Here is a 276,067-nt window from a genome sequence, read left to right on the forward strand (position 1 = left end):
TCCCACCTCCCTCTGTCTGACCTTCCTTTTCAAATCTTCATGTCTTCTATAGTTGCTTATCTCATAGTTTTGGTCTTGATGGATTTTTCCCCTCAGAGTTCTACAGATTAAACCCAAGATTCAACCACTAAGCTGTACTTCCAGCCTTTCCTTTTTTTTGAGACAGGGTCTCAGTATGTAGTTCCATCTGGCCTAGAGCTCTGTTTGTACACCAGGCTGGCCTAGAACTCAAAGACCTACCTGCCTCTGCCTCCCAAGTATTGGGATTAATTGCAAGTGTCATCACATGCTGTTTATTTCTTATTCTAGGTGCGACAGGCTCCCACTAAGTTTCCAAAGCTGGCCTCCACCTTGCAATGCTGCTGCTTCAGCCCGAGTACCTGGATTATAGTCCATCAGTGTCCCGCCCAGCTCACCACCTTCTAGGGTTTGTTCTGTTTTTAAGGAAGTCAGCATTTGGAAAATCTACACCTGTACAAGATGTGGAAAGTTGATCAAAGTAAAACAAGGCAGAATAAAAGTTGGATATGGGAGCTGGGTGTGGCACCCCATGTCTGTAATCCTAGAACTCAGGAGGCTAAGGCAGGACGATCACAAATTTGAGGCTAGCTTGGGTTACAATGAGCCCTTATCACAAACAAGCAAAGCTAACAAAGAGAAGGGACTCAAATTCACAAAGTCTTCCACATTATTATATTTACTTTGAATTCTGCCAGCAACATAATGAGAGCGTTATTTCTAGGTGTCCTCTCCCATAGAAATCAGAGCCATTCTCCACTTAAGTGTTCTCAGAAACAAAGCCATACATGAACACTCATTCTCTATAGAAAAGCCCCCAGAGCCTAACTGCACATTCCCAAGCATTTCCTATCTTTGTGACTTCCGTCTCTTAATCTATAAGGAGCTATCCCTGAAGATGGAGACTACCATCCGAAGAGGGAGGCTGAACACAGTTGAGTTGGTTTTCATGTTGGGGGATGACAGGCAGACCTCCACCTGGTCTCTACAGGGTAGAATAATGTCCTAACTCTACAAACCTGGACTTGTTTTTGCAATGCACTGGAGGAGAAAAGTCTCAGAAACCTCATTCAGAAAGTTCTGACGAGCACACCTACTAACGAGCAGCGACTAATGAAAACTGCATATTATTGAGCCAGGATTAGCCGAATTCCGTTACTCATCTGGCACAAGGCCCACCTCCTCCGGAAGTCCTCACTAACATCTGCAGGAAGGAGTCCTTGGTCCTCTGAAGCGGTTTTCCCCTCGCCCCTTCTCACCTTTCCTTAACTACAGTTTCCATGTTACTTCCTGTTTGTTGCCCTTTTCGAGGCCTTCAGAATGAATACTTCTTACGGCTCACAATGCTTTCCTAATTGTGGCCGTTTCCTTTCCCCACATCCTACCTCATAGTCTTCAACAACAACCGGCAGCTGCAGGTGTGCTCAGTGTCCTGCAGGCCAAACACTGTCTATTCTTTAAAGTTTCTCTGCCTTTGGAAACAAATCATTCTCACTTCCTGGAATACCTGTGCACTTAGCAAACACCTTCAAGATGCAGCTGATATGGACAGTCCCCTCCATTCTCTTTCTGATCTGCAGGCCCCAACAAGCGTTACTTCTTCATGCAGACATCATGCCACCGAATTATGCATTTGCTTTTCTCTAGGGCAGCGGTTCTCAACCTTCCTAGTGTCTTCAACCCTATAGTACACACGTTGTGGTGACCTCCGACCATAAATTCTTTTCATTACGTCTTCACAATTATAATTTTGCCATTATGAATGGTAATGTATATATTATAAAGGGGACATTCAACTCTCCAAGGGTTGCACCTCACAGGCTGAGAACCTTTGCTCTAGAAATGTGACCAAGGATGACAGTCTACTCATCTTGTTAACTTCAGTGCTTAGCACATTTCTGATACCTGGAAAATATTAAGTGAGGTTTCTGAGCTAACTGGGTGAATGTCTGCAGTTGTTTTAAAGGTTAATTGAAGATTCCATTCGCCATTGTCCCTAAAGAGACCAGAGCAATGTCTGACAGATAACTGGTATCAACGTTTTATAAAAATAAGCTCTTAGCCGGGCATGATGACACACACCTTTAATATCAGCACATGGAAGACAGAAGCAGATGGATCTCTGAAAATTTAAGGTCAACCTGATCTACCTAGTGAGTTGAAGACTAGCCAGAGATATGTAGTGAGACCCTATCTCACAAAAATCAAACTAAAACAACAACAAGAAAAGTTCTTTCTCCCAAGACACTATTTATCTCCCTCCTTTGGTATCCAGGATCAAGGGAACTCTGTCAATTCTGTGCTCAATTCAGTCTCATTTATTATTATTCCTCTTAACTATGGGTAGTTGTGTTGCTACAGAGTTATAGATGTGTGTGCACATGAGTTACAGATGATACTAGGCGCCTGATTTGAGTTCTGGGAACCAAACTAGGGTCCTCTGGAAGAGCAGCAAGACTACTGTGTCTTCTCTTTAGTCCCAATTCTATCATCTTTCTTTAACCTTAGTAAGCCAATGTCCTGACTGGCAGCACAGGTCACAACATGCCACGGGGCCCCCAATTTTTGCTTGCTATTCGTATGCTTAGGGAATGAAATACAAAAGAGAGAGAGAGAGAGAGAGAGAGAGAGAGAGAGAGAGAGAGAGAAGAAAAATAGGCATAGGTCCTTGGCATGCCCGTGTTTCTCCAGTTTCCCTGGCTGACAAGGCCTGCAAGCAGAATTAGGATCAGGCCCCTGACAGTACCCAGGCTCCACCCTCTCCGTGTGCAAATGAGTAGGAGCCCCCGATGCCATAAAGTCCAAGGTCACACAGCAAACCCGAGTCAGGGGCGGGCCTACAGTCAGGACTCCGGCTTCAGGCCGGGAGCCCCGCGTCCTCCTCCCCCGGGCACGACGGAACCAGAGAGGCCTCACCGCTGGCGGATGCTGCCCACGCTCACTCCGCCGGGCCCGGGGCGCTGCACCGCGGCGCGCACAGAACCGCAGCTGTTGTCTGGTGTCACGGGCGACCCACGCCGGCCACTTCCGGTACCGGGCGCACTGCGGCCAATCCGCGCGAGCCGCACTCGCGGGAGGAACAGGTGGCCAGCGAACCCACGCCCCCATGCCCGTCCCAGCTTTCCCGTCTGCGGTTCTTGCCCTCATTCACCCCATCTTCGTCCGGTCGGACTGGGCCGGTCGGCTGGCTGGAATGTCCCAATGCACCTCGCGAAACCCACTGTGTCCCTTGACCACTGACGCGCAGGGTCCTCCCGATTTCCTAGACGGGCCCCGGGGATGCACTTCCGCCCCGCAGCAGCCGCTCTGCGCACCCCTGACGTTTCCGTGGGCTGGAAAACTCGAAGCTCCGCCACGCTTCCCGCGGGGACGTGTCGAGCAGCCGCGTTTGTGCCTCACCTCCCGCTTTCCAAGAGTCTGTCAACCCCGGCTCCTAGATTTAGGGTGCGCCTGTCATCTTCTAGGAGCGAGGGGGAGGCCTGCTTTGAGGTCAAGAAGGCTTCAGGGAGTGATGCTTTGACAAAAAACTCAAGGTTGAGTGTGATTTCCGTTTTCCGCAGCCTGTTCAGGCAATGGGAACTGCGCTATTTGCTGGCCTTTCTCTCTTCTTGAATAAATTTGGTCTTCTTTTAGCACAGCACGTATGTGACTATGAATGTGGTGATCCTCCTGCCTCAGCCTTCCAACTGCTGAAATGAGCAACCATGCCCAGTGAAGTAGATCTCTGTGTGGGGGAGGGAGAGGTTGAGGCAGTTAGGACTGGCCTTGAATTAATTATGCTCAGTGGTGGCCCTGGCTTGACTAATCACATTATCTCCTTCCTTCTGACTGGTCCAGAGGTGAACATTAGATACAAATAAGACTGAACAGTCCTTCCTTACAGTTGCTATCTGGGAAGGTGGTGCAGTTTGAAGCAACGTTTGTAAGGAATCAGGTCTTTTCTGAAGCCATGGTCTTTGTAATAGACCTAAACAAGGAGATCTGAGAAAAGGCAAAGGAGGCTGGGGGGTGTGGCTCAGAGGTCAAGCACTTGCCTAGAATGTGCTAGGTAGGCCCTATATTCAACCCCTAATACTGTCAAACAAAATAAATAAATGAAATAAAAACAAGACATTTGAAGAAAAGGCAGGGGGAGTAACTAGTTTTGAGTAACTAGTTCTGAGGTAAGGGCTGGGGAGACGGCTCATGGAGTTAAAGCCCTTGCCATGCAGTGGAAGGACCTGAGTTCAAATCCCCAAAACCCATGAGCAACTGTAATCCCGATGCTCCAACATATAACAGTGAAGAATACACATGACTATTCCCAAAGGGAGAGATGGAGGCCCAGGGAGGGAATAACTGAATCTGAGCAAGAAAACACCAACTTCTCTAGTTCTGTTTCTGGTATAAAAAGACGTGGACTGTTCTGCCCCTCCAGCTTCTGCAAGATGGAGCTCTCTGTGCCTGGTTCTCTATCCTCCCACTCCCACCCCGCTCCCTAACAACATGGGGTTTCCAACACAGTCCGGCCTTCACACAATGGGCTTCAGGGCTTACACACAGGCGCTATTCTGTCTGACAGCAGCCTCAGCAGCACTCTGAAACCACAGAGGAAGATCCCATGACAGCTTCACTCGTGTCTTCTTCATGACTTTAAAGTTAGCGCCACTCGGTTGGCACTGCCAAGGTCAGCTGGCAGCTTGGGCTGGACTGTGGCCCGCTTAAGTCACGTCTGCAGCAGAATCTCACGTTTGCTGTTTCTTTCTAGAGACAGAAAGAAACCCTTAGATCTTTTTCACTCCCAAGTTGGAAGTCTCACTGGAAGGGCCTTGCCCAGTGCCTGAGGCCTCTCCTTTAGTCTCCTTATCTTTCTCAGCACAACAGCTGGCTGTAGCATTATGATTCCTGGTACTCTTGTTTTTCCTCTTCAAATTGTACTTTTTAAAAATGTCTGCCCCCATTTGCTGTTTTTCACTGGTGATCCACATAAAAGAGTTATTTCTAACCACAGGACAGAGCCAGTATTAGGTTGCTTTGAAACTTCCTCCGCCATGGACAGAAAGCAGCAACATTATTTTTTTACCAAAAATATTATAGCTCTTCGGACTTGGGCTTCAGGTCCAACGACATGGCTAAAAGCACCAAAAGGTCGGGATCGTTGGGAAATATGGGATCCGCTATGGTGCCTCCCTCCGGAAAATGGTAAAGAAAATTGAAATCAGCTAATGCTCCAAGTACACTTGCTCCTTCTGTGGCAAGACCAAGATGAAGAGACGAACCGTGGCGTCTGGCACTGTGGTTCCTACATGAAAACAGTGGCCATTGGGGCCTGGACCTACAACACCACCTCTGCAGTCACAGTGAAGTCGGCCATCAGAAGACTGAAGAAACTGAAAGACCAGTAGAAGCCCTACCATCTAAGACTTGCCTAGCCTGCAATAAACTGGTTATTTATGTCATACACACACACACACACACACACACACACACACACACGACTCTAACAGTCTCTAGCCATTTGCTTAAGATTGCCTCTTGAACTGGGCCTCCACGGTTTGAAGACTTAGTTACCAGCACCACTAGTCAAGGCTGGAGCAACAGGCTCTTCTGGAGGAAGGTGACTAGGACATATGATTCAGACGCAATTCCAGTCTCCATTGTGCATGACGGAGATGTGTTTAGGGGAGCAGGGGCGAGTGTTTCATAGCCTGCTCATGAGACAGTATAGAGAGAACAACAAAATAACACGGGATGGAAAGAAGCTGCTTATCCTGGCATCTCCTTGGCCTTCCCTGCTGACCCAGAAAGTTGCCTATAAAGACAGTGTGTGTTTCCTAAAGATGCCTCAAACAAAAATGTTAAAAACAACAAAAGAGGCAGCCAGAGAGATGGTTCAGCTGCTAAGAGCACTGGCTGCTTGTCCAGAGGTTCTGAGTTCAATTCCCTGCAACCATATGGTGGCTCACAGCTGTCTGTAAGGGATCTGATGACTTGTCTGTCATGCAGTAGAGCACTCGTTTACATAAGTTTTTGTTGTTTAAAAACCAACAACAGCCGGGCAGTGGTGGCGCACGCCTTTAATCCCGGCACTTTGGAGGCAGAGGCAGGTGGACTTCTGAGTTCGAGGCCAGTCTGGTCTACAAAGTGAGTTCCAGGACAGCCAGGGCTATACAGAGAAATCCTGTCTCGAAAAAACAAACAAACAAAAACCAAAAAAAAATAAAATAAAATAAAATAAAATAAATAATAAACGAGCAAGAGAGATGGCTCCGTGCTCACTTGCAGAGGACCCAAGTTTGGTTCCCTCACATCTCATATCCAGCACCTGGAACTCCAGCTTCAGGACAACTGAAACCCTCTTCTGGCCACCATGGGCACTGCACTCCTGTGCACAAACACACTTAGACACACACCTACAGAGATAAGATCTTAGAGGACTAGAGAGATGGCTCAGCAGGTAAAGAACTTGCTACTCTTACAGAGGACCTGATCTGGTTCCTAGAACCTGGTGGTCCACAACTGTCCCTAACTCCAGTTCCAGAGGCTCCAGCAACCTCTGTGGTCTCTCTAGGCATTGCATGTACACAGTGCTCTTAACAAATCCGCAGACAAAACGCAAATACACATTTAAAAAAATAGAGGCTGGAGAGATGGCTTAGGAGTCAAGAGCACTGGCTGCTGCTCCAAAGGACCAGAGTTCAGTTCCCAGCAACCACATGATTGCTCACAGCCATCTGTCACTCCACTTCCAGGGGATTCAATACACTCTTCTGGCCTCTTCAGGCACCAGGCACACATGTGGTACCCAGACACACTTTCAGGCAGAACACCCATACACATGAAATAAAACAATGTAAAAATGATAGGTAAATAAATAATAAATAACAAAAGCGTACTTGGGGCCAGAAAGTTTAATATTCTGAGTTTACTGAATGAGTATTCTTTTCTAACTCTAAGCAGTACACCTCATAAAACCTCCTTCACAGCCGGGCGCGGTGGTGGCGCACGCCTTTAGTCCCAGCACTCAGGAGGCAGAGGCAGGCGGATTTCTGAGTTCAAGGCCAGCCTGGTCTACAGAGTGAGTTCCAGGACAGCCAGGGCTACACAGAGAAACCCTGTCTCGAAAAAAACATAACAAAACAAAAATAAACAAAAACAAAAACAACAAACAAACAAAAAACCACCATCACTTACAAAAGGAAATTATTTAAGATAAGAAAAACAAACGAGGAGCTGGAGAGATGGCTCAGTGATTAAGAGCACTGGCTGCTCTTCCAGAGGTCCTGAGTTCAATTCCCAGCAACCACATGGTGGCTCACAACCATCTGTAATGGGATCTGATGCCCTCTTCTGGTGTGTCTGAAGACAGCTACAGAGTACTCATATACATTAAACAAACAAACAAACAAATAAAACATATACATAAATCTAAAAAAAAGAAAAGAAGAAGAAAAACAAATGAACCAGAGCATAGATTTTATTTAACTTTTAAAAATATTTATTTGTATTATTGTGTGTGTGTCCACTGGGTCTGTGCATGCACCTGCACATGAGGACAGGCGCCAGAGCCGTTGGATCCTTCTGAAGCTAGAGGTACAGCATTTAGTTTTTAAACTTTACTTAAATCTTAAGCTTTGCTGAATCTTTAAACCTTATTTAAACCCAGAAGTGGTGGTACATTCCTTTAATTCCCAAACTCAGGAGATAGAGGAAGAAGGATGTCTTGAGTTTGAGTCTAGTCTGATCTACATAGGGAGTTCCAGAAGAGGGCTATACAGTGAGACCCTATCTCAAAAAAAAAAAAAAAAAAATCCACCTTATTGCAAGTTACATCCTTTCAAGATTGTAACTCAGGAAGCAACTGGACCATAATGTGGAATTCAGCATAGCGACACACTATTGGCTTATTCAAACATCAGCAGAAAAATTACATGTACCTGCAGGGTGTCAGGATTCTGTGAGTTGTTGACTCAGTTTAGATAGCCCTGTTATGTCCTCACATTCCTCTTTATCTTTAAGGTTAAGCTATTCCAAGGAATGTTTTAACTACGGGGCATACCCGGGTTTCTTTTTCTTTTTTCTCAGCCCTTGGCAGCCTCTAGGCTCACAAACAATCAGCAATTTCTGAGTACTTTATATGACTTACAGGTCTTGAAATTTCATCTTTCTTTCAGAACTAGGCCTTCATCATACAGACCCAACAGAGGGGATGATCAGTTGAGTTCACAACACTATGCCTCATCTAACTCAATAAAATTCAAATTTAACTTAATCGAGACAGGAGCAGGTAGTGGGAGTGCTTTTTTCCACTAGTACTTATTTTTAAATTTTTATTTTTATCTTAAATGTATGAGAGTTTTGCCTGGGTTGTATGTTTGTATGTGCATCATGTGTGTGCAGTGCCCAGAGTCCAGAAGCAGGTATCGGATCCCCTAGAGCTAGAGTTACAGTTTTGAGCTACCTTGTGGATTCAGAGAAATGATCTTATCTTGGAAAGACGTGTCGCGGGGGTGGGGGGGGGGGTCTGGGGAAGGAGGGAGGGGAGGGGGAGAGAGTTACAGTTTCTTCTCCTGAAAAGTAATAAGAATGAGAGAGAGTAGAATGCTACACGTTAGACAGCATCTGCCAAGCTAGGCTGTGTATCCTGGCAGTTACCACTGAGGTTTGCCGCCCCAGAAGGAGACAGATCTCCTGGAGGTGGAAGGCAAGGGTTTGAAGAAATGTGTAGCAGCATAAGGATGTTGTGTGGAAAAGATGATTTGGTATAGAATTCAGGAAACATGCCTGAAAGAGAAAGACACCGGTACACATTGAGGTGTTTTCTCCTTGTGCCTCAACAATGAGACAGTTCCCTGGCTGGACGCAAGGGGGCACCAGGAGACTGTGAACAAGAGTCACTCCGACTGTGGCTGGAGAAGTGGATTAAAAAGGAACAGTCTTAGGGCATTTGTCAATCTGATGCAGCTGCTGTTTTGTACAGATGAAATGTTTCCAGTCAAGGGTTAAACATATCAATTGTGTATAAAATCCAGTGTATAAGCCGGGAACGTAGATATTTTTAGAGTATGATTCTCATAGTATCCACAATGAGACAGTGGTACCATACTTCAAGTGATGGTGTCACATACATCTTCCAACAGTCGTGACCCCAGACCAAAAAGGACAGAGCCTGAGACCAGCCTTGCTGATCCCAACTCTGTTGGAATTCACCTCCACTCCCAACCTGGCCAGGGGGAGCCAGGGAGGACTCATAGCTGCCCCCTGAATATGAATTTGAGCTGAGCAGCAGAGTTGAACCCTCCTCCATTAACTGGAAAGGTAGTAATTTGCAAGCTGGCTTCAATGGAGTTAAACGTTGTCTTAAGAAGACCCTCCCTGTGGATATATGGTAGGTTCATCAGAGCTGCTGCCCATTGTTAGATCTCAGAATGTGGCGGGTGTTTGCATCAATTAAAATGACACAATGGACAGAGAAGTTGTGAGAATGGGAAGGTGACAGGTTGCAGGTTCTGCCACCTGCTGGGCTTGCACTGGAGATGGAGCAGAGGTAACAAACCGAACCACGTGGCGGAGCTTGTCACCTTCACGGAATTTCTACAAAAGTCACCAATTTTCCCAGCACATTGGCGTTTGCTTTGTGTATAGAGATGCCTTCCGATGGCACCTGGCTCCGTGCTCCTGGTGGGGGCATAATGTTGATTCTACAGAATCATGTGAGGAGTTTTGGACTGTTCCCCTGGTTTTGTTTTAAGTAATCAAATGTTCTGTGGGCGTGTTTCCCACACTTTGCAAGTTTTTCATACAGATGTTTAATTCTTAAGTCGCTGTGCTTCTCCTGTTACTTATTCTGATTTTTAAGGATTGCTTTTTGTATTCTTAAAGGAGGGGAAAGTGCTTTTGAATTGAGCACAATTCCCAGGCTTTTGTGGGCTGAGGGTGGCCATGTGATTTTGGATCCTGAACAAGACAACCCTTCAGGGGATTTCCTGGAGAGCCGAGGGACAAAGACCGTCCTTTACTTCCTTTACTTCCTGCCAGAAGGTGGTTGTGAAAAAGAGGCTCCACACTGGACCCAAAGACAGGACTAGAACTCTAAGTGTGTCAGAGTAGCAAGCTAGCGGCATGTATGGGCTTCCTAGGACCCTGAACTGTCTACTGCAGCTTCTTAGATGAGAAAACCAGAAACCTTACAACTGTCACTTCGGTTTGTTCTGCTTGGTGCCAAACAATCAAACTACTGCAGTGTTCTAAAAACTCCTATTAAGTTTTTACACAGCACATTTGTACAGTCAGGCATAGAAGCACAGGACGGTGATACCTGGGAGGCAGAACAGGAAGGTAAGTTTTTGAGGCCATCCTCCTCATCTATATACCGAGTTTGAGACCAGCCTGTGAGTCATGAGATCTTATCTCCAAAAATAGGCCCCCACCCCAAAAAAAAAGGAAAGAAAAAAAAAGATTTGTAGAAAAAAAATGTAGATGAAAAGAATTGAAGATTACATAGGGAAGAGATCACCAAATGTAAAAACAACTTTAAAAATTTCAGTTTAGTATTATTTTATTTTTGAGGCCATGTAGCCTTGGCTGGTCTGGAACTCAGTAAATAGAGCAGGCTGGCCTCAAACTTAGAGAGATGCCTTCCTCTGCCTCCTGGATGCTGGGATTAAAGGTATGTGCCATAAGGCCCCCCTTCTCCACTAAATGCAACGATAGCTTTTAACTTAAAATACAGGTTAAATCACAAGCAGGAGAAGCAGGGCAAGGGCAACAAGATGGTGCCATAGGTTAAAGCACTTGCAGGCAAGCCCAGTGACCTGAGTTCAACCCCTAGGACCCGGAGTAGTTTCCAAAAGTTGACCTCTGACCTCTATGCACAGACTTCTGTGGCACACAAGTGCCTGCATACACATATCGAATACTCAATAAAAAAAGGAAAGAAACACTGGCAATATCATAAAAAGTATAAATTTTGGTTTTTGAAACGAGGTCTCATCATATAGCCCAGGCTGGCTGGCCCTCCTGAGTGCTGAAATTCCAGGGCTGTGCCACCAAGCCCATCTACCTACAAGTTCTTTCCGTTGACACCCTTTGAACTATGGTGGATCCAGAGCCTGTCTGTTCCGCTCGTCCTGGGCTCTTCAGTGTGATTACATATAATGAGGATTCCAAGACCAACCTCAGGTTCTTGGGGTTCCTGGAGCTCAGACTACCTTCATGATTACATCACATCACCCCTGAATCATCGAAGGCCTCGTCTGCACAGCACAGTCCAGGGACCGGCTTCCGGTTGTCTTTTCCCAGGACAGTCACACACGCATCACCTTTCCCCCTAGCAGCAGCATGTGACAATGCAGACGGAGTATTACCAGCCAAGAAAACTCGCCCAAGCCTTGGCAAAGCCAGGCTTTGTTTTCTGTTTTGTGTTTTTAGAGGAAGGGTCATGTTTTGCTACATAAGCATAGAAAGTTCAAGAAATGAACTTTTGGTTCCTCAGTCTCTAGACTTGTCAAAAAAAAAAAAAATCAACTAGTGCAGCCTGGCCCCCAACCCCTGGTCATATACAAACAGCCATTTATGATATAGTACACTGTTTTCATAAAAGTCTTTATCAGGCATACAAAGTCTCTCTTATCAGGCAGAATATTACAAGGCCTTAGGAGTTATCTCCCAGGAACCAACCAGGGGCTAGTTCTGAAGACCTTTGGACTAGGCAGCGAAGACCTGCTAGGGTAGTCCTCTACTGCAAACCCCATAAACTGAGATGGTTCTGAAGGCCTCTACTCCCCATATAGAGTCCAACCAAACCATATTCCTAACACCTAGCACTTGTCTAGCATCATGGGTGTTTCATCTATGAAGAAATGCATGGAGACTTGAAGACAGAGCTGTGTGTTCGATGCCAGCTTCCCCGTCTGTAGACTGTGACTAAGTCAGTCCCTGCAGCTCTCTCTCCCTCTCTCTTCCTTGGCTAGCCTCCTCCCAAGCATTTTTGCCTCGTGACCTCCTTCCAGCCATTCCTATCTGATCCAGCTTTTCCAACATTCCTAAGCACCAGAGGCCATCTCTAATAAGTCCCTTCCAAGCCGCTGAGCAAGGCCACAGGGCTTCTGTCTTTGCAGAAGGTGAGGCACAGCTGAGACATGGGAATACAACCCGGAGGTGGCATTCCCTCTCAGAGTCACCTCTGGAAAGCTGCCACACTTGCAGCACTGTCCTCCCTCGCTCCAGTGGCGCTCATGTTCTGTCTTGAATCAGAGTGTCTGCGTGGCAGCTCATCTTCCTTATTCATGTGCATGTTAAGAGGGCATGGGAAGGTGTGAGGAGCTCACAGGGGACTTGCTTTAGAATGGAGCTGAGTATTTTTTTTTTTTTTTTTTTTTTTTTTTTTTTTGGTTTTTCGAGACAGGGTTTCTCTGTATAGCCCTGGCTGTCCTGGAACTCACTTTGTAGACCAGGCTGGCCTCGAACTCAGAAATCCGCCTGCCTCTGCCTCCCGAGTGCTGGGATTAAAGGCGTGCGCCACCACGCCCGGCTTTGGAGCTGAGTATTAACTCAGGCAAAAAATGCTGTGTCTGTACAAACCCATCTAACATGTTTCATCCTAAAGGGTAGGTGGCTCAATATACTTTCAAATACCAGGATGTGATGGAAATGAGCCTCAAGAGTCAGTAGTGTCTTAGACTCCATTTTCCCACTTAGAAGCCATGCCTTAGTTGTAGCAAATTTATCAGTGCCCTCAATAGAGCTGGAAAACTTGCACAGTTACCTTGTGCTTCCTTTATAGAGAGTAAAAAGTAGCTTTAAGAGATACAAGGATCTCAGAGTCTCACAGAACAGACATTTAAATCATTTATGATCTATGCAAGTGTTTTGAATTCAGCTTGACATGACTGCTGCCATTTTGAGTTGTAACCACGATTGCCCCAGAGTAACCCCACTCAGTTTTTCCTGCATTTTCCCAGTAAAGAACAATGATGAAAGCAATGAGCATGGCAAATGGAGACTTACAATGATACCGGGGACCAGGAGACAACTGGTGTTTAGATAGCATTCTAGATAAACCAGGTATATTGTGACTACAATGAAGTCACATTTTTGTTTTTTGTTTACTTTATGTGAGTAAGTGTATATTGTCTTTCTTTTTGTCTTTGTACCACACACATGCCTGGTGCCCTGAAGAATCCAGAAAAGGGCATTAGATCCTCTGGAACTGGAGGTATAGATGGTTGTGAGCTGCCATGTGGATGCTGGGAATTGAACCTGGGTCCCCTGGAAGAGCAGCCACTACTCTTAACTGCTGAACCATCTCTCCAGCCCTGAAGTCACGTTTGACCTGACCAATAAATGCCCTTCATTCTGACCCAAATTGTGGAGATCCAAATGATCTTGCTGCAACCCAGAACCATGCATCATGGTCAGCAAGTCCCCTAATAAAGAGAGCTCTGTGTCGTCCTGGATCTGTCTGCCTCTTGCTTTAGCTTCGCTGTGAGGCTGTCAGTCCTCACACCAGGGCTGGATTGTCCCAGAACAGAGGTACAAGAAGCCTTTGCCATCTCTTTCTAAGAATTTCACTTATTGCTTTTCTATCTAGAATGAGATGTATATGTGTGTGTGTGTTTATATATGAGTGTATGTATATGTTTGTGTGTGGTGTGTGTATCTATGTGTAAGAGTATATATGTGTGTGTGAATGACTGTGTGTGTGTGTGTGTAGGGGAGTGTCTCTACATGCATGTGTGAGAGGGTGAGTGTATATGTGTAAGTGTGTGGTATGTATGTGTGTTGTATGTGTGTGAGTGTGTGGTGTGTATGTGTATGTGACGGGTGAGTATATGTGTATATGCAATGTGTATGTGTGTATGTATATATGCGGTATGTATGTGTGGGTATATATGTGTGTGGTGTGAGTGTATGTGGTGTATATGTGTGTGTGCACATGTGCATGCATGTTTGATGCGTGAAGATATCTACAGAGTGTCAGATTCACTGATATTGAAGTTACAGCTGGATGTAAGCCACCTACCTGACTTGGGTGTTGGGATCCAAATTCTGGTCCTCTGAAAAAACAGCAAGTTTTCTTAACCCCCAAGTCCTTGTCCTCTTTCTGGCCCATCACAACAAATCTATATATGTACATTTGAGTCTCTTGAGTTCTCTTCATGTGTAAGTCTCTTCATCCACATATATATATATATATATATATATATATATATATATGTATATACACATATCATCATCAAAAGGAGTTTGGCTAAAGCATCCTCACTTTCATTACATTTCCACCATTCTTTTCTGAAATTAATTCTTCAATGTTATCATACAGATTGACCTAGGCCAGCCAGCATTTCCATTCATTACATGTAAAAATTTTCTTTACAATACAGATTCTCTGGGGTGGAGACAAAGTGTGAACTACAGCTGACAGATTTCCAACATGTATGACACTCAGTGTTTAACCTCCATGGTGTTCCCTGATGTGGAATGAGAGCCATGTTCTGCTGAAAGGCTTGCCATAGGAGGTAAATGATGGGGTTTCCCTCCCAAGGACACGGTGATGTGGAAGAGTTCCTCTTCTAACATGAGGTCCCAACAAGACAAGCAAGGCTGAACTCTGTCTTATATTCACAGAGATTTCCCCAGGCGTGTTTGCTGACACTGAAGATCAAACCCATAGCTAAAGACTCCTCCACACTCAGTGTGCTCCCACGGTTTCTCCCTAATGAACCCTCTGCAGTTGAGCATGTGTAAGCCTCCCCCAGAAAGTTTCCACACTCATTCCTCTTCCCCACTGTGATTCTCTGACACCGACACCCAAAGTGTGTCCCACTTTCTTCGTCTTCACAGTAAGCTCAACAATACTTAACGAGCCCTAAATTCCCATTATAAATCGTTCTTTCTTTTTTCTTCCTGAGACAGAGTCTCACTGTATAACTCAAACAAACTAAGAATTTAGTATATAGACCAGGCTGGCCTTGAACTCACAGAGATCTGCCTGCCCCTGCTTCAAAGTGCTGGGATTAAAGATGTATGACATCACAAGTGACCCTAAATTTTCTTTTCTTTCTTTTCTTTCTCTTCTTTCTTTTCTTTTTCTTTCTTTTCTTTCTTTTCTTGCTTGCTTTCTTGCTTTCTCTCTTTCTCTCTCTCTCCCTCCCTCCCTCCCTTCCTTCCTTCCTTTCTTTCTTTTTTTTCTGAGAGAAGAAAGGTTTGTTTTGATTCGTGTTTTGAGGTACTTCCACATGGTTGGGAAGACATGACAGCAGAAGTGGCCTCAGCTATGGTGGTAGGACACGTGAACCCATCATCTCACATTTCCAATGTACCATGGCATAGATATTTCAAAAGGGAAGAATGCAGGCACAGCGGGGGAAGTTATGGTCAAACCAAACTGAAACCTAGAGGACACAACTGGAACCCTTTGGCTCCTTGTCTGGCACAGCCATGCACTTCCTGATCAACCGTTGTCTATTTTTTTTTTTTTTTACCACTCTGCCCCTAGAAACTAGAACAATATTGCATCAGCTACTTGCTGTAACAAAACACTGTGACCGAGGGAACTCATAAAAAGAGTTTCTTTGGCTTAGAGTCCCAGAGGATTGGAATGCCTGATGGAGGAGCAAGGACACAGGAGCAGGAACATGAATCACAGAGCTCACAGTTTGAGCTGCAGGAATGAAGAGAGACAACGAACTCAAAATGACATGTGACTTTTGGAACCTCAAAGTCTTTCCCCGGTGACATCATTCCTTCAGCAAGACCACACCTCCCAAACCTTCTCAAACAGCTCCTCCAACTGAAGACCAAGTGTTCAAACCGCTGAGCCTGTGGGGCACATTCTCAGTCAAAGCATCACAAGTATCATCTAGATACATCTAACGACAGATGCTCAGGGCTTCTGGCGGTCCATGGGGCTGGGAGGAAGACACAACCGGGTAGAAAATGGTATCTTTGCATAGAGAAACCACTCACTCCTTAAGTCAAGCTAGGTGCACCCATGTCAGATGGGCAGTGCAATCTATAACCATAGGGCTTTCCTACCCAGCCTCTTTGTTCCCCGAAATAATGGCTCTGAGCCTTAATATTTCATGAATGAATGCCAAAAGTTTTGGCTTGTTCCCTGACTAGCTCATAACTTAATTATTCGTTTATCTTCTCCTACGTCCCATATAGTTGGTTACTTCTCCTCAGTTCCATGCAACTATCTCCTTCAGCGTTCGGGGCAAATCTCCCAGCCTGACTTTCCCAGAATCCTCTCTCTCTCTGTCTCTCTCTCTCTGTCTCTCTGTCTCTGTCTCTCTCTCTGTCTCTCTCCCTCCCTCCCTCCCTCCCTCCCTCCCTCCCTCCCTCCCTCCCTCTCCCTCCCTCTCCCTCCCTCTCCCTCCTTCCCTCCCTCCCTTTCTCTCTCTGCCGGATGTCCCACCTTCTAATCCTGACTCAGCTCTCTTGTTATTGGCAGGTGATGCTTCCACACAGTACGTAAAGATCCTTTCTACAGAAACCAATGCTAAGTTGATTCTACTGATGGTTTAGCAGGAACAGGTGCCAGAGGACATTTGTCAAGTTCTTACTCAGCAGGCTGTAAAGAATTGCTTGGGCTGCTATAGCCAGGTAGAAGAGGCAAGAAGTCAAAATGACACTAAGGCTGAGGCCAGGATTGGTGATACAGCTGACAGGTGAAAAAAAGTGGACTAGGTGAGAAGACTTCAGCTAGGCATGTTGGCATAGCCCATGTTTCCCTAACCCATGGCCCACAAACAAAAGGCTCAGTCCTGACTGGCAAAACCCAATGCAGGTCAAAGATCTACAGAGCCAGGCACAGCCACCCCCAAGTATGTTTATGAGTCATCAAAGGATATTATACATGCATTAGTGAACAACTCTGGCTCACTGTTTTTTCCTCCTCCAGACTCCTGTCTTAGGGTTCTAACCTGTCCTGGATCCTGGTAAGAGATGACTGCCAACTATTATTCTTACAGTAAATGCACAAAACTTTTTAAAGCTATAGAGAAGCTCTCATTATAAAATTATAAAGTACTAGTGCTGCTATTAAAGTTGCCCCAGGAATGAAGCCTTGGGGTCAAGCCCCAGCACCCACCTACACATGCAGTAAATGTCCGTTAAAAATAAGTGACTCTGAGCTCAGGCGGTAGAGGCGCTAGTAGTATAAACCTGACGACCTGAGCTCGGATCCCCTGTACTCAGTAAGAAGCTGGATGAGGTGGCACGCATCTGTAATCCTTATTCAGATGTAATCCAGTGCAAGAGGAGGGGCAGAGAATGACCCAGAAGCTCACAGGTCAGCTAGCCTGCTTTACACAGCACAGCAGTAGAAAGAACAAGAGAGGACCTGGTCTGGTGGCACTTCAGTCAATCCCAACAAAAAGAAAAAGAGAGGGATCCTGGTTCACCAAGAAAAAAAGGAGAGAACCAACTCCTGAAACTTGTTCTCTGACCACATGTGCACTGTGGCCTGCATGGATATCTACTGTGTGTGTGTGTGTGTGTGTGTGTGTGTGTGTGTGTGTGTGTGTGTGTGTGTGTGTATTTTACAGTTATGGGTATTTTGTCTGTGTACCACTTGCTTGCCTGTCGCCCATGGAGGCCAGGAGATCGAATCTTCTGGAACTGGAGTTAAAGATGGTTGTCGGCCACCATGTGGGTCACAGGAATCAAACTCAAATTCTCTAGAAGAGCAACTTGTGCTCTCAACTGCTGTGCCAGCCCCTGAGCCAACCCAAAAAACAAAAAGTTAAGAGAGAGAGAGAGAGAGAGAGAGAGAGGCTAGAGAGATAGCTCAGCAGTTCAGAGCACTGGTTGCTCTTGCAAAAAATTTGAACTCCTATTACCCAAGGAAGAAAACAGCCAGTGAGTATCAGGATGACTTCGTAACAGGACTAGTTCTTGTTCTTCCTGTAGCTTAGCCGTCTGTTGTCCACCACATGGAGCAGCAGAATTAAAGTCACCGAGCCAACTAAAATATTTGCCAAATACTTTTGTCTTCATTGTAGTTGATACATGGTATCACATCAGTGTTTTGATTTCATTTTTAAATGTGTGTGTGTGTGTGTGTGTGTGTGTGTGTGTGTGTGTGTGCATGTAGAGGTCAGGGGACAACTTGAAAAAGTTCATTTGGGCCGGGCGTGGTGGCGCACGCTTTTAATCCCAGCACTTGGGAGGCAGAGGCAGGCAGATTTCTGACTTCGAGGCTAGCCTGGTCTACAGAATGAGTTCCAGAACAGCCAAGGCTACACAGAGAAACCCTGTCTTGAAAGAAAGAGAGAGAGAGAGAGAGAGAGAGAGAGAGAGAGAGAGAGAGAGAGAGAGAGAAGGAGGGAGGGAGGGAGGGAGGGAGGGAGAGAGAGAGAGAGAGAGAGAGAGAGAGAGAGAGAGAGAGAAAGGATAAGTTCATTTGGGATAGAAAGATGGCTCAGTGATTAAGAGCACTGACTGCTCTTCCAGAGGTTCTGAGTTCAAATCCCAGCAACCACATGGTGGCTCACAACCATCTGTAATGAGATCTGATGCCCTCTTCTGATGTGTCTGAAGACAGCTACAGTGTACTTGTAAAAGAAAAAAAAAGAAAAAGTTCATTTGCTTTTTCTACCATGTGAGTCCTGGGAGCTCGAACTCAGTCAGTTCTAAGTACCTTTACCTGCTGAGGCATCTCAGTGGCCCTGATGTGCCTTTCTTTGGTCACATGTCAGGGAGAGCACTTCTCTAAGTGTTTATCAGGCACATGTTTCCCCAGGAACTCTTATTTATTAAATAAACCTTCCCTAGGCACACATACAGCCTCGTTTTGCTGTGCGATGACCTTTAGCCCTTCCACACTTCTAGGTATGTGCCCAGGCTCTATCTTTCACCATCTTATCTGTTCTTACTGGAAATGCCTGTGAGATGAGCCCAGACAGGTGATCCGGAACAGGGGAGCTTGTCATCGCAGGAACAGGGTGTGGAGGTGAGGGCAATCCAGTCCTTGAACGGAAACTGCAGTCCAGGATTTGATTTCTTAGTTTTAGTAATCTAGACAGTTGTTGTTCCTTTACTTATTTCAACACAAACATTTAGGTAGAGAAAGTTTGGGGGTGGAAGGAGAGATGGGGGGAATCAAAGGAGAAAGGACATTTTGGGGTCTTTGTATGAGCTGGTACCTTTGTGAACCAGAATTGAATGTGGGGCTCCAGAATGAGCCAGCACATCCGAGACCCCAGACGGTGAGAACTCGAGGATACCTCCCAAGGTTAGGACAAGTGATACGGTCCAGCTGATGGAGCTTGGCCAGTGAGCCTTAGGATCTTGGGCTTAACCTCCTGGACTCTGTGAGCAAGAGCTTCCATAGCTTAGCCCAGCCTCACGGCCCTGCTGTTGTTCTTGGCCTGTATCTTCTGGAGGGCCCCTGGCTTTTTTCCTTCCTTCTTTTCCTTTTATTCATTTATTGATTGATTTTGAGGCACAGGGACTGAACCCAGGACTTCACACGCACTAAGCAAATGTTCTATCACTGAGCTATACCTCCTGCCCTCTTTTTACTTAAAAAAAAAAAAAAAAGGCTTATTTTTAACTATGGAGGGAGCCCATGGATGCCAGAGACAACAGACAGCTCCCGGAACGGAAGGTACAGGCAGTTGTAAGCCACCCGAAGTAGGTGCTGGGAACAGAACTTGGAGCCTCTCCAACAGCAGTACTTGCTTTTACAACTTGTACCAGAAGACTTGGAGACTCACTGAGTTCTAGCTGAAGTGTTTGTCAAGCGCTTTACTTCCTTATTGTACACGATAGATGGCGTCATAGTGCTTTGATTTGCTCTTCTTATTTTGATTTTATTTGTCTGTGTGTGTGTGTGTGTGTATGTGTACATGTTTGTATGTGAGGATGTGTGCATGTATGTGTGCATGTATGTGTATGAGGGTGTGAGCACATTGATGTGTATGCATATACGTGTGCATGTGTGAGCATGTTTGTGTGTAAGGGTGTGAACATGTTGTGTGTGTGTACACACGCACGCGCGCTTGTACACGTGTGTGCATGTGTGAGCATGTTTGGGGGTGGGTAGAAGGCATGCCATGTTGAGCATGAGGTCAGAGGAAATCTTCCTGTGCCCAGGGTCTTTCTAGCTGTTTGCCACTGCACAGTGTATCCCTGGAGAGCTGGCCTGCAAGCTTCGGGGAAGTTCTGTCGTATCTGCCTTCCACCCTGCCATAGACACTCGCCACCCCATCTGGCTTTCATTCCAGACGTGCTCAGGCCTTCAAGCTTGCACAGCAAGAGTCTTACCTGTCAAGCCCTCTCCCTGACCTTAGGAGAGAGAACCATCGCAGAGGCTGTAAAAGACCAGCTATAGGTGTTCTAGATTCCTCCGTGTTATTGTCCGGTTCTAAACGTCCTAAGCCAGACTGGCTCTCCATGTGCTCCTGAAACAGGGCTCCCACTCTCTGAGAGGAATGGCTGAATTTGCTTCAGCTTTTTGCCATTGTCTATTTTCTGTTCTTTCATTTCTCACGTATGTTTTAGGGTTGGTTTTGTTTGTTTGTTTTGTTTTTAAAATCCACTTAGCTTGTTATGATGGGAAACGTTGACGGTATTTACAAAGTAGAGAAGAATTCGGCCACACCCACACCCATCACCTGCATTTTTTTACGAGTCAAACCCTAAACCCTCCCAGTCTTTTCTCCACCCATCCTCCGATGGAGAATTCTCCTCCTTGGTTACACTTCTTGCTTCACTTCAGAAGGGAGCTTTTATGTTTAAAACACTTCTCACTCTTTTGAGAGTTGTGCAATCGCTACCATACTCTGGTTTCAGAGTAATCTTGTCATTGCCTGGGAAAACTGAGCCCAGCTGCAGTCTCTGTCCACCCGACCCTGCTCTACCTTCAGACTGAAGACTGAAAAAAATCTCTCGATTTCTCCTTTAAAATGGGATACACATTATATTGGAATTGTTTCTTTCATTATTATTAGACTTATTAATTTGATTTTATGTGTGAGTGTTTTGCTTGTATGTTTGTGTACCCACTGAGGTCAGAAGAGGATATCAGATCCCTTGGAACTTGAGTTTCAGATGTTTGTGAGCCACCACGTGGGTGTTGGGAACCCAACCCGGGTCCTCAGCAAGAGCAACAAGTGCTCTGAACCACGGAGTCTCCAGCTCCCCCTTCCTTGGTTCTAGGACGGCTTGGAATTTGCCATAGTTCTCCTACCTTGAACTCCTAAATGCCTGGACTAAGCATGCTTCACCATGCCCAGCTTAGAAAAAACTCCTTCGGTGTCTTTTCAATGATTTAGTCCAGAGCCCTGAAGAGAAAAGCAGTGTAGGCCCTGAATCCCAAGCAGTCTGTCTGTCTTCTTCCCAACTCCCCGTGTGGCTCAGCACTGCCACGGGATCTGCATGCGGTCTCCGTGGTTACTGCTTGGAACTGACGTTTATCTGCAAAGCATACTGGATGTGCCAAGGATGTAGTGCAACATGAGAACAGTTCATGGATGCTCGGGGACATTCTCCAAGCCTCTCTTTCCCCTGCTCCTTCCACGTGTGAGACACCTGCAGTGTCTCAGCACTGTACAGTTTAGTAGAAAATGGGAATACGCCCCCCTCCTTAAAGCCGCCTAAGTATCCAGTCATCACCAGAAAATTATACTGTTTGTTTGTCAGAACAGAAACAACATACATGCCCTTAAATGGCATGCACTGCTTGCTCCCGCAGCCTCCTCTCCATCCCGTCCTGGCCCACACAGAAGGGTGACCCACCTCAAGGGCCTGTGCCTGGGAAGACACTCAAGATGGGTGCCTATAGCTCATCCCCGCTATGAAAGGAAGCACTGAGGAGTGCTCCCTGTCTGTCCCTGCAGGCCTGCGTAGGCATCAGGAAGAGATGCCCTTGTAGCTGGCAACCTTGAAACAGGGGAAACCGAAAGAGAAATTCACAGCATTGAACTTCAGAGCCCTAGTGCAGGTGACATCCTTAGAGAAAGTGTTTCTCTCCCCTGCGCTGCCTGTGGCCCTGCCTCTGTTTACCCTCCCTTCCCCTTCCTCTCTCATCAGCCCCTCATGTGCTTTCATATGAAGCTAATTCATCTCACCCTGTAGAATTTAAAAATGTATGACCCTCCCCATGGACTTGGTGGCTTAACACTTGTAATCCTAGCACTTTGGACACTGAGACAGGAAGATCACAAACTAGAGGCCAGCCGGGGCATAGTAAGACCCTGTCTCAAAAACAAACTAGCAAGGCTGGAGAGGTGGTTTGGTTGTTAAAAGTACCGACTGCTCTTCCAGAGGACACAGATTGAGTTCCCAGTAACCACATGGTGGCTCATAACCATCTGTTGCTCTAGCTCCAGGGAAGCCAACGGCACACGCTTCCGGTCTCTGTGGACACCAGGACATACAGGCACGCACGCAGGCACTCACACATACACACACAAAAATACTAATAATATTTATTATTAGGATAATAAAAGCTTTCTGGAAGGATTTCAGCAGTCCTGGCTCTGTCAGGGAAGATTCAGACGAGGACGATGAAGTTTAATTCAGAGAGGAAAAGAATCTCGGGACCTGCAATGTCTCAGGGCTGAGGACAGCGATTGCTGCTCAAACACACTCTGTCCGTGGAGCAGATGAAATGAGTAAGCACTAAGCTCAGGGCTAAGTGACCACTGCTACCTTGAGGCAGGTCCCCATATCTCCATTTACCATTATGGAAACTTTGTCACAGAAAAGTCAAGTAATTTGTACATAGTCACAGCGCTAGCAAGAGACCCAGAGTCCATGCCCCTGGCCACTGTGCTTTCCTGATACAAATGGAGTCATTCTTTCAGTCAACAGACAGTTGAACATCTGCCATAAGTTAGGCAATAAGGGCACTACACAAATAAATATGGTCTTTGCTCTCAGAGGAGAGCCAATAGCTCATATGTAAACAGCAAAGCCAAACAATATGGCTTCCTACGAGAGGCCTAGGAATTCTTTCTGAGGATGTTTAGAGGAGGAAAGAGAACTGTTACCCATATCTGCTAATGATGATGAAGAAGGCTTCACTTAGAAAGTGGGATGTGAGGAGGACTTCAAAGAAGGGCTCTGTCAAAGAACAGATGCAAGTCACTCTAGGCTCAGGGGAAGGTTGGCAAAGGGTCCATTTGTTCAATGAGGTCTTATTATGGAATAAAAAAAAGATAATAAGACAAAAAGGCAGGCGAGGAAGGCAGACATTGTGTCACACCTATCATTCCAGCCTTTGTGAAGCTGAGGCAGGAGAGTTGCCACAAAGTTTTAGATAGCCTGTGCCAGAGGAAGATCCTGTCTCAAAAGAAAAAAAAAAATAAAATAAAGTAACAACAACAGCAAAACAGATAAAAAAATTTTAACACTCTCCTTAATCCCTCCAACAACTCGGGCTACTGTCACTCCTCTTGGTTGTCCACCGTATATTGTCATGGATAGTATTGCTAAACACACCGTACACTTTGTTTTCAGGACAAAGAAAAACCAATCTGAAACCAACCTGGATATTCCTCCCTGTGCTCCCTGGCTGGCTTTTATCCTGCCAGAAGCTGCCAGGCTGCAGGTGGAAAAGAGATCACTATGGTTTTACCTGGCACTGGTCACTACATGGCGCAATATGTGCCCACTGGTGCAATCATGGCTTGACAGTCCTGGGGTCACCTCTGCTTTCAGACTGGATATGAACACAGTTTAGGGAGGGCCTGCTTCACAGGAGGGAGTTCATGTCTGATGCTATAAACATGGTCAAAAGCCCAGAGCTAGGAAATCATAGGTCCTAACAGGGAGCCCACTATTACGTTGCGAAATGTTTCTGTTGTCAAACAGCCTTCAAAACATTTGTGTTTATACGAATAGATCTGTGCTACTCTTTACCTTGGTCAGAAGAGCATCTCTGTGCAGTGGACAGCGGTTAACACAGAGACTTAGCCCTAAATGAGACATCTGTAGTGTCCCCAACTGAGGCTCAGAGAATATATTGCAATAGAGGAAGGAAAAACCCCACGAGAGCTGGCAGCCAGGGAGGAGAGCTGTGAAGTGCTGTGTTCTGGGCATGACAATGGCTGCAGCACTCATAAACTCATACTAACTGAACTAACTTGCACAAGCCACTCCAAATCCCAGCAGATGTGTGTGTAGGGCCGCAAGGCCTACTCCGGACTCAGGAGCTATTTGCAGTTTACGGCACTTGGGGAAAGGAGAATCCTTTACTTTTCTTTGGGAAAGTTGTTGCTCTAATAGATAGCTCCACATCCATTCCTAGACAGGCACAGCACTAACTGTATCCGGTGAGGAAGAAGAAAAAGAAGAGAGAGGAGGAGGAGGAAGAGGGAGAGGAGGAGGAGGAGGAGGAAAGAAGGAAGAAGAGGGGGAAGAAGAGAAGGAGAGGAGACATGAAGTTGGAAAGAGGAGGATTTTGGGATGGGTCTGGAAGCAGGGAATGGGTGTGAGTGTGAAAAAAATACATTGTGCATAGGTATGCAAATGTCAACAAATAAATAAAAATATAATTAAACAAACAGAAACCAACTCAGATAGAATAAAGCAGTAATTCAGTCTTCTGCTACCCAGTTTCAGGTTCCATCCTCTCTGGGACAACTGTCCTTCCTGTCAGCAAGAACATCTGCCTGGTTATGGAAGCATGGCTCCTTTAAGCATCCCCTAGGGCTCTTGAGCCCAGAGCCCTTGGGCTGGCTTGATCTTAGACTCCTTCTTGAGATACTTCCTTCAGCTGGAGGCAGACAGGCATCCATCTCTGGCCAGCTGCCAGGAAGTCAAGAGCGGGTTTTGGTAAATCAGAGCCCGCGGTGTCCTTTTAACCTGCCTTTCTGGCACTTAGCACACCCACCTTAATAGATGACTTCCTAGCCTCAAGATGGCTTCTCTCCTGACAGACTGATGGTTCGGAGTCAAAGGTGAATGCAGTTCATTCTGTAACCCCCACGAGCCCATGAGCATAGCGGCAAGGAGCTGAAGAGCACAAAGTATCTCTGGGATCGGATGATGAGCTCAGCAATGCACATGAGACCGGGGGAGCTGGAAGCAAAGCACGGTTTCCTGTGACGATGGCAGCTAATCTGAGACTTGCAGGTAAAGAGGAACAGCTCAGTTCAACTTCCAGGAAAGAGAAAACCATGGGGCTGGAGAGATGGCTCAGTGGTTAAGAGCACTGGCTGCTCTTTTAGAGAGCCTGGTCAATTCCCAGCACCAACGTGATCACTCACAATGGTTGGTAACTCCAATCCCAGAGATCTAACTCCCTCTTCTGATGCCTCTGCAGGCATCAGACACACACACACACACACACAGTGCACAGAAATACATGCAGACTAGACATCCCCATACATAAAATAAATAATAAATAATTAAAAAAAAAACTTTCTCGGAACTCTGAAACTTCAATGATGATTAGTAAATCCTTTATACCATCAGACTTACTACTTTTAAGTTTCTCCTGCATCTCTCTCTCTCTCTCTCTCTCTCCTCTCTCTCTCCTCTCTCTCTCTCTCTCTCTCATGCACACAGAGAGAGAGAGAGAGAGAGAGAGAGAGAGAGAGAGAGAGAGAGGAAGAAAGAGAGAGATTGGCTCAAGAAACAATGTTACAAAGTCAGTAATGGGCAAGAATACACTTAATGTCTGGGTTTATGTTCTAGAAAGCTGGTCCCTTGAAGGTCTCTTTTTGATGGTGTGGGAGGCTGAGATTGAAGGTGTAGGTTTTCACTCCCGGAAGGATTGCAGAAAACAGACCCGGAAGCAGAAGAGTTAAGAACTGAGCCCCAACCTCCAGCCGAAGTTCCAACAGAGATCAGACAAGGTGGTCAGTCACTCCCCCCTCCACTCTCCCCCACCCCCGCCACTACCAAGGAGCTGTCAGCATTTGATAGTTACTGGAAGAATACACACTACAACAGGCCCCAAACTAGCTGGGTAACAAAACCTGTACTTGGTGGAGAAAGAAGAAAAAAAATAGTAATCTCAAAGTTGGCATGGGAAGAAATGGGAGGATCCAGAGAAGAGGGAATGAGGGTGGGGTATGCTTGAAAGAAATGCTATGAAATTCTCAAAGAATTAATAAAAATATTTGCAAAACCAGAAAGAAAAAAAAAAGAACTGAGCCCCTTTCCAGCTACCCCCAGGGAGAGAGAGCAGAGCCAGGAGGAAGCAGGTGGAATCGGGAACACAGAGATAAGGGCTCAGGCGGCTGCTTCCTGCTTCTGCCTCTTGCACCAGGTGTTCCGGGAGAAGGGCGGATGGAGGGCAGCTGCCAGAGAGAGGGCAAAGACTGAGGCTGCAAAGTCCATCCGGGTTGACTTCCCAGCCCTGGGACAAGTGAGTCCCTGAAGCCAGGGAGAAGATTCCATCACTCCCAACGGTACGAAAGCGAAGGATGTTACCGACTCGACCCTCTCTGCCCATCCTCAGCACCCCAGTGTTCTAGGCTTCTGAAAACCCAGAGCCCCAGTGGCTAGTGTCTAGGCCAGCGGTTCTCAACCTTCCTAACACTGCGGCCCTTCAATACAGTTCCTCATGTTGTGGTGATTTCCAACCATAAATTTATTTCATTGTGGGCCAGGTGGTGGTTCATGCCTTTAATCCCAGCCTCTAATCATTCCTTTAATCTCTGAGTTCCAGGCCAGTCTGACCTACAGAGAGAATTCTAGGACAGCCAGGGAAACACAGAGAAACCCTGTCTCAGAAACTGCACCCCCCCAAAAAAATTGTTGCTATTTTATAAATTTGCTTCATAACCTCATAGTTTTGCTACTGTTATGAGTCGTAAAGTAAATATGTTATGCAGGATATCTGAGGTGTGGGGGTTCCAACCCACAGGTTGAGGAAAGCTGGTCTAGGCTAAGAGGTGAGCAAGCAGAGAAGCCAAGTGATCAGAAGTGGGACACTTGGAAAAAGTCCTTCCTGTTGCCACACTACCCACCCACACAACAGGAGGGAACAAATGAGCTGCTGCCCTCTTGGAGGCTAAATGAGGATACTCCTGGGTTCCTAAACTCTCCTACCTTTTCTAGAGGGTGCTAGTGCTATACTCTTAGGGACAAATGATCCTATGGAATTAGGGTGGGCTCAGTTGCAAGCGATAACTCTAGGTCTATTTAGCTCTGCGGAGGAGACCAGGGGCCTGCCCACCAAGAAGCACAGAGATCCTCTAGGTAAGGATTCCAACCCTCCTCAAGTCCCCTCCACTTATGTTCCATGCCTCTCTGCCTCTCTGCCTCTCCCACCCCATCCTCTGCTCTGGCTTTAGGGGCTCGCCACTGAAAGCTACAGTGAGCTGCGAGCTTCTCCTTTTCAGCCTTCCGCTCTCACACCTATGAACCACATGGCAGGCCCCAGGGATGTCTTCATGAAGATTCTTCTTCCAGTATTCACCCTCCAGTAGCCCCCACATACAACGGGCTCTTAGAGTCCAACAAACCGCAGCCACCCCACCCCAGACACTCTTCTAACAGCGAGCCTTCACAGCCTTCACATCACTCTCTTCTTGTGGCGCTGGTCTCTCTTGCTGCAGATGCAGTTGTCCTAGGACTCTGCCTCTCCCCAGCCACACAGCTCAGCTCCAACAACACAGGGGTCTCTTGTCTCACGGCCTCTCAAGGAGAGCACCTGAACTTCATCATTTTCCTCTCCGTCCTCTGCAAAGCTCAGTGCAGAGCCACAGCTGGATCCCTGATATGCTGATAACTAACTGGTCTCACATAGGCAGGGGGGAGGCTTCTGACCGAAGGGAGATGCTACTTAAGGTGAAGACACAGGCTTTGGAGTTAGGTCATTGCCAAAACTCAAATGCAGGCTCCTCTTACTTCCTTTGCACATTTCAGCAAGGAACTTAATCATTATAAATATAAATAATAAATATATTATATAAATATATATATATAAATAAGTATAAATAGAGCAACTAACAGTGGTCCCATTCACTGGACTGCTAGAATTAAGTTTGCACATAGTTTTGAGATAGATAGAACAGTGAAAAGACATGTCAGAGAAATAATATTTTAAAATTCCAGTCCTCTTAGAGTACTGGAAACACTACGAGGTGACATTTCTTTTTTTTTTTTTTTTTTTTTGAGGTGACATTTCTGAGGGAGCCTAAGTTTGACCATGTTTGAGTGTGATTTAGCTTTTCCCTTTAGTAGTAAAATCAAAGCTACTGCACACCAGAAGCACCGAGGAAGTTTATGGCTTTAAAGAGAAAGAAAGAAAGAAAGAAAGAAAGAAAGAAAGAAAGAAAGAAAGAAAGAAAGAAAGAAAGAAAGAAAACAAAATCAGAGGCTGGGGAGATGCCTCAGAGGTTAAAAGCAGTGGCTGCTGTTGCAGAGGACCCAGCATTGATTCCCAGCATCCATGAAGGGCACACAATTATATACAACTCCAGTTCCAGGGGATCTGATGCCCTCTTCTGGTCTCTGTGGGCTAGAGGGAGCTCAGCATTTAAGCTGTTGTCCTTCTACAGGACCCTGGTTCCATTCCCAGTACCCACATGGAGGTTCACAACTGACTGTAGTTCCAGGCTCAGGGGATCTGACCTCCTCTCATGGGCTCCTTAGGCACTGCACACATGTGTGGTGCACAGATATATAGACCAGATGAAACACCCATACACATAAAATAACGAATGAAAAAGATACCCTAACGCACATTCATTTGCACAGATTTCCTGTTTCTTCTTCATTCATCCCTCTGCGGTCCCCTGAAAACTTCACAGTCCTGGGATAAAGTGGAGTCCAGTAAGGACTTACTGACAGGCGTGAGGGTGCAGGCCCATAATTCCAACACTCGGAAAATGAGAACGGAAGAATCAGCTCAAGGCCAAGCTCAAGTACACAGTGAGTTCAAGAACAGACTACATAAGACCCTGTCTCAAAAACAAAGAAAGCCTGCTAACTTAGTACTCGTTGAAGGAACAATTTTTTTTGTTGTTGTTTTTGTTTTGTTTTGTTTTGTTTTGTTTTTTTGAGACAGGGTTTCTCTGTGTAGCCCTGGCTGTCTTGGAACTCTGTAGACCAGGCTGGCCTCGAACTCAGAAATCCGCCTGCCTCTGCCTCCCAAGGGCTGGGATTAAAGGTGTGTGCCACCACGCCCAGCTTGAAGGAGCATTTTTTTTTAAAGATTTATTTATTATTATAAGTAAGTACACTGTAGTTGTCTTCAGACACACCGGAAGAGGGCGTCAGGTCTCATTACGGATGGTTGTGAGCCACCATGTGGTTGCTGGGATTTGAACTCTGGACCTTCGGAAGAGCAGTCGGGTGCTCTTACCCACTGAGCCATCTCACCAGCCCCTTGAAGGAGCATTTTTAAGAATCATTTTCAGAAGAGCACAATACCTACTGGGCAGAGAGGGGGGATTGCTTCAGTTTCTCCTACATTTCTTTTTTTTTTTTTTTAAAAGTGTAGTGTAGTGTAGTGTAGTGTGTGTGTGTGTGTGTGTGTGTGTGTGTGTGTGTTTGCAGATGCCTGTGGAAGCCAGAAGAGGGCGCCAGATCCCATGGAGCTGCAGTTGGAGGTTGATTTGAGTTTTCCAGTGTAGGGAGTTGAAAACTGAATTCTGGTCCTCTTGAAGTGCTCTTAAAACACTCTGGGCCATCTCTCCAGCCTCTCTACGTGATCTGTTAGATTTCAAACACAGCAAAACTCAGTCCAAACCTCTTCTAGTCGAGAGGCACCATTGTCCCTAAGTTGGCTGATCCTACAAACTTCACATAGCAGAAGATGTTCCCTCTCTTCCACTTCAAGAGCATCCGTTAAGAAGACAGAATTGAAACTCCAGAGGAAGCCAGGTTTTCCCTTCCAGAATAACAAAGATGAAGCTAGTCCAAGAGAAGAACCTCTGCAAGTTCCTTTTCTCCTCCACTTTCATCCCCAGTCCCCGGTACAGACCGACCAGAAGCAGAAATAGCCTGCCTCTTTGCACAAGCACTTTCTGTCCTCCAGGAGAAGAGGCTGTGTCACTGTAGTGACAAGCAGCTCTCTCAAAGCATGCTGTCATTCCTAGGAACGTGTGGCTTTTCTCCCCCTAGCAGATAATCACAACCATGGGACACGTGGGCAGGGGTGGGGTGGGAGCAGGATGCCTGTTTAATGAGGGTTGAGCTGGAGGGAGGCTTTGGCATCCTTTACGATTTATCTTGTTTTGTAACACCTCCCTGCTTTCCCCAGGCTTCTCCCGACTGCTCTACTGAGTTACTAGAGCTTTTGGACTGAAAAGGAGAAAATTGAGGTCCAGGGATGCACCCAGAGCACACAGGTCATTAGGGAGGCTGGCTCCCAGACCGGTGAGCTCTGAGTTCCTTACTGTATGCAAGTTTCTCATCTATAGGGATGGGGCCTGAACTCCAGGGCAGGAGACCCGTTTCTCTCCAGCTTTACAAGAGCATTTCTCCTGGACATTTACAAGAAAATAAAAATTTAAAAACAAAGCGTCAGTGGGGTTTTAGCAGATGCTCACTATCGAGACCATGAGGTCACTCCCTAATACAGCTTGCGGCTGTACTTCTCAGTCTAGGCACCATGTCTAACGGCAGCAGGCCAGAAACCAGCTGCAGCCTACAAGCTACCAGTGCTCACAGCAAGATTTCCCCCGTGTCTGAAAACATTCCTTCCCCAGGAGGAAGAGGAGGACAGAAGGGAACTGGTGCTGAGGGTGCAGTGCTGAGGAGACGTCACTCCTTCACACAGACTCTCTGGAAACCCGAGTCCATGGTGTCTTCTTCATATGCCCATAAAACTATAGGGAGCCCTACCCAAGGCAGGCTGGTTTTCAGTTTCCTACTTAAAGGAGCATGACTCACTAGCACGGATTTGGTACCCTAGGCACTCTGCTGCCTCATTAATACCTCTGGCCTGGGACAGTGGCTGCACAACTGTACAAGCTCAGGAGGCCAAGCCAGGACAGCTGCTGAAACCTGCGGCCAGGCTGGGTCAGCCTGAGCTGCACAGTGGGAAGGTTTGAAAACAAATCAGAGATCCAAGGAGTGGTGGCTCATGCTTTAATCCCAGCACTCAGGAGGCAGAGGTGGGGGAAAGGGGAGGGGGAATCTCTGATTTCAAGGTAAGTTCCAGGACAGCCAAGGGTACACAGAGAAATCCTGTCTTGAAAAACCAACATAGATAGATAGATAGATAGATAGATAGATAGATAGATAGATAGATAGACAGATAGATAAAATAAAGTCGGTCTGAGCATGGTGGTTCATACTTTAACCCAGAACTTGAGAGACAGATGTATATGGACTTGTATGAGTTCAAGGCCAGCATGGTATACATAAAAAGTTCTAGGCCAGTACCAGGGGGATACATAGTGAGACTCTATTCCAATAATAATAATAATAATAATAATAATAATAAAGTATCCAGGAGTAATGACACATGCCTTTAATCTCAGCTTCCTTCAGAAGACAAGAAAATTGGAGACTAGGAGACTAGCTTGGTCTACATAGCAGATTCCAGGTCAGCTAGGGCTATACAGAGAGGCTCTGTTTCAAAAACAAACAAACAAACAACAATCAACATCAGCAAAGAATGCTAGACGTGGTAGTTAACCTCCATAATCCCTGAATTTGTGAGGCTGGGGTAGGAAAACCACAAGTTTGAAGCCAATCTGACTATATAAATGTCTCCTACCTAAAACAAAACAAAACCCCATTTAAAAAAAAAAAAAAAAGGAAAAGAAGAATTTCAAACCAAACCTAGTGTATAAAGGAATGGGAAATATGAGGGACAAAAAAAACCCGGAAGATCGCTAAATGTATTCACAATACAAAAAGCTCAGGTGACACCTGCGTCTGTACAACTAACCAGAAGAAACCTCTGAAAAGGCAAAGGAAGAGGAGCAAACTGAATTGCCAGGGAAACCAAGGGAGACATTGTAGCAGTGCCAAAACTGAGAGGGCCAGAAAGCCGGAGAACTGCTCAGGCAACATCCCCTGATTTTAGAGCAGGCTCCTGAAATAGCAGCTCTCACTCGTTCATAGCACAAAGCAGGAGAGACCAGAAGCTAGAGGCAGGCATATGATACACTTGGAAGGATCCAAGGGACAGGGCAGTGTGGCCCCTGGAGGGAACACTGTCCATGTCCTGGAGGGCTGGATGAAGTCCAGATTAGCCTGGGTTAGAACCCTAACTTCACCACCAAAGAACTACACACTTAGGCAACTCATTCCAATCAAACCTGTCTCCCCATCTGAAATGGGAACAGGGTTAGGGATGAAATTGGATGCAGAGCCCAGGCTGGCATATGTACATGAGACTCATGGGCAAATCTCTGAATAAAATCCCGTCTATTCACATTAAGACAGATGTGGAAAACTGAATTCAATTGTTTAAAGGCAGTACCTATTTACATGATGCAGTCCTTAGAGAAAGGGCACCCAGTGGTAGCTGAGACTGGCATTCCCAGCCACCCCCCATCTGGACTCCTACGTTGCACCACACAGCTCACCCTGACTGCAGAGACCTTTGGACTCTATCATTTTCTTGCTTACACTTATTCTCCCCAACCACATCATAAACTCGCTCAAGTAAACACTACTACCAAACTAGCCATTACACTCCAGGTCCCGAATCACAGACAACAGGTTTGGAAACCCAGCAATCAAAAGTGTCAAAATCAAGGTAGCCAGCAGCAGAGGGAAGAAGAAGAAACCAACTGCAAACGGCATGCTAGCCCTGCTCAGAGCCCTGGGTCAGTTTGGAGGATCTGGGTCAATCTGCTTGCACAAGTCTGACTGGCTTCAGGACCCTGCAGAGTAGCTGCCCAGTTTAAGTAACAAGATAAAAACACAGTTACTCAGGGACTCAGCAAGCTCAGGGCTATGCTTGATACAAGTAAACCTGCAAGCTTATCACGTGGCATCCCTAAGCTGCTACTCAAACTAGAGTTAAAGACAAAGGCAGCGAATTTTCTGAATTTTTATTATTTTTTTTTAACTCTAGGGTGGGCAGACAGTTCAGTGATCAAAGGTACATACTCTCCATAGCACCATGTAGATGCGACTGTTCTGTCCTCCACAGGCACGGTACTCATACACACAAACCCACACTCACATTCATCATCTAAATTAGTTTTAAAAGTTTTAACCATTTTGGGTTGTGGGAGGTGTGATCATTTAAAACAAGGTCTTGTGTAGCTTAGGTTGGTCTTGAACCTGTGTCAGGTCGTTTTCTTGGCTCAGCATCCCAATGCTTCATTCAAAGACGGGCAACACATTACCCGCCTAGCCAGAAAGTGATTTTCTTGTTTGTTTTTCGAGACAGGGTTTCTCTGTGTAGCCCTGGCTTCCCTGGAACTCACTCTGTAGACCAGGCTGGCCTCTAACTCAGAGATCTGCCTATTCCTGTGGGGATTCAAAAATGTGCACCACGACGCCTGGCTTAGAAAGCAAGTCTTAAAATGCTGCTCAGGAGGTTGTGGCCCGCTGAAGGGCAAGTGACACGGGTGACACATGAGAATACACAAGCGGTGCAGGAAGCCGATCAACACTCCTCGAGCAGACACCTTCCAAACAAGTGAGGTGAGTCAGTGAGGTAGAACCCCAAATCCTCCACCTAGGCACGGACAGACTGACAGACCCTACTGCCCCTCACCACCCTCCCTCCTTTGTCAAGGACACTGAGGGTACAGGACCTGGGCAGAGACCCAGAGCAAACAGAAATGAAAGAACAGGCTGTGTACCCCGAAGAGAAGAACAGGAGGTTTCCAATTTAAGAAAACCAGGATGGCAGCGTTTGCCCGCTTGGAGTGCTGATGAGGCGGACACGCACGTGCAGAAATGACGTGAGATGACAGACACGCTTAGTCAAACGATACACTTTACTTGCGCAACCTGAACCTCTACTAAAACCCACCAGCCACACGCTGTTTGCTATCCTTTATTAAGAGGTCCCACATTTTTGTGGGACCCCAGCCAAACCAGACAGGTCCCCTAAATATAGCAGGAGGCCTGGAAGGGGAAGGGAATGACTTAGGATCCCACCACACCTCCCTGAAAACAGAAATCCACCACAGACAGACGGATAAACGGACAGACAAGAGCTGGGGAGGAGAACCCACCTCACTCTCGGTTCTCTCCCCGTTGCACCCACTCAAAAAGAAAGTCAAACACTGGCTATGCAGACCCCAGCCCACCCACCCACCCATAGCAGCGTTTGTGGGACTCCCCCCTGCAACGGGTAGCCCCAAGACAACTTCCTACTGACCCTCCTTGACTTTGGTTTGCTCCTGGCAACTCCGCGCCCTCTTCCTTCCCTCAGCCTCCAGCACACTCTCTGGCATCTTCTACCACCTACTCGGACCTTCCCTCTCTCTTGCTCTCTGCTTTCTGGCCTCCCTGCCCCAGGGCTTCTTGGGGAAGCAGCGGGCACCTTCCTCCTAACAAGGGCCCCACTAGGCCCTGTCTGCCCAGCATGTGGGACTCACACAGCTGCCCCACTCTCTTTGAGGTCAGGGGCTGAGCGCTGCCGTCGCATTCGCGGAGGGGTGGTGTATGGTGGGTAGCGGGGCCCTGGCCGCTGGGCTGGGTAAGGTTGGGGCTGTTGGGGATAACAGTTGTGCTTTTGGGGCCGTAAGTGCTGGGGTTCTGGCTGTGTAGAACCCCCTCCCCGAGATCGGCTCCCTCCATCTAGGGAATTCCTGCGAGGACGGTGGGGTCTTCGGGGACTTGGAGGCCTACGGTTAGGGGGAGCTGGGGGGGCAGTGACCTCTTCAGGGGGCTGGGGAGCTGGGGCCTCTCCACTCCCCATTCCTGGCCAGGACTCCCTGTGCTGAGGGTTGCTTTTGAAGGGGAAGCGCAGCTTGCAATCATGCGGGGGCACAAAACGGGCTGGAGGCCTGCGCAGTCCCCCACCGCGGCCCCCAGCGCCCTGCAGTCCCTGCAGCCGCAACTGCTCCTGCTTGAGCCAGCGAAGGCGGCCGCGACGGAAAGCAGGGTCCTCTTCCATCAATCTCGACACCCGCTCCCAGCTGGACAGAGGTGGTGAGGTGGGCCGGACAGCTGGTGAGTGGTCGTTGGGCACTGTCTCCTCTACTGCTTCTGACCCTTCTGGTGGGGCCCAGGTGACCAAACCAGATTCTTCATTATCATCCTCAAGATCCTGGGAGAGAGAATAGGAGATGAGAGATGTGGGGAGGGCCGTACCCCGAGTGCATGTAATTCAAGGAGCACATGAGAATTGCCCAGAGTGATGGATGGGGTGTAGAGTATGGTTTGGAGATAATGAGCATGGGCCCACCCACTAAACGGTATGAGCTCAATCCTGTCTGCCACTTTTAGCTCTGTGGGCCATCTTGGCTTGTTACTTCTCTCTTCCTCAGCAGCCCCCTGTGTGTAATGATGTCAGTAGTAACAGCATTTGCCATCAAGTGCTGTAAGAACTAAGGGCGCTCCACTTCGGCAGAGAACAGTAAGGAAGGACAGGAAGCCAGCTAAGGGCGGCCACTACGAATTCACTGAGAGGTCGGTACTTCAGTCAAGGCCTGGAGGAAGTGAGAAGCCAGCAGTAAGACTGCAGGGGGAAACCAGGGAGGCAAACCGACCAAGTTCCAAGGCCTCGAGTCGTGAGCATGCCCGGCATGGAGAGGCTAGAGTGGGGTAGGTGAGGGGACAGGACTAGACACCCCACTGGAGAGGAAGCCTTTGGTAACCTCAAGCCATAACTGTAACCCTCTGTGGTGTCCCTTAGAGGGTGGCTGGAACAGAGCAGAAGATAACATAACCCCAGGGACTGCGTATTACAGGCTACATGGCAGACACTCAAATGTGTTTATCTGAGTGAATACATACAAAGGAGGGGGAAAGGGGGGACCCCATTCACTCTCCAGAGTGATCAGGAGGGACCAGTTATGTGTGCACACAGGAACGGGCTCTAAGTAACCACCATGTGCTCTTCTCTTAGTGTTTCTCAGACACCACTGGACTTCAGAAACACCTTGGCAGTCGATTAGACACAGATCACCAGAGATACATTTGATAGCTGGGGTTGGTGGATGTCAGAATCTATACTTCTGTTGTTTGAGACTTATCTCAGGCTGGTTTTGAACTACTGATCTTCCTGTGTCTGTCTCTCAAGTGCTGGGATTATAGCCATGTGCTAAGCATACCCAGTCCAGAACCTGTATTATCTTTGTGCAGATATTTCTATGTGTATGTGTGCATGTGCCCAAGGATGTGTGTGTGTGTGTGTGTGTGTGTGTGTGTGTGTGTGTGTGTAGGGCAGAAATAACCTTCAGTGTCCTCCTCAGAGGTGTCTAACTTGTTTTTTGACATAGGGTTCCTTAGTGCCCTAGACCTCAGAGTAGACCAGGCAGACAGCCATCAAGCCTTAGGGCTCTGCCTCTCTCCATTCCCTTTTGCCTACAGCACTAGGATTATAAGTGTGCACCACTGTACCCAACATGGGTTCTGTGAATTGAACTCAGATCCTCATGTCTTGGTGGCAAGCATTTACCACCTGAAGCCTGTAGACTCTATTTATTTTTCCTTTGCCTGCATGCATGTGTATGCACCATGTGTGTGCAGTGCCTGCAGACCAGAAGAGGGCACTGGAGCTCCAAGCAACTAAGTGGGTGCTGGAAACTGAATTAGGGTCCTCTGAAAGGGCAGCTCAATGGCTGAGTCATTGCCCCAGCCCATGTACAATCTACTGTCAGTGTCGTTCTGGACACTGTGAAGCATGCGACTCATAAACTCAAAAAAACAAAAAACAAACAAAAAAAAATGCCTACTGAACTTCAATACACCTTCTCAAAGGACAGAGAAGCTGGGATGTGAGGGGAGGCTGCAGGATCCTAAGAGGCGGGCAGGAGCTGAAGGAGGGGCGGAAAGAGGCGGCCAGGAGGCTGCCTACCTGAGTCAGCGGGATGACCCTCTCCATGCGGAGCATGCGGTCCCGCAGGGCCTGCAGCTCACGGTCCTTGCTGCTGTTCTGGAGCTTCACCTCCTGCAGGATTCCTGTCAGCTTGTCGATGTGAGCCCGGAGGTCCTCCACCTCCGCCCCTCGGGCTCCTTCCTCACCGCCACCTCCGCCACCTCCACATCCTTCTTCTTCACCCACAGTATCCCAGACATCCCTGGCCACGGCTCTCCAGGCATCTCCGGGACCCTCTGGCTTGCCGTAGGTTCGGCACAGCTCCCTCATCTTGAGAGCAGCCAGGGCTTCGATTTCTGCTCGTCCGTGGCGGAAGTCGGCTAGGGCCACCTCATAGCATATCTCCTTTACTGCCTGCATCTTCAAGTCAGCCATGGTGGCCCATCGGGGGTCTTTGCCCTGGAGCCGCCGTCGCTGAGGGATCTGATAGACTCTTCGAGGGGCCCTGCGCTTGCCACTGCTGGGCAGGCCACAGCGCTTGACAATGGTCTGTACTGTGGTAGGGGGCAGCTGCTCCCGCAAGGAGGAAATCAGCCGCCAGCTTTCTTCACAAGAGCGCTTGTCAGAGTCTTCCCCGCTGTCAGAGTCTGCATACTAGGGCCAGAAAGAAGAGAACTAAGGCCATCTCAGAGACCACCCTTGTATCAGAAGTCACAGGAAACCACTCAGTTAGTATACCTGGACCCAGGACCTGTTCCACCTCTTAGGGACTGTGTACCTGGTCTGGACAGCAAAGCTAAGTCTGATGATTAACCACTTACAACAGCAGCATTACAGACTGCATTGAGTAAGTCAAGGCAGCTACACATTATTGGCTGATAGCATCGTACAGGACCACCCCTGTGCACATGGTCTGTCACCGATAGTACTGTCATTATGCAGCAAATGACTGTGTATTACTCTCGGGATGAGGTCCATCTAAGGAACAATCTTCCATGAAGGATGGCACTCGGAAGTGATCTCAAGGGGCCCAGACCGCTGCAGTTCAGGGAGTGTCATCAATGGGGCCAAGTGCTCGCTCCCTGTATAGGGCAATGGTTTCTTCCCCTTCCTCTCCTGACTTGTCCTGCTAGGTGCCACCCAGGACACCAACAGCAAAGCTAGGCTGAGATGATGCCAGCTTCACTGTTGGTCTGCCCACCTGCCCAGGCTCTGTTGGCCCCCACGTGTCCCTCACCAGCCGCTGCTGCTCCAGCAGAAGGTCAGCCTCTTCCTTCTCTTTCCGGTACTGATTCTCCAAGTCCTGCAGCCTGGGGTGAGACAGGAAGGAGAAGCTGTGAGGATCACCCACAGGAGAATGCTAGGCTCCCGGAGGTTGGTGGGACCCGTGGGAGCCGCCCCGCACCTCTTCTCCATCTCCAGCTTGATGTCTATGCCTTGCTGCTCCAGCAGCTCCTTCTGAGCAAAGTTCCAGTCCACAGGCTCCGAGGGAGGTCCTGGGGGCGGGGGGATCCCACGTTCTCGTTCCAGCCGCGCCTGCTCCGGGTGATTGAAGCGGAAAACATGGTTCTTGCCCATTACAATCCTGTTTCCTGGAAATGGAAGAGTAGAATTGCTCACCTGCAGCAGCAAAACCATGCCCAGGCCCAAGCACAGATCCTGCCCTTGATTCTAGGGGACCTGCCACCCTACTCTACCACCCCAAAGCTGAAACAGTCAAGAGTCAGTGTGCCTTTCACTGATCCAGGAGCACCTGCTTATCCAGGTGAGGATCCCAGGGAGCACCTGCTTCCTCAGGTGAGGACCCCAGGGAGCACCTGCTTCCTCAGGTGAAGACCCCAGGGAGCACCTGCTTCCTCAGGTGAGGACCCCAGGGAGCACCTGCTTCCTCAGGTGAGGACCCCAGGGAGCACCTGCTTCCTCAGGTGAGGACCCCAGGGAGCACCTGCTTCCTCAGGTGAGCTGCTGGAAGCAAAGGCATCCTCTTCCCATGTCCCAGAGAAGCAAGAGAAAGCAAGACTCCACGTCTTCATCTCTTCTCCCAGCACCTTCCTGCCCCCACTCTTTCTGATCTTTCTGGTCTATCCCAAGGTCTCCTCCTAGAGGATGCCCAGAAAGCCCTGCCTAGCACTTCCTAGGAAGGCCATGTCCCAGACCTGTACTCTGTAACACAGCTTTTGTGTGTGTGTATGGTACTGGGAGTTGAACGCAGGGCCTTACGCATGCTGGGCAAGCGCTCTACCTCTGAGCTATGTCCCCAGCCTTGGCGACACGTCTTCTACCTGACTTCAGCACCAGCGGCTCCGTCACAAGCTTCCCATTGACATATGTCTCAGCTCCTTCACAAGGCTCCAGAGTAACCATCACTGAGTGTGGGGATAAAGGAAGCAGAGGGAAAGATTAGACTGTCAGAACGCTGTACTGTGGTTAGACTCCCACCTTGTCTCACCCCCAAAGCACACATGCACCACCAGGTCCACCCCAGTACCTGCAGGGGTGCCACAGCCCCTCTGGTGGCAGGCAGCACAGGAAAAGAAGAGCAGAAGGAGGGTTAGAGACCCAACTGTGACTCCCAGAAGCCTCTGCAGCGGCTCATATGGACCCACCACCACGCCCCCTAACTACAGCTTAGAAGTTATCATTCTCAGAGGCTACAGTCGACCAGACAGAAGGGGGCCCAGCACTGCGGCCTTCCAGGCGCCCATTCCCCCTTGTCCCCACCCAGATCTGGATGCCTCCAGTGGGCACTGTCTACTGTATCTTGCAAAAGGCTGCCATCTGGTTAATCTTCTCAAGTCACAGCCAGCATAGGATAAATAAAGTCAGCCCAACTAGAGCTGGACATGATACTACATAGCTGAATGCCCATTATTTAGCAGACTGAGGCAGAAGGATGGCTGCAAATCTGAAGGATGGCTACATAGTGATGTGAGCTCAGCCTCAATACATGGTTAAGACCCTACCGCAGAAAACAAACAAATAGAATAAATCCCAACCCAAACATCTATCTCTGAGCCCATTGCTTGCAGGAGCACAAAGATACACAAAGCAGCCCCATTAAGAAGTGGTATCTTAGTCGGGCAGTGGTGGCGCACGTCTTTAATCCCAGCCCTTGGGAGGCAGAGGCAGGCGGATTTCTGATTCGAGGCCAGCCTGGTCTACAGAGTTCCAGGACAGCCAGGGCTACACAGAGAAACCGTCTCGAAAAATAAAACAAAACAAAAACAAACAAACAAAAAAAGAAGTGGTATCTTATTTTCACTGGGGGACCCTCCAGTTCCAAAGACCAAGATCTATGACTGCTGAGCCAGTGATACTCAACAAACGATCTAGGCTTTGGAATCTTCTATAAATTGGGATAATGAAGTCTTTATTCACAGAATAGTTGAAAATATAATGATAATATGCAAACATGACTTATTTATTTATCTACTCCTTTATTTGTTGAGTAAGGGTCTCATTGTGTAGTCCTGGAACTCTTACTATGTAGACCAGGCTAGCCTCAAAGTCAGAGATCTGCCTGCCTCCGCCTTCCAAATGCTGTGGTTAAAGCTGTGTGCTACCATGTCTAGACTTTTCCTATTTATTTACTCTGTGTGTGTGTGTGAGTAAGAGAGAGAGAGAGAGAGAGAGAGAGAGCGAGAGAGAGAAGAAACAGAAAAACAGACAGACAGATACACAGACTAGAGATTATACTTAAGGATATACCACTGAGCCATATCTTCAGCCTAACTTTTTAAAAAAGATTTATTTATTTATATATGAGTACACTGTAGTTGTCTTCAGACACACCAGAAGAGGACATCAGATCCCATTAGAGATGGTTATAAGCCACCATGTGGTTTGCTGGGAATTGAACTCAGGATCTTTGGAAGAACAGTCAGTGCTCTTAACCACTGAGCCATCTCATCTCTCCAGCACAACTTTTTCATTTTTAAAATAGGGTCTCACTATGTAGCTCTGGGCTATGCTAGAGTTCAATCTGTATAACAGACTGGCTTCAAACTCATAGAGAGCCACCTGCCCGAGTGCTGGGATTAAAGGCATGGGCCACCAAGCCTGGCTCTCGGCCCCCATTTTTTTTTTTTAAATTTACACTACAAGTAATAGGATGGACTCCAGCATTAGACAGAAACAGAAACTGGGCCTACTAGTGATGCACAGGGAGGACCAAGGCAGCACAAAGAGCCCCAGCTTACGGACAGAGGACAGGCAAGGTTTCTGTGAGGGAGGAGATTCCCAGCTGAGGTGTGATGGGAGAGTGACTTAGCTGTCAATTGACAGAGGAAGACTGGGAAAGACACATCTAAGAGAACCACTGCATGAGTGAGAACAGCAAGAGGATTGGCAGGGGCAATCTATCTTACCTTCATTTATTTCCCATCATGCCCCAATACACAGCCATATGAGAGGTTAAAGACCAATAATCCCTGCTCTCCCAGACCTTAACCTGGCTGGTAAGGCAGATGGAAACTAGGATAATTCAAGGCCAGTGAAGATGACTTAGCAGGTGCAGGCATTTGCCGCCATGCCTGACATGAGTTCAATCCTCCAATGCATATGGCAAAAGGAGAGAGCGGACCCCTGAAAGTTGTCCTCTGACCTCCACACGCATGCAGACACTAAATAAGAACACATTTCAACAGGATGATTGTAACTTTTGTTTGGTTGTTTTTCGGGTTTCTCTGTGTAGCCCTGGCTGTCTTGGAACTTACTCTGTAGTGCAAGCTGGCTTTGAACTCTGATCACAGAGATCAGCCTGCCTCAGCCTCCTGATCCTGGGACTAAAGGCGTATGCCACCACTGCCTAGGAATTCTAACAATTTTTTAAAAGCAGATAATCTAAAGATTATGTAAAGGATGAAACAGGGGTGGTGTTGCAGAAAGAAAGTGGGGCCACGTGAGGCGACTGCTCCAGACCAGAGCAGGCGCTTTACCACCCTTTCTTGAGACAGGGAGGATGGCCTTGAACTCCTGGTTCCCTGCCCCCCACACCCCCCACACACCCCCTAGGGGTTGGGATCACAGCCACAGCACAGTTAGCTGTGTGCAGTACTGAAGGGCAAACTCCTGGCTTCACACAGGCTACAGGAGCACTCTACCACATCGGCCACACTCCCAGCCCTCATTTCCTCAGGAATCCAGCAGCCAGGGACACAGCCAAGGGCACAGCCCCTGAAACTGTCAGTCTGTGATGCGATCCAGCTCTGTTGTTTTCTAGGGCAGATTACCTAACCTGGGCACCTCAGCTCTGTCTCCTGTGACTGAGACAACTCAAAGAGAAAAACAGATGGTCAGTCTATAACTACTGCATGTTCCCAACGCCTACACCTTCTCTACCGATCCCTGGTAAGTCTTAAGTCTATCGTTAGACCAGCCCAGATGAACCAAGCCTTTACAGACCACCCTCTGGAGCACAGACACATTGACTGTTTTTTATTGTGACATATATCACAGTCTTGCACACCTCCTCTGACACATATGCACTCTGGAGCATGGGTTTGCCCCACACGTGTCAGTCACATAGCCACATGCCTATGTGTCACCTCCTCTGACACACTATAGACTCCTGGGACATTGCCATCCTGAGAAGGGCTTCACAGACTGTAATATCTGCCTTCCCAAGCCTACTGGCCGAGGTAACCACAGAACAGGAACTTGGCAATAGCTCACTGTTCTGAACTGATTCAACTGCTTCCAGCCCCCCAAAGAGGAAGCACTTGTTCACCATGGGGACCAGACTGACTGCACCAATCTGTTAACCCTGAACCAAACTGAAACTGAATGTCTTAACCTGAGCTGTAAGCCACTTGAATCTTTTCCTTCTTTCTTTTTCTTTTCCCTGCTCCAGGCCCTGCTTGCTCGAACCCATAGTTGTTTTTTATTTGTTTCCTCATTACAGATGGTTGTGAGCCACCATGTGATTGCTGGGATTTGAACTCATGACCTCCGGAAGAGCAGTCAGTGCTCTTAACTGCTGAGCCATCTCACCAGCCCTTCTTTTTCTTTCTTAATGGTCTCTACACACTGCCTAGGCTCTACCCAACTCCTGGGCTCAAGTGAGCCTCCTGCCTCTGCCTCCAAGAGCACATTCTGGCTAATTCTTAGTGTCTGCTGCACCAGCATGTGGACCTGAGTTTTCTATTGCCAGTATGAGCTGGCTGTGGTAATGCACAATGTCACCAGAGAGCTGAGAGGAGTGGAGAAGGTGGCTCTTTGGAGCTCCCTGGCCACCCAGTCTTGCTGAATCATTGGGCTTTTAGGTTCTCAGAAAGACTGTGTCACCAAAAAAGAATCCAGGGAAACGATTACAGAGGACAACTGATGTCAATCTCTGGCCTTGATATGAACACACGACACACACATACCCATACAGACACATATCACACACATAAAAGTGCTGAAAGCCAGGTATAGAACCTGTATTCCTAGTCTTTGAGACGCTGAGGCAATAGAATGAAGAGTGTAAGGTCAGTCTGACCTACACAGAGAGAACCCAAAGCAAACAGAAAATGTGTTGGGGTGAAGGGCTCAGTGCTAGTGCACAGGGCTCAGTGTTAAGAGTGCTTGTCCGGCAGGCACATGACTGAAGCTCCAGGTTCAGTCCCCAACAACACACTCTAAGCTGTGCAAGGCTTTGATATGTCAAACAAGCTGTCACCCTCAGAACCTGGATTTCTTTGTTTGGTTGTTTTTTCAAGACAGGGTTTTTCTGTGTAGCCCTGGCTGTCCTGGAACTTGCTGTGTAGACTAGGCTGGCCTCGAACTCAAGAGATTCTTCTGCCTCTGCTTCCCAAGTGCTCGGATTAAAGGCGCATGCCACCACGCCTGGCTAGAACCTGGGATTCTTAAAAGCTTTACAATCAGAGTAAGACCTAAAGGGCCCAAGAGTTTTGGAACCACAGAGATACCGAGGACATTTGCTCTCAGAAACCTTGTCACCATAGCTGTATTGACCCAAGTTTCCCACAGAGACAAATTCAGATACCCCATTGATACAAAGATGGGTTTCAAACATAATTACCATAGTGCTAAGGGGAAAAAAAAAGAGTGAAGAAGGCAGTATTTCTATTTCCTCATTACCCAGACCCCACTCTCCAAGGTACAGCAACATGCTACTTGTGCCTCAAGACCCCAGCTGTCCGCAGCCATGCATACAGCCCCATCACCACACTGCTTACCCATGAGCTCGCGCTGCAGAGGGAGAGGAAGCACCCCTCTTCTGCATGGCTCGCTCTCTGTGTGGTACATAGGCCCCCTCTCCATCTTAGCCATTCCACTCTCCCCTCCTGACCATTACCTTCTCCATCAGGCTGAGGGATGCTGCGAAACAGACAGTGCTGCTCCCGGATGAACTGGCCAGTCAACTTGATGTCCACATCTACTTGGCCAACCCTGGGGGAGCAATGGCCAACATTTTCTAAGCATGTTCAGTATTTGCCAACTGCCTCCTAAGTACCAGGAGTACCAGCTCATCCAGCTCGGTGAGTCAGATGTTAATCTCATTTCACAAACAAGGACACTGGGGTTCAGGGGGCAGGGGAGGATGTGCCAAGATCGTAGAGCTAAGCAATACTGAAGCTGGGATTTGAGCCGAGGCATCCTTGATCCTTAAGGTCAAGTCCCACATCTGTCCATTATGTGGCAAAGGGTCAAGGGTAGCCTGGCGTGGGTGGGCAGCCTTATGCCTTTGACTACAGGATGTTTTCTTAGCAGCAGCTATTCAAGCCACCTGGCTCAACCCTAGAGCCTAGTGTGAGCACTGACTCTCAACAGCATGGGGCCAGGCAAGGTTTCTTTTTGCCTTCCCCCAGGGCCTCAGCAAGGACAATCAAGGAATGTCAGAGGCTAAGAGAGCAGCAGTCATCTGCCCCAGTAAAACCTCTTCCCCTGGGAGCCACCCCCACCAAGGTGCCAAGAAGTGCCTGCCCTTCACCAAGTTGCTGACCTGGGGACCTCAACAGTTTTTCAAAATCAGAAAGGAATTAGGTATGCATATATTATACATTATACACCTATAATCTCAATACCTGGGAGACTGAGACATCTATAATCTCAATATCTGGGAGACTGAGTCATGAGAATTTTGAGTTTGAGGCTAGCCTAGGCTACATAGTAGGCCCCTGTCTCAAAACAGGAGGCGGGGGTTGGGTGGTAGTGGCGCACACCTTTAATCCCAGCACTTGGAAGGCAGAGGCAGGCGAATTTCTGAGTTCTAGGCCAGCCTACAGAGTGAGTTCCAGGACAGCCAGGGCTACACAGAGAAACCCTATCTCGAACCCCACCCTACCCCCCCACCCCCGCACCAAAAAACCGGGGGGCAAAGTGGGGGAGTGGGGGGGGCACAGGGTTGGAGAGATAGCTCCGACTTGGCCAAGAAGGAGCATAGAGCATGTACTTGTACTACTTTTTTGCCCCCCTTTTGGACACATGGTTTCTCCGTGTGTATCCCTGGCCATCCTGGACTCATTCTCTAAATACATCTGCCTCCCAAATACTGAAATTAGAGGCACGTACCACCATGCCCAGCCACACAGCCACATGTGTTGCTCTTAAGGAGGACCTAAGTTTGGTTCCCAGGACCCATGTCAGGCAGCTCACAACCAGCCATAGCTCAGCTCCAGGGGATCCAGTGTCTCCTGTGGCCTCTGTGGACACCTGCACACACTTGGCATTCCCTGACGCAGACACACACACATAAATAAACATAAAGTCTTTGAAAAGAAAAACAGCTGAAGGGGCAATCAGGGAAGCAACTGTCTAGGGACCTGGACAATCTGCAGTGGCCACCAAAGAGAGGATCACAGCGGTCAATGTGTCAGTCCTTCTGCAGTCACACACCACCCTGAAGGGTGCTGCAGTGTTTACCTGGTGACGCCATCTTTGATGTGGTAGAGAAGACATTCAGACATCAAGGGGTCCTCATTCAGATTTACCAGGTGGGGAGTCTGCAGGTAAAGAGGCAGAGGTGGTCAGAGCTAAAGGCTCATGATAATCAGTAAGAATGGCCACAGAGAAGAAGGGAGCAGGGGGCAGGAGTGGACATCTCTCTAGTTCTGGTACTGCTCATCCTGCCCTTACTAGCAGGGTGCTTTCCACCCTCCATCCTTCTCCAAGCACCCCTGGTTTCCAACTCTCAAGCGTCTTCAGTCACAACTAGGCCTAAAAAGGCATCCCCCCGAACCCCACCCCTGGTAGCCTGTCCTGGAGCCTGTCTCTGTCCATGCTGCAGCACTGCAGACTCCCTGGCTGGAAGCCTTGGATTCCACCTGCACCAACGCTGTTTTGTGTGTGTGTGTGTCCCTTCTATGCCCCAAGCCCCATCGCTTCTGAATCCCACAAATCTGTCTTGTAACTTCTGGGAAGGAAGAGAAGGGCGCAGTCAGGAGATGGGTACACCCCACCCTCCATCACACCCTGAGTTTCTATGAGCAGGGATTACTTTGAATAATTGAAAAAACAAGTGTCACCAACCCCCTTTTTAAAATCAAACAGAAGCTGAACATGATATGTATATCTGTAATTCAGGCACAGAGGCCAAAGGGTTACGAGTTCAAGGACAGCCTGTGATACGTAGCATGGCTTTGCTGTTTCTTGCAGCAGACTCCATCCCTTCCCTGAGACTCTTCACCTACGGCCAGAGGCACTTACTCCAGCTGCTGTTCCTGCCTACAGCCTCACATACCTGGCTGATCACTAGGCTGCTTTGCGGTGAGCATGTAACCCACTCCCTGCCTCCACAGCACTTTATCATCTGTCTGTCTTATGTCCCCCCACCCTCCCCAAGTATGTACCTCTGGGGAACACACTGAGTTTGTTCCCTATGGTCGCTGCCTGGGCCCACCCCTGTACCATCCCTCTTCAGACCTGCGGGAGTTTTGGGGTCCCAGCCTCCCCCCCACACCACCTGATGGCCAGAAACGGCGATGGACATGCCCATCTGTCTAGAGCTCCGCTCCACACTCTGGCTTCCCTGGGCCTCCTCCCTGAGAGCCCCGCCCACATGTCCAAGCCCTTTTGAGGGTCTTTTCCCCCTCTGTGCTCTTGTCCAGCGTACTGCTCAGAAACAGGGCTTGGGAGCCTCTGACTGCTGAGGGAGCTGCTAGCCCCATTGTGTTCCCACACCCAGTACAGACTATTTACCATCTCCACCCACACCACCAAAACTATTCACTTCATGACCCTCGGGGTCTGTCTCAAATGCCCCTTCCGTAAAGCTTTCCTAAGCACTTCAACCAATGAGGCCTCCATTCTATACAAGGATTTGCTTCAGCTTTCTAACTCACCTCAGGGTGGTTCTGGGCGCGACAGGGATGAGTCAGATACAGTCATGGTTGGCTGGCTGGCCTATCAGGCAATCAGAGCCAACATGGGAAGGCAAGACTTGGTGTGGAAACACCACTCATTACCAATGGGGAAAATGACCTGGGCCTGGGCACGGCTTTAATCTCAGCACTCAAGAGAAAGAAGCAGGCGGATTTCTGACCCAGAGGCCAGCCTGGTTTATATAGTGAGTTCCAGGCCATCTACAGCTACATAGTGAGGCCCTGCCTCAAAAAAAAAAAAAAAAAAAAAAAAAGAGGTTTGCATGGCCATAGAGTCTGCTGACTCTCCCACACCCTTGCTTGGATTATTTGTTCACTGATTTGCTCCCAGGGAGTTGAGCAGTCCACTATTCTGCAGCAACTCACATGCAAGGGAGACAAAGGACAACCAGGGAGCTCGAGCTGTGCAGGCCCTTGTGAGAAAGGCAGGATGAGATGCACCTTGGGGATGTCAGTGAAGGCACTGACATCCAGAAGGAAGAGGTTTCAGAGGGGGAAAGACTGGCAGAAGTGTTGAGGCCAAAAAGCACAGGGCATAGAGGCAAAACAGCTAGGAGAAGCCCAAGGTTTCTCTGGGATCCACTGTGCAGTGCGAGCCCAGGACTGTGTCCAGGACACCTGCCTGCTTCTCCCTAGGCATCTCACAGCGGCTGCTGCCAGAACTGCCTCGAGGGACACTCACATCTCCTTCCTACATTACGGTGTCAGACCTGTCCTGAGACTGGCAGACACTGATGGGCTCTGGAAGCAGAAAGTGATCTATCCCTAGGGAGAGGGGACATGATTTGGGGCAGTGCTTTTCAATTTCTGCTCAGCCCAGGAACTCTTTGTTCAAATGAAACCATATCTAGAAGTCTAGGATATCAAGCAGATAAGCAAGGGGCCAATCAGCCCAGGCTGAGGTGGGGAGGTCCTGCTTCCCACTCCCAACATCAGCCCTTGGGAAGGAAGCTCAGATTTGGAAATCACTGATTTAGGAAGTCCTTGAGCTTGATAATAGGGGTCCTGGCAAGAGGAGTCTTCCCTTAAGAGTCTTTATTTTTTCCAAGACGAACTACAGCTTTGCCCAACTTCGCACCTCACCATACCTATCTTATAGCTAGCCCAACCAAACCCGTTTGGCCAGTAAGCCTAACAGCTCTCCTGTCTTTTAAACATCTGAGAAATGTGCATCCCCACCACCATTGGGAAGTACAAACTACCCCAAGTAGTTCTGTTCACCAATCACATTGATAAAGTCTGACCAACAAAGGGTATTGAAACAGACGAAGGAAGCCAGGGATGACAGCACATGGCTATATCTGTCACACTTGGGAGATGCAAGCAGAAGAATCAGAAGTTGAAACCAATATTAACTCCACAGTGAGTTCAAGATCAACCTGGGCTACAGCAAGTTCAAGGCCAGCCTGAGCTACATGAAACCATACCTCAAAAACAACAAACAAGCAAACAAAAACAAATAAAATAAATCAACATAGCAGCCTTATTTATAAAAGCCAGAAGCTGGAAAGAACCCATATGTCCCTCAACAGAAGAATGGATACAGAAAATGTGGTACATTTACACAATGGAGTACTACTCGGCTATTAAAAACAATGGATTCATGAAATTCTTGGACAAATGGATGTATCTGGAGAATATCATCCTTAGTGAGGTAACCCAATCACAAAAGAAGTCATTAGATATGCACTCACTGATAAGTGAATATTAGCCCAGAAACATAGAACACCCAAGATACAATTTGTAAAACACAAGAAAATCAAGAAGAGGGAAGACCAATGGGTGGATACTTCATTCCTCCTTAGAATAGGGAACAAAATACCCATGAAAGGAGTTACAGAGACAAAGTTTGGAGCTAAGATGAAAGGATGGACTATCCAGAGACTACCCCACCAGGGGATCCATCCCATAATCAGCCACCAAACCCAGACACTATTGCATATGCCAGCAAGATTTTGCTGAAAGGACCCTGTCTCGTATGAGGCTATGCCAGTGCCTGGCAAATACAGAAGTGGATGCTCACAGTCATCTATAAGATGGAACACAGGGCCTCCAATGGAGAAGCTAGAAAAAGCACCCAAGGAGCTGAAGGGCTCTGCAACCCTATAGGTGGAACAATAATATGAACTAACCAGTACCCCCAGAGATCATATCTCTAGCTGCATATGTAGCAGAAGATGGCCTAGTCGGCCATCACTGGGAAGAGAGGCCCCTTGGTATTGCAAACTTTATATGCCCCAGTACAGGGGAATGCCAGGGCCAAGAAGCAGGAGTGGGTGGGTAGGGGAGCAGGGTGGAGGGAGGGTATAGGGAACTTTCTGGATAGCATTTGAAATGTATATAAAGAAAATATCTAATAAAAAATAAATAAATAGCCGGGCGTGGTGGCGCACGCCTTTAATCCCAGCACTTGGGAGGCAGAGGCAGGCGGATTTCTGAGTTCGAGGCCAGCCTGGTCTACAGAGTGAGTTCCAGGACAGCCAGGACTACCCAGAGAAACCCTGTCTCGAAAAACCAAAAAAAAAAAAATAAATAAATAAATATAAAAAAAAATAAATCAACAACAACAAAAAGCAAGGGTTGGGGCACCAGGTGGTAAAGACAAACAGACTCTCCTACAGGTCGCCCTGGGGAGTACAAACTGGCCTGAAGAGAACCGTCAGAGGGCACTTCAGGTAATAGATCAAGATCTTGTTTTTATTTATTCATGGTTATTAATTAATTAACTAACCATTCGAGGGTGCACTAGTGCCCCAGTGCACATGTGAAAGTCAGAAGACAACATTCAGGAGTCAGTTCTCACCTTCTACCTTGTGGGTCACAGGGATTGAGGTCAGAGCCTCAGGCTTGGTGGCAAGTGCCCTTACCTGCTGAGCCACATAGCCAGTCTCTAGACGAACTTTAGAACCACAGCTGGGTGTGGTAGTGAATGTCTGTAATCCCAGAATTTGGGAGACTAGGGAAGTGGACTATTGTACATTTGAGCTTCAGGCAGCCTGGACTACATAGTGATCTCTAGCCAAGCCTGAGCTGTAGTATAACTCAAACTCTTGTCTTAAAAATATCTAAAATAAACACGTAAAGGTACTAAAAAGAAAAAAATGTAAAAGGTCAGCCAGAACTGCTTAGCAATTCTGAGATAGGGAATAAAAAAATCAGAAGAGATAGAGAGGGAGGGTCATGGCTTAATCAGTAAACTGCCTGCCATGCAGGCACAAGGATCTCTGACAACCATGGAAACCCAGGGCCAGCAGCCTGTGCCCATGATGCTAGCACCACTGAGGTTGAGTCAGGGGAATTCCTGGGATGCCTGGCCAAAATCAATCAGTGAGCTCCACACTTACCCAGAGGCCCTGTCTCAAAAAATAAGGTGGAGAAGAGAGTGAGAAAGACGGCAATGTCTGGCCTCTACCTGAGGACCTGCATACACAAATGTGTACACACACATACACGGTCATGGGTTCAGTCCCCGGCACTTCACAAGAATAAACAAAAATAAAGAGCTAGGACAGTGGCACCCATTTTTAATCCCAGTACGCAGGAGAGAGAGGCAAGTGGATTTCTGTGAATTCAAAGCCAGCCTGGTCTGTATAAGAAGTTTCAGGCTAACCAAGGCAACCTTACCTGAAAAAATAAAATCAAGCGGGGCACCTTAATTCCAAGCACTTGGAAGGCAGAAGAAGGCAGATCTCTAAGTTCAAGACCAACCTGGTCTACATAGTGAGTTCTAAGACAGCCAGGGCTACATAGAGAAACTTGGTGTTGAAAAAAAAATTAATTAATAAAGATGAAAGGCTATTGTTTTACTCTAAATATCTACTTCTAAGAGTTTACTCTTAGCCGGGCATGGTGGCGCACGTCTTTAATCCCAGCACTCGGGAGGCAAAGGCAGGCAGATTTCTGAGTTCGAGGCCAGCCTGGTCTACAGAGTGAGTTCCAGGACAGCCAGGGCTACAATAACAACAAAAAAATTACTCTTACAGATAACAATCTTTTGTTTTGGGGTGGGGGTGAGGTCTGTGTGGCCCTAGCTGATCTGAAACTTCTGACAATTCTCCTGTGTTGGTCTTCTGATTGCTGAGATTATGGGCATGTACCACCATGCCTAATTTTTAGCATCTATTTATAAGATTATTCATTGTACCACCCAGTACCCACTTACACTATCGGAATGTGAAAAAAAATTTAAATGCCCATCAGTAGAAAGCTTACTAAAAATAAACTGCCCTCATCCAACACAATATTCTGGCTCCATGAAAAAAAAAGCAAGATAATGTTTGAAATGGAGAGGTATGCAAACACTATTGCTAAAAGACTGAAGCTAGGACCAGCAAGATGGCTCAGTGGGTAAATTAGCTGCTTGCCACCCAAGTCTGGCCACTTGAGTCCCATCCCCTAACCCAGGTGCACTGGTTGCTAACTGTCATGTGACACAACCTAGAATCCTATGAAGAGAATCTGAATTAGGGTTATTCAGAGCAGACTAGCCTGCTGACATGTCTGTGAGGGACAATCTTGATTATTAACTGATGTAGGGAGTTCTGGCTCACCGCGGCTCCATTCTCTAGGTTGCCAATCATGAAGTGAGACGGAAGAAAGCCAGATGCAAGCAGCAACACAAGAGAGGCACTGTAGCCTCACTGCTCCTCACTGTGGATGGGATGTGCAGAACATGGGCTCCTGCTTGACTCCTGCTTGACTTACCGCAATGATGGATTAGAACCTGGAAGTGCGGGCTGGATTAACCCTCCCCTTGCCTATGTAGCTTTTGGTGGCTTTTGGCCTCAGGACGCCCACAGAAATGAAACAAGGACACCCCATAGAGCTGGGAGGAGAGAACAAATGACACAAAGCCATCCCTGACCTGCGCATGAGCGCAGTGGCACGCATGCGCCAACACACACTTTGTACACGCCCACACACAATAATAAAAAGTTTTTAATTTAAGGGGTGGCGTGGGAGCAACAAGATGGCTCAGTAAGTAAAGATGCTTGCTGCCAAGCCTGACAATCTAAATTCGATTCCCAGAACCCACATGGTAGAAGGTGAGGCTCGACTCCTGCAAGCTGTCCTCTGATCACCGCACATGGCGTCCATGTATGTGCATGTGCAGACACATAGACACAGATAATGTAATAAAAAGAAAATGGGGAAAGGGGGCTCTTATGTTCTTAGAGGAGAAAGGGAGGGAGGACAGAGAGGTGGGGACCAGGAGATGGGGACAGTAATCGGGATGTAAATTGAATTTAAAAAAAAAGGACAAAGAAAAAAGAATGAGGTAATGAGTTCAGGCTAAAGAGATGGCTCAACTGTTAAGAGAACTGGCTGCTCTTCAGGGCTCCATTCCCAGTGCCGCGTAGCTATTTACAACCTCCTGTAACTCCTGTTCCACGGGGACCCAACATCCTGTTCTGAACTCTTCAGGCACTGAGTGCACATGGTGTACACGCAGACATGCAGGTGAAACATCAGTAAAACATAAAATAAGTAAACAAATCTCAAAGACTAGAGAGCGATGTGTGAACACAAATTTGTAATTAAAGGCTCAGTGATTCCTGCTTGCTGAATTTTCTAGACGATCTTGACATCACAAAATAAAGTAAGCCTCTTTCCCGTGGCCTACCTGGAACTAGGTAGGTTCCTCTTTGTGGAACCTCTCCTAACTGACTAGCCAGATAAGCATGTCTGCTTTAGGGCCTGATCCTCGTCTGTTCTGTACTATGTACCAGACAGGCCAGGCTGGGTTCCTGGTGGGACTGGAAGTTCCTGCTCTGCTCAGACTGCATCATCCCTCCATCTGTGTACACCCCAGCTGCTCTGCTCAGACTGGCTTCTGCATCATCCCTCCATCTGTGTACACCCTAGCTGCTCTGCTCAGACTTCTGCATCATCCCTCCATCTGTGTACACCCCAGCTGCTCTGCTCAGACTAGCTTCTGCATCATCCCTCCATCTGTGTACACCCCAGCTGCTCTGCTCAGACTGGTTTCTGCATCGTCCCTCCATCTGTATACACCCCAGCTGCTCTGCTCAGATTGGCTTCTGCATCGTCCCTCCATCTGTGTACACCCCAGCTGCTCTGCTCAGACTGGTTCTGCATCATCCCTCCATCTGTGTACACCCCAGCTGCTCTGCTCAGACTGGATTCTGCATCATCCCTCCATCTGTGTACACCCCAGCTGCTCTGCTCAGACTGGCTTCTGCATCGTCCCTCCATCTGTATACACCCCAGCTGCTCTGCTCAGATTGGCTTCTGCATCGTCCCTCCATCTGTGTACACCCCAGCTGCTCTGCTCAGACTGGTTCTGCATCATCCCTCCATCTGTGTACACCCCAGCTGCTCTGCTCAGACTGGCTTCTGCATCATCCCTCCATCTGTGTACACCCCAGCTGCGCCGCCTTGGTTTTGGTTTTAAGTCTTCCACCCCCAGCCTCTGAATCTCTACCTCTCTCTCCTTTCCTGCTGAGAATTTAACCCAGGGCCTTGAGAATGGGCAACACTCTTCCACTGGACCTTGAGAATTAAGCGAACACTCTACCACTGAACAGAACTCCTTTTTGGAGACATGGTCTCTGAAATTCACTAGGTAGACCAGACTATCTTTGAACTCACACTTTTGAGCACTGGAACTAAAGGCATACACCATCACATCCTGCCAACCTTTATTTTTGGAGACAGAATCTCACTATAAAGCTCACACTAACTTTATATTCACCACGTAGCCCAGGCTGCCCCGACCTTGAGCTCCTCCTACCTCAGCACCCAATGCTCAGGTGCTGGAATTTTAGGCATGTGCCATGATATCTGGTAGCTATGCTGACTTTCTAAGGCCAGTCTCACGACACCTGGTGAGGTGTTTTAAGTATTGTTCTGTGCCTGACTGGTCCTGACCACACTGGCCTTGCTTCCTTCTACCTCAGCGAAGCTCTACGGAGCACCTACTAGCTGTCTAGCAGCACGCCCCATACTGCCTAACATGCTTTACGCATGTTTTAGCCTCACGTCATCACAACCTCTCTCTACCCAAGTCATGCCTATTTCTCAAGGTCCATTTTGCAAACAATCTTCCTAAGAAATTCAGCTGCTGCATCTCTAGGCCGCAGGGATGCTGAAGACCAACCCTCTGTCAGACTTAGTCCTCCATCTTTTTCCAGCCATCTTCCCTAGTTAGCTTTTTTTTTTTTTTTTTGGTTTTTTGAGACAGGATTTCTCTGTGTAGCCCTGGCTGTCCTGGAACTCACTCTGTAGACCAGGCTGGCCTTGAACTCAGAAATCTGCCTGCCTCTGCCTCCCGAGTGCCTAGTTAGCTTTTTAAGTTAACTTTTTAAGCAGACAGCTTATGCACCAGTGCTTCCCAGCTCCACCCCTCTCCTGAAGAAGCCATTCTCCCAGTGAATGCTGAGACTAAGTCTGAGAGTACCCTTCCGCACATGCATGTAAAGAGACTAAGTCTGAGAGTACCCTTCCGCACATGCATATAAAGAGACTAAGTCTGAGAGTACCCTTCCGCACATGCATGTAAAGAGACTAAGTCTGAGAGTACCCTTCCGCACATGCATGTAAAGAGACTAAGTCTGAGAGTACCCTTACGCACATGCATGTAAAGAGCTAGGTTTGACAGAGCTTTGCAGTCCCTAAAGGATAGGGACTGTCATTTTCAATGGACCCTATAGTAGTTGGCTACAAACATTTACCAAGCATTGAACTCTTAGCTGACTCTCTGAGATGGCCACGTGACACAGACTGGTGTGAGGAATGGAAAAGAGATGACAAAGGGACAAATCAGAGACACAGAAGCCAAGGATTAGGTTAGGGCTTCCATCATAGCACATCCAACCCTCTTCTCCAAGCATCCAGAGAGCTTTCTAGGCCTCTTTGACCAACCCCTCACATACCTTTTTTGGAGAGAAGACACCCACAGTACCGCCATCCTCCCGGACAGCCACGCCCATCTCAGCCAGCAATGCTTCTCTGCAAGCAAGGGAAAGGCGAACGTCAGCCTTATCATTGCCACCATGATCTTTCCCTGCCAAGGTGCCCGTGATCTGTCTGCCCTGGCCCCCATACCTCTCCATTCTCAGAGCCTCTGTCTTACGGAGCTTCTCCTCCCAAGTCTCATTCAGCTCAGCTATAATCTTCTCTGTTTCCTGAGGGCATCAGGATAGACAGAAAGCAAAAGTCAGACCAACACCTACCACAGAGACCACTGTACGCTTGAGACTCCTTCCTCCACTTCAGCCTTGGCTTTGGAGAAAGAAAGTTGGAGCAGCACCCAGACTGCCACCCCTTGCCAGTTCTAGCTTCCCTTCCCACCTGCAGCCTCTCCATGGCCTCCTCAGGCCCAATCTGGGGCTCAGCACTGGGTGAGAATGAGGGCTCCAGCTCCCCATTATGTGGCGGAGGAGATGAGGGTGAAGCTGGGGCAGGGGGAGATGATGCAGGGGGCAGAACACCTCCAGGACTCCCCTCTTCCACCTTTAGACCTGGAAAAGGGAAAGGGAGAAGAAGAGGCTAAGACAGAACTGATCAGAGACAAGAAAGGCTAAGAGAGTCACAGAGAACTGCAGAGGACATCTGAGCAACTTGCCACCAGGGAGATGGCTCTCCTAAGCGGTGATGACAGAAACTGTGACCCCAGGGATGGAGAGCCTCACTCTTGCCTGAGGTGAACCTGCTGTCATGTGCACCTAGCTATTTTAGTTCTGCTCCTAGGATAAGATGCCATACACTTTTCCTTCAGCAAGACAACATATCTACCTCATCCACTCTTCCCCAGAAGGCTCTCATTCTCTCCACAGTGCCCCCCAGCACTCTATCCTCAGCACCACAGACCTCAACACTGAACAGAGTGTGAACTTGATGCAGTTAACATGGACTATGTCTCTTCCCACATGGACATTAATTCCTTTTTTTTCATGATACTTTTGTTTCGTTTTCTTATTAAAAATATGGAATGCTGCATGAATTAGTGTCATCCTTGCACAGGGCATTACTCCTCACAGTGAGGCTGAGCACCACATTTAAAGACCATCCTGTTGTTGACGATTAAGCTGTAGTTAATTAGAACGCTATGTTTGCAGGCATAGGGACAAATGCCTATAATCCTAACCCTTGGAAGTCTGGAGGATAGTGGGTGTGTGGTAACCTTGACTACACGAGACCTTGTCTCAAAACAACCTATAATTCCAGCACTTTACAGCCTGTAATAGGAGGGACTACAGCAGCGGTGGTTCTCAACCTGTGGGTTGTGACCCTTTGGAGTTGCATGTCAGATCTCCTGTATATCAGATATTTACATTACAATTCATAGCAGTAGGAAAATTATAGTTATGAAGTAGCAGTGAAATAATTTTATGGTTGAAGGTCACCACAACACGAGGAACTGTATTAAAGGGTTGCAGCATCAGGAAAGTTGAGAACCACTAAACTACAGAAGGGTCAAGGCTTCATATAGTGACACCCAAAACCAAAATGAAGAAAGAAAAGAAAAACCTGTCAATTTGCGAGAATTTCTCTAAGACACATACCCTGCAGTGTCTTCTAAACTTATGTGAATCATACAATCGTGACTTGCTCTATATTCCTTGCACCTGCCATTTTATTAGTTCCAGAAGCCTGTCTTGAGTCTCCCTGAGAAACTAAGTCTGTCCCAGCTCCAGAATTTCAAAAGATATAAGTGCCTTCTCCAGATGTGTCCATGTCACTGAATACCAAAGGGCTTAATGGAGAGTGGACCTTCACACACTCCAGGACTGGGCAAAGGGGAAGAACGAGAGACAGGGTGAGCAAACAGGCCTTCTTTGGCAGGAGGACAGCGAGTGTGTGAGCCCGACCTCCTAGAGCAGAGGCTGACAGCCCCTGAGCCATCAGCAGGTCCCGCAGCCGGGCCACCTCCTCCTGCAGCTCCCGGATAAGCCGGGCATTGGGGTCCTCGTTGATGACAGCATTGCATCGGATCTGCTTGGTGCGGTCTGCATACCTGGGCGATGAAAGGTCAAAGTGACGAAGGCAGGCCTGGGAGAACCTTGTCGTCTATCTTTTCCCTGCTCCCTCCCAGATCTCAAGACACTGTGACAGGGCTAGAGGCTCTCCCTCCCTTATGACTGATCAGCCTCAGAGTTCCTGGCACCTCTGCTATGCTACCAAAGCTGAAACCCCACCTGAGAGTGCTAAGTGTCTCCTCGTAATTGATGTCAGCAGGACTCAGGGCTGCAATCATTGCTGTGCGAGAGTTCCCACCTATGAATGGAAAGGATGGGAAAACTATAGGTGAGCCGGAGCCTAAGGAAAGTCATATTGGATTGGGTGAGATTCTGCAAGGCTATTTCCCCAGGACTCGGGAAGGAGAAGCCAGAGGGTAGAGGTCAGGGCCAGCCTGGGATACCTGTCTCAAATTAATTAACTCTAGTTAACAAACAAACAAATAAATAAATTCAGATTATTAACTAAAGCAAGAGTACCCCAGTTCAAAGGTCTGAGGGGCCAGCGTCTTAGGTAGGCTAAAGTTGAGAATTGTGGAGCCGATCATGAAATCCAGGAATGTAGGGAAAGGTGAGGTCAGGGAACTGTCAGGGACCTGTGAGCACTCAGAGGCCTGGGGGAGGGAGAGGAACTCTGCAGTACTTGGGGTCAGGGGTAAACAGGTCAGGAAGGCCTCTGGTCTAGCAGTGTGTTGCCATGACATCAGCATAGGTAACTTCCTTACAGGATGGGGGAGGAACGGTGCGACAACACTGACTACATTAGAGATTCTAAGGGGGAAAGGATTCTGTCCGATGAGATGACAGCAGGGTTAGCAAAGAGTGGGAGGCACCCCTCACCCAAATTCTCCTTGAGCAGCCAGGTGAGCACTGAGTCTCTATAGGGGATGAAATCCGACTTCCGCTTCTTTGATTGCTGAGGGATAAAAGGGGACCGTAATCAGGATGAGTCAGTCCAAGCCTTCTCTCCTTCAGGCTTCTCCTTCCCAACCCTCAGGGCTCACCAAATCTGCCAGGGCTGAGATCACCTTCCCAAGCGTAGTCAGGGACTTATTGATGTTGGCACCTTCCTGGGAAAGGACAGGAATGTGGAACTGAGACCTTCCCCTATCAATCAGATCCACGTGCCGGCAAGGGTCCTAGGGGATGATCAACAACCTCCCTCCCTGCACAGCCCCTAAGGCTTCCACCATCCTCACCTTTAGACGCATCCCCCGGGCCCCTGAGGAGTCAGCCCGCTCACTCCCGGCGAGGTCCACCAAGCTGATCTTACTGACCTGTGGTTGGAAGAAAGAAGCAGGTTGTAACTGGGATGGTTAGGGGATGGGAAGGCAAATTAGGGAACTAGGCAGAGGAAAGCTGGATGTTTAGCACAGGCTAGAGAAACTCAGGGGGAGACAAAGGAAAACAGATGACAGGAGAGTAAGGTGCTTGGTTTCTCATCCCCGGCTTCATTTATTCACTTACAAATATTTATAGGTTCACTGTGTTTCACAGCAGGGGACACAGTGGCACTGGAGCCCTGCTCTGAGAACCTTTAAGGACAAGCAAGCTAACAGGTTATAACACACTATCTGGCAGGAGGGTAGAGGGGACTGTGGAAGCCCAGAGGAGGCGCCACCTTAAGGGTAGGGAGTGCACAAGCCCCTTCTTGTCACCTTCCGGTCCCCATTTGAGAGACATCACTACCTTTTCTGAATCCAGGCCAGTAAGCTGGTCATGGGATCGCTGGGTAAAGACAATAGTAAAGACGGCATGGGAGCGGCTGCTGGTCTCGTTCATGTTGGTGGCAGCCACGGTTCTGGAGTTGAAAGGAAAAGTCAGAGGCTTCCAGCTCCTCAGCCTCACAATTTTGCCTCCCTTCCTTCCCATTCCCAGGTAAGCCCGCCTCACCTTGCCTTATTTCCACAGTCCATGAGGTCAGCAATGTCTGCATAGGAAGTCACAGCCAGTTTAGACAGGTCTTGCACATATGGGCCTAGGATGGGGTGCTCCCGGACCCGCAGAGAGCCCCGACTCTTGGGGTTCAAGAGGTCTCGTACTCGCTCGCAATAGATCTCCATATAGCTCACCTGAGCAGGAAAAGCAGATAGGAAGTGAGGAAGCCATTAGTGACACCGCTGGAGAAACTAACCCTAGGCTCTACTAGACAGGACAAAGTTAACTGCAACTCAGATTGAATACGCTGATTGAATACGCTGGCCCAGTGACTTCTCTCTCTAACCTGGGGAGGTGAGTCTAATCATTAGCATCCCATAGAGGAATATACTCAGGAGCTACAAGCCGAAATCACTGCCTAAAGTCACAAGTTAGTCACCAGAAGAACCAGAATGAGGTCCCAAGCTGACTCCAGACACAGACCTCAGTCTTAATCACAGTTTCCTTCGTTCTTGCCCAGGGGCACCAGGCTTCCTGCCTGCCTGCACACAGACTGGGGCTTACCTCTACCGAATAGGAAAGCTGGGCACTCTGGTTCACATTGACTCGAGAGAAGAGGTCCTCACAGAGCTGGAAGGGGCCACAGAAAAGCTCCTGGTCAGGGCATACCCGCAGCTCCCAGCCCTAGGCCAGGCCTTGTCCCAAATGACCCCTTTCCACAGCCCCAAGGGAGTGGTCAGTTCCATTTTATAGATAGGAAAACAATCTCTCAAATTTCACATATGCCTAAGAGTCACGAGCTGGTATTCATCACACTAGGATGCAAACCCACGTATCCTGTACTGTCGTCTATGTGCAAGGCCACTACGGTGCATAGCCACAGAGAATTATGGACAACTCTCATTTATTCACAGCTACAATTGGCACCTTCTGCCATACAGAAGTCCACAGGGAATGTACTAAAACAGTATACATCAAAGTAAAACAAAAGCCACAGCTCCTCCAGTGTTAATGCCTTGGCTCTTCTCATGGAGCCTTGCTGTCCTGGTGGGTGCAAAGCCTCTCTCCCAAAAGGGCCTTGGGTATTAGGTTGCAGCCAAGCCTTATATCTATCTCGTTTCCAGTCACAACAGCCCCAGATAGCCTTCTTCTCTGTGGCAACTGACGATGTTCCTCCCTGGCTGCCCAGTTAGGTCCCAGCATGTACCTGAGGCACAATGCCCTGCTGCCCCGGCTCCTGCCGCCCCATCATGGTGTAGGACTTCCCAGCCCCTGTCTGCCCGTAGGCAAAGATGCACACATTGTAGCCTTCAAAGGCGTGGAGTAGCATCTCTTCTCCTATGTCTCGGTACACCTGCTGCTGAGATGCAAACTGCGGATCCTCCACCTAGGTGGGAGGGCAGAGAAAAGACAGCAGGAGCCCTGGATGAGTTTGTGTCTATGGCCGAAACATCCCGACCACTCTGACTGCCCAAAGGTCCGATGTGCCCTCACCCTGACTACACCATTCTTATCAGAACCAACCTTCTGATCCAGCCCAATGCTGGTCCTGATTACCTGGACAGACCCAATGTTCCCCCTCTAGGTTCTAAACACAACTCAAGAGTGCACACACCACCCAGAGGTACTTCTTCTCCCAATCCAGTCATATTTTCCAGCAATACCCTCACTTCTCAGGACCCAAACCCCCTGTCTCCTAGGGCTAAGCTCTTTCTCTAGCCCCAATCACCTCACCGAAGTATGTGACCAGTAAGAATAGTCGAAGGTGAAGCTTTTGGGGGCATCCTTGCTCTGTTTGGGATTAATGATGGCTGCGAATACAAAGAAAGAAAAGCCACAGTCAACCACTCTCAACCTCTGCCCATTTTCCCATAAGCCCTGAGGATTCAGGATCCCACTCCCCACCTCTGTCCTAACTCATTTCTTCCCTTTAATAATCCCCACCCCCTCCAGCCACCAAAGCTAATTTTGGCTTCACAGGACCCGCCCCCACTGAGCTGCCTCCCTGGATTGGGCAACGGAGGGCTGCTGGCCAACATTCCCCCTCCCCGGGACAGGAACATGGAAAGGCCAGCCTGCCCCCCACCCCCCCTTACAGCTAGCACATGCTCTATGCCCAGCATAGAGGCCTGGCCTCCCCTCTGATGTCCCAGCTAGGCCTCTGGATTCACTCACAGGTGGTGTTGCCCTGCATGCTGACCACACACTTGGCATCCTGGCTGGTCTCACGGGCATTAAAGGGCCGAACCCTCACTGCAACTTTCACAGAGGCTCCAGCCATAGCTTCCAGAATCTCCTGCCCTCCTCAGCTGGAGGACAGAAAACAAGGGGATGGTCAAAGCCACTGGGAAAACTCGACACTGCCTCCTGCTTCTGGAGTCCTTGTCTCCACACTTTATCCCAGCTAGGGTACCCAGTCCCTCAGTTGCTGCTCTGCTGGCCTTCCTCCCAAATGTCATTCCCAAAAACAGTCCTACAGAGCTCTCTCTCCCCAACCAGATCCCAGTTTGCAGGGACTTGGGCCATCACCCCAGAGTTACCTGGTGTCCTGGCCCCAGATCAGCGGGGCTGTATCAGTTCTGGCTGCCACCGGCCCGCGTATGGGAAGCCCCATCCTACACTTGGGGCCTGGCCACACCAGCAGGGCTGTAAGGGAAACCCTGATTGTGGGGGAAGAGTAGTCAGGAGGCACCTGTAGCTCCAAAGGTCTGTCTGGGGTTCTGTGTTTAGAGGGCAAGGGAGAGGGATGTGTTAGGAAAGCTAAGGATAAGCTGCCCCTCTGGAGTGGCTGAACGCAATGTGAATCCAAGGGCAGAGACAGTGATATTTTTATTCCTAGTCACTTGCAAGTGTACTGAGCGTTCAGTTAAGAGGAGAGAGAGAGAGAGAGAGAGAGAGAGAGAGAGAGAGAGAGAGAGAATGAAACACAGATTGGACAGAGGGTGATTCAGAGTGAAGAACACATGGGCAGAGATGCTGAGGGTGGCAGGAAGGGAAGAGGAGGGACAGAAAGTTACAGACACCAAGAAAGTGAGAGGAATCAGACAAGAGACAAGATTGAGGTCAGGCTATAAAAAAAAAAAAAAAAGAATGACAGAAGAAAAGGAAAGAGAGTCTCAGAGATATTGAGAAGACAGAGAGTGAGGGCTCTGGGGCCAAAGCACAAACTGGAAACCCAGAAGACAGGTAAGAGGAGACAAAAAAAACCCCAGTCATAAAACTGGAATCTGTAATTCTTCTCCAGGGTGGGCAATTCTCACATAGAGCTGACAACCCCCACACATGAGGCAGGGGCCCGCTACTGATTGGCAAAGTCCAAGGGCTAGTGGAACAGCCTGTAACAAGGACTCACAGGGCCTGCTGGTGATCCCCAAACCCCTTGCCCAGCCCCCAGTACTTCCTCCTCAGGATCCAGGACAATGGGCAGGGGAGGGTGGGGTCATCCTGTATGCATAATATCAACCCCCCCCCAGGACTCCACGCAGGGAGACCCAGAATACCTGTATCTTCAAGGGGGTGGGGGGACTATACCCAAGGAGCGGGGCTTCCTGAAAGGAAAGCCAAGGGAAAAGGAAACAGGTTGGTCATAACCCAACCTGGGGCTAGTGCTATGGCGTCCACTAGCCTGGGGAAAGTGCCAGGCTGCAGCCTAGGAATGTGGGTGATCCGGGTGCCCACACCCTAGGAGGAGAGTCTAAGCAGCCCACGCCCACGGATAGCAGAGTGAAGACTTAAAAAAAAAAAAAAAAAAAAAAAGAGAGATCAACGATGCTGCACTCCCACCTGTAGCCCCCAAAGACCGCCAATTTCTGTCATGCTATTTGGGCCTCACCTCCCCAGCCTTCCTAGGCAGAGCAGGGGTGGAGTGAAGGGGCTGGTTTATCCCACCACAGGAAGGGAGTAGCCGAAATCACAGAGACTGGCTCGGGAAGACTAGCCCTGACCCCCAAAACCCTAACTAGGGGAGGGAAGGACACCAGAGTGGACAGGCAATATGACTCGTCCGAAGCTAAGAAAACAAGGAATTGGGTGGCAAGAATAGGGTATAGCGGGGTAAAGAAATAGGGAGTAGGTGCAGGGTCTGCAGGTCCTGCTTTAAAGGCGCACTCGGGAGGAGGCCGAGACTAGATGGGGCAGACCGACTCCAAAGGGGGTCTCGGGTCACCTGCACCTTGCCCACTGGCAGGTCTCCAACAGGCCCCCGCCTGTCCTCTCTGGGCGGCCATGAGTTCCTGGTTCTCCAGTCCAGCCAACCGACGGCTGCCCGGGGCCTGGCACCTCTCTGCGCCTCCGCGGGATAAATAGCACATGATCCGAGCTCTCGCGCCTAGCCCGCTTGGCCGGGTCGTGCAATCGGGACCTCGGAACTCCGGCTCCCCGCCCCACAGCGCATTCCTCCGCGGGCGTCCCCTCCCTGCCCCCCACCGGCTCTCACCTCGTCGCGGCAGGACTCCCCGGCGGAGAGCAAAGGGACAAACTTTCTGGGATGCCTAAGACCGGCGAGGGAGAGACCGGGGGCCAGTTCGGGGCTGCCCCCGCCCCTCGCCGGGTCCCCGGGCGGCGGGCGGCGGATCGCGCCCCGGGGGCGGCAGCAGAAGCGGCGCCAGCGGCCGGCGCCCGCCCGGGCAGCGCGAGCTGGGGCGGGAGCGAGGGGCGGGGGACGGACGGACGGGCGCGCGCGCGGACGGGCGAGCGGGCACGCGCTGTCCCGGGAAGGAGCCACCCGGGTCACTCTAGTTAAAGGGGCAATGCACTCTGACAGTAGGGCTCGCCGGGCAGAGACAGAGAAACTGAGTTGCGGACACTCAGGGAAAGCAAATCACCAGAACGTGGGAAAACTAGAGCTCCTGAGGAGTCGGGAAAGGCGGGGTCGGACGCAGGAGGGGACTTAGGCCGGAGCCGCGCACGTCGTCGCCGTCAGAGGCGCGCCTGGGGGCGGGGCTTGATGGCAGACCACGCCCAGGAGGCGGTCCCCCTCAGGCCCGGCCTTCAGGCGAGCCAGGCAAGTGGGGCGACCGGGCTCACTACCGAGCTGCTCCTTCCTGCCGGACCTGAGGTTCCAGAACTCGCTTCGCAGTTGCCTCAGGTGATGGGGCCAAATGCAGAGACGTCGCCGACATAGCCGCCCGGACGCTCTCTTCTCAGATAGCCTTCTGGTTTGACTCCCGGACCGCCGCCTCAGCCCGTCAGCCCCAGTCAGCCCCAGTCAGCCCCTCAGGCTCAGGTGGCCTCTTAGGCCGCTGTTGCCTTCTCAGGGCTGGGGAAGGAGACCCCTGCCCGCCCAGCATGGTTTGCCCATGTCCCTAAGCTCACCACCCCAGTTTTGCCTTCCTGCCTATTGCCAAAGATTTGGCTGTAGACCCCAGTCTTCCTGCCAGAGGTCGCCTTGGCCCATTTAGGCCTAGTTCTGTCCCCCCCTCCCCCTGCCCCCCTCCCCAGTAAGGCTACCCCAACACCAGGCTCCTCAGCCAGGGCGACACCTTTCAGATGCCCATCCACCCTCTTAGTTGTGTCTTGCTGCCAAGGTCTTGAGTATCCCCTGGTCAACTATCCATTCCGTCTGGCTGCCTTAAACCCGCCCAGCCCCTTAGATCTAGGTCACCCACTCAGGCTCAGCCATCCAAATTCCTCATTGCTCCTTTAGTTCTAGACCCCCTACGAATTCAGGATATCCATTTTTTAGATCTCACACTAAACAGCCCAACTCTCTACCATCTGCCACTTCAAGATACTCCTTTTGCTTTTAATCTTCCTCAACACTTCTCAGCTCAGTTTAGCTGCCCTTGGTTTTGTTTTGTGATGGACTGGGTCTCTCTTTGTAACCCCTACCCCCAGGCTAGCCTTAAACACTCAACCCTGTGTTAGCCTCCTGAATGCTGGGGTCACAGGATTGCAAAACTATGCCTGGCTCACTCTTTGGATAACCTTTGCTTGCAACATTTTCTGACTTTGTCCTTTATGCCAGCCAACATGCACTCCTAACTTACCTGGTAGTTTATTGTTTAGGGTCCCAGGGCCTTGGGCATGTCGGCAAGCTGCTCTGCCACTTAACTGCAGTCATATTGCTTCCCCAGCTTTTTTATTTGTTTCATTTTGAACAGAAATCTTGTTTTAAACCAGTCTGGAGTCAAAACCCAAAGATTAAGTCTCCTGAGCCTTTGGGATTACAAGTCTGTACATCACTCCTGGCTTTTACCTAGTATTTGTTCATTTATTTAATTTTATTTTTCTGGACTTCTCTAGAATTCTTTAAAAATAATTAAGTATTTTTGTGTTTCATGTGTGCATATGTGTAGAGATCAGATCCAGAGATTGAATTTAGGTCATCAGGATGGGGCCAACAAGCAATTTTATCCGCTTGTCCATCTAGTATATACTTTTTAAGATTTTATTTTTAAGCTAGGAAGTGGTGGCATATGCCTTTAATCTCAGCACTTGGGAGGTAGAGGCAGGCAGATCTCTGTGAGTTTGAGGACAGCCTGATCTCAGAGCTAGTTCCAGGTCAGACAGGGATACACAGAGAAACGCTGTCTCAAAAAGAGAAAAAAAAAGTCTTAATTAATTACATATGTGCTCATATTTGTGCATGTGGGTGTATGCCGGTATGGGTGCCTGTGTAGGTCAGAAAAGGGTATCAAATCCTCTAGAGGGGAGTTAGGAGTTACAAGTGTAAGCCATCTGACATGGATGCTGGGAACCTAACTCAGGTCTTCTCCAAGAGCAGCAAGCACTCTTAACCACTGAGCCATCTCTCCAGCTCTCATAGCTAACATTTTTAATATTAATACAATTATACACCCCTGTCTTTCTCCATATCTAGTATTCTTTTTTTTTAAGATTTATTTATTACTATATGTAAGTACACTGTAGCTATCTTCAGACACACCAGAAGAGGGTGACAGATCTCATTACAGGTGGTTGTGAGTCATCATTTGGTTGCTGGGATTTGAACTCAAGACCTTCAGAAGAACAGTCAGTGCTCTTAACCGCTGAGCCATCTCTCCAACCCCCATATTTAGTATTCTTAACCAGCTAGCTTCCTACCCATCTTAGCTAGCTGTGAAGTCATCTTTGCTGGCTCTGTGCAACTGAGGTTTTTTGTTGTTTTGTTTGGATGAAGCAAAGATGGAAGGTTTGTTTTTGTTTTTTAAAGATTTATTTATTTATGTATGCGAGTACACTGTCCTGTCACTGTCTTCAGACACATCAGAAGAGGGCATCAGATTCCATTACAAATGGTTGTGAGCCACCATGTGCTTGCTGGGAATTGAACTCAGGAAGAGCAGTCAGTGCTTTTAACCTCTGAGCCATCTCTCCAGCCCAGTTTTTAAAATTTTTATTTTAGATTGATTTATTTCATTTTTATGTGTTTTTCTTGTGTGCACATATGCGTTCCTGGTGCCCACAGAGATCAGAAGAGCTTGTCAGATAAAGTTACAGATGATGGGGGCTGGAGAGATGGCTCATCAGGTAAGAGCACTGACTACTCTTCTGAAGATCCTGAGTTCAAATCCCAGCAACCACATCCACATGGTGGCTCACAACCACCTGTAATGAGATCTGACGCCCCCTTCTGGCACATCTGAAGATAGCTACCCTGTACTTATGTATAATAATAAATAAATCTTAAAAAAAAAAAAAAAGTTACAGATGATTGGGAACTACCGTGTGGGTGCTGGGAGCCAAACTCAGGTCCTCTCCTTAAGAGCTGAGCCATCACCTGGTGGTGGTGGCGCATGCCTTTAATCCCAGCACTTGGGAGGCAGAGGCAGGCGGATTTCTGAGTTTGAGGCAAGCCTGGTCTACAAAGTGAGTTCCAGGACAGCCAAGGCTACACAGAGAAACCAAGAAAACAAAAGCAAAAAACAAAACAAAACAACAACAACAACAAAGCTGAGCCATCTTTCCAATCCTACAGTTGGAGGTTACTAAGAGAATGTTTTAAAATAGACTTAACCAGAGGCATCAAAAGAAAGAGCAAGGTAAGGGCTGAAGAGTTGGCTCAGTGATTAAGAAGACCTTTTCTGCCTTCTCCAGCTCCTGCATGAACATGGTACACATAAACTTATACAGGCTCACAGCACACACGTAAATAAAAAGTAAGTAAATCTTGAAAGGAAGAAGAGCTTAGGAGAAGGACTGTGTACATCCAAGCATGAGTACTACCTTTTCTTTTTTTTTTTTTTAAAGATTTATTTATTATTATATGTAAGTACACTGTAGCTGTCTTCAGACACACCAGAAGAGGGAGTCAGATCTTGTTACGGATGGTTGTGAGCCACCATGTGGTTGCTGGGACTTGAACTAAGCACCTTTGGAAGAGCAGTCGGGTGCTCTTACCTGCTGAGCCATCTCACCAGCCCCTACCTTTTCAAGAAAGTGTGCAACTTCTCTTTTCACTTTACTGTAGAGCAGTGCTCCTCAGCCTCCCAAGCTGTGACCCTTTAATACAGTTCCTCATAGTATGGTGATCCTCAACCATAACATTATTTTTGTTGCTACTGCATAACTATAATATTGCTACGGTTATAAATTGTGATGTAAATGTCTGTGTTTCCCTATGATCTTAGGTGACCACTGTGAAAGGGCCATTCAGCCCCCGTCAGATTGCAACCCACAGGCTGAGAACCACTGCTGAAATTGTAGACAGTCTCAGCTGCCTTCTCCTTTGTTGTTATTTTTTCCACAGTTTCACTAACCTTTCATTCCCAATATATTACCAACCCTGACTTCCTCCACTTCTCTGTCCTCAATCACCAGTTCTGTTCCAACTATTGCCAAAGGCCTTTGCACATCCAGTCTCCACCTGCCAGCTTTTTGTTTCATCATCTTATATTACAATGAACTTAACTTGTATGTGTAGTCTTCACTTGCTTTATACCTTGAACTCCAGAAATTTTTCTCCTCGACACCATCCACCTTTTCTGCTGTTTTCATCTCCAACTTTACATGTTTAGTTAACAGTACAGCACTATTGACTCTCTTAGAATTATTAAGCTCTCCTTTTTTTTCAGGATGTTCAGTCCCCTTCCAGTCTCTAGACTTGTTGATGGTCTGGTCCCCACAGCCATTATACGAGTGAATGACTCATTACCCATTATCCTCCCAGCACCAAGGAGATCCAGTCTTGCTACTGTCCAAGTCCAGTCATGCAGGGTCAGGAAGATGGAGACAGCATCCTTCCTTTTGCCAAGTGAGTCCTCCCTATTGGGTAGGAAGGACAAGGATGGGATGGAAGGAAGATGTTTGAATTCTTCTCAGAAAGGAGTACAAAAGAGCAGGAACCTTCAGTGCCTGTGTGTTTAGGGGATTGAGGTTCATTTATTCAATAAATAATAAATAATAATAATAAATTGTTTTAAATTGTCAATGGAGACCAGAAGGATTGTGAGGCTGTAGAGCTAGAGTCAAGGGATGGGTGAGCCAGCTGACATGGTGCAAGAAACAAACTCACTACCAGCATGATGCTCTTAACCACAGGTCAGCTCTCTAGCCCCAGCAAACTGGTTTTTGAATACGGTAATGGTCTAAGAACTGTCCTCTCACAGAGCTAGTGGTAAAACAGAATGTATAGACAATGTATGGACAAGCATCATTACAGCTAGTTAGGAGAACTACACAAAGATACATAAGTATAGAGTGATGGAAAACAGGAGATAAAAGGTTAGGCTCATTGTAGAAAACAAGTGTGTAGAAGTGAATTCAAAATGAAATAAACTGGGTATGCTCTAGTTAACAGGTTAGGCCAATGTAATTAAAACTTACTAACTGAAGAAAATGTGAACAAAGTTAAGAGAGTTAAAGCTGGGTCATATCAAACCTTATAGGCCATAGGCAAACTTTTGTATTTTTATTCTAAAGATGGTAGGAATGGATAGAAAGTTTAAGCTAGGCAGTGAACAAGCACACCTGTTTCCTTCAACCTCTTTTATTATGGAAAATTTCAAATAAATGCACTAGAGAAATAGTGTTATGAATTGATGTATTCTTTTCAGGAAGATTCAATAATTTTCATTATGGGGATTTTTTTAAACCTATCTATCCTCCTAATTCTCAATTTTTTAAAAGATTTATTTACTTATTTTATGTATGTGTATACACTGTAGCTAAACAGGTGGTTGTGAGCCATCATGTGGTTGCTGGGATTTAAACTCAGGACTTTCAGAAGAGCAGTCAGTGCTCTTAACCACTGAGCCACCTCTCCAGCCCCCTAATTCTCAATTTTTAAAGATTTTTTTATTGTATGTGTCTGTGACTTTATGCACACATATATGTGCAGGTGTGTGCTCCAGTATTGTACTTGTTGCAAGAAGGTAAGAAGTAGCCTCTGGCACTCACTGCCTTTCTGTTTTGTTTTGTTTTGTTTTTGTTTTTTCGAGACAGGGTTTCTCTGTATAGCCCTAGCTGTCCTAGAACTCACTCTGTAGACCAGGCTGGCCTCAAACTCAGAAATCCACCTGCCTCTGCCTCCCGAGGGTTGGGATCAAAGGTGTGCGCCGTTTGGTTGGGGTTTTCTGTTGGTTTGTTTTGTTTACTTGCTTGTTTGTTTATTTGGGGGTTTTTTGGTTATTTTTGTGTTTTGTTTTGTTCTTTTCAAAAGGTCATATTACATATATCTCTGGAACTCCCTATGTAGATCAGGCTAGCCTTGAACTCAGAGAGATCTACCTGCCTCTTCCTCCTGATTGCTGGAAATAAAGGTGTGTGCTACCACTGGGAAAAAAATTTTAAAGATTTTATTTATCTTATTTTATGTGTGTGAGTATTTTGACAGTATATGTGTACCATATGGGTCCTGGGAACCTAATCTGGGTCCTCTGCAAGATGCAAGAGCAACAGTGCTTTTAACTGCTGAGTTGTCCCTCTTTGCCAAACCATTTCTTTGAAGCAGGGTCTCTCTCTCTCTCTCTCTCTCTCTCTCTCTCTCTCTCTCTCTCTCTCTCTCTCTCTCTCTCTCTCTGAGACTGGAGTTCATATTTTCTCAGAGTAGAAGCTAGCAAGCCCCAGAAATTCAGCCCCTTCCAAGGTAGGGCTACAGATGTGTGAAGGTCACTTAGCTTGTTAGATGGGTACTGGGATCTGAATTCCAGTCCTCATGACTGAACAGCAAGTACTACCTCCAGCCCCTTTGTTTGATTGTTTTTGAAGTGGGGTCTTACACAGTTTAGGCGCGCCTCAAACTTACTATGTTGACAAGGATGGCTTTCCACTTCTGATCCTGTCATCATCCCCCAAGTGCTTAGATTACACACATGTACCAGGGGGTGTTGGATCTCCTAAAGCTGAAGTCAACAGGCAGTTGTATGCTACCTGATGTGGGTTCAGGGAACTCAGTTCTCTAAAAGAGCAGTGAATGCTCTTAACCACTGAGCCAATGTGATACCACTTTAAAAGTCTCAGTGGACTCAGGAGGCAGAAACAAAGAAAAGAACAGATTACTTTCTTCTCCTCTGTGTAGTAGCATCTGGGGAGGAAATAAGAATAGAAGCGGGGGCTGGAGAGAAGGCTCAGCAGTTAAGACCACTTGTTCTTGCAGAGAATCTGGGTTCAGTTCCCAATACCCACATGGCAGCTAAAAACCATCTGTCACTCCAGGTCTAGAGGATCCAATGCCCTCTTCCATTGTCTGTGGGCACTGTACAAATGTGGTGCTCAGACATACATGCAGACAGCATATCAATACATATAAAATAAAAAATACTTTTGGGGGGGTTTGAGACTGGGGTTCTCTGTGTAGCCCTGGCTGTCCTGGAACAACTCACTCTGTAGATCAGGCTGGCCTCAAACTCAGAAATCCGGCTGCCTCTGCTTCCCAAGTGCTGGGATTAAAGGCTTGCGCCACCACGCCCAGCAAAAAATACATTCTTAAAAATAAAAATATGGGGGCTGGAGAGATGGCTCAGTGGTTAAGAGCACTGACTGCTCTTCTGAAGGTCCTGAGTTCAAATCCCAGCAACCACATGGTGGCTCACAACCATCCATAATGAGATCTGATGCCCTCTTCTGGTGCATCTGAAGACAGCTATAGTGTATTTAGATATAATAATAAATCTTAAAAAAAATAAAAAAAATAAAATAAAAATATGGGGTGTTGTGAAATGTCTCAGTGATTAAGAGCACTGGCTGCTTTTCCAGAGACCCAGATTCAGTTTCCAGCACACACAAAACATCTATAACTTCAATTCCAGAGGGTCTGATACACCCTTCTGGGTTCTGTGGGCCCTATGCATGTGATACACAGACACATATACAGGCAAGACACATTATACGGAATAAAAATTAATTAAAATTTCAAGAAATCTTTTTAGAAGAATAGAAGCAGAAGAGAGAGAATAGAAGCAGGGGAGAGAGAGAGCGAGAGAGAGAGAGAGAGAGAGAGAGAGAGAGAGAACTAGAAGCAGCTGAGATTCAGTGAGTTCTAAGGGTTCAACCATAGCCCATCTGCACCCTGGCCCTAGCTCCTATCTCCAATCAAATCAGTTTCATTAACATCTTTAGCTACGGTGGGCAAAAGGCTCTCTATGGCTGTAGCTCAGCTAGATACAGCTTAGGTAGCTGTGTTATTCCTAGCACTGCATTATAAACTAGGTGTAGTGGCACATGCCTGTGATCCTAGCATTCAGGATGTAGAGGTAGGAAGATCTTTTTAAAACTTTTTTATTAATTTATGTATATATCTGCGTGTGTATGTGCACATGCATATGGGTACCTGCAGAAGCCAGAAGAGGGTTGGATCCCACAGATCTGGAGTTACAGGCAGTTGTGAGTCACCCAGCCTAGGTCCTGGGATTTGAACTTGGGTCCTCTGTAAGAGCAGCATGTGCTTTTAACCTCTGAACCATCTTTCCACCCGTGTGAGGCAGGAGGATCTTAAGTACAAGGTCATCCTCTGTGACAGAGCAAGTTTGAGGCCAGCCTAGGATACATGAGACCCTGTCTTAAAGAGGGAAGAGAAAAAGCATTATGATTCATGTTTTTAATCTCAGCACTCAGAAAGAAAAAAAAAGGCAGATCTCTAAGTTTAGGGCTAGCCTAGTCTATATGGCAAGTTTCAGGCCAGCCAGAGCTTCATAGTGAGACCCTGCCTCAAAAGAGAGGTGGAAGAGAGTGTAGGGGAGGGAGGGAGAAAAGGATGGTAATGGAGAGGATGGATGAAAAGACATGGCTTGCAAGCACGTGGACAAGCTGTATGGTCCCATGGAAAGAACCCCCTGAATCCAGTGGGTGAGTAGATTCTGTAAGGCAGTGGTTCTCAATCTCCCTAATGCTACAACCCCTTTATATACCTCCTCGTTTGTGGTGAGCCCCCAACCATAAAATTATTTTCATTGGTACTTCATTACTGTAAATTTGCTACTGTTATGAATCACAGTGATATTTATCTATGGTCTTAAGAGACTCCTGTGAAAGAGCCATTGATGCCCCACCAAAAGGACAGAGACCTCTAGGTTGAGAGCCACTGCTTTAAGGGATGATACAGGCAAGAGTCTACCTTGTTCTCTCTCAGGTGTTCCAGAGTGGTTAGCCGATTTTCACCCTGCAGCCTGCCTCCCCAGAATCGCAGACCAATGCCTCAGCCTTATGGAGATGCCTTCTGGGAGAATCTTAGCCAAAGGTCTAGGTGAGTAGGAAGAAACCAGGAACTGGAAGTGGAAAGTCGAGGCTATGCAGTTTTTAACGATCATAAATCCTTACAGGAACGAGCCCTCATTTGGAAGTCATTTCACACTACTTGGTGCAAACTGTAGCTCCAACAGGTCGTTAGGAGAGTTTATAAGAGAAATGCTATTTATCAGGGTGTCCTTTCTAACTCCAGCTCCTGTTTTTGTTCTTCTCAGCTCCAACTGGATGGTAGAACAGTACATTCCACCAATTCTGGTAGGACAAACTGCTTCTCAGCCTTCTGTTAAAATTGTACCCACTGCCTTCCTATCCTTATTACCATTTCTCTCTGGTATTTCCCAATCAGTATACTAACCAGGCCCTGTTTTTATTGTAAATCAAGTATCCTGTTTTCTAGATCATACCTAAGCTTCCAAAACCCCCAGATTCTCCAGTCCAAGTTTCCCTGAAACTGACATCTATCTATATTTAGCAACTAGTCTTCCTTCTTGACACAGAGGGCCACTGATGGCCCCCGGCCTGGCCTGCACCCTCTTGAGGGGCTCCCTCCTCCTGAGAAGCTTTGGAGAAGAAAGAGAAAGAAGCTGCATTTGGAAAGAATGCAGAAGGGACCTGGAAGCATTCCAGCCCGAGTTAGAGCAGTTACATATCATCTGGAGGACCTGAGAAGGCGCCAGGGAATCATCAATGAGTAAGGAGGCATGGCATTGGGCCTCTGCAAGCCAAGCAGGGATCAGAGAGAGGCAGCATAGTTAAGAGCTTTAAGAGAATTCATTGGCACTTACAAAGGAACCATGTCCTTGGTGTAACTGAAATATAATTTCTTTATTTTTTTCATTTAATTATGTATATACTTGTATAGTGCATGCCACAACATGTGTGCAGAGGTCAGAGGACAATTTATGGGAACTGGCTCTCTCCTTCCATCATCTGGGTCCTGACTTAGGTCATCAGGCTTGGTGGCCAATACCTTTACCTGCTAAGTCATCTTGCTGACCCTCAAACATGATTTCTATAGTATGGAAAGAAGCAATTGAGGGATGGAAGTCATATAAGCTGGAAGGCGTGACATGGCCCATGATTACAAGAAAGCACATCGTTGAACTAGGGTTAATTGGGGGGGTCACTGTTTGGTCCCTGGACCGAAAAACCTTGTCTGTGAAGAACAAAAAGTTGGGGTGAATTGAAGGTCAGTGGTAGCACCTGTGAGTCTCAGCATGAAGTGCTTCAGACCGGGGGTGAGGAATGAAGAGACTGGAAGACTGACCTCCAGGCACTATTCTCCTCCATCTAATGTCTCCACAGACTGAAGAGGGCCCAGTGGGGCAGCTCTGATGCTACACCTGAACTTCCAGCACTTGAAGAGGGCTTTGAACTCCTAAGCACTACAAAATACTTTGACGTGGAAGAAGAGAGGGCAACCTATCCACAGAAAGAGACTTATTCTGTCACTCCCAGAGATCAGGTAAGACTGGAGAGGAACGCAGTAAGGTTAGGAGGAAGTCAATTCAAAATCAAATGGGGATGTGGCAGAAGCCAAGAGCCAAGTAGGGTAGCTGGTTTAAGGATGAAAAGTGTCGAGAAACTAAGCTTTTGAGGGTATGTGCCTGAATTTGGCAATTAAGAAATCTGGAGAGTCCTGTTTTTCCATTCTTGCTTTTCTTACCCCCTTGCTCTCCATTTCTCTCACCTACAGCTGCTTTGGACTCCCTGGACTCCTGTAGGCCAGCAGGGGACTTATGCCTCTGGGCAGCTAAGCTCTCTGACCTACAGCACTGCTACAGCCAGAAAGAACCCCGTTTACAATCCCCAGAGAATGGAGTTGGAGTCTGAGGAGTAGTGGGAAATCATCCAGGCCCAAGCTACGGGACCCAAGACCAATTCAAACATCAAGACTCCCTAGTGCTGGCTTCAGAGCGGATGTTTTCTATCTCCTAACCCTAACTGTTGTCTCCATCCCATAGCGTAGGCATTCACAGCCCACTTGCGTTCCTATCCAACTGTCCAGTCCACTCGCAGCCGGGTTTTTCTCTAGGCCAGACCCTGGTCTTGTGTTCTCTCTGTTCTGTTATTAAAGAGCACCAAGTAGTCTTGTTTCTGTGCGAGGTAGTGATGGAAGGGGAATGAAAAGGCGGACTCCGTTGATTTTCTTGAGGATTCAGGACAATGAAGTCAAGCTGGGTCCATAAATTTGCCGAGTCTCGCCCGAGGCCAGAAGAATTCTGCATTCTCAAGCACTCTCCTTTGCCTCCAGGGCTCTGGCCCTGGACCTCTGCCCACGCCCCATCCTCCTGCGCCCACAAGTCACGTCAATCGGCCGAGCTTCCGCCTCCGGATCCCGGTTCTCCTCAGCGCTATTGCCTCTTTAGGGACGGTCCAGCAGCGCGTCTCGTAGACTGGCCCAGAGCCCCAAGTGTGCTGACCCCAGGTTCCCTTCCCGACCCCCGTTCCCTTAATTGGGAGGCCCCGCCCCGTGCGCACTGACGTCGAACGCCGCTGTCAGCCGGCGCTAGGGGGGGTCGGTTTGGGGTAGAATGGCCGCTGCCGCCGTCACCCGCGGGACCCCGGGAGGTAAGAGCCAGGGCCTCTAGCCCGCCTCTCCGCCCCCGCGCCAGGGGGCGCAGCTCCACGCGGCCCGGGTGTGGAGCGCGGCGCTGGGGACCACCGTCCCTCCTCCCCGTTTGCCCCCACCTCACCGCTTCCGTCCTCTTTCCCCGCGCCAGGGGGCGCCGCTAGGCGCAGGGCTCCTTCACGGATCAGAGAGTGCGGGGAGAGTCCCCAGACCCCCTCACCGGTCTCCCGCACTGCCCCTTGCTGCCAGGTGTTCATGAACTCTGCTCAGCTGCTTCTCCAGAACATCCGGGTTTGCGGGCGGGACCCCCTCCCACCTCCGGGATTCTCCCAGGACCCCCGCCCACTTTGGGAAGATCATCCCACCCCCGGCGACAGTCTTAGACCACCGCTCTCAGGCCCGCAGTCTCATCCAGCTCCAGCTCTGCACCCTGGCAAACTGCCTAGCCAGAGCTGCGCACCTGCACCCTGGGGTGGACTTTTTATCCCAACCCTAGCCTCTCTGCACACCTCCGATCCGATCCTGAATGGGCTTCCACCCCCTCTCCATCCCCGGACACCTGGCAGAACCCGCGCAGAGAGCCTCCTCCAGCTCCCATCTGTTCCTCAAGAGGGCGGAGGCTCAGGCTGGAGCCAGAGCAGTAGAGGGGATATGGTAGGCTGGGAGCCAGAGAAGAAGCAGAGGTTGGGGAAATAGTGTTAGGGTGAAGTAGAATTCTAGCTGCAAAGAGGAAGCCGACATGTCCCACCCGGAAGCTTACTCCAACATGTCTATTCCAAATTCTCCCAGCCCCTGACCAACCTGAGAGAGAGCACATGAGGTCAGTTATCAGATCTACCCTTCCTCTTAGAAAAAGTCAGAGAGAGAAGGAAATTGGGGTGTGTCTTCAAAGGCCCAGCTTGTTACCGGACTTGGACTTAGATCTGCTTTCCTTCAGCATCCAGGTTTTCTTGCCAAGCCATCCTCCTCCTAGGACCAGAGCCCCAGCTCTCACAACTTGCCTACCCTTCCCTCTAGCTTTGCTCTACCTTCCTAAACGTACCCTGAGTTCTTTTTTCTGTTTGATTTTTCCGTGGAGAAATAGATCTACTAACTGACCTCACCTACTCTCTCTCTCAGGTCGGTCAGGGCCTGTGAGAATCTGGGTTAGACATGCAGGATCCAGCTTCCTGCCCTAGGGAGTGCTCCAGCACTGTGAGCACCCCCCACTCATCCCTTTCTTCCTGAGCACCCTGTTCTGTCTTGTCTCCCCACTCATGTTGGTTCCTGGTACTATGTTCTTTCATCTCTGTTCTCTAGTTATGCTGTCACATCATAGTTCCACATTTTCTTCATCTTTCCCAGATGTCAGCACTGAGTTCTAAACCCCTTTTATCACACCAAGCTCCTCATCTTGGGTTAATGGGGGGGGGGCTTCTTCCATGACCTTGTTCTCTCCTTTTCCAGCACAGACTCCCCCTCCCCCCGGCCCCTCAGGCCGGGGGTGACCTGGCCCCCTGGAACCTTCACCATGAATACCAAGGACACCACTGAGGTTGCTGGTAAGTTCACAAAATGGGTTCTCAGTTTGGACACAGCCTTGTTTTGCTACTCTCTGTCCCTCTGAGTCTTTGCTCCCCTCGTCTCTTGTCCTGGTTACAGTTTCCCCAGGGCTCTGGATTATATTTGGCTCCCTTCCTCTGTTTTGCCTCTAACAAGGCTCTTCCTCCGGTCCCCTCTAGAGAATAGCCACCACCTGAAGATCTTCCTCCCCAAGAAACTGCTGGAGTGTCTTCCTCGATGCCCACTGTTGCCTCCAGAGCGGCTCCGATGGAATACAAATGAGGTTTTCTAGGGAGCTTGGGGGACTGGGACCCAGCAAACCCTGGTGGAATGGAGGAGGTGGAGTGCTATGTCTGTGGACACTCATTGCTGAGCACTAGTCTAGGCCTTTCAGAGATTATAGAATCGCAAAGTCTTGGACCTTATGGGAGTCCATTTCTCTTCGGTATAATCCATCCATACAAAACAACAGCGTAATATTTCTTCATATTGAGTACCATGCTGTGTATCTGACCTGTATTAGCTCATGTCACTCTAGATGTCAATGAAGAGAAAATGGTTAGTGTTGTTTCTATGTGTTAAATGCTTGGTTTTGGATAGGGTGTCATGTAGCCCAGGCTAGTCACACACTTGCTACATAGCCAAGGATGACCTTAAATATCCAGTCCTCCTGCCTCTACCACTTGAGTGCTTGTATTCTAAATGTGTGCCGCAAAGCGTAGTTAATGAAGTGCTGGGGCATGAACCCAAGGCCTTGTGCATGCTAGGCAAGCCCTCTGCTGACTGGGCTACTCCCTTGCCCTGGCTTTGAACTCTCGACCCTCCTGCTTCCATGTCCCTGCTCAGGTACATATATGATGGTGAAGACCAGAGAGGTCTATGTCAGATGTCTTCCTCAGTCATTCTGCCTTATTTTTTGAGACAGGGTCTTTAAATGAACTTGGCACTCACTGCTTTGCTGGACTCATTGGCCGGCCAGCCCCGGGATCATCTTGTCTGTCTTTCCCCAGCACTAAGATTGCAGGCTCCAGGCATGAGCAGCTGTGCTGAGCTTTTTATGTGGGGTGTGAGGATCTGAATTTATGTCCACACTTATACAGCAAGTGCTTTACTGATGGAGTCACTTCCGCAGCCCTAAGTTGGCCTTTTGGAGACAAGGGCTCATGTGGCCTGGAGCTCCTGACCCTCCTGCCAATGCTGGGATTACAGGTGTATACTCACATGCCCGTCTCAGACTCCCTGCTTTTTACCACCTTCTAGAGGGCACAGACTTCTTGTCACAGCTCCTGTATTCTGTGTACATGTTCCCTTGTATGTAGTTGGTGACTGGTGATTCAGTACTAGAATTGTCTGTAAAGCTGGGGGATAGTGGTTCACACCCACAATCTTAGCACTCAGGAGCCAGAGGCAGGGGGATTACCACAGAAATGTGATCATCCTGGTCTACATATTGAGTACAGGGCAGGCCAAGGTTATGTAGTGAGACTGTATTGTCAATAAAAATGGGTGTGTTTGCATATGGTTATTCTAAGTGCTATAAAGCCTTCATGAAGTTCAGAGTAGCAACAGGGAAGTATCAAAGATATTTGGAACTTCCAGACATAGAGAGGCACTCCCATGGTCCTGAGGCTTGTGGGGCACTAAGGTGAAAGGTGATTGTTGGAGGTCTGCTCAGGAAGCAATCAGTGAGCGAGCACATCTGCCAGAGCCACTGGACTGGATTTGAGGAAACAGTGGGAATAATTGTGTGGTACTTTGTCTGAAAGTCTTGGAGTCAGACAGAGAACCTGGAGTTCTTCTCAGTGTCAAACGATTGATGGTTCTCACAGAGAAAGTACCTAATATGAGCAAAGGATCAACTTGAAGCTGGCCCCATGGTGTAGGCTCTAGTAGGGAGAGAGGTGAGCCGTTACACTGGTGTTTTCCTCCTCCTGGTACTTGAACCTGGAGCCTTGCACATGCTAAACAAGCACTGCCTTTTTCTGTTATTCAGCTACATCCCTAGCCCAGGGTCAGGTTTGAGATAGAACCTGCTGTTCCTAAGAGGGCTCTGAGGGCTACGAGGCTAGGTCCAGATACCTAGAAGAGTCTTCCAGTAGGTGGCATGCCTCTGCGGAAGCCCTGAGACAGTGACCAAGTGGGGACCCCACCCAAGTGCTTCCTCTCCGACAGGAGATTGCATCCTACCTGATCACCTTTGAGAAACACGACGAGTGGCTGTCTTGTGCCCCAAAGACAAGGTGAGAAAGCTCTCCAGTGTGAAGAGTAACAGATCCTGGGCTGTGTTCGGTCACAAAACTCAAGCCCCCACCCCCACTTCTAGGCCTCAGAACGGCTCCATTATCCTCTACAATCGTAAGAAGGTGAAGTACCGGAAGGATGGTTACCTTTGGAAGAAACGGAAGGATGGGAAGACTACCCGAGAGGACCACATGAAACTCAAGGTCCAGGGCATGGAGGTAAGAGCCCTTGCTTGCCCACACTCCAGCCTGTCAGGGTGTGGGGCCGTCGTCGTCTGCCCTTCCCTCTCAGCCAGCCGCCTTCTCTCATCAGTCTGACTGGTCAGCTGACTGATGGCTGAACTCACCCTCAACTTCCCATTTGCCCTTCATAACCCAGCCTTTTGACATGATGGAGAGTCCCCTCACCTCCCTTGCATTTCCCTCAGGGATCCAAGTGGTGATATTCTAAACAGGGCTTCGCTTCCCAAGTCCTTGTTCTTCTGCACTTCCTCTCTGCCCTTAGATGTCTTTCCCACACCTCAACTTGGGCCCTTTTTGTAAGACCCCACTCCCACCCCCAGTTCCTCTGTTCCCTTCTCTCTGTCCCTCAACCATGACTTAAAGCCTGCTGGAATTTGGAAGGGATGGGAAGAAGGTGGGGGTAGGGAGAGGACTGAAGAGGAACTGGTGGAAAGATTGGGATTCCTGCAAAGGAACTGAACAGAGGAAGCGTTGGGGAGCAGACTAGCCCTCCCCCCACCCCAGCCTGTCTCCTGGCAGTGTCTCTATGGCTGCTACGTTCACTCTTCCATCGTCCCCACATTCCACCGGCGCTGCTATTGGCTGCTCCAGGTAAGAACAGAGAAGTCAGCCAGACTTCTGGTTCTTTGAGGAAAATGGGTTCTCAAAAGATGAAGTGAAATAGATTCTGAGTAGGAAAAGCAGAAAGGAAATTAGGGATAGAACATGATATAAATTGGGGGTGACTAGAATTGGGGTGATTCTCAGAAGAACGTGAGGACCAGGAGGCTGAGCCCCTGAGTCCTAGACCCCATGGCTCTCTGTGTGCCTTTGTGCCCCCAGAACCCCGACATCGTCCTTGTGCACTACCTGAACGTCCCAGCCCTGGAGGATTGTGGAAAGGGCTGTAGCCCCATCTTTTGTTCCATCAGTAGCGACCGTCGAGAATGGCTGAAGTGGTCACGTGAGGAGCTCTTGGGACAGCTGAAGCCCATGTGTAAGGAACAAGCAGGGATGAACTCTAAGGGAGAGAGAGAGAGTGTGGAACTTCCCAAAGCACTGGGGTTCTGTGCCCAAACCCCACGGGTAACTCTTTCTCTCTAAGCCAGGAGGGCACTTTCCTGTTTGGATACTGGATACAGAGCCTGTGCAGTCTAAGATGTGGACTATGGAGAGGGGAGTGAAAGACAGCTGTGGGCTGTATGTCTGAGCAGGTTTAAGTTCAGCAAGTCGGAGGTTTGGAGGAACCATGAAAATGCTTTGGAAGTCTCACCGTCTTTTCCCCAAATCTCCTCTAGTTCATGGCATCAAGTGGAGCTGTGGGAATGGGGCAGAGGAATTCTCTGTGGAACAGTTGGTGCAACAGATCTTGGACACCCACCCAACCAAGCCAGCACCCAGAACCCATGCTTGTCTCTGCAGTGGGGGCCTTGGTAAGTGACCCCCAAACTCTGGAACTCTTTTCCCAGCTAGCCACATTGCTTAGTAACTGCCTCCATGAGATTTGCATACTAATTTGCAAGTCTTTGCATGCCCGATGAGCAAAGAACTCCTGATCTGGAAGCCCAGGCCCCAGAAATGCATGAGCTGCAATCCTGGAGGTCCACAGCCCTTCTGCCCACTGCTTTCAGTAATTCCTCCCCCTAGACCGAACGCCACCAGGCACTCCCAGCCTTAGCATTGATCCTATTCGGTCTTCTTTTGTCCTTTTGCTCAGCCTTTAGCTACTGCTATCAGCTACTGCCTCAAGCCAGGACTCCTCCCCCACTCTGTTCCTCTAGTCCTGTTTATTTTGAGGAGAAACTAAAGGGAGGGGAGGGGGAGACCCACTTTTGATGCCTCCCAGTGGTCATAATCAGTATTACACTGTAGGTTTAGTGTGTGTGTGTGTGTGTGTGTGTGTGTGTGTGTGTAGGTTTAGTGTGTGTGTGTGTGTGTGTCTGTGTGTCTGTGTGTCTGTGTCTGTGTGTCTGTGTCTCGCGGAGTCTGGGGGTGGGATGGGATGGAGGTGGGAAGTGGAAGGGTGGGAGTCAGAGGGTCTTTCCAGGAAGGGACTGGTGGGAAAAAAAATGTATCATCCCTTCTCTTCTCCCTACTCTGTCCACTCCAGGTTCCGGGAGCCTTACCCACAAATGCAGCACGAAACACCGCATCATCTCTCCCAAAGTGGAGCCCCGAGCTTTAGCCCTGGCTTCTATATCCCACTCCAAGCCTCCTGAACCCCCACCACTGATAGCTCCACTTCCTCCAGAGCTCCCCAAGGCACACACCTCCCCATCTTCCTCCTCTTCTTCCTCCTCCTCCTCCTCAGGATTTGCAGAACCCCTAGAAATCAGGCCTAGCCCTCCTACCTCTCGAGGGGGTTCATCAAGAGGAGGCACTGCCATCCTCCTCCTAACAGGACTAGAGCAGCGCGCTGGGGGCCTGACTCCCACCAGGCACTTGGCTCCGCAGGCTGAGCCTAGACCTCCTGTGAGCTTGGCCGTGGTTGTAGGTCCAGAGCCTTCTGCCCCACCGGCTCCTCCCAGCCCTGCCTTTGACCCTGATCGTTTTCTCAACAGCCCCCAAAGGGGCCAGACATATGGAGGGGGCCAAGGAGTAAACCCAGACTTCCCCGAGGCAGAGGGCACTCACACTCCCTGTCCTGCCCTGGAACCTGCAGCTGCCCTGGAGCCCCAGGCGGCTGCTCGAGGTCTCGCTCCACAGTTGGGAGCAAACGGGAGAAGAGGAAACAAATTCTTTATCCAAGATGATGATAGTGGGGAGGAACTCAAGGGTCCGGGGACTGTGCCGCCGGTACCTTCATCCCCTCCTTCATCCCCGTCCTCCCCAGCTGCCTTGCCGCCGTCGGGCAGGGCAATGAGAGGAGAAGCCTTGTTCGGAGGCTCTGCTGGCAGCAGCAGCGAGCTCGAGCCCTTCAGTCTTTCATCATTCCCAGACCTCATGGGAGAACTCATCAGTGATGAAGCTCCAGGCGTCCCTGCCCCCGCCCCCCAGCTCTCGCCTGCGCTAAACGCCATCACAGACTTCTCCCCAGAGTGGTCCTACCCAGAGGTGAGTCAGCTGCCGCCGCTTCTCTTGCTAGTTTCTCAGACTTTTCAAAATGAATGTTGTTAACCCTTATCCCCAACGGCCTGTGACCTGCTCTCTCACACAGCTTTCCTTGGGTCCCCTTAATGTTAGGAATCAAATCCAGCTTATTAGGCGTATGCGCTGCCAAGGGATCCCACCAAGTCCTTCCTCCTCCTGGCTCTCCTAGGTTTTTATGTAAACTATAGCTTTTCCACATACCTTTTCCCATGTCTCCCCCTTCCCATGTTCCCAGAGCCCCTTTAGGGACCTAATTCTTGGTGACTGTTTTTTTTGTTTGTTTTGTTTTTCCAAGATAGGGTTTCTCTGTATAGCCCTGGCTGTCTTGGAACTCACTTTGTAGATCAGGCTGGCCTCGAACTCAGAAATCCGCCTGCCTCTACCTCCAGAGTGCTGGGATCAAAGGCGTGCTTTTGACCCACACCCAGCTTCTTGGTGACTGTTTTAAGGGGAGGATACAGGGGCCTTTAATCCTAGACAAAAAAAAAATGTACATGCACACACACACACACACACACACACACACACACACACACACACACACAGGAGATGCCTGCAGACCGGGCAGATGAGAGACTGTGGTCAGCAGTGGGGAAGTTCTGCTTGGCTTGGAGAGGGAAAAGAGAACTGCAGTGGGGTGAAGTAGATCAGCAGCAGAGCCGACACTCTTGGGGAGCCCCAAGTTCTGCTTCTTGTAGACTCAACATTCTAGTGAAGGGCTGAGGGCGAGGCTCCGTGGTTTAGCATTTGCCTAGCACAGACAAGTTTGGTGCCTCAGCACTGGAGGAGGTTTGTTGTTTTTGTTTGTTTTTTTAAACATGGGCAAGGTGGGGCACGCTAATCCCAGTACTCAAGAGACAGAAGCCAGACGATCAGGAGTTCTAGGCCATCCTTACCTACATAGTAAGTTTGAGACCAGACTAAGCTACATGAGATTCTATTTAAATAATAAATAAATAAATAAATAAATAAATAAATAAATAGAAACAAAACCAGAAAACTTAGTTCTGATGAGATGAATAACCACTTGGCAGAACCCTGAGACTCTAGCACAACTCCAGCCATGTGATGTCTGACTTGTGTCTGCAGGGTGGGGTCAAGGTGCTCATCACAGGCCCTTGGACAGAGGCCGCAGAGCATTACTCCTGTGTCTTCGATCACATCGCAGTGCCAGCCTCCCTGGTCCAGCCTGGTGTCTTACGCTGCTACTGTCCTGGTATGGAGATTGGTAACTACAGGGGAAGGGACTTGCCATGATGGACAGTTGAGACGGGGGAAGGACCTCCCGATTTCCAGGAAGCACTGGAAATAAATAGGTTGTTCTGAGGACAGAGACCCCTTCCAGCACTGAAGCCCAGTGTCCAGTCCCCCTGGCAGATAGAAGAGCTTGGCCTTGGTGTCAGCAAATCTAGGATATGGTCTAAAAAGTCTACTTGTTAGCAAGCCAGGGATCTTCTCTAAAATGCTATACCTTCCTCATGTTTCCTTCCTCTAAGGTTTAGCATTTGACCAAAGGGACCTCTAATGTCTGTACTGTCTCTGAAGCTTAGATGGAGCCAGAGTCTTCTACACTAATCCTGGGAGTCTCATCAGCCAAATGTACCTACTCAATTAAATCTAAAATCTGTCTCCTCAGCATACTGACCATAGTTCAAGTGCTCAATCACCACACATTCTAGACATTCCCACTGTAGAACATTCTGGACAGCAATGGTCTATGCCTCTGTTCTAACACCACCCTTCCCTGCAATCCAACACTCAACAGTTGTCTTTCTTGGGGGATCCAGGTTAGCAGTATTGTATTCTCTCCTAGTCTCCACAGCCCCAGTCAAAAGGGGAGGGGATAAGAAAGGAAACAGGGATGAGATCAGAGAAGCTGGCCACTTCGGGGAAAGTCTCAGGCTCTGGAGATTGAAACCTGGGGCAGCTTTATCCTCAGGGAGGTAGACATTGAGACTCTAGACCCAGCTCCTACTGGACACTGCTGGTAAACAGACAGGCTCCCTTTCCTGCATTTCAGTAAGGGTCATGACCGCTGAACTCTAGTCTAAAGGATGAAAAGAGTTAACTGCCATCACGTTTTCTGAGCAACACCCTTAACTTGAGGGTCTACATGCAATCATTCTCTGGTCCATAGAAGGCATTAAATTATTGAATAGAGTCTCCCCTCCCTATTAGTACAAATGCTACAAACTGAAGCTACTGCTCTCTTGGCCCACAGCGAGGGAACAGTGTGGAATAACCATCACTGGCTCTAATATAGCTAATGGGCTGGGAAAGGAGCCGGGGAACAAGCCTTCTCCTGACCTGCTCTCCCCAGCCCATGAGGTAGGGCTGGTGTCTTTGCAGGTGGCGGGGCGAGAGGGCCCCCTCTCTGCCTCTGTGCTCTTTGAGTATCGAGCCCGCCGGTTCCTGTCTCTGCCTAGTACACAGCTCGACTGGTTGTCACTGGATGGTGAGTACTGAGCCCTTTGACCCAAGGTCTTAGGCATGACATGTTTGCATTCGAGTGGTGCACAGACATACACGCAGGCAGAACTCCCATGCATATAAAATAAAAATTAGCCAGGCAGTGGTGGCTCGCACCTTTAATCCCAGCACTTGGGAGGCAGAGGAAGGCGGATTTCTGAGTTCGAGGCCAGCCTGGTCTACAGAGTGAGTTCCAGGACAGCCAAGGCTACACAGAGAAACCCTGTCTCGAAAAACCAAAAAAAAAGAAAAAACTAAAAAAAACCCTATAGGCTACTTATTTTTATGATTTTCTTTTGGATGATAAGGATGTTTTCATTATAGGACTGTTAGAAATTACAGAAAAACAAACAAAAGTGGAAACATGCACTAGCATTGCCGTGGCTGTTATTGAAGCGTTCGCTTACCCATGGGGCAGACACAGATCCATGTGCTTCTGTGTGGCCTTAGGTGGTCCTGTTTCTGCTTTTGCTTGTTGCCTCTCCTGGGGCTCTGAGAATTCTGTCTGAGCTGCTGCCTGCCCAGAGTTTACTTTTCCTCCTCTTGGCAGATCTGTTACTTCTTGGTTCTTCTCAGTTATGCTATCATCCCTGTTTGTCTTCTTGTCTCCTGCCATTCCTCCTTCCCTTAGAGCTTCTGCTTGCTACTCTTGCCTCACTCTTTGGTGTGTGTGTGTGTGTGTGTGTGTGATACTTGTCACACTGTGTGCATGTGTGTATGCATGTATACATGTGTCATAGTTGTCACATAGCCTTAGCACTGCTGGGTTGCCGTGTGATTTTAATCTGCCCTCCCTGTCCTGCTCTGGCTGTTCATCACTTTATTCGAATAGTTGTGCCATCTCTGCTGGGCCTCCTCTCTTCTTCCCAGTGCTTGAGCTCTTATCTGAACATGCTTAGCTTCTCTCCTAATTGCTTGGTCAGGATTTCTGGCTCTGCTCTTTCTTCTTCACTGTCACCTTCACGTTTCCGTTCTTACCCATGTGTCCTGAGTTTCTGCTCATCACTCCCTTCTGCCGTGGCGTTGAGGAACGTCCCGTCTTCACTGGTTCTCTGTGCTTGTTTTCCCCAGGCTCTGCTCCCCTCCCACCCCCTCTCCTTGTCCTTACTTGATCTCAGAAGGGGATGGATACAGCTCATGTGCATGTGTGCACATATGTCTGTGTAAATGTGTGTATGGCGTTAGGAGGAGGAAGATGAACAAAGCAATCCATCTCTGTCACTTTCCTTTCCCAGCCATCCTCCATGGACAGCTGCAGGGGACCTGCAGGGATAGGCAGTGCTTTTCAACTCTAGTCTTTGGAGTAGTGGTTAGCATAGGAGGGGGGCCTTGGAAAACTTCAGCCTAGCATGGGGGGCAAGTCTGGAACAAGAACTTGGGGAGCATGCTGTTTAGGAAAAGGCTGGAAGAGGGCATGCCAGTGTGTGTCTTGGTTAGCTGAGGACCAGATGAACCCTGAGGAATTCCTGCTGTCTATATTAGAGGAAAGAGCATTGGTTCTTAATCCTGGTTCTAGTCTATGAGACTGAGAGTCCTAGTGCAAGAGTGGAGTCTTCCTGGTGAGTGCTATTTAGATGAGTGGGTGATGGGGTGTGGTGTAGAGGAAGAGCAGGCTCCATCATCCCATTCTTCACCCTCAGATCTTGAGTACAACTGCTAGTAGTGTTCCTAGCATCACACAGGGCCTGTCTACTTAGCTCCCATGCCCACCCTACAGACAGCCAGTTCCGGATGTCCATCCTGGAGCGGCTGGAGCAGATGGAGAAGCGGATGGCAGAGATTGCGGCAGCTGGGCAGGCTCCTGGTCAGGGTCCAGAGGCTCCTCCAATTCAGGTACTTCCAAACAAAGACTGTGGTCTACAGTGGGGAACACAGAAGCTCAACAATAGTCATTCTAGACTCTCCTCACTCACCTACCTCAGCCAGTGCTCATCCTTCTTTCTGCTATCACCTTGCTACACCACACACACACACACACACACATGCACACACACACATGCACACACACACACGCACACGCGCACACACACACACACACTGTGGCAAGAGGGGCTATTTTGGGTACCCTCGTGGCATGACAGGCTTGGGACATTTCTGATCTGATGAAGGGTGGAAGTAAAAGTGAGGGTGAGGTGAGGGAGGAATCAGGAATGTTGGGCGTAAGATCTCTATGGGTTCAAAGTCTTGGAAGGAAAGGGGCTGGGGAAGGGCATAGGGAAGACTCTAGCTCCTGGGGCAGAAACACATATGTGGACATGGCAAGCACTGTGTAAGGTCAGCTCCCAGGAGAGCTAGAGGTGGGCAGGGGGCAGGGGATAGTGAGGCCACACAGAATCTCAAACTAGAGCCAGTGAGTGATCAGTGGTGGGAACTTAAGAGTGGGAAACATGTGTGTGTGTGTGTGTGTGTGTGTGTGTGTGTGTGTGTGTGTGTGTGTGTGCTAAAAGCTGAAGCTGGGAAGATAACCTGCAGGACCAAATTTCCAAGTCTCTCATATGGGTGTGTATACTGCAGGATGAAGGCCAGGGCCCTGGCTTCGAGGCACGGGTGGTGGTCTTGGTAGAGAGCATGATCCCGCGGTCCACTTGGAGGGGTCCTGAACGGCTGATCCATGGAAGTCCCTTCCGGGGCATGAGCCTTCTGCATCTGGCTGCTGCACAGGGCTATGCTCGGCTCATCGAGACTCTGAGCCAGTGGCGGTGAGCAGGGCAGCCAGGGTTGGGGCAGTGCTGGGGTGTGTGGCACTGAGGAACTATTGAGACTGAAGCACCAGAGAATAAGAACTTGATGCCCCGCCTGGAAGGATCAGAGTTCACTGTAGGAAGGCATGTGCTTGGGGAAAGTTAGTATCTGGAGGATCCGTAACATCCTCACTTATGACATCGACTTCTTGACCAGTTAAATTGAGGTCACTTCCAGTCCTTCTGGTTCTGATGTTCCTACTCCCCCCGCCCCCCATCCCTTGCGTTTAACCTGACTGGGCTTTAATTGTTGCCCCAAATCTCTAGGAGTGTGGAAACAGGAAGCTTGGACTTAGAGCAAGAGGTTGACCCGCTCAATGTGGACCATTTCTCTTGCACCCCTCTGGTAAGGATGCTGTGCCCAAGTTCCCACGGGGCAATAAGCAACTGGAATGGATGCTTCAAAGAAATGCAAGGACCAGGCAGTGGTGGCACACGCCTTTAATCCCAGGACTTGGGAGGCAGACTGGGGTGGGTCGGGGCCTGAGGACCAGGACCTGGAAGAGGACAGGCCTCACCACCACCTTCTGCTCCTTAGATGTGGGCCTGTGCTCTGGGACACTTAGAAGCTGCTGTGCTCCTTTTCTGTTGGAACCGACAAGCACTGAGCATTCCGGACTCTCTGGGCCGGCTCCCCCTGTCTGTGGCTCATTCTCGTGGTCACGTGCGCCTTGCCCGCTGCCTTGAGGAACTGCAGAGACAGGAGCTTTCAGTTGAGCACCCACTCGCTCTATCCCCACCATCCTCTAGCCCAGACACTGGTGAGAGCTGGCATTGGGTCTTTTTAGAGGAAACAGTCAAAAAAGATCTCGAGCAAAGCTAAAGGGTGAGACAGAGGGAGGAGGGGCAGGGGGAGGGAAGGTAACAGGACCAAGAGCTGGCAGGAAGTACTGGAGAGACTGGCTGCTCTTCCAAGAGGACCTGGGTTCTGTTCCTAGCACCCATGTGGCAACTCACAACTGTCTGTAACTCAAGTTCTACCTACATATTTTGGGGGGGGGCTCATACTCATAAATATTAAAAAACAAAAAGCCAGGCAGGGAGGCAGATGAGTTGGGGGTGAAAGACTGAGGAAGCTGCAGCTCCTGCTGCTCTCCCTACCTATTTTCCCCTCAGGCCTGAGCAGTGTCTCATCACCCTCGGAGCTGTCAGATGGCACTTTCTCTGTGACATCAGCCTACTCAAGTGCCCCAGATGGCAGTCCTCCCCCTGCTCCTCCGCTGGCCTCTGACATTTCTATGGAGACGATCCCAGGCCAACTTTCTTGTGGTGCCCCTGAGACACCCTTACTCCTCATGGACTATGAAGCCACTAACTCCAAAGAACCTGCTCCCTCCCCGTGTGGCCCCCCACTAGCCCAGGATGATGGGGCCGCTCCAGAAGATGCTGACAGCCCACCAGCTGTGGATGTGATCCCGGTACTGCTTCTGTCGATGGAGTCAAAAGACTAGGAACAGAGCAGGGTGCAGAGGCTGGGTGAAACACATTTCTATGAAGCACAGTCAGCCCGGCTTCAGTTTTAGGAGAACAACCATTTATTTTTGGGTATAGGCCCAGAACCTCTTTGCTTAGCTCCTTTCAGACTTCATGATTCAGCAGACAATAGATAGGAGAGGTTAAGAATTCTGGAGGATATCTTCACTTAGAACTACTGTACTGTTGCCGGGTGTGGTGGCGCAAGCCTTTAATCCCAGCACTTGGTAGGCAGAGGCAGGCGGATTTCTGAGTTTGAGGCCAGCCTGGTCTACAGAGTGAGTTCCAGCACAGCCAGGGCTATACAGAGAAACCCTGTCTAGAAAAACCAACCAAACAGACAAACAAAAAAGAACTGTACTGTTGTAATTACCTGTGGACCCATGAAGGGCAAGGTTCTTTTTTTATTTGTTTGTTTAAGATTTTATTTTATTTTTATTTATTTATTTAGAGACAGGCTTTCTCTGTGTAGCTCTGGCTGTCCTGGAACTCACTCTGTAGACCAGGTTGGCCTTGAACTCAGAAATCCATCTGCCTCTACCTCCCAAGTGCTGGGATTAAAGGCGTGCCCAGCTATTTATTTATATATATATGATGAGTACAATGTAGCTGTCTTCAGAGACACCAGAAGGCATCAGATCCCATTACAGATGGTTGTGAGCCACCATGTGGTTGCTGGGAATTGAACTCTGGATCTCTGGAAGAGCAGTCAACGCTCTTAACCGCTATGCCATCTCTCCAGCCACGTTTTGTTTTGTTTTAAAGACAGGGTCTCACTATGTAGTGCTGGCTGTCCTGGAACTCACTATGTAGGCCAACCTAGCCTTGAACTCGGAGCGCCACCTGCCTTTGCCTCTCGAGTGCTGGGATTAAAGGTGTGGGCCACCACACTCAGTTGAAGGAAAAGGTTCTTAAGAAACAAGGTATGGAAGGCAGCTAGGAAGTGTGTGTGACTAGGGGTTGGTAATGACATGGAGTAGGAATAAAGCTTGCCCATGGTAAAAGTTAAGGAAGGTATTAGGTAATGAATGAATGAGAATCTTCAAGTATAGCCAACTGTGGACATATAAAACCTGAGGACATTCCCACTTTAGAAAAGCTAAGTGTAATTAGGAAGCCATTAAGTACAAAAACTCCATATCTGGAGGCAGGGGCAGGAGGATCTCTGAGCTCCAGGCCAGCCTGGTCTACATAGTGAGTTCCAGGACAGCCAGGGCTACATAGTGAGATGCTGTCTCAAAACAAAACAAAACCCCACAAGTGCAGCATCATGGAGTATGGCAAAGTGGGAAATGCTCTAGGCCTTACAGCTTAGCTATTCACCAGAGTGTTGTGTGAACAGTAAGCCCTGGGCTGGTTCTTGGAGACCTGAAGCAAGTGATGGGCTTAGGCTAGGCCTGTGGAGATACATGCTGGTCGTGTAGCATGGATCAGGTCCAAGTGGGATAGTGGACAATCTGAAAGGGTGCTAAGGTCTTCATCCTTCATATCTTGTGTTTGCTAGGGTATAACAGCCCAGAGGGCTGTGTCCCTCAGAGGAAATCAGGAAGAAAGAAGGAATGAGGAACTCTGGTCCAGAACTAGTGGTCAGAAAAGCAGTTCCTGGGGCCTTTGCCTACTGGTGTCTAGAAAGAAGGAGATAAGAGAGCAGGGCTTACGGTTACAGCTTAGGCTGTGCTGGAACATTGATAGTGAGGGCTCCACAGAGTTCACACATCTCCCTTCATCTAGGTGGACATGATCTCACTGGCCAAGCAGATCATCGACGCCACACCAGAGCGGATTAAACGAGAGGACTTCTCAGAGTTCCCTGAAGCTGGAGCCTCACCACGGGAGCACACGGGCACCGTGGGGCTCAGTGAGACCATGTCCTGGCTGGCCAGTTACCTGGAGAATGTGGACCATTTCCCCAGCTCAGCTCCTCCCAGGTGACCGGCTCACCATAAAACCTTCCAGTTCTTCTTCAGGGAAAGATGGGAGGGAGGAAGTAGGCTTCCTTATAGCCAAAGCACTGGTCTGGCTGAGGCCCTGGAGTGGTGAGAAGGGACTTGGCAGGCTGGTGAACTCTAGAGCCACTCTTTGCAGACTCTGGTTGAGGATCGTCCTTAATAGCCACCTCTTGCTAGGATACGAGGGATTTAAACCGCTTTGTGATATCCTTTTCCTTATCCCCCACAGTGAGCTGCCCTTTGAACGAGGTCGCCTCACTATCCCCCCTGCACCTTCCTGGGCAGAGTTCCTTTCTGCATCTACCAGTGGCAAGATGGAAAGTGATTTTGCCCTGCTGACTCTCTCAGATCATGAGCAGCGGGAGCTGTATGAGGCAGCACGAGTCATCCAGACAGCTTTCCGAAAGTACAAGGTTAGAGTCTAGGTTCTTGGGATGAATTATCCTTGACCAGGGAAGACTATGGGCTCCCATTGCTTTTGTAGAACAAGCACTCATTCAGAGGCCTTAAATAGGAATGAGAAAGAATAGGGGGCGGGGGGACACAGTACTTGCCACCAAGCCTGACAACCTAATTCTGATCTCTGGAATTCATGGTGGAAGAAGAGAACTGACTGCTTCGAATTATCTTCTCGTGTCCACACACAGGCAGCCTATATACACACACACAAAATAAGTAAATGGTTTTTAAAAAGTTTTAAGGAGGAGACTCTGGGAGGAAGAGGTGGTCCAGAGTCTACTAGGTGGGCCTTGAGAGGCTCAGACGGGGCCTCATTCTCTTCCTTTAGGGTCGGAGGCTGAAGGAGCAGCAGGAGGTAGCCGCAGCAGTGATCCAACGTTGTTATCGGAAGTACAAGCAGGTTAGAGCATTTTCTCAAAAGTATAGCAACATGCGTCCACCTAACCTATCTCTGTGCTATGAGAGCCCTAACTTCCCCTCTCTTTCCACAAGCTGACCTGGATTGCACTTAAGGTATTAGGCATGAGATCTGGGTGTGAGTAGTCGGATTCAGCCGTGTGTGGGTCAGAGAACGGGATCTGCATCGGCCTAATTGAAGGGTGACCTTCAGAGGTTTGGATTTCTGTCTCTCCATTTCAGCCCCTGTCCTCCCTCTCCTTCCCCGCAGTTTGCACTCTATAAGAAAATGACTCAGGCGGCCATCCTGATTCAGAGCAAGTTCCGAAGCTACTATGAACAGAAGAGGTTTCAGCAGAGCCGCAGAGCAGCAGTGCTTATCCAGCAGCACTACCGCTCCTACCGCCGCAGGCCGGGGCCTCCTCACCGGCCCTCAGGCCCTCTTCCTGCTCGAAACAAGTAGGGACCACCCCTTCCTGCCCCTCTACAGCCCTCAGTTTACCTCTTTGTTAATGCCCACTACCTCTATCAGCCCTCCAGCCTTTCCCTACAATGGTCTTAAAGTGGGGACTCTTCTTTCCCATCAGGGGCACCTTTCTCACCAAGAAGCAGGACCAGGCAGCCCGGAAAATAATGAGGTTCCTGCGGCGCTGCCGACACAGGTTCTAACCCCATCCTTACCTCTCTGCCCTGACACCTTTTCTGATCCATCAGTCTCCTCTGACTTGGCTCTGTCTCTCCACAGAATGAGGGAATTGAAGCAGAACCAGGAGCTGGAGGGGCTGCCCCAGCCAGGACTGGCCACCTAACCTCTCCAACGCCTTTCTTCAAAACCCCGGGGGCCCCTTCTGGCTGTCTAAACAAGGAGAGGGCTTTCGGGACTAGGGGAGCCCCCTGTCGGCAGCTCTTCACCCCTTCACCTTTTTGGGAGCCCTTCGTAGAACCCCCGCCCCCAGGCCTTACACGTTTCCTCCCTTCTGGTCGTGCCTCCTCTTTTGGTCCCTGGCTCCAGAAGACCCACGCCCCACATATCTGCATCTTCAGCTGTGACCTCCGGAGCCCTGCCTGCACCTTCTCCATATCCCCGCTCCTGCCTGCACCTGACTCGGACCTTCCTGACTTGCCTTATTTATTTGTTCGAGAGTCTCTGATGAATGTATCCGCCTCGGTCCCCACCGCTGCCTTCGCTGCGCGCGCCCTCGTGTTTCAGGGGTGACTCTGCCCCCACCTTGACTCCGCATGTTTGCGTCTGTTTCCTCCTTTCCTGGCCCTGTCTTCCCCATCACCCTGACTCTGGTCACCCACTTAGGGGCCAAAGAGGAGGGGGTGTACATAGGATCGCGAGGCGGAGTCCCGCTCCCGTGGGGAGGGGTTTGTACATAACTGTAACATACAGAGTATAGTGAAGAATCTATTTAAGGCGCTGCGCGGCCGGGCGTCTGATTCCCTGGCGCGGCGGGAGCCCCCGGCTGGCTCCACGAGCACTTTCTACTTGTGCATGGGCTTGGTTTATACGAATTGCCATTAAACGTCTCTGCACCAGCTAGCCTCCGGCCTCTCTCTGCTGGGGGCGGGGCGGGAAGGTCGCCACGCAAGTCGCCGGCCTCGCCTCGCTGCCTTAAGCGGGGCGGAGCAGCGCGGTTTTTCGCTTCCGACGTGTTTCCGGCCTTAAAGGCATTTCGCCCTTCCCTTTAAGACGCACCGCCCCCTCTCACTCATTCCCAAGATGGCGGACCTACTGGGCTCCATCCTGAGCTCCATGGAGAAGCCACCCAGCCTCGGTGACCAGGAGAGTCGGCGCAAGGCCCGAGGTGAGGATCCCAGATTCACAACCGCGTATCTTCGCCCGATTCTTGGGACCACACTCTTCCCTTTTTGAATAATGCCACCTCCTACCCTAAAAGACCCCCCACAGGCCACTTCTGAGACCCTCAGAGTCCCTAAAAGGCCTTTCGGCCCGCCCGCTGTCTTTTGCAAACAATGATTGGCTACCTCAGCCTGCCTTCTGCCTCCAGTCTCTTCTTCCTATCCTGGCCTTTTACAGTCCTTGTTTGCGATTGGTCAACGGGCCTGCCTGTCTGCTGTTGGTGAGCTCTGATTAGTAGGATGCCTTTCTTCCGATTGGAGGATGTCGTATCCATCGCCTCGGTCCCGCGAATCTCCAGTTCTATTACGATTGAGCTTAGGGCACGCCCATCCACCCGTCTGTTCCCCTCTATTGGCTAGCTCAGCCAAAAGCTCTACCTTTAAAGTGTTACCTTTTCTGACCGACCTCAGCCTCAGCTCCTCCCATTGGTTGGCTGGATCCTCCTATCTTTATGCCCCTTTTTGAGTTAACCCAGTCCCTCATAGCTTCCACCGCCCATTCCTAACTATAGCCTTAAATTCCTGAGCTGCCCAACTAGATCGTGATGTTGATTGGAGAGATGAGAATGCCCCGCAGGCTCCGATTCGCCATCTCTCCTCCCCAGCCCCCGCGCTGAGTAGCTAACCAGAAAGCTCGCTGGGGTTTGGCAGCCAGGGTAGGGTGCGGCCCGAAGAGGCCTGCTCAGTATTGGCTGGGAGCGCATGTGAAGGACTTTATAGCCTTAGGTGCATCCAGCTCCCAACCATGTGAGCCTTGGTCATGGATAAGTCTCCTACCCGCACCTACTACCCATCTGCCCAAAGGAGGCAAGACAGGATGCTTTCAGAATGTTCAAAGACTGTTAAATATCTGTACTCCCTTATTTACAAAACTTGTGAAGCCAAAGATGCTCATCAAGGAGATTACAGACCATGTCTGGGACGTTTATTAATGATCATATGGAATTTTAATAACCAATTAATATACATGTGTAGGAAAAATTAATTGGAAGTCCCAGGCTTGTCTGAAATGAGCCGAGCAACAAAGAATAGGTAACTCAGTAAAGGGGGTGCAGTCTGTTCGAAAGCTATGGGGAAGCAGAGCTTAATAGGAAACAGGAGTTAGAGTTACTTAATGTTGAGCTGAGTAATAGGCGTGCTCCCATCAGCCGTCAGAATAGGGGCTTTAGCCACTTGCCTCCGGTCTCAGGTTACTAAGCTGAATTTGGAACCCAGATGTGAGCTCGTAGCCTTAGTGTTCTTATGCTACCTCCCAAGATGCAGAAAACACTGGAAAAGCAATCAGAAAACAATGAAAGGCCAAGATTGTGAAGTCAGACGAGAGCTTCTAGTTTGTCAAGTCTTGGACTCTGACTTCTAACTGGACAGGAGGTGAGCAGGGTCAACCCTGCAGCAGCTCATAGCCTGGAAAGGAGGTGAGCTGGACAGGAGGTGAGCAGGTTCAACCCTCCAGCAGCTCATAGCCTGGAAAGGGAGACAGGAGGAAAAACAAAATAAAAAACCCCACGTCTTTAGCAGTGAATGTGCTTAGAGCGTAGAGGAAGTCTTGAGTCACGGTGAGGATTCAGTGTTTGCGAGAGGAGGAAGAACATTCCAGAGAGAAGGAACATGTGCAGAAGCATGGAGTGACTAGAAAACAGGAAGAGTTCAGTGTCACTTTGGGGACTCGGTCCTGTGGAAGAAGCAAGCTTGGATTTTGAAACACCAAAAGAAAGGGGAAGGGACATTTGAAGCTGAGGGACAGGAGGAAGATGCGTATGCCCAAATCACAAGAGGCAGCAAACCCCTACCATGGGAAGCGACAGGCAGGATAAGGAACCAGGTTAAAAGTAGCTGAGCAAACTGGAGAGATGGCTCATGGTTAAGAGGACAGACTGCTCTTCCTGGGGACCTGAGTTAGATTTGCAGAATCCACATCAGGTTCCTTACAACTGCCTGTAACCCCAGCTCCTGGGGGGAATCTGACATCTCAGATCTCTGTAGGCACTCGGATTCATACATAGACGAATATGCATAATTAAGATAATAAAAATAAATCTAAGGAAAAAAGGTAGTCTGGTGGCTGGGAATGTTTCTCAGTCAGTGGTGAAACGCTTCGCATATGGAAGACCCTAGGTTCAAGTCTCGGCCCCACGTTAGTCAGGCCTAGGCTAGCTTAGCTGTAAGTTTGAGGCCAGCGTGGACTCCGCAGTGAGTTTCAGGTCTGCCTGGAAGTCTCAAAGCTGGGAGTAGGGAGAGAGAGCAGACAGCCCCATATTGCTTATAGTTGGGATTGCGGCTCAGTGCCAGAGCTCATGTCTAGGTATAGTCCCTGGGATTGCAGCTGTCCCCCAAGGGCAGAGGGGGTGATCTGGTACAAAGGCAGGATCTGAGAGAGGGGAGGAGCATTCAGTAAAAGAGGAGAGTTTACTTATGGCTAACTTTGGACACCTCTGCCTCCAAAGAAAAGGTCAATGTCTTAGGGTTCCTGTTGCTATGAGGAAGCGCATGATTGAAAAGCACTCAATGGGCTTTCTAGACCAGAGTTCCAGATTTCTTCTTCAGTGCCCCCCACCCCACCCCAGCCCCCAAGCAAACCCAATGTGGCCAACCTTATCACAACAGTAGATCATTCTCCCTTAACAATTTCTGTCTTTAAGAGTTTCTACTGCTATGGTAAAACACAGCTTGACCATAAGCAACTTGAGAAGGCAAGGGCTTATTTCCGCTTACAGTTTCACATCACGCTCCATCATCAAAAGAAGTCAGGCAGGAACTGAGGCAGTGCCCTGCTGCTGACTGGCTGGTTCCTCGGCTTGCCAGCCTGCTTTCTTACACACCCCAGGACCACCTGCCCAGGGCTGGCACCACCCACAGTGGGCTGGGCCCTCCCATAGCCACCATTAATCAAGACAGTGCCCCACAGACTTGCCTACAGGCCAGTCTCACGGAGGCATGTTCTCCAGTCAGGTTCCTTCCTCTCAGATGACTTTACCTTGTGTAAAGTTGACAGGACAAAAACAGGGTGGGTGAGAAGGGTGTCAGATGAACCATTTTAGCTTCAACCTAAGCTTGGGGGTGGGGCCACTGTAAAATGTAGGATGTTTGCCTTTAATTAGAGCACTCAGAAGGCTGAGGCAAGCCGATCTCTATGAGTTGAAGACCAGCCTGGTCTAAGACAGTCAGGGCTACATAGAGAGAAACTCTGTCTCAAAAAAAAAAAGGAAAAAATGTGTGTGTATGTATGTTATATATATATACGCATACATGTATATGTAAACACACACATATATATGTATGCATATACAATATAGGAAATTAAAAGCTGGGTGTGGGAGTGCATGCCTTTAATCCCAGCACTCCAGAGTCAAAAACAGGCAGATACCTGATTTTGAGTCTAGCCTGGTCTACATAATGAGTTCCAGGCCAGTTAGGACTACATACTGAGATGCTGTCTCCAAAATAATAATTATATATAGAGAGATATAAAGCTAAATCATTACCCTGTAGCCAGTGTATACTGTGGGCATTGGCTGTCCGGTAGAGTTGGTAAGTTGACTGCGTGCGATTCTAGTCTTTGTGACTTGCACTACACTGAGCTCTGCAAGGGAAAAACTGTCTGCACTCTGGGTCTGAGCACAGTGTCAGGTTGTGTTACAGAGGAAACATCAGGGAATCCTTGGTGAATGAACAGTAACCCTACTGTCCAAGCCCAGTACTTCCCAGGGGTTATCAGGCAGCCTTTAACCTGACCAGCTCGCTACCCGTGCTCCAGCCCTGACCTCGTGTGGTCCTTTCTCACCCCTAGAGCAGGCTGCCCGTCTGAAGAAACTACAAGAGCAAGACAAACAGCAGAAAGTGGAGTTTCGGAAAAGGGTGAGAACAACTGGCGAAAACAAAGGCAGCTTCTGGAAGGATTTGCAGTAAGAGTTGGAAGGCTGAGGACTCGGTTGTACTGACAGTGCCTCCAGATGGTGGAACTAAAAGCCCCTCGCCTGGGAGCTGGGAGAGCGGTGGGAGGTGTAGAGAGGCCGTCCATCGATCGGCCCAGGAGATCGTGGAGCTGTCATCTCATGTCCTCCCCCTTTTGTTTCTCCTAAGATGGAGAAAGAGGTGTCTGATTTCATCCAGGACAGTGGACAGGTCAAGAAAAAGTTTCAGCCTATGAACAAGATAGAACGGAGCATACTGTGAGTGTCTCTGGGCTCGGGGAGGCAAGAAATGGGCAACAGAGGGCGTGAACGAGCCAGTGGGGACCAGACTCCTCATGGCTCACGTACTCTCCTGCCTTCTTTTTACAGACATGATGTGGTAGAGGTGGCTGGCCTCACATCCTTCTCCTTTGGAGAAGATGATGACTGTCGCTATGTCATGATCTTCAAAAAGGTAAAAAGCCTGCCCACCCCTCACCCCCCACCCCAGCCTATCCCTGCACCTGAGAGGAGTGGCATCCCTCATATAGTTGGATCTTGACTCTACCTTTCTCTTCATCTCCAGGAGTTTGCACCCTCAGATGAAGAGCTAGACTCCTACCGTCATGGAGAGGAGTGGGACCCCCAGAAGGCTGAGGAGAAGCGGAAGCTAAAGGTGAGCTGTTCCTGGCAGGCCCTGGAGCCCATAACCATCACCTGGAAGAGGCCATCTGGGGTCAGGGCCTTGAGCACCGGTACCCTACCTCTGTGCCCTTAGGAGCTGGCTCAGAAGCAGGAGGAAGAGGCAGCGCAGCAGGGACCTGCGGTTGTGAGTCCTGCCAGTGACTACAAGGACAAGTATAGCCATCTTATTGGCAAAGGAGCAGCCAAAGATGCAGCCCACATGCTACAGGCCAACAAGACCTATGGCTGTGGTGAGCCATGGCAGGAGCTGGGGGAGGGATGGGGGAGAACGTAGTCTGGGGGAGAGGAGCAGAGACTGAGGTCTTACCCACTCTCCCCTCTGCTGCTAGTTCCTGTGGCCAACAAACGGGACACACGGTCCATAGAGGAGGCCATGAATGAGATCAGAGCCAAGAAACGGCTGCGGCAGAGTGGTGAAGAGTTGCCAACTACCTCCTAGGCATCCCGCCCGCCTTGCTCTGACCTCCAGCAAGGCAGGGGCATGGAGGGACAAGGCTGCTGCTATCAGGACCCATTCTGGAGCCCCATTTCTAACCTATGAGGCCCTGCCAGCTGTCACTCAGGCTGGAGGAGAAGCAAGTGTTTATCACTGCTGGAATTTGGATGTATGGGGTGTGTGTGTGTGTGTGTGTGTGTGTGTGTGTGTGTGTGTGTAAAAATGTGTGAGTATTTAATCTGTATTATTCTCTATTACCCTTGGAACTTTCTTCCCCGTGGGCCTGGGTTACTTTACATTGAATAAACACTGTTTGACCCAGTGTTCTGACTTGTACCTGGAAATGTGGATACTAGTCCAGTGATGGCGCACACCTTTAATCCTAACACTTGGGAGGCAAAGCCAGGCAGATCTCTGTGAGTTTGAGGCCAGCCTGATCTACAGAGAAAGTTCCAGGACAGCAAGGGCTATACAGAGAAACTTTTTTTTTAGAGAGAGAGAGACAGACAGACAGAGAATAAATTGTGGGTATTACCTCCATAAACGTGGATTCAACAGTATAACGTTGCTGTTGTTTAAACTAAAGATGGCCAATTATTAGCACTGCTACTGTGATACTTTCATATTTTTTTTTTTATTCTTGTGGTACTAGAGATTGTACTCAGGGCCTCATGCCTACTGGGCACTCACCGGGAAGCCAGCACGATGTTTCTTTTTTTAGATTATGTGTATGAATGTTTTACCTGCATGTAAGGATCTGCACCGTGTGCATGCCTGGTGCCCGTGGTGCTCCAGAGAGGGCATTGGAGCCCCTAGAACTGTAGTTACCAATGGTTGTGAGCTGCCATTGGTGCTGGGAACTGAAGCCTGGTGCCAGTAAGAGCAGCAAATGCCCCTAACCACTGAAGCCCCTAAGCTTGGAATTTTGAGACAAGCCCTTACTGCATAACCCAAGCGGCCTTGACACTTGTTATCCCCTCTCCATCTCCCAAGGCCTAAGATTACGGATGTAAGCCACCACACCCAGCTAAGACATTATTTTTAAGGCTGAAGCCAGGCATTTTGTGTCCTAGCTTTTCCAGTTGCTAACTCTGCTGTGTTGAGTATACTCAACTCATCGTGCCTTGGCTTCCTGGTGTGTAAAAGGGGGATAGAATGGTAAATGGCTGACAGGACTGTTTGAAAGCTTCTGTGGGTCAATACTGTCAAGTATTTTGAACACTTCAGATCCTCACAAGCTCCACTGAAGTGGTAAATGATCTCATTATCCTTTAATCCTTGAGAAGCACTCAGTCTGGCTGCAGCCTGATCCAGATCCCTCCAATGCTGGGAGCTCCAGGACCCTCCCTCGGCCCCTCTCCATCCGCCGCTGTCTACTAGGGAGCCACTTACACCTCCTCTCCAGCTCCTTTTCACATACAGTTTTGTTTTATCTAGTTTCATTCCAAACTTTGAAATTCTCTGTTCTACATACACTGAGCTTTCAAATCCCTTACTTCCTTGTTACAGCAGGTCACATGATATTCTCTGCCTTCTTCCCTGTCTCCCACCCCCACCCCACCCCAGCCCTGTCCTTCCTGGTGAGCTTGTCATTCATTCCCTCCTTTCTTCTAAGGAACACACCATGGTCTTGTTTGGCAGTGTTTATTTCTGGGAGAAGGGCTTGAAGGCCTGTGTCTTTCCTGTGAAATCCTGGGGTCTCCAGCTCCTCATTTGGCCTTTGGATTACGGAACTTTCGTCCAGCAAAGACAGCTTTGTCCCCAAGAGCCTCCTCAATCCTACAATACAAAAAGAAAATCAGAGCTCCTACCTTCTAACCCAGGAGCGCCTTCCTCTCCCCACAGTCTAGGCCTCTGCACAAACTGTACCTCATAAGCTGGTTGTATTTTGCCAGACGCTCTGAACGGCAGGGAGCACCAGTCTTGATCTGAGGTGGGAAAAGGGATTGGAGGGGTTGATTTGGGCCCCGAGCAGGCTATAGTGGTATCCAACTTAGATGACCCAAGTGATACCAAAGTGACCAAGGAAACTTGGTTAGGTACTCAGTAGAGAGAAACCCCGAGTACCTGTCCTGTGCAGAGTCCCACCACAAGGTCAGCGATGAAAGTGTCTTCGGTCTCCCCAGAGCGATGGCTCACCATCACTCCCCAGCCATTAGATTGTGCAAGTTTACAGCTGTGTGGGAAAGACATTTGATGAGGCCTTATATGACCACCTCAATAAGAAAGTCGGGGGCAGGCAAGATAGAACTTTCCGTTTGTTTGGGCAGTGACTAAGTTCTTTGGGAAAGAGGAGAGATTTCTGATCTTGGATTAGAGTGGTCAGAAGATGGCAAGCAGACGAACACAATACAGAAGGGAGGTTAAGGGACATGGCAGAGCCACAATGGCAAAAGTCTTAGAGCCAAGTTGGGGGTCAGTCATAGCCTTGGGGTCCCGAGGCTGGAGTAGGTCAGGGGCCCCAGGAAGAGCAGCAGCAGAGGCTGGAGCGGGGGCGGGGGGAGCCCGAGTCAGGAGGCACTCACGCCTGGATGGACTCCGTCACGGAGCCGATCTGGTTGACCTTCAGGAGCAGGCAATTGCAGGCCTTCTTCTCCACAGCCTGAGCAATCCTCTTGGGGTTGGTTACCGTGAGGTCATCTCCCACAATCTGGATGTCCACCCCAGAGAGGAATGAGCTCCATGTGGCCCAGTCATCCTGGTCAAAGGGGTCTTCAATGGAGACCACTGGTAGGGAGTTGGGAGCACAGATGGGGTTAGAGACAGGGGCCTGATGGAGGGGTGATAGGTAGCAGAGGTTAAATGGAGGCTACGGATGAGCTAAGGATGGAAAAGACAGGAATTGTGACAAAGCCAAATACTGAAACCCATGCTAGGTAACCGCAGAAGCCAAGGGCAGGGGAAAGCACCTGGCCGTCCGTCTCACCGGGATAGTTCTTGATGAAGTTCTTGTACAGCTCTCCAAGCTTCTCCCCACTGATGTGCCTGGCAGGGTCATCCGGTGACTTGAAGTCCAGATCATACTTGCCGTTGCGGTAGAATTCAGACGCAGCTACATCCATGCCGATCACCACCTTGTCCGGGTAACCGGCTGCCTGGATGGCTGTCTTTAGGAGCTCCAGGGCTGGGAGAGGAGCAAGAGATGACCTGAGACTCCAGTATCGCTGTATCTGCAGCCTCTCTTTCCCCCCACCTCAGGGGCACTCAGGTGCTCTCCGCCCCAGGATGTTCAGCACTGACCCTCATTGTTCTCCAGGATGTTGGGTGCAAAGCCACCCTCATCCCCCACGTTGGTGGCGTCCTTCCCATACTTGGCCTTGATGACCCCCTTGAGGTGGTGGTAGACCTCAGCGCCTATGCGCATGGCTTCCTTGAAAGAGCTGGCTCCCACTGGCAGAATCATGAACTCCTGCATGGCCAGCTTGTTTCCAGCATGAGAGCCGCCGTTGATCACATTAAAGGCCTGGGACACAGAAGTTGGTGCTCAGAGCTGGGTGGCATAGGGGTCAAAGGTGAGAGGGAACTGGAGGTGGTAGCTGCGCTCTGCTCCCTAGCTCAATGGTCTAGGATGCAGAACTGCACTCCTAAGACCCTTTCTCTCTCTCTCTCTCCAAAATGCTAACAGTGCTTACTTCCCTACTGCTCTGACAGTTAAGGGAAATCAAATATACTTATGTCAAGGAATAATTCTATGGCATTCTAAATGCATGACTTGTTTCACTCTCAAAATACTTCTATTAACTATACACTCTTTTTTTTTTTTGTTTTTGTTTTTGTTTTTCTCGAGACAGGGTTTCTCTGTAAAGCCCTGGCTGTCCTGGAACTCACTGTGTAGACCAGGCTAGCCTTGAACTCAGAAATCCACCTGCCTCTGCCTCCTGAGTGCTGGGATTAAAGGCGCATGCCACCACCGCCCGGCTTAACTGTACATTCTTATTAATTTCTTCTTTACAGATGAAAAAAGTGAGGGACAGAGGTTAAATACCTTGCCTAAAATCACACAACTAGAAAATGGGAAAGGCCAGGGTCTGAACCAGGTAGGTATCTCCAGTATGGTAACACATTCTTCCTAGTAACAGTAAATGGTAACATTATTATTAAGTTCTGTTTGGCCCACACAGAGCTTCAAAGATGGAAGTGACTGGGGCAGCAAGGGAATGAAAAGAAGACAGAGGATGGACACACACAGACAGAAAAGCTAGGGACTGGACAGAGTGGGCTTTCTAATGGGAAAACCTCAGCACTTCAGCTCAACGTGTTTACTACACAGAGCCCAGCTTGTTTATTATATAGAGCTGAACAGAGAAGTGGGTTACTGCATACAGATAAACAAGGAGGCGGGGTTTATGGTACACAGCTGAACCACAGGAACAGGGTTAGGGGATCCTATAAGTGCAGTCTTTGTAGAGGAGCAGTCTTCAGACTGTAAACACCCAAAGGGGAAGGAGCTATGGTGGACATATTATGCACACACTCTAACACGTGCAACTTGGTCACTGAGGAAGGAAGAAGGCTTCATCAAGTCTCTCAACCTTAGCCTAGGGGGAAGGCTTTGCCATTCCTCCACAGGTCTGAGGCCCTGGGGTCTTTGACAAGGCTGGCTTCATGGCACAGCACACATTCACCCAGGACTTTGCGCACTTGGAGCTCTTTCTGCACCCTGCAAAATTCAAGGGGCTACTATTAAGAGGACAATGTTTTAAGTAGTCTCAGAGGATACAAAGATGTACTGAGAGCTTTGCCCTAAAGACTTTCAAATCTGACTGACTGCGGAAGTGAGACAGGAGACGGAATGAGCTCTGAGTAGCTGGCCTGAGCCTGGAAGGGACCTGGCGAGGGACAGAAGCCTCAAGAGGCTTAGCTTTAGATGGTGGGAATGAAGGAGGGACTGGGGCACAGCAGGAAAGATTTCATTTCAGGAAATGCTTCTTTGGAAAGCAGGATCTGAAAAGGTAGATTTTCTGGGGGTGGGGGTGGGGGTGGGGGTTGCTCAAACATTCCTAGCTAGGGAGGGGCAGCTGTCCTAGAGAATCAGCACGGCCACACTCACAGGCACAGGGAGTACGAGGTCGGGATTGCCTGCAAGATCTGCGATGTGTCGGTAGAGAGGCACCCCTTTCTCAGCTGCTCCAGCCTTGCAGACAGCCAGGGACACACCCAGGATAGCGTTGGCCCCAAACTTGGCTAGAGGGAGGCAAGCGGGGAGAAAGCATGAGGGCTCTTACAGGTTTGGGGCTTAAGTCCTTGGACATTCCCTCCAGTCACCCTGGGAAGAAGCTTCCTAAACCACTCGACATTAAGAGTTTGTTAACTCATCTCTTTCCTGGCCTGTGGATCTCTGGGAGTTCACCCCCTCTTCCCTGGGCCAAGACTTTCACATGTGTCTACTGCCAGGCCTCAGGAAATGCCTGTGGGATGAATAAAAGGCTACCCAGCTACGGTGTGCCCCAAGATGTGGGACAGAAAGAGCCTGCGCAGCTGTCAGTGGTTTCTCTTCCACCCTCGCTGCACCCCACACCCTTCCCACCTCTGGCACCTCACTCACACTTATTCTCGGTTCCGTCCAGCTCAATCATGAACTTGTCAACTTTTTCTTGATCCACAACACTTAGTTTCTGGAAGAGGCAGAGGTTGGATTTCTCAGGACTCAGTCAGGTAATGTGCAGGATGAAGGATAAATGAGGATACTTGGAGTGGGGCTACCTGAGGGAAGGCACGGGGTCACAGGGAGGAGGGAAGGGGGAGCTGGCTCCTCCACTTGCCTTTTCCAGCAGAGCAGGACCTAGAGTCTTGTTGATGTGTTCCACAGCCTTCAGCACTCCTGGAGGCCAGAGAATGGGGTTCAGATTTCTAAGCGGGTTAGGCCCTTGGCTTTGAGTTCCAGTCCCCTATCCCTATCCTGAGTCAGCCCACACGGGCTCCTTCTGTGCTGGGGTAGTCTTGTCTCACCTTTCCCCAGGTATCGTGCTTTGTCTCCATCTCGGAGTTCCAGTGCTTCATAGATACCCGTGGAAGCTCCACTGGGCACAGCTGCTCGGAATCGACCTGGGCAGGAGGAACTGCAGATCAGAAGGAGTCCACCCACAAAGGCCTGGGGTCACCTCCCCTGGACCCAAGAATAGGAGTAAATACAGAGAAACCCCTGCTTCCCCCAGCCTTGGAGCCAGGAAGAGAAGAGGGTGTGGGGGGAGGGAATCTTTGATGAAGGACAGGATGAGGTTGAGGGTTTTCTGAGGCAAAACAATTCACAAGCCTGTGTTACCCTTGGCTGTGTGCAGGTCCACCTCCACCGTGGGGTTGCCCCTGGAGTCCAGGATTTCCCGGGCGAAGATTTTTTGCATGGCCATGGCTGCACCACAGGAGATGTGAGTGAGCAAGAGTGGACAGTTGATCCCTTGAGGAACTAGAAATCCCTTGCCCTTTTAAGAGTCTTCTCCACCCGAAGAAGGCAGGTGCTGGAGCTAAAAATACCCCATAAAAAGGTCACAGACCAAAGAGGAAGGCAGACTGGTCCCTTCCCCCCACTCAGAATAGCTCTTGTTCCACCCTTCCAATCAAGAGAATCGAGGGCTCCTAACTTTATAACTCCCAGATGACACCACTCCCTGAACACCTCACCAGGCTTACACCTTCTTGCACCTTTATGATTAAGGAACCTGCTTGCTACATCTTCCTTCCTCTCAAACCTATATGGTTCTCATTGTCCCATTCACAAGACCTCCCAGACCCCAGAGTCTCTGCCTGGCTCAACTGTATTTTATCTACTTTCCCATTCTTCAGAGCCTTCTTTCCTGTATCTGTCAGTACCCCTCAGTATTTTAATTAATTCTGCTTCCTCCAACCAGGCCTCTCTCAAGTACCCTCAGTCCTAGGAAGAAAAAAAAAAAAAAAAAAAAGAGCCCAAATTCTCCTCACTTTTTCCAAGCCTGCACCACCCCACTCCTGCACACCATGTAACCTTTGACCAAACCTGGAATGCCTTCCTTGGAACTTTGAATAGAGCGTCTCGTCTATGTAGCCGCTGGGACAGTGTCAGCTCACCCCCTCTCAGACTGGGCATTTATCTCCAAGCCACCCTGTCCCCCAGCCAGCCCCGCCTCTCTCATTCCATCCTCCTCCCCTCCACGACGGGCAGGCAGCCAAGTGCCCACTGCAGCCCGAAGCAAAAGCTCCTGACCTGGGACGTGTACCCCCTTCTCAAAAGCTACTGACTGTCCCTCTGCATTCTCTTTCTGTCCTCCCCAAAACTCTCTACTTTGAGGTTCACTCTTTGGGAAAGCTGGAGAGAGGCTTCCGATGGGAGGGTCTTTCCCCTCAAACTTACATTCCACTCTTGCAAAGGTTAAAGAGGAGCCAGTGCCCTTTTAGAAAGGCCAGGGGTAACCTGAGCCCTGCAGGCTGAGGAGGGGGCCTAGGAAGGGGGCTGCAAGACTGACGTGTACACGTGCTCCACTCACTCGGAGGCAGGCGGTGCAGGCCACACAGTTGGGGGAAGGCATCAGTGATGCTGAGCAAGCTTTGTGGTCTAAAGTCGACACCCCTCGACCAAAGAAGGCCTGCGCTTTCACCTCTCAGGGTCCTCAGAACAGCCATTCCGGCACCACTCCACCCTATCCTCTCTTGGCCAGTGATGAGCGATGAGAGGCCAGGAGACGAATATAGACCAGCACTGAGCGCTGGCCTGGCGCCCGACAGATACTGCTGGGACAGCATTTATGTCCCTGCGTGAAGCCTAAGTGGTCAGGAGCCCTTTTCCCCACCGACTGTGGGCGCTTCAGCGCTCAATCCTTGCCTATCAAAGAATGGTGTTATATCACGAATGGAAAAAACAAAACAAAACCATGAATGGACGGGAAAAGGGGATGACCCTTTGTAAGCTCTTGGACGCCTGTGGCCACTCTGTCCATCCATTTGCAGCACCGCAGGAAGTGAATCTCTGCACTCGGTAACTCTCTCCGCCTTAGCAGGTCTAGGGGTCTAGGGCTAGTGTGGGGTCTGCTCCGCGTTTTGTGGGAGCCTGGCGGGCCGGCTGGTTTCCCAGGGCGCCTCATCTTTTCACTCGCCGGCGCTGGAGCTGGTGACTCACGCGGCGGCCGGCTCCTCAGCGCTCCTCCCCGTCAGCCCTCCCCACGGGGTCGCCCTTCTTGCCTCCTCCCTAGGGTCCCCACCTGTCGTGGCGTCCCTGTCCCGCCCCTCCTCTCTTATCTCCTGCCGCTCCCTGCGCGATTTTTCCACCCCCGGGCGGGAGGCGCGCAGATCAGAGGTCAAGGGATGGCGGGCGCAGACCGCCACGTGCCCCAGCGCGGCCCCGCCCGTGACTCAGCCACGCGGCTGTCGAAGAATCTCGGCTGGGGGGCGTGGGGAGCCAGAATTTTGGGATGAACGTCAGGGAACCCAACCCGGCTCCAAAAGGCACCGAACCAAGTACTTCCACTGGGAGAGGCTACACACCCTGGCGCCCCCTCCTCCGAGGGACCGGAAGCGGCCGAGCCCCTCGGAGGCCAGGGTCCCGGGTGACTCCTTTACTCCCTCCAGCCTCACCGGCCTGCCATTCGCCCCCAGACCTGCTCGGCGGCGAGTGAGCTGACCGCACATAAATACTTAGCAAAAGTTTTGCTGGAAAAGAAGAAAGCCCCAATGGGTCCAAAGTAGAGGGGACTTTCCTCTTCTTATAAAAGTTGTCATTCTTGGTACTTTAGTATTCTTCCGCCTTGAAAAATGAGTCCCGTCGTGTCACCCGAGTGGCGCCCCTATTCAGTGACCTCTGAAGACAGGGTTCAGGCATGGGGCGAGGCTGAGCTGGAGCGGATCCAGCTAAGGGAATGATTCCTCGGGAATCTAGGGACGCGCTCGAATGAACCCAACGTGTGCGCTGTACACGGCAGACGGTTGGGACAGGTGCCCTGGCTGGAGAGACCTTTAGTACTGAAAATGACTAGAGTATTATATCGATTTCACTTTTGCTCCCTTATCGTTTAGATAAATGTGGAGAAGGCAGCAGGGCACAACCCGGGGCGTCTGCCCGTCCCGACTGCTGGGGACGCATCTTCCCTCCTCGGAAGGTCCAAATGTCTCCCGCCAGGCGCGCGCTCGCGCAGCCAAGCCGCTAGCCCCAACCGCCCCACGCGCTGGCTTCTCACTGCCCCGGCGCAGGCGCGGGCGCACGCGCCGCCGCCCGCCGTTCCTTCCCTCCCGCGGAGGTGGGGGTTGGGGGGTGGAGGAATGATTCGGTTTAACCCTGGGTTCCCCAAACCCACTTTAACTTGCTCAATCTTACTAATTTTCTTTTTTCTTTCCCTGCTTCCTCCGGCTTCCTCCTTCTATGGCCAAGTGGTATTCAGGATGAATCGGAGCGAGTCCTAACCTTAACCTCTCCTGCCACCACTACTCTATAGCCTTTGGCGTGGCTTTCCATCGAACTCGGCAAATTTTGCAAAGTGGGGGGGAGGGTTTTTTTAAAATTGCATTTGCAAAAGTTCGCTATCTGGCCCGGCGGGGGGGGGGGGAGGGAGGGAGGGAATGGGGCGCAGGCCCCGCCCCGCCGCCCTTTGCAAATAAAAATCTAGAGGGGGGGGGGAGGAGCAGGAAGTGGCGGTGCGAGGGCTGCTGCACAGCTAACAGAGCCGCGTTCCGGACGGCAGCGCGTGCCCCGAGCTCTCTGCCTTCCCCCGCCCGCCAGCCCGAGCCCGAGCCCGCGATCCCAGCAACAGCCCGTAGAGCAGCCCCAGCAGCAGCGCCATGGCCGGGTGGAACGCCTACATCGACAGCCTTATGGCGGACGGGACCTGTCAGGACGCGGCCATCGTAGGCTACAAGGACTCGCCCTCCGTCTGGGCCGCCGTCCCCGGGAAGACCTTCGTTAGCATTACGGTACTGCGAGGCTCGTGCGGTCCCGGGCAGTGACCTGCCTTAGACCCTCTGGGGGACTTGGGTTGGGGCGGGCGCAGGCGAGCGAGGGCAGCGGGAGGCCGTGATCAGGTCCTCTCCCCTCGGCGGGGCGAATGGCGGCTGCATTAGACTGGCTCCCTCTGTGGTCCTCCGGGCTCTACGCCCCTCGGCGGCGGCGCCCATCTCGCCCGCCGCCCCGCTTTCTGCGACCGGGCGTTACATCCGGGGCCCAGGGCGGGGAGGGGCGCGGCGGCCCACTTCCGCCTCCTCCAGGGCGGGGCGGGCACGCGCTGCAGTTTTAGCCCGGGATTATGATTGATAAGGGGCTCGGGGAGCCTGAACTCCCCTTCGGGCCGAATGCTCGCTCTCCCTCCACCATTGTTTCCCCTGACGCTGATGGGAGCGCCAGGCGCGTGGCCTTGGGCCCCGGCCGGACCTCGGTGGCCACCCTGCCCCTCCCAGCTCCGTTAGAGAGGGCGAGGCCGCCACACACACACCCCCCAAGTCAGCACGTTAGCCTCAGCATTCCTGGGAGGCCGATCCCGGAAGTCCCCTCGCCCTCCCTTCCCGCCATCCGCCCGGGCCCGGAGTAGGGGAACTTTGTGAGAAGTTGTGAGACTGTAAAAGTGAAGGAATAAGGTTGCTGCTGTCCCTACCACCACCTTCCCTGACCACACTGCCCGGAAGTGGGGAGGGGGAGCGGAAGTTCGAATGGGGGGGGAAGGGGATTTCCGGGCGGGAGGGTACCGGATATAGGGGTTTGGGGGTTTAAGGAGGAGAAGGAGAAAGGTTCTCTGGGATGTCTAGACTCACACACAGACTAGTCTCCCGCCCTAATAAACTTTTTGAACTTAATTAGAGAGCCCCCGGGGTCAGCTTCCTTGGGGCATAGCTACCTGGACCTAAACTCCAGGTTACCAGGAGACCCAGGCGTCCGGGCTCCTAACAACGTCTGCAGAACCTTTGACCAAATAAGGACAAAGTTACTTCTCCTCCCTTCCTACCCCCTCCCTTCCCCTCTCCGCTTCTGCTTTTCCTGAAGGACTGCTCTGAGCATCCAAAGGCTCCCCCTCGATCATTGATCGATTTCTGGTACCCAGCATTTGCTTTCCCTATTAAACATGAAGATCTAAGACTTCAGAGGAATACTTTTTCCTCTTTGGACCCATTTACCAGACTTTAGGACCATGATCGGTCTCTGCAATACTCACAGTACTGGGTTTTCCCCCCCAGCTTTTGATGGTGCGTATGAAGCACCAGCTCCACAGTACATAAGAGGACAAGTTATACAGGTGCACTAACTTAATGAGGTGATTAATTCTTTTAGCCAGCTGAGGTTGGTGTCCTGGTAGGCAAAGACCGGTCAAGTTTTTTCGTGAATGGGCTGACACTTGGGGGCCAGAAATGTTCTGTGATCCGGGACTCACTGCTGCAAGATGGGGAATTTACAATGGATCTTCGTACCAAGAGCACCGGAGGAGCCCCCACCTTCAATGTCACTGTCACCATGACTGCCAAGAGTGAGTTTGACTGATTCTCTAGCTTTGAAATCCCTAACCTTTTGTTAGTCACTTTGTGTCCTCAGTGTCAAGGCCTCATAACAGCATTTACTCTGCTGGTTATGGGAACCTTGGATGGTCCTTTGGGTTCTGCCTCTGGCTCCCCAACTCGTGAAGAAACTAAAACTTACATTACCTCTTAAGTCCCTTCCTGCTTTGAGCTTTTTGAGATTAGTTTGCTTAGGGCAGTTGGGACTTAACTCAGCATTTGGCTCTAATCTCCAGTTCTGTAAAGACTTGAGAGGTAGGAAGCGCATCACAGCAGTTCCTAGCCACCTACAGCCTGGAAGCTTAGGACCTCTAAATTTTGCCTTTTTCTTTACTGCTCTTAAAGCTTTTTTTTTCCTTCGTTGAAAAGCTCTATTGTTTTAGGGTGACTGACAGCCTGCCTGTGTGTGAGGGGGAGGGTTGGTTAGGAGGGATGAGGTTAGGTTACAACCCCGGGGCCAGACAGCTGCTGAACAGCTGGCAGGGTTGAATTGTGACACCTGGGTCCTAGCTTCCTTTTTCTTTCCTCCAGCGCTAGTCCTGCTGATGGGCAAAGAAGGTGTCCACGGTGGTTTGATCAACAAGAAATGTTATGAAATGGCCTCTCACCTGCGGCGTTCCCAGTACTGACCTCATCTGTCCCTCCCCCACCGTTCCCCTTGGCTTTTGCACCCCCTTCTTTCCATACACACACATACCATTATTTTTTGGGCCATTACCCCATTTCCCTTATTGCTGCCAAAACCACATGGGCTGGGGGCTGGGGCTGGATGGACAGACACCTCCCCCTACCCATACCCCCTCCTGTGTGTGTTTGGAAAATTTTTGTTTTTGGGTTTCGTTTTTTGGTCTTTTTTTTTTTTTTTTTCTGAATAAAAAAAGATTCTACTAACAAGGACCTGTGTTCGTTTGCACTTGGCATTAGTTGGGAGACAGGCACAGTGACCCACCTCAATTAGGTACCTGATTCTTGGCTATGTCCAGAATGAACTCTTATTATTTCCTTTTCTCAGCCCCAAGGACTAAACTAAGTAGGCATTCGTCTGTGTACTTAGTCAATGTGACCTAGGCCCCTCTATAGTGGTATTTCCATTTTCAGATCCAGTTGAATTAGTATGTAATGGAACATAGCCATCCAGACCAGAGAATGGGTCCAAGCCTGCGGGTGAGGCAGGGCCACTTGAGTCATCCTGTGTAGGTGGGGCTCCCCTCCCTGAGTCATAGCAAATGCAGCTAGGGCTGTCCCCCTGACAAGTTCATCCTATGAGGTGGTTATTTTTCCAGAATTTCACCTGTGTAAAGATGATCTTACCCTTTTTTTTCATCCACAAAAAAACCAAACAATTTTATTAATCCAAGAAGTGAAAACCATGTCCCTATGGCTTCTAGCCCCCTCGAAAGGATGAGGCTGGGTTCATGAACCTGGGGTAGAAATGTCCCCTATCCCTCACTGTCAGCTTATTAGACTGGAAAAAAGAGTTTGTGCAAATAGGTCGGTCACCAGAGGTACCAAGTATGGGGGTGTCAGGCCAGGGCAGCAGATGAAGGAGGTGAGGGATCTGTGGAGGGCCCAGGGAAGACCAGGGGAGCAGGGGCTAGGGATCCAAAGGAGGTGGGAAGAGTAGGGCTAGAGCCCAGGAGTGGGGTCCATTCTGAAGCAGGTTGGTCCCTTGCCTCCCCTTCATCACCTTCATCTTGCTCTTGAGTTTCTTCTTCCTGCTCCTCATCGCCAGGACCCCGATGGACAGGCTGTTTGCAGATGGGGCAGGTCTTGCGGGTCTGAGTGAGCCAGGGGTCCACACAGCGACTGTGATAAGCTGTGGAGTGGTTTATATGAAAGGCCTGGTCTCTGCAGGTTGGGCAGGAACACAGACATGGGCACACGTGGGCCTTACCATGAGCACAGGGAAGTACTCGAAGCTTGTCCCCATCCTCATATTCATCCAGACAGATGGCACAGACATCATATTCATCTCCTGGGAAAAGATTCACTCAACTATTGGCAATGAAGCCCAAGAAAACTCACTGTACAAGTCTTATTTCCCCGGTTTTTTACCAAGCCAGTGCAAACTTAGGGCACCACATAAAATCTTGGGGCTAGAGGGGACAAGTAAAGATAAGGGAAGTGAGTTGGGGAGGTAGGAGGGGAAAGCAGAACTGGGAGGGGCGAGGCTTTTGCTATAGCCTTATATGGTACTGGAGGCTCCAAGTCTAGATAACCCAACCCCTCACCTGCTTTCTTTGAGTTCTGGCTCCTTACACCTCTTACACTATACACCCCACACACAAAGTCAAAAGTTTCCTTTGTTCATCTCTGCTTTCCAGCGCCTGCTCTACCCTACCTCCTTTGCTTGTTGGTCGTCTTTTTTTTTTTTTTTTAACCAAGCAAAGGTGGCATCTTTCCGGTTCTTTGAACCCTTTATCTACTTACTGGGTTCAAAAATCCTTCAAGATAAGGCCCCTTCTCCTGCCCTTACCTTTCTGATAGTCATGGGTAGGAATCTGTTTCAGTTGCTCTTTGGTAAGTCGGTTCCGTTGAAGCCGTTTCCGGTGCTGGATGCAACGAACTATCTAGGGATAAGAAAGAGTGGACCAGGCTTAAAAAATGATTGGAAAATGCAATAAACCCTCCCCTCTACAGATCCAGTCTGGCATTGTAAGTTCTCCTCAGCTACTTACCAATACTGTTCCCATGGCCAAAACCAGTAGTCCTACAATCCCAGTGAAAGGAATGAGGTAATAACCCAAGGGGAAGCTGTTGTCTGGAACCAGAAGCACCCGAGCCCTGAGGAGGGAGACAGAGAGACAACCTCAAGCCAGGTAAGATAGGGTTACTGGCTTGGGACAAGGCATAATGAGGAGAAAGTCAAGGCAGCGGAGGAAGAGCCTGAGCCTGAGTGGACTGGGAAGAACTGGAAGAAAGCATGCGTCCTACCCCTTCTCATAGACAAAAAGGGCTCGTAGGTACTCTGCACTTCTCTCTCCGATAAATACAGATGGGATCCAGATCTGCTGTTGGATTTCCTCTGTAAGGAGCAGGATATTAGGGATTTAGCCTTCTGTTCCTCAATTCCCTGAAACTGGCTTTTGGCACTTTTTGCAGATCTCAACCAACTGCCCTCCCACTCAACTCCACGGTGCACCCAGGAGTGCAGGCTTCTTCCTTACCACTGTTCCACACCATGTTCAGCAGTTCATTGGAATTCACATTGTGCACCACAGCTGCACCATACCCAGCTTTCTGTGCATTTAGGACCTAAGGAGGCCAAGCGGGAGGGATAGAGCTGTAACCCTTGCCCATCTTCATTCCTGGTGTCATGTACCCTGCTTACCACCTCCCATTCCCCATTCAGCAACCTTGAGGTCAAAGTTGCAGTCGAATCTTCGAAGCAGTGCAATAAAGACTGACCCATTGACCGGGGCTGAGGGTGGCGGGGCAATAGGACCACAGGCATTTTCTGGGTGGGCCTCCACCAGGAACCCCTGAGGGATAAAGGCAAACATTTTCATCTTTCGTTCTGTCTTCCACAGGACCTACCACACATAACACATATACTACCTGCATTCTGCAGCTCTATCATGGCTCATTCTGGAGGTCTGAGCATCCCACCCAACTCTGAATCTACAACTTGGGTAGACATGATGATACATGCATTTAATCCCAGCACTTGAGACTACAGTGAGTTGGGGACAGCCAGAGTTCCAGAGTTCAGTCTCCCAAAAAAAAAAAAAAAAAAAAGGATCTCTTAGCCTCCTTGAAGCTGCAGTTACAGTAAACTACGTCCCCTTACCAGAGGCCCCCTTAACTTCCCAAGGGTAGTTTAGTTCTGCTTTTAAGTTTCCCACCGAGAGTGGTTCACCTTGCTACCCATTCATGTCATTTTCAACAAGTTTTTTCACATTTGCCTTTCAAGTACATACAGCATATTCAATTTGCTTCATTTTCCAATTAGCCATCTTACAACTCTACTGGTAGCTGTGGCCGAGTGAGTTCTTGCTATGTGGCATGAACTTTGTAATAACTACTACAGACATGCTTATCACACTGGCACCATAGCCCTAGGTTAATTTCTATTACCCATTTGACTCAGAACCCATAAAAGGCTGTCCACGGCCATCTATAGAAACAGTAAGTTGTTCCAGAGACTGCTGATAAGCACCTGCTTTTTATCTTAGCCCACTCAGACTCCCTCTTAAACTTGGGAGTTCTAGGGGTTGGAGATGGTTCAGTGCTTAAGCACACTGGCTGTTCTTCCAGAGAACCGGAGTTCAGTTCCTAGCATCCATGTAGCAGTTCACAACTGACTGTAACTCCAGTTTCAGGGGATCTGACACTCACACCTATGCACATAAAATAAAAATTGTGAAGTTCTAGAGGTGGGCACTATTATCTCTGGATTCTGCGCGCTGGACGTGATCATGCACCTAGGTTTTTCTGGGTTGGGGGCGCTGTTTTTTTGCTGGAGATTCAACCTAGAATCTCACTCATACTAGAAAAAGCACCCTATCACTGAACTATCCGCAGTCCACTGCATTCCGCTGCTAACTCCACTACTTCCTACCTCCTGAGCACGGCCACTTCGCCCCTGCCCAGGATCCATATAGGGAAATGGGTAAAACATCACCTGCAGTCCCTCGTCGCTCAGAGTGGCCCCAAACAGAGCTGGAAGGTCTGCGAAGTCCATGCTGGCATTGTGCTCCGAAGTCTGCAGACAGAACACTACGTGTTTCAGTCTGAACCCCATTCTCAGCATCCTGTCCCCGTCCGACCCTCAGACTCACCGCTCGAATCAGCCCTCGGACAGGGGCTGCTCCCCACAGCACAGTAGCCACGACAACAGGAAGCGGGAAGGCCGCAGGGTGCATGGCAGCGGGAGGGGTAAAGCTGAGAAGATCGCGTCCTGATCGCAGGAGCAGAAGCCTTCCTGCTACCTCCTCTGCCTCTCCTTCAGGATCCCAGGGGTCCAACCACCCCTAGGTCCCACTTCTCAGCTACATGGGGGCGTCGGGGAAGGAACTCCGATTCAGGGAGTGAGCTATCAAACCAGCTTAGCGGAGCTGGGAGAGGAGACAATGTATCTTTCTCTAGTACAGAAATAAGACAGAATAGGAGCGAAGGCAAACAGGTAACAACAACAACAAAAAAAAAAAACTTCGGGAAGGGTGGGAGAAACCTCAAAGAGGTGGGACTTCCGGCCAGGTAGACTGTCTTCCTATGCCCCTGGAAAAGGGTTTCCGGTAAGAAAGGCCGCTTCCAGTATTGGACGCTCAGGACGGAGGACTTCCGGTCCCGAGAGGCCGGTTGAAAGAAATGTTTGACATGTAGAAGGAGCCTGCGGAGATGGAGGGAGCTTCGATGCTCAGGAGACGATCTAGTTTTTTTCCCTCAGTCCCTGAGATCCTGGAGCTGCCCTGTTTACAAACCTCTCCTTCGTCTAGCCGCCACGGTACGTTCAAAGTATCGCGAGAGTGCTCACCACCACCCTCCCTCCACCCCCCCCACACCCCCTTTCACCGCTGAAATATATCGCGAGAGGCCTCTTAGCCCGAACTCGGCTGACTCACTTGCTCTCGCGAGGTTTTCAAACAAGCTATTTCCCCCCCCCCCCCCCCCCCCCGCGATTCTAATTCCAGAGGGGCGGGAACTTAGGGTAGCTTCCTAAGTCGGCCACGCCCCTTCATCGTGCATCTTAGCCCCGCCTTATTCCCCGGCTGCCTTTGCGCTCCGAGCCTGCGCCCGCCCCAGCTTCCAGCTGGAGCCAGATTTGCCTGTCGGAGGGGCGTGCGCGCGCGCGCCCTCGCCCTGTTGCGCGCTGGTGTCACCTTGGGCGCGAGCGGGGCTGTACGTGCACGGGACCCAAAGCTGAGGGCCATCAAGGGGCGATGGCGGCGACGGCGAGTCCCGGGGCTGGCCGGATGGACGGGAAACCCCGTACCTCCCCTAAGTCTGTCAAGTTCCTGTTTGGGGGCCTGGCTGGGTAAGCTCAGGTCCCAGTGATGGAGGAAAAGGAGGAAGGGACGGGAGCAAGCACCTGGGCCCAGTGTAACTTGGGGTGTGTTGCAGTAAATTGAGCCGGTGCAGGGTCCCTGATGCCAGGATCTATTCATCCTTTGCAGGGACCCAACTGTGCTGCATTCAAGGGTCTTTACCCTGTGTTTCCACCACCTTTGCTTCGTTGTGCCTGTTTGGGTGGTGGGTATAGGTCATTAAAGGCTTTGTTATAGGACTGCTTGGAGTCTTAGGATAGGGACGCCCTCTCCACCTTTCTTTAGACTGCCTGTAGTCCTAATTCTGCTTGAACCCTAAAGAACTGCCTGAGGCATTTTGATTTGCATGCCCCTTACTGGGCAACTGGACTCTTTGCTGGCTCGTTGCCCTTGATGCACACACTTAACACACATGCCCACCAGCCTCCTGAATCCTTAATTGCATGTCAGGCCCTGACCTTTGTAACTTCTTACCAGGTTGCAGTAGAGCTGGAACCACTGACCTCTGATTCCCTTTCCTGCCTCACTTCAGGATGGGTGCTACAGTTTTTGTGCAGCCCCTGGACCTGGTGAAGAACCGGATGCAGTTGAGTGGTGAAGGGGCCAAGACTCGAGAGTACAAAACCAGTTTCCATGCCCTCACCAGCATCCTGAAGACAGAAGGCCTGAAGGGCATTTACACTGGGTACTGTGGCCTCAAGTTGGGGAGGGAGGTTGTTGGTTGGCAGGTCCAGACCTTGGCCTTATGTGCTGACATTTCTACTCCTCAGGCTGTCAGCTGGTCTACTGCGCCAGGCCACCTACACCACTACTCGCCTTGGAATATACACTGTGTTGTTTGAGCGCCTGACTGGAGCTGATGGTACACCCCCTGGCTTTCTTCTGAAAGCCCTGATTGGCATGACTGCAGGTGCAACTGGTGCATTTGTGGGAACGCCAGCTGAGGTGGCTCTCATCAGGATGACTGCTGATGGTCGGTGAGTTCCATGTCTGAGCTTAACTCCAGCCCCATTCCTGGACTCTAGGATGATGTTGTTAGTCTATATCTACATCAGGGCACTGCCCTGTTCAGGCTTCCCTTTCTTTGTTCCTGTGGACCCTGGGCTGTCCTGATCTTGGCCTTTCCCTGCCTTTCCCCCAGGCTTCCAGCTGACCAGCGCCGTGGCTACAAAAATGTGTTTAATGCCCTAGTTAGAATTGCCAGGGAAGAAGGAGTCCCCACACTGTGGCGGGTGAGTGCGAGGGTTGGAGTCTTGGGGCATGCTGGGTTAGATCTCTGGCACTTTTGACTGTCTCCGTTGCCTCCACCCTCCACCTCCAGGGCTGCATCCCTACCATGGCTCGAGCTGTTGTTGTCAATGCCGCCCAGCTTGCCTCTTACTCTCAATCTAAGCAGTTCCTGCTGGACTCAGGTGAGAGACCCAGAGCTGAGCGCTTGAGCCTGGCCTGAGCTATCTGAGAGTTGACTACCACCTTTTGCTTCACCTCCCAGGCTACTTCTCTGACAATATTCTCTGCCACTTCTGCGCCAGCATGATCAGTGGCCTCGTCACCACTGCTGCTTCCATGCCTGTGGACATCGTCAAAACTAGGTGAGTCTACAGCCTGGGACTGGAGAACTTCGGGAGGCCCCCCCTTTCTGTTTTTCATGTTCATACTGACTCTCTTTCAGGATCCAGAATATGCGGATGATCGATGGGAAACCAGAATACAAGAATGGGCTGGTGAGGAGGCGGGGGGGGGGGGGGGGGGACGGGACGGGACGGGTGCCCTGGGAGGGATGTGAAGAGAGCTAGGGACAGGGGACAGAGTGCTCGAGACCAGGGCCTAGCCCCAGCACTTGCCTGCCTGTCTGTCTAGGATGTGCTGCTGAAAGTCGTCCGCTATGAGGGTTTCTTCAGCCTGTGGAAGGGCTTCACACCATACTATGCCCGACTGGGCCCCCACACTGTCCTCACCTTCATCTTCTTGGAACAGATGAACAAGGCCTACAAGCGTCTCTTCCTCAGTGGCTGATCTGGCATGGTCCCAGGACTAGTGTGCCAGGCTTCCAAGTCATCCACTGCTATTACAGTCGCTATGCCCTGGAGGACCTGGATTCTGCTACCCTGGGCTATTCTATTTATTTTCCCTCTCCAGTGTGGTTTTCTCCTTTGCGGTAAAGAACTTAGTCTGTTCTCCCCCTGCTCCAGCCTGCCTGCTGTGCTTGCCTGATGCTTAGAATCACTTTGCCCCTGGCTCTTCCTGAGGAGACCTAAGACACACGCCGAGGATTTCTAGTCTCCTCCTGGGTGTTAGATTCAGGGCACACCAGACAGCAGATCCCTCTCTCTGGGGAATCCAAGGCAGAGCTGAGGAGACAGGAGAAAGCAGAAGCTGTCAAGATGACAAAGGGTCTATGGTGGAAGATGTGGCCTTCCTCCTCCCTGAGGACTTAATAAATTGGATTGAAATACCAACCCCAAATCTGGATAGTCTTAAGGATCATAGGGGGAGGTAGCTGCACAAAGAAGCTTATATCTCTGGAAAACAAACTGGAGTTTTTAACAAAATTATTAAAGAAAGTCACCTACTGGTTTTATGAAAATGCTGTGTAAAGTCGTAACTCAACAGCTGACAGAAAAGAAGAAGCAGCAGCAGCACTGGGCAGTGGTGGCTCAGGCCTTTAATCCCAGCACTCAGGAGGCAGAGGCAGGCGGATTTCTGAGTTGGAGGCCAGCCTGGTCTAGAAAGTGAGTTCCAGGACAACCAGGGCTAAACAGAGAAACCCTGTCTCAAAAAACAAACAAAATGGATGAAAAAAATAATCACTCAACCACTGTGGCTCTAGCCCAAAGAAGTCCAGGAGGGTTTTGTTGTTGTTTTGGCTTTTCAAGACAGGGTTTCTCTCTTATCATCCATTTTTTAAGAAGTGTGATTCCCAGGCTCTCAAGGATCCTACAGACTTGTTGGAGTATAAAGGGCCATGGAAAGGTCAAACCAGGAGACGTGCTAGGCAGCCTGAAGGCTGCATGCCAGGCCAGAGAACAGGCAGGCAGCAGGTGCGAGCTGTCCCTTTGGCAAAGCCTTAACACAAAAAAGATGGTAGTGCAGCATCCTGGTGCCTCTGCTGCTACTTTCCTTAATCCTTCCATGCACAGTATGCCCTAGGCCACCCTAGGTAGCCACCTGGAGACATTTGAAGCCTGCACCTTTACTTAAGGAGTTTAAAGTCCAGCAAGAAGATGCAAGAACATTTGGAAATGGCTATAGCAGTGGACTGCATCTTGCCCAACTTAGGAGAAAGATTTGTTCATGGTAGTAGTGAGGTAGACTGAGAAGGAGGCAGAACTCTTAGCTGAAGTGAGGCTGGGCTCAGAAGAAGACTACTGTTGGCACAGGTGACCCATGAGACATTTCAGGTTTGAGGTACCATGAGAGATGAAGCTGGACACTGTGGTGTCACATGCCAGGTCCAGGTCAGCAACAAGATGAGGACCACAGAGGCAAATAGGAGCCAGAGGAGACCAAGGACATAGAAGCCCAGGGGGAGGAAGCAGCAAAAGTCAGAATTGAGAAAAGGACTGCTTTCAGAAGGTGAAGTCCATGAAGAAAAGTCTGATGGCTAACCTCTAAGATTTGTCTTCTACTTGGAAGAGTTAACGGCAGGAAAGAGATTGAGTCAGGTTCACCGGAAGCTCTAGAACCATCTGGAGAAGGGCATTCATTCCGTAGACCCCGGAAAGTGCAACCTTCCTTCCCTTATCTGGCCCCAGCCCCCGAATTAAACTAAAATGAGGTGTGGAAGAGAGCCTCACTGGGAGAATTGATGAAATTTTAGGAGAGAGATGCCATTACATCCAGCTTTGAAAACAGGAGACTCAAACCCAACAGGCTGCCACACCCTTTCCCAGTCCCACTGACCTGGCCAGCAAGGAGAGTTATGTTCTAAAGACTCTGCATGTGAGGAACATAGCCACCTCTCCTGCAGCCAGGCAGGCTTTAGCTCTAGAACCTTTTCTATTCTAGACTTGATACTTGAGGTAGGCTGATGGAAAGCCAAACTCTGCAGGAGTGGAGGTGTCCTACCTGCCCACCTTCAGCTACAGCTAGAAGTTTGTTGGGTATTTGGGATCAGGATGGTAGCAGTTGGGATTTTGGGAATTCTTGTAACAGGTGCTTCAGCCATTCTCATTTCCCCCCAAATGCTACATTTTATTTTAAAATATATTTTTATTATACAAATGATAACATTGGTAGAAAACCAAAAAGTGTTAAACAGGGAAAAAATACTCATGATATTTAGGGATAGTGCTCCCATCCTGGTTAATGGCTTTCCCAGTTTTCTTCCAAATATGAACGAGCGGGAGCCATGCTCCGTTTCTGTTTGCTTTTTCTAGCTTTTCCTCCCACAAAATGGTAGCAGTGACCATGTAGCCTGGCAATGTTCTGGGCAACATAAGGAGGCTGGTCCTGTGACCACCCAGTTCCATCACCTCTTCCTCTTGATTTGTGAGGTTTGGATCTGGGTGCCTAGATGTAGAGGGGGCTTCAGATAAAGGAGAAATGGCTAGGATGTCCTGTAATGGTCTCAGCCTCCCATCCCAGTTAGATCCTAGTAGAGTCCAGTGAAGTCTTTGGATCTCCACTCACTGTCACAGGCTATGGCCTGAGTACCTAATGCCCACTGTGCCCAATAGGTCCTGACCACGACCCTGACTCAGAGCTGAGGGTCGCCGTCCTGCTACAAGAGGCCCCACACGCCCATTAGGCCTTACCCACAGGAAAAGGCTAGACCGGAAAGTAGGGAGTGATCCTTGAAGGAAGAGCAGCCAGGCCCGGGGCATAGTTACTTGCCTTGCCCTCTGTACCTCCAGGCTTGTGGTGTGAATGCTTGTGGCCAATGCAGCAGATTGTTCCATGTCCAGAGTCTGTGGTGTCACATGCCAAGTCCAGGTCAGCAACAAGATGAGGACCACAGAGGCAAATAGGAGCCAGAGGAGACCAAGGACATAGAAGCCCAGGGGGAGGAAGCAGCAAAAGTCAGAATTGAGAAAAGGACTGCTTTCAGAAGTCTCAGAGCTTACTCCAGCTACCTCTGGGAGATTGAGGAAGCTGTTCTGCTCTGGGATTATTGTGGTGGTGGATTCTAAGGTAGGGAGTAAAGTGAGCTCTGTGGTAAAAAATTGTTCTAAAATCGTCACAATTGGGGTAGACTCTGGAGTGGTCAGGGTGGTAGTGAGTACTGGGGAGAGAGTGGACACTAGATTAGTTAGAGTGGTGCTGGGCTCTGGGGTAGTCAGGGTGGCAGTAGTGGGTACCGGGGTGGTGCTGGGCTCTGGGGTAGTCAGGGTGGCAGTAGTGGGCACTGGGGTGGTGCTGGGCTCTGGGGTAGTCATGGTGGCAGTAGTGGGCACTGGGGTGGTGCTGGGCTCTAGGGTAGTCAGGGTGGCAGTAGTGGGCACTGGGGTGGTGCTATGCTCTGGGGTAGTCAGGGTGGCAGTAGTGGGCACTGGAGTGGTGTAGTGCTCTGGGGTAGTCAGGGTGGCAGTAGTGGGCACTGGAGTGGTGTAGTGCTCTGGGGTAGTCAGGGTGGAGGTGGTAAGCATTGGTTGGATGCTGGGCTCTGGGGTAGCCTGGGTGGAGGTGGACTCTAGGGTGGTTGGGGTGGTGATGAGTACAGTATTGAGTTTTAGACTGTAGAAGGTTGGGTTAGATTCCATGGTCTCTGGGAGTGTGGTGAAACCTGGGCTCTGTGTGTGGATGAATGTAGATTGTTTTTTAGTAGGTTCGTGAGTTGGAGGCAAAGAAATCATTTGGCTGTCTCGAGAAGTAGAAGGTGCTGTGGCGAGTAGGCTCCAGTGGGTAGTATGAACTTTAGTGTTAGTAGAGAACTTGACCTCAGTTCTTGTGGCAGGGACGTCAGGGATATCATCATAGTCATCATAGTCTGTGTCACCACTACTAGTAGGGCAGCCCTTCCCTGGGTAGGAGTAGACAGGCGCATTGTCCAAGTTGGCACATCGTACACTGGCCACGTTAGGAGTCGTGTCCTTGACATCCACACCTTGCTTCCATAAGTAGACATTGTTGGCATTTTCCTGGAGCCAGTGACGGAAGTAGAGGATTTCACAATCACAGTACCAGCTGTTGGCATGGAGAAAAACAAAAGGCAAGAGGAGGGTCCCAAAGAAGCCCTTTGGTATTGTGCGAAGCCAGTTCCTTTGAAGATAGAGGGTATCAAGATCCTCCAGCCCATCTAGGAGCCCAGGGGGCAACTCACGCAATTTGTTGTTGGCCAGATTGAGTTTCCTCAGCTTGGTTGTTGGCAACAAGAGCCCGGGGGGCAGACTCTTAAGATCATTGTTCTGCAAGTACAGCTCTTGGAGTTGGCTTAGGCCATCCAGGACACCAGGAGACAGTGAGTCCAACTTGTTGAAGGAGACATCTAGAGTAGTGAGTGCAGGAAATGCCCATCCTAGGGAGGGCAGGCTTTTCAGGTTATTATAGGATAAGTCCAGGTTTTCCAGCTTTATCAGTTTACCATTGGTCTGCAGGCTGGTCAGCTCACATCTATCCAGGTACAGATAAGTGAGGTGAGTGAAATGCACCAGGGATGCTGTGGAGAAGGTACCCAGTTGGTTCTCGCCCAGGTGGAGGATGCCTGTGTCTGCTGGCAGGTCTGCAGGCAGTGCTGTCAGCTTCTTGTTCTCACAGTTTACCTCCAGCAGGCTGGTCACTTTGGAGATACTACAAGTGTGCTGGGAATGCAAGGGACTTGGCAGCAGGAACAGCAAGATGAGGAGAGCCATATGAACCTGTGTGCAAAGGGATGCCACCCATTACATCATTTTCCCAGGTTCTAGCCTTTCACTGCTGCAGTTCTTAGGATCCCATCTAGAAACAGCTTCCACACCTCCCAGACTTTTCTCTCCTCTTCCACCCCTGCCTCCAGCCCTTGGTTCTTACTTCCTCCTTAGAACCTCCTCCACCTCTGGTCCCAGCCCCAGCTTACAGTCAGGCAGAAAGTCCTCTGAAGGAGCAGAGCTGCTTCCAGGCTATGACTCGGTCCTTCTCTCTACTAGCTGCAAGGAGAGCCAGCCCAAGAGCAGGAAGGAGATAGAGTTGGGGAGGAAATGACAACCTAATAATCAGCTCCTGTGACCCAGGGAACAGTCTCCCTTGCGGGCACAGGCTCTTATCACCTCTCTCCACAGCTTTCCCCAAAGCCCTCCTTTTGGTTTTACATTCTCACTTTCCTTCCACCCTGGAGAGATCTAGAGACTCTGCAGCTACCGACCACCAGCATTCAAAAGCTCCTTTGCATGCTGCCTCTCTTCTCCATAGCAGTTCTTAGAGATGTTCAGTTCTCCTTTGCTTCCTTACACTCCACTGCCACCTTCCTACCCTAAGCGGAGCCCCTCCCCAATCTGGGGACTGCTGACATTCTATTCTGCATCCCCTGGGCACGTGACTGGTATTCTCTAAACTGTTTTTGTAGCCTCCATACTCAGGACTATTCCTTCTTGGGGATGTGACAAGTGACACTCATTTTCTCTAGCCTGTGTGGTTGGTCCTTCTCAGACTCCTCTGTGGCTTCCTCTAGCTTTCTGGAGCAGTAAACCTGCTTCCAGGGGCTTCATAGGTTTTTGTATCATAACCCCATAAGTGCCTGGGAAATACTTAATCACCACTTCTGCCCTAGACAAGCCTTTATCTCTAGTCTAGATCCTGTTTCCTGAGGCCTACATACTTAACATTAGATGTCACTTGGAGTTCTCTTCTTACATGTTCTTCAAGTATAGAAACAGTGTACATCACTGAGAGGTTCTGACAGGAAGGCCATGAGTTTGAAGTCAGCTTGAGCTACAAAAGAAGACCCTTCTCATTAAAACAGCAATAATAACAATGACAACGATGACAACAACAACAAAATAACATCCAAAACTCAAGTATATTAAAAAATCAAGTTCATTATGCAAATAGCTTCATCTGCTGGCCTGAGGTATAGGACTGTCTATTACACCAGTCCATGGGAAGCAGAGGCAGGAAGATCATGAGTTTGGGGCCATCCTGAGCTGTATACTGAGACCTCAAACCAAACAAAAAAGAAGCCCCATGAAAAAATAGCTTCTCCTCCTCTGTTGTCCACAGCTACTCAGTTACCTGGTCGTTTTAAACACTTCCTGATACTCCTTCCACCTTAACACCCGGCTATCAAATCCTCCTGATTTTAACTCTGGTCTCTTTGACATCCTTCCATCTTCCACTACCCGGCCCAAGGAACTATCATCTTTGCTGCAGTAGCCTTCTGGTTGGTTTCTAAATTTTTTTTTAACTTCCCTTCTATTTCGCCTAGGAGAACTGCAGATTTGCTAGTCTTTCAACTACTAGAACTCACCAGTGCCTCCTGACAGCTCTCAAGAGGCAATCTGAAGTACCTAAACAGGGTCTTCAGGGGCTTACTGGATCTGAAACTTGCCCACCTACCTCCTCAGCCCCATTGTTCGGTGCTTTGCTCTCTCCTGATCATTCTCTCTCATACTGAATTTCACTCCTTGTCTTCTTCCTAACTCTTACATATCTGGCAAGTTCCAGCTCAAACTTCATTCCTCTGGAAACTCTATTTCGATTTTGCAAGCCTGGTTAGTTGTCTGTTACAGAAAGTCATGTCTGTGGGGCCTGCCCCATCTAATGATTAAAGATCCTACCTTCCCAGAAGGGGTATCATATACCTTAGCCTGCTTACTGATGACTGCACATTGGGTAAACATAAGCCAGATACAGCTAATTCATAGACTTGCTACTTATATAATTTGCTACATGGAACAACTAAGTATCAGGAGATGAGGCAGAAGGTTGCATAGGTGGAAGCTATCATGGTGAACCTTTGTTTTCTCTACTGTGTTGCTATCTGTTTCCAGATAAAAGCCACGGGAAAGGGATACATTACCTAGGCCAGATGCAATGCTGCACATCTTTAATCCCAGCACTTTTGTTAAATAAATAAATAAATAAATAAATAAATAAATAACATTGGCTAGAGCCAGGCAGTGAGCTACTTGTCTATAGCCTTGGTTAATTTGTAGGCTGAGATGGGAGTTTGACTCCAGTCTGGGCAAAAGAGCAATACCCTGTCTTTAAAACACTGCATGTGGTGGTTCATACCTGTAATTACAGCAACTGTGAGGAGGTTGAGGCAGGAGGATTGCTAAAATGAGGTCAGTTTTGGCTATATGTGTTTGAGGCCAGCCTGAACTACATAATAAGATTCTGCCTCCGGGGCTGGAGAAATGGCTCAGTGGTTAAGAACACTGGCTCCTCTTAGAGAGGACTTAGGTTCAATTCCGAGCAATCACATGGTGGCTCACAGCCACCTGACACAGGATCCAATGCCTTTTTCTGGTGTGGCTGAAGACAGCAACAGTGTACTCATATGATTACAAGAAATAAAACAATTTTTTTTTTTTTGGTTTTGGTTTTGTTTTTGAGACAGGGTTTCTCTGTATAGCCCTGACTGTCCTGGAACTCACTTTGTAGACCAGGCTGGCCTTGAACTCAGAAATCCTTCTGCCTCTGCCTCCTGAGTGCTGGGATTAAAGGCATGCGCCACCATGCCCGGCTATAAAACAAATTTTTAAAAAGAATCTGCCTCAACCCCCAAATGAAAACTTTGGCTACCTCAAAGACTTTCTGGGCAGAAAAGCCAGACATGGAATTACGAGGCCAGGAACAGTGCCCAGAACCATGCTGTTGAACCAGTCTGGTGAGCATAACTGCCCATGGTGCAAGACCAAGTCACTGAAGATTGCCTCTGCCCAGCCACTGAGCCAGATATTGTTCCACAATCTCCAGTGCTGCAGAGACTCCTACACTGTCCCTCTTTCTCTGTGATTATGAACAAAGACAAACCTGGATGTGAGTCTTGTTGCTCTTATGCCTGTGACCCAACTGCCAAGAGAGCCTAGGAAGGCAAAGTCTTGGTTATTTTCAGCTTCTGAAATAGGACGCATGTTCAAAGATACTAAGTTAAAGAACAAACATGAAAGAGGTTCATGTTTTCTGTACCTAAATGGTCCTGCATTTTATTCTACTCAAGGGTCAATTTCCTGTACCAGGATCCTTGCTTTGGTCATGAAGTAACAATAGGGTTCCCTGCCTTAGTGCACAAGTACAGAAACAGTGGGTAACTGATTGCTGACATTTTCATCTCTTTATTGTATAAAGGTGGAGTACATATACAACAACGCCTGTGCGGAAACAGAGGACAGCTTGGGGGGGGGGGATTCTCTTTCCACCATGTGGGTCCCAGGAAAATCATACTTGGGTCACCAGGTTTGGTGGCAAATTCCTTTACTTGATGACCCATCTTGCCAACCCTGATTTATATTCCTAATAGAATGATCTATTTCACTTAGATGTTCAAATTTATTATTACATTTATACTTTTAATAATGTATAGTTATTATCTGTGTGTGTTGTGTATGCATGTGCCCACTTGTCACAGAACATATGTAGAGGCAGAGGACAGCTATGTAGAATCAATTCTCTTCCACCTTTATGTGGGATCCAGGGATCAAACAAACTCCGTTCATCAAGCTTGCATGGCAAGCATTTACCCAGTGAGACATTTTGATACCCATGATGCTCTCTTCACTTGTCCAAGCCTCCACATCTAGGAACTAGAGATGTGTCCCTCAGAGTCACAATGTTGTTTTTGGTATCCCTCCTCCAGGAATGCTACCATCCCATCGGATTTGATGCTGGTCAGCTTGCTTGGATCTAGGTTCGCTATGTGAAGTGAGTGGAAACACCAGGGATGGGCCACTTAGAGGAGGCAAGCAGTTTTTTTCTGACCTGGAAAAAAAACCGGTGGTGTCTGTGGACATGTACAGTACTGTCTGCTTTGGGTTACCTTGTTCACTCCTACACCCGGAGAGATGGCTGAGATTGTAACAGTGCTGCTGCTCTTGAAGAGGTCTGGAGTTTGGTTCTCAGAATCCATGGTGGGCTGCTTGCAATTGTCTTTAACTTCAGCTCTAGGTGATGGACCCCTCTTCCAGCTTCCAAAGGCTAGAAGATCCTCTGGAAGCTGGTGTTACAGGCAGTTGTAAGCTGTCATGTAGGTGCTGGGAATTACATTTGGGGATGGCAACCAGTGTTCTTAAGAGCTGAGTAATCTCCCAGGCTGTTTTCTTGCTTTTGGGACAACGTCTTATTATATAGTACTAGCTAACCTGGAATGCTTTGCAGTCTCTGTAGGATACCAATGTCCATATTAAAAATGTTGAAGTGAACATTTTAAAAGTTTTTCCCTTTTTTTTTTTTTTTTTTTTGGTTTTTCGAGACAGGGTTTCTCTGTGTAGCCCTGGCTGTCCTGGAACTCACTTTGTAGACCAGGCTGGCCTCGAACTCAGAAATCCGCCTGCCTCTGCCTCCCGAGTGCTGGGATTAAAGGCGTGCGCCACCACGCCCGGCAGTTTTTCCCTTTTTTTAAAGACAGAGTTCTATTATGTACCCTTAGCTGTCCTGGAACTTGCTGTATAGGCCAGGCTGGTCTTGAACTCAAAGATCTATCTACCCCTACCTCCCAAGGATTGAGACATGGTGGTGCCAGCATATGCTATCACACCTGGCTCTTACTAAGATATTGATATAAATTTATTGACTCTATATATCCGTTTGAATAAAACTGATGGTTTCGTTATTGAGTAATATTGGGAATGGAATGGAGGTCCTCTGCTAGAATAACACTCGTGACCACTGAACCACCTCTCTAGTTCCCTCAGGACCTTTTATTTGAAGTAAGGTCTCACTAGCCCAGGCTAGCCTTGAACTCATATTTATTTAGGTCTTTTTTTTTTTTTTTTGGTTCTTTTCTTTTTTAAAAAAATTAAAATTATTTTATGTTATGCATATAGATGTTTTGCTTGCGTGCATGTATGTATGGTGCTCATAATGGCAAGAGGATCTCTTGTGAATTTGAGGCCAGCTAGGTCCACACAGTGAGTTCCAGGAGACCCTGTCTCAAAACACACACAAAAAAAGAACCTAAACAATCGTCAGTCTCCATGCCCTTCATTTTGCTCCTTTTGCACTGGCGAGAACTTGCAGACCTCAAGGACTAAGAGCCCTAGTAGCTGGTTCCTGAGCTTAGCAGGGAATGTCATCATGAAGTGTGACATTTGCAGTTGTGTTTGTGAAAATTGTCTTTGTTAAGTTTAGCAAGTCCCACTCCATTCCTTCCTTCCTGTTCCTGTGGAGCACTCTCTACCAGCCCCTTAGATCGTGGCTGACAGTATTACTGTTGCTAATGCTTTCTCTACCTCTACCTGTTGTAAAAGGATGTCAGCTTTCCCACTTGGATTGGCATTTCAGCCCTTTGAAGATTCTGCATAATTCTTAGTATATTCTCTGAGATATATTTAGACAAACATCAGGCCAGGCTATGGTGGCACATGCCTTTAATCTCAGTGTTTGGGATACATGGGTAGGCAGATCTCTGGAGTCCAGCCTTGTCTACAGAGTGAATTCCAGGACAGCCAGGACTGCACAGTGAAATTCTGTCTTAAAGAAACAAACAAACAAACAAAACAGAAGAATAGAGGATGGCCCGGCATGGCGAAGCACATCTTTAGTCCCATGACTTTGGAGACAGAGGCAGGCATATCTCTGTGAGTTCAAAGCCAGCTTGCTTTACATAGTGAAGTCCAGGACATAAAGAGACCCTGTCTCAAGAACAAACAGACAAAATAATCAACATTTTAGGGTTTGTTTTTATTATTAATTTCACTTCATTCCTTGAGAATGCTCTTCCTGGAAATAGGATTCTATGTTAGCAGTTCTGCTCAGGTTTGGTTTGCTTTTTCAGCACTAGGAAAACATTGTGCGAGGACCTGGAAAGTCTTCCCTTTGGTAGAGTGTCTGCCTGGTGTGCATAGAGCCCTGGGTTGGAACCCAGCTCTGAGCAGAATGGGAGTGGTGGGGTATACTTATATATAATCCCAGCCTGGGGGAGTTGGGGGCAGGGGAAGACCAGGAATTCAAAACTCTCCCTGGCTAGAGCCAGCCTGGCATACATGAGCCAGCCTGGCATACATGAGCCAGCCTGGCATACATGAAGTCTCAAAAGCAGGTGAGGAGGCAGGGCCAGAGAGGGTGAAGGGCACTTGTTGCTCTTGCAGAGGACCTGGCTTCATGGGCAGCACTGAGCAGTGGCTCACAACTGTATCTTCAGTTCCAGAGGATCAGACACTCTCTGCTGACTCCCACATGCACCAAGTGTGCCCATGTGTAATGTGCAGACAGAACACTCATACACAAAAAATAAGTAATCCAAAAAAGAGTTGTAAAAAAGATTTTTACTTGGACTGGAGAGATGGCTTAGCAATTAGGAGCACTGACTGCTCTTCCAGAGGTCCTGAGTTCAATTTCTAGCAACCACATGGTGGCTCACAACCATCTGTAATAGGAACCCATACCCCTCATCTGGTGTGTCTGAAGACAGCTACAGTGTACTCACATACATTTAAAAAAAAACATTCTTAGCTGGGCGTTGTGGCGCACGCCTTTAATCCCAGCACTCGGGAGGCAGAGGCAGGCAGATTTCTGAGTTCGAGGCCAGCCTGGTCTACAAAGTGAGTGCCAGGACAGCCAGGGCTATACAGAGAAACCCTGTCTCAAAAAAACCAAAAAAAAAAAAAAAAAAAAAAATCTTAGCTTGGAGAAAAATTCAGTCAGGAGCCAGGCATAGTCATCCTGGCCTGTAATCCCACCACTGTGGAGACTGAGGCAGGAAGACTGTGAGAGCTTTAGGCTAACCTGGACTACATGATGTTTTGGACTGGAGTTCCTTGGGCTTAGCCCATTTGGGGTTGTCATAGTTTCATCTTTGATGCTGTAATCCTCTCCCTCCCCAGCTCTCTTTTTCTCTCTCTCTTTCCTTTCCTTTCTCTTTCTCCTTTCTTCCTTCCCTTTCTTAGAGTTTCACTATGTAGCCCAGATAGCTTACAGCTCTCAATCTTTCTGCCTCTGTTGCTGTAAGGAAATATCTCTGTTGGCTCTGACCAAAAGCCACCTAGGAGGGGAAAAGATTTATTTGGCTATACTTCCAGGTCACAGTTCATCGCTGAGACGAGTCATCAGAAGCTGAAACAAGAACTTGAAGGAGAAACCATGAGGGACTTTGCTGTTGGTTTGGTTCTCCGGCTCCCCTGTAGGCTCAGGCATAGCTAGCTAGCTTTTATTGTTTTTTCCTTTTATTTATGCATATATGTGTGAACCTATATTAATCACATCTTCAGGAGCCCCCTGAGGCCAAAAGAAGGCCCCAGGTCCCCTGGATCTGGAGTTACAGGTGACCTTCCCTCCTCAGCCTCTAGAGTGCTGGATTTTCCAGAAGCACCAGCAGGCGTGGTTACAAATGCTTGGTCTCCTTCAGCAGCCTAGAGCAGTCAGGGCTTTTGTTTTACGTGTATGTGCCGGGGGTTATTTCTCCTCTTCCTCTTCTTTCCCACCACACTCCCCAGCTGTCTGGGGCAGAAAGATCACTGAAAGCAGGAGATGGGAACTAACCTGAGCAAAGCATCAAAACCCTATCTAAAAGAGACAAAGGAGCAGGGGCAGGAGGAAGAGAGGAGGACAGCAGGGGAAGTGGGCTGGAAGGGATCCATTCCGAGTCCCGGGAGCAGTCTATGTGTGAGCGCAGTGGCTCCAGCAGGGCTTGCACGGCCGGCCGAGTCACTGATTAAGCTCAGGCTTGAGATCTAGCTGAGGTTTCTCTGGACTCTAAACAGGAGCAACAGGAGCAGCCTCTCAGCAGAGCGTTCTCTGCTTCTCTTGGCTTTAGCTCTGGGCAAGTCCAGGAGGAGAACTGTACTTTGCTCATCTGGGCCAGGTTAGTTACTGTGTAAAGTCCTACAGCCCTTGCCCGGGCTCCAGGACACCTTGCTTTTTCTGGTTGTTGTTGCTGTTTTTGTTTTCCCCCCTGCTGTTTGTTTGTTTGTTTGTTTTGAAGCAGGGTCAAACTCAAGATCCTCCTGCCTCATTTCTGAGTTCGAGACAAGCCTGGTCTACAAAGTGAGTTCCAGGACAGCCAGGGCTATACAGAGAAACCCTGTCTCGAAAAACCAAAACCAAACCAAACCAAACCAAAACCAAAAAACAATCCTCCTGCCTCAGTCTCAGGTGCTAGCATTATTACATTTGCAGCTTTAGATCTGACTTTTTATGTTTCTTCTAGTGTCATTTTATTACAGTGCACTTTGGGGTGGGGTGCAGATTACAATTCAGGGACTAGGATTGAATTTAGAGAATTGTTTTGAAGGTTTATTTATTTTTGTTTTATATATGTTTGCCTGCATGTACGCGCGCGTGTCTGGTGCCCTCTGGGGGTCAGAAGAGGACATAAACAAAGCTGTATACTAACCATACCAGTGGATTTGGGTGAATGGGGAAAGTTCACAAGGCCCTGCTCCTAGATGAAAAGCTCCAGTCCCTGGCTGCTGGGGAGGGAGAATGGCTTTTCTCCCCGGATGAGGCCTCTGTTTGGTTTCTAAGCCGAGTAGTCAGCCTTAAATATTTGCACACAGGAGCAGCCCTCAATGCACAAGAGAACTTGTTCTTGCAAAGGACCTGAGTTTGATTCTTACCACCTACATGGTGGCTTACAACTGTCTGTAACTCCATTTACAGGGGAGCCAGTGCCCTCTTCTGACCCTTCTGAGCACAGGGCATGTACATGATGCACATACATACATAACATGAAATTTTAAAACTTCTTTCTCTATGGGGTAGGGGATGGCTCTAGCTAAGAGCACCGACTGCTCTTGCAGAGGATACATGTTCAATTCCCAGCATCCACATGGTGGTTCACAACCACCTGTAACTCCAGTTCTGACTTTCATGGGCACATGGCACACTGACATACATACAGGCAAAACATTCATACACATAAAATCTTTTTAAAAAATCCTCAAATCCCACCCCACCTCACCCCCCACTCCCACTCCCCTCTGGCTGAGGACCAGGATATAAGTCCCAGCTACTGTTTCAACACCATGCCTGCTGTTAGGATAATGGACTAAACATCTGGGATTAGCAATGCTTCTGAGAAGATAACATCCTTGGACTTGCTGCCCAAGGATTTCACAGAGTCAAGATTTCCCAATAAGATTTATATGCAGCTAATTAAAGATAAGAAAGCAGGCCTAATTAGCAAAGCCGCAGTGTTCAGCTGCTGGGAGAAGCCAGAGGACTCCAGTTCTGGGGTCATCTGGTGGTCTAAGAGCCCTGTAGCCATCATTGTGGGTTTCCAAGTTGTGTGGGCCTCCTGTTATCACAAAGGCCTTTAAAGATCCTTATTAAATCCAGGCCTACTTCACCATTAGAAGCAGACATGTTTTAATGTCTTCTTTGTTTTTCTTTTTATTTTTTTAAAAGACTTATTTATTATATGTAAGTACACTGTGGCTGTCTTCAGACACTCCAGAAGAGGGAGTGTTAGGTCTCATTATGGATGGTTGTGAGCCACCATGTGGTGGCTGGGATTTGAACTTAGGACCTTTGGAAGAGCAGTCTTACCCGCTGAGCCATCTTGACAGCCCAAAGATTTTCTTCAAATTCCACAGTTTTTTTTTTTTTTTTTTAAGATTTATTTATTATATGTAAGTACACTGTAGCTGTCTTCAGACACTCCAGAAGAGGGCACCAGATCTCGTTACGGATGGTTGTTAGCCACCATGTGGTTGCTGGGATTTGAACTCTGGACCTTTGGAAGAGCAGTCGGGTGCTCTTACCCACTGAGCCATCTCACCAGCCCTTTTTTTGCTTTTTCGAGACAGGGTTTCTCTGTATAGCCCTGGCTGTCCTGGACACCAGGCTGGCCTTGAACTCAGAAATCTGCCTGCTTCTGCCTCCCAAGTGCTGGGATTAAAGGCATGTGCCACCACTGCCCATGTTTTTATTTTTTTCTAAACAGCTCCCCTCTTCCTTTTTTTCCCTTTTAGTTTTTCTGTCTCTCTGTCTCTGTGACTCTGTCACTGTCTCTGTCCCCCAACCCCTCTCATTTCTCTCACTACATAGCCCTCTATATAGCCCTGCCCATCCTAGAACTCACTACATAGACCAGGCTGACTTCTAACTCACAGAGATCTTCCTGTGTTCTTGTCTCTGCCTCCTGAGTGCTGGGATTAATGGCCATGCTTGTAGTTTTTGTTGTTGTTGTTTTGGGTTTTGTTTTTTTTGTTTTGTTTTGCTTTGTTTTGTTGGCACAGCAACTAAAATCCTAATCTTTTTTTTTTTTTTTTAAAGATTTATTTATTTATTATATGTAAGTACACTGTAGCTGTCTTCAGACACTCCAGAAGAGGGAGCCAGATCTCGTTACGGATGGTTGTGAGCCACCATGTGGTTGCTGGGATTTGAACTCCAGACCTTTGGAAGAGCAGTCGGGTGCTCTTACTCACTGAGCCATCTCACCAGCCCCTAAAATCCTAATCTTGTAAGCCTTATTAAATCTAAATCCTCTGGTGTCAAATCCTGATGGATCCACCACTGAAACTGGGAGACACTCGTAGCTACATCTTGTCCTCACACTATCGCCATTTGAAGGGCTTGTTTTTTTTTTTTGTTTTTTTTTTTTTAAGATTTATTTTATTTATTATATGTAAGTACACTGCAGCTGTCTTCAGACACTCCAGAAGAGGGCGCCAGATCTCGTTGCAGATGGTTGTGAGCCACCATGTGGTTGCTGGGATTTGAACTCTGGACCTTCGGAAGAGCAGTCGGGTGCTCTTACCCACTGAGCCATCTCACCAGCCCCGGGCTTGTTGTTTTAAAGTTAATTTGTTGAGTGTGTGTGTGTGTGTGTGTGTGTGTGTAGGTATCTGCATGCCACACTGCGTGTGTGGAGTCAGAGGATAACCCTGGGAGTTGCTTTTCATCTCTCACCTTGCTGAGTCTCTCCTTTCTGTTGCTCTACTGGTTCCAAAGGTCCAACTCTGGTCTTCAGGCTTGTGCATCGAATGCCTGTCTGACCCATCTATGGCCTTATTTGTTTTGTAAGACAGTCTCACTCTTGCCTCTAGGCTGACCTTGAACACACTAGTCTCAAGGTCCTAGGGCTGGATCTTCCTACACCAGTCTCCTGAATTGGATTACAGGTATTATGATTGGTTTCAATGTCAGCTTGCCACAAATGAGAATCACCCGAGTAGAAAGCTTCACCTGAAGCTCTGTCCTGACTGCCTTGACTAGAGTGGAAGACCTGCCCCGCTGTGAACAGGACCTTCAGGCAGCAGTCCAGATGCAGAGGGTATTCAGGAGGACATTCACTCCTAGGGCTTGATTGGCCTTCCTGCCCCTGATTCCTGTCTCTGCTTCTGCTGCTCCCTTCCTTGATAGCAGAGTCACCATTCCAAGCCTTCATAGTGGAAAAGGGACCAGCAGCTCTCAAAGAGCTTTCAACTTTCCAGCACTGGATTGGGAACACTGACGCATCCCATCTTGAGGACTGAGACACACACACACACACACACACACACACACACACACACGACAGGATTTCTTTTTGTAACCCTGGCTGCCTCTGCCCCTCTGCCCCTCTCTGCCCCTCTCTCTCTCTGCCCCTCTCTCTCTGCCCCTCTCTCTCTGCCCCTCTCTCTCTGTGCCCCTCTCTCTCTCTGCCCCTCTCTCTCTGCCCCCCTCTGCGCCCCTCTGCGCCCCTCTGTGCCCCCCTGCCCCTCTGCCCTGCCTCTGCCTCCGGAGCTTTGAGTTTAAAGGAGTGCCCCACCACCACCCTATCCCATGTTTCTTTTTTTATGGCAGTGGTTTTGGTACATTGTTTTAAAAAAAAATTCCCACCCCCGAATCACAAAAGACTCCTATAGTCTCTTCAGTTAGTTCTAGTTTTCTTTGGTACTCTCTAATTCACCTGGGTTTGCTTTTTATCTGGTGTGAAGTGTGGGAGTAACTTGCTTGCTTTCTCACCATAGATGCCATTGCTCTTTGTGTGGATAATGGCCTCTCCCACTGATGTCCACAGTGTCCCCCTCCTTGTTCTCCTGGACCCGGGAACTGGCACTCCTGCTGGTACAGTGTTGCTGCTGTTTTTGTGAGGTGTTCTAACATTGGGTAGGCTGAGTCCCTCCTATGGTCCTTTTCAAAACTGCAAAGCTCTTCATGAACCTTTATGCTGGTATGTATATTTTTAAATAAGTATCAAGTTTCTTTTTAAAAGTATTTATAGATTTCCTTAGGGAGAATGGACATATTTATAATATTAAGGTAACTCATTGACATAGATACCAATCACTTAATTTATATAGAATCCACTGTAATAATTCTTCCTCCTCCTTCTCTTCTTTGATTGTATTTATTTTATGCCTTAGTGTTTTCTTGAATATCTATACACCATGTGCATGCAGTGCCCGCAGAGGCCAGAAGGGGGCATAGGATCCCCTGGAGTCACAGATGATTGTGAAGGACCCAGTGGGGATCCCTGACATTATTAGTGATATTCTGCTAGGCTTGCAGTCAGGAACCTAGCATAACTCCTCTGAGAGGCTCTACCCAGCAGTTGACTGAAGCAGATGCAGATATACAGAGCCAAGCATTGGATGGAGGTCGGGGACTTTTATGGAAGAGCTGGGGGAAGGATTGAAGGAACTGAAGGGGATGAAGGGGATGGCAGCCCAATAGGAAGATCAACAGGGTCTACTAACCAGGAGCCCTGGGAACTCGCAGAGTTCTGAGAGACTGAGCCACCAACCAAAGCACACACACAAGCTGGGACGAGGCCCTCAGCACGTATGTAGCAGATGTGTAGCTCAGTCTCTATGTGGGCCCCCAACAACTGGAGTGGAGGCTGTCCTTAAAGCTGTAGCCTGACTGTAGTATCCATTCACCAACAGAGGTACCATGTCAGAGTGGGGGGCTACCTGGGAGGGGGGCACCCTCTCATAGGAGAAGGGGAGAGAGATGCAGGGAGAGACTCTGTGAGGGGGGTCCAGGAAAGGGGTAGCATTTGGGATGTAATAAATATTAATTTTTAAAAGGTTAAAATAAATAAATTATAAATAAAAAAACACTGTAGGAAGCTGCCAGCTTTCCAAAGTGGCTGTCTAGTTTACTGTTTTTTGTTGTTTGTTTTTTCTTTTAGTGGTGGTTGGGTTGTTTGTTTGTTTGTTTGTTTGTTTGTTTTTCGAGACAGGGTTTCTCTGTGTAGCCCTGGAACTCACTTTGTAGACCAGGCTGGCCTTGAACTCAGAAATCCACCTGCCTCTGCCTCCCAAGTGCTGGGATTAAAGGTGTGCGCCACCACGCCCAGCAGTGGTTGTTGTTTTAAGACAAGGTCTCACTACATAGCTCGGGCTGACTTGGAGCTTGCTAGAGAGAGCAGGCTGTAGAACTCAGAGACACCTCCCCGCCCCCGCCCCTGCCTCTGCTAGGACTAAAGACCCATGCCACTTCACCTGGCATCATCTGTTTTCAAATGAGTGGCAGAAATATTCAGTATTGATAGTGAGCATATTAAAGCACATTGAGGCCATAGCATCAATTGTTAGCACCATCTGCCTATTTATTTGAGTCCTACCTCAAACTGCTTTGGGGACTACGGTTGGTTACTTGGTTTGTTCAACTGAGACAGGGTCTGATGTAGCCACAGTTGGCCTTCAACTCCTGATCCTCCTGCCTACATCTCTCAAGTGCTGGGATTCTAGCGTGCTGGCTAGAATTTCTTAGAAGTTTTCCTAACTCTGAGCCCTTCCCTCCTGCCTTTCAGGTTCCACATGTAGGTTCATCACTTCATTCTCTGAACCCAAGCCATGGTGCCTGGCTTTCCCCATGGATGCGCTGTCCAGGTGCTGTTGATTGACATGAGGCATCCCTTCACATTACATCATCTTGTGTTTGGCCTTTAACCTGAGGTGAGAAATTGTTTCTGAAATATCCTTCACCCAAGGTGACCAGACTTTCTTGTACTGGGGAAGACCTGGGGACCTTTTTCTTTGTAAACTTTTTGTTGTATTTGTTATACCTTGTGGGAACTAAAAGGGGGCAGGGAAAGGAGGGGAGGGAGGATAGCCCACACCCGGCCATGCTCTGGGCAGGAGGATGCAGGAGGGCTGCCAGACGCTTTTCACTCAGCCCCGTGTGGGCATCTAAGCCACTGACCCCACTTGACGGGGAGTGGACAAGGGGCAGCCCCCGAAACCAGGGGACTCTGGGGCAACACCCTGTAGCCCCAAAGGTTATGGGAGAGAGGGCTGAGGGAAAGAGGTTTTCACGCAGGCGAGAGTAAGTGCAGGTGAACAGAGATAGGCTATGGTTTTAGAGCTTTATTGTAGAAAGGCAGGGGGAAATGAGAGAAGGTGGAAGGAGAGAGAGAGAGACCAGCTGTGGCCAAAGGAGACAGAGGGGAAAGGGAGAGAAAGAAGAAAGGCTAGAATAAGAGGGAGAGACAGATGAAGAGCAAGAGGAGCGAGAGAGCAAGGAGGGGCCAAACAGCCCCTCCTAAAGTATGCTGCTATCTTTTCTGTTGCTAGGTAACTGGGGAGGAGTTTAGCCTGAAGGTCAGAAGCTTGGGGCATTGCCTACATGACTACTGACCATGCTTCTCTTGTGGGGGCTGAGGGGTTGGTAACTTAGACAGGAGCCAGAGTTCCAGGAGACATGAGAGAGAGAACTCCTTCCGTCCCATGTAGGTGAATTATACTACCAGGTCCCGGGGTTCCAGCTCGACTGGAGATCAGACTGTCTGTGTATAGTCCAATGCCCCACAATACCTGTGTGTAGATCTGTGCACTGTGTGCATGCCTGGCTCTGAGAGGCCAGAAGAGGGTGCTGGATCTCCTGGGACTGGAGTTATAGAAAGTGGAAAACCCTTGTGCTCTGGCCTGGTAACTCCTTGCTTGTATCCAGATTCCCAAAGGGACTTCGGAGTGCTCCTCTCTTGCTTTCTCGTCTCCTTTTTGGACATTAAGTGTTGCTTTGTAGCCCAGGCTGCTTTTGAATCTCCTCAGTCTCAATGCTGGGATTCAAGGTGGGCTTTAGCCACACTTGGCACTTGTCTATTTTTATTGTTGAAAGATCTTTTCTCAAAACTGTATCACGAGTTCTCTGGTATTATTTTTTAAAATAATACTTTTTTGGTTTTTTAAGACAGGATTTCTTTCTGTGTTTAGCTCTGACTGTCCTGGAACTTTCTTTATAGACCAGGCTGGCCTCAAACTCACAAAGATCCTCCTGCCTCTGCCTCCTGTATGCTGGGATTAAAGGTGTGCACCTCCACTGCCGGGCTCTGTGATCATCGTGGTGAGAAGCAGACAGGTGTATGTGGCACTGGAGCAATGGCTGAGAGCTTTATAGCCTGATCCACTGGCAACAGGCAAGAGAGGGAGGGGGGGGTGGGGGAGGGGCATAGAGAGGGAGGAACGGACCAGAGAGCGCATGAGCCTGGCAAGCTTTTGAAACTTCAAAGTCTGCAGTGATGGCCACACCTCCTCCAGCAAGGCCACACCTTCTTCCTAATAGGTCACCAGCCTGAGACTAAGTATGCAAATCTTTAAGCCTGTGAGTGTCATTTCCTTCTGATAATCACACAATCATATCTCTGGACCTGTGGTTGGAGAGAATAGTTCTCAGTAAAAAGATGCCAGCAGTTCATTTAGTCTCTTTGTCCAGTAGATAACAATCAAGTATCTGCAGCATGCCAGACTCTACTAAACACCTTGGACACAGCCAACCAGCAGGGAAGCACTGCTGGTTAGTGTCTACTGGGTACTCCCTGGCCTGGCTCTGCTAACCCACTTCCCCTGCTGGGAAAGAGAGACTGCTATTTGTCCTATCCACAGAGGGAGCTCTCCTGTGACTAGCTGGGGATGGCACCTTGAGAAGGTCCTGGGTGATCAGAAGTCTGGCAGGGCCAGCCGCAGCTGTTCAGAGCGGCCAGCCAAAAGGAGTCGGAGGAGGGAGTGGCTTCCTGCTGAGCTGAGATCTTTGTGGCTAGCTTGGAAGTCAGCCTCCAGAGAAACTGGAATTTTTAATATACAAATACAAAACCAAGACTGGCTCACAGGCATGTTCCCGACACCTACAGCTGGTTAGGAGACTTGGAGAGACCCCAGGTTATCCCAGTTACCCTTCATGCTCTGTTCATGCTCAGGAATGGACTTGGTCAGGAATGAGTGTCTGTACAGGAGCGTGAGGGTCAGAGGACAACTGTAGGAGTTGGTCCACTTGCTCCTTTCTTCATGTGGGTCCAGGGTATCAAACTCAAGTCATCAGGTTTGCAGGCAGCACCTTTACCCTGAGTCCACCGTTTACACATATACGTTATATACACTGGGCCCCATTTGTGTCTTTTTGGTTTGAGTTTTACTAAGGCTGTCCCTGTGACCATGGGTTTGGAGCTTGGCAAGCTCGCCAGTGGATCAAGTGAGGTCCCTCCTCTTTTTTTCTTTTCTGCTTTGTTTTTTTTCCAAGTCAGGGTTTCTCTGTGGAGCCCTGACTGTTCTGGACTTTGTTCTGTAGACCAGGATGGTCTCAGACTCACAGAGATCCTTCTGCCTCTACCTCCCGAGTGCTGGGATTAAAGGTACTTGCTGTTACCACCACCACTCAGCGGAAGCAACTTTTTTTTAAAAGATTTTATTTATTTATTTATTTATTTATTTATTATATGTAAGTACACTGTAGCTGTCTTCAGACACTCCAGAAGAGGGCATCAGATCTCATTACGGATGGTTGTGAGCCACCATGTGGTTGCTGGGGTTTGAACTCAGGACCTTCGGAAGTATAGCGGCTCTAAACCACTGAGCCATAGCTCTAGCACCCACAAGCAACTACTAACCTGTATAATCATAGTGTCTGGGCTGTAAGTGCCCACTAATGTTTGAACAAATGTCTGCATTTAGCACAGTCCCCTAACTCAGTGACTAGATTAAGCGGCGCTCAGCATGGTGTTCAAGGTGGTGAGTTCACTTCTATAAATCCTTTCTGGGGTCTGCAGTGGAAAATGAGAAATTAGTAGGTAGCAGGAGAAACAGGCTTCAAATGAGTGTGACAAACAGACAAGGGCCCAGGGCCATGCTGGTCTCAGAGGATTGAGAGACTTTGACAGGTAGGGAAAGAAATGAGGAAATGCTGAACATAACTTTTCTGTGAAATGTAAAATGATCACAGAGGCATGAGCGAGCCAACACACCTGTGTGAATGACCCTCCACTGCAGATTCTTTTCACGCATTCAGGACAGATGTGATTATTTTCCTGGATTGAGGTGATGCGTAAGGTGTAACGCATAAAGGGCTTCCAGCTGGGCATGGTCCAAATGTCTAGAGTCTCAGCACTTAGGAAGATGAGGCAGGAGGACTGTGGAGTTGGCTTATATAGTTCTAGCCTAGACTGGTCTACATAACGAGACCCTGTTTCAAGAATCCCCCTCCCTTAAAAGCCAACATTCCTCTACTTCTTAGCCAGTGAGGAAGACCTAGCAAGCTTTTTAAAAAGCAATGCCTCAACAGAGCTCACGCCTGCAGGCCTAGACCCCAGACAGCCTGGAACATCAGGAGTTCAAAGCCAGTCTGAGCTCTACGAGACCGGTCTGAGCTCTACAAAACCTACCTTAAAAAATAAATGAAACAATGAAAACCAGGCCCAGTGGCTTATGACTGTCATACCAGCACTCAGGTAGCTGAGGCAGAAAGCTCAAAACATCAGCACCAGCCTGGGTCATACTCAAGACCAGTGTGTTTTGGACAGCAGTTGAAAAGACAGTCTCATTGATGACCACCATAATGTGGCAGCAAGAAAAGGGGAGGGATAGCAGGTGTCCTGCTCAAAGAAAGGAGATCAAGGTGGGCTTATCCCGGGGTCATGGTGAAGGTTCTGGGCCCAGTACTGAACGTAGGCTTTGCCAGATCAAGCTTGTCACTGCAGACTAATTCTGTACAATGACCTGTCTTATTGCTAGGTCTTTATGGAGACTTTTTGTGTAACTGTAATAGTGTGAATTGGTCCCTGTCAGGGTATGATAGCATGTACTGCACAGGGATGTTGTGGTGGTTTGAATGAGAATACCCCCTGACACACACACACACACACACACACACACAAAGGACCAAGGCTCATGTTTGAATGCTTGGTCCTTAGTTGGTGGAACTGTATGGGAAGGATTAAATGTGGCCTTATTGGAGGAGGTGTGACATTGGGGTTGGCCTTTAAGGTTTCAAAAGACTATTGCCAGTTCTCTACTTCATGGCTGTCATCTGAAGATGTGGGCTCTCAGCTTTTGCTCCAGCACCATGCCTGCTACTGTGCTCCCCACCGTGATGATTCTGGAATCTCACCCTCAGCAACCACGACCTTCAAATGTTTTCTTTATATGTTGCCTTGGATATGGGGTCTTAGGATGGCAATAGAAAAGTGTCTAAGCCAGGGGTAATATGGGAGGTGCGGGATGTTACTCCCTTGGATGCATCCATTAGAATAACCAATACAGGGCAGCTGTACAGAAGATAGCAATATGTGTTGAGAATGGGGTCTACAGCCTAATGGCTTGTGGTTTCAAGTGTTGTTAGAGGCCTGCTTCTCTCCTGAGATGATAGGCCTTGTGGATTACAGAACTGGCTGAAACCCAGGCAAAGGATGCTGGGATGGGGTGGGGCAAGGGACACGGGATGGGGCAGCTGCCTCCCCCACCCCCACAGCAGGGGCAGAGGATTAGGTGACAGTCCCCAAACCTAGCCCGGAACTAACACCCTCCTCCCCTTCACACAGGCACCTTGGCCTGTTCCCTCAAGCTTGTCAAAGCTCAGAATAACTTGAGAACCAGACATCAGGATGGCAGGGGCTCTGCTTGGTGCCCTGCTTCTCCTGACACTCTTTGGTAGGGACAGGGGTCAGGGGAGCCAGGTGAATCCGTATGTCAACATGAAGTGGGAAAAGGACTGAGACCAGGGTGGAGACTGAGACAGTACTTGGTCCCCAGATGCAGTATTGTTGGTTTAGGAAAAATCTAGAAATATAAACACAGGAGGGGTGCACTGGCCTGGGGGGGGGAGGGGCAGAGAAGCCTTCCGGGCTGCTGCTTTGTGTACAATGACCCTTTCTTTTTGAATCATAGGCAGAAGCCAGGGAAAGAATGAAGAGCTTAGCCTGTATCACCATCTCTTCGACAATTATGACCCAGAATGCCGGCCAGTTAGGAGACCTGAGGACACTGTCACCATCACCCTCAAGGTCACCCTAACCAACCTCATCTCACTGGTAAGACCTTCCCCCAAGTCTAATCCTATACCCTCACTTCTACCCCCTAACTCCTGGCCTCAGCAGGCTTCTTTCTGTTGTAGAACGAGAAAGAAGAAACTCTGACCACCAGTGTCTGGATTGGCATTGTGAGTCTGACCTGGGGAGCAGTGGGAGGGTCCCCAGCCAAGCCCCTTCTCTTATGCCAGGTGGGAGACGGAGAGCACACATTCTCTCGTCCCCACCTCTTAGGACTGGCACGACTATCGGCTCAACTACAGCAAGGACGATTTTGCAGGTGTAGGAATCCTTCGGGTTCCTTCAGAACATGTATGGCTGCCAGAGATTGTTCTAGAAAACAAGTGAGGATCACCCAAGAGGGCAGGCTGCAAAGGGAACTGGCTTTGGGGGATTTGGTTGGTGAAGGAGGTTCAGACATGTGAAAAGCTTGGTTTCCACAGTATTGATGGGCAGTTTGGAGTGGCCTACGACAGCAATGTTCTAGTCTATGAGGGAGGCTATGTGAGCTGGTTGCCCCCAGCCATCTACCGCAGCACCTGCGCAGTGGAGGTCACCTATTTCCCCTTTGACTGGCAGAACTGCTCTCTCATTTTTCGGTAGGAAGAATCACTTCAATCATGATATTGAGAAGGGCCTAGAGCAGGGGACAGGGCCTGCTATGGAGGGATAGGTGGGGTCTTCTTTAGAGGGACTTTGGGAAGGAGTTGGAGTGAGGCACTGGAGTGAAGGGGTGGGAAGCTGGATTAGGTTTGCAGTAGGGGTGGGCACAGGTTTCTTGCTGCCATCTTGTAGTTTTAGCGCATAGTCGCAGCTATTCCCCAGGAGGAGTCTGAGGCATAAAAATTACTTGAGTCCAGGAATCCCTTGGATAGCACGGTGAGCCCATCAGCAATCCAAAACAGAACAGAAAAGGAAGCAGGATTGGGAACGCACTGGGGAATGTGGGCAAAAGAAGAGAACCATATTACCCTGCCAGATCCAAGCTTCCAGGGTGGAACTAAGATGGCTGCCAGCTTCTGGGGTAAAGACTGGCCCTGTTTCACAGCTCCCAAACCTACAATGCTGAGGAGGTGGAGTTCATCTTTGCCGTGGATGATGACGGCAATACCATCAACAAGATTGACATCGACACGGCAGCTTTTACCGGTGAAGGGATATACCCCCTTTCCAAAAAATCTTCTCCCAGATAAGGTTCAAGGGGGGACGTTCAGGGTAGGGCTTGACCTGAACCACACAACCAGAAGCTGAGCTTCTTGAAGTCAGTCTAGATGTGCTGTTTCCACACCCCCACCAGAAATGCCCCTCTCTACCATTCTGCCCCCGTGCTGACAGCCCAGGTTTCAAGCGGCCCTCTTGGCCTGGAGTTGCAGGTGTGCGGGCTGACTGTGCCCTATGTCCTGCAGAGAATGGAGAATGGGCCATCGACTACTGCCCAGGTGTGATTCGCCGCTATGAGGGAGGTTCCACAGAAGGCCCTGGAGAAACTGACATCATCTATACGCTCATCATCCGCCGGAAGCCGCTTTTTTACGTCATTAACATCATTGTGCCTTGTGTGCTCATTTCTGGCTTGGTGCTGCTTGCTTACTTCCTGCCTGCACAGGGTAAGGGGTGACCCTGACTCCTGAACCCCAGGCTGGGCTTGCTCCCTAGCTTGTCTCTCACAGTTTGCTCCCTCTAGCTGGTGGCCAGAAATGCACGGTCTCTATCAACGTCCTGCTAGCCCAGACTGTCTTCTTGTTTCTAATTGCCCAGAAAATTCCAGAGACTTCTCTGAGCGTGCCACTGCTGGGCAGGTAATCTCAAAGTGGATCCCACAGAGATAGGGGCGTGCATGGAGAATGTAGCCAAAGAAGGCTTGCATAGGGACCTGGTGTTGTCCCGTTCTGGACTTTTATTTGGACACAGGGTTGGACTGGGACAGGGATGGATGATCTGTTTCCCCATTCTCCTCACTGCTGCTGGGCGACACCTTGCGGTTTCCCGAGTATCTCTGTCAAGAGGACAGTATAGTTCAGTACCTCCTTAATCACACCTCCTCTGACCCATGTCGCACCCTTTATCCCAAACGCACCGGATCCCCAGGGACCCCAAGGCCCAGTTGGCGTAGGGTTTGTGGCAGAGATGAGGTAGACCTGTGCAAACCTCGTCCACACAGGTACAACCACGCCCCCTGGATCAGGTACCGGGCACTTGCGCCAGCTGCTGTTCCAGCTTGCCGAATCCCCTGCCCTGTGGCCAGGGCTACACGGGCCAGCGCCCTACCAGGATCCCCAGTGTCTGGGGATGGGCCTGGGCAGTCGTTGCCGCCGTCCAGTCGCTGCACCTCCTGCTGCAGCCACAGGGCCGAGATCTGCATTGGGGCATATGGGCTAGAGGTCCTTGCTTTTGTTGGCCTAGCCCTCTCCCCCTTTTATTCCCATCCCTCAGCCTCCCAGAGCAGCACCTCTAACAAGGTGGCTCCAAAGCTCAAGATGCTGGCTGCAGCTTCTCTTAGCACCAGTCCTAGGGTGGCCTTCTGGGTGGGCGACTTGTCGGATTCTAGGGGGTCCTGGGACTTAAGCTCTCTGAACCTTTGCACCAGATATTCGTGAGCTGCGGCCACAGCAAGTTCCAGGGAAGATAGAAGTGGAGGCTGTAAGGCCACCTGGAGGAGCAAGGGTAGTGAGTGGAGTGGTCACATGGAAAGGGTCATAGCAGGAAGAGCTGGGGACCTCTTCAGCTTCTGCCTTTGGGTGGGCCATTCTAATACCCTCACCTCGGTGGAGCTGTGGAAGTGGTAGACCCACAGCAGGGTGTCCAAATTGCTGGGAATCCCCTTCATGTCCGCAACAGATGGTATATGCAGAAGGGCCGGGACAATTCTGGCATCGTTGAGGAGGATCAAGAAGTAACGCCACCAGCGTTCAGAGGAGGTGGTATTTGTGAGGTAGAGGGCAGCTAGTGCCTTCTGTTTGTGGGGTGCCGTGACATCAGGCTTCTGTATATCAGGTATCTTATTTTCGTCATGGTGGTTGCCACGCTCATTGTCATGAATTGCGTCATCGTGCTCAACGTATCTTTGCGGACGCCAACGACTCATGCTACATCCCCTCGGCTGCGCCAGGTAAGCGCTGGTTGGAGAAAGTACTGCCCGGGGGTGGGAAGCGGGCTTGGAACCTCTCTCTGCCCCGGCTGCAGATTTTATTAGAGCTGCTGCCGCGTCTCCTGGGCTCGAGCCCACCCCCAGAGGACCCCCGAACTACCTCACCAGCGAGGCGTGCCTCGTCTGTGGGCATTCTGCTCAGAGCGGAGGAGCTCATCTTGAAAAAGCCGCGGAGCGAACTGGTGTTTGAGGGTCAAAGGCATAGGCACGGAACTTGGACCGGTGAGCACTGCTCTTGGGTCAAAGGCATACACTCGCCGTTAGGGACGCTCTTTTAATGACCTAGCGCTTGCTGTTGCCTTAGCAGCAGCCCTCTGCCAGAACCTGGGTGCTGCAGCCCCCGAGATCCGCTGCTGTGTGGATGCTGTGAACTTTGTGGCTGAGAGCACAAGAGACCAGGAAGCCACTGGAGAGGTGGGTTGGGAGGTTGAGGCGGAGCAGTGCTAGATGCCCCGCCCTCCAGGCTCCTCCCTCGCTAAACTCTCTCACAGGAACTGTCCGATTGGGTGCGTATGGGGAAGGCACTGGACAACGTCTGTTTTTGGGCAGCTTTGGTGCTCTTCAGCGTCGGTTCTACTCTCATCTTCCTTGGGGGTTACTTCAACCAAGTTCCTGATCTCCCTTACCCACCGTGCATCCAACCATGAGCCTGCACTGGCACCCACCTCTCCCCCACCCCCCAAGAAAGAGATTTTGAAAACAGGCTGCTGACAATAAATCTGGTTTGTGAACTTGCAGGAGGGGTTGTGTGGTCGTGTGGGTGGGTCCGACTCCTCAGGGAAGTAGAAGATGGGTGGGTGGTTTGGTCAGGTACTTGGAGGCAATTGGTTCAATTTTGCTCTTGGCTCCTTCTAACCTAAAGAATATTTATCTAGTTGATAGCCAATGAGTCTTTTACAAGACCCAGATATAGAAACACTGAAGCCAGAAGTTTGGCCTGGCCCTGCTGGGGCTGGTAAAAACTATTCTCAAAGGGTCCTACAGTGTCAGGACTGATCCCTGGCCTATTCATCCACCTCACTTCATCTCTATTATCACAGTAACTTCACAGAGCCTAATGCCTTTCCTCTACCCTCTGCATTCTCAACTCTCAAATCTCTCCAGGATTGAGAGAGAACAATGGTAGGATCTCAAAATGGTGGAAGCTGGTTGAATTGTCTTTATTAACAAAGGGGATATATCCAAGGCCACTACATTGAGAAAGGATACAGGAGGGAGAAGGGCTACTTGCTGCTCACACTATATACAGATGCAAGCAAGGGAGAATGAAGGCTGGGAGCTCTGAGCTCTCTCCTTCTAGGGAAGGGGTGGGAGTGGGGAGGAAAGGGGGAATGTTTTGGCTATGGGGTCCCTCCTCCATTCCCTGGGGTTTGGGGGGGGGAATCATTAAAGTGCTTTCAGAAAATGAGGAATGGTCCCTGCCCCTGGAGTGGCTGGTGACCGCCCCCCCTCCAGAACCCAGGGCCCAGTGAACACCCCCCCCCCCCAGAGTCTGGTACATTCAAGGGGGGAGCCGGCTCCCCTGGCGTGCAAATAAAGGGGTCAGGGCCCTGCTCATTCAGCAGCAATGGGGTAAGGGGTCCAAGCCCCAAGCACTCTCCTCTTCTGTGGAGAAAAGGGGAGGAGCAAGTCCCACTCAATTCCTGGTAAGGGGAAGGAAGCTGTGTCATTCCCTACAAGTTGGGGAAAGGCACAGTTTTGAGAATGTTGGGAGAAAGGATGGTCACGTGATCACGAAAGCTTCAGGGATATGAGGTCACGTTCCCAGCAGGCTCCAGTGAATCAAACCAGTAAAAGCAAAAGCCCAAGGGGGTGGGAGGGCAGGGGCGGCCTGGGTAGTCTGGTTATGGGAAGAGAGCTGGGTCCATGTGGGGAGCCCCAGCCCAGGGGCCTTGTCACCAGTTCATGATGCAGTTACGGTTCAGAGTCATAAAGTAAACTTGGCTGCTTCCTCCAGAGCGGACAGAGGCAAAAAACACCTGGATAAAGTAGAAAAGACATCACCAAGGGCTAAGTGTGTGTGTGTGGAGGGGGGTTGGGGGTGTGTGGGGAGGGGTGTGGGGAGGTGGGGGGGGGAGGGGTGTGCTGGGAAGAGAGACGAGGTTGACACTGGGAGAGAGAAAGAAGTGAATGACACCTGTTTCTCTCCGTCCCCAAGGAAAGGCAAAAAAGTGTTACCAGGTCCCTGGGGTAAAGGCAACAGAACCCAAGGGGAAGGAGGGTGTGGCTCTGACAGCTCAGAACAGCAGAACCATTCCACACCTCCAGATCCCTGCCCAGAGCAAGGTCTGGAGAGGCAGGGCTAGGCTCCTTTCAGAGATATACTGCCTCACCTTGTCATTCCGCTCACACAGGAACTTGAGCCTCTGGGCTCGCTTGTGCATGAAGACCCCATCTAGGTGGCCTGTCTCCACAGAGCGGATCTCTATGGCCTTCTCACCCCAGCCCATTATCTGGTTGGAGCAGATGTAGGCTGAAGAGAGAAGATGGTGGCAGGGCTGTAAGGAGGTTTCAGTCCTAGTCACATCAGAATAAGCAGCTTGGGGTGGCTCTTCACTTACCCACAGAGGTGGGCATCTCTCCCCACTGCAGCACCACATCCTTGATGATCCGCCCGTAAGTGTTGACATAGACACCCTCATCTTCATAGCACAGCAGCATCTCCATGCCATCAGTGTTGGGGAGGAAGATGATGGCGTGGGGTGTGATCTGGCTCTGGATCTAGGGAGAAGAAGGTGGGCTGGGTGGGGTCCTCATGTCTGATGTCCAGAATGGGTTGGTCTCCCTCACCCCATAGCCCTGCTAAGCTCACATGTACAGGGATGTAGATGTCATAGCTGTTCCCAGAATCAACATCCACAGCATGGAAGCCAGCACTGGAGCCATAGATGACCTTGAGCCGCTGTCCCTCCTCTACTGTCAGGTCCACCAGTAGAGGGCGGTGAGGGAGGTCAGCAAAGGACTGTGGAGGAGAGAAGGCTCAGGGAAGACAGGTGCAGGAGTGCAACCTGGGAACATACTGGTGGCTGAGGCTGGGATTACCTTGAAGGCCATGAATTTGTGGTAGGGTTTGGGGGCCCAGGCATACACCTCCACGGAGTTCTTCAGGGCAATGACCAGGAATTTAATCCGTTCATATTTCACTGGAGGGCAGGAAAGGGGAGACGCAGTGACTTCCACTGTCAGCCTTGAGGATCTCAGTAGTTAGCCCAGACCTTGCTGCTCCCTGGCTACTGTGCTGTGGCATCCTCACCAACACGGTAGTGGCCGCAGCCCTCCATGTCCCCCACGGTGGTCCACCCCTGCTTCTTTTCCACCTCTGGGTCATTGTGTAGAATCTTGTTCCGAAGCCAGGACAGGTAATATACCCGCAGTTTGTTCCTTTTCCCTGTGAGATGGACAGACATATGTGGACACATAAACACTCATTTTTTTTGTTTGTTTTTTTGAGGCAGGGTTTCTCTGTATAGCCCTGGCTGTCCTGGAACTCACTCTGTAGACCAGGCTGGCCTCGAACTCAGAAATCCGCCTGCCTCTGCCTCCCGAGTGCTGGGATTAAAGACATGCGCCTCCATGCCCGGCACATAAACAGTCATTCTTTTTTTTTTAATATTTATTTATCTATCTATCTATCTATCTATCTATCTATCTATCTATCTATCTAGATATCTATCTATTTATATGCTGTACACTCCAGAAAACGGCATCAGATTTCGTTATGGATGGTTGTGAGCCACCATGTGGTTGCTGGGATTTGAACTCCGGACCTTTGGAAGAGCAGTCGGCGCTCTTAACCGCTGAGCCATCTCACTAGCCCTAAACACTCATTCTTATCAAAGGCCCAGTTCCTGCTTCCCACACTACTGTCTGACTGCGGTTGTTCTCCTCCCAGGATGAAGATACGCAAGTAATTAAGCCCCTTGGCCCCAAACTCCATACACACACCTGAGATGGTGATGAGCAAGTTGAGCCCTTCCAGGACATCCATTTGCTGGAAGCGTCGTCGCCCAATAAGTCCATACACCTTGCCCTGCCCACTTCGGTCCAGCAACATCAGCCCATTCTCTGTGCCCACTAGGAGGTTGACCCCTGCAACGGGAATCCTTGGATAGGTCAGAGGCAGATCCAAGCTCTACCCTGACCAGGAGTATGGAGGCTGTGCCCAGATCACTTCCACCTTTTTCAGTTCTGACTTACCCCAGAGAGCTGCACAGAGGATCTCTGAATTGAATCGCTTCTTGTACTTGCGAATTTCAGGAGTTTCACTATGAGCTCGGGTGTTGGTGGGATTGACGTTGACCACAGAGCCCTTCCTCACATCGAACTGCAGCTGATCAAGGCGACCACCTTCTCCACCCACTAGGGCTGCCAAAGAGGAGGGAGGGTGGGCTGCAGCCCTCAGTGATTATTTCTATTCCTATGCCCCTCCATCTCATCTTGGCACATCAGAATCCTCTGAAGGGGAGACTCGAGAACAGAGGTGCACTGAGGTTAAGAGTGCCTGAGCCAGAGGCCAAGGCCTGGCCAATGCCTGTCTCCACCACTCAGCAGTTCCCCCTCTGCCTCAATCTCTCAGCCACTCTGAGAAACCCCCTCCCCCCAAGGAGCCCTGTGCCAGGACAGGGGCTAAGCCTCAAATAAGGGGCCCGTGCTTGGACTTTTTAAAAGATTTTTTGAATTTTATTTTTGTTTTCTTGTCTCTGTGTTCTGGTACCCATGGAGGCCAGAAGAGGGCATCAAGGTTCCCTGGACCTGGAGTTAGATGAGGTTGTGAGCTGTTTCAGTGAATGTTGGGAATCAAACTTGGGCTCTCTAGAAGAGCAGAAACTTTCATCCACTGAGCCGTCTACCCAGCCCCATGCCTATCGTTTGTAAAGCCCCATTCTCTAAGAGCTCCTGTCCAGGCCAGCTCTGCTCTCCAGCCTCAAGGCAGACAGCCCCCGTCCTCACCTGTGATAGGGATGGTGTCCCCACTGCCTCCAGGCTGGTAGATCCCTAGATCCACAAACATGGTGAATGAGCTCTTTCCTGGGGCCTTTACCAGCCCACGAGACTGGTACTGTTGGGGAGAGAGGGAACAGTCAAGATACATGTGTGGCTCTGGCCTGTGGCCCTCGTTTTACGGGACAGATCTCAGGTTCCTGTTAAGGTCACAGTACCTTGCTTCACCCAACACAGTGCTCCTAGCACCCCACTCTTGTGCGAAGCCCAGGGCTCTTCCTTTGGTCACTGACCCACCCACTCCGGTACACTTACATCACTGCCTCCATCCTTTGTTGGAGGGCTTTGACCTTTGCTGTTCTCAGTAGGTGAGTGGCTGGGCTGGACCACATCAGGCAGGTTTGTGTAGCCATTGCTATCAGCAAGCAGCAGGCTTCGTTCCTCTTCAGGAGTCTAAAGAATAGAAAAAAGGTCAGGGCAGGGCTACAGAGGGCATGTGGCAGGAAAAGGCAAGAAGGGGAAGGAGACCCACTCACACGCTGGACCACCATGGTGCCGCCGCCGTATGAGGGCTGGGTCCCGGATATTTCCTCAACATCATGAACCACCATGGTGCTGACGCTGTCTGTATCACCATCACTGCTGTGGGAAAGATGAAGGTGGGGCCTTCCAGGTCCTGCCTGCCATACAATGCCACAGGAAGCAGGTGACAGCCAGAGACTTGGCTTTTAGCCTCCTCCAAAGCCCTCACTGACTCAGGTTCTTTCTGGGTGGCCCTCAGCCAGGCTGACAGGGGCATCTGACAGGGTCCCAGGCTGATAGAGAGACAGAGGGGCGTCTGACAGGGTCTCAGGCTGACAAAGAGACAGAAGGGCATCTGACAGGGTCCCACAGTGACAGAGTAGTGGAAGAAGCTACTAACTCTGCTCTGTTCCCTCCTTCCCTGAATTTCTCCTCTGTTTGTCCTGATGGGGGAGGCCCTGCCCTAGGACACCCCATACCGGCCCCCGGGAGTGTCTCTGCTCCCCTCTGACGGCTCCCCATCGCCTTCCTCCTCCTCCTCTTCACTGCTCTCCACCTCCTCACTGGATGAGGAGTAGTCCATGGCCTTCTTGGGAGGCTTAGGGGCCTCATCCAGAGTCCGCTCTTTGAGCAACACAAAGTCCTGCAGAGAAGAGGAGATGAGGGAGGCAGTAGGGCTTGGGCAGAAGCAACACCGAGGAAGGGTGCCTGCCAGCGGAGGTGCAGGCAGGGAACAGAGGGCTTCCCAGCAGCCCCTCACTAACCTCGCCAATTGCTCGCTTATAGCTCTGGGAGGGGCCACAGAGGAAGAGAGGCGGCCAGGAGGAAGCAGGAGAGATGGTGAGAAAGGTTAGGAACATGAGCTATGCTATGTAAGGTCTGCAGCTCCCCTAGCCCACGCTCATTAGTGAAGGCTCCACAGTCTGCCCCAGATCACTTACTGCCGGCCGGCCTGGCCTTGAGCGGTGGTCTTCAGGCTTGGCTTTGTTCCCAGGGGAGAGCACTGGAGAGCTATCCAGTTTTGTGGAGGCTGAGCATGACAGGGTGGGAAAAAGAAAGTCACAGATATTATCTACAGAATGGGCCCGGGCCCAGGCCCAGGTCCTGGGCTGACCACAGGCCCCAAACCCATCCACATCCCTCTTGTTCCCGTGCTGCTCTGGTCCTAGGCCACCAAAGGCACGCGGACTCTGCTTTTGGTGTTGGCCAGAGAAGGCTTGGGACTTGGCTGACATACCTCCCACACGGTTTCGGTTCCGCTCCAAGGAGCCAGCCTGAGGGAGGTGGCCGTGGGAGGCCGGGAGGACACTGTCTGAGCGCTCCCAGCCAGGGTCACTCCTCCTGAGGTCAGGGTTACTGTGAAGGGACAGAGTTCACATCAGAGCTGTGCTCCCATCCTGAGTGTCAAGCTGCACTGCAGGGGGAGCCATCACCAGAGAAGCAGGTGGCAGAAGTGAGAGGTGAGAGTAAGTCAGGGGGCAACTCCATTACCTAGAGGCGTTGGGCGGGCCAGGGGGCTGAGCTGGGGGCCCGGGAGGCTTGGGGGTGCCCCGCTCTGCCCGCCTCTGCAGATAGATTTGCCAGGCGGAGTTACTGCGAGGTCTGTGGAGGGAGCACAGGGTGCCGGGGCGGGTCGTGGTGGCACAGGGAGGGGATGAGGTGCCTGGTTTGGGGCTTGCCCCACCCCTATGCAGATAACCTGGCAAAGTCCCTATATCTCTTATCCCCTAGGTTGCCACATGAGCCCACCCTGGTGCTGTGTACCTGGCACGGACAGCCTGAGCTGGCCGGGACCCTCCGGCCCCACTGGTGTTAAGGGCAGTGGCGATAGAAGAGGTCCTCTGTGGAACCTGGAGAGAAAGAGCGGGTAACAGGCACAGCACACACTCCATTCCACTGTCAATCTGAGGAACGCAGTCCTCAGCACTCAGAGAAACAAACAGGTTCAGTATGTCTAGGCTGTAATGTTGAAAAATGGCCATGCTGGGGTAAGGGTGGCCCTTAGATGCTTGGCCATTTCCCATTCCTGCAGTCACTTCTGTCTTTCTACCCTTACAGGCAGTGTCTCCGTGGCTGCCTTGCTTTCTTCCTCCTACTCTGAACTCTTATATTCTTGTTTTTTAGGGTTATACTTACCTTAGGTGGAGCCTCATTATCAGGCCGGACCCAGGATGGAGGGTTTGGGCTAGGCCCTGGCCCTTCAGAGGTGGGGTCTGAATTCTGGCGGATGACAGCTCCTCGGGCACTGGGTGTGGCAGTGGGTGTAGGGACAGCAGCAGGGTCAGGGTCGTGGGAGGCTGGGAAGGCAGCCAGGTTTCGAGTAGGCTGGTCCTGCAGGGACTGGGATCGGGGTACAGGTGCTGCATATGGCTTCAGTGGGACCCGGTGTGCCACCAGGCTCTGCAGGGGAAGACCAGAAAGGGTGGAATGCCTGCTTTGTAACACATCCTGCAAACTGGGCTCTGGGCTGAGAAAAGTCCCCTCTCCCATCAAAGAAGGGGATTCTAAAGGCTGGAGAAGTACACTATGCAGGGAATGTGCCCTGTACTGCGCAGAAGATACAAGTGAGCACAAGCATGTACTCATGGCCGTAAGCAAAGCCACCCACTTCTGTTAGGACAGGAATGGGGACAGACTCACCTTGTGCGGTCCTTCCTGGGGCTCCACAGGCCTCTGCATAGGAGGAGTCTGGGAAAGAGGTCCTGGGGGGCTAGGAGAGGCCTGGGAGATGGGGGGCTCTGGTCCCGCACTGCTTGGCTTTGCCTTGGCCAAGGGAGAGTTCTGTTGCTTGTTCATCCGTGCTCTCTCTTCCACCTGTGATTCGAGAGGGACAACAGGAGGCAGGCCACTGAGCAGGGCGTCAGCAGGCCAATTGGTTCCTCACTTCCTTCACACATTCCAGCCCCACATCCTCAGCTCTTTCCCCTCCTCAGTGCTGTTACAACATCTCAGCTCTGGGGCATCGAGACTGGTAGGATGGGAGTCTTAGGGGACAAAGGAGACAGCGTACCTCGCGGGCCCATGCTGGCTTGTCAGCAGGATTTATGCCCCGACCGTAATGATACAGGGGCTTCCTGTCTCCAGGCAGGATCTGCTGCTGCTGCTGCTGCTTCTGGAGCTGCTGCTGCTGCTGCTGCTGCTGCAGGGACTTGAGGTAGGCGTGCTCCTGCTGCAGCTGTCTCTGCAGCCGCTCCGACTGCCGCTGCTCCTCCAGCTGCTTCCGCTTGTATTCCTGGGCCCAACGGTAGGGAGAGAGGGCTCAGCAGTGTGTGGCCGTGTAAGTTAGAGCAGGCTTGCCTTGCCTTTCCTCTACTGCCTAGACAGGAGCTGCTTCCCTGGTCTTGGGAAGCCCCTTTCCCTGATGTGTTCCCATCCCAGTGTAGGAAAGCAGTTCAGGATGGCATTTTCCCGAGGACACTGAGGGACCCCGTTACCAGCAGCAAGGCCTGTTCCTGGAGCAGCTGTTGCTGAAGGATCTCGAGCTGTCGCTGCTCCTCCTCTAGCCTGTGACGGATATATTCCTGGGGGGGGGGGGGGTGGGCGGGGCAGGGAGGGAGGGAGGAGGCGGCAGGAGGGTGGCAGCAGCGGCGAAGGAAGGGATCAGCAGGGTGAGGATGAGGGGGACAGGGGTAGATGAGCCCCAGGGGGCAATGCGGCACAGATGGGAGTAAGAGGACACAGGGGATGAGGAGGAATCAGGTGGGAACATGAAGGATAGTGCCCCAGGGCAGAGACAAGGATGGGCAGAGATGGGGAATGAAGGCACGGAGACAGGAGGGCAGGGAGCAGGGTGGGGTTGAAGGGCAGGAGAAAACAGAGAAAGAGTGAAGCTAGAAAAGATAGGAGGAATCTAGGGGCAGGGGAGCGAAAGGGCCAGGGCACCGGGAGCAGGAAGGCAGGCAGCAGGAGCAGGGCAGGGCAGGGCAGGGCAGGGCAGGGCAGGGCAGGGCAGGGCAGGTGTGGAGGCGGGTGTGTGTGCGTGAGCACTGGCACCAATACCTGTTCCCGCTCTGCTTGCCGCCTCTCTTCCTCTCGTCGTAGGGCTTGCATATCTTCCAATCGCCGCTGCTGCTCCTTCTCCTGCAGCTTACGCTGTTCTCGCTCTCGCCGCTGTTGCTGTAGACCAAGGAGTAGTATGTCTTACGGATCGGATCAGATCGGAACAGATGCTAGTACAGCACAGCCTTGGAAGGATTGCCCTTCACGGAGAGCAGGGCAGGCGTGTTAGAGACGGTGGAAAGGCATATATCCCCAGCCCTGAACCAGAGCTGAGCCCTGGGCCCCAAGAGCTCAGTTTGAGAAGTTTGAGGTATCTATGCACATTGGGCTAGACAGAAACTGCTGTCCTCAGAGTGGGTGCCATTTTCCTCTTCCCATCGCACTTGTTAGTTCCATGTCAACTTGACACAAGCCAGAGTGATTGTAGAAGAGGGAACCTTAATTGAGAAGATGTCTCCATGAGATTAGTAGTGCATTTTCGTGACTGGTGACCGACTCGGGAGTGGCCAGCCCACTGTAGGCTGTCCCACCCTTGGACTGGTAGTCCTGGGTGCTAGAAGGAAAACAGGCCAAGCAAGCCATGAGGAGTCCTGTTCCTCCACGTTGCACTTGGTCATGTGCATTATTGTAGCAGTTGAAAGCCTAAGACTGCCACCAAACAAACATGCTAACATGTTATGACCCTTGCATCCCAAGCCTTTGTGCCTTGAACACTAAGAGATGGACGTTAGTGTCAACCTTTGGCCAACAGGGGGCACCAAGTGTCCGTGCACAGAAAAGCAACCTTCGGCTTTGGTAGCCCAGGATGTACAGGAGATGCTTTCTGGCCAGTGTCTGCTCCAATTCCAAACCACAGCAACAACAAAACAGCCAAGACCAAGCCGCTGGACCCTTACGCATAGAACTCTTCCCACGGTGAGGCTGCTGGCCAGGCCTCTGTCAAATCCTGCCCACTTCTATTAGAACAGCAGAAAGCTTTCAAAAGTCAAGCTTTCTTACAAATTGCTTCTTCAGTAAGAACAAAACTTACTCTGAAAAGCAGAAGATGTAGAAGTGTAGATGCTGGAGCTACTGCCTCCTAGACAATGTTTTTAATCACTTATATTATAAATTTTGGAAAAAAACCCCCAAAGTCCAGATCTTTCATTCTCCATCATGCACCACCAACAGTAAGTACATTCAAACACACATACACACATACATACACACACACACACACACACACAAATTTTATTTTTTTGCATGTGTTAGCAGGCCCAAGATCCTCAGGTGTGACAGGTTCTACCACAGCTGTATCCCTATCCCCCAACTGTTTTTTTGGTTTTGTTTGTTTCTTTGTTTGTTTGTTTGTTTTTAGAAATAAGGCTTAAGCCAGGCAGTGGTGGCGCACGCCTTTAATCCCAGCACTCAGGAGGCAGAGACAGGTGGATTTCTAAGTTCGAGGCCAGCCTGGTCTACAGAGTAAGTTCCAGGACAGCCAGAGCTATACAGAGAAACCCTGTCTTGAAAAACCATAAAAAAAAGAGAAGGCTTAAACTTATCAGAGTGGCACAAACGTGCCATGTAGTTGAGGCTGACCTAGAACTTCTCATCTTCTTGTCTCCTCTTTCAGGGTGCTGGGATTACAAGTTCGTACTATTGTAACCAGTATTATATGGTGCACTGAATTCAGGGGTTTAGGCATGTTAGCAAGCATCTCAATTAACTAAACTACACTCCCAGCTTTTTGGTTGTTTTGTGGTTTTATTTTTTGGTCTTGAAAAATAAAGGCTAGTCTGAAATTTTTCATCTTCCTGCCTCTACCTCTCAAATGCTAAGAGTACAGGAGAAAGTTACCACACTAGCTCTATTATTTTAATGAGTAATATAACAAATGGAAAACTGTACTTAAACACAAGATTCTCCTCAACTAAAATGAATTCCCTCTACCAACCTTTAATTAGTCTAAAATAGGAAAGCTATACTTAAGAAAATAAACCAAAATCAAAAAAATCAGGAGTATAGCAGGGTCTTTCTAGCCTTTCTGGTTGGAGCAGATTGGCTGCACCAACATACATGGACACAGACCTGCAGCCAGCCAAGACGGATGGCTCTAGAGCTGGAGAAGCCCAGAGTGGAAGCATAAGCAGAAATAGCTTTATCGAGACAACTGCTGCTTTTCAGAATGGCTCTGATCTGACAGGATATCGATGGTACAACCATCCACACTGGGCCAGGTATCGAGTCAGGACATGGAGGCTGAGACTCTAATAGCAGTGGGGTCTGATAAGAGCTAGGCAAGGTCTGTCTCACTCTCCTCTTCCTCCTGCCCTGGCCAACAGCCAGTGTCTTGTCAACACACAGGATGGGGACCCACCTCTTCCACACGTCGCCGCTCCTCCTTCTGCTCCTCTATGCGGCGCTGCCGTTGGTGCAGCAGGTGTTTGATGTGTGCCTCCGGGTCCCGCTGCTGCTGTTGTTGCAGCTGCTGCTGCTGCTGCTTTAAAGCCTCAGAGTTGCTCTTATTCTCCTGCTGGAGTCTGAGGAATTCTCTTCGCAGTGTGGACTCACCAGGCACATTCATGATGGAGCTGGGTGAGCGGGACAAATGCACACTGAAGTGCAAGCACACTGGTGGTCCTCACCCCCGGGCAGCCTGCTGAGCGGACGCCTCCAACCCTACCAGCCATCCTGCCAATGGCCAGGAAATCTGTCTTCTGTTTTGTCCCTCTTCCCTGTTTTGAGACAGGGCCTGAATTAGGTAGCCCAGACTGGTCTGGGGAGGTTTTAAAGATTCCAGACCACACCTCTGTCAGCCCTGTCAGCCCTAAGACCCCGTCCTCGTCCCAGTTCATCTGCTTCACTCTCTGTCTTGCGCTGCGCTGTGTTGTGTTGTCTTGCAGTTGCATTATTTATTGTGTATGTGCGAGCATGCTTGTCAGTGGTGCATGTGCGCATGTCTGAGTGCACCACAGCAAGCCAGTGGAGGTCAGAGGACAACTTGGAAGAATTCTCTCCTTTCAACACGTGGGTCCTGGGAACTAAACTCGAGCCACCAAGCTTGGGCAGGTGCCTTTGCCAACTCACCAGCCTGGAGACTCAGTTTATACAAGTTTCTATCACTATGTGCCATTACCTGAGAGTCCCCAAAGCCAAGCAAGGATCACTGCTGTTCTTCCAGACAACAGAGACCCCAATCTCTCAGCTCTACTTGCCAAACCCACCTTGGCTCGCCTTCCTCTCCATGGCTGTCGTCTTCCTCCTCACTGCCGCTGTACTCATACTCTGTCTCCTCTGCAAAGGAGACCATGGATACTTTTCCACTCACGGCCTCAGCCTCCAGCCTGGGTAGGGAGACCTCAGCTGGGAATGTCTACGTGCACAGTCCGACCCTGGAGCTGCAAGTCTGAGGAAAGGGTTCCTTGGGCAGGGAGACTGGGGCACGGGAGGGCAAAGCAAGTCCAAAGACCTCACGGCTAGAGAGGGGACAGGGCAGAGGCCCCACCCACACCCCGCTGTCCACCATCCACTGACCTTTCTCACCCCGCTTCTTCCGCGAGCGGTCGATGTGGTCCTTGAGCTGGATGCGGACCTGCCGCTCCGTGGGCTGGTCTCGGATGAAGGGGAATTTGAGTAACTGTTCGGTGGGTGGGCGGCTCAGGTAAGTCTTGATGAGACACGTGTCGATGAAGTCAGTGAACTTCTTAGACCTAGACACAGTGGAGGCTCACACTGGGAGGGCCCTTGGAAGGGCCACTCATCTCTAAACTGTCTTTTCTCTTCCAGCTTCTCCAAACCCCAATCCCCGCAGTTGCTACCTGCAGTTCCCACACCTCTTCCATCGCATACACCAAAGCCTGGACACAGGAAGTAGTAAGGTGAGGGCAGCCCTCCCTGACAGATTGAAACCGCTCAAAGACATACCATTTCTTTGACTTGAGCCTGGGGGGAGGGTTCCGAGGGATGAGGAAGAGGGCCCGCATAGGGTGCATGTCACACAGAGCTGGGACACAGAAGACACCATCAACCTCTTTGCCATATTTAGGCCAAAGAATCCCTCCCTTAACATGACCTCTGAAGCCACCTCCTCCCACACATCCACTCCCTTTGCCCTCCCTTCTATCCTATCCTACCCCAAGACAAAAGCAGCACTTACGGGGGGCTCCCTCTGCCATTTCAATGGCTGTGATTCCTAGAGACCAAATGTCACTCTAAAAGAAGGGAAAGAAGGGACAGGTATGAATGTTCCTGACAATACTGCATAGTATTCCCTCACCCAGGACCCCACACACCTTCCTGACAGTATTACATAGTAACTCCCTTCACCCAGCATTCCACACAAACCTACCATATCCTCACCCCTCCCCCAATCCCATTCCTAGAAATCATTGCACTCTCCAGTATAAACATTCCCTCTGTAGACGGTTAGGTCTTAGTTTAGTTTATCTGTTACAGGGTATTGCTAGAAGTCCTGCAGGGCTTCAAGCTGTGGTCCTCCATCCAGTTTTTAGCTACCCAGGCCTAGCTACATCCGTAGTTTCTCTCTTCACTCCTCACATGTCACTTCCCTCATCTGGGTCATGTCCCCAAACTTTTAATCTATGTTCCCCCTCACCTCCTTCCTAACCCCAGGAGCCCCAGTGTTTCTGCTGTCCATGTCATACCCTGTAGTCATAGGTGGCATCGGGGTTCTCGTCACAGGCAATGACTTCTGGAGCCATCCAGTATGGGGTCCCAATGAAAGTGTTCCGCCTGCCCACAGTGCGGTCCAGCTGAGCACTCACCCCAAAATCCACTGTAAGCATGAGGAAGGGAGAGCATGGGGAGGGGAGAGCATGGGAGGGGTGAGGAGACCATGGGGAGGGAAGAGCATGGGGAGGAGTGAGGAGGGGTGAGCATGGGGAGGAGTGAGGAGGGGTGAGCATGGGGAGGAGTGAGGAGGGGTGAGCATGGGGAGGGGAGAGCATGGGGAGGAGTGAGGAGGGGTGAGCATGGGGAGGGGAGAGCATGGGGAAGGGTAAGGAGGGGTGAGCATGGGAGGGGTGAGCAGGAAAAGTCTCCTCATTCTACTTCACTCCACTACTTGCACTCATGCCCCCAGCCTGAAACCTAAGGCCCAGACCTCACACCACTAAGAAACCGCAAAGCCTCTTCCACCCTTCAAGGTCTTGAAGAACCTGACCCAATCTTCCTGGATCTTGGGGCTTAAAGCACAGCATCCCAGGGAGGAGAGACTCAATCCCCTAACTTCCACCGAAGGATGCTGGGCAGCTGCCCTCTGTGGGGTAGCAGGCAAAAAATCTCTCAGGATTTTTCAGCAGGAGGCAAGACTCTCAGGGTGGGTGGTGGGGGCAGGGAACAGGCCTCCTCACGCACATGCAGTTGGACCCAAGCCAGACAGCTGAGGAAAGGGACCTTGTTCTCTGTCCTGACAGTGACAGGGCCTCAGAAGGATCCGTAGTACCTAGCTTGACTTCAGCATTCTCTGTCAGCAGCACATTTTGTCCCTTGATATCTCGGTGGATCACCTTGTGGGCATGGAGATGGGCAAGACCCTGGAACAAAAAAGTGGGACAAATCAGCTGTAGTGGAGTGGGTGGGAAAGAGCAGGAAGGTGGAAGGAGACTGAGGGGAGGTTAGCTCTCAGTCCATTCAGAGTGAAGCCGAGGTACAGACCTTACCCACCCACAGCCCGAGTACAGGCAGAGTTGTATTGGGTGTGTGTGTGTGCATGCGTGGAGAATGCATCGGCATAGTGGCATGCGGGAAGGGATGGGAAGGGGCTCCAAGCTCACCCTGAGAATCTCCCTGCAGATGTAAGCAATGCAATCCTCCTTCAGTGCGTTCCCTTTTGTGTTCTTTACCAGGTCGGTCACTGAACCAGCACCGCAGAACTCCATCACCAGCTATGGTCCCAGGTCCAAGGCAACAATCAGGAAGAAAAATACCTGTCAGGCAAGGCCTCTGCCCCCACCCGGACTCCTGGAGCAAGACCAGAGGTTTGGGGACCAGACTGGTGTGAGTCAGACAGCAGGGGCTAGATGATCCCTTAGAAACCACAGGACTCCTCTGAGGTCGCAGAGAAGGTACACACTTGAAGAGGAACTGGTAGTATAAAGAATGAAAAAATCCCCCCAAACTGTCAGCACAGTGACACAGGCTATCTCATTTCCCTTGAAGTGTCTAGTGCTTTAGTCATATTTTCCCTAGAATCCCAAACTGGCTTAGAACTACTGCTCTACAGCAGGGGCTGGCAAGTACAAGTGCCAAAGAATCTTGTTTTGTTTGTGTGTTTTTGCTTTTTAAAAGTTTTTTGGTTTTGTTTTGAGACATAGCTCTAACTGGAACTCATATAGACAAGGCTGGCCCTGAACTCAAGAGATACATCCACCTCTGCCTCCTGAGTGCTGGAATTATAGGCGTGCACCAGTACCATCTAGCTCCTGTAAGTTACTTTTGTGTATACATGGGGTGTTAGGGATTGCCTTCAAGGTACTAGGTGAGCTACACTCAGCCTGAATCAATGGATAATGGTATACCATTCCCCAACTTGTGAACTTGTGTGTGTGTGCACACGAGAGAGAGAGAGAGAGAGAGAGAGAGAGAGAGAGAGAGAGAGAGAGAGAGAGAGAGAGAACGCAAGCGCTCGAGGGCGAGAGATCAACAAGCAGGCTAGACTAGCTGGTCCCAGTCTGTGTCCCATTTGACCATCATTGGGTAAAAACAGCTACTGCCAAGATCTGCTCTTTATGTGTTCTTCATGTCCCCACACTTGAAAGGCAGCTGAGCTATCTCCCTCAGCCTGTGTTCACTATGTTTAATGATGGGGGGGGGTGAACCCCAAAGAATACAATTTCTTGACAAATGAGAATGGTAGGGAATTTTAATAACCTAAACATAAATGTGAGATTCAGGCACACTCATTTCAGGTCTGTTTGAATGAGGGTCTTCCCACAGAGTAGCCTTACACACAGGCTCTTCCTGCCCTCAGCCTCCTGAGTGCTGGGACTAGGTGTGAGCCCCTCTGCTTGGCTAGCCATGGTCAGCTGTTCATGTGGTCTTATTGCTTTAGGGGTGTGAGCACAAGTGAGTAGTGGTAACAGCAAATGTGACCATGTGACTGAAGCACTTACTATTTGGACCTTTCCAGAAAAAGCCCAACCTGTTTGACTCAGGTAGGGGGGCCGAGATGGCTAGGGAAGCTCACAGGTCCTGCTCAGTGTGCTGCTGGAGGGAGCTCGGGAGCAATTCCTTCCAACTGTTTCACTAAAGTTGACATCTAATTTAGGAAAGGGCTGCTTGGGACTGGTATATTTGCTATGTAATTAAAGTAACTGCCATATGTCCCACCACTAGGACAACAGAACACAGTGGGTGGAGTAGAGGCCCAGTACCCCATAGTCAACAAGAAAGCATTTGGCCACTATTGCCTAGCTCCCAGTCCTCAGTGGTCTAGATACAATCTGGTGTGTGATGTGTTCCCCAAATCCTGGGGGCCACTGAGGCTGCCACCATGTCTCATGTTCATCTTTGCAGGGTATTCAGAGGACGTTTACTGAATATCTGAAGTCTAGTGTGCTTCCAGGGAGTGAGGCCTGGCATGTTGTCCCGATAGCCACATGATGTCCCTAGCAGCTCGTCCCTCAAGTATGGGCCCACACCACAAAGGGTGAAGCTGGAAACTCGGTGGCACTGATGTTCAAGTTAGGGAGAGAATGACTCTTAGGTATTTTCTGGGCCAGGAGGTATCTGGGTAGGCTTTGGTTCAAACCATCACCCAGAAGGGCTGTGCACTGCCAGGATGGGTCTGAGTCCTGTTGTTTCCCACAGATACTTTGATTCTATGGCTTTCACAATATTGTATCCAAAGGCACAAGAACTTACAGACTAAGCTCCCCCCACCCTCATCCCTGTCTTCTGGCCATGGCCAAGATTCTTGCTTACTGATTCAGAAATGCTTGCTGACTAGCTAGGGTAATGAAGGATGGAGCGTATCACTAGATACACCGAGGACAAGACATTGGGTATACAAGACTAAATGAAGAGTTCAGTGAGCCATGAGGTTCCTTTAGATCCAGTGAAGGCAGGGTTGTCAGAACAGACACAACAGACACTGGCCTTGTCCCACAGGAGGAGGGGCAGGAAGGGCACTTCTTACCCAGAGCTGGTCATCGTTCCCAGGAGGGCTCTTCTTGATAAAGGCCCCATAGTAGGTGGCAATATTGCGATGGTGAGAGTACTTCTTTAACATGTTGATTTCCTGTTTGATCTCTTCCTCCTCATCCTAGGCAAATGGGGGTGAGGCCTGAGCTCCTATAGATCCTTTTTTGATGCCAGCCCCATCCTTCCCAGCTCCACTTCCTACCTCTGTGACATCCATGACCTTAATGGCAGCCAGCTGCCCAGTCTTGACGTGCCGCCCCTGCAAGACAGTCCAGTGTGGAGGGTGTGGAGGGGTCTAGGTATATGCTCACTTAGTAAAATAAGGAAGAGGAACTGATTCTGGAAAAAGCCATGTCTCTCAGTGTTTTTCTATCTTAGAATGCACCCTCCGTGTGGCAGAGAGGGAACTCCTGAGCCAGCACAGTGAGGGGAAACTGCCCAGGCGTTTCTAGGCGATACAGATAAAGTTCCACAAAGATGAGGGTCTCCATACGATACCTGAGGTGCAGAACAGATGCACTGTTCAGTTCCACCCTCCCTAGTGGGTCTTTTCACCAGACTGAAAGTTAGAGTAAAGGCTAACCCTTTCCTTCATCTATGTCACGTAAAATGTCTGGCGCTTTCCTGGCCCAGCCATTCTAGACAGGAAGCCTTTCCCTGGATCAATCTTATGCCCAAGGTGTTTTATGTTATCAGGGAAATTATAGCCACACTGCTGAGCTTAGGCAAACAAAGGGGGCAGCTGATGTGTGCCCCATCTTAGTGGTGTGTCTATGCTGTACCAGAGCCTCTCTGCCTCAATTCCTACCCCACCCACCAGCCCTACTGAGATCTTTCTAAGAACCACCAGTGGGGGGCTGGAGAGGTGGCTCAGCAGCTAAGAGTACTGACTGCTCTTCCAGGGGTCCTGAGTTCAATTCCTAGTACCTACACGGTGGCTCACAACCATCTGTAATAGGATCTGATTCTCTCTTCTGGTTTGTGTGAAGACAGAACACACATACACACACACACAAAACAAATAAATATATTTTTTTAAAAAAAGTCAATAACTTGAACAAGAAAATCCCAGGCTTCCTGTTCACAGGAAGGGACATGGGTATTGCTACCCCTGAGTCTTGTCTTCGGTAGCCAGAGAAGCACAGCTATGTGGATGGACAGGACTCAGCAGGAGCTGTGCACGGTTCCTCCACAGCTCCTGCTTACAAAGGGAAAGGAGTAGGTGAGAGGCTATTAGTCCCAGCGACCAGGAGACCCAGGCAGGCAGGGACATCGGTGGACACATCAGGAGCTATCTTGAGATGAGGAAGCAGACTAAATGTTCCTGGGGGTAGCACCCACCTAACCCCCCTCACCGATGTGGCCACTTTATGTAGGGGAGGAGGCCTGGCTACTTGAGAGGGCTGAGCTGGCCAAACTGAAAAAGCTAATCGGAGGCAGAGGAGATGCCACTTCTGTGGGGAGGAGAAGCAGCTCAGAAGCAGGAGGCCGACAAAGCCGCTTCCTCTCTGCAGGCCACCAGTGAGGTCCCAACAACCCCAAGTCTCCTTGTAAGCTTGGGAGGTGCCAACCCACAGTTCTGGTATGATCTCTGAATTTCCAGGTGAGCCCTGATACCCATGTCCCCACATGCTCTTCCTGCTTCCTCTATCCACAACCACCAGCTGCAGACTGGTTCCTGCCACACCCAAGGCACTTCTACACACAGAGATATCCTCCTCCTTCTTTCTGTTGCTGGTCTGTGCTTTCTTCCTTCTGAGGGGTCCCCAGCCTCTTTCATCTCCTGAAGCTTCTCTCAGATCGCCAGACCTGGGACTCACCTTCCTCCATTCCTCTAAAGCGGCCCTCAGGTTTGAAGGTTCTATTCTGTAATGTCTCACCTTGTATACCTGCCCATAGGTTCCATTGCCAACCACCTCCACCAGCTCAAAGATTCCTGCAGGGTCCTGGGAGGGAGAAGAAAGAACAAGATGTTATCACTTCAGCAAGGGCTGTGATGCTGGAGGGGAAGAAGGTGTCAACCTTATCCTGGTGACAGAGAAGACAATCACTTAGGGGACTGTGGCGAACCCTAATGGTTAGATGGGTTTTCTCTGGATAGTTCAGAGTTAATTCTATTCTAGAGTCAGGAGGGAACATGGTAGTCATAGCCCAGAGGGCTTTTCAAAGACATGCTCTTGATTCCCAACTCACTGACCTATGGCTATGTATTCCCAACTGCAAGTGAGGGTGCCCAAACACACCCCTGGCCTGGGCTAAACTTTCAGTGAGGTAATGCCCACAATGCACTGCTGTGTGCCCACAACAGCCCAGGCTGGCAGTGTGTTTCAATAAGAGTTTAGTATTATTGCTATTAAGAGATGGTTCAGCAGTTATGAGCACTGGCTGCTCTTTCAAAGGCCTGGTTTCAATTCCTAGCACTTGCGTGGCAGCTCACAACCGTCTGTAACTCTAGTTCCAGATACCCTCCAATTCCCTCACCTTCACACAGCCATACATGCAGGCAAAACACTACATGTGAAATAAAAATTTAAAAATGGGGGCAGGGACAGAGATGAGCCAGGGCACAGGAGGTACGGTCCATTGGTCTCCCCTCCCTAGTTCTTTAAAATAAGGGCCTCCGGTAAGACATGAAGTGTTTGGGACATGTGAAGTATCCTCCACAAAAGGAGAGAGAAAGGGCCTCTCACTGCCACACTGAACTCTGCCCTTCCTCCTGTTCTGAGCCATGCAGTGCCAGGAGAAAGCCTACAGAGTGAACAAAGCTTCTAAAGATCCCCTCCTCCTCCTGGCTTAGAGCAGGCGGCCTGGTCTCACAGGCACGTCTGCCACCCTACCCTAAGGCCACCCAAACCCTCCAGGCGGGAGGTGTGTCTGCAAGCTGGCCCCCCAGTATCATTCTGCACAAAGAATAGGTCTGGCCCAATCCCTGCAGAGACCAAGGACACCAATGTGGTGTCAACTCTCCAGGCAACACGTAAAGTCTCACAGCTGAGCATCCTAACGGCATATAACCTAAAAGTTCCCTCTCCCTGACTTTAAGAGCCAATATAGGATTTCTGAAAGAAAAAACATCCTGTTGTGTTGAAGAAATCTACAGGGACAGGGTCTGGGCACAGACACCCTGAGACCCCCTGCCCAGGGTTTTCAGGAATGTGTGTACTGCACTTGTCCATCTTCTCAGAGAGGAAGTGGAGGGCAGAAACACACCCTGGTTCCCTCACAGCAGAGATCACAAGGCATTGTGATTACATATTTACTTGCTGGGAAACTCCCTGGAGGAAGTGCCTGAGTTCTACTTGTTCTCCAAATCTGTCCAGCCTCTCAACGGACCTGGCACTCAGCAGCCTGAAACATGTACCCCATCCTCCCCAAGAGAATCTCACAGCAATGAAGGAGCCTCCTCCTAATCCTTGATTATAAATCTCATGTCAACAGTCAATCACTTTACTTTCACAAGTGACAAAAAGAAAAAGAAAAGAGGTGTATGCATGGCATGAAGACCGTCCTTGGCTTCCACCTTCCTTGACACGGGAGCTCCTCCTCACTGCTGAGTAAGTCGGGATAACTGACTTGCTACACAGAGTGTGGAGGGCGGACGACTTGGAAAGGTCTGCTTTGTCTACCTACCATGTGGGTCCTGGGAAACAGAACTCAGCCTTTGCTGGTGTCTCTGTGCTAAACATCCTAACTGCATATAACTTAAAACTCCAGTATAGAGTCAATACAGGATTTCTGAAAATAAAAAAATCCAGTTGTACTGAATGAATGTTATGAAACCAATCTATCAAATAAATCTTTAACAGGACTCAAAGGAAAAGGGAGCACTGTTGCCACCAGTTGGGGATGCAGATGGGAGCACTGTTGCCACCAGTTGGGGATGCAGATGGGAGCACTGTTGCCACCAGTTGGGGATGCAGATGGGAGCACTGTTGCCACCAGTTGGGGATGGAGGCAAATGAGGTCTGCCTGAACTTAACAGCTACAAGCAATATGAAGTCGTATTGTCTAGCTGTAGTTCTAGCTGTGCAGGGTCAAAGAGAATACAACGCCCGGAGGGCCTTCCTGAATGATGAGCTCGTCCACGCTTAGTCTCCTGATACTGACTTTAGGGAGGCCTTTTCTTGAATCCAACTTCAGTTCTTTCAGCCGAAGGAGACAGGAAAAAAGACAGACAGGCAGGCATGATTTTTCTGACTACGATGGCTTGCTAAAGGCAGAGTGATATGCCATCCTAAGCTCCATTTACCACAACTCGAATTCAGAATATCCAATTGGCTCTACAGGAGGCAACACTTGAGGGTTTTGGAGGCTGGGTAAGTTTCCAACCACAGATAAGGAAAGGAATAAAGAGTGCCTGCATGCCCTGCTGAGCAGCAGTGTGTGGTTAAGTTTGAGAAGTCAGGAAGCGTGGGAGCACACGTCTATCAAGCAGTTCAAAACAAGGGTCTGATGAAGTGGCAGAGACACTCGGGAGTGAGAGTTGGTGACAAAGTATGACGAGAAGGAGCACAGGAAAGTAGGCCAAAAGAAGCCAAGGCTGCCCTGAGGACCACAGGACACTGGAGGATGGGCAGCAAGACGGAGCAGTCAGAGACATTGCAGAGACGCCGGTGCCTCAGCCTCTAAATGACCAGGGAGAAGCTCCAAGGGAACTGCATTGTGGGAGTGGAAAGTGGAGAGTGGGGGCTGGAGGAAATGGGAGGGCTGAGGAAGTCAGGGCTCAGGAGCACCCTCCCAGTAACAGCCTGAGAGCGGAAGAAGGAAATCAAAGGACTCCTCAAAAAGGCCGAGGGTCAGACAAGTTTCTCAGAGTAGGCAGATCTCTCATGTCCATGGATGGGAAAAAGACAAAATGGGAGACAAAAGGAATTGAGTTTAAATAACATTTTTTGTGTGTGTGGGTCTGTAGGCTTTGCTGTTGTGGCTCCTGTTTCTCTGGAATTTGTCAGGTAGATGTCCCACCTCTTGAGTGATATTCCCAGTTCAGGAGTATGTAAGGTTTCATTTCTGAGTAAGTAAACTATTGTTCTTTGCTTTGTAGTAGTGACAAAACCCAATGGTCACCAATTCTCTCGCTGCATACCAAATGATTAAGAGTACCCAGATACCCAAGAATTTAGGTGCGATTTGTACACTGATTAGACAGCAAATATAACCCTTCAAATACTATCCGTCCTTGGTGACCCTCTTCAAAGGTGAAGAGCCTCTGTGAGGGCTACAGTGCTCCTGGAAGACCTCAGGTGGCCCTAGCTGGCCTGGCACTGCTTTGTAAGGAGCGCTGTCGTCCTTCTGAGCTTCTTCCCAGTTCTAATCTAGCCAGCTACCCAAGGAGGAAAGGATACTAAAGCCCAGGAGAGGGGGTAAATCCTGAGATCTGCTGAAGTCAAGGAGACAGCTAAGCAGGAAAAGATGCGTGTTGCATAGCCTTTTGCCCACATAGACATGGAAGAAGACCATCTTCACAAAGTTATCCTCTGACCTCCACAACACACATCATACCTATACACAAATAATAAATGCATAATTTTTTAAAAGATGAGAGCCTGGAGAGATGGCTTAGAGTTAAGAGCACTAGCTGCTCCTAGAGCTGGGTTGAGTTCAGGTTTCAGCACCCACATGGTGGCTCACAACCATTTTAAAACACACACACCTTTGAAGATGAAAGTTCAGTAATATTCAGTGGCCTTGGCTCCAGTTAGAGTGTAGACCTACCCACTGTGGCACACATCTCTAGCCTTAGCTTCCATGGAGACCAATGCAGGAGGATGAGTCAGAGACTAGACTGAGCCATCTATACCCCCAGATAACAACAGAGCAGATAAAAAGCTAAGCAGAAGTGTAGCTCAGCTGGTGCAGCACACAGCGCATGCCTACATGCAGGCCCCGGGTGTGATCCCCAGAATGCATGCATATATATACATATGAGTGTGTGTGTGTGTATAGATATAGATAGATATAGTGTAGTGATACACACCTGGAATCCAAGCACCCCAGTAGTAGTGCCAGGAAGAACCTAAGTTCAAGGTTATCATCAGCTACACACTGAGCTCAGGGATAACTGGGACTCAATAAATGACCCTGTCTTTGTGGAGGTTTGGTCTGTTGCTATGTACGGTAATGCTAAACTCTGTACCTGAAGGCCTACCAATGAATTCTCAAGTTTACTAACTTTTTGGTGTGTAAACCTTGTTTCTTAATCTAAAACTATTGGTTAAATAAAAATGGCTTCATCCAATTACTGCAGCCACTAGAGGCAGATGGGATTTGAGTTACTTGGTTGGGGGTGGAGAACAGAGAAGGAGGAATAAAAAGGAGAGAGGAGAAAGTGCCACAGGAAGCAAAGTACCGAGAGCACATGGCTAGGAGAAACAGCAAGTATTTGGGAGCACTCCTGGGGAGGCAGTCAGGCCAGCAGCTAGTAAGGTAAATTAGGGGTTACCCACCAGTATTGTCAAAGCCAAATAAAATAACCATAGTCTGAGTCTCTTTTATATGTAAGCTGGTCAGGGATAAGCTTAAATTGGTTCTACTACATCTCTCAAAAAGGGGGGAGGGATGCTTAGGGAGATGTTTCAGTACTTGCCGCATAAGCACCAGGACCTAAATTAGCTATCTAGAACCTACAAAAAAGGTGGGCTTGGCAGTACATGCCTTAAATCCTGGGGAGTAGTATCTCTGGAGCTTGATGGCGATCCAGTCTAGCCAACCAGTGAGTTCCAGGTTTAGGAAGAGAGACTGTCTCAAAAAGTAAGGTGAAGAGATCCAGAGATAACAGCTATGATGTTAATGTCTGTCCCCACAAGCACATGCATGACCACCCACAGACTCCAACACAGACTTCTAGTGACCAATCGTTATATCCATAGATCAGTGTCTCTCTTAGCCCTCGGCTGAGCAACTTCTTTTGCAGTAGATGATGATTAACACAGAGACCCACAACTGGCCAACTTGTAGAAAGTAATAGAATAAGAAACTGCAGAGTAACAGCATTGGAAATGTAAGTGAAATAAATACCCAATAAAGACAAAACAAAACAAAAGAAACCACATACAGCCCCACCCCCACCCCTAACTTAAGGCTCACTGAGGGCGGGCGAGGGGGCTGTGACAAGGAGACTGTGGTTTCTAGATGCATCAGCATGGTCACACATATGAATTCACAATTATGGTGACAGCATGCCCAAGACCTACATGGACTCAAGCCAAAAAAAAGCCCAGCATGGAGTGGAGTTGTGGGTACTGTGTCTCCCACCCCAGCCAAGGAGCTGCTGGCAAGGAAACAGAGAGTCAGTTTTCTTTAAGGGTGTGTGACCTTATTTGAATGGCACAAGTCACAAGTTAGACTTTGAAATTTTTTAATTTTTAAAATTGACAATTTTTGATTGTTGTTTTGTTTTCTATTAAAAAAAAAAAAAAAAAAAAAAAAAGGAGGACACAGAGCAAGTTCCAGAACACCCAGGGCTACATAGAGAGACCCTGTCTTACCAGGGTATGGGTTCAATTCCCAGCACCCATATTTTGGCGCACAACTTTAAGTCCAGCCCCAGGGGATCTGGTGCCCTCTTCTAACCTCCCAGGGCACCAGGCAAGCAGTTGGTATATATATACACAGGTAAAACACTCATTTAAAAAAAAAAAAAAAAGTCGGGCGTGGTGGCGCGCGCCTTTAATCCCAGCACTCGGGAGGCAGAGGCAGGCGGATTTCTGAGTTCGAGGCCAGCCTGGTCTACAAAGTGAGTTCCAGGATAGCCAGGGATACACAGAGAAACCCTGTCTCAAAAAAAATCCAAAAAAAAAAAAAAAAAAAAGAACATGTAGAAGTAGGGAGATGAGAGATGGGGGATGGGGGATGGGGTGGACCTAGGAGGAGCTGGAGGTAGTGATGAATATGGCCAAAATACACTGTAGGAAATTCCCAGAAAATTAAGCATTAAAAAAAATTATTCCTGGAGCCTGTTCTATGGCTCAGTAGGTAAAGACACACTTGCCTTGCCACCAAGCCTGATGACCTGAATTCAATTCCCAGATCCACACAGTGGAAAGGGAGAACCCATTCCCTCAGTTTTTCTACTGACATCCACTTAGTGGCATACCGCCCCCATACATACATACCCATACATACACATACAAACATACATACATACATGTGGGCTAGTTTGAATGCAAATGGCCCCCACAGGCTCATATTTGAATTCTTATTTCTCAATTGGTAGATTGTTTGAGAAGGATTAGAAGAAGTGGCCTTGTTGAAGGAGCTGTTACTGGAAGTGGGCTTCAAAAGCCCATGCCAGACCCATCTGTCTCCCTCTGCCTGTACCACACTCCCCATCATGATGGTCATGTACTGACTCTGTAAGGATGCCTCCAATTTACACAGTTCCTTTCACTTTGCTTTGGTTATGGTGCTTCATCACAGCCATAGAACAGTAACTAAGACAAATGCAAAATAAATGTTATATATACTAACATGGATGTACGTATACATTAGTCACATACCCCAGGCAGTACTTATTGTTTCTGTAAGGCTGAGAGCAAAAAAGATGAAAATTTTAATTAGATTGAAAATAAGCAAAGGATCTGAAGAGATGTTTCTTTAAAAATATATGCAGTAGCCAATAAACATATAGGAAATGCTTAGCATCATTCCTCGTTTAGGGAAAGCAAATAAAAGCCACAAGACACCAGTTCACACCCATCAGAATGGCTGTAATCAAAGCCCATCTCAGATGTTGGTGAAGGCTAGCTATCAAGAAACTGGAACCCTCATATTGCATGTAGGAGTGTGAAATGGTTCGCCACTTTGGAAAACATTTTAAGCCATCTACAGTGATACACAGTGGCACATATTACTGCCTGTGTATGTGACTCGCTTGGGCAGGACCTCTGCCCAGCATCAGGCCTTGTGGTGATCCTCGGACAGGGACTACCAGGACCCTCAAGAAGCTTACCACCCTAAGCTGGGTGTGGTGACTCACACCTTTAATCCCAGCACTTGGGAGGCAGAAGCAGGTGGATTTCTGAGTTCGAGGCCAGCCTGGTCTACAGAGTGAGTTCCAGGACAGCCAGGGCTACACAGAGAAACCCTGTCTCGAAAAACAAAAACAAACAAACAAACAAAAAAAAACCAAAAGCTTACCCTAACTCAGGAGTTACACGGCCAACTCCCATACCCAGGGACTTACACACACCTTTAATTCCAGCACTGGGGAGGTAAAGGTAAGAAGAGCTCTATGAGCTCAGGGCTACACAGTGAGACCCTGCCTTTAAAAAAAAAAAAAGGAGCTGAAATAATTCTGCAAATGTTATGCAGAATTCACTATTATGCACACTCAAGATACCTGAAAAACATATAGAAGTCTGTGTGTGAATGTCCACAGCAGCATTGTTCATAAAAGCCATAAAGCAGAACTAACCAAATGTCAATCGATAATTCTATCTACATAATAAATAATAATAATAATAATGACATATTATTGGCACATGTTAATGAGCCACGTGTGGCAGCTCATGACTGTAATGTTCACTTGGGAAGCTGAGGCAAGAGGGTTATATGTAAGATAAACTGAGCTACAGTTTGAAACCCTGCTAAAAGAAAAGAAAAAATATGTTTGTGAAAGAGGCTGGTGACCGAAGGCCACACATTTTATGACTCCCTTATATGTGTAATCCTAAGAGGCAAGTCCAGAGGTGGAAAGCAATTGCCAAGGGCTTATCGAGGAAGGGAAGTGGATGGACAGTGACTGCTGATGATAACAGTTTCATTTAGGGCTGATGAAAATGTTCTGAAACTAGATGGGGTGATGATTACACAAATCTTAAATATACTAAAAGGCACTTTCTAAAGTTACCAACTTACTTTTTTGAGACAGAGGTATATATGTAGCTCAGGCTGTCCTTGAACTTGTTACACCCAGGTAAGATACGTTCAAAGGCTACGTGAATTATATCTTAAAAAGGACTTACTAGCTGGGCATGGTGGTGCACGCCTTTAATCCTAGCAATCAGGAGGCAGAGGCAGGCAGATTTCTGAGTTCGAGGCCAGCCTGGTCTACAAAGTGAGTTCCAGGACAGCCAGGGATACACAGAGAAACCCTGTCTCAAAAAATCAAAACAAACAAACAGACAGACAGACAAAAGGACTTACTAAAATTAATGACCCTAGCCAGGCTTTAAGGCAGAGGGTGGCAGAACTCTGAGTTCAAGGCCAGCCTGGTCTATAGAGTGAGTTCCAGAACAGCCAGGGCTATGCAGAGAAACCCAGTCTCAAACAAAACCACAAACAAAAAACAAAACCCCAAACAAAAATAATAATTGCTCTTAAGACTGTCTACCATGATGCTCAATCAATTATGATTCACGCCAATCTGTCTACCTGAAAAACACTATTCCACTACTGAGTGACCCAAAAAGTGTTTCTGATCAACACAATCAAAAAGTCCCAAGTCAAACACAGAAAACATGGTGGCACACACCTATCATCCCAGCACTTGGGAGGTGGAGGCAGGAGGATCATAAGTTTAAGGCTATCCTCAGAAAGAAACCAGCCTTGACTACATGAGGCCCTGTCTCAGAAAACAAAACAAAATAAAACAAAAACAAAAACAAAAAACCATAATAACTCATGTGATTAAAAGTTAGGCAATTTAGGGGGGGCAGAGATGGCTTAGTAGAGGTACCTGGTTTGGTTCCCAGAACCTACTCGGTAGCTCACAACTCTATCTAACTCCAATTCCAGAGGACCCACAGAGGTGAGAGGCATTCAGTCCTCCTGGACTCACAGGTGGGTGTGAGCCACATGACTCAGGAGCTAGAAACTTGGGTCTTCTGGAAAGCAGTGTAAATGCTTAGCCACCATGCTGTAATTGAGGCCACACTAGAGGTAATTTTAAACATCTGCTTTGTTCCTGGTCAAGCACTGTAGAACTGTAATCTCCTAAGGCTTGGAGGGAGGTACAACTGTCACCACCTCACAGGGAAGAAGGGCAGAGTGATTACATGCCATGTCCAGAGTCACACACAACTACAAAAGGATGAAGCCAAGACTCAACCTCAGGATCCAAGTCCAAGGCCTGAAGCCTACTCTGCCTGCTCCACAGCTCCTGCTGTTTAAGGGACCGTGAGACCTGAGGAACTGGGTTCCTGACTGGATACTGCCAGTCCAAGACTGAGGGAAATACCAGCTAGGGCAAACGTACCCATAGCTATGCATTCCAACCAACGGAGAAGATGACACAGAGAAAATGGAGTCAGGACTATTATTCAGGTAAAGGAAGGCAGGAGCTGTCAGGGAACAGAGTACACGGACATCAAAGCAGACATGGAGGGACAGCACAGGGGCTGAGAACTGCAGCAGTAAGTTAGACTGCAGCCGTCCTCCCTGTGCTGGTTCCTGAAGTCCAGCACCATTCCTGGTCCATGGAGTCATTATATATGCTACAGTTCCGGTGCTCAGCAAGACTGCAACAAGGTTCCTGACCCTTAGTAAAAAAACATTGACCTCCAAGGCAATGTGTGTTTGCAATCCCAACGCTTGGGAGTCTGAGGCAGGAGGATCTCAAGTTCAAAGCCAGTCAGAGCAAGGAAGCAAACTTTTGTTATAAACAAGAAGATCCGATATTAACAGACAGGCACTGTACTGTTTTACACATGGCAACCAATGTAATGCCCAGATACATCCGAAAAGTAGAGAGTTGTAGTATTCTCACGGACAATCTGGACTGTGAAGGTATGGGGATGTGACAGCCAATCCTAACAAACTGTTCTAGCCCAGTCATTAGTGACACTTCCGCCAGAGAGCTCAGACCTGGGTAATAATTTACACTCACCTCCCCTGTGCTGGCTAGAGGATGGCTTGGTTGTTTTATTACTGTATATCAGGGAAGAGAATGGGAGGGAGCAACACCATTTTTTTGCCTAGCTGTGGACTCTATAGATAACTGTAAAGTCCACCTTTGAGCTCCACCTTTATAAACACTTCCTTTAGCTCAGCATACTGTTTGGCTCTAAGGTTGCTATCCTGTTAGCAGTAAGAATAAATTCATTTAATTTAAATTTAAACTGAATCTAAGTCTTTAGTCTTTCCCAGTAAATTCAAAAGCCACAACAAAGGTGTTATGTAACTCCTTAAACAGGAAGACAAACAACCCAAAATAACTTTAGGAAGTCCCCTGAAACTGACCAGATTCATGAAGCCCCTCCCTGCCAGAGTAAGAATAAAAGCTGAGAGTCCCTCAAAGACAAACGGAGCCAAGCTGCCAAGGAGACTCTGAGGCTGCCTGAAGAACCAGAAAACAGAGTGCTAGCTGTCTGGAAGAGGGTCAGATCCACTGAGTAACTCAGAAAGGACACTCTCCAACTTGCTGCGCAGCCGGCAGGCTGTGCGGTGGGCTCCAGGCTCTCAGCTTTGCGAGCTGTCACCAACGCTGGGGTGGGCCTTGGTGATGAATCTGTCCTTAAGTTATTTCTGTCCCTGTAAGGAACCCTCATCCATATTCCTGTAAGTAACCCCAATAAAACTCATTGGTTCACCAAGTTGGACTTTGGTGGTATCTGTACTTTGGTCTGTTGTGGACTTCCTATCGAGGGTAAATTAAAAGTTTTGTCACATAACATGAGGTGTGCAACATGCTCAAGGCTGGCAGCCCATTAAGTAGTGGAGGCAGGATTTAAGGTATAAAGGCATACGGCTGCTTCCAGAACCAGCCATCCCTTTATGTGACCTACCCTGAGTAAGCTCTTACAACCAAACAAGCTGGACAACACATTGCTATTCTACCTTACACAGGATTACGTTTCCTCCTCCCCAGTAGAACAGGAGCCATTTAAGGGCAGGATGAAGACAGCACTTAGGTGTTATACACAGAATGAGGGCTGGCCAGACTTGTACCAGAATGAAACAGCAATGCCTTCCCTTCAGCCCTGAATCTGTGGCATATGCAAAACTACTTTGCTGTACAGTGTGTACATACAGTCAGGCTCTGGCTGCTGCTCCCATCCTCTTACTAGTGCTTCTATGACTAAGCATCTATGATCTCATTCCTCACATACGTTAGCATTTCCACAGATGACCAAGGTATACAGATGGTGTATACCTTGAATCCCAGCACTAGGGAGGTAGACACAAGCAACAACAATCTAAGTTCAAGGCCAGCTTGATCTACAAAGTTAGCCCCTACTCAAAAGGGGGCCAGGGCGGGGTTGGGGCAATGGATGGACGGTAAAACTCTATGTATGAGTTGGGTACAGTGGTCTACTCCCACAGTTCCAGCACTGGGAGGCAGAGACAGGAAGACCATGAGTTCAAGCCCATCACTGGCTATATGCATACTATGTGAGACCTTGTCAAACAAAATCACATATAATTTTTTCCCCCTCTGGGAAACTGTAAAAGGTAGCCTGAGGGCTAGCTCCAAGTGATACATTCATTGTAAAGGGTAAGAGGGCTTGGGAAGCAAGTGCAGGGAAGGATAGGATAGGATAGGATGTTACATCAGCCTGTTTGCTGATCCAGGAGTCTTATAATTATAGAAATTCTTATCTGTAAGGGTTCATTACTAAATCCAGAGAAGCTGCTAGTATGGTAGAAAGATCTGGAAACATAAAATCTAGAGGAATTCCTTAGGAAAGAAACATTAAAAACAAAACAAGAAAGCCAAGTAGAAACAAGAGAAGGACTGGTCTCACGTGGGCTTCAAGCCCAGCCGTAATTACTCACTTAGCTGTGCCCAGCAGGCCATGCCACTGCAGTCAGTGCCTCACCTCTCCCTGCCCCGTGGGAACTGGGCCAGGAGGTGAAGCTGCCACAGGGTGTGGGCGGACCGGACAAGTCTTGGCCAGCCAGCTGTGAGGCTGGAGGACCAGAACCCCCACCCTGACTCGCTCTCCTGCAATCCAACCTCACTCACAGCAGAGTTCCCTGTGATGACCAACAGCACAGAAGATGGATAGACTGTAGAGGAAATGTGATACAGAAGAGACCAGAGGAGCAAAGAACCAGGGGTTATGCAGGAAGAGATTGGAAACTTGAGCTCTAAGATGAACAAGAGGCTGGGCAGCTCACCCTGGAAGTCTCTGTGTATCTGGTACCATTTCAGAGGCTAGAGCAGGCTCCTGCATCCCTGCTTGAATGAAAACAATGGGCCTGTTTTCCTCAGCTCTTTCTGTAATCTAGAAGGCCCACATAAAGCATGGTGGGCTGGGGGGGTTATAAAGGCAGTGGCAGAACACCGATAGACAGCTTGGGAGATGGACATTTATTATTTATTACTTATTCATTTTACATCCCATTCATTGCCCCCTCCCAGCCACCCTCTCCCACAGTCCTTCCTCCAACCCCCTCCCCTTCTCCCCAGAGCAGGTCAGGGTTCCCCTGGATATCTCCCCACCCTGGCACAAGTCTCTGCGAGGGTAGGTATATCCTGAGGGAAGGAATTTTTGATCTCTCATAAACTCATCGCTCCTTCAAAGCCACTTCAAACATTAACACTTAAGTGTGAGCGTTGTGCAAATGCAACTTTGAAATGCATCCTTCAGTTCCACTCCCGACCAGATTACCAGTTTAAACCACAATTATTGAGGGTGTCTGGAGCACCACCAGGGGAGCATCAAACAGGGTTTCCCAACAACTTAAGGGCCACCAGGATCACACACCTTTCTCAGTCCAGGCAGAAGTTAGGAGAGGCAAGTATTCTGGTAAAGCACAGCAGCCCTTCACATCCTTCATCTAGATAGCAGTAATTAGGATGTGCAAGAGAGAGACAGCAAGATGAGCATGTGTGCAGGAGAGAAACCAGGGGCTTTGGGGAGCTTGGAGATACAAGAAAGTCTCACAAGATCACCTCTGCCTTCATGCCTAAGCAGAGATGACATACAGCTCCAAGGACCCAAAGGAAATGCAGAAACAGACACCAGCCTTCTCAACAGGTGAGCTGAGTGGGTCTCCATCTCCCAACCTCAGGAAGCAGGCAATAGAACCTGCTCTCAGCCCCAATGGTTAAATGTGGAAAGCAGGCCCCTGGCTATAAAGCACTGGACAGGTTACATCCTTAGGGGAAAGGAAGTGGATGGAGAAGGGCTCCCTAGAGGACCCCTCTTCAATGACCCTGTACCTGAAGAAGAGAGTGTATAAACACTCTGCAGGCTAAAATCCTCATCAAACGGTAGTATTCAGCACGCCCACTCATAATAAACTATGCTCTCATGAAGCCTTCCAAAATCCAGGTCCCCAGATTTCCTCACTGTCAAAAGTGGACTCTCAACTCTACTGGCCTCCCTCTCACACTGGGAAACGTCATTAGCTCTCCGTGGATTCTGACTGTACACTGTAAAGTGCCAGTCTTCTATGCATCCATATTCTGAAGTGTTTTGTTTTGGTAGCAATCAAGTATGCTCCAGGAGTAGAGGAGAGGGAAAAGAAAGCAAGATGGGTATTTACATAGAGGGAAGGTAGCGTAATGCGCTCCTCCTGGGTCTGTAAGCCAGGAGGAGGTAGAGAGCACGCACGCATGCACACACGCGTGCAGATACATGCGGAAACAGAAACAAGTTAGAACAGAACACGTCTATGAATACAGATGCCATTCTCATCAGAAACTAGTCAGTGCAAAGGGGCACCCCACCTGCTGCAAGGATGTAAGGGAATCTCCCCTAATCATACCCTTTGGTTTTACTGTCCCCATACCTAGGCTCCCTAGACTTTGCAGACTCACAAGGACCCCAGGATGGCTGTCTGCATCAATCTAGAGGGTCTTCAGAAATGGCCCAACACTGGAGATCTACATGAGGAAGGCTGGTAGGGGAGGGAGTAAAAGAGAAGGAACCAAAACTCAAGCAGCATGATGGGGCTCTAAAATGGCCGCAGGCAAGGCAAGGACAGATGGTCCCTTTTTGAGCTGGGGAAGTGGAGAAAGGGACAAGGAAAAAATAAATACCATCAGTCAGAAATTTAAAAATAAACTGAAAAACCCGAAAGATAAACAGCTTGCTTCTGAGGTTCCGCCTGCTTGCAGAGCTTTCTAAGGGGAAACAGAGCTGCAGGCCAGAGAGACCAGCCCCTAGCCTCACGTCTGTTCTTGCAGGTCAGGAAATCCTGCAAATCCTGCAGGCAGCTGAGGTGGTATCCTGCCTTTACCCCGAGTTAAGTAAAGGCCTTAGTTTTTAAAACGGAACAAGCTCTCCACATACTTGGTGTGTCCACAGGGAATAGAACTGCATTATCATCCCATGGCTGCTCCCTTTTCCCAGTCACCCAGCATGTGCAGTCATTAAAGTGTTTTCATCTGTGCCTCAGAACTGTAGAGAGCTGGGCAGATGAGAAAACCAAGGCTCTGACAAGTGGAATGTCTGCCTAGCCCAGGGGTTCTCAGCCTTCCTAATGCTGTGACCCTTTAATACAATTCCTCCTGTTGTGGTGACACCAACCATAAAATTATTTTTGTTGCTACTTCATAACTGTAATGTTGCTACTGTTAAGAATCATGTGCTTTCTGATGGTCTTAGGCGACCCCTGTGAAGGGTCATTCCACACTCACACCACCACCCCACCCCAAAGGAGTCGAGACCCACAGGCTGAGAACCTCTGATCTCAAGTAAAGAAAGCCAGCATTGATGCCGGGGCAGTGTTCTGATGTAATACTACATTATTCCTATTAGCTCTGTCCACTAGGTTTCATCTGCCATCATCTGCTATCCATGAGCCGGGGATGGCAGCTTCGTACTTAGGTGCTTTGCATCTGACTGTCCTAAGTGACTTAAGTGGGGACTGTCCAGACAGTGAGATGGATCAACAGGTAAGAGCACTTGCCGCACAGACCTGATGACCTCAATTTTAATTTGGGTTGTTTTTTTGAGACAGGGTTTCTCTGTGTAGCCCTGGCTGTCTTAGAACTCACTCTGTAGACCAGGCTGGCCTCGAACTCACAGAGATCTGCCTGTCTTTGCCGGGACTATTAAAGATGTATACCACCACCATCCAGTTGATAAGCTGAATTTAATAGCCAAAAAGTACCTGACCTCCACACACCCACATGCAACAAATAAATTCGAAATGCTTTAAATTACATGGAGCTCTGCCAATCCTCATGGTGCCCTTTGTCTCTCCTTGAGTGGGAAGGAAGCAGGGCAAGAGGCCCAGATGTTACTGGGTCTCAGTTCTATTGCACCAGCCTGTCTTACACATGTTCTCCGTTTTCAGTCATTCCCCTCTGCAGCACCTGGATGGCTTAGAACGTCCCTCTAGACTTCAATTTAAACCTGACTACCTACTGGAACTGTCCCGTTTCCAGAGTACCCTGTAGTCACCCTTTTAGGACACCAATTACATGTTTATATAATAATTCCCTTCCTGACCTTCTGCTAAACCAAGTTGTTGAAGGTCAGGGCTGAATTTTCTGTCATATGAACACAGAAATAAAACTATTCCTTAGAGCAGTGGTTTCTAACACTAGCTTGGGGTTATCACCATCCTTCCAAAATGACCACAGAAAGGAAAATGACAGGCACATAAGGACAGCTACTAAAAGCTGTTGCTCAGTTGGTAGAGCACTCCCCTGGCATATAGTAAGCCCTGGGCTTGATTCCTAGCACCCCAGGAATCTGCCTACAATCCCAGAAAGTAGGAGGATCAGAATCTCAAGACCATCTCAGAAACAGTGTAAGCCAGCCTAGTCTATTCAAGACCCTGTCTCCAGAGAAGGAGGGAGAAAAACAAGGTTCTCTAAAAGTAATGGGGGGCAGGGAGGGAGGTCATAGATAAGCATTACCTGAAAGCAGATTTTTTTTTTTTAAGAGGAGGAGACTGTTCTTATAGTTGGCAAAACCCAAGTAGTAACAAGAGAGTAAGACCATGTAAGCAGGAGGGCAGGAAGAGATGAAGCTCAGACTTTCTGGAGAACAGATTTAAAGAAATGAGCAGCCGTGTGTGGTGGCACACGCCTGCTATTCCAGCTACTCAGGAAACTGAGGCAGGAAGAACACATGCTCACAGCCTTTGTGAGCAACTTGTGACCCTGTCTCAAATAAGAAGGGGCTGGCAATGTAGCTCAGTGGGAAGGACAGAAGGTAAAAACCCTTCCCCTTTTCAGACAACAGCTTACTGGAAGGTCCTGAAGTGTTAAGAAGATGCTGAAAGTCAAACCTTTGTAGCTGGTGCAGAAAGGAAGTCAGAAGCACAGGATGCAATGATAGCTGGGCACATCCTTTAACCTCACACTGCCACCCCATCACTTCTCACAAGAATTCACAGATGTAAAAACATCTTCAAGTCCATAACATGCTACAAATTTGCATGAGTCACTGTGAAGAATCGACCCCCACAGAACAGAGAATCTGTGGCAAGAGGTGATTTTCTAAGACAGTCGATGTTTCTAGCATTTAGGAGTGAAAAGGAGCAGCTTAGGAGAAAAAGAGAATGAGTGGAACTAAGAGGCAGGAGAGAGAAAGAGAAAGAGAAAGGAGAGAGAGGGGGAGGAAGAGGGAGGGAGGGAGGGAGGGAGGGAGGGAGGGAGGGAGGGAGGGAGAAGGGAGAAGGTTCTGTTCCAGTGGGGAGGGGCAGGCCTGGAAGCAGGAAGCAGGCAGGAGACATCGGGCCCATTCACTCTGGCAGATACCAAGCTAACGGAGGAGGGCTACACCAGTAATCAGGGGTTGGGTAATAACAAGGCTTCTCCCTGCTGATTTTCAACCGCAGCACAAACAAATCATTATACCTCATTGCCAGCCTCCTACTGTTGAATCAGGTGTCCGAAGAGCCAAGGAAGAGACCTGTGCCCCATCTTAGCTCTATATTGCTTCTAGTTATACAAGAAGTCCAACAGGATGCCATAAGAAAGGGTAAGAAAAAAAATTACAAAAATGAGCAGCTGCGTCTGGTGGCACATGCCTGTCATCCGCCTGTCATCCCAGCTACTCAGGAGACTGAGGCAAGCAGAGCACACACGCTCAAGGCCTGTGTGGGAAACTTGTGGCCCTGTCTCAAACAGGAAGTAAAGGGGCTAGGGATGTAGTTCAGTGGGAAAGCACTTGCCTACTAACATAGAAGGCCCAGGCACCACTGGAGACAGAAAGGTGAGGCCAGATGAAAAGAGCACACCCTACTCCACCCTACCCCACCCCCGACAGACAGCGGCCTACTGAAGGTTCTAAAGTGTTCAGAGGCCGACAAAGAAAACCAAGAACTGAGCACAGAGTGCCAGGCTGAGTCAGGGAAAGAAGAGCGGGCGGAGGGTAGGGACAGCAGGGTGTGGAAAATGACTGTCTGAATCACAGAGTTAGAAAGGAAGGCCAGGGTTACTCTCTAAAGGGTGGAGACCAGGTACTCCTGGCTCCACCAAGAACCAAGCCAGAAAAAAAAAAAAATCGCAGCTAAAGGGAGCTGGGTAAGGAGGAACTTCCTGACCAGCAGGATGGCACCTGCACAGCCACCCAACTTTTCACCAGGCCTGGCTCTCCACTCTGCCTAAGAAACCTCCTCAGACCCCTCTCACACCAACTCCAAGTCAGTTCATGTATTCACTCACTAAACATCGATCAGCGGATAAGGCGCTTGCTGCGATAGCCTGCTAACCCGCAACATATGTAAAAGTGCAAGGCAAACAAGGAGATCTTCCACATGTGTGCCATGGCACGCATACTCCTACCTACACCCACACACCCCTACACACACACACACACACACACACACACACCCCAATAAACATCAAGTGCCTAAGGCTGAGGGTGTACCTCATCTGGGAGTGTGCTTGCCTAACACGTATGAAGCCTACACGCATGGAGCATGTTCTATCCTCAGCATCTAATAAAACTGCAAGAAGTGGACACACCTGTGATCTCAGCACTCAAGTGGTAAAGGCAGAAAGAGCTTAAGTTCAAGGTCACCCAGCTGCTTTAATCACAAGTTAAAGCTAGCCTGCTCTTACGCGGGAAGCACAGTAAAGAGCCGGCTCTGCAGTTCTAAGTGCTTGCTGCTCTTGCAGAACATGCTTTGCTCCTAACAACCACAGTCTTCACACTCACAGTCATCTGTAACTCCAGCTCCAGGGGTTCCCAAGCCCTGTTCTGACTCTGCGGGCTCCTATCATGTGTAAGAATCACATACATACATGCAGGCAAACATACAGATAAAATTTTTGCTTTTAATGAAGTAGCTGGGAAGCGAAGGTGTTAGTGACTAGAACGTGACAGGTAATACAGAATAGAGAGCCCTCCCCTCAGGGAGCTTACAGTCTATTCGACAAGGCATCTACTGAAGGAAGATACAGTTAGTTACACAGCTATAAGTCCTAAAGAAAGGGGACTGGGTACTATGACAGACCAATAGGGAAGGAAAGCCAGCAAAGGACATGATATTTAAGCTGAAGCCACAGGGACAGTAAGTTAACCCGGCCAAGGATACAGGGGAGCCAAGTATCCTCGCTAGCCAGCCCTCAGTCTGTACGTTACATAAAGCTCTTGCTGCATGTTCATACAGAAGCCCTGCCTCTCACATCCCAAGTGTACCCCCACCAGACTGCCCTCCCCCCCTGCCCGGCTGAGTGCTTCCTCTGGGTGGGCCCATAGTTTTCACAAAAGCAGGCAGGGGCAAAGAAACTGCCTGGGGACTGCAGGGAACCCTGACTCGGGGCAAGTCCAGCAGGAGTTTTTGGGTAAGATTTAAGTCACTCCTTCTCTCAGGGACACTGGAAGACTGAGGGGCTGTGGCTGGAGAGCTCTAGGACAGCCAACAGGAGCTGGGGAGCAAGCTCTGCAACTCCAGACCACACCTCAGGCCGTTGGGGAATCAATCGACTGGCTGCTTTCTCCTTCTTAAAACTAAGTCAGGGGAGAATGGGAGCTGAGTCTCTGAGATCCCCCTCGCTTCGCTTCCGCAGGAGAAGGGGCTTCACACCCTGTATCCAATAAGCATTTCCCAGGCCAAGCACTTTCACTTGACACTCTCAACAGTCCTATTATATTGGGTTTGTTATCCTCATTTTACAAAGAATAAAAAATTAGGTGTGGAGTGCTGGCTGTTTGCCAAAGATCACACAGTGATTAGCAGGGTTTAAAATCCAAGCCTGCTGTCAAGGCCTGTGTGAAAAAGGGCTGCGCCTATTCTGGCCCCTACTCCCAATCCTCAAAACCTCAGTGAGAATTCTGTCTTCTAAAACCAACCCTCACTTGGTTCTGTCTACTCTTTCCCTGAGCACCAGCAGTCTGGATCTGGCCAGGCTCTGGGTATCGATGTCCCAAAGGCGTCTCTAGCACAGGTACTCTCTCTCATGCCTACACTCCACATCATCTCTGCCTGCGAGCTCCCGAGCCTCTCCAAGAGCGTATCATCTTTTTCACCTCCTCCTTTGCCTGGCTTAACACACAGGGGTGTTTTTCCTCCAACAAAGAACACCATAAATCCCCATCTGGCTGATTTGTAAGTCTAAATCAGTGGTACAGTCAGTGTAGTGCACACACCTTTAGTCACAGCATTCGGGAAGCAGAGGCAGGTGGACTTCTATGAATGCAATGTCATAGATCTAGGAAGACCCTATCTAAAAACAAACAAACAAACAAACAAACAAACAAACAAGCCGCCTTATAATATGAACTCTGAGCTCAAAGTTAGGGAAGACAGGAAGGAGTTCTATGTCTCAAGTCTCTTTCCACAGTTCTGGGCAAGAAACCAAGATACCAGGGCCCCACCCTGAGTATAGTGAATCACCCCCTGGGCAGGGCCTGGCTATGCACAGGTGGTTTTGAATGAGTCTCTGCCTGAAAGCCACTCAATTCCTACCCCCTCATTTTACAAGTGAAGAAACCAAGTCCAGAGAGACGTATGCTAGAGTTAGAATGGAGAACCAGGTCTCCTGGCACCACACCCACCCCATGGATCATGTTCAAAAGCAGCTATGGAAAGGTGTATGAACAGGCCTCCAACTGGGAAGTCTCTAGACATCAGTTTTATTCAAGTAGGTCATGAAGCCAGGATAGAGGATCTGGGCACTAGCAGAATGCTCACTGTTAACCTGCTGAACACACTTCACCAAGGACCCCCAAATGACCAGCACACACCAACACTTCAATATGTCAGGGACTGGGCAAGCCAACAAAGTTACTAAGCACTTAAGAATCAGAAAAGTCTTGGGCCTCGGCCACTACCCTGTAAAGTGTAAGGAGGCCAGTAGGTTCTGCTGTAGGCACAAGCAGCAAGGTCCCTTTTTGCTTTCATTAGGCACGGTGATGGCATACAGATTACAGAGCAACACCCAAGGAAGACAGGTTCTCAGAAAACCAACAGAATGTTTCTTTACTCACACTTTGAGCAGTAGGGTTAGGTAACCTCCATCCAAGAACAGCAACCAGCCTCAATTGCTCACAGGCTGAGTATATGAAGCCTCTAAGAACAGAGGAAAGGGCCTTAGAGAGCTGCTGGAGAGAGCGCTCCTGGACAAGCACACAGGAGCCGGGACCATGGGAACCAAGCTCATGCCTGGTACAGGTTCCTGATGGGAATCCAGGGGCACAGTGCTAACCACTGCACTCCTATTTCCACAGTATGACCTCCAGGCTTCTACTGCCCGGCTCTTGACCTCCCAGGCAGTCACAGCGCTAAGAGGCAGCTTCTTCCCTTCTTGCGGGCTCACTTGAACACCAAGCCTATCTAACCCCTCTCTCATGTTCCCACATCCCACTGAAGATCAAAGAATAAAGTGTGAGATGGCACAGACAAGGGAAAGTTAGGTTGGCAGGGCTCCACTTTAAGGCATCTAAACTATTTCTGGGCCATACTTTGGATCTGTCCACTGATGTGAACACCTCAGAGGAAGGCAGGCTGTACTGGCTGGTTTTGTGTCAACTTGACACAAGCTGGAGTTATCACAGAGAAAGGAGCCTCCCTTGAGAGAATGCCTCCATGAGATCCAACTGTAAGGCATTTTCTCAATTAGTGATCAAGGGGGAAAGGCCCCTTGTGGGTGGGGCCATCCCTGGGCTTGCAGTCTTGGGTTCTATAAGAAAGCAAGCTGAGCAAGCCAAGGGAGGCAAGCCAGTAAAGAACATCCCTCCATGGCCTCTGCATCAGCTCCTGCTTCCTGACCTGCTTGAGTTCCAGTCCTGACATCCTTTGGTGATCAACAGCAGTGTGGAAGTGTAAGCTGAACAAACCCTTTCCTCCCCAACTTGCTTCTTGGTCATGATATTTGTGCAGGAATAGAAACCCTGACTAAGACACAGGGCCTGACTTCATTCTAATTGTTCCAGTGCCACATGTACTCCTATCATGCACAAATGCAGAAAACTGCTAAATTGTATTATCTTTCACCCTTTAAATGGTCCTCCTAACTTCCTCTAAGGCAATGTTTTTTTGTTTTTTAAGATTTATTTATTTAGGGGCTGGTGAGATGGCTCAGTGGGTAAGAGCACCCGACTGCTCTTCCGAAGGACCGAAGTTCAAATCCCAGCAACCACATGGTGGCTCACAACCATCTGTAATGAGACTTGACACCCTCTTCTGGAGTGTCTGAAGACAGCTACAGTGTACTTACATATAATAAAAATAAATAAATCTTTAAAAAAAAAAGATTTATTTATTTAACATATGTGAGTACATTATCATTGTATTCAGACACCCCAGAAGAGGGCTTCAGATCCCATTACAGATGGCTGTGAGCCACCATGTGGTTGCTGGGAATTGAACTTGGGACCTCTGGAAGAGCAGTCAGTGCTTGTAACCTCTGAGCCATCTCCCAGCCCCAGCACAGTGGTTCTTACTTAACGTGTAGGTTGAGACTCCTTTGGGACTGACCCTTTCATAGGGGTAGCCTAAGAGCTTCAGAAAACAGACATTTACATTGTGATTCATAACAGTAGCAAAAGTACAGTTACACAGCAGCAATGAAAAAAACATTATGGTTTGGGGTCAAAGCACTAGGAAGGCTGAGAAGCACTGGTCTAACACATACCCTTCAAAGCACAGGACAAAATGAAGTCAAAGGCCGATGGCAGATACAAGAACAACAACAAAGCCAGGAATTCCTGCAAGTTACCTGGTGCTGAACATGGAAACCACTTCTCTTCCTACTGCCCGCCCAATCCTCTCGTGATGCCTAGATGCCCCTTCAGAGACCTGTCACCAAACATTAGAGTCTGCAAGGTCAACATTCCAAGCCATTGGTGACACGGAGACAGTTCTCCTCATCTGGCAGGACAAATGTTAAGCATCTGCCCATGTCTACTATTATGCTCAATTCTACACACAAAGAGACCAAGCCTGTATCTCGGCTGGGGAAGCAGGGCATAGGTAGTGTTTGATGGACACAAGAGACTCAGCTGGGGAACATGAAAATATTCTGAGCCGGGCGTGGTGGCGCACGCCTTTAATCCCAGCACTCGGGAGACAGAGGCAGGCGAATTTCTGAGTTCGAGGCCAACCTGGTCTACAAAGTGAGTGCCAGGACAGCCAGGGCTACACAGAGAAACCCTGTCTCGAAAAACCTAAAAAAAAAAAAAAAGAAGGAAAAAAAAAGAAAATATTCTGAAGGATGGTGACAGAATTTATTTAATACCACAAAACTGTACATTTAAAAACAGATAAATGTGCCAGGCAGTGGTGGTGAATGCCTTTAATCCCAGTACTCAGGAAGGAGAGGCAGGCAGATCTCTGTGGGTTTGAGGCCAGCCTTCTCTACAAAGTGGGTACCAGGACAGGTGAGGCTACAGAAACCCTGTTTCAAAGAGTCAAAGGTCAAGACAAAAATAAATAAAAAAGCTAAATACAACTACAGTATTATATATTTTTTAAAGGTTTGGAGAAATGGCCCAGTGGTTAAGTCTGGTAGAGGGCCCAGGTTTTGGTCCCTAGCATCCACATGGAAGCTCAGGACCACCTGTAACTCCAGTTTCAAAATCTCCAATCCCTTCTTCACACGTCTATGCATATCAGGCATACACAGTACACACACATACATGCAGGCAAACACTCATACACATGATCATCGTAGCTCATTCATAAATGTAAAATAAAAATATAAAAATAAATCTTTTTTTTTTTTAAAGGCACAGACCTAGAGATGCGAACCCTGCACTTTTGGAGGGAGAAACCATTTTCACTCTGGCTGTCTCTAATCCATTAAATGAGCCATACTGAAAAGCCACTGCAGACTTTACAAGTCCTGGGCAAACCTACACAATCCATTTGCCACAGGTCACAGAAAGTTTAGACATTTGCAACTGAAACAAGCAGAAAACTGGGTAAGGTGCTGGCCCCACACTGCTTTCCTGCCCTTTCCTCAGTGTCCACCCCCGTACTCCCTGCCTCCAACCGCAGGCATTTAACAGAAGCTCTGGTTCTACAGTGAGTCAGATCTGAGACTGAATCCAGGTCCAGCCGCTTGCTGACTACCGGATCTCAGATCTCAGATGGGCTACTGAACTTCCAAGTAGCCTCTCTTCGTTTCTCTTGTTGAAAACCTGGCTCGTTGTTCACCTCAAAGGGCTACTGTGAGGGAAACTGAGATCACACAAGGACAGAACTTACTGCACAGCGAGTGCTCCTTGCTCCAGCTCCCAAACCCCCTCCTGAAATGAACACATTAAAATACAAATGAGTCGTATCAAAGCATTCTTTGTTCCGAACTGAAGAAAGGCAGAAAAAGAAGGGCTTATGAGAGAGGATTTGAGGGCCAGAAAATCAGGCTCTGGTGCACATGCTCCCGTGCCTCCAATCCCGCTTTGCCGTATGTCCCAAAACAGTGCCCATACACTTGGGGGGACTCTGCCAGTTTCTCTGGATCTCAGCTAAATAAGGACAAGTGCCCGACAAGTTCGACTGCACATCCTTGGCTCCTATAGCCTCATACACTACGGTGGGTGTCTTCTGCTGTCTCATACATCCCTGTAAGGTGTGGAGAGTGGGAGAAAGGCTAGGGTGAGAACTGAGAGGGCAAGAACAGGCACACCTCTTGGTTTATAGGGGTTCATCTGGATGAGACTCAGTCTTCTACCTTTGAGGGACAAGCAGAAGATGAACAGGCTGAGGGAAGAAACAAATATCCTGATCTCTGTCTCTGTGTCTCTCTCTGTGTTTCCATGCACATGCGGACTTCTGTTCTAGCGGTACCCTAGTCAATAGTTTTCTACACACACACATACACACACACACACACACACCGACTTCTGTTCTTGCGGTACCCTAGTCAATAGTTTCTTTGAAGGCTCTTCACTAAGTTACTGAGAATGAAAGTCAAAGTTCTGCAGGTTTCCACCACTGTCTTCCAAATGAGTCTTGAAAGAACGGGCGGGTAGTGAGGAGAACATGGGAGCTGTCTGGCACAGAGCCCACCTATTTTGCCTTCAGAGGTGTACTAGCAAACAAAGCTCTTAGTCTGAGAGATATGTGCCGTGTGGAAAAGCCCTTCCCAGAAAGAGGTAAGCAGAAGACAAGAACTCCTTTCTACCTACAGAAGAAACCTAACGTGTCCTTCCCTGGCCTCTCTTATCTCTATAACAAATTCACAAGGGTTTTCGAAACAACCAAAAGTGGAAAAACAATTCTTCAATACGATGCCTGCAAGACTGTAGGGTGGCTAATATCCCTGCTCCCCACATACTAAGGGCTTTTAGTGTTCCCAAGACATAGTGATGGTTAAAACTCCCTCCTCAAAAGTTCCAAACGTACCCTGGAGGGCAGTGGCACTCAGCTGTGACTCACTGAGCACTCACTTGTAGTGCTCTGTATCCCCTGGGCCTACCACATCCTAAGCATCCGTTATGGCTCAGGAACTAAATCTGTAGGAAGGAACAAGTCAAGAGCCCTGTCTCCAACCAAGTGGGTAATTACTGAACCCCCAGCTCCTACTCAGCATTTTTATAGGCAGCTGCAGATCAACAGGAAATAGGGATCATGATCCCCATGTATAAGAAAGTTGTAGGAAAGATGACTAACAAATTATTTGATCTACAGCAATGCGTAATCAAATTAAGCCATATGGTCTACAAGGAGCAGATAAGATAACCAGCTAAGGGCTGGTACTATGACAAAGGCTTTGTGGAAAACAACAAAGCTTTCGTGGTAGGTCTCAAAGAAGGTGGGATTTTCTTCACTCAGTCCTTCTGAGCCTCAATCTCTCTTAAGAATTACTGTCCATGGAAAACTCCTTGTGGGTCCAAGAACAATTTACAGTCCACCCCTGCAAATCCCATGCGCCAACAGTCCTGGTAGAAATGGGTGTGAGAAATTTTCCATGTTCCCTCAGGAGGCCATTATAAGGCCCTACAGAAGAGGCAGAGGTACCAAAGACGAATCAAATACATTCAGTGACACATGCACGCAGTGAGCCTTGAATGCTGGCTGAGGTTCCCAGGCTACAGGAATGTTCCATTCACCTGTCAGCTCTGGCCTGCATGGTCTCCTGCTGTGGGGTACTAGGTCTGTGGAAGGTCTCCCTCCCCAGCCATCCTCATTTTCTCAAATGTCCCTACTTCCTCCACTCACCTCATTTAAGCCTCTTAGACTCCTCTTGAAGGCTGTGCCACCAAACTCCTCACAGCCCATCCTACCATCTCACACTCCCCATTCACCTGACATTCAAGCTGGTTCTGGAATCTGGCTCCTCCAAGAAGCCCAAGACTTGTGGCTGCCCCACCGTTCTTTCCTTTCAAGCATTCAAAAATCACTAACACTTCCCAACACACCCCACTCATCCTTTACTGTGCACAATGTAAATGAGAGTCTCTGTCTATTTATACACAGAATCTGTCTAATGTTAGAGGGAGAATCCTGCTTCTCACAGATTTAAGAGCTAAGTCAAGGCCAAGCCAGATTGTTCTTATGAGAGGCTGGCTTACCTAAGCCACTGCTCAGACTAACAACCCAGCTCCCAGAGCAGAAGACTCACCTGCTACAAACTCACACGTTGAGTCCACAGACCCAAGACTCAGGACCACCCCCCCCGCCCCCGCACTTCCAATAAATACATGAGGGTTACAGTCCTGTGCCCTTTCCACAAGCAACCCATTATTTTATAAAACATTTTCCCCATAGAACTTCAGACTAAGTCCTTTTGGACCAAAGTGAAGACTGGAGTTTTCAACGCCTCAGATTCACAACTGCTGACCAAATGACACAGTCTCATTTTTAGTCACTTACTAAATCTATCTATGGTTTCATTTCTATTTATTGTCTTTTATTTTTCTTAAAGCAATGCCAGGTTAGCTTATGCCTCTCAATCAACCAACCAAACGTTTTTGTCTTGTGAAAACAAGCCAGGTGTTTGTGACTCACATCTGTGATCCCAGTACTCAGGGGGTTAAGGTAGGAAGACCAGGGAACCTGGCTTACATGCTGAGTTCTACTAGGCCAGCCAGAAGACAAAGTAAGACCCTGTCTCAAAACAATTCAAATCAGAAAAATAATGCACAATGTTGGCACAGAGGCATAAACCTAACCCAGGACTTGGGAGCCAGAGGCAGGACAATTCCAAGTTTGTGACCAGCCTGGGCTATGTATATAGCAGTTCCACGGCTAAGCTCAGCTAAATAACCAGACTCTAGTTTCAAACAGAAACAAAGCAAACACTAGGTTTTGTGAGAGGGTGGAGTTGGTTTCAGAGATTGAATCTAAAGCCTTAAGTGTGCTAAGCAAGCACTCTACCAGAGATACACCCCAGACCTTTCTTTGTTCTTTTGTTGAGATAAGAACTCATGTACCCAGGCTAGCCTCAAACTCCTGATCTTCCCTCCCAAATTCTGGAGTTACAGGTGTCTGCTACCATACTGATATTACAGCTCTCTTTTTACTTCCTACACCCCTAAAATCACATTTATTGGCTGGCAGTAGTGGAGCATACCTTTAGTCCCAGCACTGAAGAGGCAGAGGCAGGCAGAACTCACAAGAAAATCTTATCTTGCAAAACCAAAAAAAAAAAAAAAATTTTTTTTTTAAATCACATTTATCTATTATCTATTTTTTTTTTTTTTTTTTGGTTTTTCGAGACAAGGTTTCTCTGTTTAGTCCTGGCTGTCCTGGAACTCACTTTGTAGACCAGGCTGGCCTCGAACTCAGAAATCCGCCTGCCTCTGCCTCCCGAGTGCTGGGATTAAAGGCGTGCGCCACCACGCCTGGCCCTATTATCTATTTATATGCATATGCAGAGGTGAGAGAACAATTTGGGGGCGTCAGGTCCTCTACCCCCACTATGTGGGTCTTGGAGACTGAATCTGAATCATTAGGTTTGGCAGTGAGTGGCTTTATCTACTAAGACATTTCATTTCACTAGCTACCCTCCCCACTCTCAAACACACACACACCCAGGACAAGGTCTCATTATGTAGCCCTGGCTGTCCTAGCACTCACTCTGTAGACCAGGCTGGCCCCAACACAGACACCCACCTGCTTCTGCCTCCCTCCAGCTGGGATTAAAGATATGCACCACCACACCCAGCTTCACCAGGCCTCCAATACTTTGATTTGGAGACGGCTCACTAAATTGCCAAAGCCAGCTTTAAGCTTACTCTGTATCTAAGCAGGCCTTGAACTGGCAATTCTTCTACCTCAACCTGACGAAGCTGCTAGGACTGAATGCTTTTGTTGACAAGCATAAATAAAAACATGTAGTATTTGCATAGAACTTACATACTCTCCTGCAGACTTTAAATCTCTAGATCATTTTTTTTTTTTTTTTTTTTTTTGGTTTTTTTCGAGACAGGGTTTCTCTGTGTAGCCCTGGCTGTCCTGGCACTCACTTTGTAGACCAGGCTGGCCTCGAACTCAGAAATCCGCCTGCCTCTGCTGGGATTAAAGGCGTGCGCCACCACGCCCGGCTCTAGATCATTTTTAATACCCAATGTAACTATAAATGCTATATACCAGTTGCTATAACATACTGTGAGGGAACAGTGACAAGAAAAACAAAACTTGTGCAGTCATCCTGTAATCCTAACACTTGGGAAACTAAGGCATAAGGATCACCAGAGTTTGAGTCAGCCTGGGCTACATAGTGTCACCAGCCTTGGTGACAGAGTGAAACCAGCAAAAACCAACAACAAAAAAGTCAATTAAGACTGGGAGAATGGCTCAGTGGGTAAAGCACTTAGCACACAGGCACAGAACCAAGTTCAAACCACCAGAACCTATGTAAAGCCAGGTGCAGTAACCCTCCAGCAAGCTGGGAGGCGGAGACGGGACAACCTCTGGGAGCTTGCAGCCCAGCTGGCCTGGCCTATGCAGTAGTGAACAAAAGACTGCCTCAAATAAGGTGGGATGCGAGCGAGGACCCACACCCGAGGCTGTCCTCATTTCTAACTACACACACCATGGGACCCACCCGCATGCATGAATTCATATACACGTTCACACACAGGCAGATTTTTTTAAGTCCATTCATTAACTTAATCACTTTCTGCTCTATTTTTCAATAGAGAGCCTAAAGGATTATTGGCATAAACTGTTACATGGTGGGTGCTGAGGGAGTGTGGGGCTGAAAATTAATTTCAAGATGATTGGTTACTCACTAACCACAGCACAACAGCGGATGAGTACAGATTCACAACTATCAGGATTAACAAGAATGCCTAACCTTGAAAGCCCTAAGATAATGAGGAAACACTAACTGTAAGGTAAGAGCAGGGCTCGAGATGGCTCAGAGGTTAAGAGTACTGCCTGCTCATCCAGAGGTCCCAGGTTCAGGTCCTAGCACCCACACGGTGGCTAACAACTGTAACTCCTGTTCCAAGGAATTCCTATGCCCTTTTCTAGATGTTGCAGACACCAAACACACATAAGCTACACAGACATACATGAAGGCAAAACACTCATACACATAAAAACATAAAAACAAACAGGCCAGGACAGCCTAGGAAGGCACAGTGATTGATACATGCCTGTAGTACCAACCACTTGGGACCATGAGTCCAGGAGTTTGAGGCCAGCCTGAGCAATATAACAAGACGCCCGGCAGGAGAAGGGGTAGTACTTCCCAGGTCTGAGTTTGCAAAGGCATTTCTTAAGTGGCTGCTCAGAGTACTGCTTCAGAAGTTTAGTATAGCTTTGAATGCAATCTCACATCCTTCCCATAGGGTCTAGACCTGGATAGCAACAGCAAGACAATGCTCAGTGGCAGCTGATGAAGGAAAGGTCAGCACCCACAACTTTGATGGGACTCTGGAGACACAAAGTTCTGCAGGTAGACTCAGACGGCTTCTGGAGATGCTCTCCAGGCCCAGGATGCTTGCATGTGATCGGGTGGACAGGTTACTGCATTCCTTGTGTATAGACCTACATCAAACTGCAAGCTCGTCAACAGAAGTTAAACACTTCCTGCCATTCTTTCCCCTAAGTGACAAGTGTCCTAAGTAGCCCGAATTGTGTCGTATTCATTCTGTCTTAGGCACTGTTTGTAGCTCAGTGGAATAAGGCTGAAGCTGCATCTTATACAGCATCATGAGCTCTTGGGGAGGGAGGGAGACCAGATCAATGTCTTGCTGACCCTACCTTTCTGTTATGGGGTGGGGTGCAGAGTTACATATACACTCGTGTGTGTGCATGGACATATGGGTGCACATGCAATTGGGGGGGGTCAGTCAACATCAGTATCTTCTCTCTTTGATGGTTTTCCACCTCATTTATTTGGTGAGGCCAGCTGGCCAATGGACTCCAGGGACCCACGTGCCTCAGCCCAGGCTGGAGTTACAGATATGTGCCACCCTACCTGGCTTTCACATGGGTGATGCGGATCCAAAGTCAGGCCCTCAGGCTTGTATGGCAGACAGCTCACTGACTGAACCACTCGCCCCACTTCCAGTTGTTTTCACTGTCAAGCCCTCACTTTTGGCCGCTCCAGAGACGGCTTATCGGGTAACAGTACTTGATGTGAGCTTGAATCCCCAGCAACCACTCAAAAAGTTAGGCAAAACTGTGTGTGCCTGTAACCTCAACATTGAGGGGGAGAAGATAAAACTGGTAGATAGAGCTGGGCAGTGGTGGCACACGCCTTTAATCCCAGCACCTAGGAGACAGAGGCAGGCAGATTTCTGAGTTTGAGGCCAGCCTGGACTACAGAGTGAGTTACAAGACAGCCAGGGCTATACAGAGAAACCCTGTCTCAAAAAACGAAAGAAAAAAAACAACCCAAAAACCCAAAAAACTGGTTGATAATAGGAGCTCCATGAGCAGCCAGCTTAACCCAAAATAGAGAGTCTCTGGGTCAGTGGGACTGTGTCAAGGGTGTACAATGGAGAGTGAAAAAAGACAGCCAGCATTCCCTAGCTTCCACAGGTTATGTGCACCCACACATGCACATGAAGACACACGCACACATGCCCACCTCTATTTCCCAAAGAACTGTTCTTCACGTGTCACTAAGCTATGGCAATTTGCTCTATTCTACAATATGAAGGGTTGTGATCTCTCTCCTGTCTGGGTAATGACTGAACACCCAGTTCCAGCCATGGCCTCTCCCATCATCCTTCCATCATTTTATCAAAGCAACATTTTACATCGCCTCAAATACCACGGCTTTCAAATCCCCCTCCTCCTGCCATCCTCTAGGGGGAAAGTCACTAATTGTCCTCACCGCTGCTGCAAGAGGTCAGTCCTCCCATTCATCTGCCTAGGACATCTGTCATCAACACGTGGACAGTTAGCATCTCAGCACACAGCAGCAGTTCCACACTGCTCAGCGGCCTAGACATATGCCCGCTGCCAGTGTTCTAGTGGTGCTGGCTCTACAGCAGCAGACAGAGGAGGAACGGCATCCTCAAAGAACACACATAATCATTTGAGAGATACAAAACATGCAAGGTCATTTGAAAAAAACCACCTGTCAGCAGCTACCACCCAGTCAGTAACAAGTCCCTTGAAGGTGTGCCGTGGCATCACTTCAATACAGCCGCACTGCCTGGCTCCGCAGCTGCAGAGACACTGCAGTCTAAAACTTGGAGCTGCTGGACAGTAAAAAAAAAACTGTTTGATTTATGAAGTGGGTCAACCAAAAGCAGTCATGTCAAAGGAAAGAGGTCCCCAGGGGAGCCTGGGGTCTGCTCCCCCCTTCTAGCTGCTTTTGTTCATGCTTTATCCTCTGTGAAAAGCCAACAGTCCCACGTCAGAAGACGCTCCTGGAATATAACCAAGTTGGGACACAGGCAAAGATGACTTCATACTATTTTCTCTAGGATAATACAAACTTTATTTTAGCCATTGCTTGATCAGAAGCACCCAGAGCTCTGCTTTATCACAAGGCAAGGTCTGATTCCAAAGCACCTCAGAAAAGACTCTTTCTGTCCTTGTTTTTGAGACAGGTTCTCATGTACTCCAGGCTGCCTTTGAACTTTTGTTTTGTCTTTTAAGGCAGGGTTTCTCTATTATGTAGACCAGGCTGCCCTGTAACTCAAAGACCTCCACCTACTTTTCTTCTGGAATTAAAAGTGTGTGCTACAGCACCTAGCATATTTACTTATATTTATTTGTGTGTATAGGTGCATACCTTTGTGTGTTTATATATATGACCTCATGCATACAAGCAGCCTGGCACATGTGTAGAAGTCAGAGGACAGCCCACTTTCTTCTTCTACCAGGTGGGTTCTGAGAATCAAGCTCAAGTTGTTATCAGACTTGGTAGTGACTGCCTTTACCCACTGAGCCATCTCCTCTGGCCATGTCTAGCTTTCTTTATTACTTTAAGCAAACACACACTAACAGCTTCCAGTTGTTGCAGCATGCACTTACCTAACAAATACCTGAGTCCCACTACACAAAATGCTTAGGCACAAGGACACAGAGGGAACAGCACAGTCAGAATTTTAGCTTACAGTATGCTTTTATTTTTGTAGCACTGAAAATCCTAGTGTGTCACCCGTGTTAGGCAGACAACTACTACAGAGCTGTACCTCCAGCCTGAGTCCACATTTTAGTCAAGATTGACAGAAATAGATCTATGTCAACTAGTGATAATAAGTATGGAAAAAAAAGAATTTTATAGAGACATAAAGCAGAGAGAGAGTGTGTTATTAGAGTTCTAGGAGGCTTCTCTGACTGGTAATACAGTCACTCTACGCTAGGAACTGAGCTAAATACTTACTGGGCACCATTTCATTTAACTTCAGTAACTATGTCTAATGCTATTGCCAATTCCACCATACAGAGCTTAGGGAAGTTAGACCGCAGAGTCTGAAGGAAGGGAGGTAAGGATAACGAACCAACGTCTGTATCTTACAGGAGGTAAGGAAGCTGGGCTTTCAATTCAGGAAAGCAACTCCAGACTCATGTTCATCCCCCACTCCACTCCACCACCATACTGATGGACAAACAGCCCAAGAAGCCAAGGGTGGTGTGGTAACAAAGTAGCAGGTCCTTCTGGCCACCTTACTGAGAAATTAGTGCAACTCAGTCTTCCTCTAATAGCAGACTATTACTCTCACAGCCAGCTGAAAACCAAGCCTTATCTTGAAACAAGAGGAGACAGACATCTGAGGCTCACAGAGGCTAGCTACTCAACCCTAAGGATGCTCTTCCCTCTCCCTAACCGAACCTCTGACACCAGGCTTGCACACTTGGTTAATTCCATTCCTATGTAGAAAAAGGGAACAGAAGAACAAAGTGTGACTGGGCCAGCTGCCTGACAGCCACAAGCAGTTCTCACAGATGTGTCGGACCGGACTGGCAATTGAGAGAGAAGCCAGCAAGGAGAGAGCAGTCTTTCCAGCCCCATTCAAGAAAGTACAGCTCTTCCACAGGTCCTGGAGTACCAGAGTGAGAGACATGAGCTGTTTTCTTCAGAGGCAGAAGGCAGGACAGACAGAAGTACGAGGAAAAGGTCACCCAGTTCTCTAGAAGGGAAGGAGAGGAACCCCAGGAGGAGTAAGCATGGAAAGAGGCTAACATACTTCACGGAGGGAAATACCATGACCAAGGGCAAATAGTAACTGCAGAATTTCTGGAAATCCCAAGTTGGGGGCCCGGATAAAGTTACCCGAGAAACCAAGAGAAAAGAGCAGTAGAGGACCAGAGGTAAAATCAAAGGTCACTGCCTGCACCTACCCACTGGATAAGAGTGTTTCTTTATGGTCACCACAGCCAGACAACCTGTGGCCAGAGTTAATCAACAACTTCAATTTGCAATTGCATTCCAAATCCAAGCACATTGAAACTTGACTCAAAACCTGGATTTCCATCTTACATCCCAATGGACTTGAGTATCCCAGTTTAAACACTGACTAAGCTCATCTCCTAAAACCTCCCCTGTCAAAGCAAGCGCAGGCACACACAGAGGGAGAGAGGAGAGAGAGGGAGAGAGAGAGGGAGAAAGAGAGGGAGAGAGAGAGGGAGAGAGAGAGGGAGAGAGAGAGAGAGGAGGAGAGGAAAGAAGAGGGAGATCCAGTACTCAGTCTTGTTCTCCAGAAAGTTATCTCCAGTAAGTCAGGTCTCATAACCCAACGTTGCACCAAACAAATTATGACCTGAATGGCAAGGGAGGAAAAAAAAAAAACAAAAAAAACTGTGTCACCTAGAGAAACCCAATTAACAACATGACTCTGCTCTCTTCAATTCTCTCTCCCCTCCAGTGATATCCGGGGCACTTGTGAGGTGGCTGCCTTTTCCCTGGGTAATTTACAAGCCAGAAGCCAATGTGTACAGAGACCTTCTGAGAAGGTAAGCATGAGGTGGGAAATCCTGCTCTAGCTACACCTACGCCGGTTGGGAAAGCTCACCGGCACGGAATCAAAACACCACCTGGGAGACAGTCTGGAATGGTTCACCTTGAAATTTCTATGTTGCCCTTAAGACAAAGCTGCCCGCTAGAGAAACACTTACAAATGCTGGACTGAAAATTCCGAAGGAGAGAGAGTAAGTGCCCCACGTGGAACAATAAATGGGTTATTTGAAAGCATTCCTGACACAGTTGTTTCCTCTTAACCGCTTCCCTAATGAGCCCCTCCCTCCAACTCTCCTTTGCCTCCACTCCCACTAGTTCCCTCCCTACTGACCTCAGGCAGCGTGTTCTGTGTGTGTGTGTGTGTGTGTGTGTGTGTGTGTGTGTGTGTGCTTGTACATGTATGTAAACATCGTCTTCCGGCCCGAGTTTCCGAGGAAATCCAGGCTTCCCTTCCTCCCACTGTGCACTTGTCTGTCCTCCCAGCCCCACGCGGCTGCAGAGTTAGTAATGTAATATTCAGGGACCCCGAGACCGGAAATGCCTGGGTCTGAAAAGCTGCACTTGAAACACGAGAAAAGGGATAGGGAAAGTGAACGTGGGATGGAGACGTAGGAGGTGTGTGGGGTGGAGCGAGGAGGTGAAATCCGCCCAACTTGCAATTTAGGGGTAGGCGAGGAAGAAAACGAGGGATGAGGGGGAGGCTGAGGCAGTTGCAAAGTCAAAATTCCAGGAGCCAGAAGAGGAGGTGGAGGAAGCAGACATGAGGGCCGAGAGAGGGGGGCACAAGAAAGGCTCTGCAGGTGATGCAGGGCTGTGTTTAGGGACACCAGAGGTGACCCTCAAACGCCTATAAAGGAGGGGACTCGGATCCCAGCAGCAAGGTAGGGGTGGCACGCAAGTGTGGGGGGAGGGCAGCACAGGGTGGGGACCAAACTGGCTCCCAGAATCTCCAGAGGGCGAAGCCCCCGAGCAGCGAGAGCTCGGGATAGGGGCAGGGGTCGCGGGCGCGAGGCTGGGGGTGGTGCTCACCCGCAGGGCAGACAGGTCGATGTCGTCCAGGCTGCGGGCGGGGGCTGGGTCGCCCATGGCCGCCGCGGGGCCACTCACGCTCCGGCTCGCTCACTCCGCTGCCGCCGTCGCCGCTTCTCCCCCATCGGGGGACCCGAGGGGCGGGCTCCACCGCGCCTGCCCCGAAGGCCGGGGAGGGGGAGGGCCAGCGGGAGGACCGACCCAGCGGCTGACAGGCGCTCTCACCCGCGCGCCTGCAACCCGAGTCGCCGGCTGCCCTGCGCACGCGCAGAGCCGACCGTGACGCGAACGCGCCGGGCGCCCCCTCCCGCGGGGCGCCGACACCTGCGCGCAGGCGCAGGAGAACGGGCGGAGGGCGAGCGCGGACCCAGACTCGCTAGATCCTGGCGTGGAAGGAGCGCGCCCACCCGCTGGTGCGCGTGCGCACACACCTTCCCTTCCTTTTCCCCCTTTTATTATTGTTGCCTCCTCTCCTCTAGTTCCTTCGTTGATCTTTATTTGACTCCTTTTCTTCCCTTCCCCTCTTTCGTGTGCCCAGCTGCCAATCAAACCACCTACCTCTCGATTTGCGGGGGAAGGGAGGCGGGACCCAACCCCCTCTATTACTAGGGGGGTTGTTATGGTAACTCCCCACGCGAGGGCTGCTGGCCTCTAGATAGGACGTGCTGTCCACCCACCCAATTGCCATGGTAACAGTGGAGCCGCTGAAGGAGGGGCCTCTCGGTGAGAACTTGGCTGGAGAAACCACGTGGGAGGGAAGGACAGGGTACTGTCTGCCCTTTACTCCCTTTCTAGGCTGGAGTGGGGATGTTGGAAGCAGATAGGCACTCCTACTGCACAGGTCTGTATCTGCTTCTCTTAGCACAGTGTTCTGCAGGAAAGAACTATCCCTGGAGTTGCTAGTGGAAAAGCAGAAGACGAAGAAACTGTATCCAATCCCTTCAAATGTTGTTCCAGCTCCTCAGATCTACTCCTGTTGGCACAGCACCTCCAGCCGGTTAGTCTCACTAGAGGATGGGTGAGGCTTTGTAACTATAGACAGACATGTTCTGCCACTGACTAATGTATTGTGTGACCCTGAGCAAGCGAATTTGCCTCTGGGCTTTTCTTTCTCTATGAAGTTGAGGGGAGAAGGTTCTGAGTTTTCAAGAGCTCTTCCAACACTAACACTCCCTCTGAAAATGAATATAAACATTGCTTAGGTGAGTTTGAATTCTCTGGAGGCTTCTTGGCACATTTGGGTGCACATTCAAACTTGCTCCTGGTACTCTCCTGACTCATTTACCTTGCCCCTGATATGCAAGCTACAATCCCCATTTGGCCTTCCCACATGGCCTCTCTGCCTGGCACCTTCAATTAAATTCTTCATTATCCAGAAGTGATTTTTTTTTTCTAAAACTTAAATCTGACATCATTGTCCTGTTTAAAACGGTTTTCTGAACCCCACCATTCAGGAAGCTGAGGCAGGAGGATTACATTTTCTATTAGCCTGGACTATAAAATGACAGGGAGAAAAAAACCCAAAATTTGAAAAAACACCGTTTGATGACTCCCACTGCCTTGTGGGTAGTGATATCAAAGACTTTCAAGATTCTGCTGGTTCTTTGACCATATATATATTTTTTTCTCTTCTGGTTTTATGTTCTAATAAACCATACTTAAACTTGCTCCAGATGTACTGAAATATATTCTACTTGAAGCCCCCAGAACTCGACACCTCTTACGTGTCTTTGCACTTCCTTCTCTTTTCCCTGGAGTATTCTCCAATTTCCAGCTGTGCTGACTACTTTTATGTCAACTTGACACAAGTTAGAGCAATTTGAGGAGAGGGAACCTCACCTGAGAAAACACCCTCACCGGGTTGGCCTGTGGGTAAGCCAGTGAAGCCTTCTCTTAACTGGTCATGGATGTGGGAGGTCCCAGCCCACTGTGGGTGGTGTCACTCCTGGGCATGTGGTCCTGGATTTTGTAAGAAAGCAGGTAGAGCAAGCCAGTGAGCCTCTGCGCCATCTTCTGTGGCCTCTGCTTCAGTTTCTGCTTCCAGGTTCCTGCCCTGACTTCCTGCAGAAAGTGAGTGTGACCTGAGCACTGTAAGCTGAGATAAACCCTTTCCTCCCCATGTTGCTCTTGGTCGGGGTGTTTTATTACAAAGTAGAAATCCAACTGAGACACTAGCCATGGCCACTCTCATTGGCCTTTGCTTTGCCTGGCCTGCTGGAATCACCTCTATGCACGCTATTTTACAATATTTTGTTACATGCATTTGTATGCATGCAGGGGTGCATGCACAAAGGACTACCTCTGTGTGGAGATCTCCTGGGTATGGTGGCTCAAACCTCTAATAAAGTGCTCAAGAGGATTTCCAGAAAGTACAAGGCCATCCTGGACTACAAAGTAAGATCCTGGCCAGCCTGTGCTATATGAAGCCTTGTCTTTTTTTAAGGTTTATTTTTATGTATATGAGTACACTGTGGCTGTACAGATGGTTTTGAGCCATCATGTGGTTGCTGGGACTTGAACTCAGGACCTTCAGAAGAGCAGTCAGTGCTCTTAACTGCTGAGCCATCTCACCAGCCCAAGCCTTGTCTTAAGAAACAAAAATCCAGGTGTGGTGGTATACACCTGTAATCCCAGTACTTAGGAGGCAAAGGCCAGAGGATAGTAGCAAGTTAAGGGCTAGCCTGGCCTACATAGTGAATTTCAAGACAGCCTGTGAGATTCTGTCTAAAATGAATTAAATAATACAGAGGCATTTAGCATATACTCAATAAATTTCTTAATGCCAGATTCATGGGCTGTTTAATAAAGATAGTTAATAAATGAACAAATCAACATCTCAGGGATGGGATAAATGGCCACCTTCACCTCACAAGGCAGTGAAGGAGAATAAGCAAGACTGGCACTAGCTGGTTCTCCTTTGCTTGTTTTGCAACCTTGCTTTCCTCCCCTACCCTTTCATCAAGACCCCTGGACCAGAGTCGGGCGTGGTGGCGCACGCCTTTAATCCCAGCATTTGGAAGGCAGAGGCAGGCAGATTTCTGAGTTCAAGGCCAACCTGGTCTACAGAGTGAGTTCCAGGACAGCCAGGGCTACACAGAGAAACCCTGTCTCGAAAAACCAAAAACCAAAACCAAAACCAAAAAAAAAAAAAAAAAAAAAAAGAAAGAGAAAAGAGAGGGGAAAAAAAGGAGGTTGGGGTAGGAGGCTGAAGAATCGTGAATTAGAGGTCAGACCAAGTTATATAGCAAGACCCTGTCCTAGCTGGGCATGATGCAGAAGCAAGGTTACTGCAACTGTAGATTGCTGGTCTACACAAGGCCCTGTCTTCAAGCAAACACTGCAAGACTAAGAACTAGAAGGCTCTATGTGAAACAGTCCAATCTATCCCCTGGCCCAGCTTTGGGGCAGCTGCTGCCTCTACCTTACAGTTAAGGAATGAATGATCCCCCAGGGAAAGAGATATTTAGTGCTGACAATGAGACTAATTAATGGGAAGCCAATTAGTACCTGGAACTCCTGTGTGTAGGAGGGGCTATTAGTGTTTTGTCGTGTGTGGTATATGCATGTGCATATGCATCTGTTCAGAGGTACACGTGTGTGTGTGTGTGTGTGTGTGTGCACACGCGTACTCATATGCACACACATGTGTGTACACATGTACAAGCAAAGGCTGTTGAACAAGGGAGAAGAATCCCTGTCCTCCTCCTGGGTTGCCTTGCCCAGCCTAATATGAGGGGAGGGGCCCACTCTTATTGCAACTCCATATGCCATGTTTGGTGGATATTCCCAGAAGGCCTGCCCTTTCCTGAAGAGAAGCAGAGGAGTGGATGGGGAGGGGAGAGGTGAAAAGGGGGGTTGCAGTTGGGATGTAATATATAAGAGAATAAATTAATAGAAAAAGAAAAGTTAAGGATCTTTCAGCATTTTTTTTTTCTTTTTTTAGATAGGTATGTAGCTCTGGCTGTCCTGGAACTCACTCTGAAGATCAGGTTGACCTCGATCTCAGAGATCAGCTTACGTCTGCCACCTGAGTGCTGGAATTAACGGTGTGCACCACCACTGCCCAGCATGGAACTCTCTTCTTTAAAAACAAACAAACAAACAGTTTTAGTTGATTTTTAATTTTAATCTATTTAATGTGAACACCCACGGGGATGCCATGGCCTGTGTGTGGTGTCACAGGACTTTCAGGAGACTGCTTTCTCCTTCTAGCCTGTGGATCCTGGGATCAAACTCAAGTCATCAGGCCCAGCAGGAAGCATCTTCCTCTGGCGAACCATCTCGCTGGCCCCAGAAGCCACTTCTCAAGAGAACTAGAGGGATGGGAGAGCAACCTAATGCCCTCTGGTCACATTATCACCCACCCCCACTCCCTTCCATGAAGCCTTCCTAATTCTCCACGCCCTCTATTTTCTTCCTGCTTCTGTGGCTGTCTGTGTCAACATTTTTCTAATTGCAAAATACTTCAGACTTACGAAAAGTTATGAACATATATATCGCGCACACACACACACACACATTCGTCTACACATTTGAAGGAAGGAAGGAAGGAAGGTAAGTAGGGCAAGCAGCACAGAGATGCAAGCAGAGGAAAGCAGTTAGAAGTGAGGCAGAGGTAAGGATGGGTGTACAGGCAGGGGTGCCTAAGACAACACTCATCTCCAAGAAGAGGCATGGGCCGTTTCTACACTTTTATTTATGAAATGCTTGATGAACCAGTACAAAGTTAGTGTCTGTCAGCAGGCTGGTGGAGGCAGTTCTGGTGTCTTCCCCACCACCATTGGTGGAGACAGCAGTCAAAGTGGCTCCATACTCCCTCCATGTTTGCAGCAGTGGGCTGGTAGAGGCCCTGGGGCATGTAGGGGTTTCAAGGGCAGGAGGAAGAGTGAGATGAAGAAGACCCAAGACAGGAGTCCCTTTTCCTGGAATAAAAAGGCTTGTCCTCAGGCGGCCTCATAGGGCTAGGGTTCTATGGCGTAGTGGTTTGAACATAGTGGCAGGAAGGCAAACCTCTCTACAACTCTCTCCTGCCTCCCCAGGCCAGGCTTGGGAGTGCTCCCTTTGGCTACTTCATAAGTACAAGTCCTCTGTGGTTCTCTAGGAGTCCTCAGAGATGTCGTCCCGAAGGATCGAAGGGCACTGCCCTCAGAACTCAGGGTTTGGGGCAAGGATCCAGGCACGATGGGGCCCAACGGCTCGCGGCTGCCGCTGAGCGGAAGCCTCAACTATGTCCACACTTCTAAAGGTATCATCCCTTCTTTACTCCCCAGTGGGGGCAACAAGGACTCGTCCTCCAGAAACTTGAGGGGGAAGTGAACTAGGTGGCCCTGGATGTGGGCAAGCTCAGACTGAGCCAAAGAAGGGCTGACTGTAGCCAAGGACTCTACAGCCACGTACTCCCGGAGAGCCCGCAGGGAACGGGTAGCGTTGGACGGCAGGCAGCGGAAGATCTGGAGTGGGAGGGAGGACATGAGGGAAGAAAGTTAGGATCATTATGTTCCCCTGGACTCTGAGCTGCCTGGGCTGGACTCCTCATTTCCTATACCACCTCTCAGTAGCCCTGGGCTACCGAATCCTATTAAAAAAATGCTCCCGGTCCCTCCTCTCCCTTCCTCGAAGGCTAACCCATCAATTCCTCAGGCTAACCATCCCCACAGCTTCCACCTGCTCATAGATGGTGGCATTGTTCTCCGCTGTTTCTTGCCACAGCTGGAAGAAGTCATCACAGACAGGGTCTCGGAGATCCAGGTCTGGCCGGGTATTTGCCCCAAGAATCACACTGTGGAAGAATGGTCCCAGTGGGCCAAATTTAGATCCTTAAAGAACCTGAAGAGTTGGTACTTCAAAACAGATGTGATAAACAGGAACAGGAAGTGTCATCAAACCTGCTGGAGCTTTGATTATCTTTACTTTGATTTGTTTGTTTGTCTGTTTGTTTTTGAGACAGGATTTTTCTGTGTAAGCCCAGGTTGTCCTAGAGTAGCCTGGCTTTGAGCCAGAGATCTGCTTGCTTCTGGCTCCCAAGTACTGGGATTTCGTGCTTGCACCGCCACTGCCACCACCCAGCCCTGACTTTGATGTTTTAAAAAGCAATTACTTGGAGGCAGAGGTAGGTGGATTTCTGAGTTCGAGGTCAGCCTGGTCTACAAAGTGAGTTCCAGGACAGCCAGGGCTATACAGAGAAATCCTGTCTCGAAAAACAAAACAAAAAAAACCAAGTACTTTAGCTGGGCATGAGAATTTGTGCCTATAATCTGAGCACTTGTAAGCCAGAGGCAGGAGGATCAGAGTTCAAGGTCCGCCTGTGCTGCATAGCAACTTCTTGGTTCAAAAAAATAAAACCATGAAACATTTTTTTTTTCTTGGTGCTGGAGAGATGCCTCAACGGTTAAGAGCACTGACTGCTCTTCCAGAGGTCCTGAGTTCAATTCCTAGCAACCACATGGTGGCTCACAACCATCTGTAATGGGATCTGACGCCCTCTTCTGGTGTGTTTGAAGACAGCTACAGTGTACTTATGTATAATAATAAATAAATCTTTAAATATATATATATATGTATATATATATATATATATATGTACATTAAAGTTTTTTTTCTTTTTGTGTGTGTTCTTAGTTGGCTGATACCTTAACTGAATTAGTCTAGGAAATCCTCACATATAACCCAAAAGGCAGCCCTTCCCAATGCCCCCACATCCACCTATACTCCCCGCCTCCTACCTGAAACAGTGCTTCCGCAAACTCAAGGCAAATCTGCCTGCCTGGTACTCCACCCCATCCATGAGGGATGGTTCCATTTCTGTGTCCTTGATCAGGATGGCTAGCTCACTGTCACGCTTCCCCAGTAAGCTCCTGTCATTGATGTTCGCAGAACCTGGGTTCAAGGGCACATTGTCTGCTTGGGCCGAGGAGGGCCTTCCCAAGCCCTCATCACCTTTACCAGAGCACTAGCCCTGAAGCACCTACTGTGAGCTCCAACTATAACTCTGTATCGCCCACCCTCTGACCCTCCCTGCCCGTCGTGTGACAGAAGACCAGGAGCAGCACTGACCGATGATGACTGTTCTGTCGTCCGCAATGAGCATCTTGCTGTGGATATAGATGAGCTCAGAGATTGGGTGCCCACCCAGCTCTCCATGTGTGCGAAGCCCACAGATGGACATGTAATCTCGCCACGCTGTCCCCACTGTACCCAAGAGAGATGGGGGAGGGGTAGTGAAGGGAGAGGTGTCTCCGGTGAGCAGATGGGGCTCCATCCCACCTCTCACTCTGGCAGTGAAAAGCCACCTGTAGTCTGAATAGCATGCAAGGATGACAGTTTCCTTCCCCAGCTCCCAGAACTCCAGCGACCCAAGCTGCCTCCCTGCTAGGGGTCCAGGGCTCGAGCCCCCAGCACTCACTGGCTGCTTTGAGACGATGTAAGATTGAATATTCCCCACGACACAGGGTCCTGAGAGAGAAGAAAGGGTGAAGGAGGCAGAGGCTGGGGGAGGAAGAAGGGAAGAGCTGGGAGAGGCACACCTAAAGTTCCTGTAGGGAGGGATCAGGACAAGGTGGCAAGGGTGCTGGTGTGATGGGGCCAGGAAGGGTGAATCTGGCTGGCAGGGAGTGGGTCACCTGTAGGTGAAGTGCAGAATAGCCTGGATGGAGTTACCACCCCCTGTGGAGATGTCCCCCTCAAAGCCAGGGAGCAAAGGCAGAAGCAAGTAGACTCGAAAACACTGCCCCTGTCTGGGAGAAAAATAGAGGTGAGATGGTCCCCCCCAGACAAGCTCCACCCCTCCATCTGGGCTTAACCAATGCCTCACCCCTACCCCCCTCCACCTTCCTTACTCATGAGCCTTCAGGATTCTGTCCACAATCTCATCGCCCACCTTGTTCAGAACTGTTCGCCCATCTGAGCAGCTAATGAAGAACTGATTCTGGGGAAGGGATCAAAGAGAGACATCAGCATCCTGGCTCTGACCTATAGCTTCAGTCTGAGACCCTGCATTTGCTTTATATCCGGCCAGGCCAGCCCTCAAAGACTGATCCTACTGCCAGTCCCAGTCCCTCGCCTGTGACCTCCTTCCCATCCCTCCACCGTTGCCTCAGTCAGACCTCAATGTAGAGAAAGTGCTGGCTCTCTCGGATGGTATGTAGGTAGGCATTGAGGATGGAGTTCTCCAATGTCCCTGCTGACCATCGATCCACAGACCTCAAGACCTATGGGATGGTGAGTATGATGTAGTGTTTCAGTCCTGGAGAGGTGGAATGGGCGGGGGGGGGTGCAGGGGGAGTGGTAGGTACTCTCAGGGAAGAGCAGGGAGAAGATGGGCTAATGGGAGGGAGGGAGGAAGGGGCTGGCTGATCAGGACTGTTACCTGCACAGTGGCACACTGCCCGCCTGGGATTATGAAGGGGAGATGGTTTGCAGTGCTGGTGGACTTGGGCAGCAGGTAGGGGTACAAAGGTGTCTTATACCTGGCCTTGGTGGTCTGCCGAGTGGAATAGCAGAGTCAGTAAAAGGTGGTAAGCTGAACCTGGCTCCTCCCTCCCTCCCCTCCCTCCCTCCAGGCCCTTCGGAAGGAGTCAGCACCTTGGTGAAATTCCAGCGCTGGATGAAGTGCCGGGCAAGGTCCCTGGCAGCTACTCCGTGTACAACCACTCCAACATCCCTCCATGGCATCCTGGGTGTGGTTTCCCTGTCGATGAAATCTGGAGTCCCAGGAAGGTCAAGGGAGACATTAGGGCTGGTGTTTTGAGGATGCTTGTTGCTAGCCTAGTTTCACGTAAACTTGACTCAAGCTAGAGTCATCAGAGAGGAAGGAACCTCAATTGAGAAGATTGGGCAAGCCTGACAGGCATTTATAGTTAGTGATTGATGTGGGAGGGCCCAGTGCATTGTGGGTGGTCCCCCTGGGCCGGTAGTCCCGGGTTCTGTAAGAAAGCAGACTGAGCGATCCGTGTGGAATGAGCCAGTAAGCAGCATCCCTGCATGACCTCTGCATCAGCTCCTGCTTCCAGGTTCCTGCCCTGCTTGAGCTCCAGTCCTGACTTCCTTTAGTGATGAACAGTGATATGGAAGCATAAGCCACATAAACCCTTTCCTCCCCAATTTGCTTTTGGTCATGGTGTCTCATCACAGCAATAGTAACACTAACTAACACAAGGAGGAAAAGGAAGAAGATGCAGAGGAGGAGCCTTCCAGAGGGAAGGCAGCACTGTTCCTGGCCCATTTCATCCTATCCTCTGTCCCAGTTGCCAGCTCCTGGAGCCTTTGGGGGAAGGGAGCCTCACCTTCAAAAGGCCGGTCCAGCTGTACCCAGTCCTTGGTGATGAGGTTGCTGTAGTCCTTTCCCAGCCAGAAGAATTGGTTATGCGAGAGGTCTGGAGTGGCTGCAGGGTCTGAACCTAGTGTGGGAGTCTGTATGAAGAGCACACCACAGCCAGGCAAGGTGAGGTCATGGGACCAGGCCAAAGAGAAGACATGTGCACTGCACCAGAGAGTCTGATTCCTCAGCCTCCCTCTTCAACTGCAGTTAGAGTCAGTAAAAATGAAGGAAGAGAGGGAGCTGTAGTTTCTTTTTCTTTCTTCCTTCCTTCCTTTCTTTCTTTCTTTCTTTCTTTCTTTCTTTCTTTTGTTTTTGTTTTGTTTTTGAGATAGGATCCCATGGTATAGCCCAGGCTGGCCATAAACTTGAAATCCTTCCTGCCTGAGCTTCCTTAGTGCTGGAATTACAGATGTGGACCACCACAGTAGCTTGGAGCCTCTGAAAGGCTGGGTTGGCAGTTCTAGGAAAGGTGTAAATTTGGAGTACCTGGGTTTGTGGGGAGCAGAGGACAGCCCTGGGGCAATTACCTGTAAATGTACAGGTTCAGAGGGGTCCCCCAGGTCAGTCAGTCGGTATTGCACGTCATCCCAGCGGCCGAAGGCCAGGTCCAGCCCGCCCAAGAACGCCACCACTTGGTCTACCACCAGGAGCTTCTCATGATGGGCCCACAGTGTCACAAGGTCTGGGTGTCGCATCACCTAGAGTAGGGTGAAGGAGCACATGGGGGAGGGTTTAAGTGAGAGGACGGAGGAGGGTAGGATGAGACTTTTCAGGAGAGGAAGGGTTAAAGAGGACAGGAAGTGACTGTGCTGTAGAAGGAACTCAGGCCTGAACGTCACCTTTATGTTGGGGTGCAGCAGCATCAGTGTCCTCTTGCTGTAGCCACTGTTGATGCCCAAGGCCAGCTCCACTTCCTTAAACAGCAGGATGGAAACTCGGACACCTTCTTCCTGGTAGTGAGGGGGGAAATCAATTCCTAGTGGCTCTCCCTGAGTGGCCCTTATCCAACTCCCACGCTTAGGATTCCTGGATGTCCCTCCACCCTACCCGGGTGCTTTCCTACGTGCATCCAGAATGACGCTTACAGCAAACATGAGCTCGCCCACTCAACTCCCCACCTCCCTTTCATAATCCCGCCAGCCGGCTCCCCAACCATTTGCTCATCATCTTAACTACTGTCTATCATTCTTCCCTGTCACCTCCACCTTCCCGACTCACAGCTTTCCAGCCATCTCCCTGTTCACTGTTTTTCCCCCTTTGTAACACAGTGTTTAGTCCACAGTGGTATAATACTCAGTAGTAGCCAAAGGTAGTCTTCATTCATATCCTAATCTTCCTGTTTCTATCTCCCAAGTGCTGGGATAACCGGTGGGAGCCACCACACCCATTTTCTTTCTTATCGTCTATTCATTCACCCTCCAACATCCTTGGATCCTTCCTCTTGTCAATATTCAAAAATGCCAAGTGTGCGGGGCACACACTAATAATCTCAGCATCCAGGAGGCAGAGTCGGGTGGATCTCCATGGGTTCGAGGCTAACCTGATCTACATATTGAGGCTATTTAGTGAGACCTTGTCTTAAAACCAAAATGCTCATGAATGCTCGCTGCATGACAGGTGCTGTGCTGTTGTACTGGAATGTGTGGTGTTGCTTAGCAAAGACAAACACTACACTCCCAGACAGTACAAAAAGGGGAAGGGTCTGAGGAGTGGGCGCCTAGTCTATACTAGTACCCTAAAGAGGGAACCAGGAGGTGATATTTGATAGACACTGAGCCAGAAGGGGTACGTTTCCCAGTCTTGAAGCCTCAGATTCCCAATCTTCTCCTTGGAAGATTCAAGTCGCAGTCCTTCTAATAACGTCCCCCCACATGCACGCACACACACACACACACACACACACACACACACACCCCTCTCCAGAGCCAACCACTCCTCACCGCCTTCCTCTTGAGCATAATGTCCAGTCTCCAGTCGTCGGAATGGGCTGGACGCTTTAGGTAAATTTCAGGACTCAACCTAGAAGCCAGGGCAATGGGTAAGGAGCAAGCTATGCTGAAGACAAACAGCCCCTCCTCCCTTTCCCCCCCCCCTGTGCTGTGCTGCTGCCCACTTCCCTTCTTGGGTGGACCTGACCTCACTCACCACCAGTCTGTGATGAAAATCTCCTCTTGAGCTCGCAGGATGGCATCTGCCACAGCAGCAAAGTAACCTGCCCCATTCACAAACCTGGGGGGAGTCCAAGCCAAGGAGGTCAGGGGAGTCAGAAGCCAGAAAGTTCTGGAGAGTGAAGACCGGAGGACAGCCATGGGTCAGAGATGACAGCAGGGTCAAAGGTCGGGAATGATCAGAGAGGTTAGATTGTTCAAATACATCAGGTGGGATTATTCGGTATGGTGGTATGGTGTGCCAGTGGGAGCAGAATAAACATGACAAGACACACAATACATTAAAGAAACTGACCAATGATTGGGAGGACTAATACACCATATATATAAGAGCTCCAAAAAACAGGAAGGAAAAGCAAACACAAAGAAAAAGTGCAGAAGCCAGCTGAAAATGAGCAGCCTGAGAATTGACAGCTCATAGCAGATATTAAGATGGGCAGTCACAGGGTAAGAAGTTAACTTCTCTCATTAACAAGAAATTAGGGCAAGGTGTGGTACATAGGCCTGTAATCCCAGGCTGGGACCAGAGGATTACTAAAGTTTGAAACAAGCTTGGGCTACATAGTAAGACTATCTAAAAAGTAGCAAAAAAGGCTGGGCATAGTAGCACATACCTTTAATTCCAGCATTTGGAAGGCAGAGGCAGGGTGGATCTGTGTGAGTTTAAGGCCTGCCAGGTCTATACAGTGATTTCTAGGCTGGCCAGGAATACAGAGTGAGACCTTGTCTCTCAAAAATAAAAAATAGCCAGGCAGTGGTGACACATACCTCTAATCCCAGCACTTGGGAGGCAGAAACAGGCAGATTTCTGAGTTTGAGGCCAGTCTGGTCTACAGAGTGAGTTCCAGGACAGCCAGGGCTACATAGAAAACCCTGTCTCAAAAAAAACAAAAATAAATAAATAAATGCCAACGACCCATAATGAGATCTGATGCCCTCTTTTGGTGTGAAGACTCTTCTACAGTGTACTTATTTATAATAATAAATAAATCTTTGGAAAAAAAATTAAAAAAAGAAGAGGGGGTGAAGGATATATATATATATGCATATGTATATTTACACACATATATATGTAATATATAGTGTACATATATATTCACATACAAAATATATAATACCAAGAAATTAAAATTAAATAAGTTTTTTGTTACAATACCAAGAAATTAAAATTAAATAAGTTTTTTGTTCCTTTGGCTTTTTGGTATGTTTCAGACAAAGTGTCTCTGTGTAGTCCTGCTGTCCTGGCTGCCATGGAACAGACTATGTAGACCAGGCTAGCCTCCAATTTACAGAACTCAGATTGCCTCTGCCTTCCAAGTGCATGTGCAACCATGCCTGGCTTAAAATTAAACAACTTTCTGGGTAGTGGTGGCTCAGGCCTTTAATCCCAGCACTCAGGAGGCAGAAGCAGGTGGATCTCTGTAAATTTGAGGCCACCAGTTTGGTCTACAGAGCTAGTTCCAGGACAGCCAAGGCTACACAAAGAAACACTGTCTCACAAAACAAAACAACAAGAAATTAAGTAACTTTTAAAAAGGTGTCAGTGTGGTCTGCCAGGCTTGGTGTCTTGTATCCATCATCTCACCACTCCCCAGGTGAAAGCAGGAAGATTGCTGTGAAGTTGAGGCTAGCCTGGACTACATAATGAGACATTGTCTCAGCCAAACAACCACCCGAGAAACTAGGAAGGAAAAGAATCTGATAACACAGTGTCAGCTCACGAGGAAGTGGGCATTCTCCCAGATCACAGGAACCGGCTAGTGACTTTTTTCCTGGTATTTTGAGACAGGGGCTCACTGAACAGTCCAGGCTGACCTTGGAGTTTTGACCTTTGGTCTCTGAGTGCTGGGATTACAGGCTTGAAGCCATCATGCCCAGTTGATTATACTGACTTCTTTAGAAGATAAGTTGACAGTACTATCAGAATGTTAAAAAGTACATACTGTTTTTGGTTCCTTTTCTGAACTGCTAGGGATCAAACTCAGGACGGTGGATGTGCTAGGCAAGTGCCCTGCTGCAGAGTCATATCCCGCCCCACACAAACCTCCTTTGTTTTTCAATGCTTACTCTTTAATACCATTAAATACATATAGTGATTTTTTTTTACATTATCTCATTATGCAGTTTGCTAATCTGAAACCCTCTATGTACACCAGGATGGACTCGAACTTACAAAGATACACCTGTCTCTGCCTCCCAGGTACTGGAATTAAAGGTGTAGGACATCACACCTGACCTGTATTTTAAAAATATTTTTCTTTTTCTTTTTCTTTTTCTTTTCTTTCTTTTCTTTTCTTTTCTTTTCTTTTCTTTCCTTCCTTCCTTTCTTTTTTTTCTTTTGGATTTTCGAGACAGGGTTTCTCTGTATAGCCCTGGCTGTCCTGGAACTCACTTTGTAGACCAGGCTGGCCTCGAACTCAGAAATCCACCTGCCTCTGCCTCCCAAGTGCTGGGATTAAAGGCATGTGCCACCATCGCCCGGCTAAAAACATTTTTCATTACACTGATTTATTTTTAGAGGGAGGTAAGAGTTTCACAACACATCTGTAGAGGCCAGGGACAATTTCAGGGACGTCAGTAGTCTTAGACTGTGTGGGTCCCAGGGATCAAACTCAGATTGTCAAGCTTGGCAAAGCTTCTTTACCTGCTGAGCCATTTCACCAGCCAGTAATTGCATTTCTAGGAATACATATTCTAAATACTTAGGCAAATATTATGTTTATGGGGTACATTATCTTTAAAACAGGCGAAACACACCCCCACCCCTATCCACCACCACCACCACCACCCCCAGCAGCACACATATACAGCTGAGGACTGCTCGGTCTGGCCTCAATGAGAGAAGACCTAACCCTCTAGAGACTAGAGGCTTCAGGGAATGGGAAGGTCTAGTTTAGTGATGTTGGGAGGATGTGGGCATCCTCTTGGCGATGGGGGAAGGGGAGGGGGGATGGGAAGCAGTCGGAAGGCGGACTGTGAGGGTGATGGCAACTGGACTGTGAAAAAAAATTAAAGGATAATAAAAATAAAATAAAAACAAGGTTAAAAAGAAGAGTTGACAATTGCACTTATGTTAAAATGAAAAGTAACACGTGCACATACGTATAAAATGATGAGAGAGGACACAGACTGTTGCCAAGGTTACCTCTGCAAAGAGAAAGGCAACTGGTTGGAGAGGGCTACACAAGAATAGCACGAAGTAAAGAGTGGTAATTTCAATTGTTTGGAATGTCTGGTTGTTTTTATTTTAAGACAGAGTCTTGCCCTGGCTGGCCTAGTACTCTGTATAGTCCAAGCTGTCCTCAGACTTGTACCAGTCCTCCTGTCTGTCTCTCTAGTACTGGGTCACAGTGTCCACCATCACACTTAGCTTGCATCTGTTTTATTAACGTGTTACTGCCTTTTGCCTGGAGTACTGGGGATCAAAGCAGGGTCTCCCCGGTGATAAGCAAATTCCCTACCACTGAGCTCCACCCGCTCATTTGACTTCCCAGTCGTGGAGGGGGATAAAGAGCAGTCCTGGCTCCCACTGCTAGTATGCAAATCCCAGTTCCACTATTCAGGGCTGTAGGACCCTGGGTAGGCCTCCCAGCATTGCCTTGCCTCCTGCTGGATAACAACCTAACAACTGTACTCACCTAGCAGAGTTCAGAGTATCCAATATGTGAAACACATTCATTCTAGGCACAGAGTAAGCTCTTTATAAATAGTGGCTATTATTAATGTATTAAAAATAAATAAATCAGGGCTGGAGAGATGGCTCAGCAGTTATGAGCACTGGTTGCTCTTCCAGAGGTCCTGAGTTCAATTCCCAGCAACTACATGGTGGCTCACAACCATCTATAATGGGATTCAATGCCCTCTTTTTTCTGATTCCCTCCTCTGTCATGAAGACATACATGCAAATAGAGTACTCGTGTGCATAAAATAAATAAATCTTGAGTAAACTGCAGCCATGTGTGGCAGCATGCACTTGTGATCTCAGTTCTCAGGAGGCTGAAGCAGGATTTGCAAGTTCCAGGCCATTTGGGATCACACAGTCAGACCTGGTCTTAAATAAATAGGCTAGGTCTAGTGGTGCATACCTAAAATCCCCACTCTCGAGGCAGAAGCAGGAGGATCACCGCCAGTTCAAGCCCAGCCTGTTCTACACTTTGACTTCCAGTCCTGCTGGGGCTACATCCCAGTGAGACCCCGCCTATGGCACACACATAAAGAAACAAACAGTGGGATTTGGAGGCATATGCCTGTACTCAAAGCACTGGGGAGGTGGAGAGAGCAGGGTCAGAAGGTCAAGGTCATCACTGACTACACAGTAATCCTGGACCGCATGAGACCCTGTCTCAGAAAACCATGAACGAATGATTAGATAATAAATAGGCGGGCCTCCTGGTACAGGTATCACTTCTGTTACAAAAGGAATTAAGGCAAGAAGAAGCAAATGTCTGAGGCCTGCCTTAACTCCATGAAACACTATCTTTAAAAGAAACAAAGTTTAATAAAAGCCAGGAGGATTGGAGAGATGACTCGGTCAGTAAAACGCTTCCTTCATACGTCCAAGAACCTGAATTCAAGTCCCTAGTACCCACATAAAAAGCCAGTGTGGCCAGGCACATATCCTTAATGCTACCACTCTGGAGGCAGAAGCAGGAGGATCTCCGTGAGTCAGGCCAGCTGGTCTACAGTGAATTCCAAGCTAGCCAGGGCTACAAAGACAGTCTTGAAAAACAAACAAACAAATAAACAAACAAAACAAGGCCAGCGTACGTTTATTATCCCAGCACTGAGGAGGAAGACACAGTCAGATCCCTGGAGCTTGCTTGTCAGCCACTACAGTTAAATTAGTAAGTTCTAGGTTCAGCGAGACCCTAGCTCCAAAACATGAGGTGAACTCGAACCAGAGAGGTATCTCAGGAGGTAAGAGTACTTACTGTTCGCTTCCCAGCACCCACCCCACATGGCAGCTCACAACCATCTTTAACTCTAGTTCCAAGGGATCTGACAGCTCGCTTTCTGGCACCATTGGACACCAAGCACATCCATGGCGTGCATACAGGCATACAGATAAAACTTTCATACACATAAAAAATTAAAAATAAATCAATAGATAAATAAGGAAAAACTATGGTGAAGAGTAACTAAGGAGAGTCTCGGTTGTCCTCTGGCTTTCTCATGCACACATAAACATGTGCACACACACACATGTGCACACACACACATGTGCACACACACATGTGCACACATACCCATAAGCACACACACACATACACCATACACACCATACACACACACACAAATAAAACAATAAAAGAAAAAGGCAGGGCTGGAGAGATGGCTCAGCGGTTAAGAGCACTGACTGCTCTTCTGAAAGTCCTGAGTTCAAGTCCCAGCAATCACATGGTGGTTCACAACCATCTGTAATGGGATCCGACATACTTACATAATAAATAAATAAATAAATCTTAAAAAAAAAAAAAAGGCCATGGGTTCTGGGCCCAGTGGCTTAAAGTGTTTGTTGTACAAACAAGATGATCTGAGTTCAGATCCTCAGCACCGAAATAAAAAAGCCCAGCAGAGCAGCGCAGTCTATAAATCCAGTGTCGTGGTAGTGGGTCAAGATGGAAGATCCTAGAGGCTCGCCACCTAGCCAGCCCAGCCAAGTTGGTAAGCATCAGGGTCAATGAGAGACACTCTCAAAAATTAAAATGGAGGTGCTGGAGAGATGGCATAGTGGTCAAGAGCACTTGTTCTTGCAGAAGACCCAAGTTCGATTCCCAACACCCATATGGTTGCTCACAGACATCTGTAACTCTAGTTCCAGGGGATCCAATGCCTTTTCTCTGGCCTCCAGGGTACTGCATGCATGTGGTTCAGAACTATACACACATACAAAATACCCACATACCATATTGAAAGAAAGAAAGAAAGAAAGAAAGAAAGAAAGAAAGAAAGAAAGAAAGAAAGAAAGAGAAAGAAAGAGAGAGAACGTCAATCTCTGGTACATGTGCATGAGCGTACAGTCTGTCTGTCTGTCTGTCTCTCTCACACACACACATACACACACACACACACACACACACACACACATAACACACACACAGAGCTTTAGGTAGAATGCTAGCACATGAAGCACCCTAGTTTTAACCCCCAATACTGCAATAAAAAACCATAACACTATCTCTCATAGAAAATTTCCACTCAGGGGCTGGTGAGATGGCTCAGTGGGTAAGAGCACCCGACTGCTCTTCCAAAGGTCCAGAGTTCAAATCCCAGCAACCACATGGTGGCTCACAACCATCCGTAACGAGATCTGACTCCTTCTTCTGGAGTGTCTGAAGATAGCTACAGTGTACTTACATATAATACATAAATCTTAAAAAAAAAAAAAAAGAAAACAAGAAAATTTCCACTCAGGCCCACTTTTGCCTCTGAAAAGGTTCAACCTCCCAGATTAGCACGCTGGACTCAGCAAGACACGCCCCTCCTCTGACTGCTCCTTCCCACTCCAACAGCAACCAGTCCTCTTCTTCACCAGCACCGCAGGCTTCTGTGTCCTCCGCCTGGACCACTCTTCTCCATTTTCGTTATCTTTCTAAAGGAACCTCAGGGCTTCGCCTTCTGGAAGTCTGTCCTGACATGCTCCCTGGGATAGGTGGCCCTTCTGTGCACCCCTCCCTATAGCCACCACCAGGGTGTCGAGTTCACACTGTTCTATAATTAGATCACCTCCCTCTCTAAACCAGAGAAGCCTGTGTCTTAATGTCCTACCGGACGGAGCACATAGCAGGTGCTTAAGATTCAAATGCATGTTAAATATTTAAATGATAGGCCAAATCAAAAAGACTCGGGGATCCCCTCAACAGAGGCTCCCTGTGGGTGAAATGTTCATAAGACTCAAGAATGTAAGAGAACACAGAAGATGACCAAGTTAGGAGGTCCTGAAAAGCAGACAAATCAGAGTGGTTAGCGAGGTTATGGGGTCAGGGAGATGAGAGATAAAGAAGTAGGGTCATGAGGTCTGAGGAGATAAACGGGAGGATGAGGAACTCAGAGAATAGCCAAGGAGGCAAGAAAGCCACATAGAAGTTCAGAAGGGACAGCAAGGTCTCACCACCGGGTCAGGGTGCCGGGCCGGGGTGGGGCATAGCTATCATGCTGATGCAGCTGTAGAAAATCTCTGCCCGGACCCTGTGCCAGCTCCGTGATCTCCTGGCCCCACCACCGTGCCTGCCGGTAGCTGCTGCATTTGAGAATCAGGGACCTGGACAGAAATAAAAGGTTGTACCACTAATCCCTGTCCTTCATGCCTACACTCTTGCCTAGAGACCTCCCCTTTTGGCTGCTACCTTTGCTTACTTCCTCCATTAACTTCTAAGCTAGAATCCATGGCCATAGTGAATGTATCTGCTTTATTCCGAGTTGCACTCCCAGTGACCAATACTGTATTAGGAACTCATTATTGTTGAACGAACAAATAGAGTTTCATTCCCTTCCCTTCTCTCTCTCCCTCCCTTCCTCCTTCCATCTCCCCAATCCCACCTTCGACAGAGTTTCTCTGTGTACAGCCCTGGCTGTCCTGGAACTCACTCTATAGACAAGGCTGGCCTTGAACTCACAGTAATCTGCCTGCCTCTGCCTCCTGAGCGCTGGGATTAAAGACGTACACCACTACCATCGGGCCTCTTCATTTTAAGAGAGTTTCACTATAGAGTTTTCAAGCTCTACAAAGCCATTTCTCCCAGCCCACCTCCCGAAGGGCTGGGATTACAGGTATGCAGGGCCCTGTTCTGCTTCTTTCCTCTCCTTTAAGTTTTAGTGTGTGTGTGTGTGTGTGTGTGTGTGTGTGTGCATGTGCACGTGCCCAGGTGTAAGTAAAGATGTCCACAGAGGGCATCAGCCTCTCTGGAGCTGGAGTTACAGGTGGGGATAAGCCACTCCATGTGTGTGCAGGGAGAGGAACTCAGTCAGGGCTTCTGCAAGAGCGCTACTCATTCTTTTCTTTCCAGCATCCGCCCCTTTTTTTCTAAACTGGAAGACTATCCTGTCCTCATTTATTCCAAGCGCCTGTGCTATAAGCTTTTACTCTAGGAGTATCCTAAATATGTGAGTAGATTAATTCCCTTACTCAAAGCTCTGGCCGGGCCAGGGCACAGAGGATTGAAGAGCCTCCCTCTTCCCCCATGGTCTCTCCTGCTCAGCAACCCTCAGGGCCACAGGCTACTCTCATAGCGAGGGAAGCCTCACCTGTGGGAGGTATCGATCCTCACCCCATACCGCGTCTCTGTGCTCCTTTTTCCGACCTGGACCTCAAAGCCAGGGTCAAAAAGCTGAACAAATGAGATGGCACCGGTCTCCGGGCGCATGTAGAGCAGGAAGGAGTCCTTCACCACCAGCCACCTGGAGCGGAAGGCCGTGTGGTATCATCCAGGTCCTCCAGGTCTCCCTCTTCCTGCCCACTGATGCCTTAGCTCCAGCCCTTGCTCACCTCTTGGACCACCGATAACAAACTTGGTCTCGGCCACAGAAGGTGAAGCCGGGAACTCGATGCCCGCCTGAGCGCTTCCGGATCACCCCTTCCCTACAGGGACAAGCAGGATAGTTGGGGACCCTGGGCACACTGTACCGCGTTTTATTTTCAAGCAGGAAGATGGAGACTTATGCCTGCTGAAGGCTGGGTGAGGAGTTCCCATACTCACAGTCCTTTGGAGCCAAGGTCTGGGATAAAGGAAAGTTGACTGACTTCCAGAAATTCTGTCTGCAGAGGAAGAAATAAGTTTAGGGGGAGACTTGGCTTTCAGCCTCCCCTGCCCTACTAACTCTGCCCCTTTGTCCCCTGGGGATCTGATGATCCTCATCTACTTCAAAAAACACAAGCATCCTAGCGTATGTTGGCACACACTTAATCCCAGCAGTTGGGAGCAGAGACAGGTTTATCTCTGTCAGTTCAAGGCTAGCCTGGTCTACACAGGAAGTTTAAGGCTAGCCCAGGTTTTACAGTAAGACCCTGTTTTGTTTTGTTGTTAAGAATACAAACAGGTGGGCTGGAGAGATGGCTCAGCAGTTAAGAGCACTGACTGCTCTTCCGAAGATCCCGAGTTCAAATCCCAGCAACCACATGGTGGCTCACAACCATCCCTAATGAGAACTGAAGCCCTCTTCTGAAGTGTCTGAAGACAGCTACAGTATACTTACAATAATAAATAAATCTTAAAAAAAAAAAAGAATAAAAACAGGAGGGAGAGAGAAGGACCTTACCATGGCGTGGTAATTGCGATAGAAAGACATGGTCAGGAGGCGGTTGAGGTAATTTTCCAGGTATTTCTGAAGGGAGATGGAAAAGAAACAGATGTAGCCAGAACCTTTTGCATACTGCACACCTTGCTACAGGACCTGCTGCATACCTGTTTGCTGGCTGTGTGTCTGGCAGAGCCCTCAGAACCTCCTCGGGGTAGGGAGGGTATATCCTCGTTGGCTTCCTCTCGGGCTGGAGAATGGGTCACAGCAAAGCTACAGAGATGAGAGAAGGCTCAGGAAGGAGCAGGAGACAGGGCCTTGGAGGAAGAAAGGCTAGCAGAAGAAAGAAAGGGTCTCTATCCTGGGAATGGAGACAACCGGGAGGAGGGGGTTGCTAAGGACAATTCCGGGCATCCAGCCTGGCTAAAATATTGGCACAGTACTATGGAGGAGATCCAAGCAGGGAAAGTTTCCTGGGAACCAGGGACAAGGGAGGGGGCACAGCACAGAGCTGGGGAAGGAAAAGGCCCAGGGGATAAGAGTCAGGCGGACAGGAGTGAGGCTGCCATGGGATGAGAAATATCTTTCTGCCTTTCACTGGAAGCAATCGAGTTCTACTCACCGAGCCAGAGGGAGCAGACTCATCAAGACTTTGTGTCTCTGGAGGTCCCGATGCAGCTCCTGAAAGTGTCGGAACTTCTTCTTGGTTGTCCAGGTAAAGTCACCATGCGTCAAGCGAACAGAATATAGAGTACAGGTTCCCACCTGGGGGTATGAAAATCTGAAGTATGTCTTCTGGCCCAACCAAGGCCTCCACTTGGGCCAGGACTCCCTCTCTTGCCTTCCCTGGTATCAGCTGGTGACTGACCTTGGATCCGCTGGTGTATCTTTCCGTGCCCACCACCTGGGCTATAACAGGGACCCCAGGGGCAAACACCAAGGGGTGTGCTTTCAGAGGCTGAAGGTCATAGATGGCCAGATAGGGATGCATTCGATCAGCTGGGAGGGAAAAACAAAAACAAAAACAAAACAACCCAAGGGTGTAAGGATCTCAGGAGGCCTCAGATCCCTATCCCCCCTCTCTGGGAGCCATCTCCCTCTATACCTGGATCCTCTCCTTCCCTCAGAGTGTCAACCTCATCTGGCTCCATGTGCAACTGGCTGGAGTTCAGATAGTCCCCATAGGGAAAGAGGTTCTGGGTTACAGTCATCCTAGGAATATGAGGAAGCCTCAGGAAGGGACTCGCCCTACAGAAACACCCCTTCCCCATCCAACGCCCCCGGACGGTCCTCTCCCGTCTTACTCAGTGACTCTCAACGTCTAGGGTTGTAGACCGACGCCCCTCTAACACCCACCCCCTGCAACCTCCATTCCTTCCCCCAGCCTTCAACCAGAGCCTCTCTGCCCCGCCTCTCATTCCAAATCCAGGGTCCGGAAAAGCACCTAGCTAAGGTGGGATGGCCTCGAACTGGGGCGAGGTTAAGTCCAAGGGAGGAGCCCTGGTGACAGCGGGGCTCGAAGTCAGGCCAGACTGGCTGGAAGCAAGGGTCCGGGCGGGAATGAGGAAGTTGCGTGCTCCCCGCCCAGGAGAGAGATCCCGAAATCTGGACGAGCGGCTGAGTCAGAAGGCCGGAGCAGCTCTAGCCCGACAGCGTCCCCGCCCGGTTCCCGGGGCTCCGGACCTCAGCCGCGCCACGTCCCGGGCCCCCGCACCCTGGATGCGGACCCCGGCGCCCGCGCGGGTTCGCAAGCAGGCAGAGCTCAGCCAGGAGCCTACACCCCAGAGGGCCGGGGCGGGGCCGGGGTTCAGAGCCTGCCCTCGGGGGCGGGAAGGCCCCCCAGGGCTCACCTCCTCCTCCTCGCGTCGACTGGGTCACGCCCCCGCCGTCCTCTGCCCGCCCTGCGTTAGAGACGCCCGGGCCCGGGCCGCCCACTCCCGGGGCCGCCCACTCCCCAGGGCTGTCTTCTTCCTCCAGCTGCCCTCGGGGCACCTGCTGGCTATGTCCAGCACCCCCCAGTGTGCGATCCACGTAGCGCACATTCCTCTACTGCGCGCGCGCGGCCATTGGGTAGTCTGGTCCCCAGCACTGCCTGGAATCCGGGCAGAACGGGCCTGGGTTGCGAGGACCTGCTGATGTCCCCGGGACGTGGCGCGACTGAGGTCCGGAGCCCCGGGAACCGGTACAGATAGCCTTTGTTGATGGAAGGTAATAAGAGCATAAAAAGCCGAGTGACTGCCAAGTTCGTTGCTGTATGAGAAATCGCATTCTTCATTCTTGAAACGCTTATTTCGCAGGAGTGATTAGCCAGACACTGAGCTACAATAACAGACCAATTTCGGAACCTGGAACCTAATCGCCTGTAAATTTCAGTCTGGAAAAAAACTTTTTTTCCCCAGATCCTAAAGGCTGTCCTTTTTTTTCCCCTTCTAAATTTCCACTGAATCATCATTTGAATTGTTTTAGGTTTTGTTCACTGGAAATGAACCTCCAATAAACATTTATGTGCCAGTCATTTTTGTGGACTTATTATTTTAATTCCTCTTCTGTAAACAACTAGAGTGGAACTACTGGGTCGTATAAGTGTATGTTTAACTTACTGTTTGCTGTCAAGATCTGGGCTTGGCAGTTTGTAGCTCAGCAGCACAGAGAATTGGCGAGAGTATTGTGAAGCTTGGGCATTGAGACCCGCTGAGGCTACACAGCAAAACACTGCGGGGGGGGGGGGGGGGGGACCCGGGGCCGGAGAGATGGCTCTGCATGAGCTGAGGACCTGCGTCTGATTCCTAGCACCCACATGGCTGCTCACCAAGCAGTCCCCAGGGGATCTGATGTTCTCTTCTTGCCTCTGTAGCCACTGCACACAGGAAACATTTATACACACAAAGCCAAAATAGAGAAAAAAAAAAATAAATACAAAAAACTTTCCAAAATGGCTCTTCTATTTTATATTTCTAAAAATCAGCGTATGGTACTTCTGTTGTAGCTGCTCCATAGCATGGTGCACATTCAATCCCATAGATCCTTCCTATTATCCATTAGAGTGGTCTGAAAGGTTTACCACTGCAGTCTTAATTGTACATCTCTGAATATTAACGACATTAACTGTATTTCATATTGTCTTAGGTAGGGCTTTACTGCTGTGAACAGACACCATGAAAGGCAACCCTCATAAGGACAACATTTAATTGGGGCTGGCTTACAGGTTCTGAGGTTCATTATCATCAAGGCGGGAGCATGGCAGCATCCAGGCAGGCATGGTACAGGAGGAGCTGAGAGTTCTACATCTTCATCTGAAGGCTGCTAGCAGAATACTGGCTTCCAGGCAGCTAGGATGAGGGTCTTATAGCCCTTACCCACAGTGACACACCTACTCCAACAGAGCCACACCTTCTAATAGTGACATTCCCAGGGCCGAGGATATACAAACCATTCCACATATGCTTAAGTATTTTGATAAAGTATCTGTTCATCTTTTCCTAATTAAAAACCTTAATACATATGTGCATATCTATATATTAGATAGGATACCTCTCTGTCAGTGGTTTTCAGCCTGGGGGTCGAACGACCCTTTTACAGGGGTCACATAGCAGATATCCTGCATATCAGATATTTACATTACAATTCATAACAGTAGCAAAATTACAGTTTTTAAATATCAATGAAAATACTTTTATGGTTGGGGAATCACTACAACATGAGGAATTGTATTAAAGGGTCACAGCATTAGGAAGGTTGAGAATCACTGCCCTATGTAGTCCTGGCTGGTCTTGAAATCACTATATATAGAAAAGGCTGGTCTCAAACTTACAAGAGATCTGCTGTCTTTTCCTCCAGCCCCTACATACACACATAGTTAAAATATATATATATTCAGTTGGGCAATAGTCATTCATGCCTTCAATCTCAGTATTTGGGAGGCAAAAGCAGGTGGATTTTTTTTCTTTTTTGTTTTGTTTTGTTTCCTTTGTATGTGCATGAGTACTTTGCCTGCATGTGTGTATGTGTGCCATGTGCATGACTAATACCTGTGGAGGCAAGAGGACAGTGTGACCCTGGGACCAGACTACTTACAGTTGTGAGCTGTTATGTGGATGCTGGAGATCCAACCTAAGTCCTTTGCAAGAGCAGCCAGTGTTCGTCACTACTGAGCCACCTCTCCAGCCCCTCAGGTGGATTTCCATGAGTTCAAGACCAGCCTGGTCTACAGAGCGAGTTGCAGGACAGCCAAGTCTACATAGACCCTGTCTTGACCCCTCTCCCCTAAAATATAAGCATATGTACAGAAAAATGTATACTCAGATGCTCAGAGCAGCATTATTGCTAATAAGCCGAAAGTGGAAAGGAGCCAGATGGTAGCAGTGCATACCTTTAATGTCAGCATCAAGAGGCAGAGGCAGAGACACAGATTTCTGAGTTCAAGGCCAGTCTAGTCTACAGAGTGAGTTCTAGGACAGCCTAGGCTACACTGAAAACGTTATCTTGAAAAAGTCAAAAAGAAAGTGGGAAGGAGACAAAGGGACGTGCTGATGAAGATATAGCCGTGCTCTGGACTATTCGGCCACAAAGAGAAGCTATGTATTGATGCACACACTCCTCACAGGAAGGAACTTTGAAAACATCGAGCTAAGTGAGATAGACAAAAAGCCACGCTGGAAGACTCTAGGGCACAGTCATTACTTTTCTCCTTGCTGTGACCGAATACAGGCATAAAGCAATTTACTGGAGATATGTATGTATGTATGTATGTATGTATGTATGTATGCATGCATGTAGTTAGTTAGTTAGTTAGTTAGTTAGTTAGTTAGTTAGTGGCTCCTGGTTTAAGGGAACACAGCCCACCGCAGGCAGAAAGGTGCAATGGTGGACTACTTGCTCATCTGGGAAGACAGAGAACAGAAAGGTGAGTATTGGTACTAAGATGTTTTCCCATTGTTCCCCTTTTCCTCACTGCAGGACTCCAGTGCATGGGATGATACCATCCACATTCAGTGCAGGCCTTTCTTCTTCAGATCTGTGTCCCTGGACAGCAGAGTTGAGAGTTACACTTGTATCCTCAGCTTAGACCACTGGAGATCATTGGGAGTTTGAGGCCAGCCAGGGCTACAAAGTGAGGTCCTAGCTTTAAAACAAGCAAGCAAACAAACCTCCTCTCTGGAAACATTCTCACAGGCTTGCCCAAAGTATGCTCATTCATGCCTTAGGTGTTGTTGTTGTCGCTGCTGCTGCTGCTGCTGCTGCTGCTGCTGTTTAGAGGCTGGCCTACAGCTTGCTCTGTGTAGATCAAGCTGGCCTGGAATTCAGAGATCCACCAGCCATTGTCTCCTGAGTGTTGGAATTAAAGTTGCATGCCACCACAAGCTCAGGTAAGTGGTTTTTTTTTGTTTTTTTGTTTTTTTTTCATTTTACCTGTATGTGTGTATGTTATGAATGTATGTATATACACCATGTGCATGCAGGAACCCAAGGAGGTCAGAAGAGGGCATCAGTTGCCCTGGAATTGGAAGTACAGGGGATTGAGAACTGCTCTGAGTGCTAGAAACTGAACCTAGGCCTTCTGTAGGAGCAGTAAGTGCTTCACCTCTTCAGCCCCGCTCAGGGTGGTTCTTTTTTTTTTTTTTTTTTTGGTTTTTCGAGACAGGGTTTCTCTGTATAGCCCTGGCTGTCCTGGAACTCACTTTGTAGACCAGGCTGGCCTCGAACTCTGAAATCCGCCTGCCCCTGCCTCCCGAGTCAGGGTGGTTCTTAATCTAATCAAGTTGGCAATCAAATTATCCATCACTGCTCTAAGCCCTGATCTGAGCAAATCACAAGGAGAAGTGCTTGGGGGTGGAGGGCTGGGCAGAGAAAAGGTAGAAGGGATGGACCAGCTTTTCCTGTATTTTGTCTTATATGTTGCTTCAAAATATAGCAAATAAGTATCTTCTCGATATAGATTATTCTAAAGAAAGAAAAACCAAGAAAGACTAAGCAGCACGCTATGGACCGCTCAGGATAAAGAAAGTCCACAGAGAGACAGGAAGTAGATTAGTGCCTGTCAGGCCCGGGAGAAGGAGGGTTGAGGAATGATTTCTAATGAGTACAAGGGTTTCTTGAGGGTAATGGAAAATCTAAAATTAGTGGTGATGGTTATATAACCGTGTGAATATAGCAAAAACCACCATGGAATTCTGTCTTAAAAGGGTGAATTTTATGTATGTTCTGAATCCTGTTGTAATAAACTATAAACTACACAAACTGTTACTATAGATAACCCATTATGCTGAAGGAAAGCAAACATAAAAGAGTAACAGAGTCTGATTGCATTTATACCAAGTTCTGAGACAGACAAGAACAACCCATAGTCATGGAAATCAGATCTGGGGTCACCTGAGGCAGGGCATGGGGAAGAGGTGTTTTATACAATGAAATGTTCCAGGGCTGGGGAGATGACTTCGTGGATAAAGTGCCTAGAGCTGAAGCATGAAGATCTGAGTTCAGAGCCCAAGTAGCCACACAGAAGCCAGGCACGCGGCCTGGGGAGAGGTATCGGTGAGTGCATACGGACAGAGGCATGGTGTCGGGCAACCCCAGCACTTTGGGGGATGGAGACAGGAGGATTTCTGTAGTCCTAAATTCAGTAACAAGACCCTTCTTCCCCAAAATAAGATGGAGGGGGGGACAGTGAGATGGCTCAGAGAGTAAAGGCTCCTGCTACAGAGCCTGACCACCTGAGTTTAATTATTGGGCCCCTCAGGGTGTTAGAAGAGAACTGACTCCAGCAGGCTGACTTCTGACATTCACCAAGGCTTATGTGGTGGCACTCACGTGCTCCGCCCCCTCCAAACATGCACCCAGAATAAAGTGTAATTTAGAAATAAGATGAAGAATGATAGAGGAAGTTGCCTGATGTTAACCTCTGGCCTTTGCACAGACATGCATGCACACCCACATGAACACACACACACACACACACAAAATGTCTGATTACAAAACTCAGTGAAACTGTATGGTAAGATATGGGTGTTCAAGATATGCAAACTTAGCGTCTTAGTTCGGTTTATGTTGATGTGTTAAAGACCATGACCATAGCAGCAGCTTGGGATGGCATGGCAACACACACCTTTCATCCCAGCATTCAGGAAGCAGAGATAGGCCAGCCTGGTCTACGTTGTGAGTTCCAGCACAGCCAGGGCTACATAAAGAGACCTTGTCTCAAACAATACAAAAAGGAACCTTTCTTTGGTTTATACATCCCAGAGTGTCATCCACTGATGGAAGCCGAGGAAGTAACTCAAGCAGAAATCATGGAGGACACTGCTTCCTGGCTTGCTCCCCTGCGTTGCTCAGCTTGTTTTCTGTGACATCCAAGGACCACTTGGCCAGGCCTCCCACATCAACCACCCATCAAGAAAATGCTCCCACAGGCTTGCCCAGAGGCCAATCAGAGGGAGAGCATTTCCTTAGTCGAGGTTCCCTCGTCTCAAAAATTACTAGGGAACACAGTTTCAATAAAGTTCTTTTTGAAGGGGTAGGAGGAAGGTCTCAATGTATAGTCCAGGCTGGACTTGAAGTAGAAATACTTCTGCTTCTATCTTCTGAGTATTGCTGAAATTTCAAGGATGTACCACCCTTGCCAGCTCAATTTAAAAACAAACAAACAAAAAATCCAAGTGTGGTAGTTTGAATGTGCTTGGCCCAGGGCGTGGCACTAATAGGAGGTGTGGCCTTGTTGGAAGATGTGAGTCACTGTGGGGGTGAGCTTTAAGACCCTCATCCTAGCTGCCTGAAGACAGTCTCTTCTTGGTTATCTTCAGATGAAGATGTAGAACTCTTAGCTCCCCGAGCCCTATGTCTACTTTGACACTGCCATGCTCCGGCCATGATGATAACCTCAGAACCTGTAAGCCAGCACCAATTAAATGTTGTCCTTTGTCATGGTGTCTCTTTCACAGCAATGGAAACCCTAACTAAGACGCCAACCAAGGGTGGTAGCTCTCACCTATAGTAGCAGCACTTGAGAGACAGAGGCAGAATAACAGGAGTTCAAAGCTACACTTGGCTACATAGAGAGTTTGAGGCCAGCTGGGCTACATGTAGCCCTGTTTCAGAAAAATAAACAGGCCAGGTAGTGGTGACGCACGCCTTTAATCCTAGCACGTGGAAGGCAGAGGCAGGAAGATTTCAGAGTTCGAGGGCAGCCTGGTCTACAGAGTGAGTTCCAGGACAGCCAAGGCTATAAAGAGAAATCCTGTCTCAAAAAAACAAACCAAACTAAACCAAATCAAACCAAACCAAACCAAGCCAAACGCCACATGCATCTTATAAAGAACAGATGGTACTGACAGGGAAACTGGCTTGCGGTGTATGAGGTTGCACCATCTTCACCTTTTTATGTGCATCTGACTCACATAAAGACCTTGTCTCTCAGTGACCTCTTTCTTCATCTGTAAACTCAGGATAGCGACAGCGAGCGCCTCCAAGGATCAGCAGCTGCAGAGTCCTTGCCCATTGTACAGATAACCCTGGGCAATACTATGAGATCCACACTGGAAAACAGTAGCAATGACAAATGACAAACAACACATAGGCTTGATGGTGTTTGCCTATGATCCTAACAGTGAGAGGCTGAGGCAGGAGAATCACCAAGAGTTCCAGGCCAGTCTGAGTTAACATCGTGAGATCTTATCTCAAACCAAAACCAGAGAGTTACCAGACCGTTTAGTGAGAATGCATTTCTTCCTCAGGATAAAGTTTCTCATGCTAAAAACGGAGTATTCCATTGAATTTTTTATGCCGTGGGTCTCTTAAACTTGCGTCCTAAAATAAAATTTAAAAAGAAAAGAAAACGGCGGCAGGGAGGGGAGAGCTTGGCGATGGAGACCTCACCCAGCATCCAGGAGGCCCTGGGTTCTGTTACCAACAGTAAAAATTCAAAACAAAACAGATTTTCACTCCCAGCAGTGTGTAGGCTGACCCCAAGCCGAGGGGTATTGTACTACTGGATACTCACTGTCATGGCACCCCTCTGCCTGCCTCTGGCATAAAATGCTTCCCAACGTCCTCCTTTTACATGGGGATAAAAGAACCCCAAATCTAGAGGGGACCAAATGTAGGTATTTGAATGGGGTATCCCCACCCTCTCTCCCCTCCCTCTCTCCCCTCCCTCTCCCCCCTTCTATCCCCTGGCGCCTATAATCACCGGGCGGTCTGAGGCTAAGTGGTAGTTTTGCCCATGGTGGGGGGGACTTGAAAACCACACCCCTCCCCCTGGGCCCTCCTGGCCCTTCCCAAAGTCCCAGTCTCCACTATTGAGATGGGTCTGAAGGGGGCTTGGTGTTTCCCATGCTGTGGGTGCCGGAGACAGCGGGGGACTGAAAGGGAAACAGGTAGGGGGTATTCTGGGGGGTGGGGGGAGAAAGGGCAGACTGGCATGAATTGGGGGTAGGGAGATAAACCCTCAGACCAAGGTAGGAGAAGGATCCTGTTGCCTAGGTGAGAAGTGGATATCCCATGTCTCCTAGGGGCTGCCCAATTTTGTAGAGAGTACTGCAAAATGGAAAGATGGTAGTCTGTGGTAAAGTGTGAGAATTTCAAGATGGTGACAGCTGATTACTGCTTTAAGCACTAGGGTGCTTTTGAGCAGGAGAGGGGTTTGGAGGGGTGTCTCTACAACAGCCCGAGCCCTATCTTGGGGAGGTTGGTCCCACTGTAGACACTTCCTCACTGAGGTCCTCTTGCTCTCAGAACACTCTCACTCCCGTCTAACTTTCCTCACAGCTATGGTGGGAGGTGCAGGGGAGTTGAACCCCAACCCACCCCCTCTAACCCTTCTTCCTCTTCTGATCCCCTTTTAGGCCTGAGACCTGCTTCCCCTCCAGTTCCTAGTCCAGCTGTAGCCCCCACTGTGACTGGAGGACTGCCCTCCCCAGGGGCTGGTGCCTACTTAAGCCGGAAAGCTCGCCTCTCCTTCCGCCACCAGCTGCATGACGTGGCGTCAGCCAATGACTCCACCATTTGAAAAGGACAAGCAGGGGCTAAGCCTCCAAGAACTCTTAGCAACTTGTCACTAGTCTCAGTGGGCCCAAGACAGTCATAACCTCATTAAATTCGTTCAGAGTCACAAAGGGTTGTGTTTGAGTGTTGGGTGAGGGTTATTGGGGACCAGTATACCAGGTCTGGGGTACAGGGCTGAGGCGGAAAGTGCCTGATCAGATGGGAAAGGTGTGTATGAGGCAGGTCCCAAGTACGGCTAATAGGGAAGGTACATTTGCTGAAATCAGGCTTCAGAGATGAATGTGAGGGAAGTGAACTGGGGGAGGTAAGGGTGGTCAGGACAGAGAACAGAACTAAGGAGTTTATTATCTAGGGCTGGGTTGGGGAGATGACCCAGTGGGTAAAGATGCTTACTGAATAGCTTGAAGATCTGAGTTTGATCATTGAAACCCTTGTAAAAGCCAGATATCCAAAGCACAGCTGTAATGCCAGCACTCCTACAGAGAAATGGGAGGTAGAGACAGTGCACAGCATAGGAAGAAACAAGCTAGACCTAGCCTAAACAAGGTAAAGAGAAGCTGGGCATGGTGGTGCACGCCTTTAATCCCAGCACTTGGGAGGCAGAGGCAGGCGGATTTCTGAGGCCAGCCTGGTCTACGAAGTGAGTTCCAGGACAGCCAAGGCTACACAGAGAAACCCTGTCTCGAAAAACAAAATAAAAAAAACAAAAACAAAAACAAGGTAAAGAGAGTCAACTCCAGAAGTTGTCCTCAGAACTCCACATGTGTGCTGTGGGGCAGGTCTCTGTCTCTGTCTCTGTCTCTCTCCTCTCTGTCTCTCTGTCTGTCTCTCTGTCTCTCTCTCTGTGTGTGTATCTCTCTCTGTCTCTCTGTCTCTCTGTCTCTTTCTCTCTCTCTTTCTCTCTCTCTCTCTCTCCCCCACTAAATAAAACCTTTACATTTTTAAGCTGGAAGAGGGGTGGGTGAAAAGAATGTCAGAGAGGGAGACTAGGACGGAATTCGGAGAGATGTTTTTAGGTGGCACAGTCTTTGAACTCATGAACCCACAAAAGTGGTACAAGATCAAGGCAGTCAATATTTCAGTAAGGTAATCCCTGCACTTGGGAGGCAAAGGCAGGTGGATCTACAAGTTCAAGGCTAGCCTGGTCTATAGAGTGAGTTCCAGGACACCCAGGGCTACACAGAAAAACCCTGACTCAAAAATAAATAAATAAAAAACAAATAAAAATAAATAAATAAAGCAACACCACCACCACCAGCATGGGTGGAAGAGGAGTTCCGAGTCCCCATTCCTAGCAGAGAAGCTCCTGGCAACTGATGTCTGTTAAGGGAGTCAGTTTTCTCTGAGGTGTGGCCCCTGGTAGGTTCCCATGCTCCAGGGACTGCCCCATACCCATGATTTGTATTCAGGCACTAACAAGACTCAGTGATCTCTCTCTGTCTCTGTCTCTCTTTTCAGGTGAAGATAGACATGACATGATAATGGAAGAGGGACATGTTGGGGGAGGGTTTAGGGAGGAGAAAGAAGGCACAATGGGGGCTGGATATGATGAAGGCATAGGGTACAGATGCATGAAATTGTCAAGGAAGAAATTTAAAATATATATATTTTTAAATGTCATGTCTATTTCCTGCTAGGCAATGGTTTATCAATGAACCATGAAGAATTCCTTCTTGTACTGAGTGACTTTCTGGTAGAGATAGGAGATAACAATTGAAAAAGCAAGCAGGCTAACAGGAAATAGCAATTAGAATGGAAATCAAACAAAGCACTGTGAGAATGAATCAGGGGTCAGGAGTTTTCCTCTAATTTGAAATGATCAGAAAAGGCTTTCCTGGGCTGGCGAGATGGCTCAGCAGTAAGAGCACTGACTGCTATTCCAAAGGTCCTGAGTTCAAATCCCAGCAACCACATGGTGGCTCACAACCACCCGTAATGAGATCTGACGCCCTCTTCTGGTGTCTGAAGACAGCTACAGTGTACTTATGTATAATAATAAATCTTAAAAAAAAAAAAAAAGAAAGAAAAGAAAGGCTTTCTTGATGAGGTGACCTCTGAGCTGAGACCACGGTGATGAGTGGCTGGGGAAAGCTGGAGACGAGTCAGTGTGGGTCACCGGTTCTAACAGGATAATCTGGCTCTGCTGTAAGATGCTGATGAGGGGGGCTGCCATGTGTGTAGACAAGCAATATTTAGGAACACTGTGAGGGTTGCCACAATTTCCAGGATAGTCTGGAATATGTATAGTGAGTTCTAGGTCAGTCTGAATTAGAGTGAGATCTGCCTTAAGAAACTTGGGAAGCTGAACATGGTAGCACACACCTGTAGCCCAGCACTCTGGACAGCGAAGAAGGATCATAAGCTCAGGGCCAGCCTGGGCTACAGAAAACACCCTTGTCTAAGTTAACAAAGGTTAACAGAAAACATCCTTGTCTAATGGAACAAAGATGTAATACGGTTGTAAATCACTTGTCTAACATTGCAGATCTCATCGAAAAACAAAAATGACATATCCACCCAGCAAATATCTAAATATAAAATCCATAAATTCTAGAAAACAGAAAACTACCAGTGATGACTGTCAAAGCTGGGGAAGCTGTCTGGTCCTTCGGTCATGGTTAAGCAACCAGGAGACTAGGTGGGATGGCAAGATACTGAGGAATATCTTTGGTTTTTTTTGGAGGGTGGTGGTGGTTACTAATTGGTTTGAGCCAGAGCCTCTCTAGGTAGTCCTGGCTAACTCCGAACTCCCTATGTAGAAGTAGACCAGGCTACCTCAAACTCAGAGACCCATTTGCCACTGCCTAGTATTAAAGGCAAGTGCCACGCCTGGCCCGACACCAAGAACTGTGAAGCAGAGAAGCCACATGGCTCACATTTACCCAGATCTCTGGTTGCTCTATAGCTGAAGGATTGTGTAAGGGCAGGCATGGTAGAGGGCAGGGCACAGAGATGGTTATATACTTTCAGAGTTTTTAGAGCTACTGTTAAGTACAAGAGAGAGGACTAAGGCAGAACAGGTTTAGGCATGAACAGCTGAAGTATTTTTAGTTAAATGTTAGGACAGAGATCCCTTTCTGTTCTTTCACTTAATCAGCACCTGACCACTTGTGACGAATCTGTCAATTTTGAGTTTAGAATCACTATGGAAACAAACCTCTGGGCAGACCTGTGAAGAACTGTCTAGATTAGGTTACCTGAGGTGGGGAGACCCATTCTAAATAGGGGTTCCACCATTCATGCGGCGCAATCCACGGCTTCCTGGTCATGGGTACCGGGTAACAGTGGCTTTACACTGCCCCCATGTCATCTCTGTCATGAGAATCTCAGACTGAGCTGTCATCAACCTTCCCTAAGTTGCTCTTGTTGGGGTATTTTCTCTTCCTCCCCCCTCTCTCCACAGAATCATCCTTTCTGCCCTCTGAACTACTTCAGAGCCAAGTCTGTACGTGTGGTTTCTATGGTTCCCTGGTCAGTGGACGAGAGAAAACAAGACTGGAAAGATGACATCACTGAGGCGCCCCTGAGCTCCTTAGGTCCCTGGTTTGAACAGGGACAGCTGTGAAGGAGCTGGTGTTCACTGTCAGCCTCACAAGGACCGTGACCTATAGAATGATCCAAAAGCACTCCCTATGGCTGCTCTCTGCCACCCAACATCTGCATGTATTCCCACTTGTAGACAAGAACCATGTCTTTCCCCAAAGATAAAGGATTCACATTGCTGTGTGATGATTAAGTGACAGAGGGAAAGAGGATCATGAGGCTGGCCTGGGGACAGCTTTAACCTCAGGGCCAGCAATCGCCATGATGGTCAGCATCAGACAGTGCAGGGGAGGTGACCCCAGTCTCCTAATTCTGAGTCCTGGCTTGGATTTAGGCCATTGCTGCAGCCCCCAGTCAACCACATTCTGGTACTTCAGATACCCGGGTATGTAGAGTAAATATGATCTACAGAAAGATACAGAAACCACCGCCCTTGACCAAGTACGTGGTATCCATCTGTGATCCGGGCACTCCAGACTCAGAGGGAGGAGAACTGCCATAAGTTCAAGGCTGGACTGAGCTATAAGAGATCTAATCTCAAAAAAAAAAAAAAAAAAAGAACAAGGAGCTGGAGAGATGGCTCAGTGGTTAAGAGCACTGGCTGCTCTTTCAAAGGCCTAGTTTCCATTCCCAGCACCCACATGGCAGCTCACAACTGTCTGTAACTCAAATTCCAATAATCTGGCACCCTCACACATACATGCAGGCAGAACACCAATGCACATAAATAAACCATTTTATTTAAAAAATATAATGCAAGTAGCCATCCCCCAAATAATCCAATAATGCTAGTAATAATAAAAGATCAGAGCACTGATGAACCTTCCTTACCTCTCTAATTCCTACCCAGCTCAGTGCGATAGTTTGCACAAGAGAACGGTTTTGGCAAGTTTAACTTGAAGTCAAGAACCTCCACACAGAAACGCCTCTTTAACAAACTGTTTATTAGCTTCTGTGTCGGTATGGACCGTCCTTTACTGCTCCCTAGAACGCCAGGCCTCAGGGAGGTGGCAACGTGGCAATGGTGAACTTGGGGATCTGGTCTCCCAAAAGCACCTGCCGCTCTACCCCTGACTCCTGAATGGCTGCCAAGCGGATCACCCCTCCACTGGAGCCGTCGCGTTCCATGGCCAAAGCGAGAGCTGTAGATAAAACAAGGACAGTGGGTTTGGAGTTAGGAGCTGAAAGTGAGGACCCTTGGCACGGCTTGGGAATGAAGGCTGAGGTTCACAGGCACAGTCTCACCATTGGCAGTGAACTGCAGACATTCGTCCTTGGTCATGCCTTCCCGATAGGTAGCATCAACATAGCCATAGATGTATGAGCTCCCGGAGCCTCCGATGGCAAAGGACTGTCTCACCATCATACCCCCCATGGGAACAGAGTACACCTGCCAGATGAGAGGGAGGAGAAAAGCCACCAGTTGCACCCTTTCCCTACACATGTACATTCACCAATCCCTTTTGATTTTGGTCTCAGGAAAGTTAATGGTGAGGTAGAGACAGAAAGAGAAACTTAAAAAAAAAAGTGTTTGGAGTGGGGACTAGGGATGGCTTGGATGGTAAAGGGCCTGCTAAGGCAAGCATGAAGACCTGATTTCAAATCCCCAGCACTTATGTAAAGGCTGGGCATGTGTATCTGTAACCCCAGCTCTGGGAGTAGGGTGCAGGGTGTATGATCGCTAGAGCTCATTGGATAGCCAGCCTAGCTAAAAGTGAGCTCTGTCTTCAGTGAGACTGTCTCACGAGGAAGACAACCCTGGCCACACCTCTGGCCTCCACACACATGCACCGGTAAGAATACATGCATACAGGACGGACAGACAGACAGACAAAATGGCCGAGGGGGTGGAGCATCAAAGGTGACTCCAGTACTCTGGTGAGGAGGGCCTGACCTGCCCTCCTTCTTGAGGGTCCCAGCCTGCAATGATGATTCCCGCCATGAGATCTTCTCTGTACCGGTAACACATCTCCTTGAAGAGACTGGCGGCTGTGTGGACTAGTGGAGGCTCGTTCAGTTCAATACTAGAAGGTGGGGTTGGAAGATCACAAACAAAGCAACATCAGGATCTGGAGTCAGGCCTTTTAGTGCCTTATGTTCCAGAGCCCTCAGGGTTGTTGTTCCTCCCCTGCCCACAAGTACCTGTGGAAACCAAGCTGGTAAGTGACAGCATCTGCCACTGCTTGGGTATCAGCGGCTGAGCCTGAGCGGCAGCAGAAGATGTGATCGTGGATAGGGGTCAGCTTGTCAGTCACTCGATTGGCGATGTAGGACCTGCAGGATGGTGAAACAGTAAGAAGGAGCCCACTTGCCTCCCTCCTCCATCACATCACCGTCTACTCCCTGCAGCTACAAATACTGCTACCACCTACTAGTCCTCATGGAAAATGAAGCCGGATGAATGGAGAACAGACCTTTACTGGTAGTTCACCAAAGGGTGAGGGGAACTGGAAGCCACACAATTGGGAACAAGTCCTTATTATCTCCAGGTAGTGGAGAAACTTCTCTTGACACAGTGGTCTGAGGAGGGTAAGGATGGGCAGGCAGGCAAGCAGGCAGGAATGGGGTGTATGTTTGGAGTAGGGGAAACGGGAAGACTTTCTGCTTTGAGCTCACCCAGTGGTTGTTCTGGAGTCCGCTCCTAGAACCACGCCCCCATTAAACTGCACAGCCATGATCGTGGTCTGGGAAAAATAAAGAGTGTAAAAAGAGTGACTCTTTTAGCCTTACCACATTCTCGAGCATACACCGACCTCAATAATTCTTCACCCGGATTCTATGATGCAAAATTCGTGCTCCACGAACCTATTATCAAATCTTAAGGGGCTCAACACGTCAGAGAATATAAAAACTGCAATCTCCAAACCCCAGGACTCAGACTCTTATGCTTCAGCCTACTGTTCACCTCTCATCACGAAAGGTATCACCCCACGCCAGTATTCAAGGAATCCTTTTCCCTCTCGCAGAACACAGCGCTTCTCCCCCAACACACTCAGGCTTCATGTTTTCCCTCCCGTCAGGCCTAGTACATGTCTTCCGAACTCTGGCTCTTTCCTCACCCCTGTGGAGACTTCTCGGTTTTCCCAGTCTGGGGTGAGAGCCTCCGGCCCAAAGGCCGGTGCAGACCCCGCTGGACGAACAGCTAAGGCGGCCGCCATCTTCCTCAGCTACTGCTGCCACAAAGCAACCGTCGTAAAGCGCTCCGTCACTCTCTTTAGTCCGCCTCTGCGGCCTTCTGGGAGCGAAGCTGCTTGACGGCAGAAGGGAAAAGACAGAGGTAGGAACTCGTCTTTAGCGACAATGGGCACTTTACGGCAGTGTGTCAAATTTCAAAAAAAAAAAAAAAGAGGCGGGTCTAGGAAGGGGGAAAAGGGCGGAGCCTCTTCTCAAATATTTGCCTTACTAGAGGCTTGTGGCTCCCCAGGCAAAGGATACTTGGAAATGAAGCCTAATTTACATTATAAGGTTTTATGTGTGTGTGTGTGTGTGGGGGGGTTGTTTTGGTAACTTGATTGTATAGTCTGAAGTATGTGGGTTTTGTAAATAACAACGTTGTGTCGCAATGTTAACAGGTTGGATACACTATAACTTGATTGGTGTCCTAGTTCAAAGAACCCACAAGATAAGAGTACAAACTGGAATGGTCAGGTCGTGTTTTCATTAGTCCAGGGTACCTACTTCCAGGGTCCCACAAGAACTTTTGAAGAAGCTACAGTTGTTTTTTGGGAGCATCTATACCCCTTGACAATCACCCCTGCCTTATCTGAGGGTTTCCACCGTTACACATTCTCACCTATGTATTATATTTTTAATACATTTTAAATCGTGCCATTCTAGTGTATGTGGACGTGAGTGTATGATTTTGATTTGTTTTCCCCCGAATAATTAGTTAAGCATATTTCCATGGCTAGTAAGTTTTTTGTGCATCTTCTTTGAAGCAATGTCCATTCAAGATTTTTGTCAATTTTGAAAAAGAATTGCTTGAGTTTTTTTTTTGAGTTTTTAATTATTGTGTTATTTTTATATTTAGGTAGAAACATCAGATATACGGATTTTTAAAAAAGCTGGGAGTGGTGGTGCACGACTTTAATCCCAGCACTTGGGAGGCAGAAGCAGGCGGATTTCAGAGTTTGAGGCCAGCCTGGTCTACAGAGTGAGTTCCAGGACAGCCAGGGCTACACAGAAAAACCCTGTCTCAAAAAAAAAAAAAAATTTATGTATTTTATGTATATACACTGCAGCTGTCTTCAGACACACCAGAAGAGGGCACCAGATCTCATTACAGATGATTTCTGGGAATTGAACTCAGGACCTCTGGAAGAGCAGTTGTTGGCATCAGGACATTCCAAACCTATGAGGCAACAGCTCAACCTGCGACCTGCAGACCCGTTGCCAAGACAACTGCCACCATATTCCCAGAATCCATTTGGCCCACCTCCCACTTTTACTTGTGTTAGTCATTTTCCATACAAATAAGGAGACTGTCCCATCCTCATTTTTTTTCCTCCTCTTTCCCTCTCTTCTCCCTCTGCCAATACTTTGTCTCTCCCTTCCCATAAAACCGCTTCCACGTGGAATTGCTCTGGCCTAGTGTGTCGTGGAGACGAGACCCGCCATTCTAACACATCAGCAGTCAGTGCTCTTAACTTCTGAGCCATCTCTCCAGCCCCAGGTATATGATTTGCAGATATTTTTCTCCCATTGGATTAGAGTGAAAAGTTTTCAGCTTTGGGCAAGTAAAGAGCTCAGCCAGTGAAGGGGCTTGTCCCTTCGGTGGAAGAGAAAGCCAACACCTGCCAATTGTCTTTTGACCTTCAGACAGTCACCCTCCCCTCTCCCAACAAATAACCAAATGTTTAAAAAAAAAATCAAGTTTAAAATTTGAGTGAAGTCAAATTTATTCATCCCCTCCCCCTTGGTTGGTTGTGTTTCTACACAACCCCAAATCCTAGCATCAATACACTATTTTCCAAGATTTTTGTTTTTGTTTTGCTTTTGTTGCTGGGTTCAAACCCAGAACCTTGTATAGGAATGTTAGGCAAGCACTCTGTTGTTCACGATGTCCCAGGCTTCTTTTGACTTGTTTTTTTGTTTGTTTTTTGTTTGTTTGTTTGTTTTGAGGCAAGGTCTCCCAAAGTTTCAAAAGCAAGCCTCGTCCTTATCTGTAGCCTGAGCAGGAAACACTGCTTGTGGAACTGTTGTATGAGCCCCCCAAGGAGCTGAGTTTACAAATCCCTGAGATGACAAACGACCAGGCTTGGCTTTCCTCATTTTTTTTTTTTAAGATAGGATCTCATGAAGTCTCCAAGTTGCTATGTAGCCCAGGTTGGCTTTGAACTCTTGATCCTCCTCCCTCTACCTTCCTTTTGCTGGTAGGTTGCCATGTCTACCCTGCTTTTTGTTTGTTTTGTTTTCCAGACAAGGACTCACTACATAACTCTGACTGGCCTGGGACTCACAGAGGTCTGACTGCTTCTGCCTTCCAGTGATGGAATTAAAGGCATGAGTCACCACGTCAGGTGCCCACCCTGCTTTTATGTGAGTGATACGGGATCCTAACCCTGGTTCTCACCTCAAGTACTTTACTGGCTAAGCCATTTCTTAGCCCCAATATTGACGTTTTAAAGAATCACCTTTGGCTGCTCAGTGGTGGTGCACGCCTTTAATCCCAGCACTCAGGTGGCAGAGGCAGGCAGATCTCTGTGAGTTCAAGGCCAACCGGGTCTGCAAAGCAAGTTCCAGGACACCAGGGCCATGCAAGAAAAAACAAAAAACAAAACCAAAAACCGGGTCTCAAAAACAAAGAACTGAGCAAACAAACAAAAGAGTGACCTTTTATAATTTAGTGACCGTACAACTGTAAGAAAGGCAAAGATAGTCCAGATGATACATAAAGCTGATTTAGACAAAGAAACTTGGGAAATGTGGGGAGTAGTCAGATTTCCATAGATTCAATGTTGGGATGGGGAAAGTCACGTTAACAAGATTTTGGATCTGAGAACCTGGAAAAATTGAATTCCTGCCGGGCAGTGATGGCACATGCCTTTAATCCCAGCACTTGAGAGGCAGAGGCAGGCAGATTTCTGAGTTGGAGGCTAGCTTAGTCTACAAAGTGAGTTCCAGGACAGCCAGGGCTATACAGAGAAACCCTGTCTCAAAAAACCAAAACCAAAACCAAAAAAAAAAAAAGAAAGAAAAGAAAAGAAAAGAAACTCAGTCTGAACCTGTTAGGTGTGCTATGCCTAGTTGACATCCAAATGGAAATGCCAAATACCCAGCTGGATATATAGAAATATATAGTTCAGAAAAAAAGTAGATTTGAGGTACATTTGGGAGTTAGTCTAGGAAATGCTTTATGTCTTTCACATTCACTAGTATGGAAGTGACCAAGGAGACCTTTGTGGAGTGCCTATTTGGTGAGAGGCATGGTGCACGGGCTTTAGGTTGGAGACAGAACACAGGAATAAATGCACTTTTTGGTGGAGGGAAGTAGCACTCAGGCGGGACATGCTGTGTTGGCTGTTTGGAGGTCAGATCTGGACTGAGACTTGGTAAGAGCTGGCAACTGAAGCCATGGAGCAGCTGAAATGAGCTCAGGGGAATATGAGTCCTTCAGATGCAAAGAACAGGGATAACAGATCTTCCCACATCCTCCCCTACCCCTTAAGCTAGCTCTCCAGTTATCATACATAACGCCGGATGTCGACAGCTACTAAAGCATTCTTTATTCTTCATTGCTTCTTCCAGCTTTCTGAGGCTGAGGATGAGAGGATCTCACACATCACTGAGGCTGCCCTGCTGGGGGCGGGCCTTAACTGTGATGACTTCACTAAGGAGGACCGCTAGCTACTCAGGCCGCCCGTAACCCTGAGTATGTACATCCCTTCCCAGAAATGCCTTCCTTGTCGGTCTCTTGATGCCGCGGCCATCAAGCCAGCTGGAGCAGGCCGTGGCCGGCCAGCAGGCCCTGGGTACGATTGTACACATCCTCCAGGACGCCGGCGGCCCGGGCCAGAGCAACCCGCGCGTCCGCCTCTCCTGTTCCGGGACACGCCAGCTGGAGCAGGCGACCGCGACTCGGGAGAGCCAGAATTGCCAGGCGAGCGGCCTGACGGATAAGCCATGGATGGTGCGGGGCCAGGGCGGTGCTGTAGGCTTCCCCGCACTGCGTGCCGGCATCTGGACCTCCGAGCGTCCCTGTCGCCACCCTGTGGAGGCAGAGCTGGGACCAGTGCAGCGCGCGATGCAACAAAAGTAGCGTTCGAGAGCCCGAGGACCCGGCTGAGTGCCAAGGTTCGGTTCCCAGACGCTGTAGCAATCCTGCTCGCAGCTCCCACGTGATCATAGTCATCAGCGATGTGTAGTGTGAAGCATTGGGGCCGTGCACACGAGCCTCGAGGTCGGTCACCTTGTTGAAAGCCTCGCTGGTGGCAAAGGCGAAGACAGTGCCAAGGGGAGTTAGGAACCTGTTTGGTGGTGGAAGTGGGGAGATGACTTGCGAAAGACCACAGAATCATTTGGAGGAAGATGGGCTTGGAGAAGGGAGACCACTCACCTAAGTAGTTCTCTCCATCCTGCCAGATACTGAGACAACGCCACATCCCCTTCAGGGCTCATACAGGCCAGGAAGGGGCTCACCATGCGACCCAGCGCCCCATGAGGCCCTAGACAGGGAAGCTCTTCCTTCTCTGGGACCACTAGGGGTCTGGCCACTGGGCCAATCTGGGAGATAGATATAAGAGATGCGTGAAAAGTTCCTAGCCTGCTAGGCCTACTTAGCCACAGGGCCCTGAAGAATGTCCCTCAGGTTTAGCTGGGGTTCCTCCTGGTTATTCTTGACATCTGAAGGGGGAAGGGAACAGAGAGGGAGGAGCCTCCTTTCATTCGATTCTCAGGCTGGTTCCCCTGTTTCCTTGTTTCAGAGTCCCCAGACTCTGGCCTTAAAACTCAAACATACCTGGGAAGGTAGTGGTCCCTCTGGATTGCAGGACTGCACCCCTGCCGGGAAACTAAGCAGAGAGCTGAGGACTGGAGAAGGAGAAGGGAGCTTGAGTCCCCGCAGGCCGGACAGCTGGGTTCTCTGAGCTGGTAAGGCGAAGGGCCACTCATAGAAGAACCATATACTGATGTAAAGAAGTAACGGCGTTAAGATAGCGAAGGGAATTGCATGGCGGAACCAGCGTCCCAGGGCTGGGGACAGTGAGACCCTCATGACCATCGCTGGTGCACCTCACCTAGCTAGTTGGTGGCCTTTCCCTTCCCGTGGTGTCCAGAGGTGCAGAGGGTTAATAATTAATCTATTAAGGACCCATCTCTTGTGTCCTTTGCCCTAGAGGTCAGATCCTGGGGTGAGAGACAATGAAAATTTGGGGGACATAATATGTGACCTGTCTCTGCATTGCCTTTACCTGTGGGGTTAGCTTGTTGTAAGAGGCAGCGTCTTGTGGGTTCTCCTTAAATCTGGGCACGAGTCCACTGTAAGCTGCAGATAATGGGCCTTTGTAAATCTCATGTGAGGATCAATTGATAACGCATGTGAAAACATTCCAAGTGGAAAGCTGATCACAGTTGCCCAATACGTCTTACTTGTTAAGGTGCGAGGATGGGGCTTTAGGCTCTCTCTCTCTCTCTCTCTCTCTCTCTCTCTCTCTCTCTCTCTCTCTCTCTCTCTCTCTCTCTCTCTCTTTTACATTCTTGCCGAGAGGTCTGGAAACCTTGGGGATAAAAATTTCAATTCCCCAGGAAGCGTACTGGGCTCCTCTGAAGGAGCCACTGACAAGGAGCCTTTATCCAATGATGGCCTGACTTAGGGAGGATAAGGCTGGAGCTGAGTCTGCCTGTGAGACACCTGGCTGGAGAAGATAACAAAGCCAGAACTGAGCTGCCTTCCAAAAATCTTCAAGGTCTCACCAATTAAAATAGAACTAACCTAGCACCTAATGAAAATGGTACTAATGTTACTGCTTTGATCCTTACCAATCATATTAGAGGTTACCTAATCCTTCTGGGAAATTCCCCTAGACCTGCCTAAAAGGATGTCTTGCAAGCTCCTCAAGTCATTGCCATTTTGTTGTGATCCCTGCATGCTGGTAATTTCTGCAGAATAAACGTTCTTTGCCTTTGCACACTATTTGAGTCTGGGGTCTTCCATCAGTGATTCTCGGACATTATAATTTAATTTTTTGAGCTTCACTTTAGTGTTTCATTCATTCAATCAGTCATTACTTTCCTATGGCAGGCCCTACACTAGACCCCCAGAATACAAAAGTATTTTCATAGCTGGGCACAGTAGCCCAGGTCTTCCTGTAACCTTAGGTATTTGGGAGGCTGAAGTAGGAATATCAAAAGTTCAAGGCCAGCCTGGGTAACTTATCTAGACTCTGTCTTAACATGTTTTATAAAAAGGGATACTCCAACTCTAGTAATAATGTTTAGGCCCAGCATCTGACATACCATTGTAGGTTTCCCTGTAATACAGACTCTAACAAGAAATGACTATCCAGAACTGCTGGTAACAGGACTGTTAATCTTTATTCCAAGAAACTTAGAAAAGCACCAACATCCACAGATGGTGTGTGCCCAGGCAGACTTTGAGGAGTTTGTGTTCTGAGAACTAAAGTCCTAGGGAACCTGCCTAAAACAACAACAATGGGTGACCCCCACCTGTGCTAAATGTGCCCATGACAGGATCTGGCGTTCTTTCCTTATTGAGGAGCAGAAAACCAGTGTGTAAGTGTTGTCAGCACAAATACAGAGTCAGAAAACGAAGTAAACATTAAGCTTTTTAAAATAATAAAAATCAAATCAAGCCTTGTTCTGTGAACAACATTAAAAATCATTTAAAAAAATTTTTTTAAAGTATAAAATGGGTTAGGGATCTAGTTCAGTGGTAGTGTCTTCCTGGAATGTGCAAAACTCTAGGTGCAGTCCCCAATACTCTGTGTGTGTGTGTGTGTGTGTGTGTGTGTGTGTGTGTGTGTGTGTGTGTGTAAGCACAGCTCAAGTTTCACTGGGGAGAGAGGAGAACCTTCTGGCTTCCTTACTGGAATGTGAGCTTTGGTGACAACAGGCAATATGCCTCCCTCTGTACATTGAAGACTGAATCCATGACTTTCTGACTTTTTAAGGGTGCCAGGGAAGCAACTCTAGTGTTGGGTTGTTAAACATCATCGACCCCCCCTTTCCCTTTTCCTTTTTATTTTTGCAACAGGATTTAAACTGTTCAGGTTGATTCATTTTATTAATTTATTAATTTACTTGTTTGAGACAGTCTCTTTACATAGGCCTGGTTCATTTTATTTATTTACTTACTTGTTTGTTGAGACAGAGTCTCTCTACATATCCCCAACTATCCTGAAACTCACTACATAGATGTGGCTGGTCTCAGACTCACAGAGATCTGCCTACCTCTGCCTCCTGAGTGCTGGGATTAAAGGCATGCATTATCATGCCCTATATCCCAGGCCGGTTTTGAAGTTTCTATCCTCCAACTCAGCAATTTGAGCCACTGTGATCACATATGGACTTGAGCAGCTAGGCCTGGCCAAGTACCTTACTTTTCTTGGTCATTTTTAGAAATTTAGAATATTTCTTAAATCAAATTGCCTTGTAAATAAATATGTGTTAAAAAAAAATAGAGGAGCCGGGCAGTGGTGGCGCACGCCTTTAATCCCAGCACTTGGGAGGCAGAGGCAGGCGGATTTCTGAGTTCGAGGCCAGCCTGGTCTACAAAGTGAGTTCCAGGACAGCCAGGGCTACACAGAGAAACCCTGTCTTGAAAAACCAAAAAAAAAAAAAAAAAAAAAAAAAAAATAGAGGAATGTGTCTGAGGTCAGCAGATCAGGGCTGGTGACCCCTAACAAATCTAGCCAAGTTTTGTTTTCTTGTTTTGTGAATTAGGGGTCCATCTGCTGGTCATAGAAGGAAAGGCATTCTGGGAAAAGATTCTAGACCATTAAGCAAGGCAGGATAAAGGGGATGTAGTACCAGAACTCAGGAGGCCAAGACAGAAGGGTCAAGGGTTCTAGGTCAGCCTCGGCTACATAGTGAATAGTGAATGGTGTTTCATCATATCTTAAGGAATACAAGAAGAAGAGGCGCCTTATTTGTTCTTAGTTATCTCAGTCCCTGTCCATAAGGTCTTAGCGGTTAAGAGCAAGGACTGCTCTTCCGAAGATCCTGAGTTCAAATCCCAGCAACCACATGGTGGCTCACAACCATCCGCAATGAAATCTGATGCCCTCTGCATCTGAAGACACAGCTACAGTGTACTTAGATATAATAATAAATAAATCTTTTAAAAAAGAAAAAGAAAAAGAAAAGCTCCGTAAGATATGGCTGCAGGCAAGCCTGCATTTTCTTAATTAGCGATGATGGGGGAGAGCCCAGTCTGTTGTGGGTGGTACCCTCCCTGGACTGATGGTCCTGGGTTCTATAAAAAAGCAGGCTGAACAAGCCATGAGGAGCAAGCCAGTAAGCAGCACCCCTCCATGGCCTTTCATCAGCTTTTGCCTCCAGGTTCCTGCCATGCTAGAGTTCCTACAGTGGGAATGTAAGCCAAATAAACCCTTTCTTCCCCAGCTTGCTTTTGGTCATGGTGTTTCACGGTGGCAATAGAAACCCTAAATAAGACTGCTAAAGCCAGGCAGTGGTGTCTCATGCCTTTAATCCCAGCACTTAAGGAGGCAGAGGCAGGCAGATTTCTGAGTTCGAGGCCAGCCTGATCTAGAGTCAGTTCCAGGACAGCCAGGGCTATACAGTGTCCCGACCTGAGGGACAGGTGAACAGGGACTTGAGAGGCACCTGGAAGAGAATGGGAGATAAAGAGACACAAAGAACAAGACAAGCTGACAAATTTTTATTTTTCCCACACAGGTTATATACTCATAGGAGCAGGAAGGGGGTGAAGTGGGGTCGCTTTGTCTCTGAGTAATGCACCTGTTCCCAGGAACAGGATATTGACTGGGTAAACAGTTCAGCAAGAAGATCAGAGCAGAATGGGTTAATAGGCACCTATCTACAAGGTTTATAGCTATTTGTTCTCCACTGACTTCAGGATCTATGTCTATTTGTACTCAGATGGGCTAGTACTTTCCCATAGAGGCCAAGACTTTGTGCCAGCAAGCACTTATGGCTGACAAGGCAGTTAACATTCAAACAGGGTCGCTCCCAACAATACAGAGAAACTCTATCTTGATAAAACAAAACAAAACAAAACAAAAAAATGACTGCCACACACAGTATTTCAGGACAACCTAGGTTCCAGAGGAAGATCCTGTCTCTCTGGGTGTATCTGGTGTCCAAGATTCTCAAAGAATCAGAGCCACAGCCTTAAGAAGACCTTTCCCCAGCCCTTATCCTTCACAGCCTTGATCTATGTTAACAGTATTCTTTTCTACATCCTGTAAAGTTGCCTCTTATCCTCATACTGTCTCCTGCCTAATCCTATCCCTGGCAAATTTTCCTAGAATCACTGCAGTCTCCAGCCTTGGCTTCCATTGCCAGTGCTGGGATTTCCCTCAGTTTACTGGGGTGGGGGTGGGGGTGGCAAGTTACTTACAGCTCTCTCATCTACTAACTAGGAAATATAATGTCTATCTTCTACAATCATTGCGGTGATTACATGAAATATACCTGGAGAGTGTCGATCACAGCTAGTGTTAAGTATTCAGTAGGTCCTAATTTAAACTCAGTGGCTTCATTGCCCTCCCTTCCCTAACTCCTGGGGGCCTCAAATCTTCAGGGTTCCTGGACTGGAGCAGATTAGTTTTGAATGTCACTTAATCCTGGTCATTCTTCCGCAATCTGAGCCATGAAAGGACAGGGCTGGTAGAGAGCTGCAACCTGAATCTTGATAGGGGCAGGACTGATATAAATCCATCTAAGTGACCAGATTCATAGGTCGTGCAGGATGGAGTTGAAGGCTGGAGTCAGGCTATTACTGCTGCTGGGGGTGATGTGCTATGGACATGCACAGATTAAAACTCACATAGAACCACGCTATGCATCGATCGTTGACGTGACCAACGGTGGTACCTGGGGTGATTGGGCCTGGCCCGAGATGTGTCCTGATGGATACTTTGCCAGTGGGTTCTCTGTCAAGGTGAAGGTTCAGACCTGGGTCTTAGAAAGGGCAAAGATGTGCCAGATTGCAGAGCTGAACGGGAGAAGGAGAATCCTCTCAGTGGACCTCACTTCTGCTTTCCTCCTGACCTAGGTGGAGCCCCCTCAAGGCATTCCTGGAGATGACACAGCTCTGAATGGGATCCGACTGCACTGCACTCGAGGGAACTCACAGAAAAACACCCATGTCGTGGAGTCCCAGTCTGGAAGGTGAGATTGGGGACCAAAGACCCAACAGGGTAGAAAGCATTTATCTAGTGTTTGTAAAGCTCTGGGTTCACTCCTGAATGGGAAGGACACTCTCCTAGGACAAAGGTATACATACCCCTTCCCTTCTGTTAGTGCCCTTCCCTGAGATAAACTCCACTAAGGTTATAGAGGTGTGGGATGGAAGTCCACCCGTGTACTCAGGGAAACACAGGAGATTAGATCTAGCCCATCCGTTATTGGCAGTGCTGGGTTTGGAAGTCCCCAGGGAGGGTAGGAGGTGCTCGACGAATTACCATTACGACTCTCCTTCTCTTGCAGCTGGGGCTCATGGAGTGAGCCTCTGTGGTGTACTGGCACTAGCTTCTTAGTGGCTTTCTGCCTCCGGGTGGAGCCATTTACATTTCCAGGGGACAACACTGGAGTGAACAACGTGCGCTTCCGTTGCTCAGACGGCGTGGAGCTGGAGGGGCCTGGGCTGAGCTGGGGAGACTACGGAGAGTGGAGTAACTCATGTCCCAAAGGTGTCTGTGGCTTGCAGACCAAAATCCAGAAGCCAAGAGGCCTCCGAGATGACACTGCACTTAATGACATCAGAATATTCTGCTGTGCCAGCTGATGCGTTCGCTTTGCCGGTGCTGCCTTTTACCATTAAAGCTTCTTGGTCTTGGCTTTGCTGTCCCTTGATTAAGAGACAATAAGCTGCCTGCCTCCTAGCTTCTGCTTTCTTGACCCAGCACGGCTCAAGGCCGGATTCAGGGGTTGTAGGTCACATGTTTAGAACAAAGAACTTGAACACATGAATTTTCGGGCTTTGGCTCTCTGAGGACATCTGCAGATAATATGTCCCCTTTAAGCCAACTTGTCTCCCTTCCGAACCATCAGTGACTTCAGATTAAGGAGTGGGGGTGGAAGTTTTGTCCACTCCCGACCCCTGTACTCAGAGAGACTGGATGAGTAAATCCAATCTACTGGTAAAACCTGGTTTGGAAGTCCCCAGGTGGGCGGGAGGTGCTCACAGAGCCAGTATATACGGCAATGCAAAAGGCTTTACATTTTAATTTTTAGAGCTTTGAAACTAAAGAATCTTCTCCCATAGTTTCCACTACCCGTCTCCTTGCCACCTCACCCTGCAAGTTTCAAGTGGTGGCTTTCCTAAATAGAAATTGTCATCTGAGACTTTGATTTTCATGTTGCTTTCTCTGCCTGGAATCCCCCAGCTATCTGTACGCAGAAATCAGACTTTCCCTATTGTGACAAGTATTTCCTCCCACCAGCCAATACTTATCTCATTACCAACATGTTTCTTAAAATGTTTACTGCATAAAAAAAGGAAAGACATGACGGTTAGCACTCCTTCCATGCTCTGTCCCACAGTTACCTGGCAACAGCAAGGTGTGACTGTACAAAAGGGGCTGCTTGCCCCTCCTTGCTCTCTTCTTGTTCTCTTACCCTCTTTCCCCTCTGCCCCTTCTCCCCCCCCCCACATGTGTAGATAGCCAGCCTCTACTCCTCTACTCTTCTATTATCTCTGTGTGTCTCTCTCTGTCTCTACTACATCCTCAACTCCCCTCCCCATGCCTTAAATAAACTCTATTCTATACTATACTCATGTGGTATTCCACACTCATGAGGCTGGTACCTCAGGGGGAAAAGGATGCCTCAGCATGGGTCCACAGAGGCACCCCTTTCCCCTGCACCATACTGTGACTCTAAATATCCCTGGCTTCTTCTTCCTTTTTATAAACCACAACAATGACTGCTCCTAGGTATGACAGAGGAGAAGGTTTATTGTAGATAAAAGGGAGGTGTATGGCCAGAGGCAGGGACATCTGGGAAAGTCCAGAGTGAACAGGACCCTGAGCCAGGCTATGAGAAAAGGGTGGGGAGGGGAGAGCCAGACCAAGAGATCAGGAGGGTAAAGGGTAGACAAAAAAAGGGGGGGGGGCAGGTAACCAAAATGGCTGGATTATACAGGGAAGGGAAGCTGGGGGAAGGGCAGCCCAACCCCTGCCTGGGCTGAAGATGTTTAGGATAAGGAGCAGGGTATGTCAGCCAATATCCTGTAATAGGTAGGGACTGAGGGATGCTGGGAGAACCTGGTGGCCAGGTCCACTTTGATATATTAAATAGGCAGCTCAGCTAACCATTTGTCCCCGGTTTGAGACCTAATGTTTCCCACCAACTGAAATGATCCTTAACTTCTTTAAAAAGAAATTGCCAGTGGCGGATGTAAGAAAAGTGAGACAGAGGCAGGCAGACTCTCTGTATAACAGGGAGCTACTAGGAAATTATAGGTTATGTTTGTATGTGGGGGATGAGGGGGTGGGGGAAGAAGGTGGAGGAGGAAGGGGAGTGAAGGTGGGAGTTTGACTAGAGCAGGGTGTGTTGTTTTTAGTGCCTGAGCATATTTTGTTTCTGCAGGTAAGGCAGAAGGGTCAGCCTGGGGCTAAGCTGTTCTTTATGGCTTGGAGCTATTTGTCCAGCACAGCCTGACTCAATTCCTTGTGACCTCGTGACCTGAGACTATTACCTAACAAACAGTGGAAAGTGGGCATTCACTAGGGAAAGCTGCTAGATGCTACAGTCTGAGGACCTGAGTTTGATCCCCAGAACACATGACACATGGTATAAGAACCAACTCCTACAAGTTGTCTCTCTCTCTCTCTCTCTCTCTCTCTCTCTCTCTCTCACACACACACACACACACACACACACATAAATGTAAGAAAAATTAATTAAAAATTGCTCATCTTTCATCACTGGCACATTAACTTCCTTGAGAGCACAGATTTTTATTTCCAGAACAATAACTATGTTGTTGTTGTTAAGAGAATAATAAGAGGGGGTGGGGGTTGTGGGTAGAGTGGGGGTACATATAGAAGCCCCAAGTCTAGACACATATCTCTGAAGGCCCACGTACACTCTTTCCAAAGGCTAAACCAGAACTGGGGAAGGGGCTCAGGGTGGTTTATTCCACTAAGGAAGAGACTGAAAGATAAAAGTGTGCATGGTTTTTTTGTTTTTTGTTTTCCCTAGCCAACCAGGGAGTGGGCGACCACTCAGACTTCCAGAAATGAGGTATTAGGGGTGGCCTATGGGACTCAGTGAGCTGCACCCTGCAAGAAAAGAGAAAGAGTAAAGATGAAGCCAAGATCAAACAGGATTTCTCAACCCCCCACCCCCAAGAACGCCCCAAGCGGTCCTACCTCCTTTTTCCGGCAATCGCCACACAACACACCAAAGGTCGCATTCACCAGCTGAATTCCACACAGCACAAGTTCCAGACTTGATGCGACCACCAGGATTGAGAAGAGTGTCACATTCCAGGGTACCACGTGAGGTGGCGCCTCACACAAATTCCAAAGAGTATCATTTTTCAAGTAAGCGCCTCTGTGGATGGACGGGGTCATTTAAGAGAAACTGCTCACACAGTAGGCTCTACCACCACCCAGTGCAAGGATCTACTAAGATCTGTAAAGGGCTGGATGGGCTATTTGGAAGGAACTCTCTAGGAGTTCAGTCTGGTCCACCGTTTCTGGACCTGGTAGGAAGAGAGCAGGTGGGGAGAGGCACAGAACGGGGGATACAAATACAAAGTAGGACTTACTCGGTTTCTTGGAAGTGGTAGTCCCACTTGTTGTCTATTAAGCATTTGGGTCCAATTCGGAGCCCAGCTCCCGCCACTGACAGGCAGTAGATGGCGCCAAGCACCCCAAAGGCGGAGGAGAAGACGGAGCGCAGCATCTAGACAGGGCATGGAAAGGTAAGATAAGTAGGCCGGCCTCCTCCTTCAAACAGACACCCGTGTCCAGTGCCTCCGGCATACTGCCCCGCTCCTGCTCAGCCTGCCTAAAAATACATTTGTCTTTAAACCTTGGGTTTGAAGTTAGACGAATCATAAAAGCCATCTACAGTGGAGGTTCATGGGGCTTGTTAGCCCCCTCTGGTGGGGTTCATTTGAGACCCATGATTGGGAGGGAAGTGGTACCTGAGACCTCCTAGAGGCTGCCTTTAGACAGTGCTTCCGGTTCTGTGGAGGAAGGGATCAGAAACCAAGGCCTAAACTTGTGATTTTGATTCTTACCCTGCAGCGGTTGCCACAGCAACCTGCACCGCAGCAGCCCTTTCCCCCTGCCCGGACTGCTGCAATTCCTGGACACAGCACCTGTGGGATGAGAGAGAGTTGATAATAGCAGTTCTCCTAGGTCCTCAAGGCCGGACTTGCTTCATTGTCCATCTCAGGGAATCTGCCCATGATGCCCTGAGCCCTTTGGACTGTACAATCTTATCTATACTTTTCCGAATCACTGTTGGACTCGACCTTAATGTATATTTGTATATTTATTTCTATGCCTGCCTTATCTCTATCCAGATTATAGTTTCCTGGAGGGTTGGGTTTAATATACTACAGCTATCTTAGACAGAAGGCCATCAAACGTTTGGGTGACAGGGGACAATATATATTCTGCACAAATGCTTGCAGCATGGTAGGTTCCTACCTGAAAGGGAGTCAGGACCTTCATCCTCTCTATGAATTGACTACTTTCTCAGGGTGCCAGCTTTGCCACTGGTAAAGTGGATCTGCAAGACCTATCTCAGAAGACCACTCTCAGCGTTTAATGAGACAGCAGATGGTTTTGTCATGGCTGGGTCAAAGAGAGTGTCCCATGCTGACACGCACCTTCAACAGTACCATAGGATTGTACTGTTAGAAGGTGCGATGAGCAGGCTTGGTGGTCGACTGTGTAAGGATCTGCACAGAGACTCTTGGATCTCAGGGTTTCCTAAGAGTCAGTCTTTGGGTCCTTTTCCCCTTTGTGACCTTTATTATGAAGCTCACACCCGCCCAGGTAACCACTCACCTGTTAATAGTCACGTCCAGGCACCCAGACAGCCATATTAAACTGCCTGAAGGAGGTGCTCATTTTGAATGTCTTGAACATAAGAGCCCCCAAATTAATTTGCTCTTTGTCTTTCTTGTCTTCTTCCGTGAAAAAATATCCATCAATTTACCTAGGCTGGGAGATTTTGACCCTCCTATACAAGGGCTGACTTCAAGTGCTCTATACTTTTCCTCAGTAGCATCTAAATATCTTAGTCCTTTTTAACTCTATGCACTCAGTCCCTACTCCCCTTCCAGGAGGAAGATGTCCTCTGCCTCCCTAATAGATTTTCCACACTCTAGTCTCATGTCATTCCAGATTCCATCACACATGCTAGCATTTGATTAACTTAATATAAGTTCTTTTATCTGCTCAGTTCCTTTGAGGTATCTTCAAAGATGTCCTAGGCTGATGTGTGTGTGGGGTGGGGGGCTGGGGGGTGGGAACTGAGGCTAGCCTGGGCTACATAGCAAGTTCTAGGCTATCATGGACTACATGGTAAGCCTCACAAAGACTGAACTCACAAGGCATTTGAGACTCCCTTACTCTGCCTCCAACCTCATGTATCGCAACAGCCCTTGCCCTTGTACCTTAGTCCCACTATGTCACACTCTTTACTTGTCTTGTATCCATGGAATTCCACAGCTGGCTTTTTTTGTTCTTTTGTCTTATTCTAAGGCTTGATGAGCTCAAGGGCCTTGTGCATGGTAGGCAACTGCACTATCATGGAGTCCATCTCCAGCCCACATTTCTCTTAAATTTCATTAGCTTATTTTGAGACAAGCTCTACTATAGCCAAGGCAGGCATTAATCCATGATCCTCTACCTCCAAAGTGCTTGGATTACAGGCATGTCGCTAAACCCGGCTGTCTCCCAGCAACCCCTGAGCCCCACCACCACTTTCTCCATTTTTCCTTCTTTCCTCTCCTCTTATCTTCTTCCCTGCCCCTCTTCCCCACACACAAAGTTTTCACTGTCTAGCACCCAGGAAGGATTTGAACACCAGATCCTTTGGCTTTGACCTCCTGCATGCAGGGAGGCATACGCATACGGCACTAGGCCTGGCCTCCACAGCTGACCTGCACAAGCAAAAACAAGTGTTGGCCAATATGCACAGGACGAGAGGCAGTATTTTGTTCTTCTCCGAGGAAGGGACTGAAAGTTTTAGTCCGATCATCAGTTGCCACCTGAGAGAAAGATCTGCTTAGTTCAACCCATTTCCTGATGCGCTCTCCCTTCTGCCTCATGACAGATCTAAGGACAATATGCCACCTTCTTGCCTTTCTAGTGATGTCACCTGTGCAGATAACTAAAATTGCCTTCCTTTTTTTTTTTTTTTTTTTTTTTTTTTAGCTAGAGTCCCACTGTGTAGCCTCAGCTGGCCTGGGATTAAAGGTGAGAGCCACCACATCTGTCAGCTGCACGTGCTGTTAACCACTAGCCATCTCTTTAGCATTCTTCTCCTTTTTAAAAACTAGTTATTATATACAAGTACACTGTAGCTGTCTTCAGACACACTGGAAGAAGGCATCAGATCTCATTACAGACGGTTGTGAGCCACCATGTGGTTGCTAGAATTTAAACTCAGGACCTCTGGAAGAGCAGTCAGGGCTCTTAACCGCTGAGCCATCTCTCCAGCCCACTCTTCTCTCTCTCTTTTTTTTTTAAAGATTTATTTATTTACTTATTTATTACTTATTTATTACACTGTAGCTGTCGCTGTCTTCAGACACACCAGAAGAGGGCATCAGATCTCATTACAGGTGGTTGTGAGCCACCATGTGGTTGCTGAGATTTGAACTTCGGACCTTCGGAAGAGCAGTCGGGTGCTCTTACCCACTGAGCCATCTCTCCAGCCCACCACTCTTCTCTTTTAAAGGAAGGGTCTCTGTGCTGCCTCTCACATAGGCTGGCTTAAACTCTCAGTTCTCCCGTAGTCTTCAGACAGCTGAGAGCCAGGTGCGGTTTTGTTTGCTCACAATTCTGGGGCTTTAAGCTCATCCTTGGTTACAGAGTCAGTTCAAGACATACTGGGTTTCATGTGACCTTGTCTTAAAAACCAAAAAGAAAAAAAAAAAAAGTTGGGCCAGCGATGTATGGCTGCAGTCCTAGCATTTAGGAGGGAAGTGGCTTTCTGGGTTCAAGCCTACCCTCAGCTGCACAGTGAGCTCAAGGGCAAGGATGATGTGAAACCTTCCCCGGAACAAAACAAAACAAGTCAAACAGCAGCAACAATAACCACAAAAACTGTGTAGGGGGCAGTGGCACACATCTGCCTCTGCAGGTGGATCTCTGTGAACTCAAAGCCAGCCTGGTCTACATAGTGACTTCTAAGTCAGTCACGGTCACCCAATGAGATCTTGTGTCAAAAAAAAACAAACAAACAAACAAAAAAACCACCAGAATCCATTCAGGAGGCAGAGTAGAAAACAGGGTGTCAGAGGGCAAGGGGAAGGGAGTTGCTATGGGAGAGGTATCTCCATTCAGCTAATAACGATGTGGCCAGCAGAGGGGGCCAAAGTGCAACTTCTCCCAGAGAAGTTCAACAAGCAAGCTGGTTGTGGTAAAGGTGGGAAACCATGCTAGGTAGATCTCTGTCTGTATCCATGAAGATGCTACACTAGGTTAACCAGTCAAAAGTTCCCCCAAATGGTCAGGCATGTATGTGAGAGGTTCAGGCAGGAAGACTTCAAGTTCAGACTGGGTTATAAAATGATTCCTAGCTGGCCTGATATACTATCAGGATGTTGTTTCTAAATAAACAAACAAAAAGTAAAAAAATGAAAAAGAAAGTTCTTTAAATGGGAGGGAGTTGGAAGATGGGGAAAATCTAGATAGAATATTTGTGGTTTTCTTTTCCTCACTTTTTTTTTCTTGCTTTTTCAAGTAAGGGTTTTTCTGTGTAGCCCTGAAACTTGCTCAGTAGACCAGGCTAGCCTCGGAGATTCAATTGCCTCTGTTTCTGGAGTGCTGGGACCAAGGGCGTGCACTGTCACACCTGGCTCTTCTCTCCCTAGTCTGCAGGAAGACTGGGATATTTACTCTAAAATACCGACAACCTGGGTCCGGGATTGTATCCTGAGCACTTAACTTTGTACAGACTGGGGATCCTAGAAGACAGGCTGAGAAGGAACAGCTATGGAAGAGAGGGAAAGCAAGCATGGAGTTGGCTGGTGGAGTGTCTAATCTGAGATATCAACCTGGGCTGCAGAGGTTGCTCTGGGCACCCACCCTTGCCGGTTATGACACTGCCCTGAAACTTCCCACACAACTAGCCTTTCTCCTCATAATGAGGTGGTTTTTGTTTTTTGTTTTGTTTTTTGCATATGTTTAGTAGTAGAGGCAAGGAGGGGCACAGAGAACTTACTCCCACCTAGTAGGGAGGTCCCTCCTTCCCCCCATTCCTCAGACACTCAACTCAGGACCCTAGGGCTCCTCCAGGACCCTCTACAGAATGGTTACTGTATGTGAGCAGATGGACAGACCCCTAATCCCCGTCAAACCCTTGCCATTTCATTCAGAGCCAAGCGAGTCCTTTCCCCTCTTTTCTTCTCAGTTCCATCCCTGGTCCCTTAGCTCGGTACCCAGGCCCCTGGCTAGTGCTCCAGCATTCTCACCATCAGGCCCCCTCCAATGAAGCCACCCATGAGCCAAACTTGCAAGCTGAGGTTGCTGTTCGTCCAGGTGGTCTTCCCATCAGGTACCAGCAGGAGGGCGTTGGCCACGATGCAGACCAGGGAGAGAGGGATGAGGGAGAGCCCCAGGCAGCGCGCACACTTTCCAGTACACATGTCTGAGGCTTCCAGACAGGCAGGAGTGGAGTGAAAGTAAGCAGGGAAGGAAGTGCCAGGCTCCGGAGGAAAACAGGTGGGAGCTTGGAGCAAAGGTCTGAGGAGAGGAGTGGCTGGTAGACTCGCAATGATAAGAGAGAGGCCCTGAGGAAGTGGAGGGGCTGCAGCTGGTGAGGTGAAGAGAGGGGTGTGGCAGTCGGAGCTGCGGGAGCTGATCGTTCAAGGGAAGGTGACTGGGGTCAGCGTCTCCCTCCTTGGTCTGTGTACACCTTTGTACCGCCCCTCCTTGTCTACTTGAAGGCTCAACTTGAACCCTTCACCTCTGGAAGTCTCAGTTGTTCCCATCTGTGGAAAAGGTTGGCTGAAGCCACTTGCCCAGAGAGCTGTTGTAAGGATTCGATGGGTTAGAAAGCCTTGTCAATTAGGAAGTGCGGGACAGATGTACGGTGGCCCCATGATTTCTGTCCCACAGGGAGAGGTTTTTCTGTTAAGAAAGTAAAAAGACTACAGTGGAGTCAGGCAGGACTCACCCCAGTAACTGAGCTATTCAGAAAAAGTGTGTTTGAGGTCCACCTGGGTATACTAGATGGTTTTGTGTGTTACCTTGACACAAGTTAGAGACATCACAGAGAAAGGAGTTGAGAAAAGACCTCCATGAGATCCATTGTCTCAATTAGTGATTGTAGGGCAGGGCCCAGCTGTTGGTAGGTTGTGCCGCCTCTGGGCTGATGATCCCAGGTTCTATTAAAAAAAAAAAAAAAGCAGTGGGCAGTGGTGGCTCAGGCCTTTAATCCCAGCACTTGGGAGGCAGAGGCAGGTGGATTTCTGAGTTCGAGGCCAGCCTGGTCTACAAAGTGAGTTCCAGGACAGCCAGGGCTACACAGAGAAACCCTGTCTCTAAAAGCAGGCTGAGCAAGCCATGAGAAGCAAGCCAGTAAGCATCCCCGTGGCCTATGTATTAGCTTCTGCCTCCAGGTTCCAGCCCTGATTCCCCCAATGGTGGACTATGATCTGGAAGTGTAAATTGAACAAACGCTTTTCTCTATGTTGAGGCCTGCTCCTTTTAGCATAACTGCAGCCATTTTGTATTCAGTCTCCATTTTGCCTTTTTTTTTTTTTTCCTTTTTTTGGTTTTTCAAGACGGGGTTTCTCTGTATTTTGCTCTTAAGATGAAAATTAAGTTCAGGTTCTCAGACTCCACTTCCCTGACGTAATTATTCATAGCTGACGCTGAAGAATGCTACTAATGAGGCAAACAGTTATGCTTCTAATATTTATGCTGTTATCTCAATGGACTGGAACTGCCCCATTGATTACCTGTGACTTTGCTCTTACTTCACCTAGGACCAATCAGCTTAAAGGTTAGCTAATGATAGTCTGTCTAGTTAGCCAAAAGTGGTGTGCCACTTCAATGCTTGCTTTCAAACTTTTTTCTCCTCCTCCTTGGCAGAGTATGTAGACACAGATGGCCTGGGACTTGCTATGGACACCAGGCTGGCTTCAAACTCACGAAGATTCACCTGCCCCTGCCTCTTTTTCCTTTCCTTTCTTTCTTTCTCTCTCTCTCTTCTTTCTTTCTTTCTTTCTTTCTTTCTTTCTTTCTTTCTTTCTTTCTTTCTTTCTTTCTTTCTTCCTTCCTTCCTTCCTTCCTTCCTTCCTTCCTTCCTTCCTTCCTTCCTTCCTTCCTTCCTTTCTTTCTTTCTTTCTTTCTTTCTTTCTTTCTTTCTTTCTTTCTTTCTTTCTTTCTTTTTCCGAGACAGGGTTTCTCTGTGTAGCCTTGGCTGTCCTGGAACTCACTCTGTAGACCAGGCTGGCCTCGAACTCAGAAATCCGCCTGCCTCTGCCTCCCAAGTGCTGGGATTAAAGGCATGCGCCACCATGCCCAGCACCTGCCCCTGCCTCTTGAGTGTTGGGATTAAAGGTATGTGTCACAATGCTTAGCTCCCATTTTCACTTGGTTTTGTTCTTATTCTGAGACCAAAGAAGTTCTGGTTTTGTTGAGGTGCTGAAGGTTCTGGTAACCTGTTGTCATTGTGAGAGAAGGCCAGCCTGTTGGGATGTGAAATATAGAGGGAAGAGAAGAGAAAACTAGAGAGCCTAAGTCATTCTGACCCTGACCATATAGACCCGTCTGGTCATCTCTTGGAATGCTTCGACTCTGTGAACTGGTTTGAGGTATCTTTCTGTCAACTTTAGTATAAGGAATCTATTTTATTTTATTCTTGGCTCTTAGAAGCAATGTTGTACTATGGGGATCAGACTGGTCTCAAATTCATTATCCTCCTGCCTCAGTATCATGAGGACTGGAAATATAGGAAATGTACCACTATCCCCAGTGAATGAATCATTTTTTTAAAAGATTTGATTTTATTTCATGTGTTTGAGTGCTTTGCCTGCCGTGCATGTCTGCATACCATGTTCACGTGTGTAGGAAGAGACCAGAAGAAAGTATCAGATCCTCTGGAACTGGAGCTAAAGGTTGCTAGCGCCCATGTGAACGCTGGGAACTTAACTGTTGAGTCATCTCTCCGGCCCCTGGAATCATTTTAGATACAGGAATCCTGTAAGCCCTTGCTTCCTTTGGACTTGGTGCTGGAGAGCGCATGGATTCACAGTTTTAGGACTAAGTCGCAGATTGCACCCCTGAAGGATTCACCCATGTTTGGCAGCACCCGGTCATGCCATAACCAGAGGAGGGTTGCAGGAAATGCCACAGGACCTCACAAAAGACAGTGTCATAGGGAACGGGATGTCTAATCAGGAGCCTCTGTTGACTCTCCTGCCCAAACAAGCCTCTATAGACATGTGGGAAACAGAGAGAAAACTAGGTGCCTCTCAAAACTAAGGGGCAGAATCTTGGAGGCATCCCTGTTACCTGTAAGACAGAGAAACAGTAATGAAGAATTTATCAAATGAGCAGACGCCTGGGGAAAAAAGTACTTAGAACTTTCCCTATCTGCTCCAGCTGTTTGCCTCTGACTCATGAGCAATGACATGGTCATTGATATTTGGCCTTGCTTCCGTTTGCTTGTTTGACACTTTAGCTTTAACAATGTTTCCGGGCAGAAGGTCAGAGGTACCTATGCTTGTCAGTTTCAGCATTCAGGAGTCAGAGGCAGCATTCTTACAAGTTTGAGAGGCCAGCCTGAGCTAGATAGTGAGTGTCTGGCTAGCCTGAGCTACATAGTAACTTCCCAGGTGTTAGGGTTATATAGTGAGAACTTGTCTCAGAGTAAACACAACCAAAAACAAAATTTCCAGGGTGAAGGACATGGGAAGGGCAGTGAGGAAGTGGATCAATTGGCGCAAGGTATGGAGCCACGAATGGATGAAAGCATCACAACTAAAATCATTACTTGTTATATCAGCTTAACATTTTAAAATTTTATTTTCACAGTGCTTCTGATATCTTTTCTGTCATTTCCTTTCCAGGTTTTTATTCTCTTGCGCCTTGGGAGGGCTATGTTAGAGCTGAACCAGTGGTTCTTTTTCAGTGCTGTGCATCATTCTTTAGCTTGTCATTCCGCCTCTCTCTGAAAAACCCCAGCCCTCCTGTCCTCCTGCAGCCTCCTCTGAGGGGTTCTGAACCGATGGCTTACCATGCCTAGAGCAACTGGACCTGTGAACTTCCATAAAAAGGGAACACCTTGACCTGATTCCTCAGCCCTCTCTCTACTGATGTCCTCCAACATGCCTGTCTGTGGTCCCTCATGCTAGAATGTACCTCCACTACACGGGTGGAATGGAAAGCAGGCAGAATCCACAAGACCTCAGCACCAACATACATAAAACAGAAATACATCTTTTAAGAAATTAAAATAAAAAAGCACTGTCTGGTGCCACCTGTCACTGTCATTGTCAGCAGAGGAACACGATGGGCCACCCATTGATTTTTTAAAAGGTGTCTGATACAAGGGAAAAGCCTCAGTTTGATGCTAATCTAGATCAGCTGCCCCCTAGCCAATACTTTTATGTGTGAGTGAAATATTTATATTTATTTACCATGAACACTATGGGTTTTTATTAATTTTTATGTGTGTGGGTGTAGGTATAAGTGCCAGTGTGCCACCGCACACTTGTGGAGGACAGATGAGAACCTCTGGTGTCAGCCCTTGCTGCTAGCCTTGTTTGAGGCAGGGTCTCTCCTTTGTCACCACACATGCCAGGCTAGCTGGCCCATGGACTTCTAAAGTCCATTCTGTCTTCACTTCCCATTTGCTATAGGAACACTGGGACCACAGGAGTGCACTGCCACATCTGGATCCACATCTGGCTTCTATGTGGGTTCTGGGATTTGAACTCAGATCCTCCCACTTGCACAGCAAGCCCTTTTACCCACTGAGCAAACTTTCCAGCCATCCCATGTGGGGAAAAGTGACCACTGATTTACTACAGAGCTGAGTATGACCTTGGATTTCTTTTCTTTTCTTTTTTTTTCTTTTTCTTTTTTTTTTTTTTTTAGGTTTTTCGAGACAGGGTTTCTCTGTATAGCCCTGGCTGTCCTGGCACTCACTTTGTAGACCAGGCTGGCCTCGAACTCAGAAATCCACCTGCCTCTGCCTCCCGAGTGCTGGGATTAAAGGCGTGCGCCACCACGCCCGGCTCTTCTTTTCTTTTTTAAACAAATAAAAGACTTTACTTAAAGCACATTTCTCTCATGATGATTATTTTCTTCAAAGAACATTTTGAAAAGTCTTAAAGTATTCTTCATTTATTTCCTACGATTTTTTTTTCATCTTGCCATTAGTCAGCCATGTTGCTGTAAAGCTGGGTTTAATCATTAACAAGCCTAATTATGTCCACAAAGCTACTGATACTGGCCAGAAGAACTGTAATTTCAATAGACAATTTTACTCATAGCTGAGTCATTACATACTATCAAATGACAAAATCAAGTCTAGTATATGACAGCTGGAACTTACATAACTGCCAGTAGTCATGGCTTTTCACTTACGTTTCAAATTTATGATACAGAACAGCAAGGTAGAATTCAGTCTTAGGACCTCATAACTTGTTTGAAACATTAGTTATTTTGGTGCCTTATACACAATCGTGCTGTCCAGAAAGTGTGGCCAATAGGTGGCGTCTTCATTGCATTTTTAGACCAAACTGGCCTGAAACTCAGGGATCTACCTATGGCTCCTTCCCAGGTGCTGAGATTAAAGTCATGCACCACCAGGTCCAGCTCATGTTATTAATTTTAATGAGCATGTGTCTGTACACACATGTATCCCACATGTGTGTGTGAATGTGTGTGAAGATCGGAGGACAATCTTCATGTCATCTTCAGGGACACTGTTCACCTACTTTGAGACAAGGTCTCTCACTGGCTTGGAGATCATTAATAGACGAGGCTACACCAGAAGGCCAGTGACCCTCAGGGAACAACTTCCTCATTGCTGGGATTATAAGCACAAGCCAACATGACCAGAATTTTAATGTAGGTTCTGGGGACTGAATGCGTGTCTGAATGCTCGTAAGGCAAGTACTTTATGCACTAAGCCATCTCTCCAGCCCCTTCATTATGTTATGTTTCTGTGTGTGTGTGTGTGTGTCTCCCTCCTTTCCCTTTTCTCTATCCCTTTCCTTCTATGCCCCTGCTCCTGTGTGTGTGTGTGTGTGTGTGTGTGTGTGTGTGTGTGTGTGTGTGTGAGGTCTCATGGGTGTTTGGCAAGTGCCCAGGCACTGAGTCACATTGCTCGTCTTATTTCAAGCAACTCTCTGTGGATGACATAACATTAATACAACATTAACAAAACATTGTTGAGATTTGAAAACATTTCCTCAAACACAGGAGAGATCGCAATATCCCAAAGTGAATGCTGGAAACCACGATTACTGTAGGATTCGGGAATACTTTTGGGAAAGACTTTTGGTGAAGGTACTAGAATTCCAGAGGTAGGAGCTAGAAAGAACAGGCTGAGGTGAAAGGGCTCTGGCCTGCAGTTGGAGCAGGATGGACCTTGTGAAAAAATAGTATGCATAAAGTGACACAGCATCGAGAGATGGAGAGATGGCTCAGAGGTTAAGAGCACTGACTGTTCTTCCAGAGGTCCTGAATTCAATTCCCAGCAACCACATGGCAGCTTACATTTGTCTGTAACTCCTGTTCCAGGGGATCTTAATGCCCTTACACAGACACACGTGCAGACAAAATAACCATGTACATTAAAAATAATTCAATAAATCATTTAAAAACCCATAAGCTCAGACAGAAGGATCAAAGAACAGGCTTGAGACGAAGGGGAACAAGGAGGGGGGAGGGGCGAATTTGAGAAAACTCTCAGGTTTAGATACAACAAAGACACAACAAAACAAAGAAGTGTCTCAGCTCCCAGAAAGGTTGAAGAGCTGTAGTTTGTGAGCCTGGGATACAGTGCTTGCTTATTCTATAGTCAGGTTCTCACCCTTCTAGTGCTGCGACCCTTCAATACGGTTCCTCATGTCATGGTGACACCCCCCCCCCCCCCCCCGTCACTAACCATAACATTATTCCATTGCTGATTCCTAGTGGTAATTTTGCTACTGTTACTAATAGTAAATATCTGTGTTTTCCCATGGTCTTAGTCATCCCCCGTGAAAGGGTAGTTTGACTCCCCAGGTTGAGAATGGCTGTTCTACAGTATCACAAAGGCTGGGGACAAACAAGCCAATCCAGGATGTCATCTTCCTGAGGAGAGAACGTGGTGGCGCTCAAGCGTAGTTGGGTTGTTAGCAGGTTGAAAGGTTTACAGGATCACAGGAAAGACTCATCTGAAGAAATATTTCAGCTAAAAGCCGAGTGTGACCAAGCGTGGTGGCCCAGGCAATTTCAGCACTTAAAAAGCAGAGACAGCTCGTGGGATGACCTAGGCCCTCTGGATATACGTTAGAGCTGTGTAGTTTGGTCTTGTGGGACTCCTAACAGCAGGAGCAGGGGCTGTCTCTGACTCCATTGCCTGCCTTTGGGACCCTTTCCTCCTACTGGGCTGCCTTGTGCAGCATTAATAGGCGAGGAGATGCCTGCAACTTGACACTCCGCGAGCTGGTTGATATCCATGGTTTTACTAAAGCGAAACAGAGAAGGAGTGTATGGATGTGTGGAGGGGAGGTGCAGGGGAGGGACTGGGAGGAGAGAAGGGAGGGAAAACTGCAGTTGGGATGTAAAATAAATAAATTAATCTATTTTTAAGGCAGATTAGATGCAAGTTTCATGGCCAGCATGGTCTGCATAGCAAATTCTAGGTCAGTCTGGGTAACACAGAGACATTGTCTCAAAAACAAAACAAAACAAAACAAAACAAAACAAAAAACCAAACAAACCCCAAAACAAAAACAGAACAAGTAAAGGAAGTTGGACCTCTGCAAAATTTAAAAGGACACTAGAGGCCTGGGAGTGTGGCTTAGTGACAGAAAGCTTGTCTACCAGGTCCTAGATATTAAATGACTCGGGACAAAGGGACAGGGTGAAAGCTACAACAGCAAAGAGTCAGGACTCAGTTATTGTGTGCGCGGCCAAGCTTACCACTGTCTGGAGTCGTGTGACCACGTGAAAGACCGGAACTCGTTTCTGAGAATGCTTAGGTTTGGGAACACCATGGTGCCTCCTCCATTTGTGGGAAGTAATCTTAACTCAGCAAGCGATGAAATGAAGTCAACCCTCCAAATAGGGAAGTTTAGTCATAAGCCTAAATCATTTTTGTAAACAAGGTTTCTCACTCAAAAAATTACTTGGAAGAGAAAATATAAAGCTTAAGTACTAAAATGTTGTTGTATTTTAAAGATGTATTTATTTATTTTACGTATGTGAGTCCACTGTAGCTGTAAGATGGGTGTGAGCCTTCATGTGGTTGTTGGGAACTGAATTTTTAAGACCTCTGTCCTGCTCACTCTGGTCAACTCTGCTCGCTCCGGCCCAAAGACTTATTTATTATTTTATGTAAGTACACTATAGCTGGCTTCAGATGCACCAAAAGAGGGCGTCAGATCTCATTACGGGTGGTTGTGAGCCACCATGTGGTTGCTGGGATTTGAACTCAGGACCTTTGGAAGAGCAGTCAGTGCTCTTACCCGCTGAGCCATTTCGCCAGCCCCTAAAATGTTGTTAATGGAAGCAAGATATGAATCATTTATTAATCATTATTATCTGCTACATACTGAGTCCTTTATATAATAATAATAAACAATAAAACTGAAATCTCAGCCAGAGGTGGTTATAACTACTGAGCCATCTCTTCAGACCTAAAAGAAATTTCTTATGCCCAGTTTGGGGCCTATAACCATAATCCCAGCACTTTGAAGGCTGAAGCAAAAAGATTGTTAAGAGTTTGAGACTATATAATTAGTTATAGGTTACTCATGGAAAGGCTCTCTTTTAAAAACTAATTTTTATGTGGTTCATCAGTAAATATTTATCTGTATACTGTACAGTGGCAGTGCACACCTCTAACCCCAGCACTCGGGAGGCAGAGGCAGTCAGATCTCTGAGTTTAAGGACCGCCTGGTCTAGAGAGCAAGTTTCAAGACAGCCAGGGCTGTTACATAGAGAAACCCTGTCTCAAAACCAAAGTGATACATAAGTAAAGTGTAGGGAACATAGATTAATTAGCAGGAGGAGTAATTAAAGAGCCTCAAGAGTAAGAGGGTCTCCAAGATGGGGACACTAGGCCGAGAGATGGTTCAGTGAGCCACATACCCTGAGAAATCCTATCTTTTTTTTTTTTTTTTTTTTTAAAGATTTATTTATTCATTACATGTAAGTACACTGCAGCTGTCTTCAGATACACCAGAAGAGGGAGTCAGATCTTGTTAAGGATGGTTGTGAGCCACCATGTGGTTGCTGGGATTTGAACTAAGGACCTTTGGAAGAGCAGTCGGGTGCTCTTACCTGCTGAGCCATCTCACCAGCCCCCGAGAAATCCTATCTTTAAACAACAATAACAACAGCAATAAATAAAATAAAAATAGGCAAAAGGCCACCTGGAACTCAGTCTATAGACCAGACTGGCCTTGAACTCATGGATACTTGCCTGTTGGGATTAGAGGCAGGAGCCACCGTGCTTGGCTGGTGGTCATCAGTTTCTTAACAAAATCAAAAACACTATTTCTAAATGATTCAGCAATGGCACTTGGTATTTATAACCTAAATGTTTTGAAAACTATACAAAAACCCGGACATGTCCTGATAGAGCAGCTCCACTTGCATTGATGGAACTTTGAATCAACTGAACGGTTCTTCAGTGGGAATATTAGTTACAAATTGGGTCATTGAAACCAGATAACCCAACAGGAGCAACTTTACAGTGGAAAGTTCAGAATCTCAGCCCATCCTGGTGCAGAGGGCGAAGTGGAGCTGGGGAGGAGGGGCACAGGACCATGCAGTGAAATCCATTCCATGGCAGTGAACCATGAACAGAAGAGGCCAGAACCAGATAGAGCTTACTTCTCCCAGCTAGACTCCCTGTGGCAGCTAATCTTTGTTGTCAACCTGAACACATCTGGGATCAACTAAAACCCAAATGCTGGGCCTGTGAGAACTTCTTTTAAGTATATATATATATTTTTTTTTAAATGTTTTAGATTTATTTATTTATTATATGTAAGTACATTGTAGCTGTCTTCAGACACTCCAGAAGACGGAGTCAGATCTCGTTATGGATGGTTGTGAGCCACCATGTGGTTGCTGGGATTTGAACTCTGGACCTTCGGAAGAGCAGTCGGGTGCTCTTACCCACTAAGCCATCTCACCAGCCCTCTTTTAAGTATATTATGTGAAGCAGGAATACATGCCCTAAAGCTGGGCCACACCTTCTGATGACAAGCCGCAGAAGAGGACATGCAAGAAGGAAACTTGCTTTTTGCCTCCTTGCCCTCACTTTCTGTAGCAAGTTCGTCTATCCTGTCGCTGCAGCTGGTATTACACCAAATTCCTTCAGGACTCCAATGCACAGTGAAGACCAGCAGAGCTCCAAGAGTCCTCCAGGCCTTCCGCACCACACTGGGGCTGCCAAGACAGCTAGCTTCCTTTGTAGCCTGTGCAGCCACCAGATGCCTTTCTGTGGTAAGGCAGCCATTGTTGGAACACCTGGTCACATTCTGTAAGCCAGCCTGACAAATCCCCTTTGTGTGTGTGTCTTTATAATTAATACACACACATATAAATATATATTTATCCTATCAATTCTGTTCCCTTAGGAAACCCTGACTAGAAGGCTGGAGAGACGGTTCAGAGGTCAAGAGCCCTGGCTGTTCTTCCAGAGGTCCTAAGTTTAATTCCCAGCAACCACATGGTGGCTCACAACCATCTATAATACGAACTAATGCCCTCTTTTGGCATGCAGGTGTACAGAGCACTCATATATTGAATTAAAAAAATAAATAAACAAATAAATAAATCGACAGGGCAGGGGAGAAACTAGTCAGAAAACCCTGACTGGTAATACACCCTCATTCTGAAGGTTTCACATCCTCACAAAATAAGTGTCACCCGTGGGAGACCAAGTGTTTAAGCACATGAGCCCGTGGGGACCTTTCAGAGTCAAACCCTAACGTTTTGCCATCTCATAAAAGCAAAATGTATTCAGTCCACCTTTGAAAATCCCCATAGTTCTGTTCCTGTTCCAACGCTGTTCTTAAGTGAATTAATGTGCTGTGGTTCTGCTCTTGAAAAACATATCGGAGTGCTAAAATAAACAAGCGACCCAGGCCCTGGGGACACCTGCAGAGAACTTAGATTTACATTACTGAGTGAGAGAGATCAGTCTGAAATGCAGTAGGAGTTCATTCCAAACCCACAAAATGACGGAGACAGTGAAAGCTACAGTAATTGACAGAACTGTTGACAGAGGAAGAGGTAAATAATTGTATCTTTAAAAATTAGTTCACCAATTTTTAGTTAATCAATAATTGCCCACATGTATATCTGTGTACCGTGTGTATGACTATACCCTCAGAAGCCAGAGCGTTGTGTTGCATCCACTGGAACTGGAGTTAGAGATGGTTCCATGTGGCTGCTGGGAATCAAACCCAGATCCTCTGGAAGAGGACTCAGTGCTCTTAACCACTGAAGCCAGCTCTCCAGCCATCAACTATATTGTTTCTTAGGGAACTGAAATGCCCTGAATGATATTGGTGGAATCCATATGTCATTATCTTCGTGTCCAAACACAGAATGGATAACACCGAGAGTGAATCCTAGTGTGAACCATGGACTCTGGTTGATAATGATATAAATATAGGTTGATGGATTATGGCAAATGTTCCATGTGGTACCGGATGTCGATAACAGGAGAGGCTGTCAGGGTCAGAGGACAATTTTGCTTAGAACCTAAGTATATAGTGTGTGTGTATGTGTGTGTGTAACTCTGTATGTGTGTGTATCTCTATGTGTGTATGAATGTCTCTCTGTGTGTAACTCTGTGTGTGTGTGTGTAACTCTCTCTCTCTCTCTCTCTCTCTCTCTCTCTCTCTCTGTGTGTGTGTGTAGATAAATAGGAAGATACAGGATCTTACTGTGGTGCTGAGGCTGGTCTCTATCTCCTGGATTCAAGGGATTGTCTTACTTTAGCTATTGGAGTAGCTGAAACTATGGGTGAGTACCACATACTCCTTGGATGACGTGTGCACACACACACACACACACACAGCGAGAGAGAGAGAGAGAGAGAGAGAGAGAGAGAGAGAGAGAGAGAGAGAGAGCAAATGATGACACTGGAGGCTGGAGAGATGGCTCAGTGTTAAGAGTACTTGTTCCAGGGAATCCAAGTTGGATTCCCAGAACCCACATAGCAGTTCACAGCTGTTTGTATCTCTAGTTCCGGGACATCTCATGCCATCTTTTAGCCTCTGTGGCTCCAGGCACATAGTGGTACACAAACACACAAAACACCCACCCATATAAAATAGAAATTAGAAAGGTTTTTTAGATTTATTTACTTAGTTTATGCATATGGGTGTTTTGTCTGCATGTATATCTGTATAACAGACTCTGACCCCAAAAGACTACAGCCATAGACAGCTGTGAGTTGTCATGTGGTCGTTGGGACTTGAACTCTGGACCTATGAAAGAGCAGTCAGTGCTCTTAGCCACTGAGCTATCTCTCCAGTCCCCAGTAGAGCACTTTTAAATGTGGCTAGCATTTAAAAGGCCTTCGGTCACTGCAGAAATAATTATATTTAAAAGATTTTAAAGTTGAAGTATTTAGGAAAGCATGAAATAAAGCAGTGAGGTTTTTGTGTTAGTTAAAATATCATTTCTGGGGCTGGAGAGATGGCTCAGTGGTTAAGAGCACCGACTGTTCTTCCAAAGGTCCTGAGTTCAAATCCCAGCAACCACATGGTGGCTCACAACCATCTGTAATGAGATCTGATGCCCTCTTCTGGTGCATCTGAAGACAGCTACAGTGTACTTCGATATAATAATAAACAAATCTTTAAAAAATATATTATTTCTGTGTTGACATTACTGATAAAGTATTAATAGGGGAGAAAGTGAAACAATATTCTTTTTTTGTTTGTTTTTGTTTTGTTTTGTTTTGTTTTGTTTTGTTTTGTTTTGTTTTGTTTTGTTTTGTTTGTCTTTTGTTTTTCGAGACAGGGTTTTTCTATGTAGCCCTGGCTGTCCTGGAACTCACTTTGTAGACCAGGCTGGCCTCGAACTCAGAAATCCGCCTGCCTCTGCCTCCCGAGTGCTGGGATTAAAGGAGTGTACCACCCCGCCTGGCTGAGACAATATTCTTAATGCAAGGTTGGGAGTGGAGCTCTGCGGTGGAGTATGTGCTTAGCATATTCAAGACACTGTGTTTGATTTCCAGTTCTTTCCTCCTCTGCTCCCCCAAGAATTTGCTGAACTAATAGCCTTGTGCTCATCACTCTTATGTCAGTTTAACACGAGCTAGAACCATTTTGGAAAAGGGAGCCTCAATTGAAAAAAATCCCCCTACTTGATTGGACCATGGGCAAACCTGTGTTGCAGGTTTTTAATTGACGATTGATGTGGGAGGCCCCAGCTCACTGTGGGGGCTGCCACCCCTCAGCTGGGGTCCTGGATGTTAGAAGAAAGCAGACTGAGCAAGCCAGGAGGAGCAATCCGATAAGCTGCGCTCTTCCTTTGCCTCCGCTTCAGTTCCTGCCTCCAGGTTCCTGCCTTGAGTTCCTGTCCTCACTTACTTTAGTGATGGACTGCTGTCTGGATGTAAAAGATGAAACAGATGCTCCCAAGCGGCTTTTGGCTATGGTATGTAATCACAGCAATAGAAACCTAACTAAGACAGCCTTTGACAGCATCTAGGAGAATGATTCAGGAAAACAAAAGAGAAAGAAAAAAAGAATGTCCCATAGAGACTCACAGTCATTAGACAGTGAGATGGTTCTTTGGATAAAAGTGCTTGCCATGGGCTGGAGAGATGGGTCAGAGGTTAAGAGCACTGACTGCTCTTCCAAAGGTCCTGAGTTCAAATCCCAGCAACCACATGGTGGCTCACAACCATCTGAAAGGAGATCTGGCGCCCTCTTCTGTAGGGAGTGTCTGAAGCCAGCTACAGTGTACTTACATATAATAAATAAAATAAATAAGTCTTTTTTAAAAAAAGTGCTTGCCACACAAAGACCCCGAGTTCGATACCTGGAATCCATGGTAGAAGGAGAGAACCTACTTGTAAGTTATACTCTGCCTTCTACACATGCAGCATGTACATACATGTATACCCACACACACAAACATACCCATCGTACACACATACAGTTTAGCGTGTGTGTGTGTGTGTGTAGTAAAAATAAATAAATAAAATAATAAAAACCCCAAATCATTAATTGTTAAAAAGTGATCGTGAATCATCAGACTTGGTTCTGGGGGTGGTGGTGGACTAAATGGATACAAGGTGCTTGCCACACTATTGTGAGTACTGGGGTTTGGATCTGCAGAGCCCATGTAAAGCTGGATGCAGTAGCATACATCTGTGATCACAGTACACCTGTCTGTAATCCTTATACATCTACAGGTGGAAACAGAGGAGTCCCCAGGAACTCACGAGTCAGTCTGATAGAGCTCCTTTAAACAAGAAAACACCCAAGATTGTCCTCTGATGACAGACACACACACACACACACACACACACACACACACACACACACGAGGGACCACTTGTAGAGAATATGAGACTTTGGAAGGCTCAGCTCTAAATGGGACATCTGTATCACACACCTCCTCTCAAGGCACTGGAATCTATGTTGATGCACCAAGACTGTAAGAGCCAGAGGCTGTGGAAAATTTCTAGGACCCAAGTGTTTTCCAGACACTGGGTAGATACATCTGTGAACTCACGGAGTGAGCAGTCCTACTCCTACTGGAGGAGCTATTGTCATTTGATCACTTCTGGGTGAGTGACACTGCTTCTGGGGAGGCCCCATCCCATGGGGAGTCCAGTCAGACTCTCATTCTGTAGAGTTGATATGGTACAGTCTGAACATCTGTCAAGCTCCCAGGTGATACACTCAGGCTATAAAACATGCAGCAAATGCCAAAACCACAAAGATCATCATACCCAAACTTTCCATGAAGGTCCCACAACCAACAAAGCCAGCGGGGATTATGGGAGAGAAATGTATGAGTTGAAGTGGGTGTGAATCTGAGGGACTGCAGGTGTGTGTGTGTTGACAACTATATAGGAATCTGGGTCCAGAGCCAACTTCCATCCACTCTGCCTCTGCGGATCTAGGCTACCTGTGGGTGAAGGTATCAGTCTTGATCCAGGGATGAGACTGGCTCCTTCAGCCTCTGATATGTGAGGAAAATCCCAGGAAATCAGGCAAAGTGTATGAATGTGTGCAGGGCTGGGAACCACCTCTTACATCTGGGCATCCATTTATGCTGCTGTCCTGGGCCTTGCAGATACCTGTAATATGCCCGCAGGATGTAATAACAATAACAACTCGTTGAGTTTTGGTCTTCGCTTGTATTGTGATGCTAAATACTGGCCCCCAAGGCCTGGGTGCCCCCAGGGAAGAGAGTCTGCACCTATCCAAGTTACAACCCAAGGAATGCCATGTAACCTTGCCTCCCCAAATTATCACTGATTGGTGAATGAAGATACCTACAGCCATGAGTGGGACAGTAGAGAAATAGGTGGGATTCTTGGGTTCCTGGGCCGGAGGGTGACCTTGAGAAGAGAGAAGGGAGAGGGAGAAGGAAGCTGCCATGGGGTGAGTGAGTCATAACAACATGTCCACATGGGCTGGCCAATTGGAGTTAAAAGCTGCCCAGATGGAACATGGCAAATATTAAACGGGGTTAATGATGGGGAAATAAACTCTAATAGCATAGACAGTAGATATCTGCCCAGCTCTAGTGCTGATTAAGGCTTATTACAAATATAAAAGTTGTATGTCTTTTGTCAGGGAACTGAATGATCAAAGGCAGGGGAGAAGCCCCTGATTGAGATTAAATATTTTCTACCATTGACATAATAATGGTGAGCCTGCATGCCAGGTCCCATCCGGAGTACTTTCCATACATTAACTCCTATAGTTTTCATAATCGGGATATTGGAATCATCATCATCATCATCATCATCACCATTTTTTTCCAGTGAAGAAACTAGAAGTGCCCTGGATTCATACTCAGACAGTCTGTGCCCTTGACCACAAAAATCTGTCAGCTCTGCTCCAAGAGGGGAACTCTGGAGGGGGAAGCCACAGGATGAGGAGGTGGCAGACCACACACTCTGGTTTGAAGGAACAAGCCGACTCCGTCAGAACACAATAAGGAACCAAAAGTTACTGACCGTTGAAGATACTGGGATACTTTGATTTCAATCAAAAAAGGAAGAAAGGCCGAAGATGATGTCAGAGAGGCCAGTAAGGGTTGGACTTTGTAGATCACGTTGGGTCTTGTAAGGGCTTTCTGTAGGGAAGGCACTCGAACTTTCTTATTTATGTATGTATTGGTGTTGGGATTGAATCCAGTGCCAGAGTCTGGCTATGGGACCCAGTCTGACCTTAAACTCCAGATTTTCTTGTCTCAGCTTCCAAAATGCTAGGAGCAACCCTCAGATGGTAAAGAAGATCCAAATTCAGGTTTTCAGGGGAAACCCTGAACACATGGCCTCTTAGTATGTCTTCTTTCCTTTTATAACTAAGAGTTTTGGAGCCAGAGGAAGTAGAGCTCACTGTCCCCGTGAACTGATACTAGGAAGAGAAACACTTGGCTACAACACAGGCAAAACTCAAGATGGTTCTGGGAGAGATTCCAAGCATGGAGGAGTGAGTGTCATTTTCCAAGAGAAGGAGCCAGCTCAGCAGGGGTGAAGCAAGGCACTGGGCACCCACAAAGCTTAAGCAATGAGGTGCGGAATGACCCACAACTAGGACTCATCTTGGGTCCAATGCCAGAAACAAGGCCCCTAGGACAAGAACTCCTCAACTGCTGGTCTCCTTCCTTATCTCCCCAAGATGACCTAGCTCCTTAGACTTAGTAGCTATTAATTTCAGGGGAGGCTAGAAAGGTAGGAACCTGAACAAGGGAAAGTGACACTGTGTGTATTGTCATTGACAGTCATCACTAGCCTGGCACAACCATGTCTAATGGAAACAGCAAAAGTCATAAAGCCAACACAGCTGCTTGACAAAGATTCCCTGAAGCTGAGCCAAGTGATACAATCGCGGTTGTGTGGTCGTCCACTTTTGATCTTGATCTCCACGGGTTCCATGTTTTGGGAGGCTTTTAATATTTGTACAGCTTGGGGATATTGGATTGATGGAAATCTCTTATGAGTCATTTTTTACCTTCTCCCAGAGGTACCACTTCTAAGCTTTCTCAAGAAAGTCCTGAGCATACTACCCCTCCTGCTTTTAGGGAGATAGCCTTCTCTAGCCTACTTGAAGGTCTTCCTTACACCCTGGATGTTGTGACTCAAATAAAGATGCTAGAAGTCTCTTTATGAAGCTCTGACTCCAAGATACTCTTGATCTGCCCCTGTATTTAGGAACAAGATAATTAGAACAAAGTAAACTTAAAAAGGTAAACAAGATTCAGCGGGCTAGAGGAGTTGGCAGCAGACCAGGCTAAGAGCCTCTTCTTACTATACCCTCAGGCAATTACATGACATATAAGACTGGGAGCTGCATATGGTATGCCCCTGGGGGAGAATAAGATACAGCAATAGAGTTAGATTGGTGGAGTTATCACTGCCCTATACTGGGGCTTATACTAATTAGTGGACGAAGAATTATGTGAATAAATAAAAGAATGAAGTCCTAAAACACCTTCTCTTAGAAAAGTTAACTCATACAGGGCCACTGTGGTGCCGTAAGACCAAGGAACAAAAGAATGCCAAGATTAGACATATAAATTTAACCAAGGTATAAAATGTAAACATTGTATTATGGCAGAAATTAAATAATAACTGCAGCAGCTTTGGGCTGAGGACTTTTCTTGGGTCTAATGATGATTACAACTCTGATCATTAAGTGTCTTTGTTTAGTTCTGTTATCGCCATGTGTACTGTGGGTTGGGTGGTGTCAGCATGGAAAGTCGTTTTCTTACAATTCTAGGGGCTGGAAATCCTCAATCAAGGAATTGGCAGGGTTGGCTTCCCTGGAGACCTCTTTACTGGACTGAAGATGGCTTTTTCCATGTGTTTTCACACGAATTTTCCCTAGCTATATCTGAGTTCGCCCAGATTAGATTACCAGCTGTCCTAAGAAACTCTTTTTAACTCAGTCACATTTGAAGCACTGATTTCCAAGTAGTTACATTCTGAGGCAATGGGGGTCAGAACATCAATATATATACAAAGAAAAAATTGAGACACAATTCATTTCGTGATAAGTGGCTAACCTTCTTAGAACCATAGGGATAGATTAGAACAATAACAATCCATTTCTACAATCTCCAATATTATCAGTATTATCTGAGGGGAGGACAAAGGGCTAAGCCTAACATCTTTGCTTAAATTGAGGGGAGCATAGTATGTTGTTTTACTTAGCTTGCTTATATATTTGTGTGGGGGAATGGAGGCCATCTTGAATGAATGGGTATTGCCAATGGCATGGGCACAGCCTATGTACTTCAGACCCATGGCAATGACAAAACCTTCCCCAGTGAGGATCAGAGGAATGACAAAGCTTTTCTGTGGTCCAAGCACTAATGTTTATTAATGATGGACCAGTGTGTGCAAAATCTCACCCCTGCAGCTTGAGGTTGCTCCCCTACAGAGATATCTCCCACTGGGAGGGTTTACTCCCTCCTCTACATATGGGGTACATTGTTAATTAGATGGGTTTATGGGTTGCATAGTTGGTGCCCTCCATCAGAGCGAGCACAACCCACCCAGCATTTCAGCCTATGTGATTCATTTTTTTCTGTGTCAGTCATTTCTTCATTTCTGAGTCTCCCCTGTCAGGTTTCCAGGACCAAGCCATGCAGGAAGAGGTAAGTAGCGCCTGAACAGGAACCCTGCTTAGGGAGAACGCCAATTGGTCAGATTTCTCCCATGAGATGCACAGAAATAAAGGTTAAGGTGAGACTGCAGCTCTATGCACTGGGTGTCAAACACTGGACTTACAGGACCTAGAGACGGGCAGTCAAATATTAGTGCTTTGAAGGAAATTTTGAGGAACCTCAATGTCGGGCAAACATCTTACAGCTCTGTCAGTTCTTGGGCTAGGCTCAGGAAAGATGCTCTTGGCTTCCCAAAGAAGGGACGGCACATTTGGATCCTTGGAAAAGAATAGGCAAAGTGTTGGGGTCTAGATACATGGTGGAAAGACGCAAATGTCTTCACATTTCCACTTCTGGTTTATGAAGCCTTGAACAAGGTTCCATAGCTCTGAGGTCATTTCCTCACAAAAAGGCAGGCTCTGTGAAACTAAATCCGAGACAAGTGTGACCTCATAGGCCTTGCTCCTTGGACTCTGAAGAGGCTGGAAACTGTCTTTTGCAAGCTCATCGTTAACATAGTTGCCCTGAGGGCATGGCACATAATTAATTCAAAGAGATTCTGGGTTGTATAGTTTGTGCCCTCCATCAGAGAAAAGCACAGCCCACCCAGCCCAGCTTTTGGGCATGTGGGATTCGTTTCTTCATTTCTAAGTCTTCCCTGTCAGGTTGCCCTCCAAGGGAAAAACTCCTTCTTGCTAACTTCTTGCTCACAAGGAAAATGGAGGAATTGTACACAGACTCTGTGGTTGGACTTTTATACACAGCCCCGAGGGAAGTAAGATGTTTAGTGTATGGAAAGTACTCTGGATGGGACCTGGCATGCAGGTTCGCCATTCTGATATCATCCTGTAAGCACATTACAAGCATCTGTAAGGCCCTGAATTTACTAATTTTTTCCTTTTTTTACTGATTTTATTTACTTTATGTATGTGAGTGCCCTGTAGCTCTCTTCAGACACATCAGAAGAAGGCCGTGGATTCCATTACAGATTAAAGGCATGCCTAGGGTGTGTTTTAATGCTCCCACCAAACACATGGACATTTGGAATGAAAATTAATTCCTCTGACGTGATCACTACATATTACAGCTGTGTATTTATTATATTGCTTGTTATTTAGTTTATAATAGAGTACCACATAAATAAGCACAAATACTAGATTTCAACCTTAAAAAGAAAACTTTCTGGGGCTAAGGAGATGCCGCAGTTAAGAATGTAGACTACTTTTTGTAAAGGACCCAAGTTCAATTCCAAGCACCCATACTGGGTGGCTGGCAACTGCCTGTAACTCCAGCTGCAGGGGCTCCAATGCCTCCACCGACAGCTGCACTCACACACACACAGAAACACACAGAATCTAGAAATAATAAAAATCAATCTTTAAATAAAAACCAAACAGTAGGGTACAATGACCCATGGCTTTAATCCCAGCACTCAGGAAGTCTGTGAGTTCAAGGCCAACCTGGTCTCCACAGAGCTCCAGAACAGCTGGAGCTACTCAGTAAGACCTTCTTCAACCAAGCAAAACAAACAAGCTAAACAAACAAGAAATGATTTAAGGCTAGGGAGATAGAGCATGTGCTTAGCACGTGTAAGAGCCTGGATTCAATCCCAGAACAACACAACAAAATACCCAACCTTTTGGAAATGTCAAA

At 48.5% G+C, this 276,067-nt stretch overlaps 18 protein-coding genes, 2 long non-coding RNA genes, 1 other non-coding gene and 1 pseudogene across 52 annotated transcripts in view; 11 read left to right on the forward strand and 11 right to left on the reverse strand.

Moving 5' to 3' along the window:
- Zfp3 (ZFP3 zinc finger protein) overlaps positions 1-3,572 on the reverse strand; it is a 14,100-nt gene extending 10,528 nt beyond the window's left edge. Inside the window, exon 1 of the mRNA XM_021176307.3 lies at positions 2,935-3,572. The gene's annotated coding sequence lies outside the window, so the exon portion shown is untranslated. The remainder of the gene's footprint in view (positions 1-2,934) is intronic.
- Positions 3,573-33,806: 30,234 nt separating this feature from the next.
- Positions 33,807-63,827, reverse strand: Kif1c (kinesin family member 1C). Of its 4 annotated transcripts, none has more exons than XM_021175485.3 (23): positions 63,436-63,656; positions 61,541-61,646; positions 61,176-61,309; positions 60,735-60,811; positions 60,208-60,387; positions 59,565-59,630; positions 59,016-59,194; positions 58,812-58,923; positions 58,322-58,399; positions 58,127-58,192; positions 57,963-58,038; positions 57,303-57,381; positions 56,976-57,121; positions 55,456-55,625; positions 55,210-55,289; positions 55,038-55,113; positions 45,686-45,765; positions 44,118-44,212; positions 39,100-39,183; positions 38,223-38,409; positions 38,055-38,127; positions 36,857-37,471; positions 33,807-35,104 (listed from the first exon to the last, which is right to left on the reverse strand). In XM_021175485.3, exons 3-23 carry the CDS (start codon positions 61,279-61,281, stop codon positions 34,427-34,429), a joined length of 3,303 nt encoding a protein of 1,100 aa, XP_021031144.1. In that variant the 5' UTR covers positions 61,282-61,309; positions 61,541-61,646; positions 63,436-63,656; the 3' UTR covers positions 33,807-34,426. The 4 variants fall into 4 exon arrangements, with proteins under 4 accessions (XP_021031144.1, XP_021031143.1, XP_021031142.1 ...); XM_021175484.3 differs by having other exon boundaries at positions 61,541-61,660; XM_021175483.3 differs by having other exon boundaries at positions 61,541-61,720.
- Positions 63,828-63,968: 141 nt separating this feature from the next.
- Inca1 (inhibitor of CDK, cyclin A1 interacting protein 1) lies at positions 63,969-74,711 on the forward strand. 9 transcript variants are annotated; one of them, XM_085829841.1, is made up of 8 exons: positions 63,977-64,086; positions 67,038-67,099; positions 68,110-68,193; positions 72,508-72,621; positions 72,839-72,878; positions 73,121-73,314; positions 73,929-74,088; positions 74,320-74,711. In XM_085829841.1, exons 3-8 carry the CDS (start codon positions 68,150-68,152, stop codon positions 74,461-74,463), a joined length of 696 nt encoding a protein of 231 aa, XP_085685967.1. In that variant the 5' UTR covers positions 63,977-64,086; positions 67,038-67,099; positions 68,110-68,149; the 3' UTR covers positions 74,464-74,711. The 9 variants fall into 9 exon arrangements, with proteins under 9 accessions (XP_021032745.1, XP_085685967.1, XP_085685966.1 ...); XM_085829840.1 differs by lacking the exon at positions 67,038-67,099 and adding an exon at positions 69,601-69,700 and having other exon boundaries at positions 64,007-64,086; positions 68,015-68,193; XM_021177086.3 differs by lacking the exon at positions 67,038-67,099 and having other exon boundaries at positions 63,969-64,086.
- Positions 74,712-74,861: 150 nt separating this feature from the next.
- On the forward strand, positions 74,862-92,862 carry Camta2 (calmodulin binding transcription activator 2). Of its 7 annotated transcripts, none has more exons than XM_029483335.2 (23): positions 74,862-75,194; positions 76,642-76,736; positions 76,917-77,020; positions 78,910-78,977; positions 79,061-79,196; positions 79,725-79,811; positions 80,043-80,196; positions 80,498-80,632; positions 81,310-82,253; positions 83,379-83,505; positions 84,610-84,744; positions 86,476-86,591; positions 87,273-87,457; positions 87,767-87,845; positions 88,038-88,260; positions 88,616-88,917; positions 90,704-90,900; positions 91,151-91,334; positions 91,709-91,780; positions 91,873-91,893; positions 92,048-92,235; positions 92,364-92,438; positions 92,522-92,862. In XM_029483335.2, exons 2-23 carry the CDS (start codon positions 76,706-76,708, stop codon positions 92,583-92,585), a joined length of 3,627 nt encoding a protein of 1,208 aa, XP_029339195.1. In that variant the 5' UTR covers positions 74,862-75,194; positions 76,642-76,705; the 3' UTR covers positions 92,586-92,862. The 7 variants fall into 7 exon arrangements, with proteins under 7 accessions (XP_029339195.1, XP_029339196.1, XP_085685963.1 ...); XM_029483336.2 differs by having other exon boundaries at positions 79,740-79,811; XM_085829837.1 differs by lacking the exon at positions 91,873-91,893.
- Positions 92,863-93,389: 527 nt separating this feature from the next.
- Positions 93,390-98,881, forward strand: Spag7 (sperm associated antigen 7). Its single transcript, XM_021177052.3, has 7 exons — positions 93,390-93,587; positions 97,430-97,497; positions 97,723-97,811; positions 97,923-98,007; positions 98,119-98,208; positions 98,311-98,467; positions 98,567-98,881. Exons 1-7 carry the CDS (start codon positions 93,503-93,505, stop codon positions 98,674-98,676), a joined length of 684 nt encoding a protein of 227 aa, XP_021032711.1. The 5' UTR covers positions 93,390-93,502; the 3' UTR covers positions 98,677-98,881.
- Positions 98,882-100,301: 1,420 nt separating this feature from the next.
- Eno3 (enolase 3) lies at positions 100,302-108,779 on the reverse strand. 3 transcript variants are annotated; one of them, XM_021177586.3, is made up of 12 exons: positions 108,582-108,779; positions 104,936-105,022; positions 104,623-104,718; positions 104,436-104,494; positions 104,219-104,288; positions 103,724-103,857; positions 101,914-102,136; positions 101,600-101,797; positions 101,199-101,400; positions 100,741-100,849; positions 100,543-100,601; positions 100,302-100,452 (listed from the first exon to the last, which is right to left on the reverse strand). In XM_021177586.3, exons 2-12 carry the CDS (start codon positions 105,018-105,020, stop codon positions 100,383-100,385), a joined length of 1,305 nt encoding a protein of 434 aa, XP_021033245.1. In that variant the 5' UTR covers positions 105,021-105,022; positions 108,582-108,779; the 3' UTR covers positions 100,302-100,382. The 3 variants fall into 3 exon arrangements, with proteins under 3 accessions (XP_021033245.1, XP_029339388.1, XP_029339389.1); XM_029483528.2 differs by lacking the exon at positions 108,582-108,779 and adding an exon at positions 105,644-105,741 and having other exon boundaries at positions 104,936-105,134; XM_029483529.2 differs by lacking the exon at positions 108,582-108,779 and adding an exon at positions 105,644-105,737.
- On the forward strand, positions 108,239-111,003 carry Pfn1 (profilin 1). The gene is made up of 3 exons (XM_021177590.2): positions 108,239-108,543; positions 109,889-110,081; positions 110,641-111,003. The coding sequence occupies exons 1-3, from the start codon at positions 108,412-108,414 to the stop codon at positions 110,736-110,738; spliced, it is 423 nt and encodes a 140-aa protein (XP_021033249.1). The 5' UTR covers positions 108,239-108,411; the 3' UTR covers positions 110,739-111,003.
- A 395-nt stretch (positions 111,004-111,398) lies between these two features.
- Positions 111,399-115,607, reverse strand: Rnf167 (ring finger protein 167). Its single transcript, XM_021177589.2, has 10 exons — positions 115,533-115,607; positions 114,891-115,441; positions 114,734-114,814; positions 113,466-113,591; positions 113,277-113,364; positions 113,044-113,134; positions 112,788-112,893; positions 112,586-112,679; positions 112,004-112,084; positions 111,399-111,925 (listed from the first exon to the last, which is right to left on the reverse strand). Exons 2-10 carry the CDS (start codon positions 114,972-114,974, stop codon positions 111,633-111,635), a joined length of 1,044 nt encoding a protein of 347 aa, XP_021033248.1. The 5' UTR covers positions 114,975-115,441; positions 115,533-115,607; the 3' UTR covers positions 111,399-111,632.
- A 216-nt stretch (positions 115,608-115,823) lies between these two features.
- Slc25a11 (solute carrier family 25 member 11) lies at positions 115,824-127,382 on the forward strand. Of its 2 annotated transcripts, none has more exons than XM_021175534.3 (8): positions 115,824-116,086; positions 116,629-116,781; positions 116,867-117,073; positions 117,238-117,328; positions 117,418-117,508; positions 117,589-117,688; positions 117,769-117,820; positions 126,811-127,382. In XM_021175534.3, exons 1-8 carry the CDS (start codon positions 115,992-115,994, stop codon positions 126,859-126,861), a joined length of 840 nt encoding a protein of 279 aa, XP_021031193.1. In that variant the 5' UTR covers positions 115,824-115,991; the 3' UTR covers positions 126,862-127,382. The 2 variants fall into 2 exon arrangements, with proteins under 2 accessions (XP_021031193.1, XP_021031191.1); XM_021175532.3 differs by lacking the exon at positions 126,811-127,382 and adding an exon at positions 117,957-118,683.
- Gp1ba (glycoprotein Ib platelet subunit alpha) lies at positions 120,626-122,887 on the reverse strand. The gene has a single exon (XM_021175531.3). It carries the CDS (start codon positions 122,885-122,887, stop codon positions 120,731-120,733), a length of 2,157 nt encoding a protein of 718 aa, XP_021031190.2. The 3' UTR covers positions 120,626-120,730.
- Positions 127,383-129,830: 2,448 nt separating the features above from the next.
- Positions 129,831-142,286, forward strand: LOC147001472 (uncharacterized). The gene is made up of 4 exons (XR_015045034.1): positions 129,831-130,971; positions 135,068-135,270; positions 136,858-137,002; positions 142,199-142,286. It is a non-coding gene; the product is annotated as an uncharacterized LOC147001472 (long non-coding RNA).
- An 11-nt stretch (positions 142,287-142,297) lies between these two features.
- On the forward strand, positions 142,298-143,469 carry LOC115032337 (uncharacterized). Its single transcript, XR_015045036.1, has 3 exons — positions 142,298-142,341; positions 142,425-142,469; positions 143,387-143,469. It is a non-coding gene; the product is annotated as an uncharacterized LOC115032337 (transcript).
- A 751-nt stretch (positions 143,470-144,220) lies between these two features.
- CUNH17orf107 (chromosome unknown C17orf107 homolog) lies at positions 144,221-145,698 on the reverse strand. Of its 2 annotated transcripts, none has more exons than XM_021175536.3 (4): positions 145,100-145,698; positions 144,788-144,988; positions 144,416-144,694; positions 144,221-144,334 (listed from the first exon to the last, which is right to left on the reverse strand). In XM_021175536.3, the coding sequence occupies exons 1-4, from the start codon at positions 145,421-145,423 to the stop codon at positions 144,236-144,238; spliced, it is 903 nt and encodes a 300-aa protein (XP_021031195.3). In that variant the 5' UTR covers positions 145,424-145,698; the 3' UTR covers positions 144,221-144,235. The 2 variants fall into 2 exon arrangements, with proteins under 2 accessions (XP_021031195.3, XP_021031196.3); XM_021175537.3 differs by having other exon boundaries at positions 144,274-144,334; positions 144,487-144,694.
- A 929-nt stretch (positions 145,699-146,627) lies between these two features.
- Mink1 (misshapen like kinase 1) lies at positions 146,628-200,011 on the reverse strand. 9 transcript variants are annotated; one of them, XM_029484114.2, is made up of 34 exons: positions 199,737-200,011; positions 164,971-165,036; positions 163,293-163,349; positions 163,086-163,211; positions 160,723-160,833; positions 160,392-160,482; positions 159,592-159,722; positions 159,084-159,138; positions 158,852-158,930; positions 158,462-158,637; positions 158,152-158,221; positions 157,305-157,518; positions 154,949-155,065; positions 154,384-154,470; positions 153,960-154,181; positions 153,590-153,763; positions 153,086-153,349; positions 152,714-152,799; positions 152,441-152,551; positions 152,187-152,305; positions 151,891-151,979; positions 151,714-151,737; positions 151,429-151,592; positions 150,964-151,066; positions 150,743-150,880; positions 150,437-150,545; positions 149,684-149,851; positions 149,432-149,575; positions 148,740-148,874; positions 148,529-148,629; positions 148,299-148,448; positions 148,048-148,207; positions 147,820-147,959; positions 146,628-147,465 (listed from the first exon to the last, which is right to left on the reverse strand). In XM_029484114.2, exons 1-34 carry the CDS (start codon positions 199,791-199,793, stop codon positions 147,382-147,384), a joined length of 4,122 nt encoding a protein of 1,373 aa, XP_029339974.1. In that variant the 5' UTR covers positions 199,794-200,011; the 3' UTR covers positions 146,628-147,381. The 9 variants fall into 9 exon arrangements, with proteins under 9 accessions (XP_029339974.1, XP_029339973.1, XP_029339976.1 ...); XM_029484113.2 differs by having other exon boundaries at positions 150,964-151,069; XM_029484116.2 differs by lacking the exon at positions 154,384-154,470.
- Positions 200,012-200,057: 46 nt separating this feature from the next.
- LOC147001473 (uncharacterized) lies at positions 200,058-204,304 on the forward strand. Its single transcript, XR_015045035.1, has 3 exons — positions 200,058-200,459; positions 200,599-200,733; positions 203,680-204,304. It is a non-coding gene; the product is annotated as an uncharacterized LOC147001473 (long non-coding RNA).
- Positions 204,305-204,414: 110 nt separating this feature from the next.
- Pld2 (phospholipase D2) lies at positions 204,415-222,402 on the reverse strand. 3 transcript variants are annotated; one of them, XM_085829842.1, is made up of 25 exons: positions 222,305-222,402; positions 221,560-221,666; positions 221,323-221,453; positions 221,077-221,219; positions 220,622-220,727; positions 220,476-220,541; positions 219,917-219,975; positions 219,706-219,798; positions 219,465-219,617; positions 218,332-218,481; positions 211,198-211,281; positions 210,993-211,071; positions 209,892-210,002; positions 209,580-209,750; positions 209,018-209,144; positions 208,317-208,435; positions 208,102-208,215; positions 207,839-207,943; positions 207,572-207,660; positions 207,356-207,469; positions 207,139-207,188; positions 206,790-206,924; positions 206,459-206,612; positions 205,401-205,515; positions 204,415-205,186 (listed from the first exon to the last, which is right to left on the reverse strand). In XM_085829842.1, exons 2-25 carry the CDS (start codon positions 221,663-221,665, stop codon positions 204,962-204,964), a joined length of 2,799 nt encoding a protein of 932 aa, XP_085685968.1. In that variant the 5' UTR covers position 221,666; positions 222,305-222,402; the 3' UTR covers positions 204,415-204,961. The 3 variants fall into 3 exon arrangements, with proteins under 3 accessions (XP_085685968.1, XP_021032089.1, XP_029339991.1); XM_021176430.3 differs by lacking the exon at positions 222,305-222,402 and adding an exon at positions 221,899-222,241; XM_029484131.2 differs by lacking the exons at positions 221,560-221,666; positions 222,305-222,402 and adding an exon at positions 221,899-222,241.
- A 7,347-nt stretch (positions 222,403-229,749) lies between these two features.
- Positions 229,750-230,454, forward strand: CUNH17orf114 (chromosome unknown C17orf114 homolog). Its single transcript, XM_085829280.1, has 2 exons — positions 229,750-229,822; positions 230,291-230,454. The coding sequence occupies exons 1-2, from the start codon at positions 229,750-229,752 to the stop codon at positions 230,452-230,454; spliced, it is 237 nt and encodes a 78-aa protein (XP_085685406.1).
- A 4,464-nt stretch (positions 230,455-234,918) lies between these two features.
- Psmb6 (proteasome 20S subunit beta 6) lies at positions 234,919-237,193 on the reverse strand. Its single transcript, XM_021176659.3, has 6 exons — positions 237,053-237,193; positions 236,610-236,677; positions 236,136-236,267; positions 235,888-236,017; positions 235,239-235,383; positions 234,919-235,135 (listed from the first exon to the last, which is right to left on the reverse strand). The coding sequence occupies exons 1-6, from the start codon at positions 237,149-237,151 to the stop codon at positions 234,993-234,995; spliced, it is 717 nt and encodes a 238-aa protein (XP_021032318.1). The 5' UTR covers positions 237,152-237,193; the 3' UTR covers positions 234,919-234,992.
- A 3,502-nt stretch (positions 237,194-240,695) lies between these two features.
- Gltpd2 (glycolipid transfer protein domain containing 2) lies at positions 240,696-242,275 on the reverse strand. The gene is made up of 3 exons (XM_021177212.2): positions 241,951-242,275; positions 241,549-241,715; positions 240,696-241,459 (listed from the first exon to the last, which is right to left on the reverse strand). Exons 1-3 carry the CDS (start codon positions 242,209-242,211, stop codon positions 240,922-240,924), a joined length of 966 nt encoding a protein of 321 aa, XP_021032871.1. The 5' UTR covers positions 242,212-242,275; the 3' UTR covers positions 240,696-240,921.
- A 753-nt stretch (positions 242,276-243,028) lies between these two features.
- Positions 243,029-243,765, forward strand: LOC147001475 (large ribosomal subunit protein eL34 pseudogene; annotated as a pseudogene).
- Positions 243,766-246,899: 3,134 nt separating this feature from the next.
- Vmo1 (vitelline membrane outer layer 1 homolog) lies at positions 246,900-248,665 on the forward strand. Its single transcript, XM_021178369.3, has 3 exons — positions 246,900-247,095; positions 247,210-247,325; positions 247,644-248,665. The coding sequence occupies exons 1-3, from the start codon at positions 246,904-246,906 to the stop codon at positions 247,939-247,941; spliced, it is 606 nt and encodes a 201-aa protein (XP_021034028.1). The 5' UTR covers positions 246,900-246,903; the 3' UTR covers positions 247,942-248,665.
- Positions 248,666-250,097: 1,432 nt separating this feature from the next.
- Tm4sf5 (transmembrane 4 L six family member 5) overlaps positions 250,098-276,067 on the reverse strand; it is a 36,074-nt gene continuing 10,104 nt past the window's right edge. The window contains exons 2-7 of the mRNA XM_021178114.3: positions 256,603-256,740; positions 255,826-256,483; positions 251,410-251,490; positions 250,933-251,069; positions 250,532-250,715; positions 250,098-250,441 (exon numbers count right to left, since the gene is read on the reverse strand). Of these exons, the coding sequence (XP_021033773.1) occupies positions 250,427-250,441; positions 250,532-250,715; positions 250,933-251,069; positions 251,410-251,490; positions 255,826-255,999 (591 nt within the window). The 5' untranslated portion in view covers positions 256,000-256,483; positions 256,603-256,740 and the 3' untranslated portion in view covers positions 250,098-250,426. The remainder of the gene's footprint in view (positions 250,442-250,531; positions 250,716-250,932; positions 251,070-251,409; positions 251,491-255,825; positions 256,484-256,602; positions 256,741-276,067) is intronic.

This window comes from Mus caroli, unplaced genomic scaffold, assembly GCF_978045245.1.
Source record: "Mus caroli unplaced genomic scaffold, Mus_caroli_1 scaffold_13, whole genome shotgun sequence".
Taxonomy (NCBI): Eukaryota; Metazoa; Chordata; class Mammalia; order Rodentia; family Muridae; genus Mus; species Mus caroli.

Coding starts and splice junctions, on each gene's coding strand:
- Kif1c (XM_021175486.3), bottom strand. CDS start 61,281: ATGGCTGGAGCCTCTGTGAAAGTTGCAGTGAGGGTTCGGCCCTTTAAT. Junction 59,631..60,207: donor AGCAGGGCATTGTGCCTCAG/GTACATGCTGGG, acceptor GGCCCCTTCCAG/CTCTGTGAGGACCTCTTCTC. Junction 35,105..36,856: donor GGGTCATCCCGCTGACTCAG/GTAGGCAGCCTC, acceptor TCTCTCTCCCAG/GATCTTGAGGATGATAATGA.
- Inca1 (XM_021177081.3), top strand. CDS start 72,133: ATGGTAATGGAGAGGATGGATGAAAAGACATGGCTTGCAAGCACGTGG. Junction 72,622..72,838: donor AATCTTAGCCAAAGGTCTAG/GTGAGTAGGAAG, acceptor TGTTCTTCTCAG/CTCCAACTGGATGGTAGAAC. Junction 73,315..73,928: donor CGCCAGGGAATCATCAATGA/GTAAGGAGGCAT, acceptor ATGTCTCCACAG/ACTGAAGAGGGCCCAGTGGG.
- Camta2 (XM_085829838.1), top strand. CDS start 75,722: ATGGGCTTCCACCCCCTCTCCATCCCCGGACACCTGGCAGAACCCGCG. Junction 76,737..76,916: donor GGACACCACTGAGGTTGCTG/GTAAGTTCACAA, acceptor GGTCCCCTCTAG/AGAATAGCCACCACCTGAAG. Junction 83,506..84,609: donor CTTACGCTGCTACTGTCCTG/GTATGGAGATTG, acceptor TGCTCTCCCCAG/CCCATGAGGTAGGGCTGGTG.
- Spag7 (XM_021177052.3), top strand. CDS start 93,503: ATGGCGGACCTACTGGGCTCCATCCTGAGCTCCATGGAGAAGCCACCC. Junction 98,008..98,118: donor ATGTCATGATCTTCAAAAAG/GTAAAAAGCCTG, acceptor CTTCATCTCCAG/GAGTTTGCACCCTCAGATGA. Junction 98,209..98,310: donor AGGAGAAGCGGAAGCTAAAG/GTGAGCTGTTCC, acceptor CTGTGCCCTTAG/GAGCTGGCTCAGAAGCAGGA.
- Eno3 (XM_021177586.3), bottom strand. CDS start 105,020: ATGGCCATGCAAAAAATCTTCGCCCGGGAAATCCTGGACTCCAGGGGC. Junction 101,401..101,599: donor CTTCATCAAGAACTATCCCG/GTGAGACGGACG, acceptor ACTCCCTACCAG/TGGTCTCCATTGAAGACCCC. Junction 100,602..100,740: donor TGGGACTCTGCACAGGACAG/GTACTCGGGGTT, acceptor TTCCCACCTCAG/ATCAAGACTGGTGCTCCCTG.
- Pfn1 (XM_021177590.2), top strand. CDS start 108,412: ATGGCCGGGTGGAACGCCTACATCGACAGCCTTATGGCGGACGGGACC. Junction 108,544..109,888: donor AGACCTTCGTTAGCATTACG/GTACTGCGAGGC, acceptor TAATTCTTTTAG/CCAGCTGAGGTTGGTGTCCT. Junction 110,082..110,640: donor TGTCACCATGACTGCCAAGA/GTGAGTTTGACT, acceptor TCTTTCCTCCAG/CGCTAGTCCTGCTGATGGGC.
- Rnf167 (XM_021177589.2), bottom strand. CDS start 114,974: ATGCACCCTGCGGCCTTCCCGCTTCCTGTTGTCGTGGCTACTGTGCTG. Junction 112,894..113,043: donor CTTTTTGTCTATGAGAAGGG/GTAGGACGCATG, acceptor CTCCCTCCTCAG/GGCTCGGGTGCTTCTGGTTC. Junction 111,926..112,003: donor AGTACTTCCCTGTGCTCATG/GTAAGGCCCACG, acceptor ACCACTCCACAG/CTTATCACAGTCGCTGTGTG.
- Slc25a11 (XM_021175532.3), top strand. CDS start 115,992: ATGGCGGCGACGGCGAGTCCCGGGGCTGGCCGGATGGACGGGAAACCC. Junction 116,087..116,628: donor CTGTTTGGGGGCCTGGCTGG/GTAAGCTCAGGT, acceptor GCCTCACTTCAG/GATGGGTGCTACAGTTTTTG. Junction 117,689..117,768: donor GTGGACATCGTCAAAACTAG/GTGAGTCTACAG, acceptor ACTCTCTTTCAG/GATCCAGAATATGCGGATGA.
- Gp1ba (XM_021175531.3), bottom strand. CDS start 122,887: ATGGCTCTCCTCATCTTGCTGTTCCTGCTGCCAAGTCCCTTGCATTCC.
- CUNH17orf107 (XM_021175536.3), bottom strand. CDS start 145,423: ATGAGTCGTTGGCGTCCGCAAAGATACGTTGAGCACGATGACGCAATT. Junction 144,989..145,099: donor ACTTCCACAGCTCCACCGAG/GTGAGGGTATTA, acceptor TTGCTCCTCCAG/GTGGCCTTACAGCCTCCACT. Junction 144,335..144,415: donor TTGGGGTCCCTGGGGATCCG/GTGCGTTTGGGA, acceptor TCCTCTTGACAG/AGATACTCGGGAAACCGCAA.
- Mink1 (XM_029484113.2), bottom strand. CDS start 199,793: ATGGGCGACCCAGCCCCCGCCCGCAGCCTGGACGACATCGACCTGTCT. Junction 151,980..152,186: donor GAACCGAAACCGTGTGGGAG/GTATGTCAGCCA, acceptor TGTCATGCTCAG/CCTCCACAAAACTGGATAGC. Junction 151,593..151,713: donor ATAAGCGAGCAATTGGCGAG/GTTAGTGAGGGG, acceptor TCTTCTCTGCAG/GACTTTGTGTTGCTCAAAGA.
- Pld2 (XM_085829842.1), bottom strand. CDS start 221,665: ATGACTGTAACCCAGAACCTCTTTCCCTATGGGGACTATCTGAACTCC. Junction 207,944..208,101: donor GGCAGTGTGCCACTGTGCAG/GTAACAGTCCTG, acceptor ACCATCCCATAG/GTCTTGAGGTCTGTGGATCG. Junction 205,187..205,400: donor ATGCCACCATCTATGAGCAG/GTGGAAGCTGTG, acceptor CTCCCACTCCAG/ATCTTCCGCTGCCTGCCGTC.
- CUNH17orf114 (XM_085829280.1), top strand. CDS start 229,750: ATGGGTCTGAAGGGGGCTTGGTGTTTCCCATGCTGTGGGTGCCGGAGA. Junction 229,823..230,290: donor GGGGACTGAAAGGGAAACAG/GTAGGGGGTATT, acceptor ATCCCCTTTTAG/GCCTGAGACCTGCTTCCCCT.
- Psmb6 (XM_021176659.3), bottom strand. CDS start 237,151: ATGGCGGCCGCCTTAGCTGTTCGTCCAGCGGGGTCTGCACCGGCCTTT. Junction 236,678..237,052: donor ACCGAGAAGTCTCCACAGGG/GTGAGGAAAGAG, acceptor TATTTTTCCCAG/ACCACGATCATGGCTGTGCA. Junction 235,136..235,238: donor TCTGCAGTTCACTGCCAATG/GTGAGACTGTGC, acceptor TTTTATCTACAG/CTCTCGCTTTGGCCATGGAA.
- Gltpd2 (XM_021177212.2), bottom strand. CDS start 242,211: ATGGTCATGAGGGTCTCACTGTCCCCAGCCCTGGGACGCTGGTTCCGC. Junction 241,716..241,950: donor AGGGACCACTACCTTCCCAG/GTATGTTTGAGT, acceptor TCTATCTCCCAG/ATTGGCCCAGTGGCCAGACC. Junction 241,460..241,548: donor GGATGGAGAGAACTACTTAG/GTGAGTGGTCTC, acceptor ACCACCAAACAG/GTTCCTAACTCCCCTTGGCA.
- Vmo1 (XM_021178369.3), top strand. CDS start 246,904: ATGGAGTTGAAGGCTGGAGTCAGGCTATTACTGCTGCTGGGGGTGATG. Junction 247,096..247,209: donor CCAGTGGGTTCTCTGTCAAG/GTGAAGGTTCAG, acceptor CTCCTGACCTAG/GTGGAGCCCCCTCAAGGCAT. Junction 247,326..247,643: donor GTGGAGTCCCAGTCTGGAAG/GTGAGATTGGGG, acceptor CTTCTCTTGCAG/CTGGGGCTCATGGAGTGAGC.